At 44.1% G+C, this 288,358-nt stretch overlaps 7 protein-coding genes, 1 long non-coding RNA gene and 1 pseudogene across 16 annotated transcripts in view; 3 read left to right on the forward strand and 6 right to left on the reverse strand.

The window, feature by feature from the left end:
• Nucleotides 1-9,629, reverse strand: part of LOC134441698 (toll-like receptor 4) — a 9,839-nt pseudogene extending 210 nt beyond the window's left edge.
• Nucleotides 9,630-29,643: 20,014 nt separating this feature from the next.
• Nucleotides 29,644-32,978, reverse strand: LOC134440851 (uncharacterized). Its single transcript, XM_063191001.1, has 10 exons — nucleotides 32,901-32,978; nucleotides 32,556-32,697; nucleotides 31,537-32,178; nucleotides 31,279-31,398; nucleotides 30,997-31,097; nucleotides 30,789-30,908; nucleotides 30,508-30,555; nucleotides 30,326-30,409; nucleotides 30,184-30,249; nucleotides 29,644-29,716 (listed from the first exon to the last, which is right to left on the reverse strand). The coding sequence occupies exons 2-10, from the start codon at nucleotides 32,695-32,697 to the stop codon at nucleotides 29,705-29,707; spliced, it is 1,335 nt and encodes a 444-aa protein (XP_063047071.1). The 5' UTR covers nucleotides 32,901-32,978; the 3' UTR covers nucleotides 29,644-29,704.
• Nucleotides 32,979-44,225: 11,247 nt separating this feature from the next.
• Nucleotides 44,226-46,823, reverse strand: LOC134441699 (uncharacterized protein K02A2.6-like). The gene has a single exon (XM_063192092.1). The coding sequence runs from the start codon at nucleotides 46,821-46,823 to the stop codon at nucleotides 44,226-44,228; it is 2,598 nt and encodes an 865-aa protein (XP_063048162.1).
• A 3,265-nt stretch (nucleotides 46,824-50,088) lies between these two features.
• On the forward strand, nucleotides 50,089-62,579 carry znf451 (zinc finger protein 451). Of its 7 annotated transcripts, none has more exons than XR_010033129.1 (17): nucleotides 50,089-50,192; nucleotides 50,509-50,578; nucleotides 50,677-50,766; nucleotides 50,864-50,977; nucleotides 51,090-51,201; nucleotides 51,577-51,730; nucleotides 52,113-52,239; nucleotides 52,780-52,939; nucleotides 54,007-54,154; nucleotides 54,857-55,835; nucleotides 57,004-57,269; nucleotides 58,132-58,688; nucleotides 59,108-59,179; nucleotides 59,646-59,723; nucleotides 61,107-61,142; nucleotides 61,818-61,907; nucleotides 62,424-62,579. XR_010033129.1 is itself a non-coding variant. In XM_063191528.1 (16 exons), the coding sequence occupies exons 2-16, from the start codon at nucleotides 50,519-50,521 to the stop codon at nucleotides 62,462-62,464; spliced, it is 2,994 nt and encodes a 997-aa protein (XP_063047598.1). In that variant the 5' UTR covers nucleotides 50,089-50,192; nucleotides 50,509-50,518; the 3' UTR covers nucleotides 62,465-62,579. The 7 variants fall into 7 exon arrangements, 4 of the variants coding, with proteins under 4 accessions (XP_063047598.1, XP_063047599.1, XP_063047600.1 ...); XR_010033130.1 differs by having other exon boundaries at nucleotides 61,110-61,142; XR_010033131.1 differs by lacking the exon at nucleotides 61,107-61,142.
• Nucleotides 62,580-62,671: 92 nt separating this feature from the next.
• On the forward strand, nucleotides 62,672-64,821 carry bag2 (BCL2 associated athanogene 2). The gene is made up of 3 exons (XM_063191533.1): nucleotides 62,672-63,000; nucleotides 63,413-63,522; nucleotides 63,771-64,821. The coding sequence occupies exons 1-3, from the start codon at nucleotides 62,876-62,878 to the stop codon at nucleotides 64,166-64,168; spliced, it is 633 nt and encodes a 210-aa protein (XP_063047603.1). The 5' UTR covers nucleotides 62,672-62,875; the 3' UTR covers nucleotides 64,169-64,821.
• A 4,167-nt stretch (nucleotides 64,822-68,988) lies between these two features.
• On the reverse strand, nucleotides 68,989-84,667 carry rab23 (RAB23, member RAS oncogene family). 3 transcript variants are annotated; one of them, XM_063190898.1, is made up of 7 exons: nucleotides 84,597-84,667; nucleotides 78,269-78,769; nucleotides 74,123-74,208; nucleotides 72,572-72,728; nucleotides 70,466-70,548; nucleotides 70,203-70,292; nucleotides 68,989-69,998 (listed from the first exon to the last, which is right to left on the reverse strand). In XM_063190898.1, the coding sequence occupies exons 2-7, from the start codon at nucleotides 78,421-78,423 to the stop codon at nucleotides 69,862-69,864; spliced, it is 708 nt and encodes a 235-aa protein (XP_063046968.1). In that variant the 5' UTR covers nucleotides 78,424-78,769; nucleotides 84,597-84,667; the 3' UTR covers nucleotides 68,989-69,861. The 3 variants fall into 3 exon arrangements, with proteins under 3 accessions (XP_063046968.1, XP_063046969.1, XP_063046967.1); XM_063190899.1 differs by lacking the exon at nucleotides 84,597-84,667 and adding an exon at nucleotides 83,804-84,529; XM_063190897.1 differs by lacking the exon at nucleotides 84,597-84,667 and adding an exon at nucleotides 82,262-83,784.
• Nucleotides 84,668-85,150: 483 nt separating this feature from the next.
• prim2 (DNA primase subunit 2) lies at nucleotides 85,151-183,243 on the forward strand. The gene is made up of 14 exons (XM_063191868.1): nucleotides 85,151-85,259; nucleotides 85,737-85,889; nucleotides 87,253-87,365; nucleotides 87,676-87,770; nucleotides 88,620-88,740; nucleotides 91,077-91,172; nucleotides 92,781-92,918; nucleotides 126,200-126,267; nucleotides 128,550-128,622; nucleotides 130,731-130,916; nucleotides 164,514-164,640; nucleotides 166,380-166,462; nucleotides 177,303-177,371; nucleotides 182,306-183,243. The coding sequence occupies exons 2-14, from the start codon at nucleotides 85,745-85,747 to the stop codon at nucleotides 182,555-182,557; spliced, it is 1,566 nt and encodes a 521-aa protein (XP_063047938.1). The 5' UTR covers nucleotides 85,151-85,259; nucleotides 85,737-85,744; the 3' UTR covers nucleotides 182,558-183,243.
• Nucleotides 183,244-248,429: 65,186 nt separating this feature from the next.
• On the reverse strand, nucleotides 248,430-265,165 carry LOC134440976 (uncharacterized). The gene is made up of 3 exons (XR_010033073.1): nucleotides 265,078-265,165; nucleotides 256,572-256,635; nucleotides 248,430-248,579 (listed from the first exon to the last, which is right to left on the reverse strand). It is a non-coding gene; the product is annotated as an uncharacterized LOC134440976 (long non-coding RNA).
• Nucleotides 265,166-273,677: 8,512 nt separating this feature from the next.
• khdrbs2 (KH domain containing, RNA binding, signal transduction associated 2) overlaps nucleotides 273,678-288,358 on the reverse strand; it is a 122,971-nt gene continuing 108,290 nt past the window's right edge. Inside the window, exons 7-9 of the mRNA XM_063192270.1 lie at nucleotides 278,863-278,945; nucleotides 278,553-278,611; nucleotides 273,678-274,485 (exon numbers count right to left, since the gene is read on the reverse strand). Of these exons, the coding sequence (XP_063048340.1) occupies nucleotides 274,382-274,485; nucleotides 278,553-278,611; nucleotides 278,863-278,945 (246 nt within the window). The 3' untranslated portion in view covers nucleotides 273,678-274,381. The remainder of the gene's footprint in view (nucleotides 274,486-278,552; nucleotides 278,612-278,862; nucleotides 278,946-288,358) is intronic.

The following is a 288,358-nucleotide window of genomic DNA, read 5'->3' on the forward strand; positions in this document are numbered from 1 at the left end:
TAATGGCGGGCATGCAGTAGGCCTGCGATATTTTCAATCACGAGTATTAAACTCCTGTTCACACTGCACGAGAGAATCGCATGGTTAAAAAGTTTAAATCTCACAAGTAACGTCATCACACTATACGACGACAGGAATGCTCCCACTGTGCGACACAACAGGCATGTTTCCCAGGACTGCAGGTGCACACCTGAGGTGGAGAAGAGGAGGCGTTCAAGAGCGAATAGCAATGCCCAGTCAATTTGTGCATGTGTATTGTCAAATCGGGTCGCAGCACTGCTTTTACTGTGCGATTTAGTCACGAGGGACGGCCATGATTTCAAACAATTTTCCTGCAACCCTACAATTGCACGATCGTAAGGTGAGATCGCTTGTCGTTATCCCGTGTACACGACACGATGCGAGACTCACGATTGACCTCAGATTGAGCAAGAAAATTGTTCGACTCCCAAAAAGTCATGCGAGTGACAAATTGTGGCAAAATCTGGTCAAAAATCGTACTGTACAGTGTAAGCTTGACTTTAAACAGCTGCCAGGCTCATTGCATTTTCACTTAATTATTGTGCATTTCTCTTAAGCATAGCCTAATACAAGTTAACGGTATACAAGGACGAGTGCTTGTAGAAACGACAAAATATTTTATCTAAAGCGACAACCTAACTGTCGGGACCTGAAGACTCAAAAAAACTGGACAGTGTTACCTGAAGGTGTATGGAACGTGAACATGTTTTGCCTTTGTTTGATGTTTAGATGGAAGCAACCTGTCTCGTCTTCCAAACTCCCCATTCTGGAAGGAGTCTTCAGATTTTTGCGTCTTCGAGCCCAACGTTGAACGTTGTGGGGAGCATACCCCATCATCTTCCAACATGACAAGGTTCATAAGGACATGGATGACAGAGTATGGTATGGATTAACTTGACGGGCCTGCACATAGTCAGAACCTGAACTCAATAGAACACCTTTGAAAAAATGTAAGAACGGAGACTGAAAGCCAGGCCTTCTCCACCAACATCTGTGTGCGACCTCACCAGTGCGCTATTGGAAGAATGGTCTGAAATTCCTTCTAGAAATGCAATGAGAGAGTGCAGACCTCCAGCAAGGAAGCTGTTTGATACAAAATGTGACTGTTCTATCAAACATCAAACGGATGTCCATCAAACGGAATGTCAAAATTCGCCCTGTTCCGCAATTCAATTTGCGGTCACTAGGGGCCTCTAAATTTCTAGGCTAGCAATGGTTAAGAATCTTTTTTTTTTTAATCCTGGGGCCTCATTTATCATCAGTTCGTAGAATGTCTTCTAAATTGTGTCTCACGAGTGAAATTTAGAATGTTCGCATGTACAGAAAAATGGGATTTATCAAACGTGCGTTGGCTGCTCCTACGCACACGTCTGCATGATAAATCCCACACCTTCCAAATCACTGTGCACACGCACATTCGGGGTAATTTGCATCCTGAAACGCCTCGAAGTAATCATATATGGTATTAAAATATATTTAAATGCCATGTTAATTCGAAGGCGCCACGCCACCCTGTTTGGACACACATGAACACACGCGGACACACGCACCAGTCGAAGCGCTGGCGGGAAGTGCAGAGATAGAAACATTTCCTCGGCAGAAGTGGAGGTGCTTTCGACAGGAGGACAGTGTTTCAAAATAAGTAAAAGAAGGAGACACACATGGACGAAAACACTGTAAAATAGCACACTGTCATAATCCATTGTCATTCAAAGCAGACTGTACCTTGCACGGTCAATATTATTTGCAATTTCGTGTTTCTTCCACTCGCACGCATGGTCTGAGGTGTGCGTAGATTTAGGCATATTTCTACGTTCAAGTAGGCCTACATGTTCTTCAATCCCACACTTCGCTCAGGAATGATCGCACGCACGCTTTACACACAGATCTGTGCCAAAGAACACTTGATAAATGAAGCCCCTGGTTCCTGTTTGTGATCCGGATCACCACCAAAATGTTATCAATTGTTCCTTTGATCATTTCCAACAACTGCACAAAGTTTCATCCAAATACGTTTATAACTTTGAGTTATCCAGCTGACAAACAGACAGACAAACCAATGCGACCGAAAACATACCCTTCTTGGCAGAGTTAATAAACACACTCCTCAACCTGCAGACTTGTGGACAGCCTTACCAAATGAGTTGAAGCTTGAATAGCTGCAAAAGGTGGGCTGATGTAAGGCTAGGCCTACTAAAAAAATTGGTTCACACCTTTGGGTACATAGCACAACAAACAGGAAACAATGTAATTAATTCAATCACAGTTTATTATTATTTATTATTGTACGAACATAGCACATGACATAATACATAGCACACTCCTTAATATCGTACATGGTGCATTTCCACTCTCACACTGGGCTCAATAGCCCCCTTTTAACATGAGGTAGTATCTCTCACAACTATACAGTCTTATTGTGATGATTGTTGATGTCAGTGTTATAGCTACCATGAGGACACATGGGTTCTGGCTGTTTGTACACAGTTGAATGCGTACGCAGCCAGGGATTCAAAAATGATCGGCTAGGTGTTTATCATTGGAAGTCCCATTGGAGCCCTGCTCAGTGTATGACAAGAACCTGCTGTCTTTTTCAGCTTGCGGTCTTATCCACTTACTCGCATACTGTACTGTCGGTGACACCGTTTAGAAGAACATACTGTCATGTCACTCTGAATTCTTTATAGTAATGGTGGGGTGGCGTCCACGCCAATGTCTTATCCTGAGCGTATCGCTCGGTGCGTAATTCCAAGAGCAGAATAATGAAAAGGAAGAAAGGAGTCGCACACTGGAGCTGAATGCAGAATCAAAAACTGTATTAAACAAAGCCGAAAAAAGTGGGAACAGTGACGATGGGCTAGACCCAAAACGTTCCCTGTCTGTCGGTTTTATTTACTTTTTTTTGTTTGATACAGTTTTTGATTCTGCATTCAGCATTTACCATGTTCCCTAAAAAACGCTATATTGTGTTAGCCACTGCTGACAAGGCGAGGTTTTGCGAACGGAGGCAACCTCTGATTGTTTGGAAGCTGTCCTCTTGTGTGATTGGAGTGAAACAATATAACTTCATTTACAAAGCATATGAATCAATTCTGAAGTACTCACGTTAAGATATGTTATCCCAGAGTCAGTAGGAGTACAGAAACTACAAAATCCAGCCATCTAGAAAAGAGGTTTTAACCACGCACCACCCTGGGGTCCGTTTCTCGATTCTTGTCGTTGCTAACCGTCTTAAGACCGTCTTAACCCGGGCATACACTGTGCAATATTTTCACTCGTGGCTCTTAAGGTTCTGCTCATACTGCACGATGGAATTTCACTGTTTAAAAGTTCACAGCTCACGACTCACGTCCTCACACTACACGAGCCGACAGTCGGATGCGACCGAAATGCTTCCACCGTACGACGCGACTGGCATGTTTCCCCGGTCTGCAGAGGAGGGAACATGCGCACCTGAGGTGGAGATGAGGTCGTGCTCAACAGCGAATCGCACGGCCCTATTAATTTGTGCATGTGAAGTGTCAAATCGGGTCGTAGCACTGCTTTAACTGTGCGATTTACGCACGAGCCACGACCAGAATTTCAAACCGTTTTGATTTTCTTGCGACCCTGCGATTGCACGATCGTGAGGCGAAATTGCTTGTCGTTACCCCATGTACACTGCACGATGCGAGACTCACGATTGACCTGCGATTGAGCAAGAAATCGGCCCGACTCTCAAAAAGTCGTGCGAGTGCCAAATCGGGGCAAAAGTCGCACAGTGTAAGCCCAGCTTTACCGTTCCCTTGGATTTAGTGGTGAGCGTCGCTGTTGAGAGGGAGTTGAGTCGCTCTTACGAAGGACGTTGCTACCGTCGTTAGCAAAGACGCAACTTCCAATGTTAAACACCTAGCATTTTGGGATCCCTGGCAGCGTGCGCATTCAGGAAAAATCCATGTATAGATCATGTCCTTTTTTTCTGAAATTCAAAATTAATCTAAGATGAGAATTGATCTATGATCGAGGACAAATTCAGTATGCATATGCCATATTCCCATCTATTTCCTTTCAAAATAGTTTTTCTGCGACCAGTGTGTCGGATCACCAGTGGTCCCATCTGCAAAAACCACTACACGACATCTTTCACTTATCTTTCACACATATTTTTCAAGTATTTTCAAGTTAGTAATAGGCATTAGATAAAGGTTATGATCAATTAATGCATTCTTAAAATAATAGAGCACATTCAAAATAATCATTAATTTGCAATGATGGCCTTTCTGAGACGAGTCCAGAACCTCATGTTGCTAAGTGCATTCCCTTTCCATTTGAGATAAGTGTTCTTTTTGAGATACTTATGAAGTCCAAAAACTTGTCTTATGTTTTTATCTTCCACATCCTCAAGAATTATGATGATGATGCGGGCACTTTGCCCCAACACAAACCAGGACTGTGCCATTTCAAACTCAAACCGACACCAGGAGCTGTCTATGAAGTGTTGAGACACGACTACAATTACTTTGCGACTACTCATAATTCCTTCATCCACAATATTTGCAGTGATTGCCTTCCCAGCTTGAAAGTCTCGCTCATGGAGGCAAAGTTGGACTGGGGGAAATCCTGTCTCAAGATTTTCCTTGAGCTCATCCTGTACCCAGGCGTCATCTTTACTGGAGTAGATTACAAAGGCATCATAAGAGTATTCCTGTGTGCTAGCTGCTCTGTAGCCTCTTAGCAGTATGAAACAGTAGCGCAGATGAAACTGGAACTTGTACACCAATACACACAGTAGCAGTGAAATCACAACTGCAAATATGGGCAGTAAGAATATAGCTCTCTTTATGTGAATACAGTGTGTGGGGTCAAAGTCAAGTACCTTAGAGCTCTCGAGTGAACCTTTGCATGACAGTTGATCAGTATTCTTTAGAACTGTTTGGTGATTGATAATCCAGGAAATAAACTCATAACTAGAGCATGAACATTCTATTGGATTGAATGACAGATCAAATTGCAAAAGATTAGAGGAGAGGTTGTGGAAAACAGAGGGTGAGATGGTGGCTATGTTGTTGCCATCTGCATAAATGGACACCAGGTTTGAAAGACTTGGATGGGTAAGAAAGTTCAAAGTGCCCAGCCTGTTCCCACTCACAGCCAGGTGTTTTAAATGATGCAGACCTTCAAATGAATTCCAGGGTATGTCTTCAATGGCACAACTGGAAATATCCAGGACCTCCAACTTTGTAAGGTTTGAAAACAATTGGCTAAAAATTTCTTTTTGGAAGGTATTGCCAGCTAATTTTAATTCTTGAATACTGTTCAAACCAGTAAAGACACTTATTTTAAATTGAATTTGTGAAAAGGAAAGGTCAAGACATTTCAGATGTATCAATTTACTCAAATCGATGTGTCCATTTTCTAAGTTTACTTTTGTATAACTGAGATCAAGTATTTCCAGAGCTGGAAGACTGGATAGTCCTTGCACTCTAAATTTTACGATAGCATTCATACTTAAGTTTAGATATTGTAGATTAGGAGTGCCAATAAATTCATGGTCACAGCATGGCATTATCAAACCATTGTCACTTAGATCAACATATTCCAGACTAGGCAAATCTTCAATCTTTAGAAATGATGGAATAACTTTTGCATTATCATTGATGACCAATTTCCTTAATCTGTTTTGATGAGACAGAAGAGGTCCTAGTAGGCGAAGTATTTTGCTTCGGACAATAATAATCTCTTCCAGATAGTTTAAAGGAAAATGTTCCAATAGATTTACCCCAACTCTCTTCAGGACGATTTTTGAGGAGTTGGACATGCATTCAAGGGTGTGCCTGTGTAGGTCTGTATATGTAGGTTGATAAAAGAAAATCTCCTGGAATTGTATGACACAAAGATTATCCAGAGAATCCGTATGTATTAAACTCTCTGAAGAGCTCAGAAAGCCTCCGATCCTCAGTCTCTTCACACTCAAGCCGCTGAGATTTCCAATTGCATTCCTCATAATTGCTGATGAGGTGAAAGTGTCAATTACATCCAGCTGCTTTAAATAAAGACCCTGAAAAGTCCCTGCCTCTATAAAGGATATTGGATTACTGTACAATATTAAAGAAATATTGGTACCAATCGCTCGCAGAACAGATGTGTGAACCGCTCTAATAACAGAAATGTTGTTTGAGTGCAGATCCAGCACAGCAAAGTCCTTGAAGCTGGCGGCATACATCGGCAGGGCAATGGAAAACATGTTGTTTCTCCCAACTTGTAATTCACGTAGGCTTGTTGCATTCTGTAAATTCAGACTATCCAAAGAAGACAGACCAGAATCTACTAATACAAGTTTCTGCATTCTTGTCAGAATATTGAAACTGCGTTTACCAAGACATCTTATTGGATTTCCAGTCAGAATCAAAACGGACAAGTTTCTGGTGGTGATGAAGGCATCGCTGTAAATGTGTTGGATGTTGCATCTGTTCAGAGGGTAAAAGAAAGCAGAGAGCAGAGTATATACACATGTTAATAGTGTGCATAATTGTCAAGCATTAGCAGATGCAGCCATATCAAAGATGTGGTGCGTGATGCTAAGTACAAAGGGGTATGGTGTCCCGGGCCCAGGGAGATACGGGGTCCAGAATTGGGTTCCCCATTACATTGTATGTATTGGGTAGGGGGCCCTGTCAGATGACTTTGTCCTGGGACCAGTGAAAGATGTCAGCGGCCCTGCTCCTATCTGAGATGACAAAAATGCTAAGCCTTAATGCACTTGTTGCAAAGGTCACATTCCAGGTTACTTTTTCTAGAAACCAATGGGAGCTGATTCCAGACAAGGGTAGATTTTAACAGGCCTGAATTAAATGTGTCGAAAATGTTGAACTATTAGTCAAATCATGTTCAAAATGAATAATGAATTAATGAATTAGACTAGAGACTGAGACTATGAATAACTATCCATGATTAAAATGTGTTAAGATTTTATATATGGTTGATAATACAGTACACAGTTGCACTTCCCCCTCACCCTTTAGAAATAGCATTAGTATAACTAAATAGTCTTTTACGAGCAGTGGTGTAGTCTACTTTTTTATGGTGGGTATACTGTATATTTTAGCATTTTTTGAAGTGGGTATACTGTATATATTTGTGCTATTCAAAATAATGGATCAATCAATTTTAAGTGGGTATACTGAAATCCCTGAAATTTAGAAGTGGGTATACTCCGTATACCCTCGTTCTACGTAGACTACACCACTGTTTACGAGATGAAGAAGCTACCCTTATGAAAGAAAGTTTGATGATTGATCAGGTATCACCCTGATAATGACAAGAACATCCAAAACAGCAAAAGCAGATATGTTTCCTCGTTCATGTTCATGTTAATTTTGAAATTCAAAACATGATCACATACAGCATACAGCAATAGACCCTACTCTTTTTTAAATCATCTGTCCTGTAGAGCCTGTACTGTAAAAAAAACAACTTGTTTACCTTGTGAGATCAAGATGCACTAAGGATGGCAGGCTCGGCAGAACATCTTTTTGTAAAGTTTTTAAGTAATTAAAGCTGAAATCCAAGTGTTCAGTGGTGGAGGGTAAAGAGGCTGGTACGTAGGTCAGATTTCTCCTGAAACACGAGTACTGTAGACCAGGGATGACCTAAATGAGACAGAGACGTTGAAATCTACAATGTTAGCACTGAATTGATCATATCAGAATTAAATTATTACACTGTACCTCCACACATGCCTCCCTAAGCCCAGTTCCTTTCATCGTGGCATCAGCTGAGGGAGTAAAGATAGCCCAAATAGCTGGAAGTGCTATAATGTGTACTGGATAGGCAAACATCTTGACATAATTTGATAGGTATCACAAAAGCTTCACTCAGAGTGTCTGTATAATAATGATAGTTGTGTTGCTCAATGCTGCACAGAGACCTTCTGCTGACGGTCAAAGAGGAACACATTCCAGATTTAAATGGGGAACTTTGCTACTAAGGAAACAAAGGAGCATTGTCCATGACTTTGGGAACTAAAACAGTTGTATTCATCTAGGCATGGCAACAAAGGTGACGTTCTCACCGCTTCTCTTCTCAGAAAGTGATTCAGCAGTGGAAATGGTCAATGGTCCCAATCAGCTTACATCACATTTTCCCTTCATTACTCTCACTAAGTGCTGTAATTCCTCATATTACTTATTACCTCATATTACCTTGCATTATGCATTTCTCTAATGCATAGGCCTAATACAAGTCAACGACTCACCCATTTCCCAACTCCTCTAACCAATGTCACTGAACTATAAGTACAATTCCTTCTTTACACTCAAATTTCAATTCTACAACACTTTTCTCTAAAGACTACACACAATTCTGTTTGATTTGACACAATTTTCATAAAGAAAAGCGATGGTTTTCTAATGCAACACACTATCATTCAAAATACTAAAAATAATTTATTTCATACCCGTTTACATTTTAGCAGTAGAGGTGCAACATCACATAGTGCAAACAGTTCTTGGTGTGGAGATCTAGGTAAGGTGCAGTCACATGGTTGTGTGTGTGTGTGCTGTGTGTGTGCTGTGTGTCCCACAGTGCTGGTGTGTCAACCCATCATTTGACCTCTTCCGCAATGTTTGGATCTTGTACTCCTTGCTTGTCTCTTGGATCCAAATAAATACTGTTCCTTTGGATTTAGTGGTGAGCGTCGCTGTCGAGAGAGAGTCGAGTCGCTCGTATCAAGGACTTTGCTAACGACGATAGCAAAGGCGCTTTCGAGAAACTGACCCCTGGACTGGAGGCTTCTGTACCTCTTTCCGTAGGGCAGGAGACTGATCAAGTTGTGTGGGTCTCACCCCTCACAATTGTGAGAGCTTTGCGGGTGAGGCATGTGGTGTAGATGTCTTGCAGGGAGGGGAGAGGTGCCTTGATGATCCTCCCAGCTGTGCTCAATATACGCTACAGGGCTTTCCTGTTGTAGTCAGTGCAGCTCCCACCCCATACCGTGATGCAGCTGGTGATGATGCTCTCAATGGTTCCTCTGTAGAAAATGATCATGATGGCTGGTGGGGCACTGGTATGCCTCAGTTTGCGTAGGAAGTAGAGGCGCTGCTGGGCTTTCTTGGCCAGTGATGCAGTGTTGGAGGTCCAGGAGAGGTCGTCGCTGATGTGCACTCCGAGGAATTTTGTGCTGCTCACCCTCTCCACAGCAGCACCATCGATGGTCAGTGGCAGGAGTCAGCGGTGACCTTTCTGGAAGTCTTGTCTTGCTGACATTCAGTAGGAGGTTGTTGTCACTGCACCACTTGGCTAGGTGGTCCGCCTCTGTCTTGTAGTGTGTCGTTGGTGATGAGACCCACCAGGGTTGTGTCATCTGCTAACTTCACCAGGTGGTTGGTGCTGTGGGTTGTTGTGCAGTTGTGTGTGAGCAGGGTGAAGAGCAGAGGGCTGAACACACACCCTTGTGGAGCTGTGCTCAACGTGATGGTGTCCAAAAAATAAAACACAACAAAAAGGATTCTACGTGTGCAGACTCCTCACTCTGAAAACCAAGGTGTTGTTGCCGACACGCACTGCTTGTGGTCTCTGGCACAGGTCAATTCGTCCATTCGCGTTTCAGCAGCAGTCATGTCGTCCATCATGCGGTCGTTTTCTCTAACAGAGAAGTAGTTTTATCCACATTCATATTTCCACTTTTTTGTATTATTGTATATTCGTTATTATACAGGCTGGCTTTTAAAAACGGTGTTCTTCTATTCATTAACTCTATACTGCAAGCTCAACAGGAACTTCGAAAAAAAATCGCCCCTCGGTTGCACTGTGTGCACACAATTCTGCCCATTAATAGACTACTTCAGCCGTTAGTGCAGGTTATGCTTTCTTTTTTTAAGGAGTTGCTTGCGTGGAACGGTAGCCTACAAACCCGTATAAATAGCGCATTTGGAAAGGACATCCAACCATCTCCTTTTGCCAACTGTTTGAGGGGGATGTTGGGTTAGATCTGAATGTCGAAGATGTAGGCTATCGTCGCTTACTTTGATCAAATGTTTTATTTGTTTTGTTCGTTTGTGTGTGCATGTGTCACATCTCCCCTGTTCCTCCCATCGAGACGAGAAGTCTGTGTTTACCCAGATCGAACGTGGGCCTGCTGCCTGGGGAGAGTGCTGAAATCTGCAATGACTTGACAGTGGATTTCAGTATCCTACAGCGTTTTCACACCTGGTCTCCTTTAAGTGAACCGAAGAAGGAGAAGAGGGATAAGCTTTAAACACACTCTGAGTTTAGACACAGTAGAAATGTGACTGCTGCATACACTAGACAGGAATTTGTGTGTTCTTTGGGACTGTTTGTTTGTTTGTTTTTTCATCTGAAGTTGTGGTTCATATATGAAGGTTTTTTCCACCTGGAGTTGTGGTTCATGAGTCTTTTCTCCATCTGGAGTTGTGGTTCATTATGTTTTTTTTTTTTTAAGTTTACATCACACACTGATATTATCACTTCTAATCTTATTTACATTGTTGAGCACCAAACATCTTAAACATAAGATAAGATATAACTTAATGCTTTATACAGAAATTTAGATCTGTATTGGTGGTGGTTTTGCTAATGGGAAAGAATTATATTTACGGTTTTCCAAAAAGTCATTTTAAAATATTGAAATATTGAAATATCATTTTTATAATGACTATTTTAGACATTATGTGATGGTGGCGGCTTTGCTTTATTATGGTAAGAGTATGTGTGTTTATTTCAACATTATTTTTTCAGTATCCAATGGGGCACCTAAGTCTCCACCCCTTCTGGGTGGCTCATGGGGCTGGGAAAGACAAAACTTTTGACTGTGTTGTAATGGACTGATCAAAGCTATTTTCCGACCGGCCTCGCATTCCCCCGTCGATCACACATATGCTGTACCTCAGAATTAATGATAACCAATGGTGTGCTTGTTGACTTCACTTGGCAAGCGATTCTTGTGTTGTGTGTGTGTGCAAAAATATACAATTATTTGAACTACACACCAGAAGTCGCATGTCTGACGTGCAGCCACTTCAGCTGCGGTGCAGTGCTAGGGTTGGCTGTGCCTCGGTTCACGTCAAATATGCGAGGCGCACGTTGTAGTCTCTTAACACAGTTTTGCACAAAAGCTAAAATAACGTTTCTTGCGTGTTGAAAATGAGTGGTCCTACAACGCAAATCCAAACCTTTCAAATTCACTGCCATCATATGTGAAATCCGGAGCACGTGCCAAACGGGATGAGGATTTAGCTTAACTCGCTCCATTAACTCCCATTCAAAATTTTGAGAGCTCCAGCCCCACGGATCGGAAGTAGAAGGGCGTGACTTAGGTGTCCCATTAATACAATAACTTTCAATATTTTTGCCCAAAGAATCATTTGTTTTTGTCTCAATTAGGCTTTAGGCTGTTTTGTTTTGTGATGACTTAATGTGAAGTGATGACGTGATTTCTATGACTACATTTGCACAGTGAAATATATGATAGCCTAGCACTTTACTTGTCTGGTGGCAAACGCCAGACTAAATCAGCAGTTCGAAAAGAACGCGCAAGGCAGCATGGGTACTCCCAGGCTAGCACTTTACAATAATGCATGGATAAAAAGCATTATTAAGACTTAGTAAATAATAAACTGATGAATTAGATCAGAGGGTTGCAGGCTTTGAGCAAGGAAGGCACCTATCCCCACACTGCTTCCCATTCCTCACATACAGTATTGCCTCACCTCAGCTGTAGCTTACCTCATCTTGCCAAACCTCATCTTACCTCAGCTCAGGCACATCATCATCACTTTATCATAGAGCAGCTTTATGTAGTGATGGGCAAATGAAGCTTTGTTGAAGCTTTGAACCATTTAGGCACATTGCTTCAAAAATTGGGTTAGTACTTCAAGCTTCAGTAACAGGGCCCTCTCCTGGTGAAAAGCCATGTTTGCAATTAAACGGGCTCAATTCGATAAGATGAGATGTTGTGCCCTCATCATCTGCGACATTACCCCCAATATTGGACTGAGCTCATACTTTTTCACACTAACTTCCAGACATTTTACATTTTAGGCTACTGATGAGGCAGTTGAGGTAGACTACATTACAAAGGCTACAATGCCACATTTATTTATTTATTCATTTATTATTAGGCTATTTTTTGGGCGATCAGAATAAAGCGTTGCTGAACATTAATGTCTTCTCCTTGTTGTGTTCATAACTTATGATGATGTTGTCTACTTGTCTATCAAGTGGGACTTATAGGCCTAATGACAGTCAATAAAATATCTATTCTCTCCACTGACGGCTCTGCAACAGGCCAAACACATTTGCGCGCGCCTGCTGGTTCGTGTGGCAGCGCGAAACACTGCAGCTGCTTTCGGAAAACTGAACCAGTTTACTGTTTCATACGTAATATATCACGTGGTTTTTCCGTACTGAAGCAAACTTCGGAACAGTGGTTTAATGGTTTTCGCAGTTGATGGTTTGAGGTGCTTGTGCCAGACTACCATCACTAGGTTTATGATAAACTTTATGAAACTATGTAATTTTATGAAAACTCTCTCTCTCTCTGTTGCCCTTATGTAGCTGTAGTGAAAAGGACTCAAATAGTGAGAGTGGAGATGGAGATGTCAACACACAGACAGACAGACAGACAGACAGACAGACAGACACACACACACACACACACACACACACACACACACACACACACACACACACACACATTCAAAGTGATATCTGAATGACCATATCTGAATGCCCTTATCTGAATGACCTCTGGTTGTATTCTTCAGATTGCAAAGAGAACGAAGGACAAGGGTTTGACATTAATCGTCCAGCTGTCCTGGAGGAAGCCGCCAGATGGAAAGGTGTTCCACAAGAAGAACGCCAAGAAGAGGGAGAAGAGAGATGAGCTTTAATCACACTCTGAGATTAGACACAGTAGAAATGTGACTGCTGCATTACTGCTGCAAATGTGACTGCTGCACTACAGACAGGAATTCGTGTGTCCGTTGGGGCTGTTTCATTGTTTTGTGTTTGTTTTTTTTTTCATATGAAGTTGGGGTTCATATATTAGGGTTTTTTCCACCTGCAGTTGTGGTTTATCTATGAGGGTTTTCTCCATCTGGAGGTGTGGTTCATCATGAGTTTTTTTTTTTTTTTTTTACACCAAACACTCATCATATATAGATCACTTCTAATCTTATTTACATTTTTGAACACCAAATATTGATCATATTATTAACATTTTATCACAATTGTTACCAATCACAACTACATGTAACTCATGATTGATGTATTCAATATTTCCTTACTTTATGTTGGTAAGATAAGATAATAGTTTGAAGAAGGCCAGACGGCCGAAACGTCACTTCACCATTAAAACATGGAGCAGAGTGTGCGGCATTCTTTTCTTTTTCTTTAAGATAAGATAATATAACATAACATAAGATAAAATAAAACTTTATACTTTATAGAGATATTTAGCTCTGTATTGGTGGTGGTTTCGCTAAAATGGGAAATAATTATATTTACAGCTTTTCAAAAAGTTATTTTAAAACATGTAAATATTATTATTATTATTATTATTACTATTTTAGACATTTAGTGATGGTGGTGGCTTTGCTTTAAGACGAAAAGAGTTGTGTTCATTTTAACATTATTTTTTAAAGTAGGCTATGCAACAAATGTTGTCTGAATTAGGCTTTGGGCTGCTCTCACCGTTGACGAAACGTGTCCGAAGGTATCCTTGCTCAGTCCGAAATGGTTAAAAAGCATGGAGACAGAATATTCCTATCACACCAAAGTAAGTTGTCAGTGCGACACATGGACTGGCCCGTCCATGGTCCACACACGGTCTGTGTGTGTGTGTGTGTGTGTGTCGTGTGTCAGCTTGCCTGCAATGCTTAGGGCTGGGTATCATTTTGTTTTTTTTCTATACGGTGCCAATTTCGATACTTTGGTTTCGATACCGGTGCTTTTCGATACCGTTTTTCGATACCTGTTGTTTTGAAGTTAATCTCATTATGAAGAACCCATAAGATCACCAAATTCTACATTTTCACAAGTAGTATTGTGCATACGGTGAGTGCATTTCAGTCATCTTATTATGTTATTACAGATTACTCAATATATATCTTCAGTTCAAATGAAATATAGAAGATGATTTCTAAGTAGCATTAGACACATACACACTTCCAGGTGCAGGTTGCTCTCTCTCTCTCTCTCTCTCTCTCTCTCTCTCTCTCTCTCTCTCTCTCTCTCTCTCTCTCTCTCTCGGGTATTATTTGCTTTTGAATTCACGTAGCTACACGCTCTCCTTCACCTGACCGCTTGACTCATACATAACCTGCAGATTGGGAAGACCAGACATCCCAATGAAAGTCCAATAAAGTCTCCCTGATATTTGATAGTGGCTCTCCGATGCCCGTGAGTCAGATAAAGCATTCCTGATTTTAGACTATGCAAGTTCGCGTTTTTTCAATTGCCAATGCGGGAAAGGGGAATATAGGCCTAATGAATGACTCGTGCGTCATGCGTGGGGTAGCCTACTTGAAATAGATTACATGCACTTCGTAGGGCGCCCTGCAAAAGTCCTGGGTAAAAAAGCAGGCAGTTATATACAGACTGGACGACAGAGAGGGCATTGACAAACAATGTAAAACTAATTTGCAAATGTGTTTTCCATATTCAAATAAGACAGATTTCCCAATATCATTTCCATGAACTCTTAATTAAAATAGCGCAGATAGCTACTCAACATAGAGACAATTTTCCTTTCTTTGCGCCTACCCCGTGTGGTTAGCCGCCTGGGTAGCCTAGGACGCAATTCCATAGGGTTACACTCACAGAGCTTATTGGTAGTCCGCGTCAGTCTGGTAGACATAGGCTGTGCCGTGTGCGCAGATTATCCAAAATGATTTGGTGACTGACGTCAATAGCCTATCTAACCTGCAGCTGTCTCGTCAAATCGCTGTTCATTTTCTGCATCCAAGTTTTCCGTCGGACTGAAACTGAACGTGACTAACAGATTGTGGTGCGCTGTCCATCAGCTGACTTAAGTCTAATTTAGACGTCCGATAAGCATGTAGTAGCCTATTTCGTGCCAAGGGTAAAACTCTTTGTAACTTCATGAGAACAAGAAAATCTCTTGCCCTAGCCATTAGGTTAGCCTACTCCGTGTTGTTACATTGTTGTGAGGAATGATTGTAAACAAAAAAAAAAAAATAGCCACCGCTTGTCAAAGGCACAGCTCTCTTGCGCAAACATGATAATTAAATGTCTGATGAGAGCATCCAAAACTTAGGCTACAAGTTGTTGTCAAATCAGCCTTCATTCCCCTCACTTAAGTTTCAACTGATGCTGTTGGGTGACCAGAGAGAACCAAAACTTTACTGATGAGAGGGTCAAAACCGAACACAAACAAAAGCAGGTCAACGAGTGTTGTGTTCCCCCCTTGCGCTGTTGGTCCACACCGCGCTGACAGTGGCAGTTGATAGACGTGCAACATTCATCACGAAACGCGGATATAATCTACAAATTTGATATGGACAAAACAACAACCCCTCCATCATGAGTGTTGTGCCATTGCTATGCAGGATAATGGCCGAACCATTTAGTTATATAAAAAACATTATTTTGGCACTTAATACCCACGAAGCAAGCGATTCTGTCAGCCCTGCAATCGCTTCAGCAGTAGGCTATGGTAGTCGGGAAAGTAGGCTATTATGTTTGGAGGCTATAGCCTAGTTTATCACTTTTGCCGTTTGCTCGCGGTGACAATAAAGGTGGATTGTTTAAATAGGAGCCATGCTAACGTGCTCTCTTGGAAGTTTATCCAAGGTTTCTGTTTGTTAGTTAGGCCTATCATTTGATTGCGTTTGCAAACGCAATGTCATTGAGTGAGCATACCTTCTTTCTTGGAGAAAAATTGAGTGACCAGTTGCCTGCTTCTTCTTTCTGCCGTCTTTTCTTGCCAACCTGACTACATTACTCTGTCACCACCAGCTCACCATCATGTGGTTAAGACATAGATTGTAGCCTACTGTAGCCTATATTACTAACATTCTAACATTCTATGGGTTAAGACCTCAAGTCGCTCTGTACTCCTGCTGCCAGCATTTCGGACGCTGTGCGATTCAACGCCTCGCGCGCCGCCAGATTGGACCGCACCATTTCGCAAGAGCTAAGGGGGGGAGGGTCCTAAAGAACTGACGAAAACGTTATGGAAATCGATAGTTGTGTGTTTAATGGGCCTACGTTCATTTCCAATTACCATTTCATTGTAAATAGACATTTTTTTAAAAGGCAAGAATATTAGTTCTAATATTTTATTAGGCTATTAATTGCCATCCGCGGACGGGCCGTTGTGTTGGTCTGGGCCGTTATAATCAGTACCACTTTTCCCCCCCTGTCGGCGCCCCTGCCTCAGCACAACACAGCCTCAACGTCAACTGTACAGGACTCTGCTGATTGAGCCGCGCCCGCGCCAGGCACTGCCTGAAGAGACAAACGGGGCAGCAGCGCATATAAGCCTACTCTTATATAGAGTTCAAGAAACACTTACTAACAAATACAAATTCATTTCAAACAATAATATTTTTAATGTCCATTCGTCCATGGCTTGTAAATTTCAGCGCAGCTTTCGGCTCTTAGCCTTGATTTGGTGCGTTAATGTTTCGCCAAGTCGTGTTGCCGTCTTTCGCAGGGACAGCTTTATCACAAATGGAGCATCTGGCTCTATTTGCGTCCAGTCACACGAGCAAAGTTTAACCACACTTTAGATCTCAGCAAGTCTATCAGGGCTGCAACTAGCTACAACTGCAACTACAACTAACTGCAACTAGCTACAACTAAGTTAGCCTACAACATATCCTCACCGACTCAGCTGTTCGAGTAAACAAACGCTAGTATTTTTTGAATGAATGAAATGTCTCGTGCTCGTCCCGCCCACCCAGGTCCTTTGAAGCCAATCACAAATGACAATTTCACCTGACTACAGGAGCGGAGTGGCCCACCTTTTCCCACCGGGAGAATTTTCCCCTTGGCGGCCCTCTTTTAAAAAAAAAAAAACAAAGCGAACAACATGGTTTCCTAACCAAAAAGACAAAAGCCACGAAATCTGCAGTCGTACTACATGTGGACATTAGTGTTGTCAAAATATCAACCTGAAGTGGAGAATTGTAGCCTACACCTTGATGAAATGCACAGCCAGTGGTGGGGAGACCGGGGTTGGTTGTCACACGGGTAGGTTGTCACAGTCATCATATCTCAGCCGCTATAGGGCGTAGATCAAAAGTTTTGATACAGATCTGTTCAGAATTGGGGTTTAAGGTCACCTACGTTGATAGTGGAGGTGAAAACAGCATCACTTTGAAGTGAGACAACTTAAAGTGTTTTTCACATGCAAAACCAACTTTTGAGAACTCCATTGTTTTTCTTATAAGTCATAACACTATAAGTTGATGTCACAATAAATATTGCCATTTGAAAGTGTAAAGTTAAAGCTACAAATTGGTTAGTTTCTTTCGGAGCTAGAGTAATGCATGTGGACACTAGCCTCCAAAATAGCTCAAAATGTCAGTTGGGGTAGGTTGTCACAATTTTTTCGGGGTTGGTTGTCACATGAATTACATTGCAAAGTTGTTAGTACTGGCATTGTTATGACTTTCATTGGGCTATAGTTTGTCCTGTGCACTGTATGTTTGCATGATTGAGGATTGGTTGGCTTTGTGTTTAACATTTATGAACTTATGGATAACATTTATGGATTAATGATTTTTAATGAATTTCAGTGACATTTTAATGAATTTAATGAAATGAAGTGAAAATGAAATAAACTAATGGCTTTTTAAAATGTAATTGATGATTTTATACACATGAGATTAGTTTAGTGTAGTTTAGTTTCATATTTCATTGAAAATAATGAAAAATATATAATTTAAAATATGTCTCTATTTTTCCATTTCCCCCATTACAATAACACAGGGACAACCAACCCCATGGGGTGTGACAACCTACCCCGCAATGGGGTTGGTTGTCACATCTGTGCAAGGTGCCTTTGACAATCCATATCTTTTTAAGAGAAAGGAGTCTTCTGGATCTAAGACTATCCAAATGGACCTGAGACATCAGTCAATAACTATGGACAGAAATGGTGTCCTTACCATATACCAATGTAGCAGGAATTGGATTTAAGTAAAAAGTGTGACAACCAACCCCGGTCTCCCCTAGTCTACGTAAAACGCAGGTATACGCACCCATTTCAAAATTTCAGGGATTACAGTATACCCACTTAAAATTGATTGATCCATTATTTACAATAGCACAAATATATACAGTAGACTATACACACATCAAAAAATGCTCAAATATACAGTATACCCACTTCAAAAAGTAGACTACACCACTGGAGCCATCATCACAGTCCAAAGCATTCATAGGCCTACTAGGTTAGGCTACATCACTTTACTGTTCCATGCAAATGTGCACTCCACTGTCATTTTGACAGTTTGAAATTGAAATATCGTTTAAGGAAGACAGGATGAGCATGGGCACACAGTTTTGAGTGTGGGGATTTTTAGAAGAGTAGGCTTACAAAATATAGTATAGTAGCCTATAGCTTACAAAAAGTCTGTCTATTGTGCAATAAACTCACCATGCAGCAAATACACTCGCCTCCAAAAGAGTTGTCGCCTATCCATCTGTTTGGAATAACAGCTAATAACCTGACTTTCAATTAATCACTTGGCTTCAGAAGTCACTCATATGAAAGCTACAACCCTCCCGAATGAAAATGTATGTACAAAAATAAATTGCATGCACCAAAGAAAGATTGACCCTTTATTGAACACAGACAGGGCAGATTTTCACAAGACAAAAGTTTTGTCGCCTATCGAACATAATGTGAAAATGAGCAGATAAGTCACTTCAAAACACTTCAAATACGCAGATTGGGTGTCATACTTAATCACTGAATCACTCTCACCTCTCCAGAAAATCGACTTTGGCCTTAGGTGTATGTTTAGGGTCATTGTAATCATGGAAAGCAACACAATGAAAATCAATGGAGTTCAATGAGAGATGTTGACATATTCGCTATTCGTAGAGCAATACATGTTTAACTTCATGATTTAATCAATGATAAAAGCCCTCAAACACCTGCAGCATGCATGCAGCTCCTCATAAGAGCTGTATCTGTACCATGTTTCACTTTATGCACCATTTCTCTTTTTTCAAATTCTTCATCTCCAACACCATATAGTTTTGATGCTATCAGTTCTAAAATGGTTGATCTTGCGATCTTGACTTCAGAGTATGAGTCCCATTAGCCTTCATTTTTGTCAGAATTAGGCCTGACATACTCTTGGCTGGCTTTTTTGAGACAGGACAGTGTGAGAGACTTCTTTGGTGTTAAAGGTGAAGAATTTGGAAAAAAAATACATGGTGCCTAAAGTCAAACATGGGAGGGATACAGCTCTTATGTGGAGCTGCATGCATGCTGCTAGTGTGTGAGGGCTTTTATCATTGATTACATCATGAAGTTAAAAATGTATTGCTCTACGAATAGCAAATATGTCACCATCTCTCATTGAACTCCATTGATTTTCATTGTGTTGCTTTCCATGATTACAATGGCCCTAAACATACACCTAAGGCCAAAGTTGATTTTCTGGAGAGGTGTGAGTGAATCAGTGATTAAGTATGACACCTGATCTGCGTATTTGAAGTGTTTTGAAGTGACTTATCTGCTCATTTTCACATTATGTTCGATAGGCGACAAAACTTTTGTCTTGTCAAAATCTGCCCTGTCTGTGTTCAATAAAGGGTCAATCTTTCTTTGGTGCATGACATTTATTTTTGTACATACATTTTCATTCGAGAGGGTTGTAGCTTTCATATGAGTGACTTCTGAAGCCAAGTGATTAATTGAAAGTCAGGTTATTAGCTGTTATTCCAAACAGATGGGTAGGCGACAACTCTTTTGGAGGCGAGTGTAAGCCAAACTTAGCTACTTCAAACCACAACCATAAGTCAGCAAAATGTATAACCAAACGGTGTAGGACTACCTTAAAACGCTGTCTTCGTCGCAGCAAATGTCTTTGTTTCTTGCAATCACTTTAATCCACAGCTTAGGCTACACACCCAGCACTGGTCACATCAGAATCTTGTGTGGTAATTATTTTGTTCCATTTCTTCAGACATAGGCTACATCCTAAATGTACCACATATAAATATATGTATGATAATAATATTATTTCGACTATAAGGAGATATACTGACGGTCTAACAAATCAAAACAAAACCCATTGCTTCTGTTAGGCGCAGTTCTCTTCCTTACCACTTGGTGGAGTCTGTTCGTAACCCAAGTCAATAACCACAGAGCAAGTGAATCTGGACTGGAAAGACTGTAAACTGTAACAGTCGTGTGGAAATCGGAAAATAAATCATAATTTATGTGGCCTGCGTTATCTCTTTACCGTAATATTTTTTTAAATATTTTTAATATTTTTTAAGATGTTTAGTGACTACGCCACTCTCATTTGTTAGGGTGAGAGAACCCAACCATCAAACACTTGATTTGACTTTCCCCGCAACAGGTTAGTGAATAACAAGAGATACAACTGTCATACAATTCAGAGTTCTTTTTATTTTCTTTCTTTTCGTAATGAGTCTCTGCATCTGGAAATATGCCTCATAGGCTCAGTCAAATATGAAAATGGAATGTGAACCTTTTACAGTATTTGTAGGCACGCCATCTTAATATACACAATTGTGCAAATGTGCTAGTTGCACGAGAGGTAGACCAAATCACAAAAAATTGCACTGCAAACAAAGTTAGTAAATCAAAATAAAAAAAAGAAAACAAACTGCCAAAAGGACAAAATTGGTAATGGCCACCACTCACACACACAAGCCTGTTAGACACACGTCTTTGGTCTCCCCCTACAGCAAGTATAGGTTCCAAAAGGAGTCTGAGATTTAAGATACGTCTCCCAGTAATACTTCAGTGTTCATACCCTAATCATATACACAAGCTCCGTCTTGGCGGTTACTAAGTAGAAACTTACACGAGCCCCTTCGTCTCGGATGTTAGAGTGAAACTTACACAAGCCCCTTCGTCTCGGACGTCAAAGTGAAAAGGTTGCACAGGATGAATCACTCACACAATAGGACAAAACAAAACAAAAGGTTGGGAAAAGAACAGTGATGCCCCCCTTCTCTAATGACACTGCATCAGTGTAGTCGAAGGCACCATCTCCTCCTATGTACATTTAACGAGAAAGTTACCATTAGGCACGGCATTTATAACTCGATTCAACAGGAGTTGTGTATTGTGGAAATGTGGGCGCTCCCACAGGTGCAACCACGACACCACAGCGCGATATCAAAGGCACCACGCTGCCAGTCCCGCCATCACACCTGCGGAGCACCCCCACTCCCACCCCACACAACTCCCTACACAAGTCAAGTGCTAAGCGTCGAAACTCTTACAGAAAATGCCGGCATTACCTCTGGTTCTCTCGAAGCGGCATGCAAGCACACAGGACACAAAGTGGAAGAACATCACCAGCGACACTGTGATAGAGTAACACTACATCAGTCACAACAGAGACTACGTTCGCACACACGAGAGAAGCGTACAGAACGCATCTTTTACCTTGAGTTTGCCCAGCTCAGCACACCATCCCAGAACAGCAGCCGACCCCACGCCAGCCGCCGATGGACAGGGCTACAATTAAGTTAAATGGTGTCAGTAACCAACAACTAAGTACATTACAATGCACCAAAAAGAGCAATAAACCAACCGAGAAGGACGCCTACCTTTCCTGTACGGTGGCTCAACCACAAACGAAGGGACAGAGAGAGCGGTGTGCCCACGCTACACTCGACAGCATCAAAAACACGGCGTCTTTGCTAACTAGCTACCACCGCAATGATTTATGCTACACACCTGAAGGAAAGGGGAGTGTCGTTACCCCGTCAGAATAAAGGTTCAGGATAACCACCGGTTACATATTAATATTCCCATCCTTTGGTAACCAATATACATATCACAGGTTCTTCAAATACTGAAAACGAAACTGTGTTACTAAGATCTTGTAAACTTCCGCGATCTACGGTGTATGAAAATTATCAGTAGAGAAGGGGTGTGGCCAATTTACTGTTTGACACCGTCAGTGAGGTATTGCCGTCTGGTATGCGGTATAAATACTGGCTAGTCCGTTATTATGAACTATAGGGAAGTGGAAAGTGGGAAGTCAGTGTTCATAAGTACAATGTCAAAACTTCAGGGCTGTCTAAGAACGCAGTGCAGCTGCATTATTACATTTCACGGCCGCGGACCACCGGGACAAGTCCCCGATCTCTCGACGGCCACTCCGCGCCTGCCTGACTACATGGCTATTGGTTCACAGATTTACTATTGACACAGCAGGGACTGTTGAAACGCACAAAAGGTATCGAAATAAGGCACCGTTTTTTTGTTTTGTTTTGATATTCGATAGGCCTACTATGTGGCTTTTCGGTCGGTGCCAGGACCGGACCGAAATTCGGTACGCAGCCCTAGCAATGCTTGTGTGCGTGTTCAGTAAGTGTGAGTGTGTCTACTAACCTGGGAGCAGTAGCATTAGGAAAATCCTCATCTCTGAATGCTGAGAAAACAGTGTTGGAGGTCGGATGGACGTCCAAGTACTGCCATACAGGAGATTATTGAAGACATGCACAGAGTCGGATTAATGCACAGGCTAGATATGGCTGAAGCCTAGGGACCCCACCTGACAGGGGGCCCCCAATTCGCTAAAAGTGTAAAATTGCAGAAAATTTGCAGATGTGATATTGAAAAAAAAACATTTGAAAATCTTGTTAATACTTCTCTCCACAGTTATCAGATATGTTATCCTTAATTCCTCATAATTAGGTTGCTAAATTTTCCTTATGGGGGGCCCACAGAAACCTGCCATGTCCGCCATTTCAAATTTCCAGAAATATACATTTTTAGCTGCAAAACTTAGTTTACTTTGGTCATACTAGTAAATAGTAGTTTATCATTTAGTAAAAAAAAAAAAAACACACATGCACACACCCTAAAACATGTTGGACTGGGGGAGAAATAGGACCTGGGCACTTATCGCTTAAAGGGGCCCCTCATAAGAATTTCACAATAAAGTCGACTAGACTTGATATTCATGAAAATATCAAATTTGGCAGCACAGTTCAATTAGCAGTAGGCGGCTAGTTGCAATACCGATGCGTCCGGTCATTTCACAGATTTTGTAAGAAAGACTGGAAAGGGCTGTGGTCACGTCCCCATTGGGGTCCGCTCATTTTTCCGACGCACCATTGGTCCGATGCGTCAATGTTCCGAACATTTCCCATTGATCCTACAGCACTTAGTCTCAGATAACTTTTTACCAATAAAATGAAACCCTTTGTCCCGACAGTCCAATTTTCCGACCAAAAGCTGCTTTAGATCACTGTCATCTCTGAAGCCTACGCAGTGGTCATGCTGCCGTCTGTGACAGGTTAGATTTAGGGAAAGTTTTGGTCAAGGCACAAATTTAAAACTCAGAAACATTGCAATAGCCTACTGACACGTTAGGGTTAGGAATGGTTTTGGGTAGGGCACAATTGTAAAACTTGGCAACATTGCATTAATGACAGGTTATGTTTAGGGGTGGTTTTGGTAAGGGCACAGCAAGACCGACTCAGACGGCATCTATGTGCTCGTCGCAGCGCATGCAGCTGAAGTCTTAAGGGCCCAATTCGAAACGAGAGGCAGTGACTCGATGACTCTCCTCCTACATAAACATGTCACTGATCAGATAGGTGAAGTTAGCTGATGAGGCAGCCGTTACGAACGGCACTAACAAGTGCGCCGCCTTGCGCATTTGATGTTACGGCGATTCTATGGCGGGAGTTACGTTCATCACGTTAGCGCTTAGCTTACGCATGCCATTTGAACGGTGAAGGATCGTCAGACGGCGGAATCGTAAAATAGGCTATAAATAGATCTAGCGACAGCATATTTAGATACTACAATGTTGATTTATCCATTCGATTTTCAATATCTACATACATAAGTGTCAGAATAAAGAGTATGATAAGGTAGTAGCTTGGGTAGTAGCCATTTTTGTTTTTCAGGTTTCCGGTTGAGAGGGAGGTGGCGCACAGCATGTTGGGTACCAAGGCAGCGAAGTCAGCATCTGATGTATCCTCGAAATATCCTCGTTACGCCCACAAATGCAGTCAACTGCCGAGAGAGGAAATAAAGCAATTTTTCGTTTCGATCCACACTTCATGACTCGATGTCCAGTTAGCTCACTGGAAGGACAGCTGCCTTTCCTGTTTCGAATTGGGCCAAAGGCTCTGCATACTTCACGTGCGCACTTTGGCGCGAGAACCATTAATGACGTCATCACTTGCGCCAGACTATTCATACTTCAAAAGCGCCATTAACAGGCTTTCGCTCGCATTTTCGGAAGTGCCCTCTGCTGTTCATGAGAGAAACGGCAGTATCTTTCGCAACTCGCAGCGTGAGTTCTACGGATGTATAAAATAGAAAGCCAAACACGGCTGCTGTAGGGCTACTGAACGTCTGACTTGTGACTTACCACATTGAAACATAGATTTTTGTTAGCCTACATTGCCAGATCATTCCAAGACCATGTGAGAGCATTGTTCTGGCGGCAGAATGTATAACTAGATCGCCGAACACAACGTGCTTCTGAACAAAGTAAACAATTGAACAGTAAACAACTGAACAACATTTAAGGAAGAAGATAAAATAATTCTCTAGGACATTTTATTATCCTCAAAATGATGCAGAATCCATTCTGTAGTAGCCTACAGTAGCTGTAGCCTCTCTTCGCAACTCCTGCTTTGTCTGCCTACCTACATGGTCGCTGGTGGCGCAGGCCAAGTTACAAAAAATGTGGGGTGCACGAACTCGCGCCACGGCAGCTCGCGCCACGGCATGTGACGTCATTTTGGGTCACGTGACGGCGCGAGTGAGGTCGCGAGTTAAGTATGAAGGAGGCTAGCGCCGGTCACGCCAAGTATGAATCCGCCTTTAGTCTACTTGGCACCGGGAAAAGCAGGACATACGACCTGGGATGATGACCAACCCCAAACAGTTAGTGATGGGCCAATGAAGCTTTGTTGAAGCTCTGAACCATTTAGGCACATTGCTTCAAAAATTGGGTTAGTACTTGAAGCTTCAGTAACAGGGCCCTCTCCTGGTGAAAAGCCATGTTTGCAATTAAACGGGCTCAATTTGATAAGATGAGATGTTGTGCCCTCATCATCTGCTACATTACCCCCAATATTGGACTGAGCTCATACTTTTGCACACTAACTTCCAGATATTTGACATTTTGGGCTACTGATGAGGCAGTTGAGGTAGACGACATTACAAAGGCTACGATGCCACATTTATATATTCATTCATTAGGCTATTTTTAGGGCGATCAGAATAAAGCGTTGCTGGCCATTAATGTTTTCTCCTTGTTGTGTTCATAACGTATGATGATGTTGTCTACTTGTCTATCAAGTGGGACTTAAAGGCCTAATGACAGTCAATAAAATATATATTCTCTCCACTGCAACCTGGCAGACGGCTCTGCAACAGGCCAAACACATTTGCGCGCGCCTGCTGGTTCGTGTGGCAGCGCGAAACACTGCAGCTACTTTCGGAAAACTGAACCAGTTTACTGTTTCATACGTCATATATCACGTGGTTTTTCTGTACTGAAGCAAACTTCGGAACAGTGGTTTAATGGTTTTATTATTTCGAGTTAGTGGGCTGTAGGATTAATGGGAAATTTTCGGAATATTGACGAATCGGACCAAAGGGGTGTCGGAAAAATAACATGCTACCGTCTCCCTTACGCTTACTGCACGGCTTTGCCCAAGTACATGTCGCTGCGGCCTGTAGCCAGTTGGACCTAGGTCTAAGGGGGTGGAGCTACCACTGGTCCAAGTTGGCCACTATTGATTGCGTCACACGTACACACGCTTGCTTGCTGCAGCTATTGATTGCGTCACACGTACATACGCTTGCTGCAGCAAAGTTATTTATCTTTGCTAAAGGTTTACAAATTACCTTTACCTTTGTAGCTTTTTATTCAGCACGTCTCTCGTCACTTCATTACGTTCCGCGAGCCAGAAACAGTTATTTAAGCTTGTCAGATATATATAAAAATTACCTCTGCGTTTTCACAAACTACCTTTGTAGCTTTTTATTCAGCACGTCTTTAGTCACTTCATTACGTTCCGCGAGCCGGAAACAAAGTTATTTAAGTTTGTCAGATGTATATAAAATTTACCTTTGCGTTGTGCCGTCTTACTTAGCGGGATGTATAAAATGACCTTTGTGCCTTTTTATTGCGCACGTAAGATTAAAATGTAATAAATTATGTGAAGCAAGCCATTTGCTTTTGTCGACCTGAAAACATTTCACATAGGCCTGTTATATTTTCATTTGTCCACCATTGACATACGACAAAGCAATTGCGAAAGTATGCGATATCTAATGCAGGAAATATTCTACCATCGCTACATTTAAGGCTGCAGGACAGAATGACGAGACATTGACAAGAAATTGACATATTGATTTAATGATCTGTAGCCTATATTGATAACATATCCAGGAGGTAAGATATAAGTTTGAAACATTTCATAAACTTACAAGGTGATTGTAATACAAAGAATCACTCAAACAAATGAAATTGCTTATTGCAAGAATTTTATTGCAGTAGGCATATCAATTGGCACATATTTCAGACAGTGGGTAGCCATAATAACCTAGGGGTCAGGACCACACAAGGAGGTCACCAAGCATCTACAGGGGGGTGCTGATATACAGGGGTTTCTTTTTTTTGTGATCATTTAACACCCCCCCAAAGATACCTAACACCCATGCCGCACAATCCCCTTTGCACCCCCCCCCCCCCCCCCCCCCCCCCCCCCCCCCCTGACTCACTAGCATCTACAGGGGGTCACAACCCCCTCTTGATATACAGGGGTTTCTTGTTTTTTTTTTCCCCCCAAAGATCCCCAACACACATGCCGCACAATCCCCTTTGCGCCCCCTCTGACTTACAATGGCAATTTAGTGTGGGCGGAGTGCATGCATTACAACCGTATAGGGCACAGAGAGCATCCAGTAAAGGCTGAACGTTAAGAAAATGAAAGATGAGGTGATAGCCCATTGGTACAAAACAGGGATGAACCTTAACAAAATTCGCCACCAGTCACTGTGGCGGGAAGATTCTAAAATCTACCAGTCACAGACGATTTTTACCAGTCACTATTTTTAACATGTTCAAATTCAACCACTTTAAACATTGTATTGCCTCGTAAGGTGATTTTCTAGCCCATTATTTTGTTATAAAGCTGGCAAATGATTAACAACTTTGTTACCAACCAGCTGAAGCCATTCGGAATATTATGTCAACAATACATGAGATGCTCCATTTCACAATGACAATGAATACGCCTACAACCTGCTTGGACATTATTAAAAGCTTGAGTCCAAGTGAAAATGTTTACCAGTAAAGGTGGCTGGTAGGTTGACCGTTGGCGGCAGGAAATAATTTTCTAGAAGTGGGAGAGGGGCCACTAGACGAGGAAATCAGAGAGGGGGTCATGATAATGGGAGAATAAAATGCTTTAACTGCCAAGGTTGGGGCACATAAGTTAAGAAAGCCTGTATGGAGCAGAAGGGTACAGAGACGTGTGTGTGTGTGTGTGTGTGTGTGTGTGTGTGTGTGTTTATAAATCTCCCCCATCATTAACAAAACAGTCCCAGCTGCAGTACCCTGGCCAGTCATCAGTGGTATAGAAGGCCATTAGCACTCCTCGCCGACCATTTCCAATGTAGCCCTCTCGGCAGTCTTTGAACAACTGGCCACAAAAAAACGTATCTGCACTGCGAGATGGTATAGGGCCGTCTGTATTTCTCCCTGTGGCAAGGGTCCATCCTGCTCCAGTTCACCACACCTATAATCCAATAAGCAGGAACAGCTCAGATCAGCTCAAGTCAAGGCAAGTGTACGTTGTCAAAAGTCTATGTAACAGGGTTAGCACAGGTGCAATATATAAGGTGCAAGTGGTAAAATGCAATGGCATATTAGTGAATTTAGTGGTCATGGAATGATAATGTTCATCATGTGATGTACAATGATCATGTAGTCTTCATCAGTGAATGTGGGAAGAAGCTGCTTCCCAGTCTGCTAGTGCGGCACTGCACAATGCCACACATGCTTGTACTGTATTTCTCACAGCATATCATTAGGTGATGATGCTGTTCTGCAAATACATTATTATTTAACTTACTGTCAAGCCATTGTAAGTGGGCCTCTTCAAGAAAACTTGGTTGGGAGACTACGTCCCTCATCTTGTGGCACGTCAGCGCTAGCCGCAAGATGGCCCCATCACCGTCCTCCAGGATCACCATCTGAAGAATACGGCGCAATATGTGCCATGGCAACTGTGGAGATAGAGTAAGGCACATCCGAAAAGTAGGGTCCGGACAAAAAAAAAAAAAGTCAGACATATGGAAAGAAAAATCAATGTCGCATACTCTGATTATATATTTCTAAAGGTATGAACAATCTGAATCTCCTCAAAATGTGATAGAATGTAAGGCAATGAAACTTATTCTGACTTGCCTCCAAAAGTCCACCCTCCTCAGTGTCAGGCTTTGGTTTTTTGTCGTATGAATGTTCCTTGACAAATAATGATTAGAGAAGATGTTAATGCCATGTGTATGAAAAGCACCCCTGACTAACACTGTCTTTCTAACCCCACATTTACTGGCCAGTCCAAGAAAAGCCTAAAAGACCCAAACAAAGAAGTATAGGCTATATTAAGCAAGTTAGCAACACTAACATCTTACCTCTGGAGGAAGGTGGCGTTTCCTTGGCATGCGGAATATGGGCGTCAGTTCCGTGAACTCTCCAGCGCCTTCAGTATGCGAAAATCTTTTGCCATATCTACAGTTTCAAGGCACAGACAGACAGACAGAGAGAGAGAGAGAGAGACAGAGGGAGAGAGAGACAGAGACAGAGAGACAGAGAGAGACAGAGAGAGACAGAGAGAGAGAGCGAGAGCTTAATTTGCTTTACTTTGGTTGAAATTGTATTTGTTTTGCAATTGCAGTGAAAGAACCATACCCTTCAATCTCATAGTTCTCAATGAGAAGCTGGCACCACCACCTCCGGAGATGGTGAGGCATGGTGAGGCATATCGAGCTGAAAAACATTACAATTAAGTTAACCACATAGCATCATGATAATGTTATTTACATTAGTTAGCACACAGATGGTACTTACAATGGTGAAATCAAAGGACGCATCCATAGCGATATACCAGGAGTACTGCGAGAACAAAAATTAATTACGGTTGGTCGCGACCATTGGCAAGCCGTGCTTGCAGCAGCAGTTGCTGTAGCATGATAAGCCATAATGTATATTTCCAGTCATATGACACGTTATGAACATTATGTTAATGGGCCATATTAACTCACCATCACCATAAACACTCCACAATCCACACCTTGGACTTGTTGCGGCAGACCCTGTGCCAAAACATTGTCAGATGAACAGCAATAGCCTACATACGTACATGCCATGACGTGCTTGTTATGTCATTAATTATTACCTCAATATCCAAGCCAGTCTCCTCTGTCCACTCAATTCCAGGAATCAGGTTTCTAGCCACAGCCCTAGTAAAAATTATTTTAAACAGTGTACAATTGTCAGGATTGATTGCAAACAAGACACAAACTAGGCAAGTCAAGGGAACGTGACCGCCTATTGTAGTAACTGCTTTAACACTGGCAAGTCAGGGGAACATGACCGCCTATTGTAGTAACTGCTTTAACACTGGCAAGTCAGGGGAACGTGACCGCCTATTGTAGTAACTGCTTTAACACTGGCAAGTCAGGGGAACATGACCGCCCAAAGCAAACATCCTATTGTGTCCTATTGTAACCTGAGGATGTTTTGGTACGTCTTGTGTCCAAAACCTTGTTCTCGTAGAGCATACAATGAATCAAGGAACAAAAGCCTGTTCTGGAGAGGCTTCATCACCTAAGAAATCAGAGCCTTATTATTGAGTTGACACAGTGCAAGTAAACACCCCCCCCGCAACAGCATAGTTGTTTTAGGTTTCAAAGCAATCCTCACTTACACAAACCAAAAAATGGCCTGGTGTCCACAAGGGGACAATAACTGCGTCCATGCTGGTGACGTCCACCTTAAAGAAAAACAGTTTGGTCAGTTTGAATATTTAGGATCAGAGTACACTTTGAGCAATGTGTGTAGGTTCTTACTGGAAAGGCGTGATAAGGGTCTGCATTCAGAGGATGGAGCCACGTTGGGGGGATGTGGAGGTCAACAACAAATACATGTTTTCCCTACAGACAGATAACGTGTACTTTCACGTATCAAAATAGGCAAGTTACTGAAGGTGTCTTAAGCAATAATAAAACGCACAAAAAATGACAGTACATACCTGGTGTTCAGTCATCTCCTTCACAACACGGAGGCAAGCATTTCCCACCTAGAATGGAACACAACAGGATCATTTTCATTCTACAAGTTCACTTCACACAAAGAAACACAGCAACTACTGACTACAACGCAAACCATACAAAAGGAAAAAAACATTGAAATCCCTGTTACACAGGCATACAGCAGAACATCACGTAAAAGTGTTTTACACAATTCCGACACACACACGCACGCACAAATGCACACGTTTGCTTTGGATTGTTAAGCAAATGTGCAACTCACCATTGAGTCCATTGACCTGTTATGACCCAAGGTAAGGAAATTCTCCCTCGTCAAGCATGTTGGCCCATCTTTCACAACAAGTTCCTGGCTGGGACGACTCTCATCCAGAATGTAGCTTAACTGAAAGTAGGAGAAAACGAAGTGAACATAGTGTTTTGAGAGTAACTTCTGTAAATTAAGCCAGCAGTCCGCTAATATTTCCTTGTACCAATTGGTCTTGGAGAGGATGACGGCCTCCAGGTGTCCAAGACTGCCTGCAGGGCCTTACTTTCCTGAGGTCTGTTGAGTCAGCGCAGTGTGGACCACAAGCTGTTGCAAAATACAACACATTACTTATTACAAAATATGGCCACAGGTTTCAGTTGGTGGGGATGACACAAAAACCTACCAAGTCACACAAACACGTCAGTTGGTACAAAAGATGACACTATTCTATAACATCTATTCTGTGCTGATGTGTGACACTGGGGATAGAAAGGTGGAGGCTTACTTGGAGGCGAGGCAGGTTCCTGAGTGGGCGAGGCAGGCTCCTGAGTGGGCGAGGCAGGCTCCTGAGTGGGCGAGGCAGGCTCCTGAGTGGGTCTCTGGTCTCTGGTCCCAGTGGTTTCAGCTGGTAGGTAGGTAGAAGAGGGAAAACTGATATAAGACCAAAATCTACAAGTTTTCAAAACATCACCAATAAAGCAAATTCAGTTGCAAGTAACAATTAGTGTCCAAGTGTCCAGCAGAATGATAATATGATACAAACCAAGCACTGTCTGGCCATTTGTGTTGAACTGGATGTCCACTCCTGGACCCAGCATCGTTCTCATCTTCTGGATGGTTGCCGAATTCTTGATGGTATTAAGGTGGTGCAATATATTTCTCATTAAGAAGATGTGTGAGGAAGGGGACATCATGTTTAAAAAATAGTTATTCTTCCTCATGTCAGAAAATAGTTGCTCAGCCGTCTGGCTATTCACCCAGCCACAAATCTCAGGCACGAGATCCACCCTCCGCAAGACATCCCTGGCATCCTTGGTGTTGCCCTCATGGAAGCGATCATACAATGCGTAATGGTCTGCCGATCCAGAAATGGGGTGGCCATCAACATCAGGGACCTCCTTCCTAAGCGCTAGCCATGGTAGACTCACTTTTGCCTGGCCTGAGCTGGCAAGGGCAATGTTTGATGCCATAGGCTCCAGCAGCCTTCCCTGATGTGGTCTAAAAATTCCCGGCTCTCTGACATTGACATGAGTTGCCAGTCCTCGTGCAAAGTCATACAGGGTCACATTTGGGAAATGCTTCATAGAAAGCAACATGTCTGTAAAATCCCTAGGGCTCTCAGCCCTGAGATTGAACTTTACTCCATATACTACCGAACATGGGCACGTCACTACTGCCCAGCCACCTGACAGAGGAAACAGGGCATACAACAACTTAGAAGAGGCATTATGCAGGGACCAAGCTGGTCCAAATCAAATCATTGCAGTTCAATCAAATCATTTCAGTTATTTCCCGCAGAGTATAGTTGATAAACCCAAGTAAAGGGTAGCATATCAGGCAACACAAAACATCAGTACAAAGCTGCAATTTAGCTTTTGAAATGGAAAAAAAAAAAAAAAAAAAAACTATCTGGGCCATTGTCAAGGACTTAAGTATTTCAACATGAACATGGTGACATCATGTACATTTTCTGAATTAACACTTTTCTTACATTCGGGTCAATCAGGTCCTCCACCTCATCAACAAAACAAATTTCAAAACACTTAACGCAAGTGACCTTACCAGAAGCCCCCCAGATTTGCTGGAACATTTTGTCATAAGATGCTCGGTTCTTCATTTGTCCCTGCAGTCTCAAAATCAGGTCCATGCGAGACCCTTTGCTATCCACGCCACACTGCCTACACAAGGAACGCACATCCTCCATCTAAAATGAACATACGTGATTTGTTGAATATAGCATTATACCAATAGTATCAAAACAGGATAATTGAATCATCCCTGTCATCAGATCCGGGTACCACCTTCATATGAATTTGCAAGCAAAACTCATGGCTTCTAGATACATTTTTTTTTCCAATTTTAACTAAAATGGACACACATAATAACAAAAGAATTTGGTATCAAGACCTTAAGCTTCAGGAGCTCGTCTGTAAGGCGGTCTTCAGTCACAGTCAATTCCACCTCCTCCTGTGCACTGTGCGGTGTATGCCGCTTTTGAAACTCTGTATTGAGCACCTTGTCACCCCTCCTGGTAAAAGGCCCAATCCACGGAGCCCAGAAATGATAACTGGGCTTGACAACAAATGGATTTGCCTTGTTGTCTTCCAGTAAGAAAAAATAAAGGGTCAAGTTTTTGCATTAATGATGTTGATATACCACGGTGCATAATTCCATACCAAACAGTACACCTCAACTTCTCACGAATAAAATAGAATTGGGCGAATTGCCCTCATACTCACTAGTCATCAGCCCCCAAGAAATCATTTCCAAGCACACCATGTCCCAAAACTGTTGAATGTCTACGTCGCCATCAAAATCTTCAGGTGGCTCCTCAATGTTGCCCACTTAGAGAAATAAAAGGTGGTGGTTCAAACAAGGGTAGGAAATTACAAACGTGACAATTATGGATAGGAAGGAAGACTTAAGTCAGAAAGACTTAGGCTTACGAGGCATACTGAAGACACCCTTCTTGTGAAGATCCATCACAACACTGGTGGGGTTATGGCCACATGACACACAGGCATATGTGTATTCATGACCCGTGAGAGCTTCAAATGCAAGGTAGGCTTGCAGGATCTTATTTTTGGATGGGTAAGTCTTTCCAGAGGTTCTCTCTAGAACCTCAATGGCCCTACTAACTGCCTGATGGGTCTGAAAATCAGCATAAGCACATTTAAACCATTGATTCATATAAAAAAAAAAAACCAGTCATTCTGGTTTCAGTGCAAATACATAGACAGGGTTCCCACTCCAAGTCTGATTTAAAATTCCATGACTTTTCAATGACCACAGAATTTCCATGAACACTTCCGTAAAAGGAAATGACAAAGTTAAAAAAGGATGAAAACTAAACATAAATGTTTACCCGCAGAGGTAGTCTGAACTTACACTCAAGTAGGCTTAAATGTCAGAAATGTGCAATGGTGCAACATGTTTTTCCCAGTCACATGGCTTCATAATATACAGTATATCACGAAAGTGAATACACCCCTCACAGTTTTGCAGATTTTTGAGTATATCTTTTCATAGGAAAGCATTACAGAATTGTAACTTTGACACAATGATTAGTGCGTTTTAACAACATATTTAACCCCTTAAATTTCTTGTTCACTCAGAAAAAAACAAAATACAGCCATTAATGTTTGAACATGTACTCACAAAAGTGAGTACACCCCAGATTAAAATCCGGTAGAGAAGGGGCTATGTTGGCTCGAATCGTCTCAAAATGAAACGAAATGAAAAGGGATGACAAGGGAGGTCATCAGTGTGCGTTTCAACCTTTCTTTGCATTGAACTTTTACATTTTGAGTCTGCATCTGGCTTAAATAGATTGGTGTGAGATTTGAATGCAATCCTATGGAGAATATCATGATCTGCTTCAGTAGTCACAGTGCATGTTGACATGCATGTTTCTTTTAGGTGTATTTCAGATTGCCAATGTTGACAGCATTCATGCATCCCCAAACCATGTCAGTCCCACTACCATGCTTGGCTTATGAGAGGATACACCTTTTGTGTAAAACTCACTTGTTTACCACCACACATGCTTGACACCATCTAAAGCAAATTTGTTTATCTTGGTCTCTTCAGATCACACGACATGGTTCCAGTGATCCATATCCTTGGTCTGTTCATCTATCCTGAGACCAAGATAAACAAATTTGCTTTAGATGGTGTCAAGCATGTGTGGTGGTAAACAAGTGAGTTTTACAAAAAAGGTGTATCCTCTCATAAGCCAAGCATGGTAGTGGGACTGACATGGTTTGGGGATGCATGAATGCTGTCAACATTGGCAATCTGAAATACACCTAAAAGAAACATACATGTCAACATGCACTGTGACTACTGAAGCAGATCGTGACATTCTCCATAGGATTGCATTCAAATCTCACACCAATCTATTTAAGCCAGATGCAGACTCAAAATGTAAAAGTTCAATGCAAAGAAAGGTTGAAACGCACACTGATGACCTCCCTTGTCATCCCTTTTCATTTCGTTTCATTTCGAGACGATTCGAGCCAACATAGCCCCTTCTCTACCGGATTTTAATCTGGGGTGTACTCACTTTTGTGAGTACATGTTCAAACATTAATGGCTGTATTTTGTTTTTTTCTGAGTGAACAAGAAATTTAAGCGGTTAAATATGTTGTTAAAAGGTCACTAATCATTGTGTCAAAGTTACAATTCTGTAATGCTTTCCTATGAAAAAATATACTCAAAAATTAGCAAAACTGTGAGGGGTGTATTCACTTTCGTGATATACTGTATTTGAGAAAAATATTTCATTTCACAACTGGTACATTTAGGTCTGTGGTTAATGCATGATGGCTAGCCTTCTAGAATCATTTTAGAACTCAAAAACATTGTAGACTAAACAAAAATATTAAACATAATATACTGTATACATTTTGCTGCAGCACTGTTAGGAAAATTCCATGGTACTCCATGACTGTATGCAAAACGGTGAAATTCCATGACTTTCCATGACTGGAAAAAGCTTTACTGAAATTTCATGACATTCCAGAAATTCCATGGCCCGTGGGAATACCGCTCATCCTACACTCAAGTTAATTGGAAGATAAAAAGAAACTTCACAGCTTACCTGAAGATTATTGCGCAGAAACAGACATAGGTGCAAAGACAGCAGGGTGTGGTCATCAAAATTGAATATGCCTTCTGACCATTCCTGGTACCGGTATACCATTCCACACGTATGGCACCGTTTCCGGTACAGTGAAATGCCTGATGAAGACAAATGAAGGATAATTGGCATTTTAGTCAGTAGATAGATAAAACCAGAAGAAAGAAAATGAATGAAAATAGGACAGGAACAAAAACAGTCCTTGCAGAAGACAGTGTGAAATAAGACGCTTAGATTCAAATTTTACAAACCTTCAATTACATCCGTCACAGTAACAATTTTCCCCTTTATTGTTATTAGTTCCGGTTCTCCAAGAAGAGTTGGTGTCATACATTCCGTACAGTATATTTTTGCTGGTGTAAAGGTTTTTGGAAAATTATCGGTGATGATCACGTCATTGGTGAGAACAGGAGGCATTTTTTTGGAGTGGTAAATGTAGCGCACCATTCTCTCCACAGCCCTTCCCTCTGGTGGATTAACTTCTTCGTCCATTCCTTCCACCTCACAAGGGAACTGGCTTCCTTCCTCTTCCATACTCCGTGTTTTGCGAAAACTGTTCGGTTCGACCTGGAACAGGTGCCACTTGGCGATGTTTTTGTGCAGGCAAGACTGCCTGGGCTTAGCACAGCGACAGTGCCAGGACAGCTGTTTTGAATCATAAGTCACAATGACTCGACCAAGCCGACTGTAATAAGACACAGTAGGCTCAAAGACTGAGATGTACTTTTTGGTTGGAGGAGTACATATAGTTAATTGGCAGGACAGGGGTGTCCCTGCAACTATGGCCTCTCTCTGCCGCTTCAAGCACTGGTCCTGCTTCTCCTTGCCAAACCACTTCTGCCTTACCATCTCCTGCAGCACATTCCCTTCAAGGGATGGGTCATCATCCCTGGCTGGTGGGCAGTACTGCAGGGATTGAATATGGGGACATTCAAAATGCTTGCAATTTGATCTCGCAGCAAATTCAGCATTAACCTTGCATACATCCAGCTCACACCTGGTGCTCCTATTCGTCCCCCATGTCTTTTTTTGAACATGGAGTGCAGTGTTGGGGCCAGAAAAGGATTTGATGACGGCAAATATGCCGTTATTGTGGTCAAGGCACTGTGCCTTTAAGTGCTTAGTAGATGTTATGTCCATTGCTGTTGGTGCATGCTTTCTTTGGATATGCAACTTCACGTTCCTCCGATTTATAACAACACCACAATGTGGACACATAACTTTTTCTTTTCTTTTAAGTGGTACATTGGAGGTCGGCCGATGAAGGGTGGAGGAGGCTGGAGGTGGTGTTGGAGCAGTGGAGGCCAGGTGATGAAGGGTGGAGGAGGCTGGAGGAGGTCTTGGAGCAGTGGAGGCCAGGTGATGGAGGCTGGAGGTGGTGTTGGAGCAGTGGAGGCCAGGTGATGGAGGCTGGAGGTGGTGTTGGAGCAGTGGAGGCCAGGTGATGAAGGGTGGAGGAGGCTGGAGGTGGTGTTGGAGCAGTGGAGGCCAGGTTATGGAGGGTGGAGGAGGCTGGAGGTGGTGTTGGAGCAGTGGAGGCCAGGTGATGGAGGGTGGAGGAGGCTGGAGGTGGTGTTGGAGCAGTGGAGGCCAGGTGATGGAGGGTGGAGGAGGCTGGAGGTGGTGTTGGAGCAGTGGAGGCCAGGTGATGAAGGGTGGAGGAGGCTGGAGGAGCAGTGGAAGCCAGGTGATGGAGGGTGGAGGAGGCTGGAGGTGGTGGAGCAGTGGAGGCCAGGTGATGAAGGGTGGAGGAGGTGTTGGAGTGGTGGAAGCCAGGTGATGGAGGGTGGAGGAGGCTGGAGGAGCAGTGGAGGCCAGTTGATGGAGGGTGGAGGAGGCTGGAGGTGGTGTTGGAGCAGTGGAGGCCAGGTGATGAAGGGTGGAGGAGGCTGGAGGAGGTCTTGGAGCAGTGGAGGCCAGGTGATGGAGGGTGGAGGAGGCTGGAGGTGGTGGAGCAGTGGAGGCCAGGTGATGAAGGGTGGAGGAGGCTGGAGGAGGTGTTGGAGTGGTGGAAGCCAGGTGATGGAGGGTGGAGGAGGCTGGAGGTGGTGTTGGAGCAGTGGAGGCCAGGTGATGGAGGGTGGATGAGGCTGGAGGTGGTGTTGGAGCAGTGGAGGCCAGGTGATGGAGGGTGGAGGAGGCTGGAGGTGGTGTTGGAGTGGTGGAAGCCAGGTGATGGAGGGTGGAGGAGGCTGGAGGAGCAGTGGAGGCTAGTTGAGGGAGGGTGGAGGAGGCTGGAGGTGGTGTTGGAGCAGTGGAGGCTAGTTGATGAAGGGTGGAGGAGGCTGGAGGTGGTGTTGGAGCAGTGGAGGCCAGGTGATGGAGGGTGGAGGAGGCTGGAGGAGCAGTTGAGGCCAGTTGATGGAGGGTGGAGGCAGGAAGTGGCGTTTGGGAGGTGGAGGTCAGGTGCTGTGGCTGGCTGACACATTTATTTAAATGCGTCAAAGCCTGCCCCTTCCTGATAACAGTTTGGCTGCAGTACAGGCAGTGAAAATGTGCTGCTGACCTGCATGGCCTATTACATTTACAGATATAGTATCCTGTGACACAGAAAAAGAACACATCAACAACTCCATTCCAACAATATTCTGATGTAAAAACACCAAAAGCAATGTCCTACCTCCATGATGCACAGCATGTGTGAGGTGGTTGCCCATATGCACCTTGAAACTGTATTCGACCTTTGCTGTATAAGTACAGCACGGGCATTTGAATGTCCCATCTTCAAAATATTCCTGGGCGTCCGGACACCCTTTGAAATGGGTGGGATGCTGAAAGCATACAGCATGTTATGCATTATAGTAGTATGTAGGCGTTATTACACCAAAGTTTAATTCATTTCCCCTCATTTTACGAATGCCTGCCATTTTGTAAAATACAGACACCATTTTGTTTCCTACTGTACCTGATCAGATACATACGTGGCGAAGCCCCGCCCCGTATGTATAAAACCCCTGGTCAAGGTATGCTATACCTCTATGCCCCTCTCTATTCCCCTAGGCCCGACGCCCTAGGAGAGACCGCCCGACTTCCTCCATCAAGATGTGAGACGTGTCGAGACACGTCCCCTTAGAGGGACGGCTATTTTAGAAATTATTGAAACTGTAAATTATCTTGTCCGGTTAACACTACAGTCGATATATTTTTCTTCCTTCAACCGGTTTTCGTTTGTATTGCATTTGACTTTTGCGGACACTGCTAGGAGAGCAGTGAGTCAGGACCCACGAGGAACTCACGCGCTATAGGATAACTTTTGTACGGACAATTGTTAATCTTTTACTAGTACTGAAATCAAAGGAACCTCCCTGGAGTCGAAAAAGATTCGGTTGAGGCTTGATTGTCTGTTCCCCAAGAGAGTGGACAGCCGGTATAGTTATTACGCGTGGAACGGACCTACGTGCACCCGCCCTTCTCACTGGACCTTCGCAGGACGGCACCGCAAAGACAATCGGACTACACAACGAAATACCACTTTCCTTTTCCCCGTTCAACGAAGCAAGACTTTTTTGGACATATCACAGCCTCGCGCCGGAACCGCGTGGTATCGCTCGGACCCCAGACAGTAGCCTACCCGAGCAGCTTGGAGAACAAAGGAACCTCGTGCGCACGAAGACGCACACACCCACCTCGCCGAGAGATCAAAGGATTTCTCTCTCCCTACCAAGGATAACGAGTAAGCACTGAGTTTGGGCAAAGATACGCAGTTAGAACTGTTACATAGCTTTGAGGAGTTGTGTTTAAATATCCACACTTGTAGAGTGTGATATATTTTATTTTGGGTTATTTTGTTCTATCTGTTCTTTCTTTTCTTTCTCTCTTTCTCCCCTCTCATCACCACAGATAGCCACACGCTATTCTTAGTTTACATTAGTTGCAATATTGCCATAGGCCATACTTGCACCCACATGTAAATTACCCACTCACAGAGATACACGTACCAGTGTTTTAAACCATTGAGTCACTGAGTCGAGGACGTAAGCTATTGTCGGAAAAGAGCGCCAAACGCTCCCTTTTCCCTCCCCCCACACATACTGTAAAGCCTTAAGACAAAGGACAGTATTCTCTGACTAGCTTGAATTCTATCTTGAAGATAAGTTCCCGCTTCATCAGCCGAAAGCTTAACGCCCCTCCTCGTATCTCATATTTCGGTCCTGCGCGCAGCGCTGCGCAGAATCATTTGAGCCATAGTTCATAGAACATACATCTCTCTCTCTCTCTCCTCCCACCGCTCCGCACACGCGGTAATAGAGGTGCGCGGCGCTCACAGAAAGCGCTCGCCACGCGCCCCTCCTCTCTCTCTCTCTTTCTCTCTCTCGCATAGCGTTAACACACACACACACACACACACACACACACAGAGCGCATCCTCTCATACCCCGTGTATATATTGTATATTTTACCTAAGTTCTTATGCCCTGCAAGTCACATTGGCTGTATCAGTGTTATGACCAGATGATGCTTTTACAATAAATGTACATTGTGGTGAACTGTGTTTGTCTTATTTGAACAATTTCTACGAAGTCAACCAGAAAAGAATTCACACAAAACCTTCAGATTATTTGTCAATAATGGTCATGATTTTATGAGACGGTCATGAACCGTGTTTTATGCAATCATTAATTAGACAATTGACGATTCCATAAGTACACACCTACACATTATTGATACCCAACGTGAAGAGTTTAACACACTCTTCATGCATCATTTCTTATACTCTTATTCCTCACATATAGTAATAACACATTACATAGGCCTATTTGGAACTGTATAAGAATTGTATACTTATTAATGTAATTATAATTACATTACTGTACTTCCCTTACATTTAACGTCGTACCCATTAATTGTAGTTGACCCTACATATTTTGGTGCCCGTGAGTGAGGAAGAATAGTCCCCGTAGCCATAAATGTTAGTTTACCTACATATTTTGGTGCCCTTGCGTGAGGAAGAATATTCCTCACGTCCAATAAATGTGGGATTACCCCTACAAGTATGTGCACAACAGTTAATTTCGGCATGTTATAGACATAAAATATTGCTACGATGCCATTTCTATTTTATAGAAATCCATTTCCCTGGTGGCCAACAGACAGTGTTGGGCAAGTTGGGTAGTTAAAATGTAATAGGTTACATTACTTAAATTTTGCACATTATTGTAGTCTAATAATATATTGTAGTCTAATTAAGTTACCCAATTTAGCACTGTAATTAGTTACTTTACTAATTACAGGGAAAAGTAATAATATCACAGTGCCAACAGATAGCAGTGTTGAGCCCAGAGGCTGAACCCCATTGAAATCAAATTGAAAATTAACAGTTACATAACATAAAAACGCTTTATGCACGAACGTTCATTTTACCGGCACAATCATGTACAAACGATGTTCAAACGAAGGAAAATTGTTGATTCAAATTTTCAACATATGGGGTGCATCAAACACAGGTTCTTCAGAAGACCACATGGGTGCTAGCCTACCACCTGTTAGTTTAGTGTAACTGAGCAGTTCGCCCTACAGATACTACTGTATGAAGCTTCCCGCCAACTCGGCTAGTTGATATCCCTTACACTAACATATCTGCACCACAAACGATCAACACCTGAGAGTTACTCAATCTCTGCGAACAAACAACATAATGTCTCCTTCCGTTCACCATCGGAATTGGTTTAATATTTCTGTTTACTTGCATTCGGCCAAATACTAACTGCGGTCAATGGTTTGTCAATGCTAGCTAGCAAACGACCGCATGCAAGTGTAGGGATGGCGAAATTTAAAAAAAATCTTTACCGGTTACCGAGCCTCCTTAACCGGTGGTTAACCGGTGATCGAAAATTCTATAACGGCAGTTATGGACCCCCTGTCCTGTCGCGCGTCGTTTTCTACCCGTGAAACAAAGTTATGCCCCCAAATTAGAATGGTTAGGCGCATTACAACGTCGCTTTACAACGTCGACCTTCTATGCAATGCGACACAGAGCTCGGGCTATAGCTCACGTAGCCTACAAAGTCACAAAGAAAAAGCTGCTAGGCATATTAACCAACGTCTTCTTTAAAAGAAAAAAGTAGCCTACCGATTATTAACAGTAACGTGCTGCTCAAATTAGCTATTAAATTGTTACAACTAACATCATGTCATAGTCAACAGGCAGCCACTAAGCAGTGAAGTTTATCACAATATTACCGTCAGGATTTCAATAGGCTATAAGCACTTAACATAGGCCTACCACGTAAAAATGATTGTGAGAATGGGTGAAAATTATATAATGACGATAAGAACCATTTCTTTATATTTTATGTATTTATTTTATTTGCAAGATCTCGGTGAACTTGAACAAATAGCAAACATGAACACAAACACATCGTGTGAAATACTAAGATCTACATTAAGAGCATTGTTTTATTTTCAATAGACTTCGGTGAACTTCAATTTCAAACTGTTTAAACGGTGAACGGGGGGAACACATAACACCGCGTGTGAAGGCCAAGGGCCTTGATTAAGAAAAACAGCGGACGCACACCCAACGCGTGCGCGCGCACACACACACACACACACACACACACAATTATTTATTAATTCTTATTCAGAAAAACGAGCATGTCCACATGCTCCGGAGTGAGACGTGTGCGCAGGCGATTTACCACTAGGCCAGCAGCGGAGAACACTCTCTCTGATGGCACCGATGTCCCGGGGATGCAGAGGTAGCGCTCGGCCAAGCTCGCCAGGCGGGGAAAGCGCGTGTGATTTGCGCCCCACCACTCCAGCGGATTGCTGTCAAGTGATGAGCGGCTCTCTTTCCTGTACATGTCCACCTCAAGTTGAGGATCCGCAGCGGTTACGACAGTGCCGTAGTCGTTTCCAAGTAGCATGTACATCGCGCTCTCCTTGCAGCCCACGCCAGATGGACCTGCCACTGCACCGTCCCCTTCTCCTATGGTACCAGGCACGTCCTCTGGCTCCTCATCCATCTCATGCGTGGCGCGCTCCACATCAGCACAGAGTTGCTGGACTTTGTCGAAAACTGCGTCTCTTTCTGCTGGGGGCAGGAACGGGAGGTGTTTATGCCGAGGGTCGAGGGCTGAGGCCACCAGCGCTGGCATTGAAATCAAGCGTTCGCTATCCACCTGACGAAGAATGTAGATAAAATAAATGTAATTAATTGTTAGAACATGTAAGCATAGTCCGGATACCTCAGAATACATGCTTTAATATTTTTTTTTAATTAAAATAGTCGATTTATTTATAATTTTATATTGTATTTATAACTATAGGATCTACTAAAATATAATGGGCATAGGCCTACTTAAGGGCTATAAATACAGGCATGGTTGTATTAACCATTAAATACCCTAGGCCTATGTAATGATTGACTATATAGGCAATATGACATTAGGATAGTCCTACTTAATTAATATAGGCTACAGACGAAATAACTTGCCTCCATGCGTTCACTGAGTGATCGTAGGACCGTCCTCTTAAACTCCGCCACCCGAGGCCGGTCATCTGCAGCAACGAGCAGGTGTTTTTTTACGATGCTGTAGGTGATGGGGTAGATGTGGGAGATGGACACGGTCTTCTCGGAGGACATGACCGTCGTAGCACATTTCAGGGTTTCCAGGAGGGGTGCAAGATCGCCCATTATCCCCCAGTATTCGTCGGTGAGCTCCAGGACCCTGGCGTCTTGCAGCTTGGTCACGGTGCGGTCGGACAGGACAGCCGTCACTGCCCACCGCTGCTCCAGCAGCCTCGCGAACATGTCCACGACAGAGTTCCACCGAGTCTTGCAGGACTGGATGAGTTTGTGGGTCGGGAGCCTCATCTGCTGTTGTTTTTCCTCCAACGCCTTGCACGCTACGGTGCTGTGACTGAAATGGCGCACCAGTTTACCCGCAGCACACACCACTCGATAGACAAACATTTTGAATGCGTCGTTGATGGCCAGTTGCAGGGTATGCGCAAAGCAAGAAACCGACATCCAGTCCACCCTCTCCACGTTGTTGGCAGCCACTATGTTGCTTGCGTTGTCGTGGACGCAAGCAACTGTACTAATACGTACTTTCTAAGTACTATTATATTAGCTTAGCTATAACCGGACTGAGGACACGAGACACTGGAGACAGTCAACCATTTAATTAATGACCTTGATCACATAGATCATAACGTATATACATACAGAACCACACCCACTTCCTGTGGGGTCCTTAACCTATGGTATCTGATGAGGTACACACAGAACCTATTCAACGCTCACGTTACATCTCCCCCCTTTAGTTACTTATCCTCAAATCATTTACATTGAATATCATTCCAACATTACATCTCCCCCCTTTAGTTAATTATCACACAAATCATTTACATTGAATTTCATTCCATGTTTTCTTTTTCTTTTCTCTTCTCATGAACTTTCATTTCATCTTTTTTTTCCCATGAACTATTCATTTAAATCATTTTCTTTTCCATGAACTTTTCATCTTTTTTTTTCATGAACTGTTCATTTAAATCAGTTTGTTTACCTAGGGGTCGGGGTAGACTGCCCGGTTCCCCAAGCTGTGCAGGGTTTATTATGCCCTGTGTTCCAAACCACAGCTTTTGTTTTACAGGTTCAGTCTGTTTGGTGGTCGGATGGTCCGGCCCACTCTTGTCTCTGGTTGTGGAACGACTCTGATATGAGATCGGGTTCTCCTCAGGGTGCCTGAGGGCAGGTCAATGTTGTATGACCTGGGTGTCTGAGCTGGACCACTCACCGTACCTGTCTCTTTTGAGTTCTTCACCCAGACCTTTTGTCCTGGCCTGAGTGCTGGTCTTGCCTTTGTGTTGTGTCTTTTGTTGTACCAGGAGGCCTGTTGCTCTTTTACCTCCTGGTCTTTCTTTCTGAAGGCCTGCAGGTCAGGCCACGCAGGTTGAAGTTTCCCCTCGCTGACCGGCAAGGGCGTCCTGATGTTGCGGCCCATCAGCAGCTGTGCCGGGGACGAGCCGTGCGCCAACGGAGTGGCCCTGTAGGCCATGAGCGCCTTGTGGGGATCTTCTCCCTTCTTCAGAAGCGATTTCACCGTCCTCACCGCCCTCTCAGCCTCTCCGTTACTTTGAGGGTAGCGGGGACTGCTGGTTGTGTGTACGAAGTCGTAGTCTCTGGCAAAGGCTGCAAACTCCGCTGCAGAAAATTGGGGGCCGTTGTCACTGACAACGGTCTCTGGGACACCGTGACGGCCAAAGATCGCCTTCAGCTTGCCTGTCACGTGAGCTGTGGTGGTGGAGGTTAGATTTGCCACTTCTATGTAGCGTGAGTAGTAGTCTATGCACAGGAGATACATTGCATTTTCCCACTGAAAAAGATCCACTGCCACACGCTGCCATGGCCTCTCTGGCAGCTGAGTTGTCAGCAGTGGCTCTGGTGCATTGTGGGCCTCCTGTGCGCACGTTTCACAGTTTCCCACCCTCTCCTTGATCTGTTTGGACAGACCTGGCCACCACACTGAGTGCTGCGCTCTGGCCACACACTTTGTCATACCTTGGTGACCCTCATGGATCTTGGCCAGCATTTCCTCCTGCAGTGTGGCTGGGATGACGAGTCTTTCGCCTTTCATCAGCAGTCCGTCTGCCACCAGCAGGTCCTGTTGGTACTGCCAGTACAGCTGCAGTTGTGGTGGAAGTGCCTTTTTGTTCCGGGGCCAACCTGTTTGCACCATACATTTGAGTCTTTTACACACATCATCTGCATCTTGTGCCGCTCTGATCTGCACTAACCTCTGCTCTGATGCTGGCAGGTGCTCCATGATGGTGTTGATGGAGACACACACATCCTCCTCCAGCTGCTTGTCCTCTGGCGTAGGCGGCGCTTGGATGGGTGCCCTGGAGAGCGCGTCCGCTGTGACCAGCTTCTTTCCAGGCACGTGCTCGATCGTGTATGTGAAGCGAAGCAGCCGCAGCCTGAATCTCAGGATGCGGGGTGGTAGGTCATCCAATGCCCTACTGCCCAGCAGGGAAATCAGAGGTTTGTGATCAGTCTGTATTAAAAAGTCCTTCCCTATCAGGTAAGACTGAAAACGCTCGCACGCCCAGGTCAGCGCCAGCGCTTCCTTCTCTATCTGGGCGTATCTACGCTCCGTGTCTGTCATGCTGCGAGATATGAAGGCTACTGGCCTCCACTCTCCAGACTGCTGCTTCTGTGATAATACTCCCCCTAGCCCAAAGGATGAAGCATCTGCTGCTACTATAGTCTCTCGGTGCAGACAGTACTGGGCCAGGACTGTTGGCGAGCTGAGTTCTCTGCGCAGCTCGTCGAATGCTCTCTGCTGTGCACTGCCCCACACCCAGTCTGTGTCGGATTTGAGCAGGTCTCTAAGTGGCTGAGTGAGCTGTGCTATACGTGGGGAGAACTTGCCCACGTAGTTGACCATGCCCACAAACCTTTTGACGTCCGCAGCATCCTTGGGGGTGGGCATCTCTGTGATGGCTTTTATCTTTGCTGGATCTGCTTGTATGCCCCTCTCGCCGACGATGTGGCCCAGGAACGTCACCTCGCTGACGGCGAACTGGCACTTTTCACTGTTCAGTGTCAGCCCCTGTTCCTGGAGCCGCCCCAACACCCTGTGCAGCCTCTGGTCATGTTGCTCTCGAGTTGACCCGAAGACCAGGATGTCATCAGCATGGCATACAGTCCCTTCTAGCCCTGTCAGCATCTGTGTCAGCCGTTTTTGGAAGTGCTCAGGTGCTGACGATATGCCGAATGGCAGTCTCTTGTAGCAGTATCGCCCGAATGGCGTGATGAATGTAGTGAGTGGGACTGATTGTGGATGTAGGGGTACCTGCCAGAATCCAGCTGTAGCATCCAGCTTCGAAAACACCGTGGCCCCAGCCAGCTTGGCCAGGGTTTCGTCGACAGCTGGCAGGATGTGTCTCTCTCTGCAGATGTACTCGTTCAGGCGAGTCATGTCGGAGCAGATCCTGATTTTCCCGTTGGGCTTCGGAGCCACGACCATGCCCGCACACCAATCTGTAGGCTCCTCTATGGGCACGATCACACCCATTTTCTCCATTCTCTGGAGCTCCTCCTTGACCTTGTCGTGCAGTGGCAGAGGTACACGACGTGGTAGCGACAGTGCAAAGGGCTTAACATTGTCCTTTAATTTGATTTTGTACTCTCCTGTGAGGCAACCCAGTCCTGTGAAGACCTCGGAGTACTGTTTCTTCATGTCATTCTCAGACTCAACTACACTGTCCACTACATGAATCAATTTCAGGTCTGAAATGGCTGGCAGACCCAGCAGTGGTGTTGCTAGCTTTTGCACCACATAGACAGGCTGTACTGTTGTCCTGTCTTTGTATGTCATTACTGCATTAAACTGACCTCTGACCTGAAGTGGTTCGTTGCTGGGTCCACACAGTGGTATGGATGCTTTGGTGAGTGGGCCATGCAGTCTCTCGGAGTAGGCAGCGCTTGGGATGACGGTTGCGTCCGCACCTGTATCCAGCTTGAAGGTAAGTGACTGTCCATTCACTTTCAGTGTTTTCGTCCATGCAGGTTTCCTCCCTGTGGACACTGCACCCAGGAAAAGTGTCCCCTCTTCCTCTGCCTCCAGCACTGCACCTACTCTGCCCGACTTGCAAACGGCTGCAAAATGCCCCCTCTTCCTACATTTCCTGCACTCAGCATCTCGTGCAGCACAGTTGTTCAGGGAGTGTGGCGGCCCTTTTCCACACCGCCCACAGCTTTTCTGTCCTTTTTGAAAGTCCTTTTGTCCCTTTCCATAGGACATTTTCCCTGTCTGATTGTCTCTGAATGTCTTTTTCTTAAATTTCAGCAAGTCCACATTCGCCTCTCTTTGTTCGCTAGCCATAGCCTCCCGCACCACTGGCTGCTGCTTTTTAATTTCTTCGTGTTGGCGAATTGCTGTGATTGCCTTTTCCAACGTTAATTCATTGTCCCGTTGTAACTTTTCGGAAAGTCCGTTGTGTTTTATGCCAACGACTAATCTGTCTCTGATCATTTCGTCTTGCAGAGGGCCATATTGGCAGTGCTCAGACAGTTTATAAACTGCCGCGATGAAGGCTTCAGCGGTTTCGCCTGCCTCCTGGCTACGCCTGTTAAAGCGCGCCCTTTCATAAATGACGTTGTACTTGCAAATGAAATATTTGTCAAAAGCTGCCCTCACTGACTGATACTTGTTAACGCTCTCGTTCTGCTCTGCATCAAAGACGAGGGTTGACAGAATATCGTCTGCCTTATCTCCCATGGCATAAACTAAGGCATTCACCTGGTACTGTTCATCTTTCTTGTCAAGTCCCGCCGCCACGCGGAATCTTTCGAAACGACGAATCCAGTTCGGCCATGTGGAAAAGTCCGAGAAATCAAAGTTGTCCGGTGGGGTTACCGGGAAAAGCGATTCCATCCTTATTTCGCTGTGTTCCGACACGCACTTCTGACACCATGTACTAATACGTACTTTCTAAGTACTATTATATTAGCTTAGCTATAACCGGACTGAGGACACGAGACACTGGAGACAGTCAACCATTTAATTAATGACCTTGATCACATAGATCATAACGTATATACATACAGAACCACACCCACTTCCTGTGGGGTCCTTAACCTATGGTATCTGATGAGGAACACACAGAACCTATTCAACGCTCACGTTACAGCAACCACCTTCCCTGTCAAGCCCCAGTGGTCAACAGTCTCCTTCAACAATGCAGACAGGTTGTCCGCTGTGTGCCTGCCTGGCATACTCTTGGTCATTAGGACAGCTGATTTCATGTGCCAGTCCTGGTCTATCCAGTGGCATGTCACTGTCACGTAGGACTCCGTGGTGAGCGCTGTCCAGGAGTCTGTAGTGATTGCAACGCTCTTGACAGCAGAGAGGTTAGCGAGGAGCTCACCATTCTTGCCGGCAAAGCGATGCCCGATCCTGGAGGTGATCGTCTGGCGTGACGGGATTGAGAAGTTGGGTTCCATGAGTTTCATGAGCTCTTTAAAGCCCTGTCCGCTCACCATATCAATCGGTAGCAAATCCTTTTCGATCATCTGGCATATTTTTTTGGTAATCATTTCCGACCGCTGCTTGTCACATGCCCTCCCCCCAAGCATAGCTAGGACCGTTGTTTGGCTTCGTTGCTCATCGAGGTGAGGGTGGCGCACTTTCATATGATAAATCATAGTTGTTGTGCTGCCGCTGTATCTAAAGCTGGTGTCACATAGCGAACACTTGACATCACTCTCGCCGACTTTTGAGAAATATTTCCACACAGCACTTTTCGGCATGACGGCTGTCTTGTTTCAGGTCCTCTGCTTTGTAATTTTTTGCAACATTCTAAGTTGGCGCCAACTATCCCCATAAAGGTATTTTCAGATCCATTTGTATGTAGCGTATTTGTAACAATTTGTGTCGTTTCATTTTTGTTTACAACATTAAAAGTTTTTTCGCCTATATGTTCTAACTGTTTATATAATGGGTACCATGCTTCACATAAGCCTTATTTATTTATTTTTTCACGTAAGCCTTTATTTTTTTTAACTGCGCAGACAGGACCTGTCATGTCCAGTGGCGTCACTATAGCAACCGGTAAACTGTTCGTTTTCCGAATGACTGTGAGCTCTCCCACAGCAGAGCCATGGTCTGTGCTGTGGTTGTTGTGCTTAATAAATTCCACCACGGGACGGCTCATGCTGACAGTTATATTTTTTAGAAAGGCTATTGAGTGATCATATCGGCCCATATAATAGCGTACAACACCAATAACGTGTGTGTGTGTAGGGGGGGGGGGGCGGTTAACCGGTAAAAAAATGTTTAACCGGTTACCGTACATCCAGTCGACTACCGGTTAACCGGTTACCGGTTAACATCCCTAATGCAAGTACACCCAACTATTACGAGCAAGACAAAATTCCATAATTCACAAAATCCATAATTGCCTACAAATAGCATGTTAGCAAAGTGAAGAGAAATGAAATTCATTTCGCACTTACTGCCATTGTATCGCACAAACACAAAGTCTTCGTCCGTCTTTCTCTGGGCTCTTTGAAACGCACACCAACGATTTCAGAATGGATCTGATGATGATCATCTGACGTTCACGCCGAGATACAATATGACCTTATCAAAATGGCCGACCTGGACCTGGGGGAAGCAAGTGACCTTATCAATATGGACGTAGGCCTACACTTGGACGGTCCAACTGGCTACAAGCCGCAGCGACATGCTTCTCGCTTTGCCTGAGCATGAACGTGCCCACTGTGGCTTGTTCAGAAATCGTAAACAGCCTTTTCAAATGGTGTCATGTTTATTAAGGTAGCCTTATGTTTTACAAATTCATCTGTAGCTATCTTCTATCTTTTAAACGGAATGTAGGCTATGTTCTGCTTTTCAATAAAAATCTTCTGAAACGAAGGAAAATGACTTACTGTAAGGGACTTTTATTTGGAAAAGACTGTCCAGTGGCGCCATTTGTAAAAATGTGACTGTGTCGTCAACTTCACGCAGAAAGCAGGAAGACATTTGACAAAAACAAATCAGAACTTAAAAGTGTAACCTGTCTGTTTGCTCGCTTGTCTTCCCCCGGTATGTGTTTGTCGAACCTTTGTTTAATGACATACATTGGATAACACATTTTAAAGGAGCATGTGTAGTTGGCGAGTTGAACTAACGACATGCATGGGGTGCAAGCGTTAGCTAGGAGCTAAAGGATTATCTGTCCAAACAGTATTGTTTTTAGGCTAATGGTATGTCTTTTTCTTCAACTAGCCCCCAATAACTTACGTGTAAAAACAGAAAAGTAAACTAGCCAGGACATTGGCTTCCAGCAGAATTCTGCGTTGCTGCCCTCGACTGTTGTCATTGTGGGTTTCGCCACTTCACAGATAAATTGCTTTGGCAGGTTGAGACAAATGTCTTCGGATGCGGTCGATGTGGATGATGTGGAGGATGATGATGTGGAGTTCGTATCCGTGAGTAGTTTTTTTTCTGTCGTTATATAGTGCTCTATATTAGTAGTGCAGCAACATCAAGTGATAATGTTGTGCTTATGTTTTGATTTCCAATCTAGGAAGGTCCTCTCAGGCCCGTGCTGGAGTTCATTGACCTCTCCAGTGATGATGACAAAGAGTCTTCAGAAATCGCACGCGCCGATGTAAAGGTTCCATAACTACCGTATTTCTATTTACTGTATCTTAAATCATTTCCTACTGTGGTCCTGGTAGCTAATGTTAAAGGATCTCATTTTGCACCCTAAGGCCGAGGATGAGGTTGACCAGCACAAAGCCCAGGTCACCTCGACGTTGGACAGACTTGCACGGAAAGTGGCTGCTGAAAAACAAGAGAGAGCTGACAAGTGCAAGGCCTTCAAGGTTATCCTTTCTCAGTGTGTGCTGAGTAAACCAGCTAACTAGTGATAACCAATATCATACCATAACATTCCAGGTTATTGCCTACTGATTTGTGTTTGATTTTCATTTATAGAGGAAGGTGATTTCACAACAGGCTCATGGCAGACAAGAGCTGGCATTCAGTGACGGCAATGGAGAGGGCCATGACGCCAAGCGCTGCGTTGACATGTGGCTAAAGATGCCGGGTAAATGCCAAATAACCAGCTTTATATGGATAGGCATTACAGACACCTTGCTCCTTGAACACATTGATGATTGATTACACTGTTGTAGATGTAAACAGAAATCTTTTTGTAAGGAATTAAAAAAGAGGGGGCTTATCTGAACTCTATAGTAGGTGTTGAAGAGCAGACAGTCAGACAGACAGACAGACAGACAGACAGACAGACACACAGACACACAGACACACAGACACACACACACACACACACACACACACACACACACACACACACACACACTCTAGCAGAGACGTTTGCAGAATGCACTAGAAACTAGATTGCATTTTTGCAGAAAATGAGTCCATGTATGATATCGTAAGCCTTACTGTTGTGGTGCAGGGGTGAAGCCGGGCGTCATCAACAATGGAGGAGGGTGGAGGAGACGGTCGGCAGCCTCGGCTGCCATGTTCAAGGCCAGCCCTCAGACCTGCCCCGTCATCAACTGCGGACGCGTCTACGAGAACAAGGCACTCCTGGAGGGACACCTCATCAGGTTAGAGGTCACTAGCATGGATGAGACTTGGATACAGATTAGATTAGTTTCAAATTCGTCATTAGTTAGTCAGTATAAATACAAGATGTTAAAATGCACTTTTGGCATCTAATCAGAAGTACAATTAGCAGACGGGCAATATAGGACAGATTTAATGCAGTTTTTACAAAGTAAAGCAGTATTTACATGTTGACAATAATATGTACAGGTTGGCTTGGCTTTAAAGATGTGAAGAGTTAAATGCCTTTATGTATGAAAATATTCTTTGATCCAAAGAAAGGAAGTCCCAACAAGAAGTTTGGGAGCAAAGGGTATATGTATATTTTTACACAACATTATGATCGTTCAAGTCATGATATTTTTCTTGTTCGTCGTTTTTCAGGTTTGACCACTCTCCCTGTGACCCCAGCATCCTCTTGAAGGGGAATCCTTCTGTTCAATTTGCATGTGTCGCCTGTGGCTCCTACTTTGACACCAAAGACTCCTGGAGGACGCATCAACAGGCCAAGGTAAACAAGCAACTATCCACGCCCACCCCACATTAGGTGATTAGATTAGTATAGATTAGATTAGATTAGATTACTATACTCTTTCCAAAGATAAATACATTTCGTTGTTTCTGCCGCTTTAAAAAAACACTTACAGCAAGCCCTGATACACAAGTGTTTACACCAACATGACATAGTACATACATGGTAAACTTGACTCAACCCACAGGGCATAGCCAAAGGAAATGGTCAGTAGACATAATGACCATCCGCAATGTCACCAAAAGATAAAAGAGAGAACACAAAGTTATGGCTATACTGGATATGCCTAGATAAAACCAACTTTCATCAGTATTAGAAAATACGTATGTACATTGCATTAGACAACAATGTGTAATGCAGCCGGTTCCAATTTTGTGGTCTATTGATGGTCCGCACTGAAGCAATGATTTATTATTTAAGAAGCATTGAATCATTTATGTTGTTTGTTTATGGGTATGTGTGTGCGTGCGTGCATGCGTCTGTGCATCTGTCTGTATTTTGGCTCTGAACTTTTGGTAGATATCCTCATCCAACCCTGGGAATCATAGGAGCTCCCAGACGTGTCAGCAGATGGTAGCCTTTGCATGTCCATCCTGTTGCCTCCTCTTCAACATCAAGGAAGAGTGCCATCAGCATATGACGGAGAAAGACCACTTCACAGAGTGCATTAGAGGCTTTGGTGAGCACACACACACACACACACACACACACACACACACACACACACACACACACACACACACACACACACACACACACACGTCCGTTACATTACAACTGATGATCTTCTTTTTTGCAAAGCGACTTAATTATGGATACACAGTGTTGCATACACACCCTAGGCCTAGAACAACGCGAGGATAAGTGCCTTGATCAACAACACTTCAGACATAGTAGGTGAGAGCACTGGAGAAGATCTACATTTTGTCAGCTGCAGGGCTTGACACTGGCACCTGCCAACTGGCCAAATGCTGGTAAAACCTGGCTGTGGCTAGTAATACTTTCAATATCACTAGCAAATTTGGATGGCAGCTTATTCCTTATACACAAGTATCATCGTAACCTACATTCTGTTGTTTGCCCCTTGTGTATCAATTGTTTGTATTTAAGTTCAAGAAAAAACTCAGTAACTCAGAAATTTCCATGTAGAAAGCTATACACTCATCTTGCGTTAGCACCTCATCTTCTGAGGTTAGATGTACGCTATCATGATGAAGAAAAAAAAAACACCATCAAATATGTGGCTAGTGGAATACCTGAATGGCTAGTGGCTCAGGAAAACCACTAGCCACAGTGGACGATGGGTGAAGAAGTTAATGTAAAGCCCTGGTTAGCTGGTATGGGATTGGATCCTGGAACCCTCTGATCTGGAGACCAACTGCCTAACTATTAGGCCACAGCTGCCCCAGCAACAGTTTACACTACCAGCTTCCTTGCAGCACTTTTGGAAGCGTCCATATACATCACTGCCGTTTCAGACAGAAAAAGTTGATAAGTGCTTAGACTCAGTCAGAACTCTCTGGAAAAGTCTGGGGAGGATGCCCTTTGCCCGTCAAGTTGATTAAACAGTACCGCAAGTCTCAGTTGCTATGTGCTGTTAAATTCAACAACTACGTAATTCAACATCTACAGTACATTGACTTGTGACCATGCATGTAAATCGAAATGATGTGTTTGGACAAATGGCTGTCTAGTAGCAGTGAGTGACCTTGGCATCTGTTGTGCTCCCTCTTCCCTGGACTGCAGCTTCCAAAGATGTGGCCACGCCTGTACCTGTCCCCCGCTACGCCAAGAACCGCCTCATCGCGCTCTGCAAGGACGTGACCTCCAGCGTCCGATGCTCGGGGTGCAAAAAACGCCTGGCGTCGCACATGGAGGCACGGGCACATTTCAAGTACGTCATCCTACCCAACAATTTAGTCATAACACACACGCACGCACGAAAGCATGCACACTCACTCACTCACTCACTCACGGACACACACTCTTTGGGTCTTTCTCAAAAGCAAGGCCAGTGTCCTTCCAAGTGTATCAGCCTAATTAGTCACGCCCAGTGATTGGATACCCTTTATCAGTCACACCCAGTGATTGGATATTCTGTAGAGTTCACCAAAAAGTATCCAATCACTGGGCGTGACTAATTAGGCTGATACACTTGGAAGGACACTGGCCTAGCATTTGAGAAAGACCCTTTGTCTACCTCTTTGATTTTGTGCATGTGATGTCAGTATGTGATGTCATGTAATTTATGTTAAATGAAGCAGTGAACAGTTTTTTGCAGATGTATTTAAAATAGCTGTTGTTATTATAAAAAAGGATTTCTACTATTGCTGATCACTTGTGTCAACTCTGCCATTGAAGTTATGGTTTTGCCCATGTTCGTCTGATTTTGATGTTGTTGTGCTTTTGGTGTGGTTGTGCGCACCACAACAACTCTTCCTGTTCACCTCTTCTAGAATGAAAAACGCTGTTTGTCTGTTTTTATGCATTCAGTATCATTTCAGTAATACTAAATGAAGCAGTCAAAAGGTTGTGCGGAGTTGTCTCAAACCAAGTGTTGTCAACACTAGAATGTCCCCCGTGCTCTCCCCCGCAGTGTGCACTGCCGGAACGCCACAGCCATGGCGGTAGCGGAGCAGACGGTCGCCGAGGTGATGCGGCAGCGCATGGGCGTCCTGGGCCGCTGCACGGCCTGTCCCAAGCTCTTCCACAAGCCCTTCCAGATGGACGAGCACAAGCAACAGACGGCGCATCACGTGGAGCTGACGGGCTGCATGGAGAAAGCCCTGCTGCACTACAGCGATGTGCAGGAGACCCTGCAGCTGGCCGGCAGGGCTCCAGGAGCCCCGGCAGCAGGATCGTCCACCCCAGGCGCAGGGCCGTCCAAGCGGGCCAGGGGGCAAACGGAGTCCCCTCAGGGGAGCAGCCAGGACACCCCTGCCAAGCGGAAGAAGCGAACAGCCTCGGCTGACGGAGGCTTGCCTGGGTCAGGTGGTGGTGTTGAGCTGACCACGGTGTGGAGTTGCGAGTGTGGCCAGCGCTTCCCCGAGGAGGCGCAGGCCACCGCGCACCTGCTGGCGGTCAACCAGGTGTTCCACAAGTGCGCCGTCTGCGGCAAGCTGATGGGCGAGGCGTCCATCACCCGGCTGCACATGAGCCGCTTCCACGGCGGCGCGCACCTCTCCAACTTCCTGCTGCACTGCCGGCCGTGCCGCCTGGACCTGCCGCGCATGCAGGACATCATGGCGCACGTGGCCGCCGAGCACCAGGGACACACCTTCTACCTGGAGAAACAGGAAGAGGCCATAGCAGCGGCGGGGGTAGGGGCGGGCGGTAAAGCCCAGATACACCCTCTCCTGGATGAAGCCGCCTCCACCAGCTCTGGGGGTGGGGGTGGTGCAGGGGCGGCGTCGGCGGCGTCTGCCTCTCCACTGCCCGACCAGCAGACGTGGCTGTGCCGCATGTGTGAGGAGCTGTTCGAGACGGAGGCGGCGGTACAGGCCCACTGCGGTGACATGGCGGCCCACAGCTTCCAGCGGCTGGCGTGCGCCCTCTGCCCCCAGAAGTTCTTCAAGGTAGAGTATGAAATATTTTCGTCTTAGTTTACTTTCAGAATTCATTGCTGCCCATTCACAAATGTCATCTTTTTCATGAGTATTTTCTGCCACCATCAATTTCTAAGTATTCATTATGACAATACATTTTGTCATTTGGTCAGACCAATATACTATTACGGTAGTTTATAGCTTAGCGAATATTAATGAAAAGATCAAATTTTGGGTGGAAGAATTGCTGGCAAGGTGATAAAAGCGTGGAACTTGGCAGCACAAGTGTTCATTAGGATATTTCAGGGGTGGAGCCACTCAGAATTCAAAGTTCAAAGCGCAACGTTTCGATCATAGATCTTCTTCTGACTGTTTTTTTAACTTGTGTAAGATGCCTTAAGAAGATCTATGATCGAAACGTTGCTCCAAATAAATGAAGTCTTTTGCAAGCAGTGTGGAGATCCTTTCCTGCTCCTACGTATGCCATCTGTGGCTATACGATTTGGCGATTTGTTTGGCCCTCAGCCTCATTTGCGCTACATAATTTGGCCCTTGGGGGAAAATAATTGGAGACCACACTACTTACACTGACCTACACGAATACCAGAGAATCGTATATGAGAGGGAGATAAATCACCCGGGTTCTTTTCCGGTATCCTCTTTACGTCGGGTGAACGCCCCTTTAGGAGACCTTTGATTAGGAGACCTTCGGAGTCTTGAGGTTGAGAATAAATGGAGTCCCCTTAGTGCTGTAGATGGCGATAGCGCACGTCTTGTGCAAACACCACGAAAAGAGAAGAAGAAGGAGGGACAACGCCCCCTTAGGAGACAGAATTTTGAGCACACTGGATGGGTGGGTTTTAAATAGAGATGTACCGGATCCTGATTTTTAGGATCCTGCCGGATACCGGATCCACTGCTTAAGATCCTGCCGGATCCGGAACTGGATATCAGATCCTATGAAAGGGTTGAAACACATAGCCCACTCACACATGTGGGCCCTTTTTATCACGTTGGCTCAAACTATTTTGACTGAAAAGCCTCGGCTACCGGATCCTGGATCCTGGAACCGGATCCGGATCCTGTGAAAAACCCTATTATCCTGCCGGACCCGGAACCGGATCTTGGATCCGGTGCATCTCTAGTTTTAACACATCTTTCTCTCTTAGACAATGTTTGCTAATACTCTTCCTTGCAGGAAGCCACGTTGCGGAGGCACGTCTTCACGGAGCACCAGAGCCTGGAGCCGGCAGCCGCCACACGTTACTTCTGCGGCCTGTGTGACAGCATGCTGTTCGACACAGAGGACGAGTTCCAGCAGCACTACAGCAGCATACACGCCAAGGATTACTACTGTCTGGAACCCGCACCGCAGCCCAGCACATCCACAGCCACATCCACATCTACAGGCACCACAGCCGCATCTCCAGCCACAGCCAGGACGACAGCAAAGCGGCATACAGAGTGAGCCTGTGCTATTTATTAACCCATTGATGCCTAAGGCACCTGCAAAAAAGGGTGCTGAATGCCTGAGGCCTTTTTAAGAAAAGCTACACTCAGCCTTTAAAACACACAGCCTTTAAAAACCTAAATATCTCAGCTTCGGACGCACATGAAAATACGCACTAAGTTGCATTTAAACGCCAAGACCCTCATCTTTCATTAGATTGTGTCCATTCATCTCAAACAAACAGAGATCTTTAATAAAGTTGTCTCAAATCTCATGAGCCTGAATGTTGCGTAATGCAGCTCCAGGCGCCAGGGCAGCGCAACGCAACATCAAGCATCAATGGGTTAAATGTTAACTTAATTGATCACAGAGGAAATTTCTGTGATTTTGATGGCAAATGTGATTTTCATGTCAAGCAATCTCAGTCTTCATGTTATGGATCTGAGAGTGAGGTGATTATTTGCTGTTATTTGTAAGATTTGAAAGAGAAACACATGTGCAATACTTTCCTTTCCTCGATTATACAGTACTTGTGCTGCTAAAAAGCGAAAGAGGTGTGATGATTGCTTGCATTTATAAATAAATCTGACTGAGCTTGACAGAGATTTATAAATAAATCCTTAAGAAATGTATATATTTTTTAAATCATTTGAATAGTCCTGATTTCAATATTGACTGCAATAATCTTCTTCTTTACCTTTATTTAACCAGGGAACAAAATCACACAGAGATACAAATCTCTTTTTCAAGTGAGCCCTGGCAACGGCAGCAGTATGCATTACACTATCAAAGACAGGAGACAGACGAAACAGAAAGGATAATGGTGATCTTGACTTTTTATTTTATTTTTTATTTTTTTTGCTCGTAATGGTGCAGGCCTCATCCGGAGCATCAGAAGCGTCAGCGTCAGCAGCAGCAGCAGCAGCAGAGGGCCCCAGCAGCAGCAGCAGCAGCCGTGGTGGTGGAGGATGACGACGACGCAGACCCGGACTCCACCACCAGCGACCCGGACGGCCTGTGTGGCTGCATGGCCGTGGAGCTGCCCAAGGAGGGGGCGAAGGCCGTCTACACGCGCTGCATGAAGCAGCTAGCTAGCGAGCTCAAGTGCTTCTACTCCTGCGGGTTCTGCGTCCAGCAGGCCCCGTCTTACGCACAGATCAAGACGCACGTGCACACCAAGCACAGCACCGCGGTGGCCAAGCACGCCGCCAACGCCACCCCCAACAAAGGCTTCTCGGTGGTCTGCGGGACGTGCTCGGAGAAACACGATGACGTGCCAGCCTTCCACAGCCACTATCATGCACAGCACTGCCCCCTGGAGCCATGTGCCAGCGCGCGCAGCCAGATCCCAGATGAGGAGGTAGTGGAGACAGTGGAGGCCTCAACTAGTGCCAAGATACTGCACGCTCAGGAGATACTGCCGGAGAAGAATGGTAAGTGCACCATACACATACACATAGCACTTAATGTTCTCTGTCAAAGGTATTAATCAAATCTAGGTTCAGATTCCTTTCAACATGCCAATCGGCCTGTTTGGTTGTTCAACCTGTTCAGTGTTTCATTATAGTCAGCAGATGCAGAACGGCTCTATAAAATTGAGTTTTTTTGAGCCGGGAATTAACACATTGGCATCTGGTAATAGTTTTGTGATGTTCACAAATACCATGTATGGGTTGAAGAATACAGATGGGAAGAGATGGGCTGCTTTTTAGCTAGGTGTGCAGTACCTGGGTATTCCCTCTGCAATTAAACTAATGATTTAAATATCAATGAGACTTCTCATTTTGCACATTAATTCACAGTATATAGTACATGTTAATGTTAACTTATTTGTAATTCACCATTTTTGCAGCAGAAGAATTTCAAGACGTGAAACGGGCCATGTCAATTGTCTCTCCTTTGAAAGAAGACAAGAAATCTGACGGTGTGTACTTTTGTGGCCCTATTGACCATTATGTATTTCTGTACTCTCCTCATTGTGTCTTACTGAAGAGCAGGGCTGAAAATTAGCTTTTTTCGTGACCAGCCAAATGGCTAGTAGATGTTCATCTTACTAGCCAAAAACACACTCCTTAATGGTGCTCAACCCTTTTTGAACAAGTGCCCCCTTGACCTTATCACAAGCCGTCAGATGCCCCCTTGACCTCATCACAAGCCCCTCTTTTTAGAAGATTGACTAATAGACAAACGGAACTAAGCCCCATCCCCACTCAGCTATATCTGTATACTTCTCAACGTATTTCAAGTACCGGTATTTTATAAGCTGCTCTCCTTTCTAGGCCAGTTTGATAAAGAATTGAAATGCAGTATTTTATTTAAAACTCCTCATTTATAGACGAGTTTCCTGAACATTTGAAATGCAATATTTGAATATGTCCTCTCATTTCCAGACGAGTCTGATGAGGAGCTGAAGCGTGCTCTGGCCCTGAGTGAAGAAGAAGCAAAGAAGCCTACCCCCTTTGATAATGGTTAGTATCATACGTTAGATACAGTATCTAGTCTGCCCACCCCCTTTGATAACAGTTGGTATCGTAAAATAGCTATCTGTTCTACCTATGCCTTTGATAATGGTTAGTATCATACATTAGATACAGTATCTAGTCTACCCGCCCCCCTTTGATAATGGTTGGTATCATACAATAGCTATCTAGTCTGCCCACCCCCTTTGATAATGGTTAGTATCTTACTATGGCTATCTATTCTGCCTATGCCTTTGATAATGGTTGGGATCATACATTAGCCATCTTTTCTGCCTATGCCTTTGATAATGGTTGGTATCGTACAATAGCTATGTATTCTGCCTATGCCTTTGATTGGTGTCCAGCTATCCAATTTGCCCATGCCTCTGATTATGGTTGGTGCTGTTGTACGTACAGTAGCTATCTATGCTGCCCATGCCTTTGACGGGGATTGGTGTCTAGCTACCTGCTTATGCCTTTGATTATGGTTAGTGTCTACAGTAACTAGCCATTCTGCATATGCCTGTGTGTGTATGCTGCCATATAGAGTATCTGTGGGCGGAACTCAAACTACTTCCTCTCGTCCTTTCCTGTTGGTTTTGGCTCTCTTGGTGCACGGCTTGAAGTCATTGATGATCAGACAGGGCTTTAGTCAACCTCTTGCAAAAGCACAATACAAAGGCCATTATCTTCAGGGACCATGTTGGAAATAAGTGTTTACACTTTTACATGTTATCCCTTGGATATCTTTTGTCTTCCTATACCCATAAATAAACCAAACCAAAAAACAATCTTGTTTGCAAGCAGGATGTTGACTGCTGAAAATCCCCCCCATTGACAGCGAGGAAACATTGGGTAAGTTTTATTTCTCAAAACCTAGTGCAGTGTGTGACTAATTAGGCTGATACACTTGGAAGTGCACTGCACTAGGCTTTGAGAAAGGCCCAACGTTTTCTCCGTGGAGACGGGACAACACCGAGGCCAGAGGCCAAAAGCAACAGGAAAGGACAGGAGGAACTAGTTTGATGTCCACCCTTTGTACATATGTAGGTTGAATTCCAATATGCAGACTCCTGCCCTCCACTTGTGCTTGTGGCCTCGTACCAGGAAGTAATACATCACAGACAACAGAATTGTATTTCAATATCTCGCAAAAGCGCAATTCTAATGTCATTTTCTCATTTGCAAACGGCATGGTGAATGAAGAATAGTCCCCAAAAAATTGTTGTGGCTGGGCTGACAGCGGGAGAAACTTAATTGTTTTCTCCATGGAGGCGGGGCGTCAGTGAAATGCGAGGTCACAAGCACAAACTGAGGAGGGAGTCCGTATATTGGAATGTACTCGTAGAGTGTGGAGAGTGTGCAGTGTCTGATGACATCATATTTTTTCAGCAGACACATGCATGCAAGAGCATGACCCCAAAATAGGTATGTGTAGTGCAGTTCACTGCAGGCAGGGGGCACTGTCTTCACTTGGTTGGTGTGGTGTTCTGATAATTAGGCACATTTGAAATTTCACGGGCGGTGTTCATGTATCAACCTGGGTAATCAATCTCCTGGTAAGAGTTAGATCTCTTTTACACCTGATTAATTCTCTAAATTTACACCTGATTATTCCCATCTTTGAACATACAATCCTGTGTCTTGTGAAAATGTACATTTTTTTCCTCGTTTCTCATCTTTAAAGCCATCTAGAGAGTGATGAATATGGGCTGTCGTTATTAAGTAGTTAAAAAAACAGATGTAGCTTTAACACTGTGCCTACATACCTACATTATGTCATCTTAATTCATGACAAAGGGAAACTAAGTAGCAATTTGGATGAGGTGGCTTTTCTTTTGCTGACCAATGCTGGGTCCCTCTTTAGCATGGGATCAGCCTACAATTAAGCATCTTCACTCTGTGAATCAGGGGTGAAAGAAGCTTTCGTGTCGTAACAGTGCACACTTTACTTTTTTCAAAGGTGGAATTTTTGGCCAGCATTTACCCTATTCTCTTACCAGTACTGCACACCGGCTGTACATTTTATGCCGGTGCTATGCACTGGTGCGCACTGGTCTACTTTCACCACTGGCCAATAATCTGCATGTAATGTGAATGCAGATGTGAAGATGTAGCAGGTGACAGAAAGGATTCGGTCTGTCCAGGCTTTGGCCAGGCCCAGCCAAGGGAACTGGATGAATAGAAGGCCAGGCAAGTACAGTTGAGTAGAATAGAGTAGGGTACTTTTATTAATCCCAAGGGAAATTAAGGTGTCTGACAGCTTACATACATACATAGATGCATAGATACAAGACATACACAGAGATCTAATACACATACGTAATTGCACATAGCAGTAAACTTATAGCAAAATGCCTTAATCAGTTGACATACACACACCCATGCTCTCTCTTCCTCACACTCACAGTACAGGATGAGTACAAGGCAAATGGTATTTGTGAACATTTCCAGTCATAGGCCAGGCAGGGATCTGTTCTGAACTTGTTGCGCTACTAAAACATAATAATCAGCCTTATCTGATGCCTAGAATATAAATATTATAGAATATAGACAGCCTTTACAGCTGTTAGACACAGTGTTGTAACTAGGTGCTGATGTTCACAAGTTTGTGTTAATAGGAATTCTGATGGACAATTTGATGTGTCCTAACAGTAATATCACAAGATTCTGACCCCAGCTTTTGTCTTGTCTTATTTTATTTTTCAGAATTGGAAGAAGCTCTAAGAAGAAGTTTGGAAGAGTTCTAATATTGCAAAAGAACATGTATTTGTTTTTGTTGTCTGAGACATACATGTGCGGTTCATGATTTTTATGTTTGTATTGTATGTACATAATTACTTCAAATAAAACAGGAATGCTTGACTTCTTTCCTCTGGGGAAACTGTGGTCTCTTGTTTGTGAATTGCTCATGTTATGAGATCACTCAGTACAGTAGGCCGTCCCGTTCCTGAAATCACACCCATCCCCCAGTCATCTCCCCTTCCCACTCGAGGAGTCTACAGGGCAACCAAGGAAACCTCACCCCATGTTTGGAAATGTTTACTGTCGTGCGTTGCCTGTCTAGAAACCGCTAGAACGTGCTCCAGAGAATACCCTCTCCATCGACGGTGTTAAACAGTTGTAACTCCTTTCAACAGTCACTTTCATTGTTCACCGGGATGGCTCAAGCTAAGATCCAGGCAAAAATGAACGACGCCGCTAAGGGAGGTTTGTTCAGCAGATCCATGTCAATGGCTGACCGTTCTGGTCGACTACTGGAAAGCCTGGACCAGCTCGAGCTGAGGTATTTTTTGAACTGACAAGCGTGACAGTTTTCAGATGGCGACAAGCCTTGAACATCTATTGAATTTGATTATGGCGAGGGAATAGTAGGCTAGGCGACGCAACCGTATAAAAAAATCGAGTCAGCAGGAAGTTGGTGTGTGGGCAAGGAGCAGGCAGATTTTAGAAGTAGCGGCTACTCTAGTCATATTTCGGAGGTTTTATTTCATGATGAAGCAACAAGTGTTAGGCTACCATATTTAGGTTTGCAGGCGCGCTGTTTTATTCCATTAAGTAGCATATCCATCTTAACTCTGTTATTTATCGAATATTAATCAAGCGAGGGAGAACATATGTTACAGTTTTTGCGCGTCCTTCCACTTGCGCCATGTTTAATACATTGGTAACCTATTTGTCCAATTTAAATGTCTAAGGGTGGAAGAACTGAGAGAGGCAGCCTCGGCAATGGAGCTGGAGAAGACGTGCTTATTGGAGATGATCACCTCCATTCAGAACAGTCAGGAAATGCAAAGCATCTGTGACGGTAAGTTTTGGTGGTAGGCCTGGAAAAGTTTTTCTTTGTTCTAAGGGCGTTGTCTTAATTCATAACAGGTGCCCATATTCTTGCAGTATGTTATTGTCAGTTGTCAGTTTGTGTAGTAGTGAGTAGCATGCATCTTTTGCGCATTGCACGCGCTGTGCCGAATGGGGAGCACATGGCTATGCGACAGCTGTCAATGAACTTTGCGTTGCGCAATGGCTATCCAAGTGACCTTACATTTCCCCATTCAGGCGAAAGAGAGGAGCTGACATTGACGGCCAATCGCCTCATGGGGAGGACCCTGACAGTCCACGTTTCCGTGGACACCGTGCGCAACCCGCAGCAACAGGACGCGATGCAAAAAGTGATGGCGCTTATTGATGAAATCGCCGCCAAATTGCTGAACGACATGGAGAGCGCACGGAAGAGACTGATGGCTCTGCACGCCGCCTGCGTGTCGGACGCCACTGTGGCCGCCGACCAGAAGTTCCAGGCGATGGTGATCAGCTGCGCTCTGGAGGATCAGAAGAAGATTAAGAAGCGCCTGGAGAGCCTCATTCGGAACATTGACAATTCCGAAAAAACGATAAAGATTATGGATAACCAGAAGGTGGAGGACGCGGACAACGCACAAGCCAATGGAAAATAGTTACAGAGACCACTTAATTATGTTAAAAACCCATCATTTAGTGTTTTCAAATCAAATGCACCCTTTCACTCTGCACAAACATCTAGTCCCTATAGTTTTTTTTTCCAATATGCGACGTCACACCATCCGTCAACATAGAACTACGAGAACATTCCAGTGTAACGATTAGACTTTTAATAGCCACAAATCGGAGCGTCATGGCCTGTTGGGCATCGTCAATTAGTAGCCTGGGAACTCCCATACTGCCTTTAGTTCTACACAATCGTTTCGATCTGAAAGACAAATCTCAGTTGTGATTAGGTCTGGTGTTAACCAGGCAAGTCAATTAGAGGGTGGGTGAGGGAATAACGTTCTGTATGATGCTGTTCTCAGGAGGGCACAAAGTAGAGATCTGTCGATGATTGAAATTATGGCCCAAATAAGCCGCCGTGGGGACGGCTACAAATTGTCCTAACCGCCTGTGCCTATTCAATTTCTGCTTGCCAAGAGAAGCTGAAAATAATCTATGGTATTTTACACTGTTGGGAGAAACCCCATTAGCTTTTAACACACTACTGTTGTTTCTTTCTCCCCTTCCTGGGGTGTTGCATCCTGTGAATGAAAAAAGACATGAAAATGGCACTGATACAATAAACAAATTATTGACAAATTTGTCATGTAGGCTCTATAGTCCATAATTCCAAAACAACGACGTAGCATCAACAAAGTTTGTTTTCTATGAAGTGGAATGATTGCTGCCCCTTCTATCTTTGCTGTGCTGACCAAGGCATTAGCTAGCCATCAGACAGGGAGGTGCTGACAGGTGCTGTGACCTGACCTCCCTGTCCCTTGACACACCAGGGAAGACGCAAGAGAGCTACAGATCATGAGGGGAGTATAGTTTCACATGATCACACCCTTTTTTTACTTTAGAGGAAACCAATGACTCAGAGTCAGTTTCAATAAAATGTTTTTCAAATTTCATGGGCGTGAATGCAAAGGGAAAGAAGTGAGTGGGGAAGTACTTATTCCCTTCCCTGAGCATTGGGGTACACAAAGAGCCATGATCTTCTGTTCCTCTCACGGTGATGTCATACAAGCAGAAACAAGCGGATGGCCTTCCAGACAGAACAGATAGGTCTATCCACTTCTCTGTCTCAGTACCCTTAGGATGGTCTATTTATGACACTATTTTAGATAAGATTTCACTCGCATGTGAATGCATAGTAGAGATATCCCCAACCTGAAGTGTTAGTGATCGCAAAGTATGCACGACCATAGATAGCACAAATATTTGTTTTCATTTTGTTCTGACCTTATGGGGGGGCACATCTGGCCCCAGGGCCTCCCATTTGAAGAACCCTGTCTTCCAGCATCTCATACCTCAAGCAACACATGGTGTCAAATTCGTAATTTAGATGTTTCAGTGTAGGGCATTTGAAGGCTTAGCATTCAACATAGTCAGGGAACTGAACTACTTCCTGGGGTTTATGCTGTGTAATAAATACTGCAAGTAAATAGAGAGATGCATGTGTTTTCCATTTCATCTTTTATTCAATTAAAGTTGACATGATATTAAGTACCACACAGTGTAAGTCATAACAACGAAATGTCATGGGGCTTTAAAAAAAAAAAAAAAAAAAAAAAACTTTAAAATGAAACAAAAAAGGTGCTTTAAAACTTGAGTTTAAGCAGCTGTAAACATAGATAACATTAGAAATGTGTCGTAGTAGGTATAATGATGAAAGGCAGGCATGCAATGGTTTAAGACAGATGGGTCATTCATGTTAAAATAAGGGTCATCCGTGATGACATAAGACTTACATTGATACATACATGAAATAACACAAGTAGACACACAACTGCAGTTTATGAAGTGTTGAATAACAGGCACATAATGAAAATGCATTCCTTCTGTATGTGTTTCATATAAAAACATCTCATTTTCTCCATAATCTTTAGCCCGTAGCTCAGCAATAGTACCCTGCATGACTTTTATACATGTACTTGTGTGCTTGTTCAGAACTGCACGTGAGAAGGTACCGCACTCCAGTCCATTCCGTGCATTCAATACAATCCATGACAATGAGACATGAAGATGTGTGATCTTCAAGCAATGCACTATGGTTCACAAATAGTGTTAGATGAATTGTAACAGTGTACAACAAATACAAACTCATTCTAACTTGAGCTGTAGCACTGAAAGGCATGATCGACAAAATATTCGCTGACCTTAAAGGAACAGGCCACCATTTTTTGCAGTATTTCCCAGCATTATTCATGAATGTGCCTATCATTTTCTTCAGTGTTTTCAGTACTTATTGGATCAAAATTATTAGAATAGCTTAGCATTTCACTGGAAGTAACTGGTAACTTAAGCATCAAGCCACAAGTGGTCACTGGGCGGAATGAAATTGCCGTTAAACATTCTGATGAATTTTACATTCATTTTAAAGTGGTTCATAAGTACATTTGATGATGTTTTATTTTGTACCATAGAATTGCATTGCTATGCTTAATTTGGCTATACTGTTAAACAAGGCAATGCAAACACAGACGGAAATTATGTGCACATTCATGAATAATGCTTGGAAATACTGCAAATATGTTAAAATAAAAAGGTGGTCTGTTCCTTTAAAGACTCAAACAAAAATAGTATGGTAGGATTTCATTTCTAATACATCTTCAGTTACAAACATTATACAGCCTTTACTCGTTAAAAAGGTGTCAGTAATTGTGACTTTTTTTCTTTCTTCCTTTGAACAATCAACTTGTCAAAATATTTCTCAAATGTAGGATGTATGTAAACCGTTTGTGTAACAGCAATCCACCAATATCTCCAAGGCTTGAAAAGTGATTGTAACGTACGTTCGAATTTAGTGTCGCAGCAAACGTGGGATGGCAACGGGGGTCTTTCTAAGTGTTCTTTTGTTGGGAGGAGGACCTTGTACAAGTAAACACTATAGGACCACCACCCATATTCTGTCAGTTCAATTCAGTCTCACCCGGGGTCAGTACAGCGGTCACCCTGTAGACCAGGGGTGGGCAATTATTTTTGCTCAAGGGCCGCATTGGGTTTAGAAAGTTGCCCAAAGGGCCGGATGTTGTAGGCAACTTGCCCGTGCCAATAATAAGAAATGGTGTACGCCAACATAATTACACCATTGTCAGTTATGCCATTCCTGCTAATTGTATCTAGATGTAGACTTTTGTAATCTTATGTTTCCAAGACCCTTGTTTTAGGTAGCGCATTGAAGAATGAGTGACCATGTGAATCTGCATTTTGTTCTTGGAAAGGCTCTGAGGGCCGCATGAAATGGCCGAGCGGGCCGCATGTGGCCCCCGGGCCTGAATTTGCCCACGTCTGGTTTAGGCTAACCCTTTAGTGCACCTCACCTGCCTCTCCTCTCAGCTGAAGTGACATTGTGCAACAACGCCTCCCACAATCACCTGATACTCCCTTCATTTAACCATTCTCATACTGTACAAAGTATTATGCCTATTTTGTTGATTATGGACTCATCTACCAGCTATGTTCTCACTTTATTTGCAAAATATATACAATTTATTTGAAGAGTTTTAGAATTATTTTCAAAACTATTTGGCACTAGACGTCCGACTGAAGTTTCAGGCATTTCCACAATGTGAAAGGACATTCATATAAAAATACTTCTTTTTTTTGAGAAAAAAGTAACCTGACGACCCCTTGTGAGGTGGTTATCGTCTGTGATATGTACCATATATGACTTATCAAACATTTACACCTTCAGTAAAAGCAAAGAAAACGTGATGGATGGAACTGATGGCTGGTCGCTAGAATGGTGTTGAAGTGATAACCCTCATTTAATGAACCCAGAACGACTTTAAAATGTATGATGGGGTTAAAATGCAGAGGTTGAATTTTTCTTAGTGTGCTATTGAGTGCTGTTCGATCGCAATAAGAAAAAGGATTTAGTCCCCAGCCGTGACCCAAACGGTTGGTGTACAGTAGTGACTCTAATGCCACAAGGATCCTGGTTCGATTCCAGCCCGAGGTCATTTCCCAATGCCACTCGCTTACGGTCCCCATCTCCCACTCTCCTATCAAATAAAGGCATAAAAGCCCCTAACAATATTTAGGTAAAACAAGGGAATGGGAATCGCTGGGCTTGAAACTGAAGGGCTGTCAGTTTGATCCCATGCCAGAGGGTTGGTGCCATGCAACATCACAGAGCTACCCGTGCACCACTGCAGGCGGCCAGCCAGCCCTCTGCTTCAGGTTTAATATGTGCTTTAGTTCACAATGTGCTGTTTACCGTCTACACAGAATTCCCAGATTGGGATATATGAAGAGAGACACTTCTGGCAAGGGGAATCAAGTTCAGTTAAATCCATTAGTACAAGAGCTCAGCTAACAACAGTGGTGGGCCAATGGGCTCTTTGTCCATCAGATTTACAACTACCTCTGGGTTCAGTAAATAGGGTGGTCACTCACGGGCTAACAGCGATACACTTCAAGTAGGAATTTAGCAGGAGACTGCAATGTGTCTGTAAGTACTTCTTCACAAAAAATAAGTTTCTTCCTTTCCAGAAAAGATTTGTTTCTCAGGGGTAATTTTATGTGTAACTTCAGTTTGGGTAGAACGGATTTAATCGAGACGACCCTATTGGTCATTGGTCCCAGAGCTGGTGCTGTTCACACGACTTGTGATTACGCAGCTAAGTAGTAAATGCTGGACTTTGCAATACCTTTGGATGTCTAGTGTTGGAATAAGGCACAGTCGTATGCTAACGTCCCGCTGAAAGTCTATGGCCGTTAGCCTTGGGAAACTACAGTTAAAACATATTGCACAGATGAGCAGTCAAATGCACGCAGGTAATATTCACCCCAATGAACGGAAAATTAAAACAAAAACAGCACTTTTTATACAAAGATGGTTATGTTAAGTTATGTTCCACTGATGTGTAAGAATGATACCCTGGTCCACACCAATACAAAAGCACAATTTGGATCAATTACAAGATTTTCAGAGCAGAGCTGTGTACTTCACTGTGTGTCATAATGTAAGCGCCCTGCATGTATTTTTTCCCTTGAAGTACCATTTTCAGACAGCAGGTGGAGACAAGATCTCAACCTGTGAACAAGTCAAAAGTCCAAAGACTAGGCTCTCACTGTCCATCCACCAACATCGAAAGAGGAGGAACATAGACATACTTGGAATAGGTTAGCAGCAGTGCTGGGAAGCAGACTACAGTCGATACGAGCTGAACAAGATCCTTTAAAAAAAAAGAAAAAAAAAAGAAGTTCAAATGAAGAGCATTTCCCTCTTTTCATTCCTACCATTTAGAAAGCAAGTGTCTTGATGGTACGTGAAAGCGAGGAGGCCTTCTCCACCATTTTCCTTGTGTTTTGTACAGCTGGTCAGGATTGACACAGTGGTCGTCCGCAAGGAAAGCCACCCCACCGCTGTTAGGAGTTCCACCCCCGAACCCCTCCCTCCTTGACCAGGCAGCAATGACGGGATCTCCCCAAACAGACAGGCCATGCTTGCATTTCTCGAAACTATAGTTGCTAACTACGTTAGCGACTTCGTTGGTTGCAATCCAATTTTCCATTGGCAACTACCCACGTTGCTAACAACTGGCTAACAACTACTCTTTCGAGAAACACATCGCAGGACAGGAGGGAATGGCGTCAGATCAGGCGGTGGCCTTTTTCCTGCTCTTCCTGGTCGTCAGATCAGCCGGCAGCCTCCAAATGGGGTTTTGCTCTTCTTGGTCCGCTGCTTGTTTGGTCGCAGGGTGATGACCTCACGGCCGTTCAGGCTGCCGGAGTTCTGGCTCAGGTGGCCGCTCGTCGTGTTGAATACACCTGTTATACAACACAGACACGCACGCACGCAAAGGAACTTAGGCATACTGGTGCAATTATGACAACCTCTATTACAATGCCATGTACATGGAGACACCGTGACATTTCTAGGATGAACTTGTACATTACAGTATTAAAATATTAAAATACATTAAAAACGACAACATTTATTAGTTTAAATGTGCCATTTAAGAAGGGCCTTACCTATTTTATTGCTTGTGGAGTGCACCTCAGGCTCCTCTGCTGTCTGCTGTTTGAGTTTCTGAAGGTATTTATCCGCCAGGTACTTGAAAACTGCAAAACAACCATCAGCCTGTCAATTAAGGCTTCTCATCTTGCATGTACACTTGCATTACGCATGCATATTTGCATCACCGTGTACGCACGCACTCAGCCTTTACAAGCAGATCTGATTCCTTTTTAAGCATAGTCTCGTCAGACATCTTGTTTCTTTTCCAGTCATTTACCTTCGTTTACATTGAGGTCCTCCTTCACAGAGGCTCTGTAAAACCTCAGCTTCAGCCGTTTGGCAAGGCCCTCTGCCTCTTCACTGAAACACACAGAGTTCCACAGAGATGAACGAGATACTTTGTGAAACAGCATGCTTAGATTGTAATCATGTTAATCATGTTACATTAGATTGCAATCATGCATGCACAGACATTTCCACCAATGAGCGTATTTTTTATGTACATGGATAAACTGTTTATAATCAGGTTTTTGGAGTAACCTCTGTATTCAAGTGCTCATATAAACGTAATAAACAGTTTATAATAATCGGATTATTGCAGTTATAGGTTTATGAGAAATCCGATTCACACAGCTAGGTTTTTGGCTAATAAACTGATTACTCAAGACATCATGTATACACCTTAAACAGGTTATTATCGGGTTATTGACATTATACAATTATAAGTACCCAATCACAAGCCTTGAATCCCAGTTTCGTGTCACACACTTGAGTTTGATGGTGTAAATGCTGTGTTGAGACTTTTTGCATTGGTCAAACCCTGGGCACTGCCCTCTTGGGCCAGTAGATATTTTCCATAGATGTTAACGTCACCTACAGGATAATGCATTGCCCGTATCGCATCGTCACTGATCGATGGCAGCCATATTGCGGATACAAATGGCGGTGATCTGTCTTGAGGCATTCGTTCTATTACAGAAGGGGTGGACAAGTCTATCTAGTATTAACCCATTGATGCCTGATGTTGCGTTGCGCAACATTGGCCCTGGTGCCTGGAGCTGCATTACGCAACATTCAGGCTCATGAGATTTGACACAACTTAATTAAACACATTCTAATGAAAGATGAGGGTCTAGATGAGGGTAGCGTTTAAATGCAACTTAGTGCATATTTTTATGTACTTCAGAAGATGATATATTTAGGTTTTTATAGGTTGAGGGCAGCTTTTCTTAAACAGGGCTCAGGAATTCAGCACCCTTTTTTTGCAGGTGCCTTAGGCGTCTATGGGTTAATATCCATCATCTCTCCTCTCCAGCCTGACATGCTGCATCTCCATCAGCTGGTGGAGTTGAGAAAATCTTTTGTGTAGAATTCTTGAAAACCTCCTTTGGTCAGGTGCGTTAGAGAGAACCCCCTGGGTCACCAACGTTACAGACAAGAAAGCTCCCGCACAGTGTCCACTCCAGTGTAGGGGTCGACCGATACAGGTTTTTTAATGGCCGATGCGATACCGATTTTTTTTTCCCCCATCACCCTTGGCCGACAGCCAATTTCCGATACCCGATATTTGGGGCCGATATGAGTTAAAAAGAAGGTTAAAAATGACAAATATTCCAGGTCTCAAGTTAAAAATAAACATTCCTTTAACATTATCAAATTGAGGTAGAACTTGTAACATTTAAACACCCACTCTAACAATCAAGTAATGTCTAACAATCAAGTAATAAAAAATAAAGTGTCTTGGTGCTTTTAATAAAACCCGAATGACATAAAATAATAAATATTGCGTATCGGCCAAAACCACCAAATATTGCGTATCGGCCGATACGATACACTTAAAAAATGCAAATATCGGCCCGATATTGGATCTATCCTTACTCCAGTGTCCACATTTGCATAGTTTAATAGCGTTGCTTCGGTCTACTGACCTTCAACCGTAGCAGCGCTATTCAACGCTGCGAATGTGGACAGTGGACGGGAGTTTTCTTGTCTCTGGAATTGAGCAGAGAGTAGAGTAGAGTACTTTTATTAACCCCGGAGGAAATTAAGGTGTCTGTCAGCTTACATAAATACACAAATACAAAACATACACAAAATACCTAATACACATTATTACATAGTAAAGAGAGATATCCTCCGCGTTCCTGCACTTCACAATCTGGTGCGTCACGGGAAAGAACTGGTAGACGCAGGGAAAGAAAGGAGTCACCGGAGCATCTTCAGATGTGGAAGTTTGCTTGCTTTATTGGGCAAGTGCCAAGACTAACGTCTGAAGATGCTTCGGTGACTCCTTTCTTTCCACAAATTATTACATAACACTGCTGTAAACATATTGCACACACTTGACTCAGTACAGCAATTGAGAAAATAAAAGGCCATTTACTTCTTGATGACTGTGTCGTCCAGGAGGTCTATTTTGTTCTGCACCAGGACCGTGGGGATGTCCCCCACCTCCACCTCCACCTTCTCCCTCCAGCTGCTGATGGCCTCAAACGAGTCCCTGTCGGTGGTGGAGAATACCAGCACACACGCCTGGGCCCCTACAGCGAACACATGACATTACATTACAATACAATACACTTAGCTGACACTTTCATTTTATTCAAAGCGACTTACAGTTATTACTTGTCAGGGTATTGGTTACAGTCCCTGGAGCAATGTGGGCTTAGGTGCCTTGCTCAAGGGCACTTCAGCCATGGATGGAGATGTAGGGAGTGGTCAGGGGGGATTCAAACCTGCATCCCCCAGATTGAAAGACCAACGCTCTAACCACTAGGCCACGGCTGCCAACCCACACACGCACGCACGCACGCACGCACGCACTGTATTACACTATGCTTTCCTATTGATGTTGTAAAGACAGCTTATGATACAGCAGGAGTTTGTACAGCAGGCTGAGCTCTGTGGTAGATTTTAGTGAGGGCTTATGATGTTTATAATAATGCCTCCTCACCCCTGTAGTAGGCCTTAGTGATGGCTTATTATGTCTATATACATAAAGATAAGATAACATAAACTTTATTGTCTGCTTGCACAGAAATTTGTCTTGCATGACACTTCTCCACAATCCACATATAAACGTACATTAAAAAACACATATGATGTCTTTAACGACTGGTCCAGGCCACGGTCCTATCCCGCGTTGACTACTGCAACTCACGCATGACAGGTCTACTTGCTTGTGCGCTAAAACCTCTGCAGATGATCCAAAATGCGGCGGCACGGTTGATATTCAATCAACCCAAAAGGACCCATGTTACTCCTCTATTTATTGAGTTGCACTGGCTACCGATCGCCGCCCGGATCAAGCACAAGGCATTGACCCTTGCCTACAAAACCATCACAGGAACGGCCCCAGCGTGTCTGAAGGACCTACTAACGCCTTATGTTACTGGAAGAGAACTGCGCTCATCCAGCACAGGCCGTCTGGTTCTGCCATCCAGTCGCTCTAGGTACTCCCAGTCAAGATTGTTCTCCGTTGTTGCACCCAAGTGGTGGAACGGTCTCCCAGAGGCAGCAAGAGTAAGCACATCTCTTGCAGCCTTCAAGAAACAAGTAAAGACCTTCCTCTTTCGAGAGTATCTACTAGACTAATGCTTGAGCTGGCCTAGCCCCAGGGCAGCCTATTGACATGATGTCTAGTTTAGTTTGTGTGTGTGTGTGTTACTCTTTATTTACTCCTTTAAAAAAAAACAATTCCTGTGCACCTTGTATTTGCTCGTGATGTTGGCTTGATTATGTCCTCTTTTGAAAGTCGCTTTGGTTATAAAGCGTCTGCCAAATGCAATGTAATGTAATGTCATAACAATATTAATAATAGGAATTAGTACTTAAGCAGGGGTTCCTACCTCTGAGTACGCCTTAGTGAGGGCTTATGATGTGTACGGTATGATTGCAGGAGTTAGTAGTTATGATATATAGCACGTCTCCTCACCTCTGTAGTAGGCCTTAGTGATGGCATCAAACTCCTCCTGGCCCGCCGTGTCCCACAGCATCAGTCGCACATCTTCATCATTGACTCTGCCGAAAACAAAGAGTGACAGCAACAAAGTTCAAACAAAGCTGGATCTCTAAAGAAGCCCTCTGTTATTCTTATTTGACCAAAACTTCATCATGTGCGTTTCTGTTTGTTTGGTCTGGTGACCCACACTTCACTCTTCAATATACCTGTAGATTTCCATGCCACGTTTAGGTGCTTTGGTGGTATCGACATTCTAACTCACCAGACATAAAACCCCATTGAAAATTAATGGGATGTTATTTGAGTTAGATGTTGTGCGAGTTAGAATGTCGATACCACCAAAGCACCTAAACGTGGCATGGAAATCTACGGGTATATTGAAGAGTGAAGTGTGGGTCACCAGACTAGGGATGGCGAAAATTGAAAAAACTCTTAACCAGCTACTGAGACTCATTAACCGGTGGTTAACCGGTTAACTGGTAATCTTAAATTATACAACGTTCGCGTGCCTAATATGCACAGCACTGATTTAAAAAATAAAAAATAAAAAAATAAAATCACATAAGCCTTTTTTGCTGCACAGACAGGACCTGCCATGTCCAGCCACTGCTGCCAGATGGAAAATGCTGAATTATCGTACTAAAACCTCAAAATTATCATTTTTGGGGGCTTTTTGGGAGGAAATTATTTTATAATTATTATTATTATTACAACCGGTGGCAGAAAATTTTAACCGGTTAAAGTTGATCTGGTCGACTATCGGTTAACCGGTTACCGGTTAACATCCCAACACCAGACCAAACCAACAGAAACAGCTGAGAGCAAAGCATCAAGGATATCTGGGCTTCCATAACTCCCATGCAATGCCCTGCCATTGACTTCAATGTTAAATGCAGCATTCCAGTTACAGCTTATAACCAAGTTTTGAACATTGAAATGTAATTTAGAAGGTACCAAATGCCAACTGTTTGGAAATGGGAAAAAAAGAAAGAAATTTGGATAACAACGTTACAAAACTGTTTTGCGTAAACATTTGGAACAGAGCACTTTTGGGCATTTTAAGTTTTTCATTATTTTAAAAAATACCGTTATCAATGGAAGCTTCGTTCAAAAACGTTTTAATTGTGCTATAATGGCTGATGACTTGAAAATTATGACGACTGTCATTTCTATTTATTATTTGGGGAAACAGTGAAAAATGTAATTTGCGTAATAATGTGAAATGCGGTGTATAATGCTTCCTTTTACCCTTTCATATACTGAGTTCAATAAGTGAGAACTACATTTGTAATTAGACTGATGCAGAAATGAATACGCTCTTACACTTTGATTCCCAAAGGGGGGCTGGGTATAGTGGGGGCCCTAAGCCATGTGGGCTGAGCCATGCTTCACTTTAGAATAGGGACCCTTATTCCACATCTGTTTTCACACTGTCCAGGGTTTGTTCACACAGTGTACCAGGAGCTAATTACACATTGTATTCTGGCCCTTACTGCTTACTCATAAATAGAAATCTAGGTCTACTAGGTCCTTACTAAGGTTATATTGGTAATTAATCCCTTATTGTGCATGAACAAGACATTTGCGAATAAATGTCTAATAAATGTCTAATAAATGTCTAACTGTCTGATTTTGCTTAGTACATGCCTTACAAGTTACTTACACAAGCATTAATATTATATGTATTAGTACTAATAGATGTATCCCTAAAATAAAGTGTTACCCAGTTTGTAACACACTTGAAGTGTGAATGGATACCTGTTAAAATACACTATGATTGCAATCAAAATCTGAGAACCAAGTTGAGTATTATTCACTGCCTAAAAGGTCAGAAGAACCATATGAAATGCGTCACATTTCAGTCATTCAGTCAGTACTATCAAGCTCAGGTCTTGTTATAAAGTAATACGACTGCACTGCAAAGACCTCACTGAGGAAAGAGTCTCAAAAAGTGACTTCAAGGTTTAGTGTGCTCCCCTGAGCAGGAATCCAAACGCTGCATCTATCCCGTAGCCTTTATGCTCTTTATCCTCCACCACCAGTTTCCTCTGGACCAAAACACACAAGCAAATCTCCAGAGAATAGAATGCTTTCCCTCTCCACAGTGTAATCTGTGCCTCTGAACTGCGTTCCCCTTCCACATCTGTTTGGCAAACAAGTAGTGCTGGAGATGGAACTCTCTGTGATGACCTCAATCTCTGCACAAGCCACAAAAGTTAGATTCCATTGTTTTCAATAGAACCCCGCACACTGGAGCCAATGTCCGCGGACATTCGCGGATGTCGGATAGCGATTAGAGACAAGTTCTATTTTGTCGGCACCGCCCATAGACTATCAATGCTGTGTTCGTGTGAAACTGGGTTTGGGGGTCGGAATTGTGTCGGAAGCGAAAGGGCTGCGCAGTGCTCTCGGAGCCGGTGTGCGGAAATCTCCAGAGAATGCTTTCCCTCTCCACAGTGTAGTCTGCTGCGCCTCTGAACTGCGTTCCCTCTTCACATCTGTTTGGCAAACAAGTAGTGCTGGAGATGGAACTCTCTCTGGCGACCTCAACCTCTGCACAAGCCGCAGGAAGGAACGGGGACTGCATTTCTGGCATTGTTCTGCTGTGGGCTGGGATGTGCACTGATGAATGAAGGAAGCGAAGGACGGCACTCTTCAGATTTTTCTCTGTTTATTCGCCCATGCACGTTTCGGGCAGAGCCCTTCCTCAGCACCATTACACGCTGAAGACGGGCTCTGCCCGAAACATTTGTAGGCGAAGACACAGAGAAAAATCTGAAGAGTGCTGTCCTTCGCTTCCCTCATTCATAAATATATTATGTGGGATTCAGCACCCAGTTATATTCTGTATTAAATAGTATAGGCGATAGTGTGAGCGTGTCTCCTTTACTTCATATGTGCAATACACTACCAGTATGCAAGCCATGTAGTAATGCAATGCACACTCCCCTTGTTATTCAAAAATCAGAGAGCCGATTTAAACATTCGTAGGCGATAACACACAGGTGGGATTAAAACAGATCCAAATGAACAGATTTTGAAATGATGGTAGAAGAAAACGTTCATAGAGAAAAATATTAGTGTGACAGCATTACTAATCAATAATTTATTTAATAACATAATTTAATAGCTAGTCCATGGCTTTGCTGTCCTGATCCCAATGGAACTTTCGCCAAACATGAGTGTGTTGTGAAAAGTTTTTCCACCTGTTGCTTCCACCTGACCTTGAGCATGATTTGTAGGACGACGCTATATATTTTTTAAATACTAGTATGTTCTTGTCCTAATTTACTAATTAGGTTAGTTCCACTTGGAATTTCAGCATCAACCCCACCTTTGATTGTTTTTTTAATCCATTTGCAACATATCACACTGAAGTCAGCTCGTAAGGGTCGTTTTGGAGAGACATTTTCCATAGTAAAGTAGCCCCATTGTAAATGTGCAATACAATGGTGAATTTCCTTGTTATTGCAAGCTAATACACATTATTAAAATGTGTTTTATATTTAAACGCTAAATATAATCCAATGACAACCTTTAAATACCCACAGTTGAAGAAAACGCCATTGTGCTGAGCAATGCAGGTGATAATTATTAAGTACATAACAACTTTGTGCAGGATAAATTCACATTCAAGAAACCCACCAAACCAACAACTCGAAAAAAGAACAATGAACAAACTACTAGATAGATAAGCTTAGAAGGTGAAATAACGATAGGAAGAGGAACAACCAACAACAACACATCATCAGAAAACTAGAAATGCACTCACAGAGTGCAGACCTCCGCTAAGAAAAGCTGGTTGATAGAACATTTGACTACCCTATTTCTGCCTTGTTTTTGTGGTTAGAAACTGGAATGTCAAAATTCGCCCTATCCCGCAATAGTGAACAATCTTTAAAAAAAAATCCTGGACCGGGATCATGATCTGGATCACCACCAATTATTAGTGTTGGTTTATTGTTTTTTATTTTATTTTACTTTTTTTGTGTATTTTATGAATGTGTATATATGTCTCAGTTTGTGCCTTGGGATTGGAGTTGTTTTGTGTTTGTTAAAATAACAACACTTTAATAAAGAAATGTTTTAAAAAATAATAATAATAAATATTTGTCTTACATGATCTGCCTCTCCAGGAAGTCCACCCCGATGGTCTTCTTGTAGTCGCGGGTGAAGATGCCTTTGCAGTAGCGCTGGATCATGCTGGACTTGCCCACGGCGCCGTTGCCCACCACCACCACCTTGATGGCCACCTCCATGTCCTCTTCCAACATGGCTGCTAGCTGCTGGTGCCTCCTGCTGCCTCCCCTTATATGAGCCGCTCCTCCTCCACGGCTGGTGCTGGTGCTGGTGCCTCCTGCTCCTCCTGCCCGCTTCCGCTCCTGCCTCCTCTTCTATGGCACTTTGCTCCCTTCTCCACGGCTGGGAACACACGCTCCTGCTCCTCCTGCCACTCCGCTGCTCCTCCTCCACGGCTGGTGCCCGCTGATGGTGCCTCCTGTTCCTGCCCGCTGACGCACCCTGCACCTCCCCTTAAACTGCACCCTGACCTGCGCCGCCTCCTTCTCCACGTCTCACTCACGCCTCAGTGAGGGCGCCGCCAGATTACACTGATGAGGCCTTGGCGAAAGAGGAGCAGGGGAAAAAAAATCACACATCCATATAGAAAAAGAAAGAAAACAGACCTGCGCGCGCGCACGCACGCACGCGTCATTCGATTCACTCCTCACGCTACAGTCCTCTCTTTATCCCTTTTTAATGGGCAACCCTTAAAAAACAAAGAGACTCTGGATTCCCTTTTTTTCATCTTAGTGAAGCGGACTAATGCTTTTACTACCACAGCGTTTGCCTTCTTGCTGGCTGCCTGTGTACTTTGAACCGGGCCAGGTTTTTCCATTTGGTCCATAAATTCTCTCATCGCTAGGTGCCTGGATGAGGCAGGGGCCTGGCCTGAAGGGTCTGAAGTATATCACAGCCTCCATAGCGATACGATTCTGTATCAATTTCTTAAGACTTTTATTTTCGAATGCCCCACGATAAGATACGATTCGTTTTGATTTTTCCAAATACTTTTCCACTTTTACTATGTTATGGAGCTAGGGCATTGGACAGGGGCCAGCAATTAGATTATTTTCGATACTTAAGAATGCCTCACGATACGATACGATGCGATTCGATTAGATCGCCGGCCGAAGGATCGATGCATCGATACATTATTATTTACACCCCTAATCTGAAGCATCCACACAGCAACAATCACTTCAAAGGGGACAAATGCAACTTCTCTTTAAGAAAGTGCTACAAGACTTTTAGCAACATGATAGCTTTAGAGGTTATAATAAGTGAGTTGCTTTGATGGCTTCAAAGACATGTTCAGATGATGTGTATATTTAGTTATCATATAATTAATTAGTAGAAAAGGATATATTTATTGTACTAACTATACAGTGGTGCTCATATGTTTACATACCCCAGCAGAATATACGCTTTCTTGGTGATTTCTCACAAAATATGAAGGATTACACAAAACCTTTTTTTTCACTCATGGCTAGTGACTGGCTTAAGATATTTATTAGCAATATTCTGTGTTTACTCTTTCAAAAGCATGATCACAACCCAAACTACCCAAATGACCCTGTTCAAAAGTTTACATACCCTAGTTTCTGATGCTGAATATGGCCCTGTTTAACATCAGGGACCGCTCTAAATTGTTTGTGGTAGTTGTGGATAAGGCTCTTAATGTTCTCAGTTGACAAAACAGCACATTCTTCCTGGCAGAATGGTCGTTTCCTATAATATCTTTGGGTGTCTTGCTGGAACGTCACATTTGAGGTTTCCCCTGAGTGGCTGAATGATGTTGAGATCAGGAGAGTGAGACGGTCACTCAAAAACTTCATTTTATTCTCTCTGAAGCTAATGACGGGTTGATTTGGCTTTCTGTGCTGAAATATTGTCATGTTGGCATGTCCAAACAATGGACCATGTGCAGTTTCAAGGCTGATGAGTGTCAAGTTTCCTCCAGTATTTTTCACAGGGCAATGTATTCATCATTCTATGAGTATGGACCAAAAGTGTAGTGCATTTGTAACTCAAATGTCCCCATGACATCAGTGGTCCATAACCATGTTTCACAGAAGGGATGGTGTAACTTTCATCATAGGCTCCGTTGACTGTTCTCAAAATGGTACTGTTAATAGTGGCTGAAAAAAGTTCCATATTGATCTCATTTTTCCAAATGACTTTGTCACAGGCATTTTTATGCTTCTCACTGTGCTATTTGGTGTATCATATGCAAAATAACATGTTTGCATTTTTGTAGTAAATAAATGGCTTTCTCCTGGCAACCCCCAACAGCCCATCTTTCCTCAAGTGCCTCTTTCCTGTACAGTTTAAAACATTTTTTCATGTTGTCCTATATTTCACCTGAAGTTATTTTTGGTTGTCCTATGCCTCCTGAACAATTTCCCTTGCAATGATCATTGCAATGTAATGATTCCCTTGCCCATTGGCTTGATTCCAACCAAACTCCTCATATTGCATTTCTGAATTGAAATTCCAACGGTGCCAACATGACAATATTTCGACACAGAAAGCCAAATCAACCCGTCATTAGCTTCAGAAAGAATAACATGAAGGTTTTTGAGCGACCGTCTCACTCTCCTGATCTCAACATCATTGAGCCACTCAGGGGAAACCTCAAATGTGAGGTTCCAGCAAGACACCCAAAGATATTATAGGAAACAACCATTCTGCCAGGAAGAATGTGCTGTTTTGTCATCTGAGAACATTAAGAGCCTATCCACAACTACCACAAACAATTTAGAGCGGTCCCTGATGTCATATTCAGCATCAGAAACTAGGGTATGTAAACTTTTGAACAGGGTCATTTGGGTAGTTTGGGTTGTGATCATGCTTTTGAAAGAGTAAACACAGAATATTGCTAATAAATATCTTAAGCCAGTCACTAGCCATGAGTGAAAAAAAAGGTTTTGTGTAATCCTTCATATTTTGTGAGAAATCACAGAGAAAGCGTATATTCTGCTGGGGTATGTAAACATATGAGCACCACTGTAATTAGTATAATTAGTTAGTATCAAAGGCTAAGCAGGAAAGGCTTAAGAGAAATACCAAAAGTTAAGACAAACGTTTTGAGATTGGAAGCCTGTCGTACTACTGAGTGTCGGAAGCATATTTACTGAGTGAGGGCTGAACTGAGTCACCAAGAGAGTGAGCCGAGTAGTTTGCCATTGCCTCCACGATTGCTACATCATGCTCTAGGTATACTTTTAAACTGATGCCGTCCTTTGACTCAGATTAGTTTGTGCCAACATCTACTGTAGGGCTGGCCTATGCATCCTATGTAAGAACACATTACTGATGGTGCAGTAAAACATCATGGAGAATTTGGGGTGAATTAGGGTTGTTTGAAATGTCTGGATCATCTGCTTTCATTATAAGGGAGGCTGCTGGTCATTCGTGCGGTAGTGGGTGTGGTTCTCCCGACCCAAGTTTCAGACAGAGGAACAGATTCCAAGACTGAGGTCATAGCATTCCAAGGGGGTTATGGATGAGGACTACAGCAGTTTGCTACAGTATGCTAGACCAAAATTCTGCATCTAAACCACAGGAGTCGAGAGATGTAGCAGATTTTATCACCATACTAGAGAGCGTGGTCTTCTGCTCCAGGGCAAAAACACTGAGCTAAACATCACTGATTCTAGAACACTGAGCTGAACATCACTGATTCTAGAACACTGAGCTGTAAATTACCAGTACTGATTCTAGAACACTGACCTGAACATCACTGATTCTAGAACAGTGGTTCCCAACCTATGGGTCGGGACCCATCTCATGGGTCGCCAAAGATCCACAGGGGGTCGCGGAGCCCTTTTGATTTTAAGGGGTTTAATTTTAAATATATATAGCCCATGTTGAATAAATGGCAAAGCATTTACTAATATATGCAGAGAAGCAAGTACTGTAAGTGCTACATTACATTAAACATTTACTCTGTATTTGACCAAAGACGAATTGAGGAATAAAATAACTGAAAAGAGTTTTCTTGAGACTCTCTCGTGCGGGTGCTCGCGCGGTTGGGTCGCCAAAACTTACCATAGTAAAACATGGGTCCCTGAAGAAAAAGGTTGGGAACCACTGTTCTAGAACACCGAGCTGAACATCACTGTTTCTAGTAGACTGAGCTGAACGTCACTGATTCTAGAGCTGTGCACAGCCGTCTGCCTCTGCTCTCTCAGCCATTGACGAGGGGTGGCAGCTGACCTGACAGCAGGGGCGAAAGAATGCAGGCCAGGCTAGGACCAGCCAGGCCAGGGGCAGTTGAAGAATGCAGAATCATTTATATAGAGACTAGGGGTAGAGAGTTACACAAGGTTTAAAAAAAAAAAAAAAAAAACTTGCTTGTTTCAAAATAAGCTATTTACACGCCATACTAAAAAAAATAGTTGCCAAATATTTGTCATGGGCACTAAAAAGACACCTTTGACCTAAGGGTTCCTTTCTAAAATGCAGCACCGGTCTAGGCTACACCTGATCTGAACCACCAACAACACAAATTGCCCCATGAAGTAAGCGCAAGCCTGTTGAACGCATATTGCATTACAGCACTGGGAGGCTCTCTGGCCTGTGGAGTCTCTATGGGGAGGTAACTGAATACAGTGACACAACACATCTTCCTCACACAGGCCCCGGCAGCAGGTGACAAGTGACATCCAGCCTAATAGCCTCTGTTCACTAGCAATAACACTGTCATATGTAAAGTCAGGTACTCCAGGAATTTACATTCACACTACGGTCTGCCCGTAGCTGTTGGGATCCGTAAGTAACCTTTCAGCTCCCACATGAAGTCACGGAAGCAGCGGGTGGATGGTGATGATTTTAAACGCCTCCTCTCTCTACACAAAAATCATACAGTGCACTTGCTCTGGGAAGCGCTTCAATAAACTGCACTTTGTGATACTGTAATTGTACACTTGTTTGATTTCATTACTGTGCAGTCTGTCTGCTCAAACTGATCGATAGGGTCATGGAGACTTGAAAGGGCCACAGCCTGTAGGTGTCAAAAACAGCAGTGTCAAAAAAGGCAGCATAGTGTATGTAACAGGTTGCACAATCAGTTTACTTCCAATTCTTTTGTTTTGGTTTCTATTTGATGCCAAGCTTCCTAACTGTAAACAAAGAGATGCAGGGCATTGTGTGAACTGTCTGTTATGTACTCCTGTTTGGCATGTCACAAAGATGTAAAAGTAAGCTAATTTCAAAGATCAAACCAATATAATACATTTAAAACAGCATCATTCAACGACTTTAACCAGTTTAACTTTTACCAAGACAGCCAGTTCCTAGTAGCCTACATCACAGGGAGGGGCAGTCTATTCTAGACTTGCTGGGCAGATGGATGGACAGACATGCTACTAAATGAAAGAGAGAAGTCTGACACGTCGCTGTCATTTACAGAAAGAAACCCAATACAGAGCAAGGTAGTTTTTTTCCTTGGGTGAAGTAAAATAGTTTGCCATTTCACAGCGACACACACAACAAATAGCCCACCTAATCGCAGTTTCTACAACTGCCCTGTGGGTTTGGTTACCTCCACATGCCATTTATTCATATAATAAAGAGAAAAAGATAACAAACCAGTATTTGGCATCCAACCGACAGCATTATTCACCCTTTTGTGGAAAACATAAATGTAGTTTTGTGACAACCGAAAACGTCTCGTCACGGACCCTGATGCTATTCCAAGTCATTCATTCCACATCTGGGTATGTCATTGACAGAATTTCGCTACCCAATCCAGCTAACATTAGCTGGCTACCACTTGTTGTGAGCAAACCATGGAAAGCGGTGCTAGCTACAGCCGCTAGATAACGGAGCAGAGGCGTACCAAACAACTCTGTCAAAACTTCCACATACATATACACTAAGCATACACCCATTAACGGCAATATACACAAACTATTTTAGGGTCTGATCGGTAATGTCAGCGCAATGATCGTTCCGCTACCAAATAATGTTTATCCTACCTGCACTGCTGGCGAGGTCTGCATCGCACAGAAATGGGTCCGCCGTCGATCAGAAAGTGGGCTCATGCTCATTGAGCTGCTCAAATATGATCACATGAATTGAGTATGCATATTGTACACTATACAGCAAGTATGAATATTCGGTCCTGTTCGCTTTCTGTCTGTCTAGCCCAGATCAATGCATTTTCTCACTAAAGATGGCACGGCCTCAACATTCTGGCCCTTGCGCCTACGTTCCAAACGTTAGCCCCACCAAGCTGGCTAGCTCATTTTTGGAATCCTGCGATGAATCCCTGTGCTTTCAGGAGAGCGATATATCAAACTGTTCATCTGACAAGATCCAAGTCCACTAAAACTACTTAAAATCAGCACAACACGACGCATTATAACATAATTCAACTTACACATTTAGATAGGGTCCAAAGCGTTCCTTAAATACTTGTCGCGCATCCTACTTCTCCATGTAGGTGTGACGTAAGGGCACAAACGTTGCTTGGTGAAAAAAACAGGAATTTAGGTATTAGCGTTTCAAAACTAAAGTCTAGAACTAGCATCTTTCATCACCCGTATATCTAAGCGGTAGGATTTGGACTTTAAAAATAAAAGTATTATTGATAGTAAAATCATTTCAGGTTAAAAAAAAACATTGTCATATAACTGAATTCCTCTGCTTGGTGGGAAGAAATAAAACAGTGAGCTGAGTTCACCCACAAGAAATCTGAGCATGTCAGTCAGGCGGCCTCACGCCATGAGTAGATCTGAGCTGCTAGTATTCTTCTATCGATTATTAATGTGTGTACATATTTTCTTCAGAACATAATTATGAATACATGGTGTGGCACAAGTTCACAACAGCGCTAACTTTTGTGCAGTAGTTTCACTATCAGGGAAGAATCTGCGCCTGCAGTACGAGTACGACCACTGCGAACATTCCCAACAAACATGATTGGTCACTCCAGTTTTGCGTCATTCTCCCGCGGTTTGCTTCGATTGACAATTTGGCGCGGGATATTCACAAGGAAGGACGCACTGTCGGTTGATCAACTTTGCAGGCAACTATATTATCGGTAAATACCACACACTTTACTTGTCCGGACGTACATTTCTCGCCTTTGCGTTACATACTTTGCAATGTGGTACAGTGGCTATGAAGAAGTTTGGTTGTATACTTGCTGTCTACCTAAGTCAGGCTAAAAACAACTAGCTACCGAAATGTTAGCTTGTTGACATTTTGCTAAAACGAACTCCGTACTAGTAAGACAGTCCTTGCCATGTAGAAAGCCGCGGAAACTATCTGTCAATTTGCCTCAAAATAACTATTTTAGATGACTTTCTCACCAATACACTAATTGCGGGGCACAGTGTGGTAGTACATGAAAGGACAGCCATGTATTGACTGAACATGTCATTGGTGGGACACTAGGACAGCCATGTCCATTGACTGAAGCTGCAGTGTTACTAAACTGCTGAACTTGTGTGTGTGTGTGTGTGTGTGTGTGTGTGTGTGTGTGTGTGTGTGTGTGTGTGTGTGTGTGTCTCTTCAGGTGTGACCATGCAATTTTCCTCTAGAAGAAGAAAGATCATCAGCAACACGCAAAATGAACTGTACGGGCATTGCCTGCAGTTCTACAGTCAGCCACCGACTGAAAACATCTCGCTTGCAGAGTTTGAAATCTTCGCAGTTGAGAGATTAAAACGTTTGTACTTCGCTGTAACTAAGTGATATATGTATATTGGTGCCATACTGAATGTCCCAATGCTATGATAATCCAAATTATATGCACAACAATGGTATTGCACTAGTGTGACTTGGAATGCCAGCTGAAATGAGGTAGCATATTGGATTGATGAATATAATACCTGTGTATAGCATTAAGTCTGCTTACAGCATATTTAAGACATTTTGCATACCAGCTAATAGGACCAGACTTGCAGTGATCAGTCTTGAATCATGTGTCTCAAAGCTGAGTCCATGCCTAAATTGTCACAGAGTTGACTTTGGGATGGATTAGGTTTAGTGGTGAAAGTAAGCAGGTGCGCAGCACCGATGTAACATTCACAGCAGGTGCTCAGTACCGGTGAGAGAATACAGTTAATGCTGACCAAAAACCCACTTTTGAAAATTCTGTTAAAGTAGAACACATACAACCACACCATGCCATTGAGACCAGTGCCCTATGAAGAGAATAGCTCTAAGTTACCCGAAATAGTCATGCAGTCATATAGATCTGCAGCACACATGTTTATTTTGTTTGCGTTCATTTTGATGTGGGCATTCGAAGGGCGGTTGTTAGGAACACTTACACAAAATAGTACCAGTAAGACATGAAAACTGCTTTCACCTCTGATTAGGTTCGAATCCTTCACCAGTCAGAAGAAAGTGTATGGGTCATTTCATGTGAAATCAGACACTTTGGGACCCGACCGACCCGGATTTCAATCATACTTGGTGTGCCTTTTTAGGTAGCACCCCAGAACTGCATTGGTTTGAATCTGACATGAATAGTAAGGGAGAAACAGACTAGCAAAGGTTTACAAATGAGGGTAGGACACTTTACATTCAGCCTTGATTATATCAGTCAGTGTTAGTCAAAAAAAGATGTCTGTGGTGTTGTTTGAAAGCTCTTTTCTGGCTCTACACATTACACAATCAGCTTGGAATACAACAACCCTCAGAATATGAATTATGATAAATTGAACAATTAAAAATTGAATATCTAAAAAAACCTCATTTTAAAATGGCCGATTTATTTAACCGTAGTAACTGTTTCATTCCTCACCCGTGCAAGGGGGCAGTCCCCAGTGGCATCTGAAAGGGAGCAATGCGGTGGGATGGTACCATGCTCAGGGTACTTAAGTCATGAAGGAGGATGGGGGGGATCACTGGTTAATTACTCCCCCCACCAACATAGCGGGTCAGGAGTCGAACCTGTAACCTTTAGGCTACAAGTCTGACGCCCTAACCCCCTGCCCACTTAATAATTTTAGCTACACTTTTTGCTTGTTGTAAACAATATATACTTTTAAGGCTAATGGAACTGATTTGTTTGTGTTTTGCAGTGCTGAAGACCGTTGAAAACCTTGGTGTTAGCTATGTGAAGACATCCGAACAATATGAGAAGAAATTGTTTGGTGAACTCACCAATTTGAATTTCCCTTATAAAACAGAGGCTGTGAGTATGACAACCTGTTGATACTGCATTTAGATGTCATCCTTTACTAAATCAGCAATCATTCTGTTTGATAATTTGTTTACAGAGGTGAGATGAAGGTACTTTAAAATGCTATTTTTAACCAGTTACTGAAGAGGGCTTTATTGTGTTTTTGTATTGTTTGCTGCAATTCAACATCTCTCACATTCCTGTTTCTTAAATGCAGTTTAAAACTGTCGACATGAACATTTGCCCAGAAATAGTTTTGATGTGACATGAATTGGCATTTGTGACAGGTGACGATACTCTTGTGTTTTCTCTTATATGACAGGATGACCGTAAAGATCAGAATGGCCAGTCAGAGGTGGAGAAGAGGAGAAAGGATCACATCTCCCATTTCATTCTTCGACTTGCTTATTGTCAAACGTAAGTAAATCACCAAGTTGCCTTCTTTTTAATGGTTAAGCCGCTTCAACAGTGATGTAAATGTTGTTCACTATCTGTTATAATAATACTACAGTAATATTGCATTTTAATTCTAAAAGTAATTTGGACATCCCCGGGTGAACTTTTTGAAAGTGGACAAGCAGAAAATAATTGGAAATTGGATGTATGAGTTTAAAAAGAGAATTTTTACTATGAGAGGATTATTAGTAAAAACAAGCATAGCGTGTAATGTGAATTCTTTAATGGTGTACATGCCAACTAGTAGAGTTTGAGGTTAGAACATCAGTAAACCTCCCCTCCGAAGCCTCATGCAGTATCGGTAGCGCTGATGTACTGTTCTGGACCTTTAAGCTAAGCGGGGTCATGGTGTGTCCTCAATGCCCGAACTGGAGCGTTGACTGGTAGGTCGTGGGTTCAAGCCTCCTGGTGAACTAGCGCAGTGGTTCTTAACCTGGGGTGCGGGCACCACCTTGGGGTGCGCCAGAGATTCCAGGGGGTGCGCGAGATTTTGTTTGTATGGAGGCTGGGACCAAAATTCTGCTTGCAAACATTATAATTAGGCCAAATCAAAACATGTTTTGGTGACCATTAAAAGTCATCAAGGTATTGATTAATGTCTTAAGGAGGAATCATTGTAATTAATCACTTGAATCATTTTTTAGTGCGTATACCCGTGCAAAGTTAAGGTTGGAGGTGCGCGGCTTGTCCTCAACATAGATAAGGGGGTGCTTTAAGAAAAAAAAGGTTAAGAACTCCTGAACTAGCGGATATGACTTCAGTTGCATATGTATGTATGTTTGTAAATATGTACTTATGTCATGTCTGCAGAGAGGACCTGCGTCGCTGGTTTATTCAGCAGGAGATGGACTTGTTCCGCTTTCGCTTCAGCGACCTGCCTGCCCGTTACAAGACAGAGTTCCTGCACCGCAACAATCTACAGTATGACACGGTGAGGAGCCTTTCCTGCTATGTGGAATAATACACTATACTATGTATGTACTGTATGTACACTGTTTATGTATACTGTATACATAAACAGTGACAATCTTGGATATTAGCATAATTGACAAGTCCTTGTGTGTATGCAAAAAATATCCTGCATCTCTAGGGAATAAAAGATGTTCTTTGATGGGAAGACCAAATGCCAAGACTCAGAGCAGTCCACAACCCTAATGATGGTCATTCCATCCCATTAGTAACTGGATTGGGAACCTATGGCCTGTGAGGCCGACTTATCCGGCACCGGATATCATTTTAATGTTGTGCAGTTTTGCACGAAATATGGAAAGCAATCTTAGAAATTACATTTGCAATACAATTAATTTGTACTGTATTTTCAGGGGACCTAGTGAAGCTGGGGTCTGTTGCAAAGGGGCCCGCCTTCAATATAAGCCTAAAGTGCAGGGGAAAATCCTGGTTTGTGTTCATAGTACGGCCCTTGGAGGACTTTATAAAATTTGAAGTGGCCTCCCGATTGAAAAAAAAGTTCCCCAACCTTGCACTAGTAACTGGCAAGGTGCATCTCCGCACTCTGTCCAGCAGGTGGCAGTCTAAGAACAGCTGAGCCACTGTGGTGCTTCTTTCTTGTATTAACAGTGATGGTTTTGGTCTGCGAGTTTGTTTAATATTGTTTTTCAAATGCAGATGCTACAGTAACCCAGGAAGTGTGTTGGAAATGGAGTATGTTATATATTATATCAAGGCAGTAATGTAACTAGAGTGCAATACAGTGAGTGTGTATTTGACTGGATTGGCAGAGTTTTCCTTTTTGCCAGTGCCATAATGCATTTGCCTGATTATCATACACTTGCAATCGAGATTCGATCTGATCTAGAAGCAACGCCGCCGAAGGTGTTGCGTCACTAGGAGGGCGCAGCCTGGCTAATAATGCATATGTTCATGTAGAGCTTTTGTTCCCTAATTCTGTTGAAAATATATGTTCATATTTTAAGCAGGCTTTAGGCAAAGGTAATAGAGGCATTTTAGTTTTAAGTGTTCTACCATGGCATGTTTTTTTTTCTTCCAGTAGCTCTTGCAGCTGTCTTGTATGCAGAAGTAAATGTTTTTCCCAGTCTAGCCTGGCAAACAACAGTTAGTGCAAATGAGCTGTTTTCTTGGCTTACAGTCGGAGGGCGAAACTGTAAGGGTGCACTGGGCCTCATCGTTATTCTAGCTGTGCTGTGCGGCGCACAGGCCTTCCTGGGAGGGAAGTGGCATGATCCATGGCTTGATATTGTTCATCGTTCCCCCCTGAGGCAAAACGAACGAACGAAAGAAAGAAGAAGAAGAGGAAAAAACGAATGGAGAAGGCTGCCCTTGGATGGAGTGTACATAAATATTTGAGCACGGTGCCTGTGATGTGTCTAGTATTTTTCCTCAGGTGAAACATGGCAGGCACAATGGAGGGGGTGCGGGGGGCGCGGGCGACCCTTAACTCACAGACATGCACTGAGCCACTCGCTCTTCTGTCACAATGCCATCTGCTGGCTTAGTTTAGTCGCACAGCCAGACGTGTAAACTGATAACGACTTAGTACTGCCTGAAGATGAGCAGTTGATGGATACACAAAGGCCCGTTTGTACATAATCCATTCTCTTCTTGCTTCTCTAAAGTGCCTGTAAATGTTGACAAGCTAATAAGTAGTCATGTGAAATGCTATGTTGACCATGACGTTGATGGTTGATATCACAGATTTACTGTTGTGATTCTTAACGGTGGGGATCTCATCAATGATGCATTGTCATTTCTGTATAACAGACTTGTCCCCAAAAATGCCCCCAAGAGCCCAAAGAGATGGAAGTGGGTATTATTTACACAACGGGGTGCATTAACCCTCTGCATTGTATAACAGATTTCTCTTATTTGTGGAAAGTCTCTCCTCATTCACTTGATAAGCGTCAGCATTAGGCGTTGGGTAGTCTGACTCCTGTCCTTGCTCTAGGCAGGCAGCCTGGCGGCAGTGTGACATATTTTTGCATGCCTACTTGTTGGTGTGTGAGAGTGGTCCACATATGGGTAACGAGCCCTCTAAAGAAAACGTATACTTCATTTCATTTAACAAACAGCAAAGTTTCGATCCACCTGTGAGGATCTTCCTCAGACATTGCCTGAACATGCATTACTCATTGTCAATTAAGTCACAAAATTGTATTTATTAGGCTACAATTGATGATAACAATGGTAAGATGGTAAAAAAAATGATAAACAGTTCCGTATAATGCCGTTTGTGACCCTTTTTGAAGTTCTCAGTCATTTTTCTTATTGTTTTTGTGTTTGTGTTTGTAGTTGAGTGTGGAGGAGAAGAGGAATTTGGCAGACAAGCTGATCAGTTCCAGCTATGGAGTCAGTGGTGCCACACTGGTGGAGCAGGATTACTACAAGGTGAGTTGCTAACGTACAACGAAACACTAGAACCAAACTGCACATCAGGGATTTAGAACAATACTGCACAGCAGGGCATTAGAACTGACCTAGTATATCAGGGCATTAGAACTGCACATCAGGACACTAGAACTCTACTGCATATTATTACTGCCGCAGCAGGACTACCAAAAGGTGAGATGCACCACAGCAGGGCAATTGAACTCCATAGCATACAGCATAATATTATTGGAGGAAAAGGTTTATAAGTTGAGGCACATTAGGGTACTATTATTACCTCTTTTGCAAAGTTACGTTTACAGTTTCACAAAGTCAAGGAAGTAAGCTTGGAATTGTGCCTATATCGTCGCATATCATCAAGTACTGTTCCAAAGTCGAGCATCCTTCAGCATTCTACCAAGTCCAACACCCTTTATTCGCAGCATTTTCCGGGTTGCACTTTCTGCATCCCTCATTATTAAATACTCAGAATTCTTCGCATTTCTACACTCACACTCAGCTTTTCATCACAGTGGTTGTATATGTTATTGTTTTCAAGATGTTACATGACTTAATATAACTCAAAATAACCCGATCATTGTTTGTGGTCATAATGTGTGTTACTATTTGATGTTTTCATGGCATTTGACTGGACATTGTATTGTCATGTTTGATATCAATGTGTTTCCAGTTTTGTTCTCGTTTTCAACTTGCACCTTAATAGAATACTACCATCATGTTTAAATGTTTGCTATCAGTTGAAAATAAGTATGTAGCGACCAAGGCGGAACTGCTATAACATTCACTTCCACGCTTTCAAGCTTGTTCCATTTGCCCATCATTTGAAATTATTTGAAATTAGTAGAGATGAGATCAGGTTTGCACACTGTAAAAGGCACTGAGGTGAAGCATGACAAGGTTTTCTCAGTTTTTTTTCTGAGAGCGGAGTAGAGCAGACGTTTTAGGTTTCTGCCTTCATCAGTGCTCACTGTGCTTGACCTTAGTGCCTTTTTCAGTGTGCAAAGTTGCGAACCTGCTCTCACATTTGATCTGTTACATTTTGGTATACACTCCTGTTTATTTTTCTACACATCACAAGGACAACAATATCCTTGCTTCCAGTCTACAGAATGTCACACAGTTCTATATTGAGGTATGAAGACAAGATCTCCCATCAGATGGTTGGAAACTTGTGTGGAGCTATTCAGGGTACACAAGCTACACAATGTGCTGAAATATTTTCGCCTTTATTTTACCCGCGAGGTCCCATTGAGATTTTAAAAATCTCTTCTCCTGGAGAGTACTGGTCACGATGGTAGAAAAGTAAATAGAGCAGTCATGGGCGCACTTAACTTTTAGCATTGAAAAACAACTTTGGGTGCTCGTGAAAAGAACTGTCAACTGTCAACTTTTGACTAATGAAATGTGTTTGGTGTGGACATGGTTGATTAAATAATATCGAGAATGAGCTTGCGAGTGGGGATTTCTCAATTTTAAGAAATCAAAACAGACCCACATTGACAAACTAAATCAACACAAAATCCGTTTTTTGTTTTATTGTGAAAATGTAGAAAATGTAAAAATAAGCCTACATGACGCGTCTTTGTCCCTTTGCCATGGTTACTGCAGGTGCCTTTCCAGGATGCGCTGGATCTGGTGCGGAGCAGGAAGGTGTTTCTGAAGGGGGGCTATGCCTACATCCCCCACCAAGACATCATCTCCATAGTGCTCAATGACTTCCGCACACGGCTCTCCAAAGCGCTCGCGGTAAGCCACTCTCTAATCCTGTTAACCTGGGAATCAGGGAGGCGCCACAGCCACAGCCACAGCTCCTCCTGACTGAGGAATGCTGCATGAATACAGAATGCAGCTGTCACACATACAACACACATATACTCACAAATACACAAATGCACACACACAATAGTCACATTTTCAGACACATGCACCGCACATGCACACGCTCACACACACACACGCTCACACACACACGCTCACACACACACACACACACACACACACAATCACACACACACAATCACACACACACACACGCTCACACACACACGCTCACTGAGTCACATACTTGCACGGTCTACACACGCACACACACGCTCACTCACACACCAGCCAAACCACATGTTTGAGCAGAATGCTTCTCTTGGGGTTGGTGAATGAGCCGTTGTTTACAAGTATGGCTCAGAGGTATTAGTGTGCCATGCAATTTGTAAAATCAACATCCTCTGTTGGATAGATGTGGCGGCCTCGCTTCAATCATTTATTCATTAGAATTTGCATGCAGCGCACCGTCATTTTTATTCTCTGTGTATTCAAAGCCATCCATCGTGGCTTAAGAATGCAGGAGGGGTGGTGGGCTTCAGCGTTTTCCTTCTGTGTCTGAGATCGGTTGGGTTGTCTACGATTAATGCACTAATCAATGGCAATCATCATACAGCAAATAAAACATTCCCATTGCCGCTTGCCAATACGCTAATTGCTAAGATTGTTGTCCACTAAGTATGTATGTCTGGGAATCGGGAATTCCATTAAAGCCTAATGCACGGCCAACTCTGCTGCGTTAACTATCTTGTGTTTTCTCCCTTGTCACCGGTGAATTCTCATTTTTGAGAATTGCCTGGCATCAGTATCGACGTTATCATTGACGGTTTAATTTCCTCTTCAGTCGTTGAGCCCGTGCGAGACTACTGGTGGACATATTCATGGGGCTTGTCAAGAGCTAGAGAGGCAATTGAAACGTCCTCAGCACATCACGGCTTGGCCCGAGTGCTAAATAATAGTTTGCTTAGATGTCTGGCATCTCAGCAAGCCTGCTTTTCTCACCCTTGGGGTTGAAGAACTCGGCACAAGAGACGCAGTAATGGAGAAAAAAAATGCAGCAGCTCTCTTCTCTTTCTTGTGAAAGGAGGTTGGGTGGTGATACAGTTGGCGACGACAGAGAGAGAGGGAGAGAGATTTTGCGGTTTTGCCAGACTCGGTTTTGAGATTGGATGGCCTGTTGACAGACAAGACAACCCGCCTCTTCCTCCTACCCCCTCTCTCGTGCTATCTCTCTTTTGTGCCTTTTTGATGGCCGTAGGTGGGAGAAGTGGCAATGATAGGAGGGCGGGCGGCTTTTGGAAAAGCTGCCTTGTCAAGTGCACTTGGAAGCCATTGGGCACTGCATCTCGGCCGGAGACTAGAGCCCTTAACACTCCCCAATCACATGTAGCGTGTGGCTAAAGTAAGGCTGCACAATTCATCGAAAATAATCGAAAATCGGGATAATCGAAAATCGGGATTTCAATCGGGATTTAATCGTGGCATTAGTGATCTGCTTTTGAGTGTGCCTGAAGCCAGAACATACTGACAGGCTGGTGTCTCTGGCCAGAGATCTGTCCACCTAAGTTTCATGCTATTGCCAATTCATTTTCATTTTGCTCATCCCGTGTATAATTCATTATTGGTTATATTTCATTTTGTTATAATTTAAAAGAAAATTCTACGAAAGATCAATCATTGTGATTAATTATCGTGATTCCGATTTTTGACCTAAGCAATCGTGATTTTTTTTCCATAATCGTGCAGCCCTAGGCTAAAGCTGCCCCAGGCATTCAGTAGTGCATTGCCTGAGACTGGCTGTCATTATTTTTACATTACATTACACTAAGTAAGCTGAGTCTTTTTTTTATTATTATTCTAAAGCGACTCACAGATATTACAGCATATTACACGGTATTGGTTACAGTCCCTGGAGCAGTGTAGGGTTAGGCGCCTTGCTCAAGGGCATTTAAGCCATGGAGGGAGGAAGGGATTGGTAAGATTGGGCATTGAACCTGCAACCCTGTGATCTACAGTCCAATTCTCTAACCACTACAGCTCCACCATGGCTTCCGCTGCTGTCATAGCCTTCGGAACAAGCGGGAACACTAGATTGTCAAACTAATATTTGATTACTCCGTCGCACAATCCCTTGATTTTGTCATGCATCAAGATCACCTTCCCCAACAGCTGGGGGTGTTTTGTTTTCCAACTCTACACCCCCTACAAGGTTATTTTCATTAAGCAAAGTAACAAGGCATGTCGGTAAACATTGCACAAGGGGGGGTGTACCTCAACTGAATATGAATTCATACACATCATCAAAGTGCATGTGTTTAAACAGCTTGGTTGTACTGTACGTTTGTGGTAAATGCATTGCAAATATGTGTCCTATATTAATGAATGAAGCTATAATGATGGCTTGAATTATTCCCTGTGGTGAGAATAAACGACAAAAAAGGTGTATGCGGAAAATTAACTGCTACGTGAAGGATGTGTGGAAATACACTTGGCTTGTGAGTGACTGATGTACTTGGCAGGGATGTCATCAAGCTTTTTTCCTCATTTGTGATTTCCAATTTTCTTTTTAATTAAATAGGTTTGTGTTTTCGTCATTTTGACTCAGAGTTGCTCAGTAGAGATTCGTTTTTTTTTCCTTGTGTTGTCTTCATCCAATATCCTGAAAGTAGCGTGGTAATTGCCCTCATTTGGTGAGTAACTTCCTTTGGTGGGTGCCTAGTGCGAGGGGGTAGGCAGGCACTGAAGTTGAGAGTTGGCACTGAAATGATCAGGAATGATCTACTCTCATGGGGTTATGACTCATTGCAATTGGCTGATGCCAAATAAAGTCATCTGTTGCTAGGTGAAAGTACCGGTATATATTTTTATTCTTTTTCAAATGGGAAAGCAAACAATGGGGAAGGTCGCTTTTTCAACATTTGTATTTGTTGTTGCCACACACGGTTGCACAGATGCAGCCTGAATGAGAAGTAACAAACCCTTGCTCCCAATACAAGGCTGCCACTGAAGTAGAGTTGGCAGAGGGTATATTGCAGTGGTTTTCAAAGTGGGGGCCGAGGACCCCTTTGGGGAGGGGAGGCTGCAAGGGGGTGCCAAGGGTGCCATGGCAGATTGGCAGGAATAGTATTGCAAAAGAAAATGGGTAACTGAATAAATTGATTAGCTAAAGTAACACAAAAATAAGCTAAACAATCCCAGTGGGGCACTGCCTCACACACCTACTGTATACTACTGTGTGCCTATGGGAGCCTAACGCCCACGCGCTGCCTTCAGCTCAGGCATCATATGAAGAGGGTGGACTGATGGAGGATATGCTATGACTGTGTTGCAGTATTTTTCCTTACTATGTTTATATACCGGTATTGTGTTTTCTGTAGTACTTAAAAGGGTTTAGGAATGCACCAACTCTGTTGAGTTGTGAAAGTGGTTGCGCAGGAATAACAGTGTGGCACAGTCCCTGCCGGGGGTGGGGGGGGGGGGGGGGGGGGCTTGGCTGAAAGCTAGGGGTATATGGGGAGCTTTGTCATGGTTAAGTTTGGGAACCCCTGGTATCGCGCATTCTGTCAGAACGCTTTCAAGACCGCTTCGAAATTAGCTTAAAAAACAAAGAAATTATTGTAAGTAAATTAATAAATAGTCGTTAAAGATTGTTGTCCCTTAAAGCTCAGTATGCCCATTTTCTGTAATGGTATCATCATGCCTTATTTAGTGCCTGACGCAAGTATACATACAGGAATAATGAATGTCCTGAGGAAACAAACTCGTTTAAATTATGCCTTCTTTTGCCATGCTTTAAAAAAAGGGGAAATAAAGAACAACAAAAGCAGTCTACTTTTGAGCTGCAGCGCTTTTAATGTAGAGTTTTCGGCGCATCAATCTACATGGCTGTTTATTTTTTTTACAATAAGGGCATCAGCCGTCGTGTTTGAGGTATGAGTACCTACTTAATTCCCTCTCTACCATTGTGGCCCCCTCTCTCTCTTCCCTGTCCGTGGCCCACCACCACCACCACCACACCGGACCCCCTTTGTGATTGGACTCCCTCATTGTGAGCACTCCTGGGATTATTAGAACCCAATGGGGCGTTTAGTGGCAAAGTGACCATGAAAAGCATATTGTAAGGAGTGTCGCTGTCTGCTGTGATGTAGTGGAGATTACTCATGCGTGCAGCGGGCTTCTGGTTCCCTATATCATCTCTGTGGCCCTTTGTTGTCGATGACGATGTAGAGTTCTGGCCTGCCTTTGTTCATAGGAAGAAAAAACACACAAAACAAAAGGCCTGCATGCACTTACTGTAGTTAGTTAGTTAGCTGGCAGAGGTGAGCTTCTGGCCAGAGTCTGTGTCCTTCTTTCTGGCAAAGCTCATCTCCTTGTACTCTGCACTGCAGAGTCCGCAGGAACAAGAGGTAAAGGGACCAAATAAGCAATCTTGTATCCTTGAAAGATGAGCCAGGCAGTTGGATAGAATAGAATGGAAGGATTCGTTCTTGCTTTGGCGTAGATAACATGCACATATAGAGACACGTGAAGAAGAGAAGGAAAAAAAAACACATTTCATTGCAAAATGCTTCTAATGATGAAAAATCCAATTCCCTTGCCGGTTTGTAATATCTTTCACGTGATGCCTTGCACTGGATAAACTTCAACAGGCGTCAGCTTTTCTTTTCCTCATGGCAACTAATCGAATTTAAAGTCGTAAGGTAAGGAATTGCACACTTCTCTGAATAGGTTGACTGAAACACATTAAGCTTGTTCAGTGGAAGGGAACATGAGTAATCTTTATGGTAATGCCGTGCTTCCGTCAGCTTGAGCGCTCCGACCTCTAAAATTCAAATTTGAGGCCCAGTCATGGTAAACAATGTGGAAGTGGATTTAATTGCGGTCATAACTAGAGGTATTAAAAACGCAGGGCCGTGGACATGCTGGCTAATAATAAATCTGACAGCGCCGGGAACCGAAACCACTTTAGAACTACCCAAAGCTTGATTGAGCATTTTAATTTAAAAAAAAAATATGCAGGAAATGAAAAAAAAGTGGCCTCTCAAGATAGTCGGTTTTATATAAAAATGCTGCTTCTCTAAGGACGAAATGGGTGCACTGTATTTTATTCTAATACAATGCCTGAAGGTTCTTTTCCCCTAGTGAGTGCCTTATTTTGTCCAATCCAGACTGAACTTATTGATTTCAATTAGGGCTGGGCAATGTTAACGCGTTAACGGTGCGTTAACTATTGAGGTCAATATCGCCCGACAATTTTGTTAACGCTATAACGCAGCAGGGTTTTTTCCCGTGTTTTTTAATTTTCATTTTATTTGCCTTTTATGACCGTCATTCGTGCCTTTTATTTTGAAAGCGTCAGCGCGCTTGTTGCTGCTTCCAGTGACTGCTGACAGAAGAAGAATGTCTAGAAAAGTAGTATTAGTCAAAACAAAACAGGCATAGCCTACAGAAGGACGTCAACTTCTTAATGGACATGTTCGGTACACAGTTCTGGTCCTCCTTGCGCAACTCTCGAGCAGCATGTGGCTCGCCTTTGCAGCTCGCAAGGTTAGTCTATTGTACGGTCAGCATGAAAAGGCTACTGTTGTGCTGGCTGTCTATCAGCTGTCAATAACGCCACGCGGACTTACTAAAGCCTTGATCAAAAAGCGGACCGCGAGATATTACATTCCTCACGCAACGTTTTGGTATCTACATGGCGCTGCTCGTGCATAGTAGGCTGCATCAACATGGTAGGCTATGATTTCGCGGCATCGGCAACTTCGTCAGCATTTAAGATAGTGTTAGTCATGTCAACGTTATTATTTTGAAAGATGTAATTGCTGTCAATGCCAACAGACAGTCAATTAGTTTCTAGTCGCTGAAACATCTTAAAAATAGCGACAGATAAGAGAGAAGGTGGGAGTCTTCGACAGTGAGAGAAGGCGGGACATATCTCACAGACGCACGCCTATGGCAAGCCGTTTTAACATATAGTTTTTTTAAGTGACAAGTTTTTTTTTCTTTTTTTCTTGTAGGCCCATGTAGACCATCCTAATTTGAGTTTATAATTTCTAATATATCAGTTTCAGTAGCCTACAATCTTAAATAGCCCTAGTGTAATATTGTATGCAATAATTTGTTTCATTAGTAGGCCTACATTGGATAGGCATATGGCCTACTAAATTTAGACTGATAGGTTGGCAAATAGCCTACATTTCCATTGTGGAATATTATATTAGACCTACATAGGTTATCTACACAGTACATATGCAAATTATTATTAATTATTTTATTTTATTAATTTAAAAAATATTTTTATTTTATTTATGATTTATTTTATTTATGATTTATTATTATTATTATTTTTGGGTTTTGCGCGCTATGCAATTAATCGCGATTAATCACAGAAAGTCATTGAGTTAATGCGATTAAAGATTTTCTTGTTTGCCCAGCCCTAATTTCAATGCAATTGTCCTCAGCCGACCTCCTATGTTGCTAACGGGGTCCTGAACACTGAAACCAAGCAAAAAAGTTTGATCACTTGTCTGATGGAAAAAAAGTAATTGTATTTGCAGTAGGGATGCTCTGTTCAAGACTACAACTATGATATATTTTTCAGATAATGGTTTAATTTAATCACAGGCTCTAGTCAGTGGTGTGGTGTTAACTTTTATACAGTGCGTGCTGAAGCTAAAGCAATTGGAACAGGCTTGTGTGAGGGAGCTGTCCAGTTCTGAATGTAAATTGGAGAGTTGAGTCTGTTTCACTGACTGGAGACATGAGTTGTTCTCAGGTGCGTGCCAAGGGACCCATCCCTCCTACACGGCCCCACCAGGGGCTCAAACTCTGATGCCAGCTTCGGGTTAAATACTGCCTCCGCTTCCAAATGTCACGACTCTGCTGGCAGCCAGCGCCCCCTCAACTCAGAAGCTTTGGCCCGAATGCATCTCTTGAGGAGTTCTGAGCTGTTCATCTTGACTCTGTCTCTCTCTCTCTCTCTCTCTCTCTCTCTCTCTCTCTCTCTCTCTCTCTCTCTCTCTCTCTCTCCCTCCCCTTTTCTCTTCCTCCCCTCTGCCTCTCAATTGTTCAGTTTGGCCAAAAAGTTGACAATCCAGACAGGCTCCGGAAATATGTAAAATTGATAAAGGCAATGCCTATTTTGGCAGAAGGCTATCATTTTTCCACACACTCCTTTTTTTTATTTTTTTTTATTGTTATTTTATTTTTTTCCCTTCTCTGCCCGGGCCCATTTGTAAGCAGTCGTTCGGGGATCCAGGGCATGTTGAAGTCCCTGCCAAATGAGATGAGCTAGCCAGTGGATGGTTTTTTGTTGTTGATGTGGGCTGAATATTTAATTTTCCCTTTCCGGTCTGTGTCTCTTCTCTCTCTCGCTCGCTCGCTCTCTCTCTCTCGCTCTCGCACTCTCTCTGTAAGCCCAAATTTGAATTATTTTGTAAACCGGTGTTCGTCAGAGATGAAACAGACAATGGCAGTAGAGAAGTGGCATGAGATAGAGGGAGAGAGAGCGATGGAAAGAGAGAGGGCCTAGCCTGCGAGTGTTCCTGACATTAATCCATCTCTCCAAATGAAAACATATGCTGCCCACACAATTCCCCCAGTGATGGGGTCCAGGCAGGCAAGGGCGGAAATGAAATGTGTCAATCTTCATGTGCCGGCTTGCCTGCTGCCTGCAGCCTGCAGCCTGCCGCTGTCCCTCTGTCTGCCTGTGCTCTGGATATGAGTTTCCCTCTGCGCAGTCTTTTGCGAGCCCCAAAAATGGTTTCCTGAGAGTGATGCTAAAATCAATTGCAAGTGTGGAGATCTCACCAGCACTTGAGATGAGTTTTTTTTTTTATATTATTTTATTTTATTTTTTTTAGTCCATGGAAATGATATTGGAGGTGCGTAGCCAGTGACTGGATTTATGTGTGGTGCACCATTAAGTGCAGTCGTAACGGGCAGAATTGTTAATAATAAATATTTAAAGCACACTTTGGGTTGCTAACATCTCAAAGTTTATTTTTTAAAGTGTTGATGTATTGCTACAACGAGGTATAATGAAACTATAGCAGCAATGTAATATAAAGTAAGAATGCATGCCAGATAATTTCCTTGTAATTGTTAGGACCGTCTGCTGCAAATTACATCTTGACATGCTCAAGCAGCTGCAGTAGCTACCCTTACTAAATACACATGCCATCTGAACAGGCACAGGAGACCACAGATTTTATCAGCTTTTTTTGTGATTCCCTGAGAATCTGAGTGTCAACACTAATCAACACATTTTCCATCTTATTTTTAAAGCCTTTGTCTTATCCTGATTAGGCCAGTCTCCATAATGAACATTTCACCATAATCATCCTGTCAGCTGTACAGAAAAAAACACTTAATTGGAGCCTATAACCTCATTACTGAATGAATGGATCCCTCCACCCCCCAAAATTGGCAGTGTTAATTGCCCATGGTGTCTGTCAAACACACTCGCACTAACTATCGCGAAACACTCCAGACCCACCCGACAGAGAAGCAAGCATGAGCAAGTAAAATGAGTGTTGAGATTGGCCCCTCTTGTTTCCATAGACGTGAGGGGAATAAGCACGCAGGCAGCGTAGCCTGCGCAGAAGGAGCTTCAGGAGGGCCTAGCTGCTAGTGTTTAGAGCTCAGACATATGTTTGGAGTTACACAGTCCTCCCGAGGCATGACTCACTTTCTGCTCGTTTCTCTCTGTCTCTCTCTCTCACTCACTCACTCACTCACTCACTCACTCACTCACTCACTCACTCACTCACTCACTCACTCACTCACTCACTCACTCACACACACACACAGGGTATATGCCATTATCCTACCCATTATCCAACCCTCCATCCTCAATTTGTGCTTCGTTGACACTCCGCCTATGTGGAGAAAGCGATGAAGTTTCCCCATTCGCTGTGCCTAGGCAGAACAACGTTTGGGGGACATTTCCCCATTCAACATCCTGATTGAAATGAGAAATAACCGTTGAATTGGACTTGTGTGAGATATTGAATTAAACTTCTATCGTCAATGACGTCTTGCGACGTCATCACAAGGCCACAGTACAAGGGAGGATGAGTGGTGAGATAATGAAATGTAGCTTTATGAGAAGTCTTTGAAAAAGGATTTTGATATGGCGTCCCTACAGTATGTGTTTATAGAAAGGTTGAAGTTACAAGATCTGGGTGCATTCCTTACGATATGCCATTTCTGTTTCTTTTCACGGACATAGATGTAGAGCTTTTACCCTTTCGTGTTACCTTGGATTTATAGCATCACACTGAGCACTGCGTTTGTGACCATGATTTGTGTTTAGTAGTGATGATGGAATCAGGATGAGTATATTTTTCAAAGTACATTGGTCATGTTTGCCACATTTGTCATCGCCATTTCTCATCTCCTACCTCGTTTCCATAGTGACAATAGTGATTTCTCTAAAACGAGTAGGGACACAAACTTCATTGACTCCAGGCCTGATGAATGCCAGCCATGGAAATGAGAGGTTTTAAATAAAGAGATAATTAAATGTTCTCCCTATCTTGTGTGAATGTATTCCATTCGAGCTGTTTTTCTATCATTATTATTATTATTATTATTATTTGAAGATGTGTAGTTAATCTATTCTTCTTTGCTGAGATTAGCTTGTTTCTTCCCCACCAATGTGCTGTCAACAGGCCTTTTTTTAATGGGAAGCAGTCTGGTGTACATTTTCCTGAAGTCTGCATTTACACACACACACACACACACACACACACACACACACACACACACACACACACACACACACACACACACACACACACACACACACACACACACACACAGGGGCTCTTACAGAGCATACATGATCGAGGATTTCCCCCCCTAGCATGAACTGGGTTCTCTTCCCTTTCTGCAGTTAGGCTTCTCTAGTCCATGAAAGGCTTTGAGAATTTTGGGAGCTAATCATTTGCTTATTTCTTCTGTCTCAGATGTTTGTGAAAAGGCACTTTTCATCACCTAGTTTATCACAGAGTGTTTGGACGTGTAATGAAACGAGTTGATCTGCAAAATTGGACAAAATAGCAGGACATTTAGAGTTGCACTAGTGTAGGTGGATTCTGCTGGCCTTTTGTTAAGGTATTGTTTAAAACAACCTTGTTGTGTTCTGACTGAGGTCTTAACAGAGCTTCATGGAACACCGACGGAATACACACACACACACACACACACACACACACACACACACACACACACACACACACACACACACACACACACACACACACACACACACACACACACACACAGAGAGAGAAAAGGATCCAAGCACTTTCGCTTAAACTGACAGCAATCCAATTGAGTCTGTCAGTCTTGGGGTGTTTTTCGAAGGCAAGGTGCTTGGGAGAGATGCGTTCCTCCACGGCTGGCCACAGCGGCCGGCTACAGCTGTCTTTGGATGGATGGCTGGCTGTTGAGGAAGATGGCAGGAGTGAGTGCTCCATCACTGTTGGACTCGCCCCTTAACTGAAAGGCCATCTTGAAAAGTTGAAGGTTTATTTTGCACCCTGTCTGCCCGGGTGATTAATGAGCATCCGCAACGCCACGACGCAACGACATGAGCCTCAGCCTCAGCCCTACCGGTGGATTGGGTTTGGGGGGTTCAGGTGCGCTGCTTTTAAGTGTGCGTGTGTGCGACTGTGCGTGCGTGCGCGCGCTGCGTGTGCTTGTCTATGAGTTTCGTGTGGTGTTATGTGATGTGGTTCGGGTGGTGGGTTCTGGCAGGGTCCTTAATCAGACGGAAACACCAGTGTTTGGCTGGATAGGCTGAATCAACAGTGTCTTTGGATAAGGGGGATGGAGGTGTGTGAGGTGGGGCGGGGGTGTTGCAGTGAGGTTGCCAGATGAGGATGGACAATAGAAGCGGTTGGGGTGGGCGGTGGGGGGTTGTTAGTTTGACAGCATGGCTACTGCTTCAACATGATTGTCTGCTGGAGTCTTGAATAATAGCAAGCAGGAAATAGATACAGCACACTATTCTGGTGAGCAGGAAATAGATCTACTACACTATTCTGGACAAGTCTGTTTAATGTGACGGATGGTAGACAGGACAGGAACATTGCTTGGTTACCTGGACAAGTACGACGCTGAGACAATTTGTCACTCGTCACAAGTTCATTGATTTTTTTTAACAATGTGTCTATGCATTATATAAACATTTGGCAGTTTGAAATGGATTGCATTGGATTTGAATTTTTAAAAAAACCTGAAATAAAGTAGCTTTTGCGTGTGCATATGCCCGAGATATTAAACTGAAAAATATATAACCTACTCATCAGAAAAAAGCAATTTCATTTTGTAGGCTAGTGTTCAACCACAGTTGTGAATCTCCCTCGTGAAACTCTGTGTTTGACATTAAATAGCTAATAAAGTTTTGACTAGTGATTTCATCACTGCATCCTATGATCAATAGCATTTCCTCCACATTTGCCACCCTCCATTAATACTTGTCACTATTAAGCATTAATTGTGCAACTGAAAACAAAAGCCCAGCACATAAACTTTTGTTTTACAGCAAATGCGTCCAAATTACGTGGACATAATGTTCTGTATAGAACCAAGCCATACTTCAACGACGTGCTACTCTTGCACCTTCCAGTTTTGCATTGAGTTATTGAGCTAAATGACCCCCGCGCCTTCCAAAGCTAACAGAAGATGATTTATCTGCTGCTTCACTCAACCAAATCTCGCCAGGGATGGTAGCAGTAGGACACGTCCAAACATTTATCAAAGACCCGGGCCTGGAGCTCTCCTGCCGAGTCGACACCACCACTGCTGTCTTCTCCTCCTCACTCCTTCATTGGAATGCACAACAACACAGCGTTTGTTTTGGAATAATTTGCTTCTGTTGCAAGGAAAGAAAAGGCCTTGGGGACGGTGGCAGGGGTGGAATGGCCTTCTCAATAGGTCCCAGGATTGCCGTTCTATGGTTGTGGAGTCATCGTATTTTTGTTGTTGTGTGTTTTTTTTTTTTTGCCCCAGAAGCTATAATGTCGCTACCAACCAGGTGCTTTCTCTTGCTAATGTGTGAGCCTCTTGCCATTAAATGTAAGCTGCGTTTTTTGTAGACATGAACACTGTTGATGGACAGTGATGCTACAGCCTTTGGGAAATATGTATTCCTGCCTTTCTAGAAGATAACCTTTACGTCTTGATGAAAATGTTTTGTTTTTTGTTGTAAAAAAAAAAAAATGCTGCTATGTTGAAATTATGGTTGTTAATATGGTTTAGGGAAAAAAAGTGATTTTGGGAAATGAAACTAGCATTGCTGTTTTTCTTGTGGTGTTTGATGAACACATTCTACCTCTTTATCTTTGTGCCCAGTGTTACAAAAGTGGTGTTTACTTTCCAGATATTGTTTACAGAGGGGAGAGGGGAGGAATAATATTGTCTTAATACTAGCTTAGCTCGTGGGACAAGGCTTTGTCTGTGTTCTGTTCATTTGTTGTTTGAGGTGTTCCGTCCCCCCCACACACACACACACACACACACACACACACACACACACACACACACACACTGGTATAGACTTACAGACTTTTGCAGTATTGTGTATTTTTTCCATTCTTGGGAAATATTCCACACAAGACACATCATTGCAGAGGCTTCAACAGTGAAATTAGTCTCTGAAATGAGTGCTGTATTGTCAAGTCTGCCGAGGTAATGAAGTGAGAAGTAGAAGATTGCTTTGTCTGTCATTAGAGAGCGCTAGTTCACTTTCTCTGAGAAGGGAAAGACATCTCTTTCATTAAAAAAAAATCTGTAGGAGTTGAGGATAAAGACCTATACAGCCAAAATATCCAAAGAGACCAGCTTGGAGGTCACTAAAAGCATCTTCAAAGTGCCAATCCATTTTCTCTCCCACTCAATAGATGTCTGTCTATGCTTGTATAGATGTATGTCTGTCTATGCTTGTAATAGATGTATGTCTGTCTATGCTTGTGTATAAATACGTAGGATGCAGTTTGCCGTGCCTGTGGTTTGTGTCATGCATATATACATCGTACAGATGTCCTGCCCTCACCAGTCCCCCCCCCCCCCCCCTCATTGATTTGCCCATGGTTCACTACAAGAGTATGTTCATGTATTAACATGAGCGAGTTGTTTGTGGGCCATGGCGTCCTTCTCCTCATTTGAGGCGGCTGACCTTTTGCAACGCTGCCGATCCAAGAAAGAAATTGCTTCTGTGATCTCCCGTGATCTTTCGTGTGAAGACAGACTGGCTTGTTGTGCTCCCGGACCAGCGTGAAGGCTTCATCTCTCTCTAAGTTGAGGATGAAATTGAGTGATATACCTCTGAACTCTGGGTCCACCACTCGCTCTGACATCCATCTGTTTTCATAAGCTCTCAAGCTCTGGAGACATCAGGTGTGTTAGTCCACCAGTAGCCCTGGAAAAGGCCACCAGATTTCAGAGAAGTGATTGAAAGGGTTTTTCTTTTCTTTTTTTCTTACCCGATTTCTCTGTCTCTTTACGCTCTGTACTTTTATCTGAACTTTTCAATGGAGTTGCTGACGACTCTTGCAAAAGTATGGCAGGCATTTGTTGCGAAAAAGCAGAGGAAGAAGCATTTAAACCAGAAGAGGTAAAGCTAGTATCTTTTTTTTATTTAGGGTTTTTTTTTTTTGCAAAGCCCTTTCTCCTGGGCCCAGCATCTTGCATGAATTGAGCACAGTCATCCACCTACTCGCTCTGATAAGTAGTAGTGCCAACGCTGTACTTCTGACTTAGTCCCGGGGCACTGGTGAATTTGCATCAAATGACATTTTGCTTCCGCGCTAACGCGACAGCCAGTGTATTCAATCAGTCAGCTCTTGAAAGGCTCTCCCCTCGGATGTCAGCAAAGAGCTTCAGCTGCAGACTATAAAAAAGATTGTTGTGCTTATGTTGCAAACCTTTACAAATACATTTTCCTGTCATATTGGCTCATACTTTTAGTCTTTGTTTGCAATACAGCTGTTGTTTAAATTCAGATAAAAAAAAACATTTATACAGATAAATACATATCATTTTGGTTTCTTTATATTTGTGTACCATCATTTAATTCTTGTAAAAAGTGTTACTATATCTACCGTTACTATCTAACTTTAATAAAACATTTAACATATATGGCTCCTTTAGTTGTTCAGTACCTACTTCGCTTACAATGTCTATATCCATGTTGAGTTCAAATCTGAGTTTTGAGTGATCAGACCTAGACCTTCATAATTAATTAATGTGAGCTGTACTGTAGAGCGGTGGAGTGTGTCTAGCAGATGGGGAATCACACATGGGCTCTTAAATAATCAATCACACTTCTTTGTGAAAGATCAAAAGCGTGAGACTGCTCTTTCCCTCTCCGTCAGTCACACTCGTTGGGCCGCTTGCCTCGCGGAGTCTTGGCGAACGAACACTCCAACTCATTAATTTGTCTGTGTTGAGTTGCGTCGGACAGGATGGAGTGTTTCTTAGCAACCGGTGTCTAGTGCACCTGTCACTCTGGGCAGGGAGAGAGAGATGCCTCTGCTAACTAGAGGGATTTATCACCCCTTCTTCCACACTGGGCCTTGTATATCCCTGAGAAGGGTGTTTCTTACTATGTTAAGGCTACAAAGGTTAACACAAGGTAATCTTAAAGTACAGATAAGAACATCCTTTAGCTTTGCAACGCATCGTGGCCTTTTGGTTATTGTTATAGTTGTTGTTGTGTTTTGCCGAACACTGAGGGGGTTTGGAGAGTTTATTGCAGCAGTAGACTCATTCTCACTCCAACTCTAGTGGAGTCGTCAGGAGACTTTGTGAATGGTTTTCCTGAGGGGTGAATTTAATCTACCCTCCCACTTCCACCCCTCGCAGCAAAAAAAAAAAATTGAATTACTCTTCTGAAAATAATGGAATTGTGAAGTCATGAATATCAAAGGTGTAATGTCATTTGATTCTGGCTACCGATAGTCAAAGTAATTTTTGAAATGTGCTCACAAAAGCAAACAGGCAATTTGGCAGAGCTACACTAAGAAGCTTGCTCTCCCCCGTGTTTTTAATCGGCGCGCACGGCACACAAACAGAATTAATGTGCTCGTCTCTAATCTCCCGCACTGGCCCACAATGCATCTCACCTCGTCCTGACGTCTTGGCCTCCTCCTCATATCTCCGCTGGCCAGATACCCCTCAGTGCTTTCAGATAGTTAATCTTGTCGAGTCAATTTTGGCATTTCCGATTGCTTATCGGAGATACCTGGAGTCTGTCAACAGGGAGAGAGGAGAGGATGACTTTTTGGCTTGTTCACAAACCGTGGAAAGTGGATGGTCAATGCTCAGTGCCTTAGTGGGCTCTCCGGTTGCTGGCGGAAATATATTGTGTATGAGATAAGTGTATGATGCTGTACTCAGCCAGCCACTTCTTCTCTGGTAAGAAATGTTTTATTCTGTGAGACTAATGTCTTGCATGCTTATTGATAAAAGTGGATTTTTCTTTTGTGTTTGCTTGCACAATATCGGTCAACCAAACATCATCTCAGAACTTGCCTTGCTTCACCTGATAAAAGAAATGGCATTATTTAACACTTTCACTACTCAAGACAAGACATTCCAAAAATGCACTTTTGCCTGCAGGAGGATATACACTGTATCTGTTCTGTGGCATTATCCCTTTCATTATAGAGTTCACGTATAATGTGAAAATAAGAAATTGGACAAGGAGGTGGACATCTTGCATGTTACCCTTCCTGGTTCGACCTGCATATTAAGACAGGAGATGACCTTGTTAAATGGTCACAGATCTGTTATCTTGTGTAGATGCAGTGCGGGGGTACGGGTGCAGTACGGGGTCATCACGACAGTGCATCACTATACTTACTTTCACGATGTTCTGAATCGATTCATGACAATCAATTATTTAATAATAATAAATTGAATTTACCACTGGTTCGTTTTGTTCAATAGAGAGTACGTAATATTTCTGTTGTAATGGAAGCTCTCTCCCAGATGCTAAAATGCTTAAATACAAAGAACAAATAAGCTGTATTTTTACAGATTTACTGGAGTAAAAATCGCAATGCCTCTCAATACTACATGGATCACAATGCATCGCGATAGAATCACATCATGACATGTGTATCGTGACGCTGTAACGCCGCATTATGTAATAACGGTGCAATATGTAATAATGTAACAAATTATTACATAATGTGGTGACAATCGCCGCATTGTGTAATAATTTACGCATTTCGTAATACATTTCTTGAACGCATTTCGTAATAACTTTTTTCTCATCTTGTAATAAATTATTACAAAATGCGAAATTTATTACGGAATGCGGCCGCAACTTTTTTTTTGATGGAAATGTAATAACATGGTGCATTATGTAATAATCTATATGGATATGTTTTTTTCTGCACTTGGATTCAGTAGGCGCAGCACACATACATAGTCTCAGTGACATGGTATAGTCACTGCCTCTCTCTCTCTCATTCTTCTCAGTTCTCAAAACTGCTCGAGAGTCGCGAATGATGCGGTTAAAAAACCGTTTTAAGAAATAATTTCACAACTTGTTGCGTGCAACGAGTCCAACGAATGTCTCGCACTTTCTGCTACATTACACCAATTTACAGTACAGCGACATTAAATAGGCCAGGTCTAAACACTTCACGAGGAGGTGAAAACTTGTCTTGCACTTGCGTGGGTCTGTGGCGAGAGAGAGAGAGAGAGAGAGAGAGAGAGAGAGAGAGAGTTGAGAGAGAGAGAGAGAGAGAGAGAGAGAGAGAGAGAGAGAGAGAGAGAGAGAGAGAGAGAGAGAGAGAGAGAGAGAGAGAGAGAGAGAGAGAGAGAGAGTGAGAGAGAGAGGAGAGAGAGAGAGAGAGAGAGAGAGAGAGAGGAGAGAGAGAGAGAGAGAGAGAGAGAGGAGAGAGAGAGAGAGAGAGAGAGAGAGAGAGAGAGAGAGGAGAGAGAGAGAGAGAGAGAGAGAGAGTGTGTGTACGCACGGAGACAAACCTGGCCCATATTGATCTTAAGCCCCATCTTGGCTCTTTGGAAATATTCTTAACATTACAAAGGCTATTTTAATATTTTCCCCCAAACAACATGAATCAAATCCCAGGAAAAGACCAACCATTATAAGTGACTCGTGGGGAGCTGTCCATGCTGGTGGTGCTTAATTTTCCCCGATATTTGCCCGTGGAGTAGTGAGTCTTTCATGTCTGCCTACATGCGCGCCAGGGTCTGACCATGGTACTTTTTGCCCGTGGAGTGAGGAGACTGCCTTCTTGCAAAGCAATAAGTCATAGCACCCGAGAAAAATGCCACTCTTTGTCCTATTTTCAATTTCAGTCCACTGTTCAGTAGGCCTATTAGGCTGCAATCAAATTCAATAGCCTATGCTCATCCACATGCACGCGAAAAAGTTAAAACAATAACCCAAGCGGCGGGACTAATTCGATTAAATTCCTTCCAAAAATGTCCGAACGTCACAAAAATCAGTTATTTGCATTGTCCGTAATTATACCAAACAAAAAGGTATCAATAAAAGAAATCAAGTCTTCAGTTTCGATAATCCACGTTACAAATCCTCAACAACAGCAAGCCATTCCTTCTCTGCTATGAAGCAGGCAACGGAACAAGTGCAGACAGTAGGCTATATGACACGTTGATGCTGCACGGCTTGAAAGGATTCTGTCTAAATTAAATATCTTGAATAGCCTATATAGACCTAGGCCTAACTAGATTTGTTGCAATACAGATTCATTTTCTATAGCCAGAAGTGTTCCGTTGGACTGACGAAACCGAACACGATCAGTTTGCAACTTCTTTCCCTCATGCGCTGTCCGTCAGCACCACCTGTCATCAGACGTCCGATTAGTTTCATTTCGTGCTGAGGGAAAAACTCTCGCCATTAGGCCCATGTGCTGTTGCACTGATGTGAAGGATATCACCAAATAATTTAGATAAAAGTCAGAACATTATTTTGGCAATCTGTTCAGTCTGTTCATTTAAGTTTTTGGGTGCTCTTGGATATCGGGGATCAGTTCATGTAGAGAGAAGAGTTCATCCAGGCACTCCAAAATAAGGTGTCCAAACGGGAAGTTACATTAAAAAGCCTTTAATGGTACTGGGCTGGGGTTACATTAAAAAGCCGACATGTTTCGACCTCACCAGGTCTTCATCAGGGCTACGTTCACCATTGAAAAGAAAGGCCTCCCTTAAATAGTGACATCACCACATGTGACCCATTACGCACTAAACACATTTGCGCACACCAGAGAAAACAAAGATTAAAAAATAGCCTGGGGTAATAAGTGATGCCACAGAAAAAAATGACCAGAAGTACAAATAAGCATCACAAAAAACAAGTAAAATCAATATCCTCATTTAGACCAGGATAGCGCATGGCATCCAGTTGGTGTATCCAAAAAGTCTCCCTCTGATTAAGTCTTTTTTTAGCCTGTCCCCACCCCTCGGAAGAGGTTTGATATGTTCGACGCCCTGTATGCGCAGCAGAGAATCATTTTTACCATGGTATATTCATTGAAATGTTTCGCCATGGATAGTCAAACTTGCCCACTCTGATAGCATACAGGTATTTATGTTCTGCTAGCCTATCTCGCATGCGCCTTTTTGTGCGTCCGATATAAAACAAACCTTCAGCGCAAGGACAAGTTAGGCGGTGGTATATGACAAATGTAGAATTGCAATTAATGAAATCTCTCTGTCCGTATTCTCTCGTGGTTTTAGTATCCACAAAAGATTTGGCTTGTGTAACATTTGGGCAGTGAGGGCAGTTCATACATCTATAGGTGCCAATGGGTTTACGCAGCCAGGTTTCTCTCTTTTTCACCTGTAGGTGAGAGCGCATTAATTTATCTCCTAGGCTGGGTGTACTCTTTAAAAACACCATGGGTGGTTCTGGGAACACCTCACGTAGTTGCGCATCACTTTCAATAATGGACCAATTGTTCTTAATAATTTGCCTGATCCGCGTCGCTTGTGTACTATATGTCGTAACAAAAAAAGGACGAGACTGCTGGTGGCGATGATGTTTCTTTTTGGTCAATAACGTGTTGCGTTGAAGGGAGCGCGCTTCACTGTATGCGTTTTGGGTGGCTTCAGGGTGATAGGCTCTATCACTGAATCTTTTCTCCATCAGCTCGGCCTGCTCGTGAAAATCATTTTCGAAATCACAGATACGCCTAATCTCTGAATTGGCCGTGTGGAATATTTCTAATGAGATGCGGGAAATGGAATGAATCCGCTCTCAGAATGGTGTTCCGAGAGGTCGCCTTTCTGAATAAGGTGGTGTGCAGCTGTCCCTCCGCGTCTTTATATATCGTCAAATCCAGAAAGTGAATATTAGTTAATGAATTATTCCAAGGGAAGCCACCCAAAACGCATACAGTGAAGCGCGCGCTCCCTACAACGCAACACGTTATTGACCAAAAACAAACATCATCGCCAGCAGCAGTCCCGTCCTTTTTTTGTTACGACAGTTCATAGATGTATGAACTGCCCCACTGTCCAAATGTTACACAAGCCAAATCTTTTGTGGATACTAAAACCACGAATGAATATGGACAGAGAGATTTCATTAATTGCAATTCTACATTTGTCATATTACCGCCTAACTTGTTTCCTCGCGCTGAAGGGTTCTTTTATATCGGGCGCACAAAAAGGCGCATGCGAGATAGGCTAGCAGAACATAAATATGGTATCAGAGTGGGCAATTTTGACTATCCCATGGCGAAACATATGAATACCATGGTAAAATGATTCTCTGCTGCGCATACAGGGCGTCGAGCATATCAAACCTCTTCCGAGGGGTGGGGACAGGCTAAAAAGACTTAGGCCTAATCAGAGGCAGACTTTTTGGATACACCATGCGCTATACTGGTCTAAATGAGGATATTGATTTTACTTGTTTTTGTGATTTTTATTTGTAACTTCTGGTCATTTTTTCTGTGGCATCACTTATTACCCCAGGCTATTTTTTAATCTTTGTTTTCCTATGGTGTGCGCAAATGTGTGTAGTGCGTAATGGGTCACATGTGGTGATGGTCACTATTTAAGGGAGGCCTTTCTTTTCAATGATGAAGACCTGGTGTGAGGTCGAAACATGTCGGCTTTTTAATGTAACCCCAGCCCCAGTACCATTAAAGGCTTTTTAATGTAACTTATCGTTTGGGCACCTTATTTTGGAGTGCCTGGATGAACTCTTCTCTCTACATGAACTGATCCCCGATATCCAAGAGCACCCAAAAGCTTAAATGAACAGACTGAAGACTGCTTGAGCTTCCAGCCACCTGTGTGCCTTTCATTGCCAAAATAATGTTCTGACTTTTATCTAAATTATTTGGTGATATCCCTCACAACAGTGCAACAGCACATAGGCCTAATGGCGGGAGGTTTTTTCCTCACCACGTAATGAAAAGCTAATCGGACGTCTAATGACAGGTGGTGCTGACGGACAGCGCACGAGGGAAAGAAGTTGCAAACTTGATCGTGTTCGGTTTCGTCAGTCCAGCGGAACACTTCTGGCTCTACAAAAAAAGAATCTGTATTGCAACAAATCTAGTTAGGCCTTAGGCCTATATAGGCTATCCAAGATATTTTAATTTAGATATTTAATTTAGTTTTCACCACCTCGTGAAGTGTTTAGACCTGGCCTATTTAATGTCGCTGTAAATTGGTGTAATGTAGCAGAAAGTGCGAGACATTCGTTGGACTCGTTGCACGCAACAAGTTGTGAAATTATTTCTTAACGGTTTTAACCGCATCATTCGCGACTCTCGAGCAGTTTGAGAACTGAGAAGAATGAGAGAGAGAGAGGGCAGTGACTATACCATGTCACTGAGACTATGTGTGTGTGCTGCGCCTACTGAATCCAAGTGCAGAAAAAACATATCCATATAGATTATTACATAATGCACCATGTTATTACATTTCCATCAAAAAAAAGTTGCAGGCCTCATTCCGTAATAAATTTCGCATTTTGTAATAATTTATTACAAGATGAGAAAAAAGTTATTACGAAATGCGTTCAAGAAATGTATTACGAAATGCGTAAATTATTACACAATGCGGCGATTGTCACCACATTATGTAATAATTTGTTACATTATTACATATTGCACCGTTATTACATAATGCGGCGTTACAGACGCACATTGAATTGTGAACCAATTTTGCCAATGCCCACCTCTAAGATGCAGTGCAGGTCTCTTCATCCAGCCAGGTTGTATGACTGCACCAGATTTTTGTAACATCTTTGCCTAAATGGAAATCGACTTGTGATGTAGCTGCCACCACACAACTGCCAGGGTGAGAAAAGACGAGGCAGTGTTTTTATTGTGGGGGAGAGACTGGGTAGTTTGCTGTCCCCGATCCTGTTAAAATTTACTGAGATGCTGTAATAGAGGTTAGCATCTGACAAGACTCAATTCAGTCCTCCAAATTCTTTGTTTAAAAAAGCAACAAAAAAAAAAACCCAACTCTGTACACAAGTATAATTTAAGTAAGTGGGTTATTTGTTGTGGCCTTGGCATTGCTGTTACTGCGTGGGGCTGTTTTTGATGTTCCGAAGACGACGTGCCCATGGTGTCAAGGCCTACGAGGCAAATCCCATTCCGCCTCCGGTGTCCAGCAATTACACTCCGTGAAAGAAGTCTCTCGATTGTCTGTCCTTGAAAGAGCTTTTGGATGTGTTTGTATGTGTCTATGGGAAATATTTTATTTTTCTTCACAGGCCATTTCAGCAAAGCTATGTACATATTGAGAAACATGCTGGTGTGCAAGTTTCACTTTGAATGATGGATTTGGCTGTTTGGATATCACATTTACCCGCATTACACATCTTTTACAATGAGTAAGATTTCTCTGAGCTTGGAAACTTGTTTGAAAAGGTTCCTCTTGAAAAAAATGTCTACGAATGATGTGAAAGCGCCGTCTAAAAATGATTAGGCGTTAACAAGATGTTGTGTGGTACCTCGACACAGTGGACTGAAAGGATTAATTGTGTGCGTGTGCGTGAGCGTGAGCGTGCGCGTGTGTACGTCTCCCTTGATGTAGGCCTGTGCTAGAAAATGGAGGTTATTCAATTTCCAACACATGAAAGGCTGGGCCAAAAAGTGAATTCCTTGGCTTGTCAGTATGTTTGGGGAAAAGAGTGGTATTGTGAGGAGCATCTCTATAGATTTCTGTTCCAAAGAGACATCAAATAAGAGTTTATAGAGCTATAGGCCCCACCACACTTGGTGATGCACTTCGAGTTCCACACTAGCAGACTCGCTGTGTTATACATACATTTTTGGGCTCTTTGCCTTTATTTTTTTGAGGCAGTGAAGACATGACAGAAAGCGAGTGGGGAGAGCGAGACGGGCAACGGTCGGCAAAGGACCTTGGCCGGAATCGAATCCGGGTCAGCCACGTAGCAGATGAGTGCCCTGCAGGTAGCGGCACAGTAGGGCCGCAGACTCGCAGTGTTTGTGTGGTTAAGACTTTATGCAATTATCATTTTGTTTTTACCAGCTTCTGACCAACCTTTATATGTCCATCAACCATTATGGTTACTAGTGTTTGTTATTTCCCTGGCATTGATTACATCTGTTGCTATTTCCTTGCATTGATTATATCTGTTAGTACTAGATCTGTTTCTCTGCCATCTTTACAGCCCTGGCTTGCCTTTGAAACACATGTGGGAGATCTGATCTCGCAAGTGGAGAGGGGATAACAACCACAGCATTGAGTCAGCCCTGACTTCTCTCTCTCTCTGAGTAATCGTGTTTTGGCCTGGAGGGGTATTTCCGTAAGCAACGATGTGCGCACCCTAATCACATTCAGGTATTCGCATTCATCAGGCGTCATGGGGGAGCCAATTAATTAACATAACTGTAGCCCCCAAGGCACAATCTGCAGCTCTCAAGTCGTACATCTCCTCTTGACTTTTGGCCCATAACAATCATTGCTTTAAAATTTGATGCGATAATATTTTCCATTATTAGCATGATGCACCAGGCTCAGAGTTGTTAGAGAGCCGGGTGCGCAGGTGCATGTGTGTAGTGTGCTTCTGCACATCTGTGTGTGTATGTGTGCGTCCGTGTGTGTGTGTGCGCGCGTGCGTGTGTCTTTGCGCCTCTATGTGCATGTGTGTGTGTGTGTGTGTGCGCGCGCGTGCATACTTGCTTATTCATCTGGCTTGTTTTAACCAGATGGTGGAGCTGTCTTGTCACTGAGAGCTGCTCTACCTCTGCCTCTGTCTCTGCCTCTGCGCCAGCCAACCAGAGTATTGTCTCACATTCCACCTCATTTGACTTATTTAAGCCCAGTTAAGGAAAGCAATTAAAAGTAAATATGCACTCTTAAGTGCAGGCACTTTTGATGAATGTATAGTTTAAGGGCAGCAATCGACTATAAGCTGCTAATATTGGGTGTTTGGGCTCGTATGAATACCGGAAAGCAGGCATTGATCCTCAGACAAAAGTGGTTTCTCCGCTGTTGCCGGGGTGCCGGTTTCTTTTGTGTCAAATGTAAGATGATGAAAACGGTGTAATTAACGGCGGTGTGAAAAGCGCCAGAGGAAGTATCGATCGGTTTCCCCCTCCTCCTGTAAATTGAACCTTTTGTGTTTCCTCAGTGGCCATCACACAAATGGATCCCCCCGCCCCCTAAACCCACCGGCCCGGCCAGAACGATGGCAATCTATTAGTCAATAGGTCTTTGAATAGGACAGTGGTTTCTGTCTGCCCTGGTCATTTCTCTGGGCCCTTTTTGAGGTGATGTGTGCATGGCTCCACATATATACTTAATTACGGGGACAGCATGGCTGACCACCAGCCCCCTATGGGATGATGGGAGTTCTCCAGACTAGAATCTAATTTCCTAGGAAACGGGAGACAAAAGGTTGAAGATCTGAGTTTTGTAGTAGTTACCTCCCTTTAATACAGTGGTCCTCAACCTTTTTTTTGCACAAACGCCCCCTGGATCTCATCCTAAACCTCCCAACGCCCACCTTATCATAAGCCTGCCAATGCTCCCCTTACTAATAATAATGTAAATGGACTAATGCCCCCAATGGGAACTAGGCACCGCCCACTCTCAACTGTATCCTTCTCAACGCCCCCCTAGCGCTCCCCAACGCCCCCCCTGTGGGGCTGTACCGCCCCCTTTGAGAAACACTACTTTAAATTACATCGCCAGAACTGGTTAACACCCCCCCTCAAAACACACACACACACACACTTTGAAAGTCCTGCAAGAGTTGTTGACCATACTGGAAATGGGCAATAAAATTGTCTGTTTGGCTTCCTCTGAATCAGCAACATCTTTGGGTTTTCAATTACGTGACTTAAAAATCTTCTTCCTCTTGTGAACTCAAAAGAACTTCAGGTGGTGAGTCATATCCTGATCCTCGCTCCAGGAGGAGAGGCGTTCATGCTCCAGGAACTGCACCTGTGTGTACAACTCGTCGGAGCCAAATCTAATTGGACCTCAAATGTTAGTCTTCCTGCAGTGCACTGTCTGTGAGGGGGAAAATGATTTAACATTTGCATTGACGCACATGGGTATGTAATTTGGTTGCTGTTGAAAAGTGAGAATTCACAAAGAGGTTTTTCACTAATGTTTCACATTTGCATAATGAAAAGATCTTTGCTCTATTCAGGCCATACATGGTGGAAGCTAGCTATGGAGAATTACTCACACTCACGTGTCATGATGTGAATATTCAACAGTTAAATGGAGGGAATTTGTGGTCGTCATGTGTATACTTAGTATTGAATGTTCCACAACACCCCAATTTGCAGATTCTGGATCTATTTTTAATTGGGCTATGCCCATCAAAATATTAATAGGACTGGCCCTACCATGGCGCAAATGGTAGGTCACTCATTTGCTATGCGGCTGACCTGGGTTCGATTCACAGTCAGGGTCTTTTGCCGACCCTTCTCTCTCCCCACACACTTTGTGTCATTACTTTCACTATCCTGTCAAATAAAGGTAAAATATATATATATATTTTTTAATTATTATTATTTATTTATTTAATTTTTTTAAACAGTAGTGATAGATTGTAAAGATCTTTTACAGCCCTGCTCCTATAACTGTGTGCACAAATTTGTGTTATTGAGGGTTTTTTTTCAGTCAAATGAACAAGCTGTTAGGTGATTAATATATGCAAAGCTGAACAGCATTGTAGCCGATTTAATGCATCTTTTAATCAGTGCCAAGTCTAATGCGAAGAATGGGGGGAAATTACAGCACACCGTTGGAGAACATCATAACATTTCGGATTCCTTTGGCACAAACCTGCATGACTCCTTAGCATCTCATTTTATCAGCTCATCCAACATAACAGACATGTGGACTCGAGTCCAGTGACTTGGACTCGAGTCTGACTCGAGTCAGCGGTGTGAAGACTTGCGACTTGAAATGTCAAGATCAGAAAAGACTTGCGACTCGACTCGACTTGCACGCCTTTGACTCGGGACTCGACTTGGACTTGACAGTTGTAACTTTCAATGACTTGGCGTGACTCGCCATGTTGGGTCTAAAAAAAAAGTCGAAGTCCAACCCTTGTTTTCAGAATGCAACAGCCCGCCCACATTCTTTGTTTGAATCACGTCATTGTCCTAAGCGGTGCCATTGGCGGCAAGATGCGGCCGGACGCGGCTGGTCTGGACGCGGTGACCAGCGGCAACAGCGGCAACCATTTGCGAGTCTCCAGAACAAACATCGCCTACATTTTAAACCATCGCGGAAGTTAATTTATCTCCCTCTCAGCCCAACTCATTTTGCATTCTTAATAGGGTAGGCTATGGAAGTTTGCACTGTGATCAACAAATATTTTCTATCAATGTTGTAGGAAGTGTGTGTGGTGGGGCGCTCTGATGTGCAACACGCGTCTGTAGGCTACACACGTGAAGCGCTCGCTCTCGCCCCTCGCTTACGACAGAAATTCAGTGAGGAACCAAGCCAGAGAGGATTTATAGGCTATGACCAAGCTGTCTAAATGGTTAGCTAAATGGTGATGGACATTGATTTGTTGAACTAGGCTATTTAAGCAGTTGAAATAGCCCTAAAACAAAAACACACTGCTGACATAACCGAACCACAGGACTTAATCTATTGTTGTTTTATTAAAGAGTACACCTATCCATTTTGCTTTCCCTTTCCTTTATGAATGCGCTTGCCTTCAGCCCCCGAAGGCTGTTACAGTAGGCTATGTTCCGCTCCCACACATTATACTTGCGAGTCAGTCACTTCAAAGTGCAGCCTTGTGAATCATTTCCACCATCGCGGACAAAAGCACGTTATGATGGATATGTGGTGAGGTAAACGTTACGAATATGGCTTGCTTTTTAAGTTTCCCCCAACCCAGGATGTGATGTGTCCGTAGCCTACGCTATGGCTTGATATCCCAGGGCTATTTCACGACCACAACTCCACGCGCTGAAAATGCATGTTAAGCTCGCGCTTCTCAGTCTAGAAAGAGTAACCTCTCGGTAACATTCTTTGCATTGACCAGCCACCATCGGTTGAGTATTAGAATCAATACAAAAAGACACGTTTATACATGTCTTAGTCTTCCAGCATGCAATCGAAAATAGGCGAGCAGAGGACACTTGGTCTTGCATCCATCAAAAGAGCTCCACCGGTTGCCTACTTTAGATGCTGGGTGAATGGTTCCAAAGATAAATAATTTAGCCTATAGCCTATCCATGACAGTCTTGCAAAGAGACAAACGACCAAAATTGTCAAATAATTGGTCAAGGCGCGAGATGAGGAATACTTCATGGCTATTGGAAAAACTTTGAAGAAACTAAGCGTAAGCAACACTGCTTCCTGCGAAGCTTGCGCTTGAGGGCTATAAACAAGCTATGCGCCCCGAAACTCACTGCTTGTTGTCCGATGACTTGAATCGAAACATTTCTAAGGACATCAGGGCTATTTTTGATTCCTGGAATACCGCCTCAGCCAGCTGAAAGCAGAGTAGCAGTGTCCCATGTGTCAAATGGTAAGATAATGCCATACCTGTTCCTTGAAAGTTTTAAAACTCAGCCTTGACACACTATCATGTCAGCCACATCAGTTCAAACGCAATCTTTAATGCAGCCTCTCGTGAAGTTTATGTAATGCGAGGTAGAGGTTGCAAGCTACTGCTGAGCAGCGCAAGACATGGGTATGGGTCGGCTCCCGTGGATAAAAAGCATGTTCCCTCTCGCGCGCGAACCTTGTATCTCGTGGTGTCGACACCGCTTTATCTTATGTTTCTCACAGTTCGAACTAGCCTACATGCTTTGTTTGGTATTTTGGGGGAGTTTGGAGTCGCAATTACCGCTGCTTGGAAATTACACGTTAGAGCTACACGACGCCAGCACTGGAGAACTGGGATGTAACCCTGTTATCCAAATTAACACAATTTAGGAAACATAGAAACAGAACTTTGTTTGGCCACAATCTATGACCTGGACGGTGAACGTAATCTTTTTGAAGAGGCATGAACAGCATATTGATCCCCAGGGGGAAATTCAGGAAATTCATCATTACTTTACCAAGAATTTAATCCAACTAACTAGGTCTACTTTGTCCTCATTTCTTTGCCCATATGGACAAGTGTCTACTAGGCTAAATACTGTTGGCACGTAGCCTACAGCAGACTAATAGCCTAGTGCTGCACCATGCATGTGTTCATTGGTGGGTTCACAGTTATGACACTGTCAATGCTCAGATTTTGGTTCACAGATAATGGGATGAAGTGAATATCATGGACCAGCTGAGACAGGGCTGCCTGCTGAGCTGTGCTGTTAACTCATCATCCTGTCTCACATGTGTAGCCCCACCCCCCATACGCACACACACACACACACACACACACACACACACACACACACACACACACACACACACACACACACACACACACACACACACACCTGGGCTCAATTTTAAAAAAAGAAATTGATTACCCTGCTGTATGTCATAATCTGTTGATGAGAATGGTGAGCTTAATATGGTACCTTAGGGAAAATGGCGTCTTTTTAAAGCCAAACTAAATGTTTACATTAGTCGAGTGTTTTCACTACAGTAAAGAGAGGGGGGAGGGAGGTGGGTAGCACCTGTAAGACATGAATAGGCTACTACTTTCACCCTTGGCCTTTGTGGGTAAATTCAAACATAGTATGCTGAAAGTGTGAATCCGCGTTTTCAGGTCGGAAGTGTAATATGCCCCCCTAATGTCTTGACAAAACCTTCCAGCCAAAGCTGTCAGCGGCCCTGCCTGTGCTCCTAGTGAAAAAGTTAACCATAGTCCTGTCCTTAGCGTTATTATGCTAGAGTCTGTATAACTTACAACCTTGACTAGATATGACCGGCCCACCACCAAGACCAGGGTGGAGTAGTGGAATAGGTTTATGCCATCAGATGATGGAACGGACACACACACACATACGCACACATTCTTGCAAACAGGACTATTTGCCCACTGGACAGTAAATATTTGGCATATGGTTGCTCCTTTGTTTAAGTACAAATTCACATGAAATGTATTTTTATGTGAAAAAAAATATGAAATTAAATGTCATTTTACATACACAGCACAAGCAGTAGTTTGGTTTAGACTGATTTCTCAGCAACTGTTTTAGTAATTGTCATCTTTTTCTCAGGTCTCATTATTATACTAATGAATTTATAATGGAAATTGTGATTGCAAATAGAAAATCCCTTTGTGACTTGTTAAGGACTTGAAAAAAAATGAGACTTGGACTTGGACTTGACTTGGCTGGGGTACGACTTGGACTTTGACTTGACTTGGTCAGATGTGTCTTGACTTGTGACTTGACTCGGACTTGAGTGGAAAGACTCGAGACTTACTTGTGACTTGCACATTAGTGACTTGGTCACACCTCTGCAACATAACATTACATTACTTTACACTCAGCTGACGTTTTTTTCCAAATTCGATTTACAATTATTTTTTTAAGTACAGGGCTTCCCAAACTTAACCATGATGAGGCCCCCATATACCAGATTCCAGCCAAGGCCCCCCAGATATGAGCCGTGCCACACTATTTTTTGTGTGCACCCAGTTTCACAACTCGACAAAGTTGGTGCATTCCGAAACCCATTCAAGTACTACAGAAATCATAATAGCCTACGTATATAATAAACGTTGTAAAGAAGAAAATGATTCCACTGGGATTGTTTAGCTTATTTTTGTTTTATTTTGGCTAAATAAGTTATTTAATTTATTAAGTGATTGAGTTTATTTCGCAATATTTTCCCTGCCAACCTGCTGCTGCCGCCCCAATAGCATCCCCTCGCGGCCACCCAGGGGTCCCCGGCCCCCACTTTGAAAACCACTGCCCTAGAGCAGTGTGGGGTTAGGTGCCATGGAGTGAGATAGGGAGTGGAAGGGTGGGATTCAAACCTGCAACCCTCTGATATGAAGGCCATTTCCTTAACCATCCACAGCTGCATCTGTACAACGTTTTGCCCATGTTGGAAATGGGTTGCCCAAAAAACAACTCTGGCAAATATTGAGAGACCAGTTTTTCCTGGTCTTACTACTTATTGGCATGTGTATCAGTAAAATAAACATTGTTGTTTCATTCTATAAACTACTGACAACATTTCCTCCGAATCTCGAATGAAAATATTGTCATTTAGAGCATTTATTTGCAGAAAGTTACAAATGGTCAAAATAACGCAAAAGTTGCATTGTTTTCAGAGCCCAAATAAATCCAAAGAAAACATGATGATTTTCACTTTAAACAACATCATAGTAATGTGTTAACTTAGGAAGAGTTCAGAAATCAATATTTGATAGAAAAACCCTGGATTTTAGTCACAGCTGCCATGCATCTTGGCTTGCTCTCCACCATTCTTTCACATCGTTCTTGAATGATTTAATTCCACCCCCAGTGCAAAGATTCAAGATGTTGAGCTTGGATGTTATGTGATCACCTCTCTTCCTTTTGATCACATTTCAGGGAGTTTCCATGTGACTCAGACCTGGAGATTGGGCTGGCCATGACATCCCCCCCATCTGTATCCTCAATCCATTCCCACTGTTAAGACCACCCATTACCCCACCAAGCCCCCCACTGCTGCTCCAACTACAAGCCACCCTGCACTCCACTCCACTCTACTCCACAGCAGCCCCACTACCCCCTCTAAACCCCATGCTACAATCCACCTTCCCCTCCCACTGTTCCCCACCCCATGCTACAACCCACCCTCCCCTCCCACTGCTCCCCACTACCCCTGCCTGAGTGCCTTAAGAGAGGGGTCGGCGTATGACAACCACCCGTGCCTGACGTCCATTTCCTGGCAATTATCCGGATCGCAGGAGTGGCTGAAGTGAAGCATGGCCGGCCCCTTCTCCTCTCCTCTCCTCTCCTCTCCTCCCCTCTCCTCTCCTCTCCTCTCCTCTCCTCTCCTCCCCTCTCCTCTCCTCTCCTCTCCTCTCCTCCCCTCTCCTCTCCCCTCTCCTCTCTCCTCTCCTCCTCTCCTCTCCCCTCCCCTCCCCTCCCCTCTCCTCTCCCCTCTCCTCTCCCCTCCCCTCTCCTCTCCTCTTCTCTCCTCTCCTCTCCCCTCCTCTCCTCCCCTCTCCTCCCCTCTCCTCTCCTCTCCTCTCCTCTCCTCTCCTCTCCTCTCTCCTCCCCTCTCCTCTCCTCTCCTCTCCTCTCCTCTCCTCTCCTCCTCTCCTCTCCTCTCCTCTCCTCTCCTCTCCTCTCCTCTCCTCTCCTCTCCTCTCCTCTCCTCTCCTCTCCTCTCCTCCCCTCTCCTCCCTTCTCCTCTCCTCTCCTCTCTTCCTCTCCCCCCTCTCCTCTCCCCCCTCTCCTCTCCGCTCCTCTCCTCTCCGTTCCTCTCCGCTTCTTTCTCCAGCTCCGTTAGCGAGTCCCACATCACGCCGAAGCTAAAGCTCGGGCCCATTATGGTCGCGAGAGGACAGAGAGGACGTCAATGTTTCATTAAATGAGCATGAAATTGAAAGCTGCTTGGCATCTGGCTGCATTTCTTTTTTTGTGTTCGCTTTGGATCTTTATACACACTAACGTACATGCTTGCGTGCGTGCGTGTGTGTTTGTGCCCGTATACTTTTAGTGTGTTGTTGTGTTCGTCTTCGCTCAGCAGGCAGATGCTGGACTTTTAGTAGGCGTCAGCCAGTATACAGTCTTTTTTTTAGTAATGTGACATTAAACACTTTTTTCTTACTTACTTTGAATGTTAGTCATTAACAGCACATTAAATAACAGTTAAGTGTGTCACAATGACTGTTCTGGGCGATGATGCAGCTAGATATTACGATGGCTGAATGGCTGTTTTGTTCCGTGATAATGCCATCAGAATGTCAGGAAGTAAGCATTGTTATTATTTGTGTCGTGTCAGCCATGTCGCTGCCTATGTGCTTCAGCCAGCAGGCTGTACGGTAAATGGCAATTCCCTTTCCAGCCTGATCAGCTTTTTAGTTAACGTACCTTTTGAAACACTTATCTGTCTTAATTTGAGCAATCGCAGCAGTCCTCTTGCTCTCTCCATCTACCTTTAAAGGCTGCTGTCAAGTGTAGGAAGCATCTACTGTGTCGTTTCGTTGTGCTGCAGTGGTATTTGGCCACCCCTCGCCACATCCGTTCATCACTGTCTCGTGTTTTGCCTCCCTTAACAGATATCGCCTGAGTTCAAGCCACACAACTGATGGATGGCTTTTAGGTGAAAATGCGCATCGACTTAATTTTTTTACCCCTACCCGCCTTCAGAAAGGCTTGACTGTGCTTTAATTTTCCTTCGACGGTCATTGCTGCTGAATAAGTGATGGGATGGAAATGTGAACGTGGCCCTGTTCATCTTCATTTGCACCTTCAGCTTTTAAAGATTTTTTTTTTTTTTGCCATCCATTTCTTCCTCCATTCTTTTCTTGTTTTCCTTTCTCTCTTGCATTCTTTTATTTTTTTGTTCTTTTTTCTTTTGTGTGTTGTACTGATTTTTTTTTTTTTTTAAAGTCAGGCTTGTGGAGTGATGATGATGATGATGAGGATGTTTCCTGATATGGCCACCTCTTGGTGCTTTCTGGTCAGGGCTGGACTAGCCATCTGGCATAGCGGGCTATTTTCAAAAATTATAATATTTAAAAAAAAGATTTAAAAGAAAACGTACATTTCTGAAAATAGGAGCCCACAAGGGTGCAGGGGTCCCCCGTTGAGTCAATTCTGCGCCGCTAATTATGAGGGGCCCCTTTAAGCCAAAAGTGTTCGGGCCCTATTTCGCCCCACAGTCCAGCCCTGTTGCTGGCCAAAAGGGGAGGGTAATGAGATGGAGATATGGTAGCAGAGACAACAAAGCATGAATTATGACTCCCCCGGATCGATCATCTTTCAGAGAAGGAGGAGGTGGCGGCGGCTCAATAGTGAAAATGTGCTCAGTAGGTATTTCCAGCAAACGATTTCACCCTCCCTCTTTTTGACCGTGTTGTCAATCACAGATGCAAGGCTCTACAGCCCCCCTGAGAGGATGACTTGGTGACTGCGTGAGCTGGTCTTACCTACTTTTCTACACCACTTCACTTTCAATCAGGCGATCTTCATAGCGGAAATGAAAAATTGAAAATGAAAATCCCCCGTCATCTAGGAGTATCAAATAAAATTTAAAGTGTAAATCAGTTATACACCTGAGATTGTCATGCATTATCATTTTTTGCAAACTTGTTTTCCGTCACAAAAAATCCACACCGCAATCCGAGTGCACATTTTTCCCAAAGCAGGAAACATGAGAATAAAGGCCAAAATTGTAATGTTGTTTGTAGAAAAGTTTGACGGATGGTTTCTGTGAATGCAAAACGATTTCTGCTTCTGGCATTGTACTGCAGGCTATTGTATCTCACCATGCTATTTACATGCACAAGAGGCACCGCCATCTCAAAACATGGAGGGCCTTTTGAAAGGAGTTTTTAACGGAGCTCTCCCAAACACATCAGTTCTCTCTCTGTCATGCGGAAGTGTTCTGATATCCTAAGATAAGCCACAGGTGTGGTATTTTGAAGGATTTTCATTGTTCGAGCATTGACAATAGTGTTTAATAGACCACACAACACAGCACTCACACTATTTTTTACAGCAAAACAACACTGTCATTGTTCTTATTGTTGTCAGTTGTGTTCTAATGGGTTTTTCCCCTCTTTCTTGTCTGTGTTGTGTTTTGGCGTCTGTTGACAGTTGACGGCGAGATCCTTGCCAGCGGTGCAGTCTGATGAGAGGCTACAGCCCCTCCTCAACCACCTGAGGTGAGTGATTTTGGAGATGGCGCTACGTTACTGCCGCATTACCCCACTCTGGTCTCTGCCGCACCGCTGCCTGTGTCTGTGTAGGTGTCTGTGCCTGCGCCGCTCTGCTCTGACAGCACTATCAAAGCTGATGGTGTGGAATGCAGAATAGAAGGCAAGCTGATTGTCTTCTGTACTGTAGAAGCTTTCTGGGTGGGTTTTCAGAGACACTTTCTCGCCTTTGTTACAGTGAGGGTTCCGAATGCACTCGTTGCACCCACAAATAATTGGCTGTTTTCCCCTTTCATTTTCTTCTGTTCTTTCTTTCTATTCTTCTTTATATCCCTTTGTTTCTGACTCAGATTTGCCCTTGCCCTTTTTTACTTATCCTTATTCTTTCTAACTTTCTTACCTTTACATTTTCTCTGTTCTTTCTGTCTTTTTTGTCTTTCTTTCTTTCTTTCTCATCCTCCCTCTCTTTCTATCTTTTTCTCTCCATTTTCACCTTTTCCTCTCTTCCTCTTGCTCTCATTAGCTTTCATTGCGCTGTTCCATCTCTGTGCCAGTGGCGGGTGTTCCTCAGGGAGGGTTCCTCCACTCCACTCCACTCCACTCCACTCCGCTAGTGATACACTGCAGGCCCTACAGGTGTAAGCACAGCTCTGCTATTCAGGAACCAACTGCACACTCGGGACCCTCTGCTGAGATTAAACCAGCCCACACACTCTTGCACGCACATGCACAGCACACACACACACACACACACACACACACACACACACACACACACACACACACACACACACACACACACACACACACACACACACACACACACACACACACCTTGACACACGTGTGCGCGCACCTACACACACACACAAACACACACACAAACACACACACGCACACACACACACAACCCCGACCCCAAAAGGGTCTCATGCATATTCTGTGCTATGTGGAGGGCAGGATGGCAGAGGAGGAGGATTCATGACCTCTGTTTCCACAGCTGTTGCAGTAAAGAGTGCCTAACTAATGGGCAGATTTTAAACCAGTGAGTGGTGAGGAAGGAGATGGCACTCCCAATAACAAAACCACCCACTATCTGTACACACACTGACACACAAGCCACCCACCCTCTATACACACACACTGACACACAAGCCAAAAAAAGAAAGTAGAAAAGCCTCCAGTGTGTTCTTGTAAGCTCGCTGTAATACAGCCCCCACACTCTGCCCGGGGAGGAAGATATTGGAGTTTGACAGATCAGCTCTCTACCTTACTATCTTCTGCTGGGAAACCGCTCATAGGAACGTTGCGTTATTGTGATGGGAAAGCTTTGATTCCCAACATGTACTCCAGATACAGTAACAAGGTACCAGATCAGCTGTTTAATTATGTGCTGTTTACCTCTGTTTTTAATTTGCGTGCAGATTTAAGATATATTTTTAAGTTTGGTGTTAGGGAAATACTTCTGAATTTTGGTGGTTTCCGTTATAAAGTACTGAAATTTGGCATTGTGTCTGAATATAAGAGTATATAATCAGAATAAATTGCATGGTACACTACACATCCCACACATCTCTATCTGAAAGGGAAAGCCGAAGGCCATCTATCTATCCATCTATCTATCTCTCTATCTGTCTCTCTGTCTCTCTATCTGTTATTCATGTATTTATTTATCTATTTATTTAACTAACAATTGGGCTGAGTAGTGATTGACATGTTGGAAATGGTCGGTGTGCGCACCACATGTGTTTCAGACGGCTGTCAGTTTTACCCCTCATCCATCTCCCCATCTCGCCCCTCCGACTGTTAGCCAGAGCCGCGTTAAATCCCAGAAAATTGTCTCGGTGCACATCGCCTCGGCACAAAAGAGATCTCTTGAGTGACACCTCTGCTGACCCCATGAGCCTGAAAGCCCAGATTTTGTTTGTCATTCCCTCTCTTTCTCTCTCTCTCTCTTGCTCGCTCTCTCTCTCTGGCTCTCTCGCTTGCTTTCTTTGTTTTCTGTGTTTCGTTTTTTTTCCCCCTTTTGTGAAGTGGTGGGTGTGCATAATGATTTGTAGGTGAGCTGTGGCCTTCAGGTCCTCAGTAAAATGCAGTCTGAGTGCTGCTGGGATGTCTCACCCATCCATCATCTCCCTCCAAGAAATAAAAAACCCTCTTTCAAGCTTTGGGTTGTTATCTTCAAGACGGCATATGTTGCTTTCTCTTTGTTTTCTCTGTATTGTTGTGGTGATCAAGGAACTGTGCTGGCAATGCATACGTTTTTGTTTTACCTTTTTCATACTTTGCAGTCATGCCTACGTGGGACAGGATTACAGCATTCAGAAGAACATAGGGAAGATTTCTCTGGAGCAGATTGATCCGGTAAGGAGTCACGAGTCACTTTCTGTGTGTAGACACACACACACACACACACACCACACCACACCACACCACACCACACCACACCACACCACACCACACCACACCACACTGAAATATTCAGTGTGAGAAAGAGTCCCCAAAAGATATGCAGTGAGAATCACACGCCTGAGTAACTTGGGTTCAAACTCCTGCAAACGTCTGACACTCGCATGGACATGCTTCATCGCCCTGAACAGTTGCAGATTTTAATGCATCATCTAACTGCTTTTAAATGCATCATCTAACTTGTGTAATGTTGAATAGGAAAATGATCTGAATAAAAATTGTTGTGAAATGAAAATAGGAATAGAGTGTAAGCCCTCTGGCACATTTCCAGTCCCATTCTAAGGTCTACCCTGGGGGTCACTGCAGCACAGCGTGCTAAGCCCCCTCATATATGGGCCTGCATTGCCCTCGACGAACCAGGTTCAAGTTGGGCCTCGGTCATGTCCTACCCTACGTCAATTATGGCAGGTAGCAGGCTTCACTCAGGTTTTCTTGATTCATTTTTAGGGTGCTGGCCCAAATAAAACACTTAAAATCAAACAGAAAGGGGCACACCTTACATCAACTCTTTTTTTGGTTGTTTTTTTTTGTTGTGCACAGATGCGTTTCGACATGTGACGCACAAAATAAAATAATAAACAGTTTGATGCAAGGTGTTCCCCTTCCTACCCTACCCCATCTCTCTCTCTCTCCCACTCTCCTCGTGTCATACTCTCTACTGTCCTCTCAGCAATAAAGACTCAAATCTCGAATACATAATTATTTTATGTATTTATTTATTTTTAAAGTCCAGTACTGTTTTCTGCAGAGTGTATTGCTGACCAGTTATCAGCTTGTGGGATGCTGTACACCTGGTCTGTCCCTGAAAATGGCTGAATCGGCTGTATTACACTGCTGCTAATGTTAATGCATAAATGCATATATTTACTGTGTAAACTTCATTCCAAAGTTATTCAAACTTGGCAAAAAAGTTGTTTGCTAGCATAAAGCTAGAATGAGACAAACCATGACTGGCTTCACTGTCCAAAGTCCTGGCGTGTGATACAGACTTAAATGCTCTCATTTTACTGTGTCAGCATTGGCAGCCAGGTTTGAATCACACGTTATTATGTGGCCTGCCAATTTGTAATGTAAGATTTCATAAACTGATATTCAAAGATTTTATACTTAAAAAGATCCATCAAAAATCTGTTCAAAATCAGCAAATATTCCCTTGACTGCACACCATATAATCCTGTTTCATTTCTGCTTGCACAAGCGATCACGCAATCTTTGCTCTCTGTTAACACAGTGCATTTTACATATTCCTGGCACGGCACGACTTCAAAGGGTCAAAAGCGTCAAATGTTCCTCTTCCTCTCATCTACCGACTCCTCACCAAGGCCTCCTGTTGAGATCATTCTTGCCCAAACAGTTGCGGAGATAATCACACTAGATTAACCAGTGCATGTCCATGAGGTGACCTCATGTGCATGTCATCATCACATTCATGACGTTATCGCGCCCTGATAAAGGCCACACGGCTGAAACCACACCACGTTTTTATCTCTGTTCACCCATGTAACCAATTAAGAGTTTTTAAAGAACTTAATACCTTGACTCTGTGCTGTGGATATTTTTTGGGCTTAAATGCATGTGTTCCTACCTATTCTCCTCCTCCCCTCTCCCTTGTTCCCCTTCTCGCCCCTCCTCCCCTCCCTTGTTCTCCTCCTCCCCTCTTTCCTGTTCCCCTTCTATCCTCTCCTCTCTCTCCTCTGCTCCCCTCCTCTCTCCTCTCCCCTCCTCCTCTCATCTCCATTCCCTCCTCCCCTCTTCCACTCCTCTGTTCCCCAACTCCCCTCCTCCCCTGTTCTCCTCCTACCCTCTCCTTCACCTGCTCCCCTTCTCCCGCTCCCCTTCTCCCCCTTGCTCCCCCCCTTCCCTTCCCCTCTCCCCCTTGCTCCCCTCTCCCCCCTTTTCCTCTCCTCTCCCCCTTCTCCTCTCTTCCCCCTTCCCCTCTCCCCTCCCCTTGCTCCCCTCCTCTCCCCCCATCCTCTCCTCTTCCACCTTGCCTCCCTCCTCAGCTGTCGGCCAAGTCCTTCCCCCTGTGCATGAGGCAGCTCCACCGGGCGCTGCGGGAGAGCCACCACCTGCGTCACGGCGGCCGCATGCAGTACGGCCTCTTCCTCAAGGGCATCGGCCTCACCCTCGAGCAGGCCCTGCAGTTCTGGAGGTCAGAGTTCGTCAAGGGCAAAGTGGACGCAGACAAGGTATGCATTGTATGTAGGGATGCACCCATACCAATACCAATACTGGTATAGGTATCGGCCCCAATACTCGCTCATTATACTACAGGGGTGATAGCAGTCCGGCGCCGCGCCGGAAATCCGGCGTAGCGTGGCTGTAGAAAAAAATAAAATAATAATTTCCCCAAAATTAATAAAATAATAAACTATCGCGTAGGCCTTCATTAATGTATGGTGAAAATAAATGAGCGCGCAACAGCCTGTTGTAAGAGACGCGAAAGGAACCCAAATGAGCAGCAGCCCATAATTGTATCATCCCGACATCTTACTGAAAAATGTATCAATTTGTTACGTCTTGCTCTTGAGTCACTCACCACATCTCACTGGCGGCAGTCTTCTAGTTCTAGTGAAAGGAGAAGTAGATTGGCTGTCAGTATGCACAGTAAAGAGAGTTCTAGGCCCCTACTGGTTACCCTTCTCAGATATTTTCACTGTCGACGGAGGCAAATCCAAAAATGGCATCTCGTTATACTGAAGAAACGGAAGAAAGTACTATAGGCCAAGTCTAGACCATTTGGATTTCCGATAAAAATTTAGCAACTATTGTTAGCACAAATCCACATGGCTTGCTAGTTGTGATGGGTGTGTTGAACCGTGTGGATGTCAGTGGAATACTAGTGAAATTCTGTGATCAAGAAAACGTTTGAAGGTAAGGCCATTTAGTTATTAATTTGCCCACTGTGGCATGTTGGCTTGGGCCCGAATGATTTTGCCTTGCGCAGGTTACTCCAAAAACCTGACCATAAACGGCTTATTGATGCGCATAAACGGGCTCAGTGAGAGTATATGTTTGAAATAGGTTCGTCTATTTTCCTCATTTATGTGCGCTAAATGACTGCGCAATGTTGACAAACTTTGATGGAGATGGACGTTCTTTCAAAAAAAAGTCTGTATGCTCAAAACGGTAGGCTATGCTATGCCCGTCATGATACTTTTTTTCTAGGTGTAGTGCGTAAATGTGGTCTGCATTGGAATAGCGGCTACCATTGCGACATGTCCAAATGACAATGGAATGCTTGGATCGCTAATGTTTGGCAAGCCTAGTTAGCCTACACCCCTTGTAGGCTAGTGTGAGCTGAGTTCGTGGATTTTGGTCTACTGTTGATTGAGGGATGGTGTTTTGCGTCATTCCTGACAAACCACGTGTCAAACTGATTTCAGGGAGATGTTTATATTAGTTATGCTAACTAAACCAATGCGCTCTGTGAAAACCCCCAAACAGCCTCGCACAGGTTCACACAGCCTTTCTCTCTCGCGCGCTCCCTGTCGTAGCCCTTCTGCGTAATCGAATCCAGTTATTCCACGCACGATGCACAGGTTGTATTGTCTGCACGCTCTGGGCTACTTAATCCCTACTCTCGGGCAGGGGGCAAATATCAATATCAGACTCTCATGAACTTCAAATACTTGGCTTGCGTCACCTAGACATGCAGTGAATGTTCATCTTATCTTCACGCCCTGTGCTATTTTCATGTAGCTTAATGCGGTCCTGTCTTTGTTTTTGTTGCTTTCTGTTATCTTTTCAACTCGTACATTGTAATGGGCGTGTGTACACGCGAGTGATTTTCATGTATTTTAATTGACTACAACCCAATGCGAAAGTCGCGCAGTAGTCACACAGGCTATATATACTGTCCTGTCCGTAATAACCACTGGTTCTGTCATCCCTGGAGTCGAAATATGCGATGTGAACGTGGGCCTGCATGTAGCCAATCATGCGCTTGTGCCCTAAATATCATGTACCGGTAATTAAAGGGCGTTTCCCTACAACGGAAAGGCAGGGGTTATAGCACAGCCCTTAAACAATCTGTGGTTATAGGTAGACCATGGGGCCACGAGTAGGCTATCTAAACGTATGTCCAGTAGCCTATACAAGTTATATGAGCAATGTCCCAATGAAAATGAAACTTATCAGCTTGCAGCAAATGTCATGTCATTTAAAAGTATTGCTCAATTAATTGGTAATCACCTCCTCTATTTTGGACAGAGTGTAGTTACTGTACTTTGGAGTAGTATTGCCTCCTACTGACCTGTCTTGGTATGGCTGCTACATATGTAGCTTTCAGTTAATTCAATGTGGTAAAATATGCACCATGTTTTCAGAAATGCATTCTGGTGTTGAAATGTTGCATTGGTTCAATACCCACCTCAATAACTTTAGTGCAACATCACAAGCCTAGAATGCATTTCTAACTGCATACGTTGGTATTCGTTTTTACAGCTAGAATTGAACGTGGTGGTCAGTTTCTTTCAGCCAAGTGCTGAAGTGCCCCTCCCCGACCAGGAAAAAAGTTCAGGCTCAGGATTTTTTTTCACTATCACCCCTGCTTATACTCATACTCTTGCTCGTCAAACACTTGCCGATACCAGGCACCAATACTGCTATTACAAGAAGCAACACAACATCTCATCACGCTCCATTGACTGGAAAGTAGAGTAGAGTAGTAGAGTAGAGTAACTTCATTAATCCCCAGGGGGAAATTCAGGTATCCAGTAGCTTACATAAATACACAAATAAACAAATGCCCACATGGACATTTGAAGACACAAATAACACAGGAATAGTCAGGGAGGGGAAGATAAAAAAAAATAAAAAAATAATAGTAAAGATACAGAATGTGAAAATGTAATAGATGGTAAAGATAAAGAATGTGAAAATGTAATAGCAGCATGGAGGAAAAGGTGCCACCTCACAGGTGAAAAAGCTAGGCTGTGTATTTTCATTGTATGGTGTAGGTAAACGGTATTAGAACTTGGTATCGGCAAATACAGACGTTAATGCACTCGTACTCGTGGTGTCATGCATCCCTAACTTTATGCTTCAGAAGTGTTAGTGGCACCCGTCTCAACCATCCAGCAGCTTGTGCTGATGAAATCTGTATTTATTTTATGACATTGTTCTGGGAGTATGTATTCGGAGTATGTATTCTGAAGCAAGTTTAAAAGTTTAAATTGGATTATCTCCTGTACTGTATGTCTTCTGAATTGTTACCTCCCTGGACCATGTCGCGGCTTGTGCTGTCACCTGATTGTTCGATGGTCTGATCTGTAGAAAGTTTACTTGTGCTCCTCAAGTGCCTGTCTGCCCCTGTTCCCTGACGAAGGGATAGGCAGCTGAAAGGGTCATTTTACATTTTTGGCCCAGTATTAGATTATACTTAAATTCATTAGAATGGCGCCTTGGCGGCTTCAATGGCGCCTTCATCTTGGAACGCTTTCAGCAGCGCACTATGTTAAAAAAAATACACACACATGCACAGAACGATAAAGATTTGAATCCTAAACGCGGCACAAAATCATATCGACTTCAATCCAGCCATCGACTTCTAGAGTTGAGGCCACAGTGTCTCCAGCGTGTGAATAATATGGAGCTGGCAGTCGTAACCATTGTCATTTGCATTTGGTTAAAGACGTGCATATCTGCTGCCTCATCTGGGTTTACAGCCTGCCGTCGTGTCTGGCGGTGTCATTTAGAGGTTGACTGGTTTGATAATGATGTTCTCACAGCAGAGATCTCTGTTTTATGGTACCCCCCTGAGCAACTATCCTATTAATTTTGCCTTTCTTAAACAGACCGTGCTTTACTTTCTCTCGCTCTCCATCTATCTATCCATCTCTCTATCCATCCTTCTTTCTCTATCTGTCTTTCTTTCTCTCTCGTCCTGCCTCTTTCTTTCTATCAGGACTACAGAAGTCTCTCTCTCTCTCTCTCTCGCTCTCTCGCTCTCTCTCTCTCTCTCTCTCTCTCTCTCTCTCTCGCTCTCTCGCTCTCTCTCTCTCTCTGTTTCCCACTCTCCCCTCTTGTGTTCCTCCCCCCTGAGACATCCCATGTTTATTATTATGAATTTGGGATGATATGATTTTCTCTCTTCACCCTCCAGTAAGTCTTAAGTATTAAGAAACAACTAAGAGCATAGATATGAGCCACTCAGAGGAGAGGGAGAGGGAGACGGAGAGAAGAGAAGAGAAGAGGAGGAGTATGAGCGGCAGAGGAGAGGAGAGGAGGGGAGATGACCGTAGAGGAGAGGAGGAGTATGGGAGGAGAGGAAGAAAGGAGGTGTGTGGGAGGAGCGGAGCGGAGAGACTGAGAGACAGAGAGGAGCGAGAGGAGAGAAGAGGAGGTGTATGGGAGGAGAGGCAGCGAAAAGGAGGGGACTGAAGAGGAGCGGAGCGGAGAGACAGAGAGGAGCGAGAGGAGAGGAGGTGGAGGAGAGGAGAGGAGAGGCAGACTAGAGGCAGGGCTGCCTCAGCTCGGCCCCCTCAGCTCGGCCCCCTCAGCTATTCATCTCTGCTATTTGTATTGATGTGGGAGATAATTGGGTGCCTTTCCTCCGTGTCCTTAATTACACATTTCTGGAGTAGCGATCAGCAGACTGTTTTATTCAGTCTTATTCTTATTTATTTGTTCTTTTTTTTAACGTCTATGGTACATTTAACAGGAAAATTAGACTTCCCCGGCTGAGATTTTGGATGCCCCGGTTACATGTTTTTTGTGGCTTTTCTCTGCCCCTTTCTATCAGACAATTGCTGATTTTTTTGTTGTTGATTTGTAGTTTGGGGACATTAGATAGGAATGTTTTCCGTTGTGGTGGTGAGACAAAAATGAAATGGACATCGCCTTTTGTGTCTTAGATATTCTCATTTCAAGCTTCAGTGATCTCTTCTACAGATTTTCGAATGATAGCGCATTATTTTACTCTCCAGAGCTCACACACAGATATGCACACACTGTCTTCGTGTGTGTGTGTGTGTGTGTGTGTGTGTGTGTGTGTGTGTGTGTGTGTGTGTGTGTGTGTGTGTGTGTGTGTGTGTGTGTGTGTGTGTGTGTGTGTGTGTGTGTGTGTGTGTGTGTGTGTGTGTGTGTGTGTGCGTGTGTGCGTGCGTGCGTGCGTGCGCGCGCGCGCGCGCGCGCGCGCGCGCGTGTGTGTGTGTGTGTGTTGTACTCTGTCTTTTACTTTTGTGTGTGTGTTGTTGTGGTGTTGTTGAGAACATCTAAAGTAACATGGTGGTGGGTTTTCCATCAAGCACTGACTGCAGTGCAGAAGAATGTTATTCTCTCCCCAACTTTTATTGCACTTTTCTCTTCCCCCGTCAAGGAATGTTTGTGGGGTGTGTTGTGCAAGTCTTTTGGGAGATGCCTAAATTAGTGTGCGTTCTTGATGTGAGCCTGTCCTCCGCTGACAATGTTTTGACAGTGGGGAGTATGGTAGTAGAAAGACTTTTTTTCCTCCCCTTTCCATCCGCATCAGTCTGTTTTTGTGTGGCTTCGCTTTTTTCAAGCCCCATTTGATGAGCTGTGACAAAACATTGCATTTTTTTTTTTACAGTCATTGCACATCTGCAGTACAGATGCCATGTTGTATGGCCACAATGTCCTTTGGCGTCTGTTTAGCATTAGAATGCTGTTTTAGTACAGTAGATGTATTCATGCCATAGAAAATTCCACACTGGTGAACAGGCCCAGATGAAGATAACTTGGGGCCCCGACACTACAGGTTCCTGTGGGGGCCTCCGTAGGGCAAATTTCGCGCGAAATGTACATAGACAGTGTCATAATTACGAGCTAAGGAATTAAGGATAATATGTATACCAACTGTACTCAACATGACAAATTGTGTTTTTCATTATCACATCTTGTCACAATTCTGCATTTTTTTCACTTTTGGCCAATCAGGGGGCCCATATTTAGCCTGTGGGGGCCCCATGGCAGGTGGGGGCCCTAAGGCTGCAGCCACATCTAGCCTGTGGGGGTCCCATGGTAGGTGGGGGCCCTAGGCTGCAGCCATATCTAACCTGTGGGGGCCCCATGGCAGGTGGGGGCCCTAAGACTGCAGCCATATCTAGCCTGTGCGTTACTCCGGCCCTGCTGGTGAGGATGCACATTTTCTTTCTTGCCTTCCAGACTGCACTGTTGTTTTGTGAGGGACGGTTTGACACATCCCTGCTGTGATGGCTCTCACTAATAGCTCTTGTGTTTTAGCAGGCTGTCAGAAGGTGCCCCTTAAAACTGCACTCAAACTTCACGGCAGAATATTTCACGAGCAAGTCTTCTTGCCAGCATCAAATCACAGTTACATCCAATGACCCCAGAGTGTCCTGTGAGGAGTGTGGTCATGCTGCATGTGTCCAATAAGGCAGCTTTGGGATTTGGAGATTATCGTGTTCTATGAGTGTTTGTGTCTGATGGAGGTTGCAGAAGTTCTGCCTGTTAGTGGAAAAATAATGAAGAATTTGTTATTTTCTTAACCTTAGGTTAGGTTGTCAGGCTTGTAGCTCAAAGGTGCCCTGCAAGGAGTGTCTGAATGAAGCGAAGGACAGCACTCTTCAGATTTTTCTTTGGTTATTCGCTATTGCAAAAACAACAGCGAACTAGTTATGTTCTTAACCTTAAAGCCATGTATTTTGTTTCAGTGATGTATCAACAATGCTGCCATGGGCAAGCGGGAGTCATGGTGTCAGGCTTGCAACGCAAAGGTTGCTGGCTCAATTACCAATACCACCAGCATGCTTATGGGAGTTATAGACCGGCTCTCTCCCCTATCCTTCTCTATGTCTGAGGTACCCTGATTATGGTACTGTCCCCCTGCACTGCTTTGGGAATGCTCACGCCTTGGGATGCCCCTTTCGACGGTTGAGGCAAAATGTATTTCAGTTGTATGCACTGATGTGCCGTGCCACAGTGACACTGAGATTGGGTCGTTTAATTTACTTTGGAGGAACAAGCTGCCTTTCTTTGGCGTGAGTGTGTCCTTCTTCCTCCAGCCTGTAGGGCACCTAAAGAGGAAAAATACATAGTGTTGCCTTATTATTGCAGATTATTGATTGTTCAGTATTAGAGGTGCTCCGATCACCATTTTTTGGCCCGATCACCGATACCGATCACCAAAAATCTTTATCTGCCGATCACCGATCATTGCCGATCACAGAAATTATTTCCTATTTTTTTAATAGCCTATTAATTAACCTTATTGAATACCATTTCTGCCCATAAACCAATCAATCTTAATTTGCACATGTTGCTTTCACAATGTAGGCCTATTATTACGCTATTATTATTATTATTATTATTATTATTATTAGGCTATTATTATTATTATTATTATTATTATTATTATTATTATTATCTTTCAGCTCTTTCAGACTAGTGTTGGTAATATAGCCTACAAGTAAGTCTACAGTATTAATCAATTTATAAGTTATTGCATATAATTACTAAACTATTTAAGATTGAATTGAAACTGAAACATTACATCAATTTATAAGTCATTGCATATAATTACTAAACTATTTAAGATTGAATTGAAGCTCAGACACCTGGATCTCAGTCTCTCGTCTTCTGCATACGAGAAAAAACCCTGTCGCTTTAAATGAGCAGCCTCGTGAGGAGAGCCCCTCCCCTCTCTGTCACTCACTGTCCACAGCTGCAGTGCTCCGCGACCGTTCTGAGTCTGAGCTCTCTCCCTCTCCCCTCACCTGTCGCCGTTTGGCGTTTCGGAGACTATCAAAACTAATCGACTGACTGTCAATTACAACGTTGAAAACAATAACGTTGCCATGCTTGTGCGGACAACGTGAACTTGTCGCGTGCTGGCCGAGGCAACTACACAGGTTATAACGCAAAATGGCTAACTGGCGAGAAGTAGTCTATCGCAAATTACATTGTGACTGAAAAACTTGAGATTCTACATAGGCCTACACAAAACAAGAAAAAAACTTCCCTTGAAAGAACAGGCAACACGCACAACACAGCGTGTCTGCGAGGAAAGCTCTTTCTCTGTAACACTGTCATAGATTGTAGAATTCCCTGCACAGACTCATTGAGTTTCACACCGTCCACTCTCCCTCTGTTCGGTGTTGCAGCGACTACAAACGAATGACCTGACTGTCCATTAGGCTACAACTTTAAAAACAATACCGTTGATGATTGTTTTGGAAACGTTTAGTTGTTGCGTGCTGACAGGCTGTAACTCAAAATAGCGAACATGGCGAGACTGACACGTCATTCTCAAATTACAAGTCATGTAAACGGCGCATGGATCGGAAAATCAGATCATTGTTGATGCAGATTATATGATTATAAATGGTGAAAATGAAGGAAGGAATCCCAAAAAGTTAAAGACAGGTAAAGATGCCTTATTTTGGTGCAGCAGCTGTGCAGAGCCAGCACCTAGGCTACATGCAGGCAGCGCCAGGTGTAAAGGCAAAATGGTTGCGTGAGGAATTTAATATCTCTGGATCGGTTTTTTGATCGACATGTTTTTCCGATCACCGATCAGGCTATTTTTGGCCATTATCGGCCGGTCATGATCGGCTGCCGAGCAATCGGAGCACCTCTATTCAGTATTAGTCTTTCAGAAATTGCCGTTCTGGTCTTTGGTCTTGCATAACTCGAATCCTACAACGGCTCCGAAAAAAATCAATCCACAAGGGGGAAATGCAGCTCCAGTTTTACTATAGCCATAAAGTTCAACTCACGCTGCACTTAAACCAGAACAATGGGCCTTACTTTGAATTATTCAAAAGGGTTGAATGTTATGGGAAGCTTTACTGATGTAAATTTTTACCAGTTGATTGCATGGCTTTGCATAAAGGCTGAATGGCCATTCATGTAGCATGTTCATAAAGCATCATGCATGTACATGCATGGTATATTGATGTAGGTTGACATCCCTAGTGGCATAGTAAGTGTATATGAACTGGATGGATATAGAATGCCTCCAGCAACCCCAAAGGAATAACCTCATAACTTTTTTAAATGATTGTAGGGAACTTAACATTCATCTGCGTTTTTCTTACTGTCACACAAGCTGTTTTCTTTACATTGATTGAAAATACATTTTGAAATATAAATTCTAGGAGTCTAATTTGTTTTCTCTATCGTCTATTGTCATTTCTGAATAATTTATAAATCAAAAAGAGGCATTTGGTTTACACCTTTACAGTGGCGGAACGGAAGCCTCTTGTTTATTCCACTAAGCTGTTTTATCTTGTGGCGATGGTGGTTAGTATCCTCTGAAATGCATAATGCATGCTTGCACACATACACATCCTCTGCAGGGTGCACTGGGGAGGGAGGCAGGAGTAGGTTGCTTAGAGCATGGGGGGTGTGGTGTGCCATGGGGGAGTGACTATCTGAATCACAAGTAATCTGAAAGCAAAACAACAAACCAGCAAGACCTGTGTTGGCATACGTGGGTGTATGTGGGCACATGTTTATGTGAGTTTGTGTAGTGTACGTGTGTGTGTGGGGGGGGGGGGGGGGGGGGGCACACGAATGCGAGTGGATTTCTGCATGCATGCTTGTGGATGTGTGTGTCAGTGCTTCTCTGTGCATAGACAACTCTCTTCCATTTGCGCCGTAGCCTGTGGCGTGTGTTTTCTTTGTTTGCCATCAAATTTGATTGACAATTCAAGTCCTCTTAGTTTCCTTATTATTTCTAGACTGCACAATTTGCTTAATATGTGATTTTGCCCCCTGAAAATGTTAAATTAAAATCCCCAAGAATGGAGGCTTGAAAGATGTCAGTTTTATTACACAGCTGCACAAAGCTGATTGAACACTGGGAAGGGGAAGTTGGGGATTGAAATGCCTGCTGCTCATTGTGGATTGACGAGGCTTGAGCCTTGCACAGGCTTTCCTTGACGGATGGCATTGAATTAGAACTTGAGAAAAACTAGATGTAGGCCTGTCACGATTACAAATTTTGCCAGACGATAAATTGGCCAAGAAATGATTGCGATAATCGATAATATTGTCTCTCTCGCCATTTTCAAACAATATAATGTGCAATAAAAAACACTGCTATGCAAGGTGCGGCCTCCTTCTTGAAACATTGAATTTAACATTTGGGCCACCACCCTTAGAGGTTTAAATTATTAAGATTGACGCCTGCTCCAAGAAGAAATGTGACAAACAATATAATGACGATAGGATAAAAATGCAATAAAAATGTGACTACACCCCTTCATATTTTTAAAAGCATCACGGCGGGGGATATATATATGTTTTTAATTACATCCTCATGGAGCACAATAGGCTATAAAAATACTTTTTTGTATTTATTATTAGGGTAAGTTATATAGTCTTTCTTTAATATTTTATATTATTTATAATAATTATTTTATAATTATTTATATTTCTCAAGCACACTGAATGGCTTGTAGGCCTATCCATGGTGTGATGTAAAATAACCTACTATTGATGGGGTATTGTTATTTCACAAATTATTACTTAGACAGCTTATTTCAACAAAATGCACGTTGTTACTAGCTAATTGTCAATCAAAACTCAAATCAGCCCTGTTAAAGACATTTCAACATCAGCAAAAAGCAAAAGAGCATGAACAGACGCTAGGGATGCAAACGATTAATCGACTTTAGTCGTATCGTAATGTAAAAAACATTAATCGCAATTAATCGACAATTCAAGTGACAAGAGACCCAGGTGAAATGAGCATGTGAAGAGTGTGTGAAAAGGGGTGTGAATAGTGGAAATATTTAAATCACTTTTGGATTAAAGAATTGAAATAGAATTCATTTAAATGTGGTATTTTATCTCAATTTTTAATTAAAATGTTTAGATTTAGTAGTTTTTTTTTTCGACAAACATTGAGATTTCGTGGGGAAAACGCAGCTTATCAATTAATCGTAAGTCGATCGATAAGGCTATCAACTAATGACTAATGAATTAATCGATAATTTGCATCTCTAACAGACGCACAAGTTCCAGGTGCAGGCAGCGCTCTCTCGCTCTCTCTCTCTCTCTCTCTCTCTCGCTCTCTCTCTCTCTCTCTCTCTCTCTCTCTCTCTCCCCCTCCCTCCCCAACCTTCGACTGGAACAAGTTGCAATTCTGTGCACTTTAAACTCCTTTATGAACGCCCATACATTGATTCTTATGAGTAAACTTGTAGCCATGCCTCTGTTTAGATACTGAAGCATTTTCCCCTGCATGCTCAGCCGTTCAAATTCTCCTGGTGTTCTCCGATTGCGGACTGCCTACTCATATTGTTAGGTCTAAATAAACAACAAATATAGCGAAAATCACAAAAAGACCAAACAACGACTGAGGACTTGGAGGCGCATTGAAATAATAGGAGAAACTCGGCGAGGTTTAAAATAAAAGCCTCAGAGCAAGTTTGGCGCGAGTGTACCACTATTTCATGTTTGCCCAAGCACGTCTTCGTCGTGGATATTGGGTTGCTGCGCATGTTTCAAAATGAACACTTGCCTCCGTGTCAGAGCTGTTCATTCCCCTCTCTGAGGAACGTTGCAGATGCTGATTGAGACTGGAAGAATATTGCGCTCCTAGAGTCTCTAGCGCTGATTCTTTGTCGAGGCTTGTAAGCGACGCACGGTAACACTAACGTTCTATTTCAAAGACGCAAGTAGTCAGATCAATGCACCTTTTTTCAACCAGAACTGCACTGAAACTTTAAATTACACCAACATTTAAGCGTCATTGCGCTGCGTTGGCATATAACGCACCATCAGTATCTAGTCTTAGGGCTACGGTAGAGAAAGAGAGAGAGGGAAAGATTAACATCACGCAAATAACTTATCGTAACTTATCGGGGCAAGAAAAGTGATCGTTCTTGTAAAAAGTTAGCGTACTGTTTATTGACTTATTGAATATCGTGACAGGCTTAACTAGATGCATCCGCCCATCCCATCTGCTCTGTTGCAATCTGTTGCAGTTTCCTACCCTTTCCTAAAAGGGTGAGGAAATCTTCCAAGGGCCATACTAATCAGTTGCATTTTCCTAACCGTCCATTCAGGGATGAGGAAGTCCTCCAAGGGCCCTATAGTCTAGTCGTGATCCCCATAGGCCCCTATACTGAACCCAGAAATGTTGAGTACCCTAAAGTTTTATTGCAGAAATGTCATCTATAGGTCAAATGAAGGGGATTTAGCTTGGTTGCCCAAAGTTGCACTTTGGGCAATTTGCGTAATTAGCATAAATATATCGTTAAGGTTAAGACTACTGTAGGTGAATAGGCAAAAAAACTTAAATCATAGATATCACCTTGAAACTTTCTCAGTTGATTACTGGTGATAAGAGAAGAAAAAAATGTATTGGAAGTTTTCTGTATTTTGATGTTTAGATATGCAAATGAGGGCATGAATCATCAATTATGCCCTGATTTGCTTACAGAGGAAATCAGCTTTTCATGGTAAAACCAGACTCAAAATTATTTTTCTGTGGGTAAAATATGTATATTTGAGGGTTGAGTTAGTGAAAACCTTTTGAGGACCCTGGTCAAGAAGTAGTTTGACATGTACCGTAAATTGATGAATTAGGTGTTTCATGCTTAACCGCTGTACTCTATGCATGTACATACGTACAGTGAACAAATGCAAAAGAGCTACGTATACAAATATCATACAATTGTATCAGTTAAATGTTAATCAATTAATCATGATGGCATTATTCAATAATTTGCATCCCTCACCATACCATTTAAAAAGTTTTGGGGGGACCTTATCTTACTAAACAACAAAAATAAACCACACTCAGTTCATAAGGATGAATACCAAGAAGATAATGAAACTGAAGAGAGTGTCAAAACAAAATATGGAGATGGTGAAGGCTATGTGGTTGTTCTAAATGTGTTTACATGTGTGCGAGTGCTTACACAATGGTATGCAATAATTAATGGAGTAATTCATACCAAACTTGTTCTATTAGGCTCAGGTAAGGACTCTGCTCTGTGCCAGTCAAGTTTATCCACACCATACTCTGTCATCCATGTCTATTTGCAGTGCACCAATGCACAAACAAGGCCTGTTCCAAACTGTTCCTAAGGTTGGGAGAATGGAATTGTCCCAAACTGTTTTGATATCCTGAAGCATTCAAAGTCCATCTCATTGGAACAATGGGGCCAAGGCCAGCTTCAGAAAACAACCCCACATCATCATTTCACATGCACCAAGTTTCACTTGGCAGTCCAAAATGTACCCTTCTCCTGGAATCCTCCAAAACTCAGACTTGTCCATCAGATTTCCAGATGCCTGATGCATCACTCCAAAGGCCTCCTGAAGTCTAAAATAATCTCCAGTGGCAGTGTGCTTTACACTATAAAATCTGGGGCTTCGCTTAGCACTTGGTGATACATGACTTGGGAGTAGCTTTTTGGTCATGGAAACCCATTCCATGAAGCACTCTGCACACTGTATTTGGGCAAATCTGAAGATCACATGAAATTTGGGGCTCTGTAGCAATTGACTGTAGAATGTCTGTGACATCTTTGCATTATGTCCTCGGTCAGTTTATGTGGCCTGCCACTTCAGAATGGATGAGTTGCTGGTGTTCCCAGTGTCCATTTTCTTATAATAAAGCTGATAGTTGACTATGGAATATTTAGAAATGAGAAAAGTTCACAACTGAATTTGTAGCACAGGTGGCATTCTATGAGAATAGAATTCACGCATGAATTCACTGAGCTCCGGAGAATGGCCCATTCTTTCACAAATGTCTGCATGCCTTAATGCTTGATTTCATACACTTGCAGCCAGGCTAAGTGAATAGGGCACCAGACTCTGATTATTTGGATGGGTGAGCGTATACTTTTGGTAATAAAATGTAGTTATTCTATATCTTAGTAGTAGTAGGTAGTAGGTAGTGAAAGTGTGCTACAATCAGATTTAGCTCCAAAACGCTCTGCTACCATATGTGATATTTTAGACATTAAATCCCTTCCAGTAAAAAAGAATTACTAATAATAATTAAGAGTAATTAATAATTAATTACTCTTGTATAGTTATTTTGTGTTTGTATACACAAGCATGCTGTAAATAGTTATTCTAAACTGCATGCCTGCATGCTGTGTACATATTATGCAGTAGGCCTATGTAATAAATATACTGTATACTGTATATATTTATTGTATGGGGCAATTCCTTAACCTATCCAGGTCAAAACATATTCTTGACCAGGTTCCTCAGAGGGTTTTCACTAACTCAACCCTGAAATGTACATATTTTACCCACAAAAAAATAATTTTGAGTCTGGTTTTACCATGCAAAGCTGATTTTGTGTGTATGCAAATTAGGGCATAATTGATTATTCATGCCCTCATTTGCATATCTAAACATCAAAATACAGAAAACTTCCAATACATTTTTTTCTTCTCTTATCACCAGTAATCAACTGAGAAAGTTTCAAGGTGATATCTATGATTTAAGTTTTTTTGCCTATTCACCTACAGTAGTCTTAACCTTAACGATATATTTATGCTAATTATGCAAATTGCCCAAAGTGCAACTTTGGGCAACCAAGCTAAATCCCCTTCATTTGACCTATAGATGACATTTCTGCAATAAAACTTTAGGGTACTCAACATTTCTGGGTTCATGAAATCACGACTAGACTACTACTATGAAAACGAGCTAGGATTTCCCCCTGCACTTTAGGCGTATGTTGAAGGAGGTCAGTTTTACAACAGACCGCACCTTAACTAGGTCCCCTGGAAATATGTCTTAATTGTGTTGCAAATGTAATTTCTAGGATTGCTTTACAAAATATGTCGTATTTCATGTGAAACCGCATAACATAAAAAAAATGTATCGGAGGCCAGATAATACGGCCTGAAGTGCCGTAAACCGCGGGCCATACAGTAGGTTCCCCACCCATGTTTCACTCTGACAAAATCAAGAAGCCCTGGCATTCAGATACAGAGCTCATGGACGAGGGACACGCTGCTCTGCTCTGCTCTGCTCTGCTCTGCTCTGCTCTGCTCTGCTCTGCTCTGCTCTGCTCTGCTCTGCTCTGCACGGTGCATGGTTTGACATGACCACTATTGACAGATTGATAAGATCTTGATCTGGGTACGTTAATATGACCGCTGTCTGGTGGTAGTGTTAGATGATGATGGGTGGGGATGTGACAAGGCTTCCCCTAACTCCTGGGCTTGTTTCCTTGCTCCTGCTCTCCAATCTCCCCGGGATGGGCAGCGGGGCAGGGGAAGGCACGCATGGCTACACAAGCAAGATACAGACACGCGAGCACATCACACACATGCACACACACGCGCACGCACAAACACACACAGAGACACACTACAACACAGACACAGACACAGACACACACACACACACACACACACACACACACACACACACACACACACACACACACACACACACACACACACACACACACACACACACACACACACACACACACACACTACAACACGTACACACACACACACTACAGCACACAGGGGTGTCTGCACATGTACTGCAAGACTTTTTTTAAACTAGCAGCCAAAGAGACGATGGAAGTCCAAAGGCAAGCAAGTGTGAAGTTGTGTAAAAAAGGCTCCCAGCGCTTCATTAGATTCGCCTCGGCAGTTACAAGTGGTTGAAAGGTAGCAGAAGGTTTAGGGAGGTTTGTAGAGGCATTGGACAGGCACACTTGCTGTGATAACCACAGGTTTCTGTGCTTTCGAAATGTTTGGACCCCTTTTCACAAGGGGCTCACAAGGTTCTGGTGTTGTGGCTTTGTTAGCAAGTGATACGCGTGAAGGAGATCGTGATTTTCTAAAACTGTGTGAGATGGACATCAGCGTGATCATCTGCCAGGCGCAATATGATGAGAGTGATTTCCAAACAGAAAGCAAGCTTACAATCAACAATTTAAATCAACAGATAAAGACACACTGAAAAGGTGTCTGATATATAATTTGATGAGATCTAATGCATGTTCTGCATCCTGTGTCTCCAGCATCCTGCCATTTTCAGTTGTTGCTGTTACTCTGAAATGTAGATCGCTGCTCCTTTATACTAAACATACCTGCTGCCTATGTAATGCTTTGTGAAGTCTCATAAACCTGAAATTCAATATAATTTCAACTGATACACAAGTCAACTCTTGAGCGGTTTGTGTGTTTGTTTGTTGCCTGCCAAATGTTAGCAAATTTTGTGAGCCCTGTATGGCATATTTTTCAAAGAGGTGCCCTTTACGTTAGCTAGGATGTAGTGTGATGTCTGGCGAAGGATGAAACCCTCTGATTTAGCAGTTTTGTGAACTGATACTCTCTAAATCTCTGAGCTTGTCGACTAATCCTCATCGAGTTTGAAGTTTTCAGTGCTTTGATATTGGACCGTGTGGAACATTTTTAAAGAGCTTTTTGAATGTGTGGGAGAATATATGTGCATTTTTCGCGTTACCATTTTGTCTGCTGCTGCATTTTGAATACTGTCTCACTTGAAACGCTTTTTAGATTATTTTGAAGTGCACATTGTTTGTTGTTCATTCAAGGGCCCTCGGAGACCTCTTTAGTTCCTCTTAAGCCCCAGACATTTGCCATGGCACACTGACTCACAAGCGGCAAGACAGTTCAAAGAGACCCTTCTCCTTTGACTTCCCCTGAGCCACTTTCACAGACATGAAAATGAGTGGGAGCACCAGGGCTCCGTTCTCTCCCCCCCTCATCATTGTCCTCCTCTGCCTTCTCCTCATCCTCCTCTTCCTCTACCTCCTCTCTCTCCTCCTACTCCTCTCCTGTCATCACGCTCTTCATCCTCCGCCGTCTCCCCTCCCCCTCATCATTGTCCTCCTCTGCCTCCTCCTCCTCCTCCTCCTCCTCGTTCGTCTCTTCCTCTACCTCCTCTTTCTCCTCCTCCTCCTCTCCTCCTCATCCTCCACCTCCTCCTCCTCTCCTCCTCATCATTCTCTTCATCCTCCGACGTCTCTCTCCGCAAAAGAAACCCTTCGCATTTAGGATGCTCTCCCCAGCGCGACAAGCACGTTCATTTGGGATGCTCTCCCTGCGCGACAAGCAACGGTCACCAGGTGGTTTCACACCGCCGCACGCCAAAGTGCCCCATTTCCGAGGCAACTGAACCCCTCTTTGTCTGGCTGCTCAGTTGTAACGCCAGCCCGGGCAGGACGCTCCAGGCGCAGCCGGTGGTCCGTGACGCAGCCGGCAGAAGGGAGTGCACAGCATGGAGCATGGAGCTGCACTACACAGCATTATGCTGGCTGGCTGGCTGGCTGGCTGGTGATGTTTGTGTGGCGTCAGGGCTGCTGACAGCTTTGGCTGGGCCCCGGGACAAAGGCATCTGATAGGGCTCCAAACCCAATACATACAATGTAATGATGAGGATCCAATTCTGGGCCCCTTCTCTCTCCCTGGCCCCTTTGTCGTCCTCGCCTTGTCGTCTTCCCTGTGTGGCGTCACAGATGGCGGTGCACTGGGCCACTGCACTGGCCTTCCCATTAGTAGCAAGCAAAGCAATGAGAGAGAGAGACAGAGAGAGACAGAGACCGTATTAAGTCAATGTGGTGCCCCCTGGGCAGTATACCTCGCAGGTGCCCCCTTTACGATAAATATTAGTAAAGCCTGTGTCAGCCCTTAAAGTGGTTAAAAATAGCTGGTGCCCCTGGGCCCTGGGCCTCTGGCCCTTATGTATAATACGGCCCTGGAGAGAGAGAGGAGATGAAGACATGATCTAAATGAGGTTGTAGCCCTCTAATGCTGCTATACCTTTGTTTTCACATGCTGGAGAGAATAAAATATAAAGAAGAATGAAGAGGAAAGAAGGGAGTTGGTAAAACTAGAGATAGGGGGTAGTAGGTGAGGATAACAAAACCGAGATCTGTGTGTAGATGTTATGGAAAAGACATGATTGCGAGAACATGGCCGCAGGAACGATGAATTGAAAACTTGAGATGAAGGGTGATAATGAAATGCCAAATAGCACAGGGGGCAGCATGATGAGACTCACCAGCACAGCTGGTGTTGAGCTCTGTTCTGTTTTTGATAGAAAAACAAACTCTTTCTTAGACAGGGATTTCTTTGTTGATTTCGCTGTTCACTAGTTTGGCTAAGCCATTCTTAATCCCTTCACCTAATTTTTTTGTCCAGTGGTAGCCCTGGAGATGAGGTTTGCTAGGCTAGGTTCCCAGGCTCCTCTTTTGAAGTGTGCCAGTCAGCAAACTAGCCTGGTAAGAGGCTCATCTCTCACTGCTGATTGGTTTGAAAGTTGATCAATTAACTTTCAAAACCCTAATCTGTCTTAACACCTCTTTCACAGCACCATGAATGTTAAATAGATAACAACTAAGCTTTACCCCAATAAAATCCCCAGGGTGAAATTATTGCAGGTGTCCGCCTATCCAGCCCCCATGAGAATACTTAAGGGGTCCCCACTTGCACGGGATTTAACCGACCACATTTAACATGTTTTATTGGCCGCTTAAGTATTCATTTTGGTAGCATCTTACAAGGGCCATAATGCAATCTCGTTCCCTCATAAAGCCACTATAAAACCCACTGCACTAATGGAGAAGCAAACACAATGAAATACGAAGATGAACGCACAACCAAATAGTCTTGACAAAGTGATTCAGCTTCCTTCTTACATCATTTGAATCTAGTGATATCAATTTTATTTGGAATAAGTGATGGGGCACCTTTTTGGCCTTTCACCGTGCTTCAAAGACAGTACTGCCTTTGAAAGCTCATCAATATTGCACAGGCCAGCTCTTGCTTTGGAGACCTACTGGCCTGGTACACTGTGTTCACCTGCAGTTCAGCTTCCTGTAAAGCTTGGGCTTGGGCAGCAAGGCCAGGCAGAGGCGGTTTTACCAATTGGCAGCAGGGCTTGACATTAACTTTTTCGCTTGCAGGCCACTGTGGCTAGTAGTTTTCCCGAGTCACTAGCCATCCAGCTATTCTACTAGCCACAATTGTTACATTATCATGACACTGTACATCTAGAAGATGAGTGCATGTGTTTCTACATGGAAATAAAACAAACAAATAGAATTTGAGTAACTGAGCTTTTTCTTGAAATTGATACGCTTGTTGCAAAGTGCAGAATATACTGTATGCTATTCTGATATGTCATACCATAGAATAAGCTACCTGCCAAATTGGCTAGTGACACTGAAATTGTTACCAGCCACAGCCAAGTTTTACCAGCATTTGGCCGGTTGGCAGGTGCCAGTGTCAAGCCCTGATTGGCAGACTAGGCAATTGCCTAGAGCCCCACCAAAAATGCGTACTGTAGGGGCCCCCCAGTCATCCCTGTCATGGAAAATGCCAGCAAAAATAAGTCAAGAGGGCCCCATGTATATATTTCGACTAGGGCCCCCAAACGGATAGAACCGCCACTGAGGACAGGTCAGCAGCATCTCTCATCACTTCAGCCCTTCTCACTACTCAGCAGCTGTACTCAGAGCTGAGCTGAGAGGACGTTAACACTGTGGTATTTTCTCCAGTTTTTCTTTTTTCACGCACACACACGCACGCACACATGCACACACACACTCACACACACACTCACACACACACTACACACTCACACACACACACACACACTTTTTTTGTAAGGAAGGTCTGCTATGCTATGGTAAGGTGCTGTGGGGGTGAAGCTCATTAGACTTGCTGTGCTATGCCTCGCTGCCTGCCAAGAAGACGTCCACACATTCACACAAGCACACACACACACTTCACACACACACACACTCTCTCTCTCTCTCTCTCTCTCTCTATCTCTCTATCTCTCTTTCTCTCTTTCTCTCTTTCTCTCTCCACACTCATTACCAGCTCAGCCTGCGCACACACACACACACACACACACACACACACACACACACACACACACACACACACACACACACACCCGGAGAGGGTGGCAAGAGACTGGTGCAGATGTATTACTGCGGTACTACAATCCTACCAGGACCAGAGATGGGTTGTGGCTTCCTTCTTGTACAGACTGAGATGTGTGGAGGATGGATGTCCTCAAAATAGGCTCAGAGGGACAACATACTTGTGGAGACATAAACATAAACACAAACAAAATAGCATCGCAGCAACAGAAGCAAAATATTCATGCACATTTGATTAATGTTTGTGCCAACTGTTGTAGTAATACATACAGTACACTCATGGTAGACTCAAATTGAATATTCACACAAATGGAGCTGTAGTCTGGCAAATGGCCAAATGGCAAACCTTGGTTCTCAAGGAGTTGCAGAGTGCAATTACCTAGTATACTCTGACATCTACAAGCTTCAGCATTCCGCTGGAGAACGTTCCGGAAGGCTGGCCTGAAGGAGGACCGTTCTGAGGGCAACCCACATTAAGTCAAAGTGCTGCGACCTCTCCCGAAAGGTGATTTTGACCCGAAGAATAAGGTTTCAACTCTTTGCCACAGAGCACAAAAACAATATATTGAATGTCAACCCGAAGTCTCACCCCTCCCACCTCTCCTGACCGGCAGTGGTCATGCTATTTGGGTTGTTTTCGTTAAGTCTTTTAAACCATGAAGACCTTACGTGCCCTCTTCATAATGCTTTCCACAACCTAAGGAATTGTTGGAGAAAACAATTTTCTGGAGTCTTAAGACTCCAGAAAACCTCAACGGTACATGAAATAATGTCTCCTTATTTTTGTCAAGAATGTTTTATTAGTGCACAATCGTTTGAGAGCTTAAATGTAGGGTTTTAATGGTTTAATGGGTGAATTAATCGTGATTGATCTAACATGCATTAGAATTCTGCAACAACAGCAAGAAGAACGCATTACATTGTAAAAGAAAACTGGCACTGTAGGAATAGACTAGACACCGCTGTAAAACCAAGTAACACTATAATGAAAGGTGTTCTGTTCTTCTGTAAACAACCATCTCAACAGACACACTGCTTGCTGCGCGCAGCTTCAGTACACATGGTGTCTTAAGCCATTGGCAGCAGTGCACACAAGCATCAGTACACAGTGTCTTAAGCCATTGGTGGCATTGCACACAAGCATCGGTGCCACTCTTTGACAGTGTGCACAGCACTCATGCCCCACTGAGCACGCTCTTCTGAGTGTTCCTCTTTCTCTCATGTTCCTGTTCGCATGTGCCTCCTCTCAGATACAGTTGGTTGAGGAAGAGCACTCTTTGTTGTCATGAGGGTGCCTGTGTCATGTCCTCCAGCAGCTCTTTGGTGCCAATCTCACACTTGGCTGGGAATTTGAGGGTGTCATTTCTACCCTCTCCTACACCCCTCTAGTGCCCCATGCAGCATTACATGGATTGTATCTGACAGCCGGTTAAAATATAGCGCAGCATCCACCATCATTTTTTGTTGGGGATGTTCATAGCGATGATATCCTACCACCCATCTCTTTTGCAAAGTTGAACCCTCCATGCTTGTCTGGTTGTCAGAGCGGTATACTTGCTCTACAGACCTAGTTTGATTACTGTAGTGTACGTTCTTGTTTCCTTGTCTCCACTGACCCCTTTCCTAGTGGGGATCATGGTGATTAGACAGGAGCATGACAGCCTTGGTGTGTGGCCAAACGAACAGAGCCAAGCCAAGCCAAGGTCGTCCTTTTCAGCCGCTTTGAATTATGTTTGCCCAAACGACACTCGCTTGCTCATCATTTTTCGGGTTTTCTGTTGTACCGTACGTCCCTCTCTCTCCGCTAGCCGCAGGCAGCTACAGTAGTCCCATGGCTCTTCACGTCCCGGAACAGCTCCAGCCCTAAGCGCACGTCGTCCATGAAAATGGAGAGATGAGTCCCTGATATGACAGTGACTGGGGTCTAGCTGGATCTGTGATGCCACAGTCAGCAAGAACGCTTTGGGTCCAAGTTTCCATTTGTGTATGTAGTAGATTATGAGGGTTATGACGTGGCTAATGAAGCTTATCGCGACCGTATGACTTTGAATGTTTTATTTTATTTTATTGAGGGCAGTCTTAACTTCAATATCACAATAAGCTCAGTATGTTCACAACATCATAGTTGTGTTGAAATAATTACTTGAAGTGATTGAAGTTGAAGTGATTACTGATTACATTGGGAATTAACCTGTTTTTTTTTTTCATTGTAGTCTGTCAAACAGGCCTAGACAATTGCTGGTATTGCAAACCAGAGAGGCAATGCCTGATCATCAGCCTTCAGGACATAACCTACAACTAACCCTGTAAGAAACACTGTAGCTTGCTTGCATGCTTGTTTGTTTGTTTGTTTGTTTTTGAGCCAATGAGCCCCCTCATTTCCCATGCCATCCAGTGTTCTCCATGCACTGCAGAACGGCGGTGCTGTTTGCAGCTGATCTGGTACTTGCAGCCAGGCATGCCAACATGGGGGGGACAAAGGGGTATGTTGACCCGTGCCCAGGGAGATAGGGGCCCAGAATTGGTTCATCATTACATTGTATGTTTTGGTTAAGGGGCCCTTTCAGATGATTTTTGCCCTGGGCCCAGCAAAAGCTGTCAGCGACTGTGCTTGCAGCTATGTGTAAGCCGTAAGATTTCAGAAAGGCTGTTTTTTCCTTGTCCTCAAAACAGCTCGTAATCTTACAAGGAACAAACATTTCTCACAATGTACTTACCATCTGACTTTCAACAAGCGAAGATGGAATTCATGTGCCAAGGGATTGGAAGAAAGAGCTGCACTCCCTCTTCAAGTGGGCAACATGGCAGACGATGAATAGTTTTAAACTGCATCCAGCAGCTCTTCCTGTGTGTGGGTCTGTAGATTTAGCATTACCTTGCAAATAAAAAGGCTTTAAAGAGGTGTAAAACCCCAGCCCTTGACCTGGCATCACAAGTATTTTCCACCTCTTCCAGTAATGACTGTTGTTGGCAGACGTCGTGGGTCGATGCCTGAACACTAGGGCTGTAACGATACACCCAACTCACGATTCAGTTCGTATTACAATTTTTGAACTACGCTTTGATACACCACGATTTTTAAAGGGGTAATCCGGTGTGAAATGGCTTACGTTGTGTTAAAACGCGATGATGAGCCCTAACTTTTGTCTCATACCTCGCCTCCAAAGGTCCCTTGTATTCCGAAGTCCGAGCGTTAGTTAGAATTCCAGAGCTAGGTGAAATTTAGCTTCTGCTGTGATGGACCGGCACCTGTTTAGCCATCGTTATAAATCTCTACTTTCCTCCCATTTACGAGGCTCAAAGTTGCTCAATGCGCAGAGTCGCGGGGTTGTTGACATGTAAAACGAGGCATAGGGAACTTTGCTAGTGCACAGTTAGTTTACGAACAGGGCCGTTTGTAAAGGCCGCGTCACAGCACGACTACAGCTTACACCACAGAAGGTCTACAGTTACAGTTTCAATGAGCAGCATAGTTGCAATGCCTTCTCTGGCCACAATCTTACACAGTGTACCTTTTTAAGTAGCCCTTTTCTCCTGGCATGCTCTCTTGTGTCATCAACATAACATATGGCATCTCCACAGAGAGCACTGCTCTGCTGCTGATGGTCCAGTCTGCACGTTTCTTCAGTCTGATTTCTATTCCGCCTCCCACTGGGATCCATGCTTTTGCCACTACTGGGGTGCATTTCTCAAAACCAAAGTTGCTTACTACATTAGCTACTTTGTTGCTTTCAATGCATTTTCCCATTGGCAACTACCGAAGTTGCTAACAGGCTAACAACTTCCCTTTTGAGAAATGCACCCCTGTATTGGGGAGCCAGACTTACAGCTGCATTCTCCCAAGCCTCCAGTAGGCAAACCTAAGCTTATTGTTGCAACTGCAACACACACACACACACACACACACACACACACACACACACACACACACACACACACACACACACACACACTCAGACACACACACACACTCAGACACACATACACAACTGTCACTCTCGCAGACTCCTCTAGTCTACAGCACAGTACAGCCGTACATTTAATCACAAAGACAAGGCACGCATCCCCATCCAGAGACAACATACGCACTCATCCACCCACACCTCTCTCTGTTTTCTCTCTCTCTCTCTCTCTCTCTCTCTCTCTCTCTCTCTCTCTCTCTCTCTCTCTCTCTCTCTCTCTCTCTCTCTCTCTCTCTCTCTCTGTCTCTCTCTCTCTCTCTCTCTCTCTCTCTCTCTCTCTCTCGCTCTGTCTGTCTTCTTTTAGCTGCAATAATGCACAAACACTTTATCACCCACACACCTCTGCTTTGTAGGTCTGCGTCCGTCTGCTCTCGCCAGCTGGCTTTTTAATTAGATCCGCCTCAGATGCTTCAGACTCCGCGTTCCTGCACAGACCCAACTGAAGCCCCTTCCATTGCATCATGCTGCCTACGCTGCTGCTAAATACTCACACACACACACTCTCTCTTTCTCTCTCTCTCTCTCTCTATCTCTCTCTCTCTCTCTCTCTCTCTCTCTCTCTCTCTCTCTACACACTCATTACCAGCTCAGCCTACACACACACACACACACACACACACACACACACACACACACACACACACACACACACACACACACACACACACACACACACACACACACACACACACACACACACACACACACACACACACACACACACAGACTTCACACACTCTCTCTCTCTCTCTCTATATATATATATATATATATCTCTTTCTCTCACACACAGTTGCTCGCAAACCTACACGCACGCCTGAACTTCCTGACTCCGCTCCATGGCCCTACAGTATAAAAGTACTGTATGTGTCTGTACTGTGCAGACACAAACATGCACCCATGTAGGCCTTGGCTCAATGAACATAGAAGCTCACTGCTACTGGTACATGCACCTTGTAGCTTGTATAGGGCCGCACGCACGTACGCACTCACGCACCTGCTTTCATATTGTTCCAACCTGAATTCACACTCAAACGCACTAAACCTATAGCCACCATGCAGTACACACACCTCAATCCTCTCTCATCGCACACACACACACACACACACACACACACACACACACACACACACACACACACACACACACACACACACACACACACACACACACACACCTGCTTTCATATTGTTCCTACCTGAATTCACACTCCAATGCATTAAACCTATAGCCACCATGCAGTACGCACACCTCAATCCTCTCTCATCGCACGCACACACACACACACACACACACACACACACACACACACACACACACACACACACACACACACACACACAGTAATGATTTAGGCGGCCCTGTCCAGGCTGCCAGGCCCCCAGCTATTCTCCCTCCCAGTGCTGCAGCTAATTGACAGGCCAGGGAGGTAGAGTGCAATGCAGTCTCATCTTTTAAGTGTGGGTAGACCGCTTTGATGTGAGCCAGTGACGTAGTTTTGGCAGGACACAGAGACTGTCCTTGAGTTCCTTAGACTGCCTGCCCGCCCGTGTCAGTCTTTTGAAATATAGGCTTTTGCGCTTTTTTTTGTTTGGCGTCAGCATTTTACTGTATGGTCGGTGTGTCATACGATGAATGATTTTTTTTGTGGGGGTGGGGGTGGAGGTGGAGGATATGGGGCTGCTGACCCTGGATCGATGGATTTCTTTTTTTTCAAGATTTCACTGATTAAGGACAACATTTTTTTTTGCCGTTTTAAACATTCAGCATGTTTAAATTAACAGGGTGAATTGAGTTCACGTGTTAGCTGTCATGCAGCATCTATGTTTGTGAGATTTGTTGCTGTGAGATCACACTATGTTTAGTTTCATCCTCCCAAGTAATAAACAGTCCTGCAAAAAAAAAAAAAAAAACCTGGTGCCTCACTAAGTGGTCTGCACTCTGCAGCTCTGTGTGACATCCTAATCAGCCATTGCTCTGCTAATGGTCTGCGTTTGCTAAATAAGAAAGAGCTTTGTTTTCATACTGTAATGTTATTCTGCATTGGGGCAAAAACGCTAATTATAAGAGGCATAACTACTCTGTAATCTCCATGTCATTTCCATGTTGTGCTCTCTGACTTCATAGAGAGCGCCACCCACCCCCTCATTTGTTTTTAATTATGAACAAGGTAATTAAATGATTGACCCGAGTTGACCCAAACAAATGTAAATATGGGGAAGGGTAGGTGGGATGGTCATGAGGGCATACATAAACGATTAGATTTCAATGTTTGCCTCCATGCCTTGTCATGGGAATGAAAAAATAGCCATCATTTTGACATACTCATGTATAATGCCCTGCCTTGCACAGTTTGTGAGCGGAGTGATACGTACATGTGCATGTCTTAACCCTTTGAGGAGTACCATCACAAATATGTGATTAGAATTTTGCCCAAATTTTGAGTTCTCATTATGATGTCATAATGTCTTTGCGAGATTTTTAACACAGACGTCTATAGGAGCTGTAGAGTGTTCCAGTAAAATTCTAGAAGAACCTCTAGAAATTCCTTACTCCTCAAATTAATCATCTTTGAAAACGAGTAAATCTACCTCAGCGTATCGGAAGAATGCTGTGTCTGAGAAAAAGAGGGCCTAGTTTGCCCGTCTTTATCTGAACTTGCCAAAGACTGAAAGCTTTTCCTCTGCGGAATCAACTTGTGTCAAGGCAAGGGGAATAAATAGAAATCGGAAATCGAGTACATATAAATGCTTTGTTCCAATCGACTTCTCTTCCCCTGCACAACTTCTCTTAATGAATTAAGTTTGTGTTGTGGTTTGCATTGAGTCAATGGAATTCCTCAGTCCTGGTTGGCGCAGCTTGATTGCATTTTAGGGGGAATAAATCGTCAAAAGTATTAGCGAGTGAATTTACTGTTTTATTGTTGGTCTTAACAGCCTCCATTCAGAGATGTTCTTTTGTGAAGGAGCCTTGCAACTGTGATTTAAAACGGAAAGCATTTTAATGGCATTACACGTCAGATGGATTGGAGCCAGCGTCAGCCACATCACTCACAATGGACTGGCAGACAGGGGGCCTTGCCAAACTGCATCCTACGCACGCACCCCCGCACGCACACGCACGCACACGCACACACACCTAGAGAAATACACAAACACAAGCAAACACACAGCAATACATACACACACAGCAAGAGCAACAGCCAAGATACACACCCACCCACACACACACCTAGAGAAATGCACAAGCACACACAAAGCAATACACACACACACACACACACACACACACACACACACACACACACACACACACACACACACACACACACACACACACACACACACACACACCAGGGGTGGAACTTAAACATTTTCCCCACCAGTCACTCACAATTTTCACCAGTCACCATTTTTACAAGTTTATATTCAACTGTTCCAAACATTGTAAGATCATTTTCTGATCAGTAATTCTTGTTTCAGAGGTCATAAATTCAGTTATTGTAATGCAAATAATTCTTTTCAATTACCAATTTGCCTTTATGTTGGATGCTGTATATAACTCAGCATAGTAGAAACATTTCACCTGTCAAGGTGACTGGTGAGTTGACATATTTCACCTGCCAAAGGCCAAATTCACCCGTCATTGGCAGGTGGACGGGTGCTTATGTTATTTCCATCCCTGACACACACGCACACAGCAAGACCAACAACCAAGATACACACACATTCTCCATCTCTCCCCCTCCTTCTCTATCTCTCCATTTCATCTCTTCATCTCTCTCACAGGCGTGCTGCCATATTCACCGAGGCCCTGACACTGTAGAGGCCCCGTTGAGATACACTAGTTTAGGCCCTGGCTCAAGGCAGCTAATTATTTTTTTTCCGGGGCTTTCTAGCTGCATTCAGAGGTCTCCCTCCCATCTCATACCTGTTCGTTTATCAGGGGGCTGAATGTGATGACCAAGCAAGGTGGTGGAGGTGAATAGATACACTTAATGTGCAATCAATGCATAGACCTTTCATGGAGAACTGGTCACAGGAGGCAAGGCAGTAAGTGACCTTTTAAGATGACTAATGCTGTATGGTGTTAATAATCGGCTTATGTTTTTATTTTTCCAAATTTTGTAGTATGTGAGTACTATATGCACTGCAGTGGGTGAAGCCCAAAATTTCCCCCTGGGGACATTAAAGTATACTCTGTACTCCACTCCCTACTACGACCCTCAGGATGGCTGGCCGGCTGCGTGGACAATCATGACTGGCCAGACCTCTCCTTTTATTGCTGAATCCTCCACATTGAAACCCTTTAATGCGACACTTCAAACACTATAACCAAAGAAATGATCACTGCACTGCACTTACAGCTGGCTGTGTATTTCTGTCTTATGTTGTGTCTGGATGGGTTTTTCCACTTGTATGTGAAAGCACAAGGCAATTACACACTCTCACTGGTAGTGTCTTTGTAACTGCAATAAATATATGCGATAATATATAAGATAATGTACCCTTCACTGTCTAGAAATGCCGCCGTCGCTTCCCTTGCCTTGTCATTGCTAATTGCCAAAGCTGTTGACATTAATGTGTTAATTAGTGGTCTGGAGTGCTAATAAGACCAGATTGTCCTGAAAGTGGAACTGGCACTACATCCCAAAGCCCTCAACGAATATCAGGGGAATTGAGGATTTACCCTAACAATATCTTCATCATCACCTCCAACAAGGATGTTATTACCTCCGCCAAGGATGTTATTTTTAAAGATTAGATCGGCAGAAGAGATGTTACCGGGAAACAAGACCAGTACTAGTCATCAGCAACCTAGATCAGGAGGTATGTATAGTATGTAAGCACTGAATTCAAATGACACCATTAGATCTATAGTTTAACCTGTACATCAGTCTGCATGGGGTTGTCCATACACCTGTGGCTTCTCAGAATGAAAAAGACAAATGATGGACAGAGAGTTTGATTCTTTTACTGAAGCATAACATTAAGTCATTCAGCTTTATCATTAGCTAAAGCTAAAGCTAAATCATTACGCTTTTAGCATGATTACAAGAGAGCAAGAGTTTTCCTCGCACAAGTCACAAAGAGAAAATTTAGTGCCTGCTGAAAAAGCATCATGTCAGCTGCAGCGCTCAGTGTGGTTTATATTGTGGGTGACATCACGTACTGCACCTCCTCTTTCTCCTCCTCTTCCTCCCCATCCTCCTCATCTGCGTCGGTGTGTACTGACTGCAAAGTACGGCAGGCAGCCACTGGTTTCTTCATCCTAACCCCACATTTCATTTCGGGGGGGGGGTCAACAGGTTAAACTTCCCCCGTGATCAGGATTCCAGCTGAGCCAGCTAGATAACTGGGTTTCCGGCAGCCCAGCGAACAGACAGAGCGCGTGTACAGAGCTCCAGCAAGCTAATGAAAACGGCCCATGCGAGCGCAAGTCAGCGCTTTTCATTTAGCAGACAGATGTGTACGGCTTGGCTCCTCTCCATTTGCGCCTCCCCAGTGGCTCTCCTGGATCTGTTTGATACCAGCTGTATCGCATCGCAACGTTTCCCACTTTCAACTTTTCTCCTCACATCTACATTTTGCGAATGCTTTTCTCCGTAATACGAGGCCAGGCCACGCTTGGCTCATGGGCTTAGCTCCAAGAGTTTTAGACGAGCGCATGCACACTGCTCTGTAATGACCGCTTTTAACAAATGGAAGAATGGCTGCGTTTAGTGCTTAGCTGTTGTTTGTTTTTTTCTCTGTCTCGATCTCTCTCTTTCATAAAGCTCCCAATTTTCTCCTTTTTTAATCCTTTTTAAGAGAAGCTGGATATTTATCAACATGTGACAGAAGTAACAAACACAACACAAATAAGAACATAATTTTGCAAACAATATTAATCCAGCACTTACAGATGGTACAGTAGCATAAATATGTTTAATTGCATGCAGAGATTGCTGAGTCGGTTAGAGCGTAGTACCACCAGGAGGGATTTAGGAATTAGTGGGCAACTAACAAGCGGCAAAATAAAATAAAATAAAATGTTTGTGCCTTATTTGTGTACAACGCCTCAGTCGGCCTTGACCACCCTTAGTGCAGTGCGAAGGCTCTTTTAACCGTAGTGAATTTTACCTACAATAGTGTGAGGGCAATTCTCAAAAGCCCATATTTTTGTTCATTAGTTTTTGTAAAGCGCTAGGTCGGTCGGTTAACAACTATTTTGGTTTGCCTGTTTGTTTGTGGTGACAGACCTTGAAGCTATTGGCTGTGTCGCATGCTCTCTATCTATTATTAGCGCATGCCCCAGAGGTCATTAGCATGCATGGCAAACACAGCCAGAATTAATAGCACAAAAAACCCCACACGTGCGCCGCGCACTCGCGGTACAAAATAAATAATCTCTGCCGCAAAAAAAAAAAAAAAATGTGATGCAATCTCCCACCATCCTCTCAGCTTTTTAATGCAGTAGGTTGTGATCTTTAACCCTATCCAGACCGGGCTTTTTTGGCATTCCTGGGACCGGGGGGGGGCTCTTTTGACCCCCCCCTCATAACTTAGGAACCGAATGGCATATGACCACCAAACTTGGAGGGGATGATCTTCAGCCAAAGATCTATGAATGACATCAGTTTGGTGTCATTATTGGATATTATGACATCATTATGACGTCATTTCCTGATTTTATTGCCCAAAATGTCACCTTAATGTATTTTCCATCTAACTTGGGTAATGCACATCAATTTTGGTTATTATGTGCTTCAGACCACTTCAAATGTTCACAAGGGTGTCTGATGCTAATGAAAATGTAAAAAAATATGAAAAGTGATGATGATGAGACTTAGATCAGTGATTTTTGGTCAGGCGTACCTGTCAGAAAACCGTTGCCATGGCAACAACAAAAATGATAAACCTAATCTTTTGGTATCACACTGTAGCCAACTTCATGTTAGGAAAAGTCACAAAGTTTCGTAGTCCTAGCTTTAGTCATTCAGGAGTTATACGACATCAAAGTTGGTGCGGGCACTTTTAGCCCCCCCCCCGGTCTGGATAGGGTTAATCTGGAAATGGCTTCCTAAATCCTTACAACTACCACATAATTAATATATGATTACGAAGTCCGTTTTTTTATCTCTTCATTATATATCTTTATGGCGACTCTGCGGATCGTCACCTTGTCAAGTTCAGAGGCTTTTATGAGGTCTTTAATAGGTGGAGAGAGTGGGGAGGGGATATTGGATGGCCTGATGAATGGGACACCTACACACACACACACGCACACAACACACACACACACACACGCACACAACACGCACACACACACAAGAAGCATGCGGATGTATACTATGCACACTCATCTTGATTTAAGCATCTGTGCTAAGCTGCATTTCTCTCCTCCCTGTATGATTGGTATATATTGGCTTTGGCGTGGGGCAGATTGAATGCACTGACCCCCAACGAATGCAAACACTGTCGTTTCCCCTCTCCCACTCCTTCCTCGTTCCGAAGTGGGAGTCGTATTGCTGTGGTAGCACCGGCTCTGTGCTGTGTAAAGCAGCCAGTCTCGGTCTTCCTTCACGTCTGCTTTGTGCTTTGTGTGGGCACACAAGCTCTTTGTGTGTGTGTGTGCCTGTGTGTGCTTGTGTGTGCCTGTGACTGTGTGTTTGTGCACACATGTGCGTGAGTGTGTGTGTTTGTGCACACATGTGCTTGTGTGTGTGTCTGTTTGTGCGCGTGTGTGTGTGTGTGTGTGTTTGTGCGCGCGTGTGTGTACACGCGCACGCATATGTGCCTGTGTCTGTGTGTGTGTGTGTTTGCGCCCGTGTGTGTGTGGGTACGCCTATGTTTGCGCATACATATGTGCCCTGGTGTGTGCGTGGGGAGGGGAGGGTCTTAAATCTATTGATTCCTCTTGTTGGTATTGTTACTTTGTTTTGATAAAGGCGCCATGCTGCGCCGCTCCCTCCATTTGTACCTTCCCAGCGTGGCGGCATGATCAGCACTTTGCCTGCCGCTAATCCAGTGTAAAGTGAGCATTTATTACCGTGAGCCCTGGAAGGAAATAAAACGCGCTGGCTCATCATTTAATCTTATCATCATAAAGCGTTTTGGCGTGATTTGCAGCACGCTGAAGCGTCGTGATCAGAGAGGAGATGTTAAGGCCAGGGAAGGAGGGGGCTGGGGGAGGGGTAAGGAAGGCACTGGGGGTGAGGTGGGTGAAGATGTGGGGCGTGGTTGGTGGGGATGGGAGGAAAGTTGGATTGTGGTTGTCGTTGTAGAGTGGTAGAGATGTGGGTGTGCTTGTGTTGGGGTTGGGGTTGGGGTTGGTGGGTACTGAGATGTGTGCGGGGTGTGGGGCTATCGGTGGGTGTTTGAGGGGGTAGAGAGTAGAGATCCACCAGATCTGGTTCCGGATCCGGAAAAGGCAGGATAATAGGGTTTTTCACAGGATCTTAAGCAGTGGATACGGTATCCGGCAATTACCTAAAAATCAGGATCTGGGGCATCTCTAGTTTTTACCTAGCCTAGGCTTTTCAGTCAGTCTTTCACAACCCCAATCACTGCATGGAGTGAAAGCCCTTTGGAAGCGGCCGTTGCAGGCAGTTTGTCAGTAAGCCAATGAGTGTAAAAAAAAGTTTGAGCCAACGTAATAAAAAGGGCCCACGTGTGCGAGTAGACTACCGTATGTGTTTCAACCCTTACGTAGGATCCGGTATCCGGTTCCGGATCCGGCAGGATCTTAAGCAGTGGATCCGGTATCCGGCAGGATCCTAAAAATCAGGATCCGGTGCATCTCTAGTAGAGAGACATAGGTGGGTGGGGTGGGGGGCAGAGAGACGTAGGTGTGTGTCTATATGTGTGGGGTGGGTGGGGGCAGAGAGACTTAGGTTTGTGTGTGTGTGTGTGTGTGTGTTGGGGCACGGGGGGTTGGGGTGCTGGTGGGGGTGCAGCAGCCACATTATCCATAATCCAGTCACAGCTGTCTGGAGTTGGGCGACACCTCTACAGCAGGCTCGTGCTAATAGCTCTATATTTCATGGCGGAAAACACCCTGCCACATACAGCATGATGTACGACAACATCTCTCTTTCCATACCCCCTCCTCTCCTCTCCTCTCCTCCTTCTCTCCTCTCCTCCTCCACATCCTGCAACATGTCCACCTACTCTACTCCTCTCCTCTCCTTCCCTCCTCCTCTCTTCTCTTCTCCTCTCCTCCTCCTCTCCTCTCTTCTTCTCTTCCTCCACATCCTGCAACCTGCCCCTCTCCTCCTCCTCCTCATCTCCTTTCCTTTTCTCTTCCTCTCTTCCTCTTCTCTTCCTCCCTTCCTCTTCTCCTCCTCCACTCCTCTCATTTCCTTCCCTCCTGTCCTCTCCTCCTACACACCCTGCAACATGCCCTCCTCCTGTCCTCTCCTCCTCTCCTCTCCTCCCCTCCCCTCTCCTCCTCCTCCCCTCTCCTCTCCTCTCCTCCTCCTCTCCTCTCCTCCCCTCCCCTCTCCTCCTCCTCCCCTCTCCTCTCCTCTCCTCCTCTCCTCCTCCACACCCTGCAACATGCCCTGGGCCAAGCCCATGCCTGCCAGCATCCCTTCCCCAAACTCGCTCTTTCTCCCAGTCTCTGCTTTCCTCTCTTCGTTAATGTTTTCTCCCTTCTCTCTTCTCCTCCTCTCTCTTTTCCTCTGTGTCTCTCTCTGTCCCTTCCTTTCTCTCTGCTAATCTGCAATGCTCCGTCTCTCCAGTCAAATAATTACCAAGTTTCCCTATTTCCCTCTGTCTCGTCACTGCTTGTCTTTCTGTCTCAAATCTTTCTCGACTTTGCTGTCCAACTCCTACTAGTTACTTTCTCTCTCTCTCTCTCTCTCTCTCTCTCTCTCTCTCTCTCTCTCTCTCTCTCTCTCTCTCAAATTCCTCAGACTCGTTCGTTCCTCAAGCATTGTTGTTTCCTCATCTCACCTCTCTCTATGCGTCTCCCTTTTCTCTTCTCTCCTCAGTTTGACAAGCAGTACTCCTACAACGTGCGCCACATGTTTGGTAAGGAAGGCAAGCGCACCGACTACACCCCCTACAGTTGCATGAAGGTGATTCTGTCCAACGCGCCCAGCCAAGGCGACTTCCACGGTGAGTTATCCCTCCTGCTGATGGATATTGCCTCAGACAGACACAGTAAGCCTCGCACTCCTTTATGTGCTTGGAGTAGAATTTGTCGTTAGAGCCTGCAGAGGTATTTCTTGCGTCATTATTATTATTATTATTATTATTATTATTCCTATTCCCATTTCCTTTTTGGGGAGGTTATACTTTATATTAATTGTGTATTTGGGGCGGTGTACTCAAACCTCATACCTTGTAACCAGTGTTGTACCTGAACTAGTTTAATGAACTATAGTTCAAGAACTAGTTCATAATTTGGGCGAACTTGAACTATTACCTATCGAACTCACTATGATCAATTATCAACTATGAACAAACTAGTTCATTTTGGAATATGTTGACTGAACTTTGAACTAGTTCCTGTAGAAAATGAACTTTGCCAACATTGTTTATAACATACCAAGAAGACAGCCAGGCCCCATATTATTCCCCAATCATTACTACTATGCTCTGGGGGGAGAATGGGAGTGAATGCGGAGAATAGGAGTGAATTGAGAGGATGGGAGTGATTGGGGAGAATGGGTGTGAATTGAGAGAATGGGTGTGAATTGAGAGAATAGGAGTGAATTGAGAGGATGGGAGTGATTGGGGAGAATGGGTGTGAATTGAGAGAACGGGAGTGAATGGGGAGAATGGGAGTGAATTGAGAGAATGGGAGTGATTGGGGAGAATGGGAGTGATTCTGTTTTATGCTCTGCATCAGCTTCCTCAACCTGCCGGTGTGTAATGCTGGATTAATGGGAGCAGGCCTTGATCTCAAGTGTTTATTAGGCCTCATTCTGCTGAAAGCTCCATTAAGCCTCTCATGTTGTAACCATCCCCATGCCTCTCTCTTTCTCGCTCTCTTTCTCGCTCTCTTTCTCGCTCTCTTTCTCTCTCTCTCTCTCTCTCTCTCTCTCTCTCTCTCTCTATCTCTATCTCTCTCTCTATCTCTCTCTCTCGCTCTCTCTGTCTGTCTGTCTCCCGCTCTCCCTTTCTCCCTCTCTCTCTCTCCCTCTCCTTATATCTTCTCCACCTTCTATATTCTAATTCTCCTCTCTCTATCTTGTTGTTGTGATGTTGACTTATTTTCTCTCTTTCTTGCTTGTTTTTCTTGTTGCTCTTGCTGTTGCTTTTGTATCATTTTGCTTTTTCTACCTTTTCCCCCATCCCTTGTTTTTAAACTGTCTTCTTTTGCTCTCCCTGTCCTCTTCCCTAATGCTCCCCCTCTCTTGGTTCACCTCTGTCCATTGCACCGAATATTCTCTCTCTCTCTCTCTCTCTCTCTCTCTCTCTCTCTCTCTCTCTCTCTCTCTCTCTCTCTGCCTGTCTATCTCTATCTCTGCATCCACCCCCCTCTCTCTTTCCCTCTTCTCTTCTTTCACTTGCTCCCCCTCTCTTCTTTGCGCTCTCTCTCTCTCTCTCTCTCTCTCTCTCTCTCTCTCTCTCTCTCTCTCTCTCTATCTATCTATCTATCTATCTCCATCCATCCATCCATCTCTCCCTCCATCCCTCCCTCTGTCTATCCCTCCATCTCTCCCTCCCTCTGTCTATCCCTGTCTATCTCTCTATCCATCCATCTCTCCCTCTGTCTATCCCTCCCTCTGTCTATCCCTTCATCTCCCTTCCCCTCTCCCCCTGTCTTCTTTGCTCTCTCTCTATCCCTCCCTCTCTCTCTATCCCTCCATCTCTCCCTCCCTCTGTCTCTCATTACTCCCTCTCTACAGGGTGTCCATTCCGCCACAGTGACCCGGAGCTCCTGAAGCAGAAGCTGCAGTCCTATAAGCTGTCCCCCAGCGGCATCTCTCAGGTGGGTCCAGATCCGGCCCGGGTGCGGCACAGATGCGGCCTGCGGGAACCACAGGGGCAGCTCACATCGTCACATTGCCCTCAATGCACAACGTAGCACAACATCCCATAATAATATTACACATGATGCAGGCCTGGCACCTCCACGGTGTGTTCATTTACTCCCCAGGTCCGGGTGCAGCCCGCAGGAACCACAGGGCCAGCTCTGTCCTGTTGCCCTATGCACAATGTAGCACAACATCCCATAATAGTAATAGACATGATGCAGGCCTTCCACCTCCACGGTGTGTTCATTTACTCCTCAGCGGGATGGAGGCTATTTAACAGGCAGCTTTACTTGTCAAAGCCCACAGCAAGACAACAGAGGCCTGCTTGCCTGCCGTCACACTGGTTTCTGTCAGAATTTATCCAAAGCCGGAAAGGGGAAGGGCGGAGGGGATGGGGAAGTGTATTATGCCTCTTTTCCACTGCCAGTTTTCTGCTAGGCCTATGGCTTGACAAAGCGTGACTGCTGCCACTTTTTGCATTTCGAATAGGCACGACACAGCTCAATCGTAATGCAAAAAAGTGGCGGCCGAGTCACGATGGAGAGTGGAAAAGAGGCATTAGTGTGACTTTTGTTTTGACGCACATGGTGATTCTTTAAAAGACTCCCGTGTGTTTAACATGGAATTAAGGGGAGGTTTATCTTAAGCTTCAAGCAAAGGGCCGAATAATTAATTCCTCAAAAAAATGCTTAGTGCAACCAGCAGGACCTGTGTACTGAGATTTAACTACACAGCCAGACCAAGGTCTTTGGCACCCAGTTTTGGAATATGAAAAAGAGTTGAGTATATCATTAGAGACCACGTAAAGACCTGACATTTCCAAACACATCATTTCCCATTTACCTCCAATCACCTCATAAACTCCCCTTTCCAGCACTTTTGGAGTGCTTTTCTCAACACATTTACAGGCAATTCAACGACGCAGGTAATGAAATTAAGCCAGTTAAGGACTCCAAAATTAATGTTCTAATTCAGTTGTGAACCCTTTAGACTCAAATATAATGTAATTAATGGCATGGTTTTAATTAGGCCATAAAGGTTGAGTGTGGGGAGACTGTTAAGGACAGCCCATACTGGGGCACCTAATAGGCACAGCATAATCAGAAGTATAACACTCTGCCGAGGGTGGCCATTTAAAGTGTCTGTTAAACAACTAGTCATAATGAAGGCATGATTGCAACTGATGGGAAGGTCAAAACCGAAAGGCTTTTTTTCCCTCTCTTGCAGACTCAGCATTAGGACTTGTCAGAATTTGAAATTAAAATGCTTGCCGTAGCATGCTGCGCCTTGCTCGATTCTTCCTCCCAGTCAGTTGTCACGGTCAGGTTATTTATGAATATCCGCTAAATGTCAGTTTTGTCAATAGGTAGACGAGGAACTGTTGTGTTGAGTCAAACGTGTGCTGTTGAATGACTTAACCCAAAGCTGCGGACGGGGGTTCATCCATCACAGATGTCGGTCAAATGATCCACATAGAAATCTAATTTTCCTGCCTCCTGTGTTATATTATATTGGGTCCTCATGTATGCAATGTGTCTGTTGCCACACGTAATACGATATGTTTGAGATGTCAATATACAGCAGAACTTAAAACATTGTGAAGATGGTTGTTCAGTTACACCCCTAAGCTTTAAAACTGATGGTAATATTTCACTCTGTTTTATCCCTGGAAATTCTTTAGTTAGCATTCGCATCTTATTTATTTGAAAAAAAAAAAAAAAACCTGCACACTGACCACTGACCTGGTTTTACACAGATTAAAAATGTTTTAAAAGAAAATTGGGAAATCGTTGAATAAAAGTTTTTAATCTGTGTATAATCTATACTCAACACAAACCATAACAAACATTTCTGCAATTCAAAACATTCAAAAACGTAATTAGTAATCTAAAAAAAAAAAAGATGAATAAAATTGGAATGTGTTTTTAGTAGCGCCAAAGTTTTTTCTTACAAGGCATGAGACCTCGCAAGAATAGTGTTCAGTTCAGTAATTGGTGAGCAGTTATGACAATTGGAGTATCTAGGATGAATAAAGATCATCAGATCTCAGGTGTGGGTGTAAAACTATCTACCACTTAAAGGAGAATTCCGGCCAGTTTGGATTAATATCCCATCTTGGGTGGACCGAGGGAAAGGGATGAAAGGCAAAACCGCGAGAAATTTTCATGCCTGCTGCGCAAAGTTGTTCAATTGCGCTGTTTTCGGTTAAAACCTGGCCCTTCGGGCACGTATTTGACCTGTTTTAAAGCTCCTAGCGTGCATTAAAACCCTTTTGAACGCTTTGGCCGTGGTGTGTGGGTCCATACAAGTCGATCTAGTGGTTCACATTTCCATTAGGTAGCATAGGTACGATACAACAGGAGTTTTCGAAAGTGGCGCACCTACCTCTTTCAGCTTCCGCCTTCCAACTACGTCCGCAAAATGGTTCGCCAAAGTGATACTTCATAGTAATCCATTTTATTTTTGTCCACCAAAGACGAGCCACAAGAAACATATTCACATGTGTTCATGTCCTGAGTTGTTATTGTCGCGCAGATTCACTTCTCTGTCACTGAACGCAGTGTAGTGACGTCACGGTGTCACATGACTCCTGGAAGGAATAATTCTTTATCTTAATCTTAATATCTTAATATTCTGGTTCGAAAAAGATAACCATGGCCACCAAACTCTTCAATTGAACTACCCCAACGGAGGATCCATCTCAAAATATCAAACAGTATATTACGACAGCGCCTCTCTTTCTCGCTTATGTATAATAACTGGAAGAGCGAATGGCGTTCCTTCCAGGAGTCATGTGACACCATGACGTCACTACACTGCGTTCAGTGACAGAGAAGTGAATCTGCGCGACAATAACAACTCAGGACATGAACACATGTGAATATGTTTCTTGTGGCTCGTCTTTGGTGGACAAAAATAAAATGGATTACTATGAAGTATCACTTTGGCGAACCATTTTGCGGACGTAGTTGGAAGGCGGAAGCTGAAAGAGGTAGGTGCGCCACTTTCGAAAACTCCTGTTGTATCATACCTATACTACCTAATGGAAATGTGAACCACTAGATCGACTTGTATGGACCCACACACCACGGCCAAAGCGTTCAAAAGGGTTTTAATGCACGCTAGGAGCTTTAAAACAGGTCAAATACGTGCCCGAAGGGCCAGGTTTTAACCGAAAACAGCGCAATTGAACAACTTTGCGCAGCAGGCATGAAAATTTCTCGCGGTTTTGCCTTTCATCCCTTTCCCTCGGTCCACCCAAGATGGGATATTAATCCAAACTGGCCGGAATTCTCCTTTAAAGACAGTGCCTGCCACTTATGACAATTAGAGTATCTAAGATGTATGAAGATCATCCAATCTCAGATGTGACTTGACTTGACTTTACTTGAAAGCAATTTGTCTTACTATTCTGCACAGCAGAATGACATAAAAACATATAGGCCTACAGTAAATAATAAACTTTATTCACAGACTCAAGGTCCAGATACAATACACAGGGTTCCCACGGGTCATGGAATTTCTGGAATATCATGGAATTTCATAAAAGTTTTTCCAGTCATGGAAAGTCATGGAATTTTGCCATTTTGCATGCACAGTCATGGATTATCATGGACTTTTCTTAACAGTTATGTAGAAGCAAAAACTTTTTTTGTTTCGTGTATAACATTGTTTCTTAGTGGTTATACTACAACGCTTAGCCAGCGAAGGTTTGGTTTCACGCTGTAATGTGCAACATTCTAGGACGCAATGAGCACTCTTTAGTCTGCCGGTAGCTCGCCATCGGCTCTAAGGGTGAAGATAATCTTCAGTTTTCACACTTTTTAAAGCTTAGCGCTATTTCTTTTTTTGGCTTGGAAAGTCATGGAAAATCATGGAATTTTATATCTGAATTAGAGTGGGAACCCTGAATACAATACATTATAAAAGACATACGAAACATAAAAAAAAAGAAAAGAAAGAAAAACACATACATTACAAGCACAATAATGTGAGTGTCAAACACTTATAAAACTATCTACCACTTAAAGACAGTACCTGCCAAACGGGAAACGTTTCTCCACTTGAGTGCCAGACACGCTCTAAAAAGCCTCTGTATGTCTGTGTCCTAAATACATATCCTTTGCAAAGGTGGCTTTGCTCTCTTGCTGGAGGTCAGAACCAGTGAGACTGTGTGCACAGTTTGGGCACTCCGCCATGGGCATCTCAGCCCCATTTTCTAGTGGGGGGGGATTACTGTACCCCTTCCGAGCCCTGAGTTTGCTCAACACACACACACACACACACACACACACACACACACACACACACACACACACACAAACAGACAGACACACACATACACACACACAGGCACTCTCTCGCAGGGGGAGGGGGAGCCAACGCGTCCCTTCACGACCCGTGTCGCTGTCCAGCGTGCTGAAGCCAGATGGAACTAATACAGTGTGACGGCCAGCCTAAAGGACGAGCTGCATCGCTCTCGCCAAATCAACTGTTTTTTTATTTTTGTCTCCTCTTTTTCTAATTCATTTTCACGGTTTCTATATTTTGCGTCAGCTCTGCTAGCGGTCGCAGTGCTGCTGCTGTAGGCTGAAAGCAGGAGTAAGTTAGTCCCTGTTTCCAGGAACGTAGTCCCCGTCTGCTGGCTTTTAGACGTGTTAGACACCCTGCAACGGCTAGGCCACTGCTAGGCAGAGAGAGGGCGGTTCAGGTTCCCTGGAGCGACGGCTGTGTAGCTTACCCCCCACCGAGTGGCGAGTCTGCGGCATTCAATTAAAGCAGCACTCCGAACGGTCGGGGTGAAGGACATAATTACCATGCTCCGCACACGGCAGACACACACACAGCACACACACACACACACACACACACACACACACACACACACACACACACATACACACACCAAACCTCCAAATACCTCCACCACCACCTCACTGCCCCCAGCCCCGTCCTGGCACCCTGCTTGTTACGGAGAGGTAGGCAGTTACAGTTAAAGGTGACATCACAGGGCCAGAGAAGGCTAAGATGTCAGGGATGAGAAAGGAGAGCAGAGGGGAGAGAGGGAAGGAGCCCTTTGCCCTGCTGTTGCCACCGACAACAGGCCCCTTTATTCAGATAGTATGGTGACGAGTGGGAGAGGAAACGAGTGGGAGAGAGAGACGTGGAAATATGACCTCAGGTCGGGAATCGAACCCGGGTCCCCGTCGTAACAGTGCAGTTTCTTACCGTTTGATTAACGTCTGTCCGTTAAATGTGCTCAGTATTATTCCCTGCAGAAAGTTGTACAGAAAATCAAGTGGACGTAGCCTTAACAGTGGGGTTACCTGAAGACCTGTAAGAAATGAAGGTGTTAATCAAAAATAAAGATGTTGCTTGTCGTTCAGCTGGCAGAGGAGAATGACAAACTGACATTGATGTCAAACATGCAGGGATGTATTTCCTGTAGAAACAACACGGGTGCCATTTACTGTGTCAGCCTGGCTTGTGCAGCAACCCTGTATTGGAGTTATTACAGAGGTTAATGAGATATTAATGCATAATGTACAGATGTCATTTCACTAATGCATTAACCTGCTTGGCCCTGTGATACACACACTCTCCATCACTCTTCTCCTCTCCATCTCTCGTCTCCCTCACTCTGCTCCTCTCATATCCCGCACTCTCCATCTCTCTCCTCCTCTCCTCTCCATCACTCTGCTCCTCTCCTCTCCATCTCTCTCCTCCTCTCGTATCCCTCACTCTCCTCCTCTCCATCTCTCGTCTCCCTCACTCTGCTCCTCTCCTCTCCTCTCCATCTCTCTCCTCCTGTCATCTCCATCTCTCCCTCACTCTCCTCCTCTCGTCTACATCTCTCTCCTCCTCTCATCTACATCTCTCCATCCCTCTCCTCCTCTCGTCTCCATCACTCTCCTCCTCTCCACTCAATCTCTCTCCTCTCATCTCCATCTCTCCATCACTCTCCTTCTCTCATCTCTCCATCCCTCTCCTCCTCTCGTCCCATCACTCTCCTCCTCTCATCTCCATCTCTCCTTCACTCTCCTCCTCTCATCCCCATCTCTCCTTCACTCTCCTCCTCTCATCTCCGTCTCTCCTTCCCTCTCCTCCTCTTGTCTCCATCTCTCCTTCCCTCTCCTCCTCTCCTCTCCTCTCCATCTCCATCTCTCCTTCCCTCTCCTCCTCTCATCTCCATCTCTCCTTCCCTCTCCTCCTCTCCTCTCCATCACTCTCCTCTCCATCTCCGTCTCTCCTTCCCTCTCCTCCTCTCATCTCCATCTCTCCTTCCCTCTCCTCCTCTCCTTCCCTCTCCACTCCTCTCATCTCCATCTCTCCTTCCCTCTCCTCCTCTCCTCTCCTTCCCTCTCCTCCTCTCATCTCCATCTCTCCTTCCCTCTCCTCCTCTCCTCTCCATCACTCTCGTCTCCATCTCCAGGAGCTGCCGTCTTTATCCTTCCATCTCTGTCCCCATTTCTTAATTGCTATTACTCGTCTGCTCAGATTTACACATTCACACATGCACAAACACACACATATGCTCACGCACGCATACGCACAGACACACACGCACACACAGACAGACAGATAGGCATACACACCTATGCACTTACGCTCTCACATAAGTGCTTGAATAGACACATACATGCTCGAATACACACACACACACACACACACACACATACGTTCACACATAGGTCCAAACACACATTACTCCACTGTTCAGGTCCTTTTGTGGCCAAGGTGCTGCCCTATGTGTTCCATCTATTATGCATATCTGTGACATGCCAATGTGATGGGGCTAACAGCGCAGAGGTGTGATAGTGAGGCCTGAATGAAATATGCCTTCAATGGATACATGTTTTCTACTGTACGTCTATGCATGTCTTCTCTCTTTCTATTTCCTGTCTGTCTCTGTCCCTCCTTTTCTCGCTCCCTTTCCCTCTCTTGCTCTTTCTCACTCTCAATCCATCACTTGCTCAGTCTTTTTTATCTCTTGCATATTTTCTTGTAGTTACTTACACAAACGCACTTCGCACTACCATAAGCTCATCTTGTCAACAGAAGGCTCAAAGAAGATTAAGAAAAAAAATGCATTCAGAAGCCAATGCGTAAATTACTGCAGGCTGCTCGCTTTGCTTGCCTCTTCCCTCCATTATGTCCCCACCCGAATATCGCTATAGATAGCCTGCCGTATACCACTCCAGTAGTACCATAGATGGTTTCCCGTATACCACTCCAGTAGTACTATAGATGGTTTCCCGTATACCACCCCAGTAGTAATATAGATGGTTTCCCGTATACCACCCCAGTAGTAATATAGATGGTTTCCCGTATACCACCCCAGTAGTAATATAGATGGTTTCCCGTATACCACCCCAGTAGTACTAAAGATAGCCTCCTTTATACCACCCCAGTAGTACTATAGATAGCCTGCCGTATACCACCCCAGTAGTACTATAGATAGCCTGCCGTATACCACCCCAGTAGTAATATAGATGGCCTCCCGTATACCACCCCAATAGTACTAAAGAGCCTCCTTTATACCGCGCGCTAAACTGCTGCAGGAGCCCACCAGCTCATCCTGACTACTGTATAGTACAGACATACAAATGTTACATTAACCTGCATTACATTACATTACATTCGGCAGACGCTCTTATCCACAGTGACTTACAATTCAGGACATATTCATACTAGCATACAACACTTAAAGATACAAAGTGCACAAGAAATATACAGAACAATGGGTGCAAATGCCAAGAGGGGCTAGGTTTTTTTGTTTCTGTTTTTTTAAGGACATGCATTCGGCATTGTTTGCAACAGACGGTTTTAATTGACCGTTTTAATTGTGTCAGAACGTGTACGGTTTGCAGGTATCTTCCAAATTATTAGTCATTGTTATTGGTTTACCTTGAAAGTGTTTTGCAGTGTTACTAAAGCTGTCCACTGTAGAGTGTGCCTACATGTCTCTTGAGATTTCTTTACCAGCGGGATGGTAACCAAGGAGAATAGAGTTGTTTTTATCCCATTTTCATTCATCTGCAAGGACCACACTGAGTCTGCATTCTGAATAGGACGGCGGGTTTTTTTTCTACCTGCCAGCATGACCACTTGGTACAGGGTGTTTTTTTGCCTTAGGAGAGAGGAAAACACTGCAGTTCTAAGAAAGCACTCCAGACTGTTTTTTCGTTTACATCTCAATTCATGTCTCTGGTTGGTGTTGGTGTACACATCAGTTAACCAAACTCGGTGACACATAAGAATAACATTCTCTTAAAGAAATAAATGTGTATAAACAGTGCATAAATTCTTTGTAAGTAAGGAACTAATTATCAACAAAAGCTTTACAACTGATTGTAAATGAGTAAGAAATATTGTGTTAACACAGCAGACACAGCACAGTTGCAGCAGTCCTCCAAAGAGCATAAGAGATGAAACCATGAGATATTGAAGTCCACCACGTCTCTCCTGAGTGCATGCTTTATCCGGAGGCTCCTGGCCTGCTTGAGGATGCGAAGACTAGCCAGCTCTGCATTTATATACTCAGAAGTTTACTTTGGTGTGTGTGTGTAGCCCTGAGATGGGTGAGGAAGGGGGGACAAGTAGCACACTGCCCCCATTTTTTTTTTTAAAATTGAATTCAGAAAAGTGAAAGCGAGGACTCCTGCCCATGAGAGTGAGACTTGGCTCTCTCTCTCTTTGTCTTCTCGAAGGCTTGCCTGCTGTAGATTGCAGAACTTCTTCTTTGCGGTGACTGACTGTGTCAGACTTTGAAAGTGCACCGCAGCACACACAGAGCGCCTGTGATGTCACAGCTCTCTCCGTGTCTCTGTGCCTCCATGCATAAAATCTGACTAATCAAACAGGAAATGGAGGAAACCACCGCCTTTAATTAAATAAGCTCTGAATAATTTCTGTGTAGTTTGGGGATGTGAGGTGCTGTGAATAACATTGGCCATATTCTCATGGTGGTACAGCCAGCCTGAATAATCATGCATAAAGTGTAAGATTCATACTTGGCGATGTGATCTGGTTTAGCGCACATCAACTGTTAGTTTGAATGCAGAACTGTCTGTAGATTTATACCCCAGAGCACTTTGACACTGTAGGTTATCGTACAACTGATATCAGCTGGTTAATGGAAAGAAGTCCTCCATTTTCTTTTGGGGTCAAAGTAAAGTATCACTACTCTGCATTACAACTTTGGACTGGTGGTGACCCTCCTGTGTTAAGTTTTAAGTGTATTATTGGAGGTTGGAGTGAGCCTGTTACCAGTTGCTGTGTGTGCGCACGTGTGTGTGTGTGCGCGCGCACACGCACGTGTGTGTACGTGCGTGCGTGTGTTTGCGTGCGCATATCTGTGCTTGCGTCTGTGTGTGTGTGTGTGTGTGTGTGTGTGTGTGTGTGTGTGTGTGTGTGTGTGTGTGTGTGTGTGTGTGTGTGTGTGTGTGTGTGTGTGTGTGTGTGTGTGTGTGTGTGTGTGTGTGTGTGTTCGCATGCATGTGTGTGTTCGCATGCATGTGTGTGTGTGCAATGGTATTGTGGGCAACCCAGATGCAGTAGTTCTGCTGACCTACTTGGCTAATTAGTCTGGAACTGTCAGACTGGTTACCTCGGGGCGCTCCAATCTGCACTATTGTGCTGCGCTCCAGCGATCAGGAGAGCACACTGATTTTATATTTATATATTGCCAAATACTCCAGAGGTATCAGGATGTGTTTCTTTTTTCCTTCCTTATTATTTGCATATTTTGGCTGTCATTCTTGTTCATAGTGAACACTGACTTCTTATGTGAAGCAGTGGTGTACTTAGCTCAGTAATATGGTTTGCTGGTCATTGTTGATGTATGATTTCCTTTGCGTGAACAAAGTTGTGGTTTTAATTCTGACTTTTTTTAGTATACACATTGCTGCATGTGCCACAGAAAATTGTCAAAAAGTTGGAGTAATGCTATCAAACACCCCCAATCTAGTCCTCGCGTCACTAACACCTGTCTAATCGCTACTAAAAACTACTTTATTCCACCTACTTATCAATAAGATTCACACATTGTAATTATTCTTTATTATTCATGTTTTGTACTTTATAATACATTTGGTGCGTTCATACCTGCTGCTCTGTGCTACAGCGATGCATCAAGTGCATTACTGTGGAAACAGACACTAGGCGGTGAAAGCTACAAAAGCGTTTCTAGCGGCCAGGGCGTCAAAAGAGAAGTTGAACTTCAGCGAAAAATGCTGTATGTAACGGTTCAGCTGATCAAACATTGAAGGTTGAATCTTTCCCCACGGTCGTCGCCCCTCATCTGTGCTTTCCAGCCAGGACTCTGCAGCATTTTAGCTCTTTCAACGTCTGCTGTCTGTTCCTACCGTACAGTTAGACTTTTCTGGCCGTTCTCTGTGTCCTAGCCTAGTGGTTTTCGGAATTGGGGCCGGGAACCCCTGGGGGACCGCGAAGGGGTGCTGGGAGGGACACGGCCAGTTGGAAGAAAAATTATAGCAAAACAAAATAAATAATTTGATAATTAATGCACACCAAAATAAACAAAATACAACTATTATTGCTTTTTTATATATCACAATTGAAGTAAATATATACAGTATGTATCTCAGTGATATATACAGTATGTATCTCAGTATATCCAAATGGGGCCATGACACACAGACATTGGCTATGATTATGTGAGGGGGGGCTTGCCTGTAATCTACTGGTATATAGAGGGCCTTGTCATGCTAAAGTTTGGGAGCCCCTTCCCTGTCCTAAGTCCTAACCCACCCTATTCTTTATCCTCTGCAGATCTTGGACTTAGTCAAGGGAATGCACTATCAGCTCGCCTGCCAGAAGTACTTTGAGTTGACACATGGGGTAAGTTTGCAGTCGGATATCAGCGAAACTGCCTCTCCTCCTCTTCTCTCTCTCTCCTCCCTTCTCCTCTCTCCTCCACCCCGCTCCCCTTCTTTCCACTCCTCCCTTCTCCTCATCTCTTGTCAGCTTAGCTTGGAGATGGTCGCCGCAACTCAAGCGCAAAGACTGTGCGCTCGCATCAACTGGGGCCTGGACTCCCATCGCATCCATCATTAGCTGTCATTGGCTGTTTTAAGTTTTATAGGTTTATTATAGCACTTTGGATTCATTTACCCTCCCTCACCCACTCCCCAAATCTCATGAATATTTAATTTATTTGATCTACCGCTTTTTAGCGGAGACCTTTTTCCCGATCAGCGCCTCCCAAGTTCTCACTCCTCCTCACATGTTTTTAATATTGCGTCCTCTATTTAGATGGGAGGAAGAGGAAGAGAAGGAGGAGGATGAGTAGGAGTAGGGGGAAAAGAAAGAGGCAAGTGCGGCATGAGCCATTGTAAACTTCTCACAGAGTACGATAAATCTGTGTGCTCCGTTGAGGGTTCATTATGTGGCTGTGTACAGTGCCTGCCTCTCCTCTCCTCTTTTCTCCTCTCTTCTCTCCTTTCTTCTCTCCTCTCCTCTCTTCTCTGCTCAGCCAGCCGGCGCGGCACGGTGCTTTGTAGGGGCCTGGGTAAAGGCTGCCGTCTCTCGAGGCAGGCCATGAAAGCAAGGAGGGTGTTTTGGCACAGTCTGCTTGCCGCAAAGGATGCCCAAATTAGGGAGGCTTTGCATATGTCACCAGTCTTTGTGCGATTGCGATACTGGCGATACTATTTATTTATTTTTCTGTCTTCTGTTTCTGCAGTGCAGTTTTCCTTAGTATTTCTGTTAGACGCTGCAGCTGTACGTTTGTGCGTTTGTGTATTTATTTGAGTTAGTGTGTGTGTGTGCGCGCGCATTCGTGCACGCGTGCACCCATGTTGCTGTGGGTGCGAACCTCCGCACACACGCAATTGGTTTGTGTATTTTGTCTCCCATTTAGTCTGTGGAGGAACGTCATAATCCAGAGTGATGTCAGTCAGGATTAGCTCCTTGACATGTGCCAACGCGGCCGCTCTCCCCCCTCTCTCTCTCTCTCTCTCTCTCTCTCTCTCTCTCTCTCTCTCTCTCTCTCTCTCTCTCTCGCTCACTTTCAAAGCAGCTGAGCTGACACCTTCAGGATGGAAATGGCTCTCTGCCGTCGTATAGCGAATCGCAAACGGCCCCTATCTGCCAAGTGACAGGTCAATTTGAAATGTGGAGGTGGAAAAAAGAAAATCCAGTGGGTGCAATAAAGAAGAGAGGCAAGAGGCAAGCCCAGAGCCCAAAATGTGAGCCTCAACGTCTGTGCCGGGAAAGGAAGGGAGGGTTCAGAACAGTTTGGCAAATAGTTTTTCTCCCCCAAGATACTTTAGGGGTTGTCAGAGGTGGAATTGGACAGAAAGACTTTCAAGAAGTTGGCGCAATCTGGTAACCACAAAGTCAAAAATGATTCTCTCTCTTTAAAAAAAAAAATGAAATACAGTCTGTGCACTTGCTTCGCTCGAAAGTGAGGTGGCGGTAAGAAGAAAAAATAAATATATATATATATATATATATATATATATATATGTATATATATTTCCTTTTGCTGACTCGAGCGAAAGGTTTTCAGGCGTCCCTATCTTCAGTGCCTCTTTATCCTCTGCAATTATCAGTCGTGTTTGGTTGCGCTCCGTGCCCACATAAATGTAATTGGATCAGATAACACATTACGGCATTGTTTGCCTTGCCTCCGTAATAGCCTGACAATGGAGACGTTTCACAAGGCCCAGTACGGCAAGTGTGAAGGGGCCCATAAAAATATCCTCAGCCCCCATGCGCGCAAAATGTGCCACCAGCAGCCAGCGCTGCGCCGTTTAATTGGCATTTTGTTCCTTATGTGCCTCTCTCACTTACTTGTTCTCTCTTTCCTTCTCTCTCTCTTTCTCTCTCTCTCTCTCTCTCTCTCTCTCTCTCTCTCTCTCTCTCTCTCTCTCTTGCTCTCTCTGTCTTTCTCTCTCTCTCTCCTGCTCTCTTTCTCTCTCTCTCTCTCTCCCTCTCCCTCTCTCTCTCTCTCTCTCTCTCTCTCTCTCTCCTCTCTCTCTCTCCCTCCATCCCCTGTAATGTTGCTGTTCTGAGAGTGGCATTGATGGGCTGGCCATAACGGCATTTTAGTGTTCCTCTTTTTGAAATTGCTGTGTCTTTATATTCCAAGGACAGGACGGGCGAGTTAGTGCTTATAGTACGGTACACAGTGCTATAGTGCACACATTGCCATAGTGCAGGGGCTACAGCAGCAGGGAGGACACGGCTGGGACAAAAAAATCAGGCCGGGCATTTTCAGCCAAGACCGGTCCGCCAAGCATGAGAGACAATGAAGCCTGTTTGACAACATTTCTAGTCATCTATTTCGGGCTATTTTGACCACAACAGCAAAAGTGAATATTTAAATCTGACACAGAGAGGTCAACTGTAGCAGCATGGGAATTGATGCCACTACATTGAGGAGGAGAGGACCAGGCCGAAATCAACAACAGCCCACCAGGCAAATCCCTTGCATGCCATATGGCCTATGCAGCCATGGCAGTGGCTGCAGCAGGGAAGACATGGCTGGGGCTGGGGCTGGGGCTGGGGCTGGGGCTGGGGCTGGGGCTGGGGCTGGGGCTGGCCCAAAAGAACATTTAAGAGCATGACGAATGGGCCCTGTCGTGGCCAACCAGTAAGGCACTCGCCTGCCATGCGGCTTACCCGGGTTCGATTCCCGGCCCGGGTCCTTTGCCGACCCCTATCCGTCTCTCTCCCAATTCGCTTCCTGTCCACCTCTCACGCTGTCCTATCAAATTAAGTAGAAAAAGACCAAAAAAAAGAGCATGACGAATGGCCTGAAGGGCTTACAGTCAATCCCATCCAGAGCACACACACACACACACACAGGAAATGAATTGGAAAAATGCATGCTAGGGTAGCCACAATGATCCAGGAAACCAGCAAAGGATAATCTTCCTTCCCATCCCTGTTTGGAATTATGTCCCGAAAAGACATCAGTGGTGCAACATAAGGAGGGAAGAAAAGATTTTTTAAAAGGCTGACTAGCTGTATGTTGGCGCAGGCATTTTCTCTTTCCTCTCTCTCTCTCTCTCTCTCTCTCTCTCTCTCCCCCCCCCTGACTGCTGGCTACCAACCTCACCATCCACAAACCAACCCCACCCGCCTGCCTGCCCCGCACCTCCCCAATCTCTACCCCACACCTCCCCAATCTCTGGTCCGCACCTCCCCAAGCTCTGCCCCACAGCCCACCACAGATGCCGGGGTCCCTGTCTGGCACATTGGACTGGTGGTGGTCGTGCTGTTGCTGGTGGTGGTGGAGCCGCCTCCGGTCGCTCGCTCACTACTGGTCTGGCCATGCCTGAGAGACTTTAATCACCAGCATATGTCCCCTCCAGGTTCCAGCTCTGTGGGTTAGAACAAATAGATCACTGCGGATCCTCACGACCACCCCACCAACCCTTCCCCACCCGCCTATCCACATCTCCCCCATCCTCCTCCTCCTCTCCCTCTCCATCTCCCTCTTCTCCCCTACTGCATTTATTAAAGGTCAAAATGTAATACTTCACTGATGAAATATTTACACAAGGGCAATAAATCAAACAATAGGGAAGAGTAATGAAAAGGCAACACGCCCCCCGGCATCACCCGGACGCCATGTGCCTTGAGGATTGGGCTTTTGTGGAGCAGAGGGGTTGTGTTGTGGAGGGGGAATTAGTGGGCAGCTAACGGAATGATTTTTTATTTATTTATGCCTTATTTTATTTATTTGTTTATTTTCAGGCACCTTGCCTCGGTTTCATGTTTATGCATTTTTCATTTGTCTCCCGCGAGAGAGAGAGAGAGAGAGAAAGAGAGAGACGGCGAGACGGGGGAGACGGGAGGTGACCAAAGAGTCACCGCCTCGCCTCTCCTCTCCTTCCCTACTGGAATGCGATAAGTGCTGAGAGATTTGCGAATAATGGATCGCAACGATCTGTGTTGTGTGCCTTTTTTTTTCTTTCTTTCTTTTTTTTTTTTCGCTGAACCACCAGGAGGGATTTGGATTGCTTTTTTTTTTTTGCTTTTTTTTTTTTTTCTTTCCCTCTGCCCTCCCTCCATCCTAAGCATCCGTTGGGCCAGCAACCTTTGATTTATTTACAGCAAGGTGATCAGAGTGCTGAACCCGTTGCTTGTGGTTGTGATGGTGGTGGTGTTGGTGCTGCTGCTGATGCTTCTGCTCAACCCGACCCGGCCCAAGCCAGCTTAACAGTCAGCCATCGTTTGCTGTGGGGGGGAAAGGAGGCGAAAAGACGATGATCTGCCAAGCGGTGATGGATCACTGTGCCTCCAAAACAAAAAATGGGCCCAGTGCTGGGGAAAGACGCTGGGCAAGAAAAGTACTGTATCCTGGGGATAAGGGAGTAGCAAGAGACTGCAGCGATATGATAAATGGTGCTCTAATGTGTAAACTGTGGGGAGAATGGGAGCACTTTTGCATAATTTTTCGTTTGCACAGAGGAGCTTTTGTTCTGTGCTCGAATTGCTATTGAAAACTTTAATAGTGATGTTAATGTGTAACAAGCTTATTTATGACTTAAATAGACATTTCAATGTGTAACAAGCTTATTTATGTTGCCTCAGTAGTGCATGATAAAATAACAAAACAAAGGCTTTGGCCGTGGTGGCTCAATGAGCTATGTTCGATTCTGACACGAGATTCTTTCCCAATCCTTCCCCTCTCTCTCCCACTCATTTCCTGTCACACTCACTCTGACAAAGCCATAAAAACCCAAAACATAATTTAAAATCAATTAATTAAAAAGCCCTACTGATCTTCACTTTTCTCTTCTATTTCCCACCCCCATTAGCTCGAGGACGCTGGCTTCTCGTTGAATCACCCCAACCAGTACTTCATCGAGAGCCAGAAGCTGCTAGGAGGAGGAGGAGGAGGGGGTGCAGGAGGGAAGGAGGTGAAGAGGGAGCCCCAGACGCCCCAGCGAGCCCCCAATCCCGCTGCCAAGACCCCCGGCAATCCCCTGCCTGCACCCGCCACGCCGGCCCTGTCCAAGGAGGTCGCTGCTGAGATGGAGGACCTGGACTCTCTCTTCCAGGACGAGTAGTGGCACGGCAGGGCGCTACATTTTTTTCCCAGTATGGCGACGCCACAGATGGTCAAACTCGGCTTCTGATTGGTCAACCTTCCACGGCAGCTCCACAACTCCCTGTGACGGTTTAGGTTTAGGCATGGTTTTGGTCTGGGCACAGTTTTGCATCACCGTTCTTAACCAAAGTAAAGAAGCAGAAATATCGCTTTACTGACAGGTTAGATTAAGGGATGTTTTTGGTCAGTTTTGTTTTGGACTCTCCCATCTGCTGTGTTTCAGTTTTGCTGCTCTAGAAGTTTGACCAATCAGAGGCCATCTGGCATCGCCATACTAGGGGGGAAAAAATGTCGCCGGTAGGGCAGCTCCCCATGACAATGAATGGCCTCCTTGGCAGAGAGTGAGAGAGGGAGGTGTGATTTCCAACTACAACCACATTCCGAACTTTTGGAGTTGTCTCTGAGCTGTTCCTGCAGATCACTGCAGGAATAGGACAAGCTTTGTTTATCACGTGTAATGTACTGTGTCTTCCGTACTCGGGTGTTCTCTTATGTATTTTTAAAAATTGCCTTTTTTGTATTCTCAGATTTCTGTGGCTCATATTTTTTTCATTGATGGCTTTTGTCCCGATGGCTGAATTTGAAATTAAATTGACCCCACAATGGCTTCTGGCAAAAAATAAATTAAACGAATGAGAAAAGCAATTTTGTGAGTAGCTTATCTCTTTCTTTCTTTTTTTGAAGCTGTGCTGTATAAAAGAAAAGACAATCACTCTGTTATCTTATCTCATCACAAACCCACCTGTCTTGGAAGCTCCTGCAGGTTGCTCGGGGTTATGTGTGCCGTTGGCCGTGGTTTGAACAGTGTGGTGGCTTATCGCCAGGGTCCAAAAGCGGGCGGAGGATTTGCCGGCCTACTGGGCTGTGACCGGGGTGTTTCTCCCGTGCCCTTCTGTGCGGCCTTTTTCCACTGACGATCTGATGCTGCCTCAGTCATTTCACAGTTAGTTGGGGTAATCACTGTTTCTTCGGTTGGATCCATCCACCGCCCAGAACAGTCCTCAGCAGCGTTTAGCTAAAGCCAGCTCCATCTGGGTGTATACGATCTGTTTTCTGTTTCTGTGTTTGTCCTCGGGAGCTGTATTAAAACCTGATCCAGAGCTAGTTAGATTTAAGCACCCTCCTGCTACACGCTACACAAATACTGTACATGCATGCGTCCGCACACACACACGCACGCACGCACGCATATATCACATCACATTCACACACATTCTACACACGAACTGTATAGACAGACAAAGACACACACCTATATGGAAAGGCTGATTTTAAAAATAATAATTTGAAACCTGATTTGGAATTATGGGTGAGTGCTTGAAGGAAATGAGTGGAGTGATTAACTTGCTTTAGCATTCTGGTATGGGCTACGTTGACGCACCCTGAATAATGTAGTACTACCCCAGGGGTTCCCAACCTTTTCCAACTTTGGGCCTACTTACAAAGCTCCCTAATGTTCTGGGCCCACGTCTGACGAAACAATACAACTCAAATAAATAGCCAACAGCAACATACACACACACACACAAATATTTACATTTTTACAAAATGATTTCTAGGCCCACTTGGAATATCTTTAGGGCCCACAAGTGTGCCCTGCCGCCCCACTGTTAGGGAATCGCCATACTACACAATCAGGCTCTCTTCCAGCCTGGACGCCCGCCTACTGGTCTAATAATGCCCAGTGCACAAAGGCCCTTCAAGAATGGAGCGCTCAGCTGCACAGAAGTACAGAGGGAACCGACCAAAGGCCACTAGCTGTGCTTTTCATCTGCGATTGTAGTCGGCTATAGTTCTCTGAAATCCTGCCTAGCCACAAAGTCCTCCGAAGCGTGTCTCCACTTTGCCCCCCAAGGAAGGAAAGGATTTTCTTTTAAAGTCTCGTTGACATTTCAGACCTTTTCAGCATTGCGTTAAGCCATAATGAATAAATTGGCACTAATGAGGTGTACGTCCCGTCCCCCCCCCCCCCCCCTTTAAACACTTAACATCTCAACTCTTCACACAGATATGCATGCTGGCTTTATTTGGAGGCGGTAAAACTTGCCCATGCATGAAAAGAGTTTTTTCTTTAATGATCCAATGTGAATTCTTGCACAAGCAGTTTTCCCCCCCAACTAAATCCCAAAAATTCTAACGTAAAGAAATTGTACCACCCACCCATTTGAATATGCCCTTAACTTGCAGTCTCCTTTCTACCCTCCTAAGTCCTCTGCACACATTTCCTGTTTAATGGCTCCGTGGCGTGCTCCCGTCTTTCCTTGGCCTCTCCTTACATCCACTACCAGGGCTGGACTGGGACAAAAAATCAGGCTGGGCATTTTCGGCCAAGACCGGTCGGCCAAACATGGAGAGAGACAATGAAGCCTGCAAGAATATTTTCAGTCATCCAATATGCGCTATTTGGAGGACCACTACAGGCAAAATGGACATTTAAATCTGACTTGGACAGGTCAGCTGTAGCAGCATGAGGAGTGTTGCCATACATTGAGGGGTGTAGCAGGTAACAGTCCACCGGGCAAATGCCCTGTATGCCTTATGTCCACGGCAGACCTGGGCTTCTAAATTTAGAGGTAATTAGGAGCGCGGAGGAGCTGGGACCGGGCTGCATTGTGAATGCAAATGGCTCCCCTGGTGCGGCAGGCCAAGGCAAGTAATGGTGCCATTATGGGACAAACTGAACAGGCGTTGTTCTCAAACCTCCCAACGCTGTGGAGCTGGAGCTGGAACGTGCTGCAGTTCTTTTTCTTCTTTTTTTTTTTCTCGCCTGCAGTTTTCTTTTCTTTTTTTTTCTCGCCGCCGTGTCTGGTATTTCAAACCACCTTATTACTGATTAAACGTCTGATCTGCAATGGACGGGTCACAGAGGAACGCTCCCTCTTGTTCTAATAACACACTTTTCTTGGTAATTAAGGTGAGATGCCTCGACCAACTCGAGAAGACCAAGTGAGAAAAGAACACTGCTGAAATTCATGTAGTGCCGTTAAAGACGTGCAACTAGACATAGCCTACAGTAAAATACACAATCGTTTACTTTCAGCCTGATCAGATATTACAAAACCAGCACCACAATCCCTTCTAAATAATAATGCGCAGAGCGATCAAAGACGTTCATTGATTTAAACCGGTTCTAAGACGATGCTGTTTGTTTCGCATATGAACCAAGAATCCCAAGCCAGTCTTCTCTTGACCCCAAACCCTTGTGTTCCTACAGTGCGTAGTAACATTGCATCACTGGGATTACCGTAAATGCCTCCCCTTGCCATCTTGATTTATTAAGTCTGTGTGAAACAAGTGTGGAGCTTTACCTAATGTTTACACTGTATACAGTAGCTGTACCCAGGGACTCCGACAGGGGGGCGGACAAAGGGGTCTCTTGTCCCGGGCCCAGGGAGAGAGGGGTCCCAGTATTGGATCCTAATTACATTGTGTGTATTGGATTTGGGCCTAGTCGTTGTCCCGGGCCCAGCCAAAGCTGTCAGTCGCCTTACTACCCAGTACCCAGCTCACACTCATAGACATAGAGATAGGGGAGTGTTTAGTTACGGTTCAGACATGCGTATCTCAGGAGCTTTGCTTTGCTCTGAGCACCGAGCTGAGATGCGAGCAGTCTTCCTCTTCCCAGTCTGCTCGGCTCACCATCTGAATGAGATAATGAAGACAAGTGAGGCGTCGTGTTCGGCCCGGTGAAGTTCTCTCTCTCTCTCTCTCTCTCTCTCTCTCTCTCTCTCTCTCTCTCTCTCTCTCTCTCTGTCTCTGTCTCTGTCTCTGGCGCTCTCTCTCTCTCTCTCGCACACTCTCTTGCTCACACACTCTCTCTCTCTCTCACTCACTCACACACTCTCACTCTCTCTCTCTCACACACACACACACGCAGACTATCGCAATTTCTCTCACACACACATAATACACTCACTCTCACACTCTCTCTCTCTCTCCACTCACTGTGTGTGTGTGTGTGTGTGTGTGTGTGTGTGTGTGTGTGTGTGTGTGTGTGTGTGTGTGTGTGTGTGTGTGTGTGTGTGTGTGTGTGTGTGTGTGTGTGTGTGTGTGTGTGTGTGTGATTGCAACCACCCCAACCCATACATCCCCCTCTCCACTACCCTGCCTCTGCTCTTTGGGTTTTCATCATATTAACTTTCCTGCCTCTGAAATCCAGGCTGAGTTCAACTCTAAACAAACCACCTCAATGAGGTGAGGCCCTGTCTACACACACAGGCACACACACACACACCTTTCTATTATGAATGTCCTTAAAACCCCCGCTGCTCGTCTGGTCAACAGATGCTACCTAACCTAATTAAAGTTTTCCCTGTCCCACAGGCGTTGTCATCGAGTCCCTTTGTTGGCCTTTTAAAGTGACACCATGCAGCGGTAGTGTAGTGGGCCTTGGCGACCGTGTGGTGTGGGCCTTGGTTGGCGTACAGCAATCGCATGCTTTTCCCTTTGCCCTTAGCTGCAGTGAAATTACTTTTTAAAATTGAGCCTTGGGAGCCCCACTCCACTCCAGTCGATGGGGAATTCACTCTAGGTAATAACATTGGGTGACTGGCTGCATAGGCATGCATGCACATGAGCCATGAGAGACCTTGATCTGTGCTCTAGCAGAGGATGTTTCATCAGGATAATCATTGATTTATTTATTTTTTGCTATTAGGTTGTATATTTCTACCAGTGTTGTCAGGTGATTAGAATAATAACATTGATAATAATAATTACAGAAATGGTTATGAATCTAAGTAATCACATTGTAATTTCATATACATCACGTAATATTCAAATTCTAGGACACTGTGATCTGCAAATTTTTGGCAAAAGGTTTGGGTGAAGTTCTGAAACTAGGCATGTTTCAAAACATGGGCTAGTAGCCTACTCTACCAATTTTCACTAAGAGCTACCTCTCCTGGTGAAACAGCAGGTGCAGCTAAATGGTCCAAACCCCCAGCTAGACAGTAGTGTGGCAGTGAGCACGCCAATTCCCCAAAATTATTAACACAAATTAGATCACTATTGATATATCAAATTTGTCTTAATGGATTAATTAACAATTGCAAACTGTATAAATGGGTTCAGTGCCTCAATTTCCTACGTAGTGTGTGTATTTATCTTTAACTATCTGGTTATATGTTTGAAAGCCTATTCTTTAATTAACTAGCTAGCTGTATGTTTGAAAGCTTCTTCTGATTGCTAAGGTCCAGGGTTGCCAGATCAAACTAATGATTTCCAGCCCGAAAAATGCTCACGCAATTAATGGAAATGGAAATGGAAGCAATTAATACCACCTAATTTCAACTAAATTCTATGCCCATAAATCTGCAGAAAAACCCGCCCAAATGCCCTTTTTAGCCCTTTTTACCCACAGACGGTCATCCTAAGCAGCCCAATGGGGTGGGAAACAGCTCAAATCAGCTCTGGCAACACTGCTGAGGTTGTGGGCCTGATGGCATCACCAGTCTTCTGGAGAGAACTAATAAATATAACAAGGTCTGAGGAGCGACATGATGCTTGAGGAGAGAGGGATATACTAGGCATGCAAAAAAAAACCTCCTTGCATGTCATCGCTGCATGTTCCCATTTATCTTGAAGGTGTTGGCTCCACTGTATGCCTGTGAATCATTTAGGTGTGTTTATTGTGCACCGCGGTGTGCGAAATGAAACTTTCGCTAACGTGCCTGCACCCCTCTCGTCACTCACTCTGGGCTACTATCATATTCATTGCCAAACCCTACCATGCGCTCTCGAGATTTTACACTCGGGGGGAGCCGCCATTTGTCAAGTGTTTCCTGTACGTGTACATTAGCGTGCATAGTAAATGCTCTCTGAGGAGGCTATGTGCATCGACTTGTCACCACTTTCAGGTTTCATGCCACACAACTCCATTGGAGTGTGTGTGTGTGTGTGTGTGTGTGTGTGTGTGTGTGTGTGTGTGTGTGTGTGTGTGTGTGTGTGTGTGTGTGTGTGTGTGTGTGTGTGTGTGTGTGTGTGTGTGTGTGTGTGTGTGTGTGTTTAAGGGGGAGGGGGTGACCTTGGAAAAACACTTCCTGCCAAACACATTCACCCCAGTGACACACACACACACACACACACACACATACAAACACACTTTCGCAGGTCTCAAACCTCTACTTGGTAATTAGGTCCATTTGTCAGCCTTCCTTGAGGTTAATATGACCGCCTGGACGTGCATGCCGGGGATGCCAGTGAGAGGAACACTAGCTAATGTGCTCCTTTAGCGGCCATTACATGCCCTTGACAACACATTAGACGCGCAGGCCCCGCACGCATAATATGCCATGGAAATGCTTTTCCATCCACTTCACTGGGCTGGCGTAGTATAAGAGGATGGGAAACAAGGTTTGTCATGCTTCTGTTATGTTCGTGAAAGCAAGACAGCCAGCGCCTAGTCTGTTTGTGATGCAGCAGGGAAAGTTGTGCTTGTTCTTTCTGGCTTGTTTGTGGTCCGTGGCTGTTTTTGCTGAACTTATTTCATACATTTCCACATGATCTTCTACCCCCTACCCACCGTTGGGAGGTGGAGAGAAAACACCCTGCCCAACAATGTGAAGCTGGGGCCACTGAGGGCTACCGTTATCTTGATGTAGTGCTCTCCTGCGTACAGCCTTTATTCACCGGCAGTATAATTTTCTCCAAATCTTGCAGAAACTATGGAGGAAATGTCATAAATAAGCACTTTTGGGCTGCTGTGCTGTGCTGTGCTGTGCTGTGTGGCTCTTCTGGGGATAAAGCATGCTCTCAGGGCCTCTCTATACGCGGGTAAAAGGAGCTCGCATTGTAAAGCCAGGTCTCATCTCAAAGGACGTGTTTTCATGAGGTGTAATCTAAGGCATGGAGGAACAACACAACACTGGCTCTGCTTCCCCCCTGTACTGTAAGATCTGTGTGTTGGCAAAGAGAGATGTAAGATGTGTGAGGAATGTAGGCCTACGCAGTACCTGCCCTTGTAAATGTTTACTTGCTAAACTTTTCTTGCCAACCAATTTGAATAAACATATGTGGCATTGTTTTGTATTAATTTCATTTCTGGAATACTGGAGAGGCCTGATATAAACTTGGGTACACATTTTAAGAAGAGAAGATCTAAGTTGCTAGTATGTGTGTATTTTGCGATTTTATTTTAAACTTGTGTTGTAAACAATTAGCCATTCATAATCAAAACTGACAGGTTGTTTTTTTTCTTATTATTTTTTAGGACTAAGAAATTAAAATTCAAATTAAAATGTGTATTTGGTTGTCAAGACAAAAACAACATGAAAAAAATACTGGTAAATAACCTTTTAAGACATAGGCTTTAAAACTGGGGAGAAATTCATACACACAATGTTACACTCACAAATTCAAACACACTAATAATAATAATAATAATAATAATAATAATAATAATAATAATAACTTGGTTTTATATAGCGCCTTTCAAGGAACCCAAGGTCGCTTTACATTGGGGAAGTTAAAGTCTATATGCCTCTGTGAATAGATGGGATTTAAGGTGCTTCTTGAACATAGCCAGTGTGGGGGCCTGGCGTATGTTGGGAGGTAGACTGTTCCAGAGCGTGGGGACAGCACTAGACTAAACAGAGTACTGTTAATAAATCTAAAAACACTTGTGTAATTGTTAGAGTCCTGTTTCACTTGAGTTCAGAACCAGGATTTTGACAAACACTGTATGACTGCAGTTGTTAATATTTCCCCTTGTGTTGTTATAAGCCATCCTATGGGCAATGTTTTCTCTTTTTGTGTTATCAGCCATCCTGTGGACGATATTTCCCTTGATTGTGTTGTCATTTCCCATCCTTGGGTAGTATTTACCATTGTTTTCTTATTGTCCAAGCTAGAGGAATATTTATCATTGTTTCTTACTACCCATTGTAAGGTAATATTTAACCTTGTTTGCTAATTACTCATCCTTGCATAATATATTTACCAGTGCGCAGTTGGCGTTGTTATTAGCCATCTTAGCATATTATTTATCCTTCTGTAATTAGTGTTATTAGCCCTCCTAGCATTATATTTATCCTTGTGTAGTTAATGTTGATATTTCGCATCCTAGGGTAATATTTACCCTTGTTTTGTTGACTTTGCCTTGTGTGTGTGTGTGTGTGTGTACTAAATGCCCAAGGTGCTTGTTTCCATGACTAGCAACATACAAAATTAAGCTTCAGGACATATTCAGACTCGGGACCCATACCCTTGTCATTCTAGACTGTAAATAATGACTGTGAACCGTGTGTGTGTGCATGCGCGCACATGTGTGCCTGTGTTCAGTTGCCTTTCATAGTCTGCAAATTTGCCTTGCCTCCTCCTCTCCTCAGGCTCCTTCTGCCAGTGTCTGCTACTGAATTGTGTGTGTGTGTGTGTGTGTGTGTGTGTGTGTGTGTGTGTGTGTGTGTGTGTGTGTGTGTGTGTGTGTGTGTGTGTGTGTGTGTGTGTGTGTGTGTGTGTGTGTGTGTGTGTGTGTGTCCTTCCAGGAGAGAGTGGGTGGCTGGCAGGGCTGGTTCGCCGCCGATGCCGCTGCTGCTGCTGCTGCTACTGCTGTGATGGTGGTGGAGGTAGTGATGGTGGTGTTGATGGTGGTGATGGTGGCGGTGGAAGAGAGAGTGCTCGCTTGCTTGCTGTGGTGGTGGCAATGGTGACCGTGGCAGCGACACTCATTATGCCCCCGCACTCTCTCCGACGGTCGGCCTCACCCCGATGCCATCTGCGGGTCGGGTCGGCTGCGGTCGCCTGGGCAGCAGGGGGTCCGGAGGGCAGGCGAGGGCGAGGGGGGAGCCGTGACGCCGTGTCACAACACATTTGATCACTCCATGCCGACAGTCAGCCTACTGCCATGGCGGCTAGCCGGGCACGGGCACGGGCACGGGCACGGGGTGCAGTGTGGTGCGCTACGATCTCACAGCCCTGTGGGAGAGAGAGAAAGCGGAGTGGCAGGAGGGAAGGATAGAGGGAGGAAGAGAGAAAAAGAGAGAGAGAGAGAGAGAGTGGGGGTCTCGCTAATTTCAGTTGGCAAGGGTGAGGTCTTCATCGAGGCTCAGCGCGGTATCGGCATGCATGCGCCTCAGAGGGCGGGGGGGAAGGGGGAGGTGGTCGACTGGTACTCTACACACACACACACACACACACACACTCATGCACACACACTTGTGCACACACACACACACCCTAGTGCGGTGCAGCAGTGTGTGTGTGTGTGTGTGTGTGTGTCTTATGTTCCTCTCTGTAGGGAGAGCGTAGTCTGAGGTCCTGTGGAGAGATGTCAGCTTGCAGCCATGCCTCACACGCTTCTCCATGCATATCTTAATGACCTCCATTAGCATACACATACACACTACGGTGCCTACCGAATAAGGAGCATGTTGTCCCGGGCCCAGGGAGATGGGGTGCCCTGCAGAATTTAATCCCTGTTACATTGTATGTATTTGAAGGGGGGCCCTTTTAGATGGCTTTGTCCTGGGCCCAGCCAAAGCTGGAAGCGGCCCTGCATACAGACTACGGTACCTACCGACAGCCCCGGCCTGCTCCCAGGCCCGCTCACAGCCTTTACTGGGCCCGAGACAAAATCATCTGTTAGGGGCCCCCCTCTCAATAGACACAATGTAATGAGGACCAAATTCTGGGCCCCTTCTCTTCCTGGGCCCGGGACAAGCATACCCATTTGTCCCCACCTACTGTTGACGGGCCTGCTTGCTCCTTTTCATCTCTGTCAACTCTTTCATGTTCATCTGCATAGCATACTACGTGGTCCTGTTATACTGTACACAACTCATCTCAGCCTTATAGCTTTGTGTGAGGCTTGTATTTGGTTTGCTTCCTGTCACTGTTGTTCTTCGTATGTTGTTATTGGTATGAAAAATGATACTGACATAGTTTTGTTGGACGGACATGCCTAGACCAGAGTCCTCTCATCTCTTGTCTGATTTGCTTCCTGGATCTCAATCAAAGCTCTGACACCTTCTTCATACCCATTATTATTGTTGTTGTTGTTTCTCACAAGTGTGGAGCTCCCTCTCTCTCTCTCTCTCTCTCTTTTGCTCGCTCGCTACTCTCTGTGTGAGAGGCAGAGAGGCTCTTGAAAAGCCGTCGCTTCATGCAGGAGTATGGCCGCTGACACCTTTTGCTGGGGCCGGGACAAAGTCATCTGAAAGGGCCCCCTACCAAATACATACAATGTAATGGGGACCCAATTCTGCCCCCCCCCCCCTGTCTCCCTGGGCCCGGGACAACATACCCATTTGTCCCCCCTTGTAGGTGGGCCTGTGCAGGAGTCAGTGTGTGGTACTAGCGGAGAGGATGGAGGCGCTGATAACAAGCTTCCTGATTCCCATTTGTCACCAATCTGTTCCTGTCATCCCTGGCTGCTAGCCTCCTCTCTCCTGCTCTGTCTTCTCTCTCTTTCTGTCCGTTCTCTGTCGCACTGTCTCATTCTGTCTTTCTTTCTCTTTTTCACTCAGTTTCTCTCTCTCTCTGCCTCTCTCTCTCTCAGCCTCAGTCATTGTTCACTCACTCAGCCCCCCCCCCCCCCCCCCCCCCCCCCCCCCCCCCCACACACACACACACACACACAGTACATACACACACACACACACACACACACACACACACACACACACACACACACACACACACACACACACACACGCAAGCAATTCAAAGCCCAAGCACATGTAATATGAGAAAACCAAAATGTGTGTGGTCAGGACATTCATTATTGTGATAAAGCACGGCAGTGAGTAGATGCATCAGAGTGGGTTTTTTTGTCTGTGGGTAATGGGAGTGTGCTGCTGCTTGATACCATCGTGTTTTTATTTCTTTAAAAGAACCACTTACACAGGATACAAACATCCTCTCACAAGTCCACCACTATGGCAGTGGTGTGTGTGTGTGTGTGTGGCAGGGATTAACCAGGCTGATGTGATAATGGTTTGGATCAGGTTACCGGTCTCAGGTTTCTAGTCTGGTCTAGCCGAGCAGAAGCCTACCTGATATTGGCAATCATGTGATGTGGGCCAGATAAGACGTGAGCGAGCGGCATCAAATCACATCTGCCCCTCTCTTCTTCTCCGCTTGGATCATAAAAACCCACAGCTGCTCTAGGCCCTACCGTGGACTAACGGTAGGCCACTAGTTTGCTATGCGGTCAACCCGGGTTCGATTCCCGGCCCTTCCCTGTCTCTCTCTCTCCCCACGCGCTTCCTGTCACCATCTTGACTGTACTGTCATTAATAAAGTAAAAAAGACCAACAAAAAAATCAATCTAAAAGAGAAAAAAAAATCACAGCTGCGGCTCAGCTCCCAGTTTTTTTTTCGTTTCACTCTTTCAAAAAATACATAGGCTTATAGTATATTGTGGGCTTTTTGCCTTTCAATTTGTGATAGGAGAGTGAAAATATCGACAGGAGGCAAGTGGGGAGAGAGAGACGGAATCGAACATACTGTACATGCACGCCGTGGTGTAGCAGTACAGTGCCCTACTGCTTGTGACACAGCAGGGCCTCCTGTTCATCCTTTAGTCTAGCTGTTGACAGTTTTTAAAAATATATATACAGTATATTGAGCTTGCCTTTATGTTTGTGATAGGACAGTGAAAATATCGACAGGAAGAGAGTGGGGAGACAGACGGAATCAGACGTACTGTACGTACACGTCGGCCGTGTAGCAGCACAGTGCCCTACTGCTTGAGCCACAGCAGGGGCCTCCTGTTCATCCTTTCGTCTAGCTGCTCACAGTTTTTAAAAAATATATATCTTTTCTGACCTTGCCTTTATGTTTGTGAAAATATCGACAGGAAGTGAGTGGGGAGACAGAGACGGAATCGAATGTACGTACACACCGTGTAGCAGCATAGTACCCTACACTGCTTGAGGCACAGCAGTGGCCTCTGTTCATCCGTTCGTCTAGCTTGCTTGTGGTTCAGCTTACGTGGTTCAGATACGTCTCATATCTCTCTATCAGACACACACGCTTAACAGAATTCTTGTCGATTGTGTGAGGCTACCAGCCTCAGACTGGAGCAAAGATCATGGAAATTGACTCATTGGAAAAGCAGTATAGTATGTAATACCCCCATCCTCTATAAACACACAGAGATCCCTCTCTGCCTTTACAGGGTGAGCGCACTAGATAACTCTATATACACTATACTGCCTTGTATATACAGTACATGAGGGATATAGTATGTGGATGAGTTGAGGCATTTTACAGTTTTACAGTTCTTTTTTTGTAACTTGCTTTTGCGGAACTCTTCACACAAATCCACAAACCTATAACCAAATTAGCTTAAAAAAGGCCCTGCCGTAGCCATCCGGTGGGGCACTCGCCTGCCATGTGGCTGACCCAGGTTCGATTCTCGGCCCTTTGTCGACCCCTCCCCATTTCTCTCCCCATTCGTTTCCTGTCCACCTCTTGTACTGCCCTGTCAATAATAAAGTCTAAAAGACCAAATATATATATATGTATATACAAATTAGCTAAAAAAACAACCTATAACCAAAATAGCACAAAAAATGCTTTGCGTTCAGTTTGCCGTTTATAACACACTTTGCAAATTGTAACAAAAATAATTCACTGCACAACACTTTTTCATAACTGAACACACAACTCACTGCTTTTACACACAATTTCCAAATGATGAAGGCACCCCTAGACTCCTATAACCTCCTCAAAATGGCATACTCTGTGAATAGAAAAGCCAAGAGGCAAAGTGTGTTTTCAATTTTTACTGTCTGTGTCTAGTTTCTCCAAGTGAAAACTTTGTTTGTGTTAAGGATTTGGTACAAAAAAAATATTTTCAGAACTTTGCATGGAGTTTAGTTTGGTTTTGCAATGTACTACCCACACAGTCTTGCTTGATTTGCTGTAAAGTCATTGTATTTGTGTAAAGACTTCTCCACAAAATCTTTTCATCAGGTCAGAAAAAAACTGTAATGGAAGCATATTATTCCACTCCTCCTACAGGGAAACGCACAGAGCGTTGCAGACAGGTCAAACGTAATGTGGAACCCACGTGGAGGTGGAGCCTCCCGGATTTGCCTCGTGGAAACCTGGGGAGAGCAGAAGGAAACTTTCTCAACAAAGGCCATTTAAAGGAAAGTCAAATAGTTCTTGTTTTAGGAGAGACTAAATAGACTGCAGTTATATAGTGCCTTTCTACCCACGAGGGCTTTACGGTTAATGACTCTCAAATTTGCCTATTCTTACACACACACACACACACACACACACACACACACACACACACACACACACACACACACACACACACACACACACACACACACACACACACACACACACACACACACACACACACACACACACACACACACACACACACACACACACACACACACACACACACCAGTGGTAACATTGTAAGCAGTCGGAGTTCAGTTTCTCTCAAGGACACTACAACAGGGTCAACACAAGCTGAAATCCAATCCCCAACCTTCCAATTGCTGGATTTTTCTAGTGCTTGAACCCATGTCACCCTCAAGGATTCAGTAAGTGTACTTTTTCACTTTATTCACCTATTTTTCCCTCCTCCTTAAAGTGCTGGCTGAAGTAGCAGCTTTTTTGTCTTTTTTGTTTTTCAGCACATCAGTGCTATAGTGTTGAACTCTCTCTGGTTAAGTGGGTATGCCCAGACAGACAGTGCTGTTCAATTCAAGCGCACCACATCGAAATCTCCAGAGGCCTCTCTCTCTCTCTCTCTCTCTCTCTCTCTCTCTCTCTCTCTCTCTCTCTCTCTCTCTCTCTCTCTCTCTCTCTCTCTGTCGTGCGTCAAAAAGCCTACTCACCTCGCCGAGCCCTCCTTCAGACAATGTTGGCTTTGCTTGTCTTAATTACTAACTGCTCTGGGACATGCTGCTCTTAAAATGTGGTTCAAAATGTCCGCACGGAGTGATCAGGTCCCCTTAAAAAACAAAAGTGGTGCCGTAGCGAGCCATCCCGGCCCCCATAAATCACCAGTCCCACATCACTGTGGCTCAGGCCCCCTGTTACTTATAGGGACGGACCCATGGGGGCGCTCTGTGGGGAAGGCTCAAATGCACTGCCACCCGCCCCAATTAATTATTTTTAGAAAGGGCTTCAACCAATTTTTCCCCACTCTCTCACTCACTCCACTCCACTACAACCCTTAAATCCTAGCAGGGAGGCAAACGGACGAAATGCAGCCAATTCTGTCATCAGGGCCGGCACTAGGCATAGGCAGACCAGGCGGTCGCCTAGGGCGCCAAATGTCTTGGGGGTGCCATGTCCCACAGAATTAGAACATTAAGTGAAATAAAGCATTAAGCTTTGTATTGACAATTATTATTAATGGGCACTCAATACATACTGTATGTAGGTAGTAGATCAGCTGTGCTCTATCAAATGTATGCCTCTATAAACGCATGCCAATTCCTAATTCCACCAAAAACAAAGAGGGGTGCTCGCCTAGGGCACCAAATGGACTAGAGCCGGCCCTGTCTGTCATCAAGGAATTAGACACTTATTTAGGGTCGGCCTGACCAGAGACGGGAAGTTAGTTTCTGACCTTGTCAGACATTATTAGCGCGTTCCAGCTCTCTCACGCTTAGAGCGGGACTGATAGATTATATGCTGTGGCTTGCCAAGAACAGTGTTTCACTTTAATATATTTTGGAAGGACGAATGTGTTGCCAATAAACTCCAGTTCTCCTCTGACTTTTATGGTGTTTGGACGATATCGCACAAAAGTAACAGAGGGAATTTAGGAATTGGCCACTGAAACGGGGCCGCATTCTTTCGCATGGATGTGTTGAGGTTTGTGCGTGTCGTGTTGGCATTGTGCGTTTTTTGTCGTGAATGTTGCCTCTTCTCTTGAAGCTCCTCCTAAGAGATTACATTCTGGTCATGGTGATAATTTGTTTTGGGGTTGAGGCAAAAGGCTTGTGGTATTATTTTATATATATATATAATTTCTTTTAAAGAGCTTTCCAAAAATATACGGATTTACTTGATCCTGGAAATGTCATTCTATGGTGCTACAGTACGCAGAACACAAGACAGCACATCATGCCTTCACTGGGGAGAGGCCCTATCGCCTCTGCCAGGGCCGCTGACAGCTTTGGCTGGACCCGGGACAAAAATCTCTGAATGGGCCCCCGTTCCTCCTAACCCTCATAGCAAATATAGTGCATTCTCCCTCCCTCAAATCAACGTATTTTGAAATAAAACAGAACCATTAACCGCAACTTCATGAGGATCCAGTTCTGGGGCCCCCCTCATTCCTGGGACCGGGACAAGAGACCCATTTGTCCCTCCCAGTCGGCGGGCCTGACCTCTTCTATCGCCTCTGCTGCTGCTGCTGCTGCTGCTGCTGCTGCTGCTGCTGCTGTACACACTGCAGAGAACAGACAATGCATATTAAACGGCTTTCTTTAATTAAATAGCCCGCTTCCTCCAAAAAAAGAGGACTACAGAGCCAAAACAGCTTTGCATTGGCAGGGACAAGCAAGCTCTTCACCCCCACCCACCACTCCCCACCATTTATGTCCCCCACCCACCCCTATTAAAAAAAAACCCTCAATATATTACATTTAATAATTCCAACAAATAATTATGCACATGAACAGGAAAAGTGAGCTCAATAAATGATTGTCTGAGCAGCAGGCTACTTTTCATACCTGAAAAAAACACGGTGGTGGGAATAGGTAGGGCCGACGACAGGGGGGGTATGTTGTCCCTGGCCCAGAGAGATAGGAGGCCCAGAATTGGGTCCCCATTACGTTGTATGTATTGGGTAGGGGGCCCTGTCAGATGACTTTGTCCCGGTCCCAGCAAAAGCTGTCAGCGGCCTTGGGAATAGGGATGGTGTTTCTGCACGTCTGCTCAGGAGAGAGTGATCAGGCCTGACTCTTGACCACACACCTGTTCGGCGGTGTTGACTCCATGCCAGACTGGCTTGGCATAAACAGGGGAGGAGAGGGGAGGGGAGGGGAGGGGAGGAAGTAGACCATGATGGTGACCAGCAGCATATTTTCCTTGACAATAGAAGTGGCCGGTGGGTGTTAAGGGGTTCCTTCCGGACACCTCTCACCATTCGTGCCAGTCTCCCAGCCCACCTCCTCTACTGCACACCACCTCCTCCTGCATCCCCCCTCCTCCTCACTCCCCCACAACCCCCCTCCTCATCACTCACCAACCTACCCTCATCAATAAAGGAGACAGTGTTCCCGGGCCCAGGGAGAGAGGGGGGCCAGAATTGGGTCCTCATTACATTGTAGGCCTTTGTATTGGGCTGGGGGGCCCTTTCAGATCACTTTGTCCTGGGCCCGGCCAAAGCTGTCAGCAGCCCTGCTCATGCGTATCTTGCCAAGGAAATGAGGGTGGCTTCAGGCTGTGCTGTGTAAGCAGAGGATGCCTGCAGGCCCCACTTGTGTAAATGACTTCTACACAGGTGTGCTGGCGAGCCCACACTCTGTACACATAAAATCAGCAAAAAATAAGCAGCAAAATAAACACACTGACTGCACACTCACAAAACAAATGGCTGGTAGCCGCGGCACACTCTCTGGGAAATGCTGCATGCATGGATCATCCTGCATCTGTGTCCACACGCAGTTCTCAGTAATGTGTCTAAAAAGAAGTATTCCATTTTTTATTATCATAATGTCTTTGTTGTGTTTGACTAGCTCTATTCAGTTGCATAGTTAGTTCACCTCTACTTTAAAGGTGCACTGTGTAATATTTTCAATTGTTTATTTCCAGAATTAATGCTCAACATTCAAAAATGTTACCTTTTTCATGAATACTTACCACCACCATCAAATTCTAAGTATTCAATACGACTGAAAAAAAATGCCGTTTTTATACACAAAAAGGGGATCTGCTCCATTGTCCGCCATTTCCAGATATAGACATTTTTAGCTGCAAAACTGTCATACTAGTTAATATTAGTTAATTATGTGTAAGAATTAATGAGAAGATGAGAATTTGGCAGTAGAAAGCTGTTTCAATGAGCGGCATAGCTGCAATACCTATTCTGGCCACAATCCTACACAGTGCGCCTTTAACTTTGTGTTTAAGCTGGATTCCCAGTTCTAGTTGTTCGACAAAAGATAGCAGATGCCTAATTATTTCTACAGTTGTTAATGTGTGTGTGCGGCACACCCAGTACCAGGTGCACAGAGCCTCATTGGCCGACCTCTATTTGCCATTGATGGTCCTATCCAGTTATGCCAAAAATTATTTGGTGAATCACCTGGACGTGTGTGTGTGTGTGTGTGTGTGTGTGTGTGTGTGTGTGTGTGTGTGTGTGTGTGTGTGTGTGTGTGTGTGTGTGTCTGTGTGTGGTGTGTGTGTGTGTGTGTGTGTGTGTGTGTGTGCGTGCGTGCGCGTGTGTGTGCGTGCGTGCGTGCGTGCGTGTGTGTGCGTGCGTGTGTGTGTGTGATGGAATGTGTGTGTGTGTGTGTGATGGGCTGTGTGTGTGTGTGTGAGCATGTGAGCACACATGCACGTGTGTGTGCGTGTGTGCGCCTGCGTGTGTGTGTGTGATGTACGTGCCTGTGTATGTGTGTGTGCGTGTGAGTTGTATATGTGTCCAAGCTCAAGCTGGCTGAGAGGAATCAGATTAAACAGCTTGCTGTCACCTAATGCAAATAAACAGATGACAGCTAATTACATTCCCTATAAATAGATTGATCAAATCAGTGTTGCACACAGGCACAGGAACAGATGGCTATGGCTGGAGTGTCCATCAAGAAAACATATTAGACGCCGGTAAAGCTGTAACCTACTATAGAGTTCACTGGCAAACAAAGGTAATACTTTATCTCACTTCAAATAGAAAACGGTGCCTCACAGTCACGGTCACAGTTACACTCGTCCTGATCTTTCATTTCTCCCACCTCTTTCATTTGCAGTACAACTTTCAACTTTGCTGTACTGTATAGTCATAAAGTCAGTGGGTCACAGCCAGCCTTAAAAATAATCATTAAAAAAACACATGATAGAGGAGGAGATGATCAGGAGTTGGTTCAGGTTTATTTTTCCGTTTGTTTCTCGACCTTGCACTGAAGCATTGCCAGGCCGTCATTTGCTGATGAATCATTTCTTTTGAGCGAGCGAGCACAATTAAATGTATTTAAAATGCCTACACCATCACTCACTCCACTCCCCACAAACGTATTACCGTCGGCGACAACCGCTCTCTCTCACACAACACAGAATGTCCTCTCCAAATAATGAATGGACAGTGGCTTTGTGCCTGCATAAGCATTCACGCACAGGCACAGTACTGCGTTGCTACTTTGTCTTCATTTTGTAAACGTCTGAGACAGTGGAGATAATGACAGAGTTCTCTTAAAAGGTGCCATACATTACATCTGTCCAATAGCTATCAAAGGCGGCACAGGCCAGTTCCTGTTCCAACTTCCGCATTCCGCATTCCGCTTTCTGCATTCCGAGGGTCATGATGCAGACTCATCATGCCACATGCTTCTATTTCCTCACCCTGGCAGATACATAAATCATGTGGCGCATGCCGTCAGAAAGCATTCTCCATTTCTTTCTTTCTCAGTTCTCTCTGTCTGTTACGGTCTCTTATTTTCCCTCTCTCTCTCTCTCGCTCTCTCTAGCTCTCCTTCTCTCTCTCTCTTTCTCTCTCTCTCTCTCTCTCTCTCTCTCTCTCTCTCTCTCTCTCTCTCTCAGTTTTCTGTTTCTGTCTCTCATTCTAGATCTATCTATCTATCTATCTATCTATCTATCTATCTATCTATCTATCTATCTATCTATCTATCTGCTGTACATTGCTCCAGGGACGGTAACCAATACCCTGTGAAATACGTAAGCTGTAACAGCTGTAAACTGTAAGTTGCTTTGGATAAAAATGTCCGCTAAGAATAATGTAATTATTTTCTGCAGCTTCTTTTTTAGTCTTTACACACTATATTGTTTGAAAGTTCCCCAGCCTTACAAACTCGACTGGCCCGAATGCAGAGCGAGCCGCGAGAACCTGAGAATGTGGCGTGCATGGCTGACATCATTATCCTTGTTGTTCGTGGCACAAATAACTCTAATAAGTCGGCGGTGTTGTGTGCCGGTGTCAGGGGGTGAGCCCGCATCGGGGGGACGGACGGCAGTGGGCCGAGGGGGGGGTTGAGTCCCCCGCGGCGGTGACTGCCATGCCGGGCCACGGAGCCGGGAAACAAATGAGCCACACCGTGCCTCCTCATTCATCAGGACCTGAGCTGAGCTGCTACTCCTCCCAGGCGGCTTGACTCTCCTCTCCTCTCCTCTCCTCTCACCTTCTCTCCTCTCCTCTCCTCTCCTCTCCTCTCCTCTCACCTTCTCTCCTCTCCTCTCCTCTCCTCTCCTCTCCTCACACCTTCTCTCCTCTCCTCCTCTCTTCTCCTCTCATCTCCTCTCCTCTCACCTTCTCTCCTCTCCTCTCCTCTCCTCTCCTCTCCTCTCCTCTCCTCTCCTCTCCTCTCTTCACATCTCCTCTGCTCACCTCTCCTCTCCTCTCCTCTCCTCCTCTCTCCTCTCCTCTCCCCTCTCCTCACACCTTCTCTCCTCTCCTCCTCTCTCCTTTCCTCTCCTCTCCTCATACCTTCTCTCCTCTCCTCACACCTTCTCTCCTCTCCTTTCCTCTCCTCTCATCACACCTTCTCTCCTCTCCTCTCCTCTCTTCTCTTCACATCTTCTCTTCTCTTCTCTCCTCTCTTCACACCTTCTCTGCTCTCCGTTCCTCTCCTCTTCCCTCCTCTTCCCTCCTCTTTTCACATCTTGTCTGCTCTCCTCTCCTCCCTTCACAACTTTCCCAACCTCCCTCTCTCCTCTTCTCTCCCATTCCCCCCCTCTCCCTCTCATTCCCACCTATCATCTCCTCTCCCATACCTCTCCTTTCCTCTCTTATCCTCTCCCTCTCCTCCCCTCTCATCCCTCCCCTATCCTCTTCTCTCCCATACCTCCCCCTACATCCCTCTCTTGTTCTCCTTCTCTCTCTCCCTCTCTCTCTCTCCCTGTCTTTCTTCCTTCTCTCCCATCTCCTTTCCCCCTTTTTCTAACTTACTTTTTCCACTTCTTCCCTTTCCCGCCATCCCTCCATTGCTCCATCACTCCATCTGTTTCCTCCCTCTATTTTCTTACCTCCCTTCATCTCTTTCATCGCTTCACTTTTCCCACTTTCTCATTCCCTCCATTGCTGTCGCCATCACTCGTTTCCTTTTTACTTTCCCTCTCTTTTCTATCTCTCATTCAACTCTTTTCTCTCATTTCCACTTCCACCCCACTCTCTATCACTCTCTCACTCTTTTCTCTTCTTTCCTGTCTTCCACTCTGCCACTCATTTTTCTCCTCTACCACTCACTCACTCTTTGCTACTTTTATCATTCATCATCCCACCATCCTTCCCTGTTTCTCTTTCTCATACTCTCTCACTCCATCCTCTCTCTCTTTCACACCTCCCTTTTCCTGGTGAGCACACATACGGTGCCTGCAATGACAAAGAGGACAAATAACCTTTCCGATCAGATGTGGACCAAAAAAGAGGGCATTTCTTCAGGTCTTTGTGATAAAACCTTTTTAAAACTACGAGCCTCTTCCCATCTTAGATCCCACTATGCTAATGCTGCGGGGTGGGGGGGACGACAAAACAAATCAAGAAAAATGTCTCCATTAAAGTTATTTTGAATTGGCCATTTAAAAGTCATTTGCTCTTAAGTGCGTTGTATAGTCGGTGTGTAATGGAAACAGCAGTGTGATTTCCACAGCGTGTTTAGAATAATTTCCTGCGGAGCTGCTCCTTAGTGGCTAAGGCAGGCTAGTGTCTACAGTATCTACTTGCAGCTATGTATGTCTGATATGTGTTTGGCTTATGTGTATCCTTGCATGTGGTTTCCTTGTTTGTCTGTATGTAAGTCTTATGCATGTGCCTCCAGTGTTTGTTTGTCTTTTATGCTGTCTTGGTCAGGACTCCCTGGAAGAAGAGGTTTTATACCTCAATGGGACCTTCCTGGTTAAATAAAGGTCAAATAACCCATTGATGCCTAGATCACCTGCAAAAAATGCTGCTGAATGCCTAAGCCCTTTTTAAGAAAAATTGCCCTCAGCCTATAAAGACTTAAATATCTCAGCCTCTGAAGCACATACAAAAGCATGCAGTAAGTTGTATTCAAACGCTAAGACCCTCATCTTGCATTAGAATGTGTTCATTCATTTCTAACATACCAAGATTTTTAATAAATTTGTCTCAAATCTCATGAGCCTGAATGTTGTGTCATGCAACTCCAGGCACCAGGGCCAATGTTGCGCAACGCAACATCCAGCATCAATGGGATAAATTAAAAATAGTGCACTGGTGGTGTGTGCATGTTTGCCTGAGGCAGGCTAGCGTAGGCCTACAGCGGTATCTGCATCTGTATCTGCAGGTATGGCCTCATGGTAGTAACGGCATATGAGCGAAGAGTTTGATTAAGAAATTTGAAATCAAAACTGCAGGAGAAATCCTCAGTAGCCAGATTGTAATCAGATCGTTTTGGTGGATGGTTGCTGATGCCTCAGAAAAGAAGGTTAATCATCTGTGACTTGAAGAAGGTTAATCATCTGTTAGAGGTTTAAAAAATACTACATCCCTTTGCTAATTGATTCAGACATGATTTTATTCTTCAATAACAATCTCTGTGTAACTTCTATTAGTTGGGAAACGGAAGGCTGAGTGATTTTGTGATAGGAGCGTATGCCACATTGGTAAAAAATAAATGAATTACAGTATTTCTCAATTGGTTTTGTACATTTCTCACAACAGAATAATCATTCTCAAAAAGTCTTGTTCAATTGTGACTTCCTGCTGTTATCTGTGCACATGGTAAAATACGTTTCTCATAGTTTTAAGCATTTAGCAAATGCTTTCATCATCATGCATATGGTTGTGTACAATTCTCAGCTTTTTTGTACATTAGCTATTGCTTTTGTCATATCACTCAAAAAGCATTGTCACTGAATACACAAAACTATCTCAAACCCCAAAACATTTAGGCCCTATGTCATAGTATAAGTCTTGACATGCAAAATGATTTACCAAGCTGCCATAATGTGTTAAGCACTGTATAATTTCCATTGGATTTGTGTCTATAAATGTGATCTGAATTGGTGAATTGCTCGCAGGTAAATATTGACTCTCTCTAATCAAAAGCAGTAGAAGGGAAAGAGGAAACAAGCATGCAATACAACAATAAGCACTGTACTGCATTACATTACTCTATGCCTTATGTGCCCTTTATAATTACGCTCCACGCAAAATTGCAATATTTCCCCAGAATTTCACAAGACAGTAAGTGCACTTTATACAGTATCAGTGTATTGTTTCAAATTTATTTTGCTTTACAGTTCTATATTTTTTTCCACATGGGCCTGCAAGACAAGTAAAAAGGGGTGGTAGAGGGCGCACTTTGACACATCAATCAGAGTTGACTATTTTTTTGATTTTGCAATAAGAAAACCTTTTAATGAATATGTCATACTCTAAATGTATATCTAGTACAATCTTACCTGATCTATGTAATATAAAGTCGAATTTACAACATTTTCCATCCATTCTAAACAACATTTCGCTTCAGAAAACATCCTCAAGAGTGTTGTCAATTGACAACATGACAAATCGATTTGACTAGCTTGTCCATACACTATGACACAATGACTAACCATTCTGCTGGCACTGACGCGTTCATTGACACAAAAACTTGGTTTTGAAAGACAAACTAAGGATTTTGAGGAAGAGACTTGGTTTTGCAGGTCATCCATGGTGTTTTGCCATTTGTTAAAGCTGTTTTGAATATGAATACTGTGTTTTGAAAATTGCGAGAGAGATTCGAGAAATGTACAAAACCAATTGAGAAATACTGTAATAAAATTCTCCTAGGAACCCTTCAAGAAGAAAGTTACAGTTTTTCTCGATTGGTTTGGCTAATTTCTTGAAACCGAGATGACATTTCTATAAATGTTGGATCATTTGGCTAAACATTCTTACACTTCTGCACAACAGTTCAGATAACTGGCAAAATGTCATATACCTCCCAAAACAGCTCATTATTGCATCAGCACTAAACCGTCTCCCACATAAATAGTCAGTACCATAAAAATGGCATATATCCTTCTCAATTGGTTTGGCTCATTTGCATTCATTTAGTCATTCTGTCAAAATAAACTGGATGGTTCAGCATAACGCCATGGATCCTCATCACTTGCTCATATCACTCCAAAAACAGTTTACCCGTGTGTCGAAACTAAATTCCTTCCACAGAATGTCGTTTGAAAAAATGTCAAGAAATTAGCCAAATAACAGTGGAAACTGTAGTATACACAGTTGTAAAATTATTTTCTACAAACTAGTAAAGTTACAATACCATCTGGCCTGTTGAACACTGTCATGAATTTACTGTTTACAGTAAAGAAATTCTTAAAATATTATGTCCTTGACTGTTTTGACAATTGTGTAGACTACTTTGCATATGATGACTCACACAATGAAATCATGCTGACATGTTTTGGAGAGGGCAACCATTAGACTGAGAATTGTCTAATTCATTTAGATAAGACAGGTCAATTTATTTGGAAAATGTGCTAAATGTATGCTCAATGTGTCAACTGTAGGGTACTTGTATATAGCCATCTGCCGAGATGTACTAAACATTTGTACAAAGCATTTGAAATTTGATGAAAGCAATGAAAAATGCCATTCTGTTGTGGGAAATTGTAAGTTGGTTTGGAGATTTGTCCGTGTTGTTTTGAGAATGTCATCTCAGTTTTGAGAAATTAGCCAAACCAATCGAGAAAAACTGTAATTGAACTGAACACACTGTAGCTCTGAAAGATCCCACTAACAAGCTGGAAAATACAAAAAAAAATACAAACCGTCATCATAGTTAAATTGATCATGAAAGTCTGTCAGAATACGTACAAATTCATAGAAAAAAAACAAGTCTATGAATGTTTTCTCATCTTTTCTCATCTGTGGCAGTGGAGGTGTATATGGGCAACAAGATCCCTGTGATCAGTGTTGCCAGATGTACGATGATTATATTTTTACATAATTTTGTCCTCTGTACGATCAAAAACACATGATGTAACAATTGCAGAGTTTTCATTGAATTGCTTTAAATAACCATTCGGTTCGTGTACAATAATTTCCTCCCAAACTGATAATTTTGAAGTTCTGATACGATAGTTTAACATTTTACATCTGGCAACACTACCTTTGAAACTTTGGTCCAACTTTTGCGCCCAATATCACTGCAATAAGTGATGTATTGGCTGCTAAAACCTGGCACGGGGTACTTGAGGACTACTGTGTATTGTCTTTGGGAAATGGGGACATCAGGTTACCTTATAAGCTATGTCCTTCAATGATAAAGGCATTTTATTTTATCTCTCTTCAGTTATCACAGCAGGCGGTATGTGCCCAATTACCATACTGTGAGCCAGTGTGTGCACTTCCTTCTTTATTGAAAACATACAGTCTATATGATCTTTTAAAGTCTAAAAACTCTATTGAATCTGATGCCAGGGAGTAGCAAAAGATTACTCTGCTGAGAACATTTTATCTGCAATAACCCGGCACAGAACACCTAAAACTGGGCGCTGTCCCCGGAACATGGTATCAGGACGGCTATAAGCAGAGACGGTGAAAAGGCAGGGAAACTTGGGAAATCTTTGCTATGAGCTCAATCCTTTGGTGAGAATGAAATTTTATAGGACCTCTTTATAATCATCATAGCAGGACTTACAGCAGAGCTGTCTGATAAAGACGGTCAGGATTTAGTTGGCAGCCACAATCTCAGTCAGGCTCAGGAGGGTGGATATTTTTTATATTGGCTATACGTTTCTAGCAAGGAACTGAAAAAAACATTTTACAAATGTTTTATTTGGTAAAGCTAAAAATAGTCTTTCAGTGACTATTTGATGTTTGACTTGATCACAAAATGATGTTATTAATGTCGACAGAATACCTAGAGTGTGGATTTTCTAAGACGTTTGCATGTGATCAATATTATTGAACACACAGACACCCAACGAAAACTTACTGGACTTAGTGGAGAAGACACTGCAGTGCAGTGCACCCGCAGGATGTTTCAGTGCTGGATATTGGGAGTATTTCACTCTCCGACGTGATCGGCAAATAATATTCACATTTCACACTGTGTACAAGGTGTCATTTTTTTTTTTTTAAGAAAAAACTTTGTAGGTGGTCCATCAGCATCCAGAGAGAGAAAGACCAAACAAAAAGTCAAAATCTTTTCAGACTTAGCAGAACAAACAGTGCCCACAGTAAAGATAGTGCAGCTCAAAATACATGTATGGCTCGTCACAGCGGGTGGGAGGGGAGGCCTCAGCGCTTTATCAGGCTTCAGAACTGACCCCAATATTTCATCCAGGGTGATGCGTCTCAATGGTGCGGAATAAGTAGTGGGTGAACCGCGTCTATAAAAAACAGGTTTGGGGAACACCCACAGAGAGAGAGAGAGAGAGAGAGAGAGAGAGAGAGAGAGAGAGAGAGAGAGAGAGAGAGAGAGAGAGAGAGAGAGAGAGAGAGAGAGAGAGAGAGCACGCTCCATCACAAGAGGGATTTACAATGTCCTCCTCATCTCCTATTCCCGTCCACACAGCACGGAGAGGAGAGGCGGTCGGCCCAGCCCGGCCGGGGAAGGGAAGGGAAGGGAAGGACACTGCCACTGATGGCCTGTGATTTAGGATGGCGGCTCTGCAGGCCTGATTAAAGCTCATAATTCAACGGTATTTACGGTGAAATAAGAGGAAAGATGAAGCCTTGACTGGTCATCCCTTCTGGTCGTGGACCGCAGTGATCGGTTTGTTGGCCTGGACAATTTTGCAATCTATATATTTTTTTAATATACACTGTATATAATAGGCTATATATATATATATATATATATATATATATATATATATATATATATATATATATTTTTTTTTTTTTTTACAGGGTAACTCAACAATTGTGCTCAAGGTATCCAAAACATTGTTAACAGCAACAAATGATATTGCAATATTGTAAGCAACGGCTGTGTCGTGTGCTATTCAAAAACATTTATATATATATATATTTAGTATAATGCATTACAGACATGTATGACCTTCAGCATTGAATTGGCTAATCACTCAAGCAGACTGTAGCCTACCACTTGACAAGAAAGTCTGAGCACTCTTGATCTCCATAAAACAGCCAATATACCCATAATGTTGTCCTTCTTCTGGGCTTGTGAGTAGTTGGCAACTAATTTCTCATGATATAACCATAGGGTCCCCATGTTTGTTCCTGTCTTTGCTGTAAAAGTTGAAAATTCACTGAAAATCTTAAATAGTTGGTTGTGGTAGTAGGACAACTTAAACTTCTCTGAGGAACCCAGACTTTCTTAGAGCAACATTTTACATAATGTGACAAAATGGCTCATGGAAGAACCCCAAGGTTCTCTTGAAGGTTCCTCAGACATGCCAAGATCCCTAAGGTTCCTTGCAGAACCTTCGGTTGCCACTGTGTTTCTAATGCCTCTTTTCCACTGCCGGTTTTCAGGTACAGCTTAACACAGCGCGACTTGGCAGCCGCCTTTTGCTTTACGATTGAGCTGTGTCGTGCCTATTCGAAAAGCAAACAGTGGCGGCCGAGTCACGCTTTGCTGAGCTGTAGGCCTACCAGAAAACTGCCAGTGAAACACAGGCATGAGATAACTTTTTTGGTTCCCCCACACTGTAAAACGGTGAAGGTCCCTATAGAACCTTCCGTTGGAATGTAGAACTTTTAGGTTCCTTGGATAATTTTAGGGGTTCCTCCACACTGGAAATGCGGTAATAGGGTAACAATTAACTTTAAGGCCTACATTGCAAGGTGCAACTGAGATTCCTTTGAGGAACCTTCTGATTGTTACAGCTTTGCATCCTTCAAGTATGAGCACATGGTTCATATCAGGCCCTTGGACTCCAACACAGAAAAGGCAGACATGTGAAAGCTGAAAGCCCATTGGGAAACTCCAACTCCCATTGTCATTGTGACACAACACTCTACAGCACACAAGTGTTCACTGCACACTGCACACAACGAAATTGCATTTAAGCCTCAACCGTGCAAGCGGGCAGCCCCCAACGGCGCCCCTAGGTAGCAGTGCGGCGGGACGGTACCATGCTCAGTCCTCAGTCATAGGAGGAAGGGTAGAGCACTGGTTAATTACTCCCCCCACCAACCTGGCGATTCGGGAGTCAAACCGGCAACCTTTGGGATACAAGTCTGACGCCCTAACCGCTTACCCATGACATGTCCCATTTCTGAACATTTCCTCTTTTCTTGCTTTTATCAAATTAAACAATTCAAATATTGGAATGAATAGAGGCATTACTGTCATTTCCCCTAGCATACAAGTTTACCATTTAAGACCAGAAGAAACTTGTTTATATTCAGATTAATACATTAAGCCTTTAATACACAGCTTAGACACCCCCAGATATCTGTCTATCCTCTAACTTTAATCACTTCTCTTACAGCTTAGTTTTTGTTCTCACCTCGCCGGCAGTTATGTTGATTGCATTTCCCGCCGCTCCGAATGGCACCTGCCGTGTTGTTGTGTGGAGTTGACACCGTAATTGTCACACCTTACAGGTGGCCATACTTTACCTGCTGTCACCCGCAGACGATATTGCCATCATATCTATAGGGAATACTCGGGAGGAGGGAAGCTTCCCTGGCTTACATCAAAGCGAACAAAATGGCATTTAGCATCAAAGTCTCCGCTGGCTGGTGAAATTAGCACGGGCTGCGCAACATGCTAAAAAACCCCGCTGCTTGTAAAATTGGAAACGCGCTTCCCGGGGCCGCGTGTAAAGCTCTCATTATTCTGTTGGTGTTTAGTTCGTTAACCTCGACGCCACGTGACTCCCATCCACACGCTTGATTAATGGAACGTCCTTATCGTTCTCCACTCCCTCTCTTTCATTCTTTTCTACTCTTTCTCTTGTCCTCTCACTCACCTGGCCTCCCGCCCTTCCTCTTCTTCCAACCCCCCCCCCCTTTCTCTCGCACTCTCTCTCCCCTGTTTCTTCAGCCTTTTTTCCCCTTGTTAGTCCTGTTAGCTCTTTGTCTTTTTTATCCCCCCATCTCTGTCTCCCCTTCTGGCTGTCTTTTCTGTAAGCCACGAACGTAGTAGCACTAACACCTCAAGTGATGAAAAGTTAACTTTAAAAGCAACCTCGGGCTCTGGGAGAGATTTTGATTTTTCGCACAGCAGCTGGTGTTAGACAGATCATGTCACAGAAAAAGTACAGCAAAATTGTGCAGCCGTTGGTCTGAATTGCCTGATTTTCTATGGGTTTTACTTGCTGCAACAACTACCGTATAGGCGTGGGTAAATACATGCTGATTTGGAAATGAACATTTCACATATCTCCCTGAATAGCAAATGTTTGACAAATAAGTCACTATTTTGTAACTGAAAAGAGGGGGCAATAGTGCTTTTGAAGTAGGCCTAGGCCTACCGCACCAATTCATTATGCACTTGAATCTCTGATTTAGTTGAAATTGCCAGATGATCTTTGGAGGATGACATTACTTCTGAGTATTCACTTGTGTGTGCAAGGCAAGCCTTGGCATATTTGTTAATTGGATTTCGAGTTCTAAAGGCGGAGACAGCACTGAGAGTGTCTGCAGCGTGGCTTTCTCGGCTGCTACGCCCGAAACCCCTGGTTTCACTGCACCACATTCATAAGCCTGCTGCCTTTCTATCACACACCAGTGACCAAGCCCACCAACCCCCCTTACGCACGCACGCACGCACGAACGCACGCGCACGCACGCGCAAGCACGCGCAAGCATGCACGCGCAAGCACACACACACACACACACACACACACACACACAGTACATACACGCAAGTGCAAGCACACACACGCATACACACACAGACGCACACACGCACGCATGCACACACGCGCGCAAGCACACACACGCACACACACACACACACACACACACACACACACACACACACACACACACACACACACACACACACACACACACACACATACACACACACACAGTACCTACACGCAAGCACGCACACACACACACACACACATGAAAAAAAATCTGGTCTCATTTCTCATTACTCCCTTAGCTTCGCTGATATTTATGTCGGCGTGTTTGGAGGAAGTGTGGCCTAGGCTTCCTGGAGAGAGAGAGAGCGAGAGAGAGAGTGGTCAGCAGGGTTCTCAAAGCTCCCAGAATAAATAAGCCTCTTCACACCCTTCACGCCCTTAAGTGGATCCTGTCACACGTATTAAATAACAAGTCCCTATCAGACTGTGACACATCAAAGGCGAAATGGAAAGCTACGGACTTCCCCTTGTTAATAGAGCATATTGCGAAGTAGCTGCAGTCTTTAAGAGAATGCGGCCACAGCATAATGACACTAAATACACTGGCTGAGAGCCTTTCATTGTGCACGTCCTACTGTTTCTTCACTTATTTATTTTTTTGAAAATTACATTTAATGTTTTTTTCCCTTTATTGTGGTGAGGCTGATGAAGATCATGACAGCAAGAGAATCGGAGAGAGATATGGGGTAGGGTTGTCAAATAACCCAGGCCGGACTCGAACCTGGGTCCCCATGGACATGCAAGCCCTTTTATGGTACATTGGTGTGATGCACCACTTCACTTGGGGTGTCAACAATGATCGATTCGGCGATCCGAATCGATGCGGGGCATGGACGATCCAGAATCGATCCGGCAAGTTCCAGAATCGATCCGGCAATTTTTTTAAGTTTCAATTAATTACTTCCATGGATATTTCGGGAGCAAATGAATGTTAAATTAAATAAAAGCACTTCAAAACATTGCAAGACTGATACAGACTGAGACAGATTGATACAGAAAACAGCCAATAAATTGTTGCTCAGTATCTGACTACTTGTATTGCCTCATCATGACTGATTAAACATTTGCTTTGCTTTCAGTAGAAATGTAATGCATTGCAATGCATTGTAGAATTGAGTCGGATCGGATCGGAACGGATCGCATAGAATCGAATCGAATCGATTCCCTACCTCCCGAATCGTGAACGAATCGGATCGAGAGGGCAGTGCCGATCCACACCACTACACTTCACCCCCGTGTTATTTTTACCCGTTCTTTGGGTTTCGCCAGAGTAGTAAGGAAAGGCACCATACATGGGATTGAGGCTGTTGTGTGTGGTTCTTTTCAAGGTTGTTGTGGATGGTTCTTTTCGAGGTTGTTGTGGATGGTTCTTTTTGAGGTTGTTGTGTGAAGTTCTTTTTTAGGTTGTTGTTGTGTATGGTTCTTTTCAAGGTTTTTGTGTGTTGTTCTTTTTTTAGATTTTTGTTGTGTAGTTCTCTTTTAGGCTGTTGTTGTGTAATGATTCTTTTCAGGCTGAAGTGGAGAAGAGTTGAAATAGTGAATGCACGCCGATAAGCAGCGGATAAGATGGCGTTGAGGGGGAAAAGGAGTTGATGTGAAGTGATCCTTTGGAGAGCCTGTTGACATAGACAGATTAAAAAATACGGGCGGAAGGAAATTGAAAGGAAAAAAAAACACAAAAAAAAAAATCTAACACCACTCTACACACTCTACTGCTTGACAGCTCTCCCTCTCCCTCTCTCTCAAATGAACACATCCAGATAAACCTCTGATGGCCTGAAGTCTCAGGGCGAAAAAAAAGGAAGAGAAAAAAAGGAAGAGAAGAGAGAAATCAATCTGGCTGTGAGAAGACACTAGTCACAAAGGTCTGCAAGGTGAGAGCGAAACACACAGTTAGTGACAGCGCTTTGTCTGTGTGCAGCTTAGTAAACAGTGCAACCAGGTGATTTCTTTTCCCCTTGGCTTTCCCACTTCCTCCCTGTTATGTGTGTCATCCAAAAGCACTCAGAAGCTAACCACAGTGTTTGACCAGCAGGCTGCCCATGGATTACAGCAGTTATGAAACAGATAGATCCTAAAGATAAACACTGTGTGTATGTTGGGAATGATTCCATTTCACATCCAGTTACATGTCTGCCGGGTCATCTTAAAAGCACATAGTTTTGGCCCTGCCGTGGCCAACCGGTAGGGCACTCGTCTATCATGCGGCTGACCCAGGTTCCCGGCCCGGGTCCTTTGCCAACCCCTCCTCATCTCTCTCCCCATTCGCTTCCTGTCCACCTCTCACACTGTCCTGTTAAATAGTCGAAAAAGACCAAAAAAAGCATGTTGTTTTACCTCCTTGATACTGATTCTGTGGCGTTTTGTCCATGATTTTTCATCGACTTCAGAGGCCATTTCCCCCCCTCTTAATTATGGTAATCAAAGTCAATGACAAAACCCCCGTGAAATGATTGCTGCGCGTCAAGTGCATGCTGAATGTTCCAGCCCAAATATTCCCTTTTGTGTGCAACATCACAAAACGGGATGGATATGTGACCATTGTTGAATTCATAATCGATTCGCCATTCATTCAAATTATCCTTCACAAAACAAAAAAAACCCTACCAGCGCACCCGCACTCTCTGCCTTTCTCTCCCCAAAGCCGAATGAGACTTCATATGAAAACTCGTACCCAGCTAGGAGTTCAATGTCATCTTGCAGCAAAGCTCCCAAGTCTTTTGTACATAATGGGGAAGAAGGGCCTCTCCTGATTTGCATGGCAGACTTTGCTTGCAAGCGGGCGAAAACGAACGTGCTAAAAATACCACTCGGATTCATATGCAAGCAACACTGCTGCTGGGAGGTAGGTGGAGAGGCGAAGAGCCCGCAGCCCAGATACAGTGGCAGCGATCGGGCTGCTAGCCAGGGGAAGACAGGAGAGAAAAAAAAGGGCCATGGCACAGATTCAGAGCCAGCACCTTCTCTGACATTCATGTCTGCAATATATCATTAGTGTCAGCCTCTAGCTCTCAATGATGTACTGGAGTGACCTTCAAGTGTGTGAGTGGATGAATCTGTGTATGTCTAAATGTTGTTCAGGCATAATGGCGTATAACTGTTAAGGTTGTGCTACTAATAGCGTGGTGGTGTTATGAGCTGTGGGTCGGGCTGGTGAGCCTAATCTGTAAGAGCTTGGCAGATGCGAGATGAGGAGGCCTGCAAAGGCTGACACTTTGCTTCAGCACCACGGACAGCGAACACAAGGAGGGGGTGTTGTTTTCAGCACCATGGACAGTTCCTGACATCCAAGAATAAAGTACAGCTTTTATTTTTATTTCTCTCCCTCCCTGCAGAGAAGGCAAATGGTGAACGGTGCTTTCCTCTGGTTTTTTTATACTTTCACTCAGGGCTGGAAGTAAACTGATATGAAATTTGATTGAAATATACTCTGCTAACACCAAAGGACTTGGATATTCTAGCCTCGTCTAGGCTAAATAATAATGTACTACATTACTATGTTGGAAGACACTAAAAATAGCATTTTGTCAAATGTAAATTACAATAATAGCCATTTTGATGCTTGAAAAATGATTGAATATTCCATAATACAACATGATAATCTATGACTACAATCATGATTATTGTGATTATTATTATTTGCAGAAACCTTCTGTTTTTATTTGTAGTAACCTACTGCTATCTGCATGTTAACCATATGTTACACTTTTATGAGCACTCCATTCTTTGTAATAAAAGCTGTCTTGCATAATTAAACATTCATACACTCACATGGTGCTTTGTAAAGAGTGCATGTGGCACTGTAAGGATTCTGATGAGATACATATATGCAATACCATAACAATTAAATCTAAAATCCAAAAAGATGGGTCTACCCATTTAACACCCTGTATTAGTTCATTTTTATTATTTGGCAAAAGGCTCTTATGCAGTAATGAATGCCTGGCAGCTCTTTCTTTTCGGCCAAGCTTTTAACATGAAAATTAAAGGAAAAACATTTGCAGAGAGCAGTGAGTGAGAGGGTCATCCTTCTGCCAAGCTACCCAGCAGCTATTTAAGGTTCTTCCTCACACCCATCCACCCACCATCCCTAACACCCCACCCCCCCGACATGAACAGTTCATTCATCTTGCTTATGTTAAGAGTCCTCCTCTTAAACCAATTAAAAGCCCTCTTTTTAGTTGGTGCACTTGAGTGCAAAATGCTTAAATTAGCTGAACAAATTATAGCTTTCCCACAGAGCACTTCTCTCTATGTTTCTGCGCTGGTCTCCAAAAACCCACAAGAGCAGGCTAGCTTGTGGTGTCAGAGCTGTGCGAGTAGCACCAGGATCATGAAACTCTTTTCATCTCTGTTTCTTTTAACAGTAGAATGGCTATCAGATCATCTACTACATTGTTCCTTTAAATTTTGGCTTGCGGTGACTTACCAGGAAAGATACCAAGACAGAGGGTGGGCTACAGTGTGTGCTGTGTTTTTTTCCCTTTTATAATAGCGAATTACTGCAACCTTAAGCTGTGGCCTGAAAGATCAGATATTGATCGTAGAAAGTGTAACCCCTTCGCTGGTGCTCTCCATCAATAATCCTCTGAGGATTTCTATAGCGTGTGTGCGTGTACACACACTGCATAGTAGGTGTGGGTGTCTGCTCTCTGTGTAAATTTCTTTCTCTCTCTCTCTCTCTCTCTCTCTCTCTCTCTCTCTCTGCCTTCCTTATCCTGGCTCACACATGCCAAGTTGTCATGGGAACCTTTGTTGATCTGGTGTTGATTTGATGTCATGGTTTCATGCCAATAACGGTAGGTGGGCTTTAGATTAGAATGCATTATGGGAAATAACCAAATACATGGTGTCATAGGAAAAATGACAGCCAATGAAAAAACACCAATACTAAAAGTGAATTAAAACACGAGTCTTGATAGTTCACTTACTACATCTCCATTCCTCGGCTCGTAGCATATAAGGACCACATTTATTTTCACACATAGTGAACAGATTTAAAAAAATATATACTTTCAGTATACATAGCCCTTGCATTGCTTTATACTTCAAATCAGACACATAGGACATAATATTATTCTTGTGTCTGTGTTGTGGTATGCATGTTGCGGCTGGAGTCCAGGGTCTGACTAGAATTTCTCCCTATACTTCACAGGAGATGTAAATGCCACATGTCATCATGATAAGGCGTGTCTGGACCTCAGACCTGACAAACAAATCCCATTCATCCTCACATTTAGAGCAAGTTCAGTTGTTGTGTTAGATGTGATGTCTTAGCTTTGCTGGCTTCCAGTTCAGCTGTTGTGTTAGATGTGATATCTTAGCTTCGCTGTCTTCCAGTACGTGTATGGATTTTTTTTTGTTCCACACCCTACCGTGCAATACGACTGAGCTGGTGGAATACAAATAGCGGTCTCTGTCTCTCTCTGTCTCTCTGTCTCAATCCCTGTCTCTCTCTGTCTCTCTGTCTGTCTGTCTCTCTCTCTCTCTCTCTCTCTCTCTCTCTCTGTCTCTCTCTCTTCATCTGGCTCCTGTGGACCTATGCACTACTGCTTTATCTCAACAGCCAGACTCCAGATCAGGTCAGCTGCCTGGCGGCCTTTGGCATGATATTTAATTAACATAGTGCTGTGCTCCGGCCTTGTTTGGCTTGCTCCCCCAGTATATCACATCTGCAGCACAAGAGGGAGAGAAAAAAAGCCGAAATTCGAATTGGTAGCCTGCTGCCTTCAGATGCTGCGGCCAGTCAGAGTGGATTTAATGGCAAAGATGACATTATTAATTTCAAGGTAACTTCAACTCTGATTCCACCACACAGTGTTAGAGAAGTCATAAAATGACTGTATAGAACGGAAAACTACTGACTGTAAAGGATAGTCTTGAAGAGCTGTAATTTGCAGTTCACGGTTTCAGTTCACCCTGAAAGAGTTTCTCAAGTTTCTAATAGCTGGGCTGAGGTCAGTCACCCGCTCTCCCATTTTGAGATTCGCTGGCTGGGCAGAGAGGCAGACAATTAGTCTAACCTTTCACACAAGCCCCAGTTTGTCTCGTCACGGTAATTGTCTCCTTGACATTGCTCAATGAGAACAGAAATTTGTCAGCGAGCTCACTCACAAACGCCGCATGCGAATAAGCGTGCGTGGCAGGCAGGCAGCAATCAATTGAAATTCAAACTCCCTCCTGTATAAAAATTAAATTTGTTTTAATTTTCCCCCATGGTGCACATTCCAGGCGTTCGTAGCCGTGGGAATCCTCGCCATGGCTCCACAAGTCCTCCCAAAGGGACTAATTGTCTATCTTACTTGGTGTCCTTGCTTCCCTTTCAAGGAGAGGAGGAGAAAAAAAATACACACATATCATAAATTCAATTTCTTTGACAATAACGGCGGAATGGAGATTTGTCACAGAGGAAGGATAGGAGATTCTGTGATAGAAGAGAAGAGACACGTCTTGCTAGACAGGTCTATTACTGGCACAAAAGGCTGCTGCCTGAAAGATATAGAGAAGTGTGTGGAAAAAGGACTCGGGAGTTGTGCCTTTGTGCTACGTGTGATAAACTGGCTAGTAATTGAGGTCCTGTGAAATAGTACTGTATATCTGTGGTTTATACACTGCATGGCACAGAGATATAGGCCTACACACACACACACACGCACACACACACACGCACGCACGCGCACGCGCGCACGCACACACACACACACACACACACACACACACACACACACACACACACACACACACACACACACACACACACACACACACACACACACACACACGAAGACGGTAACACTTTATTTTAGGGATACATCTATTAGCACTAATACATACAATATTAATGCCTGTGTAAGTAACGTGTAAGGCATGTACTAAGCAAAATAAGACAGTTGTTAAGCATGTATTCACAAATGTCTTGTTCATGCCCAATTAGGGGTTTATTACTAATATGACCTTAGTAAGGGTCAGTAAGCCTATATTTCTAGTTGTTAGTAAGTAGTAAGTTGCAGAATACAATGTGTATAAGCTCCCGACATACTGTGTGAACAAACCCTGAACAGTGTGAAAACAGAGGTGGAATAAGGGTCCCTATTCTAAAGTGATGCATCGCTCAGACCAGATGGTTTAGGGCCCCCGCACGAGCAAGGTCCCCCTCATTACCTAGGGCCCCAACACCACCCAGGCCTGCACTACCTAGCCCCGCCCTCCTGATCAGCAAAGTGTACGGATATATTAAATAGCTCCATACTGATCAGCAGAGACATCTAGTATTTGTAAAAACCCCAAAATACATGCAGAACATTAGAATAATAGTTTTGAAGCGAAACTAAACTATTATTTTGTGATAACTAAGTTAATGTTTGAGAACATTAGCTCCAAGAAGTGCAATGCATGATGGGTACACAATCTAGGCCTACAGACAACCTACCCGGCTCTGCGTCTACCTACGTCCTTAGCTCCTCCCCTCACTCGTGCAATTTAGTTGTTATCCAAACAATTTGCCATGTACATAACAACAGAAATATTATCATTGCTGCATTGGCCATGCATTGCATTTCTGACAAAGGGCGTACCCATCATGCACTGCACTTCTTGGAGCTAAGTTTCTCAAACATTAACTTATTTATTATCACAAAGGAATAGCTTCGTTTCGCTTCCAAACTATTACTTATCGTTATATTCTGCATCTATTGTAGGGTTTTTACAATTAAAACTAATTGGTGTATGAAAAAATGACATCTCACCACCCCACCGTCATTGAGAGGTTTACGTCCAATCCTTGCTATATAATGCTTCCTGTTCTCCCTTTCCAAACTGAGCAGAATATGTGAGAACTTCAATTCCATATAGACTTGTGCAGAACTGATGCTCTTACACTTTACTTCCCAAGGGGGGCTGGGTAGAGTGGGGGCCCTAGGTAGTGTGGGGGCCCAAAGCCATCTGAGCTGAGCAATCCTTCACTTTAGAATAGGGACCCTTATTCCACATCTGTTTTCACACTGTTCAGGGTTTGTTCACACAGTGTACCAGGAGCTTATACACATTGTATTCTGGCCCTTACTGCTTACTCATAAATAGAAATCTAGGTCTACTAGGTCCTTACTAAGGTTATATTCGTAATAAATCCCTTATTGTGCATGAACAAGACATTTGCGAATAAATGTCTAACAACTGTCTGATTTTGCTTAGTACATGCCTTACAAGTTACTTACACGGGCATTAATATTGTATGTATTAGTGCTAATAGATGTGTCCCTAAAATAAAGTGTTACCACACACACACACACACACACACACACACACACACACACACACACACACACACACACACACACACACACACATTTACATTTTAGGCTACAGGGCTAACCAACCCACCTGGGTAGCTTCACTTCTGTCATTCTGCTATTCTTGTTCCCTCTCTCCCTCTCCGATTCTCTTTTTCTCTCTCCCCCTGTCTTATACCCTTGTTTTCTCCTTCCCTCCGCCTTTATCTTTGTCTCTATGTATTTCCTGTACACATACACAGCCAATGTAGGTGGTAAGAAAACAGAAGATACGCCTCCACCTAGAGTAAGAAAAATACCAATACCGTTTAGAGAACAGATTTATGCCTTCAGGACTACAGAGCGCCTCGTAGCATGCTGCAGTACATTGTAGATGTGTAAAGGTGAGAGTAGACTAATCCACATCCTGCGATGCAGCGCTGTGAAGAGAACACTAGCTGACACGCAGAGGTCAGTCAGTCAGAACATAAATGATGATGAGAAAAAGAGAGGGGGGGGGGAGGAGCACCATTCAGTGTTGTCAGTGCCGAACAGCCCAGGTGGTTCAATGCAAAAGGAAGGTAACGGAAAAGGCAAGTGCTGGAAGACTGCCTTCCCATGAACGCAGAGCAATTCTCTAAAGACTGCATTCCTATAATCATAATACTGTAGCCCCATAATTATACAAACAATTTCCACTTAGCCCTCTCTCATTTCAAACCGCCACGGAGAGCTATTTAGAAATGTTCATCTACCTGCTTGTCAGTTATTTGGGCATTTTGGCATTTGCATCAAAGCGTGTATGAGAGAGAGAGAGAGAGAGAGAGAGAGAGAGAGAGAGAGAGAGAGAGAGAGAGAGAGAGAGAGAGAGAGAGAGAGAGAGAGAGAGAGAGAGAGAGAGAGAGAGAGAGAGAGAGAGAGGGGAGGCTAAGGGTTTTTTGGCCAATCATCTGAAGGTAGGTGGCAGCCTGGGAACTGCATTTATGCTTTGGCTCCTCTAGATACTACTGGTATATTCTAGCTACAAGGGTGGGACTGGTCATCTGGCATACCGGGCCTTTCCCGGTGGGCCCTGCACCCTCGTGGGCACCTATTTTCAGAAATGTTAAAGTTAAAAAAATAAAAAATAAAACATTTCTGAAAATAGGGGCCCACGAGGGTGCGGGGCCCACCGGTGCGTCAGTTCTGTGCCGCTAATTATGAGGGGGCCCTTTAAGCCAAAAGTGCCCGTGCCCTGTTTCTCCCCCAGTCCAGCCCTGCTAGCTACCACAGCATATTTGGCTATTCTACTGTACATACTATACTGTATATTCCATGACAACAAGTAGTATTTCCTATAAGAAGACAAATGCTTATCACTTTTTAAACTCATCAAAGCAATATACAGCTTTCGTATTATTTTGCCACAGCCTTCTCTTACGAAAATCGACCATGATTTTAGTGACCATGGTTTTACTGTAGTATCCATGGTTTCTCTAAGTATTCTGAACCAACCATAGTATTACTATGGTTTATCCATGTTTTTTTGGGTAACCATGAAAACCGTGGTTCCTGACCATCCATGGATCATTATTCATGCTTCATGTTTTTTTCAGCGTGATTTGTGTCTACACTGTAAAAAATAGCTGTTAATTTAGGGCAATTCTGCAACAGCATTCTACTGTTTTTCGAAAAAACAGACAACTACTGTGAAAATACTACTTTGAGTCACATATTGAGCATAAACAGTAAGTACTGCACAATAGCAGCATTCGCCGTTGTGGAAACAACCAAGTTATTTTAGGCAGCACCATTGAAACCCATTCATCCTCCACTTGTCCGTGATCACCATCAAGCTTCAATACCACCTGAAGAACTTAAGTCATTCTCACTGGTTAAAGATTCTCTGATACTATCAAGCATGATGAAACAATTTCTAAGGAAACTACAATACTTAAAAAGTGCTTGATGCAGCAAAGTATGAGTAGCACATGCATTTTGATAGTGATGAACGTATGAATGGCTGAAACATTTTAAGAACTTGCAACACTCTTGCAACAAGCAGTCCCATCTAAACCAATCTGCTAATCAGTGCCTGGCCTCACCTGAGTACTAAGGGCTGTTATGCCATTATTCAATTACGACCTTCACCTGCCAAATCCCTGATGACTCTGGTCACATGGTACCCTTGCACCTGTATATAAATCTGGACTATCAACACTTCAGTTACTTGCCTGCCTGCTGGCTGGCCTGCATGGCACAGCATAGCACTTGCTTGCCTACAAGCTTGCTTAATTTGTCACATCGTTGCATATAATGTGCCTGCTGCAAATTAGGCATTGCTTTGAGAGCTAGCTTGTAGTGCTGCTTTTTTGCTGTGCTACTTGATGCAAATTACGTTTTTACAGACTGACCAATGCTATTTTCATCATTGGCTCATCAAGAGCTGATACATTAAAAAGCCCCCCTCACACACTCCCACTGTCATTGTAACATAGCACTGCCTAGGCCTGCACTGAAATTGGATTCATGCCCCACACATTCAAAGGACCACCGCAAACCAGCATCTCAATATAGCATAGTGGCGGAATGGTATCATGCTCAAGTCACTTCAGTCATGGTGACCGATGGGACGGTGGGGCGGTAACATGGCCAGGGTATGGAGAATGATGGGTGGGAGGGAAGTTGCCATGGCTATATTCATGAATGCAACTATGATCCAGTAATTGCCTGCTATCTCACAGTACATCTTCAACTTTTTAACTGTAGTGTACCGTTATTTTACTTATACTACTGTATAAATATTGTAGAGCACTTTCAGTTTAACAATACTAATACTGTGAACGTTCTGTAGAGTACTGTTATTTTAACAGTTCAATTGCTGCTGAAAAATAGTTATATACTGTGGTACATTAAACAGTACTGAGCTGTATTTATGTTTGTTGTGAAATAACAGTAGAATTACAGGTAAATATAATTGCCAGTAACTGCCATTATTTTGCAGGGAAAATCTCTTACAGTGTATGGTTTAACCATAATCACAAATCACGCTAAGAAAACATGGTTAATTGTGGGTTTCATGGTCACCCAAAAAAACATGAAAACTTGTTCCCAGCTGTGGTGTAATGGTCAGGGAGTTGGACTGAAGATCACAGAGTTGCAGGTTCGAATTCCACCCTTACCTCTCCCTACACCTCCATCCATGACTGAAGTGCCCTTGAGCAAGGCACCTAACCCCACATTGCTCCAAGGACTGTCACCAATATGTGTCTTTGATAAAAAAAAGCGGCAGCTGAGTGAAAAACCATGGTTAGTTTCAGGGTAAAACCCCATGGTTAATGTTATAGTCAAACCATAGTCAAACCAGAGACGGTCTATTATGAATTACAGAATTAAAAGAATCTTTGGTCAAACCAAAAACTGTGCCGAACCATGCTTTAAAAAGGTATGAAATCATGGTTTACCATGGTCGATTTTCGTGAGGGTTACCTTTTCATTATCCTTCCCATCCCTTTTATTATTATTCTCAAATGATGCCTTGGTTGGGTGGTGTAACCCGCAAGTGTATCCTTGACCATGGAACTGAACTACAGGGATTAAGTTCCAGCATGTGTTATGTAAGGTCAGGAAGCTTTTCAGAGGTGCGTGTGTGTGTGTGTGTGCGTGTGTGCATGTGTGCATGTGCGTGCATGTGTGTGCGTGTGTGCTTGTCTTTGTGAGGGGGAAGACAGAGGGCATATCTTTCTGTAGCACTACTGGTTGTGCAAAGCACCGACAAAAGGCAAGGTCTGGCATTCTGATACAGTTGTCGGATTCTGTGGAAAAAATAACATTTCCATTCATTTCATATTTATTAACTGTGAATGGTTATGTAACAGTGAAATACTGTTGTTGAATGTTGATCATTCTCAGATTAACCTGATGAACGTCTAAAAAAAGAAATGTTCTTACCAAATGTAGAAGTTACTGTGAAATGGACTGAGCATGTGAATTTTATAGGTTCCTAAACTGACTACAAAGAAATTTAAATTACCTAAAACCCCTTGTTTTCCCCCTAAATGTGATCTGCACTGCGAAAACACTATCAAGTAGAATGCAATTACCAAAACCAAACAGTATTTAACACAGAGTTTGAAAATGTCACAAAGCCGCTGTGTTGTCACTACCTCTGTTGTTGTTGTTGTTGCTGTTGTTGTTGTTTTTTCTGCTAAGGATGCTAAAGAGGTGCAGAGTCTTTAGTGAGCACAAACTGTGCCGACGCAGCTCCAGGGCCTGTCACCATGATAAGGAGAGGTCACCACAGTCTCATAATCTAGTCCAGCAGTTTACAGCTTCTGCCTCAAGGGAAGCTTCATATAGTTGCACAGTCAGGGGCCGCTGACAGCTTTGGCTGGGCCCAGGACGTAGTCATCTGAAAGGGCCCCCCAACTCCACCCAATGCTATTGAGGACCAAATTAAGCCCCCCCCCAGTCTCCCTGGGCCCGGGATAGCTGACCCATTTGTCCCCCCTTGTCGGCTTCCCTGCAGCTGCACAAGCATGGTGCGCCTGTGTGGGCAAACTATGGGCCTCCCATGTGGCAAAAGAAGAATAGAAGACAGAAGACAAAAAAGACAAAAAGATAAATTAAATAAAGAGAGGAGTGAGTACAGTATTGGCTGTGTGAATCCTGGTTGTTGTTTTTTTGGAGCACAATACAGTGCGTGTAACAGAGGCCAACCAGCAGAGTTCGGCGTGGAACGTTAGTAAACCTCCCTCCTGGAGCCTCAATACAGTGCGGTAGCGTTGGGCTATGGGACCGGCTCTTTAGCTCAGTGCGCTCGTACTGTGACTCCCACTGCCAACCGATGTAGTTGACAAGGTGGCAAGTTCGCGCCCCAAGGGGGACAAACTGTGCAGGAACACCTCCATCACACATCCATATCACACACACACATGAATTTGTTCACACATGCACGTACACACACGCCCACTCTGACAGAAAGAGTGGAGTCACAGAAAAGATGTGTCATTTTACAGTGCTAATTTTTGCTAAACAACCAGATAGCAACACACACACACACACACACACACACACACACACACACACACACACACACACACACACACACACACACACACACACACACACACACACACACACACACACACACACACACACACACACACACACACACACACAAAGCCATTTAACCATTCGAGTCTTGTACAAGAAGTAATCAAGAGTGACATCTTTAAACAGTGGAATTGATGTAGTGGGTTACTTGTTGCAGAAGTATTTTGGCATGTGTGGGTGCTTTGTGAGAACATTGTTTTAGAAAGGATATTGTTTACTCGACAGTCAGAATAAGGTTTCAGTTTTAGTGTTTGATGCATTGTTTAGGATGTTCATGCATTTTCTACAGTCCTGGAATTGAAGTTGAACTGTGATGCCAGGAATACGTAGCCTATACCTTCCTCCTGTTCAACTTATAGCTGAGTTTGTATTGGCCAATAAATGTTGCATACAGACACACTAGGTATCAGGAACACTGCCATTCATTTTTAATGTTTCAGGGTGAATCAATAGACGGAGACAATCCAGGCTGACGATCACCCTGGGACACCAAATACTTCACGCAGACGCAGACATCATCAATTTTTTATGATCCTATAAAAGCAGCAATTCACATTCCTGTGATTTGCAAGATAAGCATACCAGACGCCTGTTAAAGAAGAAGCAAGTTTTATTTCTCCATGAATGTAAATATTCCACACATCAAGTTCCTGATTAACAAGCTGCTACAGTATAGATTAGAAGAAGAAGACGAAGAAGAAGAACTAGAAGAAGAACTAGAAGAAGAACTAGAAGAAGAACTAGAAGAAAAAGAAGAGGGAGGAGGAGGAAGAGAAGCAGATGAAAGATGGCGCCAAGCTACATGTATTTTCTAATTGTATTTCCCAATGCTAATAAACAGTGATGATAACCACACATTTACATAGCGGTCCAATGTACAAGATACCTATTTCAGAGTTAAATTATTACAATATGAATATCAGCGACACAATGTGAAACAAAATATATATGCCTAGCAGGAACCAGCAAGACATGCAGACAATAAAGACTTCCCAGATAGCGCCCTGAAAAAACAGAGCCTGTGACAATGTCAGTACAAATCATCAGTAAACAAAAGAAAAACAAAGCGCCGCACGGCACCGCGCCGCGTCGCGCCAGGCTATCTTTGTAAAGGCATATCGCCTTCAGACGGTCTGACAGCCCACAGATGAGACTGCGACTGAGGACAGATTAGCAGCGTAGAATGGAAGCACTTCATCTTTGAAGTCGTGCAGTGCAGGTGCATTCGAGTTCAAGAGGCACTCTTTGACAATGACTTGAAGTTGTGACTGCGTGCAGGGAAGCCGACAGAGAGGCACAAAGGGGTCAATTGTCCTGGGCCCAGGGAGAGAGGGTGCCCAGAAATGGGTCCCCATTACATTATATGTATTAGGTGGGGGGGGCCCTTTCAAAACACTTTGTCCCGGGCCCAGGAAAACTCCAGCGACCCTGACTGCATGTGCTTGCCTCATACTGCAGCCTGTGCTGTGCTCCTGTGCTGTGTTGTATGTACTTGCAATACAAGGCAGTGTGTGTGCTTCACGTGTGTTAGTGTGTATGTAAGTGGTTGACATGTTATCAATGCTTCTAAGGTTAACATTCAATCCTTGAAGGAAAATTGTGGTAAAATACAGAAGCAGCAGTAAATGGCAGGTGAAAAGCGGCAGACAAAGTTCAATCTGGTCCCAGACTTGAAGAGAAAAATAACTAAGAATGTCAAAACAAAAATAACTATAATGTCAAAATAAGAAGTAAATCTCTAGCTAGCCGATTACAATATTTGCTGCAGTTGTCTGAGATTTCAGGTTTTTAATACGTGAGAACAAATGTCTTTTTTTTGGGCGCCATTTACAGTCAGTGTTCCATACCCTCTGTCATCCACCTTGAAATGATTGACAAGCAATTCCATTGTAATATGAAGCAGAAATTTGCAATCGCCCAGCCCACTTGAAATCAAATAGGCTGTATGTGGCCCCTGATATGAACAGAAATGACTTTTACATTCCTGTACTAAGCCATTGCAACGTCCTACTGTAGTGCTCCAAGTGGTAAGGGTTAACTGTTTGGGTTAACTTACCAGCCAATTGCTAGCTCATCCTGACAAAGCAGTCCACCTCCACAGAACATCCCCACAGTGACTCTGGAATTGTGTTTTAATTGAGGGAAGCCCCTGTGATCGGTTGGTGCATATGTTCTCAGAATATGGTGCTACACCCCTGAGTCTGAGCATGCCTTTAGGAGCCCATCAGCGCCAGACAGGAGCAGATGTTGGGAGAAGCCCTTTCTGCAGACTTGTGGTCGGGGCCGCTGACAGCTTTTGCCGGGCCCGGGACAAAGTAATCTAAGGGCCCCCCCCCACCCAATACAATGTAATGTATTGAGGACCCAATTATGGGCCCCCTTTACCCCCTTGTCCCCCTCTGTTGGCTTCCCTGTGTATTTGTGGTAGAAGTGAGGTATGGTATGGGCCCCCTCTCTCCCAGGGCCCGGGACAACTTACCCGTTTGTCCCCCTCTGTTGGCTTGCCTGTGTATTTGTGGTAGCAGTGAGGTATAGTACTGAATGAACTATGCCTCATTATGTCAATATTATTCACACGTGGCATTTGAAAGCTGTTTGGTGGTTAAAAATGATTCAGAACAAGTCATGCTTTTTTGATCGGCAATATCACGCCGCTGTGATTTACTACGTTTTGCCCTAAGCTTGACACTGGGAATAGAGCAGTACATCATGAAGACTTGTGGGCCGTTGTTGTCCCCCGTTGTACATCTAACATGCGTGTACCTGAGAATGAAGCCTTGCCTTTCCTAGCCTAGCCTAGCGACTGCAGGGCTACAACACATGACCTTGATTATGGAGACATGTTGCAATCAATATTTAGCTGTGTCAGGGCCATGAGCCATGGGGGCTAACCGCTAGCCATCTCTCTCTCTCTCTCTCCTTTTTCTCTCTCTCTCTCTCTCTCTCTCTCTCTCTCTCTCTCTCTCTCTCTCTCTCTCTCTCTCTCTCTCTCTCTCTCTCTCTCTCTCCCCCTTCTCTTTCTTTATTTTTCTCTCCCCTTCTCTTTTTTTCTCTCTCTCTCTCTCTCTCTCTCTCTCTCTCTCTCTCTCAGCTGTTCTTGTGTCTGACGACGGGATCAAAGCACACACCGCTTCATCTATCCATCTTACCTCAACCTGTGTCAGTGTCGAGGTGAAACCACTCTGTCACAGGTGTTTCTGTCAAAGCGCCGTTTTGTCGTTTTTGTCTCTGCAAAGCCCCGGCCCATCTGCTCAAAGCACCACTCATCCATCCATGACACACACAGAGAGGCACAGCTCAACACACACACACACACACACACACACACACACACACACACACACACACACACACACACACACACACACACACACACACACACACACACACACACACACACACAAACACGCACACCTCCATTCTCTATGTTTAACCAAAATGATGGCGGTTTGAATAGACCATTTGAATCAATCCACCTCTTTACAACCCCTGCTGTTCAATTTTTTTGTAGGATAAGTAAAGATTGTGAATTAATAATAAAAAAGAACTCCATAATAATTTAGGAATATGTAATATGATGTTAAAGGGACACTGTGTGAGATTTTTAGTTGTTTATTTCCAGAATTCATGCTGCCCATTCACTAATGTTACCTTTTTCATGAATACTTACCACCACCATCAAATTCTAAGTATTCAGTATGACTGGAAAAATTTCACTTTTCATACATGAAAAGGGGGATCTTCTCCATGGTCCGCCATTTTGAATTTCCAAAAATGGCCATTTTTAGCTACAAAAATGACTCTACTTTGACCATACTAGAAAATGTGTCTATTACTTAGTAAACTTTCATGAAAAGATCAAATTTGGCAATAGGCAGCCCAGTTTCAATGAGCAGCATAGTTGCAGTACCTTTTTTGGCCATTTCCTGCACAGTGTACCTTTAAGGAACAACACAGCGGCTCTGGAGAGCGTGTTGGTATCGGAAGTGAGTGAGTGTGTGTGTGAGTGTGTGTTTGTGTGTGTGTGTGTGTGTGTGTGTGTGTGTGTGTGTGTGTGTGTGTGTGTGTGTGTGTGTGTGTGTGTGTGTGTGTGTGTGTGTGTGAGAGTGACTCCGTAATGACGAGGCGAGTGGAGCAGCTGGCGGGGGAGAGGCCCGGAGATTCCATTAGAGTGCCACGGCTCGACTCCCTACGCTTCTGACAGGCCACGCCGCACCGCGCCGCACAAACGGGAGACGCAAGCGAGCAACAGCTCTCTCCATTTCCTCTCTCATCCCTCACATGAGGCAGGCAGGCCTTGGAGCTACGCTGGCAACGTGATTAATAGAAGCTAACAGCTGCTCTTGCTTGCTGCTTTAAGATACACTCTATTGGCAATACTTCTTCTTAAGTTTCTTGTGAATAGAAAAGGGAATGATCGAAGCCTTCATTGTACGCGCGTGTGTGAGGCGAGGTCGGGGGGCATGCAACCCATCACACACACACACACACACACACACACACACACACACACACACACACACACACACACACACACACACACACACACACACACACACACACACACACACTCTCACACACACACACACACACACACACACACACACACACACACACACACACACACACACACACACACACACACCCCAATCTCAGAAGATTATCCATCGTCCCTCTCCATCCCCATGCAAATAAAGCCAGCTATTTTGTTAATTTCTTTTGCCAAATGTAGATTGGCCACAACATAAGACAGTGAAAATAAAGATGAATATCCGCACACTGCTTCCATGTTGCTTTTTAAAAAAGAAAATCCCAAGTGAGTGCTTTCGAGCTAGTCGCTCTTCATCAAACTTCTTGACTGTCCTGTCTAAAAAAAGAAAATAGTGGAACCGCTGCTGCCACTGGCCCACACGTCTGATGAGTCTGATGATGAGCGACCTCAAAAGCCCTCACTTGGGAATTTAAAAAAAAAAAGCAACATGGGAGCAGTGCGTGGACATTTTCACAGTATTCTGACCTTTTGTCATGCACCTGTCTTGGATGTGCGCACTAGTAGTCGACTGACTGGCCACAACATAAGACAGCAATGATCTACTTTTCATGCCATACGTACTTGTCACTTTATCTGTCCTAAAATTTAATTGGCCTCTGACCCTTCAGAAATCTGGGATTTTTCGGATGCTAGGATGCCATGCAAACTGAATATAAGCAGAGATGTTTCAGATGCCGGGATCTTTATTTGGTGGGCCTATAGGGCTCCTGCTGAATTCGTAAAGCAATCTTTTTCAAAAAGTGCTTGGAAATAGTCGCATGCAGGGCCGCTGACAGGCTGATTTGGCCAGGCCCGGGACAAAGTCATCTGAAAGCCCCCCCCCCCTGTCCAATAGATGCAATGTAATGAGGAACCAACTCTGGGCCCCATCTCTACCTGGGCCTGGGACAACTGTCCGCTTTGTCCCCCATGTCGGCACCCCTGGCCGCGTGCATCTGTGGAGTGTCTGGGCTTTGACCTTGCCGATGAAAAGCGGGGAACCAAGCAAAGTGAAGTGAAGTGTCTGCATTTTAATTACCTCCAAGAAATACCAAAGCTTTTGCTGTAAGCAGGCCTGCAGACAGCATTTGCTGGGCCTGGGACAAAATCCACTAAAAAAGGTCCCAGACCCAATGCAACTAATGTAATAAGGACCCCATTCTGGGCCCCCTTTTTCCCTGGGCCCGGACCAACTGAACCCTTTGTTCCCCCCTGTCAGCTTCGCTGGCTGCAAGAATGAAAGGCACCCAGTAAAGGACTTTTGATGCACCAATAGATCAGTTGACTCATTTGGAGCTATAAATAGCTGCATAGATATCTCTGAGATCTGCTATCCCACTGGGACTGGGGGAATGAAGACGATGCGATGCCAAACCTGAGTACATTTCAGCATAGCAATGCAATGACCCTCCCCCTCCCTCGTCTCTCTCCTCCTGAGCTAGTTATTGTTGTTCTGTGAGTCCAAAAAGTGCAGTGATTTTCAAAAACTTACTCTGCACACACACAAACACGCGCACACATTCACGCACACACACGCACACACACGCACACACGGCTTTCTTTTCTTCCCCTCTGTGTATGCTCCTTTCCTGCTCTAATTCTGAAACTCGCTGAAATATTTATCAAATGTAAATGTATGTCAGCACCTCCCGGGTCTGTCAACAAGACATTCTAGACTCCACCATATCTGCGGCAGCTGCAGCACATTGTCTTCGTTCGGGGGAGCTGCCAGGTTGCATAAAAGTCTCTATTGTTCACTGACATTTCTGCAATGTTAGTTTAAAGTTCATGTCTGTTCCTGGTGGCTGGGTCGCTCCATCCAACGCCCCCGTGGCGAACGATGCGACCCTGTATATTTACAATGCAATCACAGAGGTCGTAGAAGGAGGACCCTTGAGGCACAGCACAGCACAGGTGGGGCCGGGGACAGTGGAAATCTATCACGGATATTCATCAGACACACAGACGTGGAGATGGATTGGATGATCTCACTTCAGGTGATAAACTATTTTCATGACCAATGTGTCTGCGTAAGCCGTACCTGAAGTATTTATGGGGCTGTTTGCGTTACAGACACATGTGAAAGAGAGGAGGGGGGTGGGGGGTGGGGGATGCGGAGGCTCCCAATGCAGACGATTCCCTGCGCTAGAGAGTAGAACAGGGTTGGGGAACCTATGTCTTCAGGGCGTTTTATGGCCCTTGTGGCCATCTTATCCAGCCCCCAACATCATTGCAAAGTACTATTCGAAATTACATTCACCATACAATTAAGTTATATATTCAGGAAACCTAGTGAAGGTGGAGTCTGTTGTAAAGGTGTCCAACTTCAATATAGGCCTAAAGTGCGGGGGGAAATCCTGGTTTGTGTTCATAAGTAAGTTGCCCCTCAAAGGAAAAAGGGTCTCCCAAACCTGGAGTAGAGACACTGTCTCTGAGAGATGCTCACTTATTCACTATATAATGCAATGGGCATCAATAACATTTGCTAGACACCCAATTCACTTACTCACTATATAGCTTAATGCACTATGCTAGGTACCCCGTCTCCCTGTGCAAGAGAGTAGAGACCTCATCCCTGGGAAATGCTCACCAGGCCTAAATTATGTGCTGTGCATCAGTAATATTTGCATTCACTTACTCACTGTATGCCCTGTGCTAGAGATTACTGTTGTATCTCAAATGGTGCACTTGTGCACTTCTGGCACTATGTTTCAGTGCTTGTGGGGCGCACTGACTATGCACTGAAACATAGTGCCCAAATTGAGACACACAGCAAATCTCTACGAAATGTTCACTTATTGCCAGTGAACTACTAATGCACTGTGCATCAGGAACACTGATCTGATTCAGCAGTTGAGTCTTTTTGAGCATAGCGCCCACTGGCTAAAGACAGTTTTACCAATAAAAAGATAACTGAATCCAAAGCACTCTCCTTCGAGTCAAGGTTGTAGTTATAATAAAAACCCTTTATTTTATATCGGGGTAAACAAACTTAAAAACGCAGACCGGTTTCAGCCGTCTGGCCTTCGTCAGAGCGTGGTTAAAAATCAGGTACCTGGGTAACACAGGTAAGTAAACTCTTGGGGGTCACATGGCTATGGTGGCCTACACAGTTCACACATTCAATATACTGTAAAGAGATAAAGAGATGAGATAAGTTAGTAGTAGATATGACTGATGGTCTTGCATAGTACATCATATGCACAGTCAAAAGGTGTTAAAAAAAGGCCTAAAATCTATTTCCTCATTCAAATCTGGGTAGTTGAGGGCATCCAAATTATGAATCCAGTACGTCTCTCTCTGTAGTAGTTTGTTAAGCCAGATACTGTCAATGGCCAGTCCCCACCTCTTACTGTTTTTTCTACATGTTCTACAGTTTTACCAATAAGCAGACAAGGTACTTGCCTAGGGCCCCATCACATCTGCCCCAACAGTCAGTCCTGCAATGGTAAATAATACCAATGGAAGCAATAGGGGCCCATGTCTACATTTTGCCTATTATGGGCCCGGAAATAGTAGAAAATAGTAGAACCATCCCAGCTGTGGCTAAGTCAGCTGGCCACTGGACTGCTACGCAGGCGACCTGGGTTCGATTCCCGACCCGGGTCATTTCCCGATACTCCCCCCGTCTCTCTCACTCATTTCCTGTCCCATTCTTCACTGTCCTGTCTAAATAAAATGTTTTTTTTTTTTTAAAGAAAATAGTGGAACCGCTGCTGCCACTGGCCCCACACATCTTATAGCTACAACTCACACATTTATTTATATATATATATATATACCCTGTGTATATATTCAGTATATCTTGGAAGGTAATCCTGGTTATATTACAGCATGTGTAAAATGAGGTTTTTTGGGGGGATTTAAAGAATTAGCTTTAACATTCACTCACTCTCTCCCTGGTGTGAAGCTGAGGTCATATCTTCAGGGGGGTTCCTGAATGACACTGCAAAACCCTACATTGGCAATATCTGAAAACCCTCAAAACCCTATTGGCAAAAACCCTAGATTGGCAAATGTCTCAAAACTTTATATTGTCAAATGTTTAGTTTTTCACATGTCTCCAAACTCTAGGTTTCCAGTCAGGTAAGCACTACACCATATCCTGCACAGCTAAACCCCTGGAGCGACCCAGCCAGCCCTGACAGAAATTTCCAAAGTACTCTCGGTCGTAAAATATTTCAGAAATGGTCATAAATTGGGGTTCAGCTCAATTTTGTAAGACAGCTAACACAGAGGCTCTTGGATACTTAACCATTTCACTGCTCAATATCTCTTGTGACCTCAATAGGCCCTGCACCATTTATATATTACCAGTGGTGTAGTCTACGCTCACCACTGAATCCAAGGGAATGGTAAGACGGTCTTAAGACGGTTAGCAACGACAAGAATCGAGAAACGGACCCCTGCATGGCACAGCATAGCACTTGCTTGCCTACATGCTTGCATACATGCTTGCATACTTTCCTCTTTGTGAAAGCTTGCTCTGTGGCCCTTGCTGTATGTGGCATAATTTGTGGCATTGTTGCATATAATGTGCCTGCTGCAAATTAGGCATTGCTTTGAGAACTAGCTTGTAGTGCTGCTTGTTTGCTGTGCTACCTGGGGCATATTACGTTTTTGCAGACTGACCAATGCTATTCATCATTGGCTCATCAAGACATACAGTAAACAGCCCACCTCGCACACTCCCATTGTCATTGTAACATAGCACTGCGTACTCTGAAATTGTATTCATGCCCCACACTTTCAAAGGACCACCGCAAACCATCATCATAACAAAGCATAGTAGCGGCATAGTATCATGCTCAAGGCACTTCAGTCATGGTGAACGATGGGAGGGTGGGGTGGTAACATGTTCTGTAGAGGACTGTTATTTCACAGTTCAATTGCTGCTGAAAAAATGTTATATACTGTGATACATTAAACAGAACTGAGCTGTATTTGATGTTTGGTGTGAAATAACAGTAGAATTACAGGTGAATAATATAATTGCCAGTAAGTGCCGTTATTTTGCAGGGGAGATGTCTTATAGTGGGGTGGTAGGCATGTGCAATTTTTCTCAGTCATTTCAAATTGGTGTTAAAGTTTGGTTTTCACTTCCAAGTTGAAGTTTAGGGTCTATAGAACAATTTGAGTTCGAGTGTCAAACACACAGATAACAAAATGGCCTGCGGGGGGCGCTCTAAAATATATAAACTGCTATAACTTTTGATTAGTTTAACCAAATTTAACATATGAGGTATGTATGGATTCAGCATTAAGAGGAGAAACTGGTGAGCTAAGTATTTGGTCACCAGATTGAAAACACACTATGTAATAAACACACTTTTAGCCCATGGACAGCAAAATTCAGTTTTTTTAAAGATAAAGGGTGGAGATGCCCTCAAAGTTGCAATGAAACATAGTTTGTTGTTACAAGCTAATGTAAATAAAGCCTGGGATATCATTCAACTTGATTTGTTCAGAATATCCCTGAAGCACAAACATACCTAGGATACCCATACGAAAATATGGCTGCATAAAGCCCATGTGATATTCACGACCCAGCTTACAACTTTGAGTTTATGAATTTAGGATCATGAGTACCATCTTTTTTCAATCGAGCCATATTCTATTAACATATAACATCACAAAAAAATATATCTAGAAGAAAATAAATCATTATTATTATTATTGTTATTATTACATTACATTACATTACATTGCATTTGGCAGACGCTTTATAACCAAAGCGACTTTCAAAAGAGGACATAATCAAGCCAACATCACAAGCAAATACAAAGTTATTAAGCAAGCAAATACAAAGTTATTAAGACTGCATTTCCGGAGAGACAATGCTATGTATGCTCTAGTATGCTTGCGGCTCCTGCACACACACACACACATACAGGGTTGTCATATACACGCACAGAAACACGAGGGAAAGAGATAGAGCTCTGTGTGTGTGTGTGCGTGTGTGCGTGTGTGCGTGCGTGCGTGCGTGCGTGCGTGCGTGCGTGCGTGCGTGTGCTGGCGCGTGCATGTATGGAGATGCTTCAAGGTGCCTTTCAGCAATGGGTGGGTAGGGAGAGGTAAGGGTTGGATTCAAACCTGCAACCCTCTGACAGACCAACACCCGATATCCAGTAGGCCGCTTAATGTATAGAGTGGCCACAGAAGCATATAGGCCACGGTTGTCCAGGTTCTACAAGGCTGCATGTGTGCGTGTATGAATGAAGATTCTAAAGGTGACAGTTTGGCAGTCAATAGCTGAGTAATATGTGCAGCCTTATCTCCAAAAGTTTTGCAAGTTGTCAAATGATATTGACACACAAATGGCATAACCCTGTTCTTTATGTCAAAGCTGAGATCACTTTTCTAGGCCAAATGGTTCAGTGAAAAATATTCAGGCCTATGCGCTAAGTTGTTCACACATTTTTCTAAGTGAATGGGGTCACATCATAGGGATTTTAAAACTGCTCTCTCTCAAACATTTTTAAGAGTTGGCTAATGATCTTAACACAGTTTGTATTCAGAGCCAAGACCTCTCTGACAATGCCTTTACCTAGTCGAAAGGTGAAGCGGTTCATTTTATTCTATTAAAAACCCCAGGACAGGTTACCTCTCACTCTAACTGCCATAGTTTGTGACATCATCATCTTGACCATTCAATGAGGGGGAAAACAGAGAGAAAACTGAGGAAAACAAGTCTGGTGAACAAATGAAAGGGGGTAGGCCAGCGAAAAATACACCACCTTTAGCCCTTTTCGAGCTGTTCGTTTTGGAACTGAAACCGTGTCTATCTCTAACGCTGCAACGATTCAAAGTCACCATACTAATGAATAGAGGTGAATGGAAAAATGTATAATAATAATAATAAACTGTCGAACAAATAGTATGTCATACATTGAAGACACAATCATCTGCTGTTATGAAGACATCTCTGTCATCTGGGAACTGTCCATTTGTTACCAGCACAGTTGACAGGAATAAAAAACGCTCTGTCTTATTATCTGCATTTGCCAGAAATGCCTGCCAATCTGGTAACAAATGGACAGTTCCCAGATTTGGACTACACTACCAAAGATGCCGTTGCCAAAGATGTATTCCAACTAGAGGTGAAGTGCAGCTGTACTAGTACTTGTACAAATAGACCTGTCAGATCTTGGTGCAAGTGCATGAAGGCAGAGTTAAAGTGCACAATGTCTGTGCAAGTGCACATACAATTTCTAAGACTGACCACTGACTGTTATTGTATCTGTTCTCTGTCATAGTTATTGTAGAGTGGAGTATTGGGATAAATATTAGCCCTATGGTCTTCTGTTTGTTCCTCATAGTATATATCATCATCACCATTATCCTTATCATTATTATTATTAGGCTATTATTATTATTATTATTATTATTATTATTATTATTATTATTATTATTATTATTATTATTATTGATTTACTTTCTTTTAGATATTAAGCTTTGTGAATAAAATGATGGCTCGATTAAAAAAAAAGCTGGTACTCATGATCCTAAATTCATAAACTCAGAGTTGCAAGTTGGGTGCTAAGTATGACATAGGCTTTATGCAGCAATATTTTTGTATAGGTATCCTAAGTATCTGTGTGCTTCAGGGATATTCTGAACACATCAAATTAAGTGATAACCCAGGCTTTATTTACAATAGCTTGTAACAATAAATTATGTTTCATTGTAACTTTGAGGGCATTTCCACCCATTATCTTAAAAAAGACTGGATTTTGCTGTCCATTGGCTAAAAGTGTGTTTATTACATAGTGTGTCTTTAATTTGGTAACCGAATACTTACCTCACCGGTTTCTCCTCTTCATGCTGAATCCATACATACCTCATTTGTTAAATTTGGTTTAAATAATCAAAAGATATAGCAGTTTATATATTTTGGAGCGCCCCCCGCAGGCCATTTTGTTATCTGTGTGTTTGACACTCGAACTCAAATTGTTCTATAGACTCTAAACTTCAACTTGGAAGTGAAAACCAAACTTTAACACCAACTTGAAATGACTGCGCCTAATACTACCCCACTATACTGTATATTACACTGTACACTGTATATTACTGCTCTCTGTCTGCTCTACATTACGTGTACAGTACACTGCTGTACTCTGTACTCTACTGACCCCAAACTCTGCACTTGCTTGTTCCTGTATGTTCTCTTTGTAAGTCGCTTTGGATAAAAGTGTCGGCTATATGTAATGCCATGCCATGCCATGTAATGTTATGTTAATGTAATTACGTACCATGCCATAAGTCAGTAATTTCATATGTCAATCTGCTATGCACTACTCTGCCAAGACAAAGTGCAACAAGAATATATTTGTAAAAAATGAGTTAAGATTGAAAATGGTTTTCAATACACCTCATTCAATTTGCAACAAAGTCTTATGGACCAATTGTGTCCCGTTTAAAGACATATTGCTACCGTGTGTCAAATTTGAAGTCACTATTATATCCAACCTAATACCAAGGATTTGAAGGCATTTTTTCTCAATTTCAATGTTTGATTAGTTACTGCACTTTGCCTTTGTAGGGCAGTACTGATATTTTTATTACGATGGCCACAGTGTGGTTGTATAAGCAGTGACAATAAGGCAGCAAAAATCACCCGCACACAGCACCCCAAGAGTTAAAAAATAAGAATTCCTCCGCTGCAGTGCCAGTGCCGTCCGAGGCACATCAGCTAGTGTGTGACAGCTTTGCAATGGAGAGCAATGGAGCTGGTACTGTAGGCTATGAGAGGGAAGGGGGAGGGAGGGAGGCGTGTGTGTGTGTGTGTGTGTGTGTGTGTGTGTGTGTGTGTGTGTGTGTGTGTGTGTGTGTGTGTGTGTGTGTGTGTGTGTGTGTGTGTGTGTGTGTGTGTGTGTGTGTGTGTGTGTGTGTGTGTGTGTGTGTGTGTGTGTGTTTGTGTGCGTGCGGATGAACATGCGTGAGTGCGTGCACGAGCGTATATGTGCATGTGTGTGTGTGATGTATTGTGAGTGGTGGATGGGTAGGTAGCCTGGACATGAAGAGCAGTGCTGATTGGCACTGAGATGTGATACTGAGAGGAGAGAGGGGAGTGTTGAGAATCCAGTGCAGCGCGGCTGACTGACTGACTTGACTTGACTTCCTGGAGTTGTCACCACATCACCATCACACATTGTCACCTGCTCTTGGATCCTGTCCAGCAGCACGCTTGAAGATGGAGTGAAAGGCAAAGATGGGAATATGGGGAAGAAGAAGAAGAAGAAGAAGAAGAAGAAGAAGAAGAAGAAGAAGAAGAAGAAGAAGAAGAAGAAGAAGAAGAAGAAGAAGAAGAAGGAGGAGAAAAGAAGCAGAAGAAGTAGTAGAAGAAGAAGAAACATAAGAAGAAGCAGAATAAGGAGAAGAAGTAGAAGAAGAAGAAGGAGAAGGAGAAGGAGAAGGAGAAGGAGAGGGGGAAAGAAAGAATCTAACTTCCTGTCAAGGGCTGGAAGTGCTACTGCATTACATTATGAATCCTGTGTTGGGAGGATGAGTGAGAAGGTACAGCTGCATTTCAGTGGAAATAACATTCCCCCACCTCCCCTTACCCTCACCTCCACCTCCCCTCACCTCCACCTCCCCTGACCCCCACCTCATCTATCCTCCACTTCCCCTCACACCCAACTCCCTTACCTTCAACTCCCCTCACCCCCACCTCTCCTCAACCTCACCCCCCTCCCCTTACCTTCAACTCCCCTCCCCTCCACCTCTCCTCCACCTCTTCCTCTTCCCCTTACCTTCAACTCCCCTCACCCCCACCTCTCCTCAACCTCAACCTCACCCCCTCCCCTTACCTTCAACTCCCCTCACCCCCACCTCCCCTCAACCTCATCCCCACCTACCCTTACCCTCACCTCCACCTCCCATCACCTCCACCTCCTCTCACCTCCACCTCCCACCTCCCCTCACCCCCAACTCTCCTTACCCCCACCTCATCTTACCTCCACCGTCTGCCTCATCACACTGAGCTAACTGTTCAAACAGAAGACAGTGACTTTGCTCCAATAGTTGTCTCAGGTGCAAACTGGGGAGGAGGAGGAGGAGCAGGAGGGGGGGTGTGATTGTGTTTGAGCTGTCACCCTCTGTCTGTTTTGCATCGGCGAGCAGCCACCCAGTAACCGTAGAACGCAGACAGAGAGAGAGAGAGAGAGAGAGAGATAGGGGACCTGCCGTCTGTCTAATCCTGCCTTTCCTCCCTTGTGTTTCATCCTGGCTTGGTCAGGGTGGGTGGCTTTCCAATTATTTGCCTATTTTCATGAGGGGGATTATAAAATGCGATAGCAAAAAAGGGGCTCGTATAGGGAGGAGAGGAGAGGAGAGGATAGGGCAAACAAACAACAGACGCGCCTCCAATACCCACAGCCTGCATGTCTACACTATCTGTTTCTCTCTCTCTCCCTCTCCCTCCCTCCCTCAGTCTCTTTCTCTCTCTCTCTCCCTGTCCGTCTGTCAGTGTGTCTGTCTGTGTGCATTTCCACTGGCTGGTTCTGACACACGGATGGTGGTCGTGTTTACAGAGCAGGCTGATGTACAGACTGGGCCCAGAATAGCTTACTCTGATAAGTACAGTACGCTCTATGTAATTTCTATGACATTTTGACATGATATTTACTGCGTTTTTGGTCATATATATTTTATACGGCATTTGCGAATGCTTTCACTGTCAGTTTGAATATATAAAACAGCCCTGATGAAATTATGAAGGTGTTGACAGAAAGAGAGAGAGAGAGAGAGAGCATGCATCACGCTAGCGAGCTCTCAGGCAGAGCACTCTGCACAGACATTAGATATGGGATTTATTAGCCTGTCCGCGCCCTCCTAGTGACGCAACACCTTCAGAGTTGCTTCTAGTCCGGCCAGGAGCAATACAAATATTGTTTCTGAGCTCCAGAAAAATCGGGAACTCCTCCCACTTTGTCGGGAAGCAAACAACCAGTTGCAAACCAAGGGAGGCCGGTCAACCATGCCGTTTGGAAAATGGTAATTGTTATGATCTTGATCTGACCAAGTCTCGAGGAGATTTGAAAGTCGATGACAATCAGGCTAGGGATTTATGGCTCTTTGACGACATCTGGATCTTAGTGGCTCATTCCTTTCAAAGAGATGTTGAAAAAAAGACTTTGTTGAGCTGTTTTTAATTATTCATTCAGTATTTACTGAAAATACTCAACTATTATAACAGCATTGCTATGACATTACAGAGAGCCTTAAGTAATACATTAAGACATAGCCATTACAATTTTGGTGACAGTAAGGTTATAACATAGGGTCTGCCCTAAGGGGTTAAAACAAATTTTACAAATTAACAAAAACCCGGTGAAGTGGCTCCCCCAGCTGTGATTCGGTTCCCATCGTTCACTTATAGGAGCCGTTCAAAAGAATCGATTCGCTCAAGAACGAAACAACGCTAACACACATCCCCTTCCCTTCTGTTCTCGCTGGCTAGCCTCCGCCTCCGCCTGCCTCTCCTATCCCGTTCATCCATCACAACACAGCCCAATCCCCCAAAGACTCCCGGTGCCGGCTCACCTTTCCCGGTAACCCTTGTGGCTACCCAGCGTGTTAATTAATGCTTACCAGATGCGCAGCTTCAGACATCCTCCCTCACTGTCACCCAGCGCTGGCACGATCTGCAGTGCACCCCTCTACACTCGCACGCACACACATGTGGGCGGATGCACACACACACACAAACACCAACACCTACACACACACAGACACACACACAGACGCACACACACACACCTACACACAGACACATGCGGACACACGCATGCACGCACGCTCGCACAAACACACTCACACACAACCTCTCCACATGCACCTCAATCTGCACACCCCTGCCACATGACACGCACACACGCGCGCACGCACACACACGCGCACGCACACACACACACACACACACACACACACACACACACACACACACACACACACACACACACACACACACACACACACACACACACACACACACACACACACACACACACATGAACCAGACACATCATCAACTCCAACCTCTTCAGCGGCAGCAGATTGAGTTACAGCTCTGTGTCTGTGTGGCAGCCATTCCTCTAGTGTCCGATGACGGAGAGGAGAGAGGAGAGGAGAGGAGAGGAGAGGAGAGGAGAGGAGAGGAGAGGAGAGGAGAGGAGAGAGGAGAGGAGAGGAGAGGAGAGGAGTGTAGAGGAGGTGAGATGAGATGAGATGAGATGAGATGAGAGGAGAGGAGAGGAGAGGAGAGGAGAGGAGTCGAGTCGGGAGGAAAGGAGAGGAGAGGAGAGGAGTCGGGAGGAAAGGAGAGGAGAGGAGAGGAAAGGAGAGGAGAGGAGAGGAGAGGAGTGGAGAGGAGAGGAGAGGAGAGGAGTGGAGAGGAGAGGAGAGAGGAGAGGAGAGGAGAGGAGAGGAGAGGAGAGGAAAGGAGAGGAGTGTAGAGGAGGTGAGATGAGATGAGAGGAGAGGAGAGGAGAGGAGAGGAGAGGAGAGGAGCGGAGAGGAGAGGAGAGGAGAGGAGAGGAGAGGAGCGGAGCGGAGAGGAGAGGAAAGGAGAGGAAAGGAGAGGAGAGGGGAGGAGAGGAGAGGAAAGGAAAGGAGAGGAAAGGAGAGGAGTGTAGAGGAGGTGAGATGAGATGAGAGGAGAGGAAAGGAGAGGAGAGGAGAGGGGCAGAGAGGAAAGGAGAGGAGCGTAGATGAGATGAGAGGAGAGGAGAGGAAAGGAGAGGAGCGTAGATGAGATGAGAGGAGAGGAGAGGAGCGCGGCTATAAAGGGACCGTGACATCTGGCCCGGCCTGCCAGCGGTGGACCCAGACTGCCTAATGAACTAACACGCCTCGCATCGCCACATTGGCACCGCTCGACGCACACACACACACACACACACACACACACACACACACACACACACACACACACACACACACACACACACACACACACACACACACACACACACACACACACACACACACACACACACACACACAGCCAGTCAATTTAATGTGTCTCTGACGCACACACACGTGCAGACACACACACCGCCAGTCATTAGTGTATCTTTGACGTACAGACACATGCAGACACACACACACACGCACACACACACACACACACACGGCCCCAGTCATTAATGTGTCTCTGACACACAGACACACACACACACACACACACACACACACACACACACACACACACACACACACACACACACACACACACACAGACACACACACAGACACACACACACACACACACACACACACACGCAACATGTAGACACACACACACACAAATGCACAGATGCATGGACACATTTACTCACACATACTAGATGTGCACACTCACTGACACATACACCCACACACACCCTCACACATGCCCCTCATCTGTCATCAACTGACTCACTCCTGATAATGCAATCTGTCACTTTGGTCTGCGGTCCAGAGGCTGTAGGAGATGGCTAAGTGTCAATGGGTGCATTCTAATATGTGACCTTGCGTCCTCCACTTGGGCTTGTGGCCTCACGTTTTGCTGATGCCCCGCCTCCGTGGAGAAAACAATTAAATTTCCCCTGCTGTCAGCTTAGCCAAAACACTTTTTGGGGGACTATTCTTCATTTACCATCCTGTTCGAAAATGAGAAAATGACTTTACAATTGAGCTTTTGTGAGATATTGGAATATAATGCTGTTGTCAGTGATGTCATCACGACGTATTACTTCCTGGTACGAGGCCACAAGCACAAGTGGAGGAAGCAAGGTCGCATATTGGAACGCACCCAATGACTCTATCGCCTTTAACTCTCCTCCCATTGGGTGGCCCTGCCCCCAAATGACATCGCGAAAATCACTGTAAACATGCATAAAATTATAAACTTATTAAAATCATCCAAAAGTGTTATGTATACAATATTAACACATTGTTGTAATAATAACAATACTATTAGTGGAAAAAGTTTATGGCACACATGTTTGACTTTATGCTCTTTTATTCAGAGCGAACAACGCGTTTCACCTCTGTGCGTCTTCAGGTTCGCTCAGTGCGGCAAACTTTTTCCTGTTGAAGCATTGCATATTCCTGCGTTTACCAGCACCTAGAAGCTGTGCATGGATCTTTGAACTTTTGCATGACTATTAGTGGGTTTTGTAAGCGTTATCTGGCGATTTTTTTAGCATGGGGTTGGGGCCGTTGCCCGGGGCTCAACTCATTGTAGGACTGACACTGCTCTCTTCCTATTCTCGTGTAGTTCTTTACTTGTAAACACAGCAAAGTACACTGTAGATATGGTACACTGCGCCTAGATGTCTTGTTTATTATCCAATATGCCGTGTTAGCTTCTAATTATTTAAAGTTGCTTATTTTACCTTGTATTGGACAATGCTGTCAGTGTTGCAACTGCACACTGTACCTTGATGTCTTTGTTTACTTTCTGCCACTTTTAATGCATCTTATTCTTTGCTACGTCTTCTTCTCTACTCTGTGTAGGACAATGCTATCAGTGTTGCAACTGTACACTGTGTCTTACCCGGTTCTGCTTACATTTCTCCTTGTAAGTTGCTTTGGCCAAAGGCGTCTGCTAAATGCTTTGTAATGTGGGACAACCGTGGCCAAATGGTTAAGGAGATAGGCGTTAGATCACAGGGTTACAGTTTCGAATACCACCTCTCTACCACATTCCATGGCTGAGCAAAAGCACCTTACCCCACATTGCTCCAGGGACTGTAACCAATACCTTGTAAATAACTGTAAGTCGCTTTGGATAAAAGCGTCAGCTAAGTGTAATGTAATGTAATGTAATGTAGAGATATGAGTTTTGAATATGACACTGAGTCGTATTGTAGCTTTTTAACTCTTTGCTTGAAAACACAAGGTCAGTGAAAGAGGTCAACAACGTAGACTCCTCCGATAGAAACACTGAAGACACCTGAGTGGTCACTGTGTTTTAATTATGTGCAGGGTGGGAAATGGCAAGACACGATACACATTTGAGTGACAGGTAACACTTTACTTGACGCTGGTGTCATAAGCATGTCATTGCAGTGTCATAATAGTATCCTGACACAGTCATAGATAAGTCATAAACATCATGTCCATGTCATAAACATTTTATGACTGATGGCCTTAAGTGACATTTGGTTATGGCAAAGACAAAAGGTTGTCTTTGCCATAACCGAATGTCACTTATGGCCAACAGCCATAAAATGTTTATGACTTGGACATAATGTTTATGACACATGCATAACTGTGCCATGACACTATTATGACACTGTAATGACATGCATGGCCGTAGCCACATATAAGGTAAGGGAGGTCCGGACCTCCCTATTTTTTGGAGAAAATAATGTGTTTTTTTATCTCAGTTTTTGCATACATGTCAATTGACGTTTTTATTTACATGGCTTTTGTATATGGGTGAGTGTGTGGTACCATTGGAAAGGTCTCTTTTTGCCCTTTCCAACAGTATATGTATGACATGTGTGTGTCCCTGACTCGGCAGTAACATCAACAAAGAGTTGTTGCAAAATTAACTGGTCATCAGTTGACAATCGATATCTTTGGCCATCCTGCAGCATACAGGGCATGTCATATACTGACAGAATATTCATGCCAATTAAATGGAAAATTGCACTTTTCATACATGAAAAAGGGGATCTTCTCCATTGTCCGCCATTTTGAATTTCCAGAAACAGATATTCTCAGCTGCAAAACATACTCTATTTTGGTCATACTAGTAAATATTAGTTTATTATTTAGCAAATATTTATCAAAAGACCAAAATTGGCAGAAGACAGCACAGTTTCAATGAGCTGCATACAGTAGTTGCAATAGATCCTCCGGGCACCATCCTACACAGTGCACTGTGAACCTCGCTTATTTCAAACTCCTGGCTACGGCCATGATGACATGCCTATGACACCGGCGTCAAGTAAAGTGTTACCGAGTGGCAATACTGCAAAACAGATTCTGTAAGTCTTCTTATTACCTCTTGCTCTCTGACAAGGGTACACTAATGTGACTTGCAAACAAAATTAATGACACATGAAAGATGAGAATACAGAAAATTGTCACTCACAAAAAAAGTATAATAAATATTTTTTTATTGCATCATTGCACATTCAACAATACTTTTCAAATACTGCCTCAGCAGATTATTGTGATTTCAAACACATGCACCAAAACCAAAAGGCTTTAAAAATATATATTTAATGCCTGGCCTTGTCTGTCTGTGTCATTCATCAAATGACGTTTAGTTGACCTTTTGGCGTACAAGTCTCTCTGTCTGATTTTTCCACCGGCGAGTCTTGGACGGCTGCGGATGGATATATATGTCGCATATTTTTCCTGTGCCAATTGAAAAATCCTTGAGCAACCGTCACTCATCATCACTGACAGCCTGCAATACAGAGATGAAAAACAATCCATAACGCCCCATTCAGTCAATAACACAATCTCTGGAAAAAGCAAGAGTGCTTGGATGGCTGGCATTTTCCATTACGGCGGTGACGTGGCAACGTGAAAATTCATTGTGAAGCGATGGGCTTTTCAAAAGAAAGATTAAAAAACAGATGCACAGACACAAGAGGAACTGACATATTAGTGTACAGTGGAGATAAAGTGATGATGTCAGACTGTATTGAATCAAGGGTAACGCTAACAGCCCCCTCTCCCCCCCACCCCCAGACCTCAGCCCCAGTGGTGTGTGTTTGGCTATCCATCACTTAACCCATTAAGACGCAGCGTTATAAAGTTACTGTTACCAGACTGGAAATGACCAAGTCGCAGTGCATTACTAAAGGCCCTGTGTTAGGTCAAAGTAGTGCAGTACTTTGGTTTCATTCACCGCAGCGTTCCACTGGTGGAGCGGCATGCGATGTGGGGCTACGGTCTTATTGCCATTTTTGGCGATTTCAAGACCAAACCCTATTCCTTGTGATCAGTCTTGGCTACATTCTCCACAGATTGGCATCATGTCTGTCTCTCTTCACCAATCTGCTCCCATATCTCTTGGGTGCATTTCTGAATTTGTTGTGTAGTTGTTAGCCAGTTAACTTGGGTAGTTGTCAAAGGGAATTTGCATTGCGAACAACAAAGACGCTAACATAGTTAGCAACTATGGTTTCGAGAAATGCACCCCTAGTATCAGTGTTGTGCACTAGGCTCTAACTCTGGGGTTAATCAACAGCATCGTCAGTATTACTGCTGCTGAATGGCTAGCTGTCTGCTGATGGAGAGGTGGCTTATCTGGCTAGGTATTAGCCGGCTGCTAGCTGGCTTATCTGGCTAGCTGCTGGCTGGCTGCTGCATGTGTGGCTGGCTGTGTGGCTTCTGAAGTTCCTGGGCATCAGTGGGAGGTTTTTTTGGCGCTGTATCGAATGTCTTTGCACTTCGCTACCATTTGATCCCCTCCTCCTCCTCCTCCTCCTCCTCCTCCTCGACCCCCATCTCTGTCCCTCCCTGGCTGGCTTTTGATCAGTCTGGCTATGACACAGTGGAGGCTGTGAAGTGATCCAGCCTCGCCTCGCTGGGGCTCAGAGCCTCTCCAGTGATCAGCCAGCTCCAGCTCCCATAATGAACTGGTGCTCAGCGGGGAGACCAGCCAAACAGCTCCCTTTTGATTGACGCCTTCAGATTTTTATGTTAATTCCTCTGCATAGAGACGTTCCTTCTTTTCTTTTTTGGAAGGGTAGAAGGGGAAAGGAAAATTGGCATGCTGGCTCCCACACACCGCAAGTGAATGGGTGCTTTATCAAATTCTATCTCTTTTTGGCCCCAAGAGAGACAGGTTGTAAAATATTGGGTCTTTATCACAATTGATTGCTCGGTATAGAAAGGGTACCTTTTAAAATTGCCTTGCTAAAAAGAAGGGCAAACGTTTGATATACGCTGTACGTATATTTGACTGAAGACACCTAACAATTTCAAGGCCTGACCGAAATAAGACACGCAGTCTACTTCAGAAGCCAACCCACAACCACAACCACACACAGACCCAATATCAAACAAAGAGGAAAATCATTCTACTTAGCATGAAATTACACAGCGTTAATAGTAATGGAGCACATCCGTCATTGTGAGACACTGTGCATTCATACTGATGGAGAACAGGCTGATGCAACAGTCAATTTAAGATGCAAGTGAAGAATAAGAGCGGTGTGCAGACAGTACAACAGAACATTTTATGGAGCAATGGCAGAATAAAGCTTGCAGTGTTGCCAGATTGGGCTGTTTCCCGCCCAATTGGGCTGCTTAGGATGGCTGTGTGCGGGTAAAAATGGCATTTAGCAGAAAAACCCGCCCAATGTTTACCGTAGAAATCAATAGAATTGGGCGGGATTTTGTGCTTCTAGGGGGGTTTTCAGCATTTTTTGGGCTGGAAATCATCAGCCTCATCTGGCAACCCTGAAAGCTTGTGCTCAAAGCAGACAACAGCAGCAGTAAAAGATAATAATAGTGCGTCATGTAAATGTAATTCCATTTTCCTTCACAACAAAACAAACTCATCATCACCCTCTGATATGTGTTACTGGTTGACCAATGGGGATTCAGAGAAAGAGTGGTTTCTCAGGCGACATGCCGGTGTAATATTTGCGAGGGAGCGGAATATTAATTGCCCTCCGCAGTGTCCTCACAGTAATCTGATTAATGTTTTCTCGGCACTCTGAATGTTGATTGTATCACACTGACATTTTCATTTTGTGGATATTAATAATGGATTACCTCTAACAAAATAAGAGTCTTTTTAATTCTACTCATTAATTATTAAACTCCACATACACACACACACGCACACACAATAGCAGAGAATGTCGGATTGTTTCCAACCCATAGATCACAAAAAGACCTTTGTACACGGCACGAAAACATAATGTAAATAAAGATTTTATTTCTTCATGATTCAATTCTTCATTTGTATTTATGGAGTACTCACACAGTTTGTATAATGTAATGCAAAACAATGCAGTTAAATCTCACAGACATAAACAGAAATCAAGTGGCGAGATGCAGATACATACTCTGGTAAGCAATCGTATCCATTTGTTCAACAGGAACAGTTGGTAGCGTGACAGGACTGGCCCTGGACTGAAGGCATATCTGTCTGCAATGGAGTCACTCCTCGCCTGTCACGTTCAGTGCCATGCTGCCAAACCCATCTGCAACTAGAGTGAAGAGGAAACAGCAAACAAGAAGACATAATCAATACTTGGGCCATGTTGGAAAGCAAACTGCTCCACTTCAGAAATACTAGGCCAGGGACAACTGGAGCACTCAGATACTTTTTAGTTATTTTATTGCAGTGCAAGCATAATGACTGACGTTTCGACGCAGTTCGCCTTCTTCAAACCACAGTCAAACCATACTGGCATCACTGAACAGAAAATAAAGACATTACCCCTTCCCCTCTTACATCACCATTAGTTGTTAGTGGTTAGAGAAGAAAGTGCCTTCCCTTTTCTAACTTGGGCCATATTTGCACCATCAGCTCAACGAAGCAAAAACATTTAGCCAAACTGTAAATTAATCAAACCTCTCAAATGTTAAGTGAATATAGTAGTACAAGTTTGTGCAAAATTAACAGCCTTTCTCCACGTAACGTGCTCCTCGAAACTGCTCAAGCACCAGATTAAAATCTGAGAGCTTTTCAAAAAGCTGGCACAGACAAGGGCTGTGGTGGAATGCGTCCCATCAGATGTGACGAGAGCACACTAAGCCCCGTTATTACAATTGTGTTCAGAACAAATCCCCTCCTTTGACTTTGCCAAGAGCATTGTGTGCTTCGCCTTTGTTATAGGGGAAGAGGCTACTGGCAAGCACACGCTCACAGGCAGATGGTGTAATTGTCAAATGTTATGATGTCGAGTCAGCTTTCATTAATTAGGCGCTCCATCACTGAGCTCCTCGTCTCGATTTGTCTAATGGGATGACTTGGCCATTAAAGACAGCCTGACAGCCAGCCATTTTCTTTCTTGTGGTGTTCAAATAATTAAAAAAAAAATCATTTTCAGCTACGGGAGACTTACAATTTACAAAGTATGAAGGATCCTTTTGTGGTGTACATATATGTACGGTACATTTGGAACATTCCCAAACACCTGTGACTCAAATTGTATCACAGTGTACACACAGTATCGTATCGACACCCACAGACATAACCATGTGATTTTCTTGAAGGTACAAGACATCACTAACAGGCCATCTAGTGTGCTGGAGGTATTTTGAGGACTCTGGGGTGGCTTAAAACACTGGGAGTCCTTAAAGTGATACTGTCCCATTTTTGGAAATAAGCTCATATTAAACCTCCCCTTGAGTTAGATAGTTGAGTTTTACCTTTCTCCTGTACTTTCAACCGTTCTCTGAGTATGGCCGCACAAACTTAACCTCCATGCTAGCAGTTAACATTGAGTCCTATGAGACCAGCTGGCGGCTAACTGGTCTCATACGACTCAATGTTAATGGCTAGCTTGTAGGTAAAATTTGCACTGCCATACCCAGAGAACGACTGAAAGTACAGAAGAACGGTAAAACCCTATTATTTAAATAAAGGGGAGGTGTAAAATAAGCTTATTTCCAAAAATGGGACAGTATCGCTTTAAGTCTAGGTCATATAATGACCATGTTTAAAGGATAACTTCAGTCAATTTCAACATGCAGTTGTAATGCCCACAATACCCTGGACTTGTCAGTACCTGAGTTTTTTTTTTCTTCTTCAACCTTTTCCGAGATCCTGGTCATTGTAATGGGGGCAGGTGTTTGTTTACATTTCAATTTTTTTTTTTTCTCCCAAAAACATCCAAGAGGTTATGCAACATCAGCAGACAACTAGCAAACAATGACACCTTTTGGGAAAATATTTGGAGTAGGCCTATGTTCATTAAAAAAAAAAAGTAAACAAAAGCTGCCCCCAATAGAACAGCTCATATCTCAGAAAGGGCTGAGCCAAAAAAATGCAGCATCACTGGGTGTCGGGTCACAAGTCAAGGGTAGCGTGAGCAATACAACAGCATATTGAAATTGGCAGGAGTGCTCCTTTAACCTGTTACTTAAGATGCTCTGTTTATGTAGAATTCTTGCACACCTCCTTTTGCCAGGAGCATTGGAGTGGAACCCCTGGGTCACCAACAGACTGTTGAATTGCTTGAAGAAGGTCAGTAGACCGAGACGTTGCAGTAAACCATGCAAATGTGAACAGTGTGCGGGAGCTTCCTTTTCTTTAACCCATTGATGCCTAAGGCACCTACAAAAAAGGGTGCTGAAGGCCTGAGCCCTTTTTTAAGAAAAGCTGCCCTCAGCCTATAAAAAACTAAATATCTCAGCCTCTAATCTTTCATTAGAATGTGTTCATTCATCTCAAACAAACAGAGATTTTTAATAAAGTTGTCTCAAATCTCATGAGCCTGAATGTTGCGTAATGCAGCTCCAGGCGCCAGGGCCAATGTTGTGCAACGCAACATTTGGCATCAATGGGTTAACTTAAGATGCTCTGCAATTATCATAAAAAATATTATGATGCAGTGGCACACCAGCCAGGCCAAATTCACAGAGACGCGACACTCATCTTGCAGGGCTCGACTCCAGACAAAAACTTAAAGATAACAAGAGTGAAAGCCCCATACAAAGGCAGTGAGTCACTGGTAATCACTGATGAGAGCGTGGGTATAACAATAGTGGACACAGACTAAAGAAAACACAGTACACGCCAAGCTCTCTGTGGCCAACATGGCATCATAGAATCAAAGAAAAGGGGGCGCACCCATAGATGTGTAGTATATACACATCTATGGGCGCACCTTGCATCGAATTGTTTTCTTCATTTTTGTGCACAGACGCGTGAGGAAGGCTAACGCCGAAACGCGTCTGTGCACAAAAATAAAGAAAACAATTTGATGCAAGGTGCGCTCCCTTTTCTTTGATTCTAAGTATTTTGTTTGGGCCAGCACCCTAAAAATTAATCAATAGATCTGAGTGAAGCCTGCTACCTGCCATACTTGATTCAACATGGCATCATACAAATAAGTAAGATAATGTGCCGATTTGAACTGTTTATGGTATTTGTGCACTACACTGTTGCGTGTTGGCTTGTGCTCCACAACGCCCTGTGACAGGTTAGGTTTACATTACATTACATTACATTGCACTAAGCTGACGCTTTCATTTATTCAAAGCGACTTACAGTTACTTTTTTTCCAGGGTATTGGTTACAGTCCCTGGAGCAAAGTGGGGTTAGGTGCTCAAGGGCACTTCAACCATGGATGGAGAGATGGATGGAGAGGTCAGGGGGATTCGAACCTGCAACCCCTAGATTGAAAGACCAACTCTCTAACCACTAGGCCACGGCTGCCCCCAGTATAGAAATGGTTTTGGTCAGGGCACAATTTTGCCATTTCCCTTGCTGTTCTGGGCCTTGTTTCCCGATAACGATGGTTCTTAGCCTTACGTGTGTCGTTAACCAGTGATCCTACGAATGTTCTTAGATTTCCTACGACTGTTTCCCAAAGACACTCGTACATGAACGCGCGTGCACAGCCTCTAAGATCATTCGTAGCGTCGCTCTTAATGATCGCTGTCCACATATGTGGTGCTGAAGTGTACTCGGAGTGAACTGCGCCGTCATCTGCTGCTAAACCATTTACAAAATGTAAGGCGTGTGTCAGTATCAAAAGTTGTTTACAAGGGTGGGACTACATTTGTAGCAGTTTGCAACTATCGACAGGAGTTATTGTTGGCAAATGAAATAAAATGCACACACACAATGAAATCATGCAAAACTCCCAACTGACGGTAATAATGAGCTACGCCGTTAAGACCCAGATAAATCGCGTGCACTTGGCTACTGCAGCTTAATATTTAAGAAGACAAGTAGGCCTAGGCCTAGTTGGAGTTCCAAATTGGGATGCGCAAAGTTACAACCTCAAGGCGTTCAAGGCTTGACAACTGTCGGGAGCACGTCAGCATGCTGTTATGAAAAACAATGTCCATCAAAACTGACACATCCCCTCGCTGCCTTTTTGTTATTGCTTAGCCTACTAGAGTCGGAATAGGGAGAGGAGCTTGGCACATGTGGTGAGCGGTGCGCAAAGTACCGCGCGCTCAAGACTTTCACAACCGTGAGGACATTTTTGCACGGCAGTCTGCTGTTATTAAAACAAAAAATCTACACGAATCCCCATCGCTGCCTTTTTAATTTTTGTCATAGCTTACCCTTCGCCTACAACTATCATGTATTTTCTGCGTCGCCTTCCCTCTCTTAGGCTACTTGAAAATGAAAGAGGGTGCAACAACTCGCTGACCATTTTTCTTCAAAAAATATAAAATAAATAAAGTTTCGGAAGTGGCCTTCCGACATCAACACTCTTGTCTCTCGTTGCCGAAGCCCCTTATTCATTTTGCCTTGTTCATGTTCATGAAGCACCCACACAAATTATGATTGATCACAGTTTAATTATGCCCAGGTTTATCAAACACAGTCGAACTATTTTACTACCTGTAAAATATTTCCAAACACATGACTTTTATTTTATAGGCCTACACATCCACAATTAATGTTGCCTTCTTATTTTCGTTGCAGTGTCAACTGTGCTGCCATGATATTTAGGCTACACTCCCGTCTTAAAACATCAACTTGAAGCGCAAGTTTCCTCTTTTCCTATGGGTGTCTCCACTGTGCCATGCCTCTCGCGTCTTAAAACAGCAATCTTATGCGCAGGTTTCTTCTTTTCCCTTCATATCCTGTGGGTGTCTCCACTGTGCCATGCCGCTACGATCAATCTTAGCGCGTTAAGACTACTCTAGACCACTCGTGGATTGCTCTTAGAGTTACGTGTCAACCTGCGATGGTTCTTTGCTAAGTTGGCTTTGGGAAACGCTCCGTGAGCTCTACGATGGTGTTACGTGTGAACTTAAGTAGCACGTAGCGTTAAGTAGTACTTAGGGCCCTTTCGGAAACGAGGCCCTGGTCAGGGGGAAATGGCATCAGCAGCAGAAATTCGCTGACACCTCGACTTAACTTGCAAAGGCGTCGGACCTCAGTGCGGAATGGACTGGCTTGAAATAGATACGCCTTCACATGATGCCAGTCTGCTGTGGCTCTGACCTCTGCCAGGCATGGCTGCACACACTCTTTGAAAAGCGGATTTGCCAATGGTGGAATGGCTGGCAGAGAGCGCAAAGGGTGAATAAGATGTTGAATTACTCTGGCACCGACTTAGACAACACAAACTCAAACTAGATGCACTCTGTGCACAGACCTCCGCCAAGCAAGCTGTTTGATAGAACATTTGAATATGTTACACCCTATTTTTATTTCAAGTCTTTCTGCCTTCTTTTTGTGGAGTTAGAAACTGGAATGTCAAAATTCGCCCTGTCCACAATTCAATTTGTGGTCACTAGGGGCATCTAGATTTCCAGCAACGGTGAAGAATCTTAAAAAAGGTACTGGTTCCGGTTTGTGATCTGGATCACCACCAGAATTTCATAACTTGTTCCTTGGGTCGTTTCCAACAACCCCCCAAAGTTTCATCCAAATCCGTTCATAAGTTTTCGAGTTATCCTGCTGACAAACAAACAGACTGACAAACAAACAAACAGACGGAAAACACAACCTCTTTGGCGGAGGTAATAAGCAGACAGATAGACAGACAGACAGTGGGAAAACACACAGTTGGATTACAGATGAGGTGATGGAAGTGTGTGTGTGTGTATGTGTGTGTGTGTTGACACACCACCTGTTTGGGGACCAGGTGGGTCACAAAGCGCGGTGACACTGTTCACATGTCACGATATGCCACAGAAGTTAACTGCTTCTATCTCTCATATCGGAACTGGAAATATGAGCGGGGAACAGTGCTGATTGCCCACCTGTCATCTTCGCATCTAAACCTAATTGTGTGTGTGTGTGTGTATTTCTCTCTGTCTGTGTGTGTGTGCATGCGCGCACATATGTGTGTGTGTGTGTGTGTGTGTGTGTGTGTGTGTGTGTGTGTGTGTGTGTGTGTGTGTGTGTGTGTGTGTGTGTGCGTGTGTGTGTGTGCGTGTGTGTGTGTGTGCGTGTGTGTGCGTGTGTGTGCGCGCATGCGTGCACTTGTGTGTGTGTGTGTGTGTGTGTGTGTGTGTGTGTGTGTGTGTGTGTGTGTGTGTTGTGTGTTCTCCTAGCCAATAAATAATGAAGAAGGAAGTCTAATTTTAGATTCATGTCATTGTTTTATCAAGGTGCGACCATATGCAGACTGTCAGGCTGATACCGTACGTATGCTGTCAGGCTTGACAGACACCGATCCTTATCAGTCAGCACATACTTTTCCTCTTTATGGAATCGCAGCCAAATCCAATTATGACCAAGTGTCTCAGCTGCCATTCTACACGGAAAACTCTGAGTCTCTTGCAGAATAAAAGGCCAACAGTTTCCACTTCTAAGGTTCCCCTTGTTAAACGTATGATGTGAGAAAGCTCTTGTCAGTGAAACTGGTAATACAGAAGTAGCCTGATTATCATCGACTTTCAAATCTCTTCGAGTCTTGGTCTGACCTAGAGCACAACAATAAACATTTCCCAAACAGCATTTCCCAAATGGCCTCCCTTGGTTTGCTAATGATTGTTTGCTTCCCAACAAAGTGGGAGGAGTTCCCGTATTTGCGGGAACTCAGAAAGTACTTGCATTGACTCTTGGCCTGACTGGTAGCAACGCTGAAGCTGTTGCGTCACTAGGAGGGCACGGCCTGGCTAATAGAGAAGAGTACTTCCGTGCCTTATTTTGAGTCTAGGCTTGGGGACTGGACTCAAACCACATGATTTTGGCCCTATTCTCCGCTGAAACCTCCCCTTACAGCAATCAGTCATCCCTTTCACGAGAGCATCACAGGCCATTGTTGGTCTTCCTTTTGTCGTAATAGAATTTAACCAGTTCAAAGACAGGAGATATTCTGAGTTTTTTGCCAAAGAGCCATAAATCCCATCTCTAATCCGGAGGCATGTACGGTAGTACACTGTAGTCTTTCTTGTTAGCATTATTTAACGCCATGCCGGTTCCCAGAGAATCGGGCAGCTGAATGGTGACCAGTCTCCAATAAGGTGTGAGTGAAAACACGTGATTAGCGAACGCATCCTATGGAGGTTGTTAAAAATAGACTGAAGGGATCATTTGGTCATTACGATGTTGATATCAACATGCTAAAGCGGGAAAACAGGCAGACTACAGGAAGGAAATTTCACTCAGGATACATTAATTTCACTGGCCGTGTCCATGGTAACCTATGGTAACCGACCCACATGCACAAGACTTGGAAATCTGGTTCCATATTATAATATAAGCCCTGGTACATGTTGTTTTTCACTCCTGACAACACTTTTTTGATAAAAAAAAAAATGCCATTACTGCATTAAATCCAATCGCCTTGGTTTAGTAATATAAATTTCAAAACTTACCATCGAACTGAAGTTTGCTTATGTGAGTTTTGTGAAGTTTGCAGGAAGCTCACGAGAGATGTGAGCACAGATTTTTTAAAGAAAGTAAAAGGGCTGTGATATGAGATGTAGTTCTAAAAAAATCTCTGTTTAGCTCAGGGAGATAGCAACATTGCTTTATCATCATTTGGTTCGTTTGGTAAATATATCCGTGTGGTTGTGCTGTACCTGTCGCTAATAAGGGAAGGATGCGGGGACACGCAAATGTCGATTGTTGACGAGTCATATTTTTGTCAAACCTGAATCCCTATTGCCCGTAACATGGTGGGAATTCCGCTTAGAATCCCATTTCGTTAAATGCTAATCCACCGCATACAAGTTGATGTCACCCACTTGTGAGCTCTATTGACCTAGGCGTCTGGAGTGACATAGACGCTGCATTCAGGCTCTTGAAATTTGAGTGTTTTAATAAAAATGTGGCATGTAAGAGCTGAATGAACACATGCTAATGCAAGATGAGGGTCCTTGCTTGTAAATGCAACTTATTTCATGTTTTTGTGTGTTTGGAGGCTGAGATATTTAGGCTTTTATAGGCCGAGGGCACCTTCCCCCAAAAAGGGCTTTGGCATTCAGTAGTCATTTTTTTGCAGGTGCTTTTAGGGTTAAGAGGGTTTAGGTTATGAGTTTAAAAAATCCAAAACAACACATTGAATGAAGCTTTTGTAGTGACTTGTGTTACAAGTAAGAGTGCTTACCTCCGTGTTGATGTGATGCGGGCATACAGTGCTTCTGTTCGCTTTCAACCGTGTTTCACTGGTCCTGTGAAATAAAGAGCAAAAGAGAGAGAGAGAGAGAGAGAGAGAGAGAGAGAGAGAGAGAGAGAGAGAGAGAGAAATCCAATTATAAATTTCTGTGTAGCGTTCATCTGTCGCTGTGGCCTTTCACATGATCCTCTGTTGGGCCAGTTTCCTGACATCCATCATCCATCAACTGGCGGGTAATTAAATAAGATGACTTTTCTCTCCCCTGCTTTGCAAGGATGACTCTGACGCGCTAGATGGATGCAAAGGTGGCTTTCTCAGCATTCACGATGCCACTGTTTCACATTATAACATTCTGCCCCCCCCCCCCCCCCAGCACATTGTGTCAAGACTCTGAGGAAGGCGCCAAAACGTCAGTCACTTTGTGCACCGAAATAATAAAAAACCTCTAAAGAAAAGTTGCGGAGTGCTCCAGTCATCCCTGGGTCTAGTCATTGTGAAGTAGCCCAGTTTGTCTTGAGACTGTCTACTCTGTCCATTTCAGCCCTGACACCAGCCCATCAGGTTGACTACTCATGACGCCTCAGCCTTTACAGTACTTTGTTTAAAGGTGCACTGTGCAGGAAATGGTCAAAAAAGGTACTGCAGCTATGCTGCTCATTGAAACTATTGCAAAATTTGATATTTTCATGAAAGTTTACTAGTAAGTAATAAACTAATATTTTCTAGTATGGCCCAAGTACAGTCATTTTTGCAGCTAAAAATGTGTATTTCTAGAAATTCAATTCAATTTCATGAAAAGTGCAATTATCCCAGTCATAATGAATATTTAGAATTTGATGGTGGTGGTAAGTATTCATGAAAAAGGTAACATTAGTGAATGGATCGCATGAATTCTGGAAATAAACAACTAAAAATCTTAGACAGTGCACCTAAAGGAGGAAACTTTGAGTGCTCTGACACTTTGTCATTACAGTTAGATTGGGGCTGCTCGTTAGTTTGGACATTTGAAAGACGTTACACTGTAATTGTGTGATTGTCACCCAGCAGCGCTCCATCTGAATTCAATGACGTGAGCAGCAGCAAGTGTCAGCGATGGACGCATGGTGTTAGCCTACAAGACTACAGTGCTGTTGATGTCTGCAGGGAAGCTGACAAGGGGGGACAAAGGGGTCAGTTGTCCCGGGCCCACAGAGATGAGGGGCCCATAATTGGGTTCTCATTACATTGAATGTATTGGGTGGGGGGTCCTTTCAGATGACTTTGTCCTGGGCCCAACCAAAGCTGTCAGCGGCCCTGGAGGTCTGTTCTCAAGACATTGCCTTCACTGCCTGCCTTTCTCCCTTCTCCCCATGTCAGTAGCTTATAATTGTCATTACAAGACGCTGTGCGACAAAGTAGTCGGCGGGAGACTGCCTGCTCCCAACATGTGGTCTAAGGCCAATTACTTTCATAATACGTGACAATGGCAGCTTAAGTGCGGCTCCTTGGACTGCTGGTACAACACTTGGGGCTGTTGGGTTTCTGTCTCTCGCTGACCCTGAGACCCTGTGTGCGCATGTGTGTGCTGTGCGTGTATCCGTGCTTGTTTGTGTGCACGTGCATGCGTGTGTGTGTGTGTGTGTGTGTGTGTGTGTGTGTGTGTGTGTGTGTGTGTGTGTGTGTGTGTGTGTGTGTGTGTGTGTGTGTGTGTGTATAGCCTATATCTTGGGTTTTCACCACTTGCTGCCCCTAACCTTCCTAACCGTGCGATCACAAAGAGCTACAACGTTGCTGACTCCTGCCTGGAAAGCACAAGTCAGGGGCGTTGAACAGGTCAGGGGCGTTGAACATGGCAAACGATTCAACCTGAAGCGTTCGACCAGGGATCTCGACCAACTGACGCTCATGTTTAGAAAAACGTGAACATTCCATTGGCTGACACCTGCTGGCGCCGAGCTCATTACATATTTTTAGATGAAGTTCAACTTTTTGACGCCCTCGGCTTTTGATGCTTTGCACGCCCTCGGCTCTACGCTTTTGCGGCTTTTACCGCTCCTGCCGCCTGCTCTCCCATACAAAGTCAATTACTTCTGTTGCTTTCCACGCATTCAACTCCGGCGGTGTGATCGCACAGTTATGGTGAGACTGTTACCATGTTGTGGAGGAGCCTCCTCCACACACACTGCGTAAAACGAATCTGGTAAAAAAAATGTCTTATTGTATGTGTGTGCTTTGGTGTGCTTTTATGCACATACAGTAGGTGTGTGTTTCAGTGACTGCGTGGGTAGACAGTGCATCTTTGCATGTGGGCATGGAAGTGTGTGTGGTGGGGTATACGGTGTGTGTGTGTGTGTGTGTGTGTGTGTGTGTGTGTGTGTGTGTGTGTGTGTGTGTGTGTGTGTGTGTGTGTGTGTGTGTGTGGTGTGTGTGTGTATGTGTGTGTGTGTGTGTGTGTGTGTGTGTGTGTGTGTGTGTGTGTGTGTGTGTGTGTGTGCGTGCGTGCGTGCGTATGTGCATCTGTCTCTCTTTCTTTGTGTGTGTGTGTGTGTGTGTGCGTGCGTGCGTGCGTGCGTGCTTGCGTGCGTATGTGCATCTGTCTCTCTTTCTTTGTGTCTGTGTCTGTGTCTGTGTTTGTGTTTGTGTATCTGTGCGAGTGTGCACACACGTGTGTTCCTGTATCTGCCTCTATGTTTACCCGTCATGCATTTGTGAAATTGGTAAACTGCAAATTTAAATTACAAATTAGATATCGGGCATATAGGGACTACAACTCGTTTTTTTTTTTTTTTTAGTCAACATAACCCTGTGCAAATTCTCATTTGAAGGTGAAGCTGCTTTTGTCATCTGCCATGCGTGTTTGCCTTGGGAGAGAGGGGGCATAATGTAATATCCATGCATGGGTGGCTTTGTGTCACGCTACTGTGAAACCACTTTACCGCTGTGAATGTTCTCTACTCAAATTGGCTTCAAGTGAAAACACACACACACACACACATTGTATTGTACAGTCTAAGAGACCCATATGTGAAGCAACGTGTATTGAAATTCACTGAGAATGCACACTGTGTCTTGTGATTACAATGATTAGTTGAATTGTCTTTCTCTAGCTTTGTTTTAACTGAAAACCTTATTTATCAGGCTATAGAGTTTTGCTACTGTAATAAGAAATAGGGATTTAGTTTTGGCACAAACAAACAATGGCGCTTTTGCCTCGCAGACAGCCCATTTCTAGCATATTCCGGCCTTGTATGTCATGTCAAAATATGGTTGTGTATTTCATTACATTATGAAACTCTGTGGTATGACAGTCAAAACATCCACCTATATTGTGCTGAAGGCTATTTTTCGAAACCTCTCTAAGGTAATACAATTGTGTGTTTAATTTTCACAGATGCCATGTGCGGGAGAGGTATGATGAGTGAGTCATTTGATTGCGACCTGTCTAGAAATCTCTCTTTTCAAATGCTCTGAGACCCTGTGTGTGCGTGCGTGTGTGTGCGCGTGTGTGTGCATGCGTGTGTGCGCATGTGTGTGTGTGTGCGTGCATGCTTGTGTGCGTGTGTGCGCATATGTGTGTGTGTGCGTGTTTGTGTGCGCGTGCATGCGTGTGTGCGTGTGTGTGTGTGTGTGTGTGTCTAGAAATCTCTCTTTTCAAATGCACTGCTATGTAATTAAACTGACGCACATTTCAAATCAAAAGCTCCGAGCTGAATATTCAGCCGCAGCTGGATAGATGTAGATGGCTATGTCCGTGGCGCAGTTTGAAATGACAATGTATCTTCGTAAAAAGAAATAATATATATGTACTTCACAAGGCTGTCAAGACTGAAAGCATTTGCGTAAAAGGAGGCAATATACAATCTGAGAAGCCCTTGGGTAATGCATTTTGCAGGAAAAAATAACATAAAAAAACATGGTTGTCATTGGATTTGTGGGCAGAAAACACATAGATAAAACTCAGCGAATTCATTTCTTCTGATGTTAAATGCACAGAGTGACTGATTCTCTCTCCTATTTCTTTTGAATGAAGCACTTTATCAAACCCAAATCTTGATAGATACCTTTATTTTGCATGCTGTCACATTATGAAATGTGCTCTCCCGTAATAACTATATTTCGAAATGGATGGCTCAAATATGTGTTTACAGAAATAGCCTGGCTGGTTGCTGCATTTGCAATGTAATAAATATTAGGTTATTGGGCAGGAAGCGTGGTTTTGCAGCCTCGGAGTAAATTTCTGGCGGAGCCGTCATAAAGGCTTATTTCCAGTAATTATCTTGCAGTCGACAGTTAAACAAACACGCACATACTCACAATTGCGTGTGCGCTGGTGCACACATACACATGAGCACGCGCTCGGACACACACACGAATGCGCGCACACAGGAGCGCACGCGTGCACACACACACACACACACACACACACACACACACACACACACACACACACACACACACACACACACACACACACACACACACACACACACACACACACACACACACACACAGTTTGGAGGCCCTTTAGAAAAACCTGCAGTAGTAGTACCAGCGGCAGTATCAGCAGGTGAGCTGGCCAGGGTAGCCATGGCGCTGCTATCTACTATGTCTGTCCTGCGACCCCTTTATGTCATCTTGATGCCAGCCAAGTGCTCCATCTTCCAACCTCGAGGACAATGTTAGCGTTTTGTGCAACAAAGCTGCCTCCAACACCCAACACTAGACACCAGACCAGGGCTGGACTGGGGGAGAAACAGGACCCAGGCACTTTGGCTTAAAGGGGCCCCTCATAATGAAAATAGGGGCCCACAAGGGCGCGTGGCCCACTGGGAAAAGCCCGCTACGCCAGATGGCCAGTGCAGCCCTGGGAGCCTCCCCTCATGCTTCGAAGCACAGGACGTTTTTTTTCCCTCCTTTTTTTGCGAGAGACAAATGAGATGCTAAGTATACTGGCTTCAAAGTTTGCCAGTGACACGGCTCAACCCCCAGCGCAACTGGGAGATGACAAAAGTTAGCACCTGTGTGGAGCTGATTAGAAGAATGCGCCCGCTTTAATTAGAGGGGGCCCGCAGCTATTCAGATGTCAGAGCTGTCTGGCCATAGAAAGAAAGGAAGACAGACTGAGGGAGAGGGAGAGGGAGAGAGAGAGAGAGAGAGAGAGAGAGAGAGAGAGAGAGAGAGAGAGAGAGAGAGAGAGAGAGAGAGAGAGAGAGAGAGAGAGAGAAGGGGGGGCTCCAGCACCACCACCTGCTTGGCTATCTCCATTAATAAGCTTCTGACCTGTGTGTGTGTGTGTGTGTGTATGTGTATGTGTATGTGTGTGTGTGTGTGTGTGTGTGTGTGTGTGTGTGTGTGTGTGTGTGTGTGTGTGTGTGTGTGTGTGTGTGTGTGTGTGTGTGTGTGTGTGTGTGTGTGTGCGTGAGCGCATTCGTGTGTGTGTGTGCCAGCCTGCGTGTGTGTGTGTGTGTGTGTTGCATGAGTCTAAAAGTCATGATCTGCACTCGCTGTGGGAGTCTGTAAAAGAGAGTGGGAGAGGACGGTAGGTAGGACGGTAGGTTTGACGATATGGGCTCCCTGTCGAGATTAGCTCCTTTTCACTACTGGGTACGTGTGCGCATGCGCACCACCACGTAACGGTTTTCCTGGTTCATTGGCCAGCTAGTCTTCAGTTTACAAGCTCAAGGTACCAGTAAGCAGTGGCACCATTTATTTTCGGTACGACGTTAAGTGTTAATCTGCGAATCACCCGCATTCATACCTGGCTCTGAACCTGAACCTGCTGCCGCCATGTTGTCATCACTGTTCACAGAGATAAAACAAGTATTTTTTTGGTTCGCATCGCGCCTGAACGTGCCTTTAGCGGTGGGTGAAGACAGTACGGTAGGACAGCCAATTCATTGTGTGCGAGTACAGCTTTTCATACGCACGCAGACACATTACCCCCGGCATCGTGTGTACCCCGCAGTGAGCGAGAGTGCTAATTAATTCGATCCCGTGATGGCTTTAATTGCCAGTGTGATTGGAATTCCAGGCCTACAGGTGTGCTGGGAATGGTAATGCTCTCTCTGCAAATGTTAAATTTGACAACTACTCATCACAAGAAAGCCGATTTGTTGGGAAATACTCTACGGTGGCCTAGGAGATCTGGTGTCAGTATTTCAGTGTTTTTTGGCCTTTCCCTGCCATTTGAATTGTGTCCTTTATACGACAAACTGTGCAACATTAGTCTGGCTGTCTGGCAAACTACCACAGACAGGACATTTTCACAATCAGGCTTATCCAGGTGCTTCTTTTCAAATGCCTCTCTATATTTCTGCCCAGAGATGATCAACCAATCAGAGCACTCATTGCGATGGCATATGGGCAGTGTACATGTTTCATTGGTGCCTGATTAGGAGTAGCCAAATACAGTATAGGCTGACTTCCAGGTGAAATTCAACATACTGTAGTCAGAAATGATATGTTACCATCTCAGATAGTATGGGTGGGCCTAGGTTACTGAAAAATACTACCAATCAGAAATGTTAGCCTCCGCCCAGCCGTGGCTTAGTCGGCTGGGCACTGAACCGCTACGCAGACTACTTTGATTCCCGGCCCGGGTCATATCCTGATTCTCTCCTACTCATTTCCTGCCCCATTCTTCACTGTCCTGTCTAAATAAAGTTGATAAAAACCCAAAAATATTTTTTTGCAAATATTTTTTTTTTTACATCATATTCCTCTGAATAAACACTCAAATGCTGCACGGGTATGACCATTCCTTTCTGAAATAGCAGATTTTACCTATGATCATGTAGCGTATGCATAGAATGGGAACAATGACCTTGACTCATCGCTGTAGAATGGTAACAACGACCTTGACTCATATAGCAGCTGACTAGACAAATGACTTCAGGGGTGCGAAAAACAGTGTGTATTAGACCCCTACTGAGATAATGTGATAAACTGATGGACTTATTGGGCAAGAAGGAGGAGCAGTGGTCCAAAACTCATAGACATGCACGGGAGGCTGCCCTGCCCTCCTCTCCTGTGGTGTACACATCACATTGATTGATTGAGAGTGTATCAATATCCTCCACTCAGGGTTTACTGACCTCTGGATGTAGTTCGGGGAGAGTTGTTGTGGAAGAGGAATGCATTGACTTTTAGGCTATCGTGATTGGCTGCTAAAATGGTCCAGAAGCTCAGTGTTTGTTCCAAACTTTTTCTCCCCTTTTGGACATATAGGAATATTTTAACGATCCCCCTTCCACATCATACTCCAAACGCAAAACATTTTTTTATCGACTAATGTATGCGTAATTGTATGGGTTTTAGGCAAGTGTTCTCCAACCCCCCTGCAGGACATCTGATTTTAAGTAAAAGCACAACTTTGGCAAAAACTTAAAACCCCTAAGTTTGGAATCAGGGATCTTTAAGGCACTTGGTTTTAGATAGACAGAGTTTTAGTTCTGCAAGCTGAAAATGTTCACATACAATATACCGTATATATAGTTTACGGTTGTCAGTCAGGGCAGGGCGCACATATAAAACCCAAAAAAGAAAGGAGAAGAAGAAAAAAAGGAGAAAAAAGTAAAGGAGAAGAAGAAAAAAAGAAGAGAAAAGGCAGGCGGCAGCAAGTGCATTGTCAGGCGGTAAACATCAGGATGGAGCGAGTGCAGTGTGCAGTTTCCATTTTTATTGAAAGAGCTTCGCCCTTATTTTCATTCATTTCACAGTGACAAAGAGTGGTGAGTGGCGCAGGTGTGTGTGTGTGTGTGTGTGTGTGTGTGTGTGTGTGTGTGTGTGTGTGTGTGTGTGTGTGTGTGTGTGTGTGTGTGTGTGTGTGTGTGTGTGTGTGTGTGTGTGTGTGTGTGTGTGTGTGTGTGTGTGTGTGTGTTTTACCAGCATCTGTGTGTGTGGTTAAGTGGTGAGTGGCATATGTGTGTGTGTGTGTGTGTGTGTGTGTGTGTGTGTGTGTGTGTGTGTGTGTGTGTGTGTGTGTGTGTGCGTGCGTGCGTAGCATGCTACCAGGCTTTACTGGCAGATTCAAAAGCAAACAAGAGAGCTGCCAGGCCAGCTGTCTCAAATACACACACACACACACACACACACACACACACACACGCACGCACGCACGCACGCACGCACGCACGCACGCACGCACGCACGCACGCACGCACGCGCACGCACGCACACACACACACACACACACACACACACACACACACACACACACACACACACACACACGCACACACGCACACACGCACACCCGCACACACACACACACACACACACACACACACACACACACACACACACACCTATGCCACACACCACTTACCACACACACATGCTGGCGCACACACACACACACACACACACACACACACACACACACACACACACACACACACACACACACACACACACACACACACACACACACACACACACACACACACACACACACACACACACACACAGGTTGACTGTGTGGATTTAATTAGGACTGAATGTCAGGTGTGATAATTACCCGTTTCCCAGATAAACACTCGTCCTCCATTTTGTCTTCAGGTTTCACCCAGCAGCACAGCTCCAGTCCGCACTGCACTGCAAAGTACCATCCGTGGTAGGCTACACAGATCGCCATACTTTTAACATTTTCTTTTATAATCAGCTCTCAACTCTGCATGCCACTGTCATGGAATACAAACAAAACACAACAAACAAACAAACAAACACATACGTGAAATAGGATTAGTCACATTCAAGACTGCTTTAAAAAAAAGAAAAAAAGAAAATGGCATCCATTATAGCTGTATTATAATTTGCCTTTGTCACGTGGCTATGGTTGTTTTATTGCCGTCTCCTGCTGTTTTAATTAATTACCGGAATGTTAATTACCAGAAATGTTCAAAGCATTGTTTTACAGAGTATGGCTCCAGTCGGGCAGAGACAGAGCAGACCAAAGCAGACACCCCCCAACCCCAACCCCCCCAACCCCCCCATCCCCCTACCCACGTCTCCAGACCATCAGTCATGTGTGTAATGAATCTGTACGTGTTATCGGACTGCTCTGCATTATTTCATGCAGGAGAATAGGGCTATGCCAACACAGAACGACCGCCACAGCTCATCTGCTATGCTACTGCAGATTGTTTTATGTTCGGGTGAATAATTTCATATCGGTCGAGGAAATAACTGAAACATCAGCTACTCATTATCGTCCATGATGAACCGGTCCATATTATGACGTCCTCAGAGTCTAACTGGCTTTTGGTTGAAGTGCAGTCTGTGTATCCTGCTAGCACAACATGGCAGTATAGTGTTTTCAGTCAAATAAATTCAGTTTCAGAGAGGAAGATACCGCACACTCTTGTCCATCGTGCTGAATTTTATTTAACAGAAATAGAAAGGCGACACTGGCCGAAACTTTGTTTCTGTAAATAAAATTCAGCACGATGGACAAGAGTGTGTGGTATCTTCCTCTCTGAAAGTGATCTTGCACCTGCTCTCTGGTGTGCGTTGGTTTCCTCTTCCAAATTCAGTAGAATAAATAACATTGTTGCTTTTTTCCTTGCCATTTTGTGGAACAGTTGGCAGTTGACAAGGTTGCATTTTAAAATGCTTTGCAGAATTCCAGATTTCTATTTTTTTCTCCTTTTAACATACTTGTGGTCCTGCATTCCAGCACCCTTGAGGGCTTCCTGAGGGCTTCCTACAGAAGTAGTTTACTGTATTGCGTGCCAGTCAGATTTTGGTTAAAGGTTCATGACGGTGCTTTTAAATTGAATATCTAGTGGCAGAAACATGTCCTTGTGATGGAGAGAGAATGTCTTTCAGCATAGCTTAGTCTCTGATACAGGAAACATATCATCAGTAGTAAACACAGTAGGCACACAAACACACTCTGAGGTATCAGTGTACAATCTAGAAAACACACACCGCACACACGCACACGCATGCACGCTCGCACGCACACAGGCACACACACACACACAGCTTTGTCTATCTCTCATACATTCTTTGTACTGAGTTGTTCCACCTCACAGCAAGCTGGACATCGTACATGTCTCTGCACTATGCATTAAACATAAGATAAGAGAACAGCTCTTTTTTTTATTCTTATCCTTCGACAAAAGAAAGAAGGACTGGTCCACTTTCAGGAAACAAGGAGTGTTTTACCCAAATGAATAGAGTATTGCTGACAGCACCACAAATTGAAGATGTAAATATTCATGACGTGTCTTTTGTTGGGGGAGTACAACTCCCTCATCTCGTGTCACTGTGGAATTAATCCTTTTTCCCAACTTACAGAGCCAACCCGCACCACAGAGGCCTATTCCATCAGTTGATTTCTTATGGGTCCATTTCGGAGCCTTTTCAACCCAGGAATAAATAAATGAAACAAAAACCATCGCCTGACTGATCAATAAATCATGTAGAGCAGAGAAACTGAATGTAACCATAGACTGGATTGAAGGTTTATAAATGCCTCCTAATGTGTCTTTAATCTTTATCGATCATGGACGGTTGGGTTTCCCAGTTAGGGTGTCTCTTAGCATTTCATTTATAAGAGCTTGATGCTGTATGCTCCTTACTAAAGCTGTCTTTCCTAACCATAACAGATCCCCAAAGAGAAACCCTATGAAAACCTTGAGAAGCTGAATACATGTTTAAATAAACTAATCATTACCTAATTTCAGTATGAATCAGATTGGGTTGTGCCTCACAGATCACGTGAGAAGAGGGGATTGGTGAATTAATCTATGATTAAAGTAAAGTTAAAAAAAACATAAAGTGTCCAAGTCATGCTGATCTTACACCTTGGTCTGCACATAGTGTATCCATACACTAGCATAGGTTCTCCTCACTCAGACAAAACTGTACACCAGCATAGAGAAACCTCACTAAGACACTGTACACTAACATAATGCTGTTACACTATACTTGACGCCGGCCTCATACATATGACGTAACGCTGTCATAATAGTGTCACAACAGTGTCATATATGAGTCATAAACATGAAGTCAAAGTCATAAAGGTTTTATGGTTATGGAAAGTTGACATTGTTAGGGCTGTCTTTACCATAAATGAATGCCACTTCATGACACAGTCATAAAATGTTTATGACATTGACATAATGTTTATGACACATGCATTACTGCGTTATGACATTGTTATTACACTGTTATATCATATGTATGACGCTGGCGCAAGTAAAGTGTTACCATCTACTGTATGCACATGGGGCTGGAAGAGAAAGAGACTTCTTTTATTATATTCTGATTTTATTCTTTATGATATTTATAATATTCTGACATTGGAGGAATTTAATGTCGGGAGCAGAGCATGAGGGAAGCTATGTTTCATATGGTATGTGAGATAATGTATGTATAGCTGGGAAAAGAAAAGGGGTTGATGGCAGTGTTGCCAGATTGGGCGGTTACCCGCCCAATTGTGCTACTTGGGATGGCCGTCTGCGGGTAAAATCGGGAAAAATTGGCCATTTGGCGTTTGTTTTCTGTAGTTTTGGGCCCATAGATATCAATGCAATTTGTTGAAATTGGGCGGAATTTAGAGCATTTTGAGAACCTTTTGGGTGGGATTTGATCAGACACATCTGGCAACACTGGTTGATGGAAGTATGGGCTGTATGTAGAGGCAAGGGGTACAAGTGTTCATGTGTACGATATGTAGTATGTGGATGTAAGTATATGTAAATGATGTCTATGCATATTTGTAATTGTATATGAGATTTGAGTTACAAAACATCTGGCTAATGCTGAACCTGATTGAACTGATATGTCAGACACACTGTACACTTTACACATGCTCAGCTGAACACTTTAACTCCTCATGGCCGCTGACAGCTTTGGCTGGGCCCAGGACAAAGTCATCTTAAAGGGCCCCCCCACCCAATACATTCAATGTAATGAGGATCCAATTATGGCCCCCCTATCTCCCAGGGCCCGGGAGAACTGACCCTTTTGCCCCCACCCCCTTGTCGGCGTCCCTGCAACTCCTATTGGTTAGTATCTCCATCTGGTTAGTAATCCACATGAGGGTTTGTACAGTAGAGGCCAGATTCTCAACCTTTTTTGAAGAAACACCACTTAGTCCTCATCATATGCCCCCCAACGCCCCTTTGACATCATCATAATAATAAGACTGACAAACAACGTCCCCCTCGGTATTCAAAAATTAAATGGACTAAAGCCCCCCAATGGCAACTTAGCACCGCACCCTCTCAGCTGTATCCTTCTCAAAGCTCCCCCTAGAGCTCAACCCCCTGGAGGGCTGTACTGCTAATCAACTTTGAGCATTTCCAACCGTCCTGGGTAGAGGCGTGTTCAAGGCAGTGACGTTGTTCAAGCAGAGACGTTCTATTGGGACTAAGGAATGTTTGTTTTAAACTTTGGCTCAGCCTGTTCTGCCCTCCACCAGTAGCAAACCAAGGGAGGTGAGTCTTTTATACAGATGTGTCAACCATGCCTTTTACGTAAGAATGGTCGTTGTTATGCTATTGGTCAGACCAAGTCTCGAAGAGATTTGAAAGTCGATGATAATCAGGCTAGATGATTATAGTCTATGGCCAAAGTGCAGTAATAACCCTCCAGGACTGCGTACGGTGGTGTGAAGTCAACCTGCCTTCCTGGTGCATGATGAATAAAGCTTCCTCTTCCACCTCAGCTGACCTAGAGTGTATTTTGGGGGACTTCAAAGGCACAGACTACTACAGTAAAGAGGAGTGCAGATAAACCTAATGAGAGGTGCACCTTGACTAATGGCATTTGAAATAAGCACTTCTCAAATGCTGAAGTACGCTTTGTGGTTACTAATGACATCAAATTATGGCTCTGTAAGTATTCACTTTAAAAAAAAGTTGAAACTTTAAACCCATCCTTTCCAATGCTGAGTGGAGGGAGGGAATGGAGCTGAGTGTTACTGTGTATTTGTTCATGTGAGAGACAGAGAGAGAGAGAGAGAGAGAGAGAGAGAGAGAGAGAGAGAGAGAGAGAGAGAGAGAGAGAGAGAGAGAGAGAGAGAGAGGGAGAGGGAGAGGGAGTGTGTGTGTGTGTGTGTGTGTGTGTGTGTGTGTGTGTGTGTGTGTGTGTGTGTGTGTGTGTGTGTGTGTGTGTGTGTGTGTGGGGTGGGGAACGTGGGATAGATATTTGGGAGGGATATATGTGAGTATAGGTGAGTATCTCTGTGGGACTATACGGACTAATCTAATCTCATCTTTCATAACATATCAAACAGGAAACAGGCCTGTTCTTAGTTAGGTCTGAGATTCGTATTCTCATAGGCTGAATACATGCACGCACATACGCACAAACACACACACACACACGCACACGCAGACGCACACGCACACACACTGGTGTTAAATCCGAATGAACCAAAGAGCAAGTGACTCACAAATGTTCCCGTTATCAGTGTCTCCCTGCGAGTGCACAGCCTGACCTTTTCGCTGTTTGCAAACAAATAGGATATGATTATTTCCACCTGACTAAGGGAGTTGTGTGTGTGTGTGTGTGTGTCCCCTTTTTAGCGCTGATGCCGCTGGGTCAGTTATTTACACAACCGTGAGTATCACAAATTAACACCCAGCACAGTCATGTACTAACATATCTCTTCTAGCCTGATTATCACCGACTTTCAAATCTCTTCGAGACTTAGTCTGACCAACACCATATAACAACTAGAAGCACTCAGAGAGCGCAGACCTCCGCCAAGGAAGCTGCTTGATAGAACATTTGACTATGTTACACCCTCTCTTTCTGCCTTCCTTTTGTGGAGTTCGCAAGTGGAATATTTTGCCCTGGCCCGCAATTCCATTTGCGGTCACTAGGGGCGTCTAGTTTTATAGGCCAGCAATGGTGAAGAATCTTAAAAAAGGTCCTGGTTCTGGTTTGTGATCCGGATCACCACCAGAATTTAATCACTTGTTCCTTGGGTCAACATCAACAACTCCACAAAGTTTCGTCCAAAACCGTTGATTAGTTTTTGAGTTATCCTGCTGACAAACAAACAAACAAACAAACAAACAAACAAACAAACAGACAGACAAACAGACAGACAAATCAACGCGACCGAAAACATTACCTCCTTGGCGGAGGTAATTAACGTTTCCCAAATGGCATGGTTGACCTGCCTCCTATGGTTTGCTACTGGTTGTTTGATTCCTGATTTTTCTGGAGCTCAGAAACGGTATTTAAATTGCTCCTTGCCTGACTAGAAGCAAAGCTGAAGGTGTTGCGTCACTAGGAGGGCGTAGCCTGGCTATATTTCTTCCTATTTGACAGAAGCTGGGATGCAAGAGGTAAGTTGTATATTTTAATGTATTTAAATGTTATATTTTAATAACATATTAATTTGCCCATGCAGTGGTACTGAAAATTCAAAATAAAAGCCACCCCTGTAGTTTTAAGTACACTGAGTCAACTTTAATTGGAATAATTAATCTAAAAAAATGTGGCCAAGGATCCCTTCAGCCATTTTCAGTAAGGCACTGTGTATTATGCAAACTTCGGGGAAATGTGCGCGTAACTTGTTACTGTTTGCACACAGGCCTAGTGTGCAGCAGTCGCCATTGTGAATGTATCATGCGCCATCTGCCTGCCCTGCCCGCTCCACTAACCATCTGTATCTGAATCTGAATGCAGTGGAATTGCCTTTGGGGTGCCATACACATACGGTGTACCTGGGCTGGGCTGGGGGAGAAATAGGGCCAGGCACTTTTGGCTTAAAGGGGCCCATCATAATTATGGGCGCAGAACTGACTAACCGGTGAGCCCCGCACCCTCGAGGGACCCTATTTTCAGAGATGTTTAAAAAAAGGAAAAAAAATGTTCTTTACATTTCTGAAAATAGGGCCCCACGAGGGTGCGGGGCCCACCGGGGAATGCCCGCTATGCCAGATGGCCAGTCCAGCCCTGTTGTGTACACGGCACTGTTTTCCAAAGTGTGAGCGACCGCTATACACAGTAACCATACGTACGTAGAACACGATTAATGGTCAGCTGTAAAATGCTGGAAAATTGCTATTGGTTTTTTAAGGTGACAGTTGGACTGGTATGGATTCATCTTGCAGACAGCACAAGGCCACCTGCAGTGACGGGGCCTGTACCGTCTGGGCCTCAGAATAAAGTTATCTAAAAGGGCACCCCCACACAATATACAGTACAATGTAATGAGTAATGAGGACCCAATTTTGGGGCGCTGCTCTCCCTGGGCCCGGGACAACTGACCCCTTTGTCTGCCAGCTTCCCTAATACGGGTAGGCAACACAGCTAACCTAGACCAGCCCTGGCGTACTGCTGGAGGCGTGATCCAGATTAAGAGAAATGTGAGCGGAGCGCTTCGACATGGCTACAGTGTGTCATAACAGCCCGTGACATAATGCCTGTGGGTACACCCGTGGCTAGGGCAATAGCCCCACTATAAATAAAAGCAGAAAAAGAAAACAGAAAAGCACTTTCCTTAAAACTGGGACTATCCAAGAAGAGAGACATTCTTGTGTACAAGCACAGGCCCTTTTGCTCTCTGCCTCCAAGAGTCACTAAAAATCCCAGGTTGGCATGGCAACACCTTGGCTTTCCCACCTTATTGACTAAGCAACCCACACCTTCTGCATTTCTGTTCAGGTCAGGAGAGCAGAGCTCACCTCTAAAGAACACACTGAAAAGTAGCAGAACTGAGAAATATAGAGGGAGGAATGTGATAATAAAGGGCTGAATCTTACCTGCTGCCCAAGAGTCGTTCATACGTTTTTGTTTTTTTACAGTTCACCTGTTAAGAAAAGCACAAGTCAGATGTCAGAAAAAGTGATGCCCCTTAATAGTCCTGACCAAAAAGTGAAATCTGAACAAACAATGTGACATAACACAGTATGTGAATGCAGAAATCTAACACACGACCATGCAATGAGATCCCACAACATTGTCACTATCAAAAAAGTAAACCAACTTTGGGGAGGGACAAAAGCTGTCGTACATTTTTTAAGCAACCATTTAATCTTTTTGATTTCAGGTTAAATGTTCTTGTTTAGCATATCAGCCATTAACATGTGTTTTTATCTCCTATTATTCATCGCATTGTGTCGACTCTTTGTATCTTATATAAACTGCATGTTACTCAGTTCAGTTTTGGAAGGTTACTAGTTAACATTAATTAGCGATTTTAGAGGGCCAAGGAAGCTTATACTCGAGGTTAGTCCGGGCAGGTTTACTTTTTTAAGTGTCAGTAACTTTATAAATGTTTATGATTGGCATACGCAACATTGGAGTTATTATTAGGGGGGAGGTTTACCTGCTTAGGGGTTAAGCGGTTCCTTTCAGTCTCTTAATTAGAGGGTCAGCCTTCGCGTCTAATAAGTCACAAAAGAGAGTTCAGGTGTCTACCGGCCCCGCAAGTGCAGCAGCAGGATTATAATATTTAAAAGCACTTTCTTATGTCTTATACAGCACAAAGACTGAGCTGGACTCACAGTGATGGACAAGAAGACAAGAAGATAGGATAGCAGAGACAAGAGATGGATACGTATCTTAGTGGCACCCCACTCCCAGCTCTAGAAACAAGACTGGGAGTAGCAACAGTATTCACATAATGTGGGCATACTGAAGGCAGAATGCATCTAAACAGGCTTATTGAAGAAGGTAGATGGCATCTAGACAGGCTTGTTGTAGTATGGGGGGTTCCTTACCTTCTTACATCTCCATAACATTCTCAGAGACATGCTAGTACGTAGCGTAGTGCAGACCGGTCAATCAGAATTGGCGTTTAAAGAGGTGAAGCTTAAAGAATATGTTAAAAATGAATTTATTGGTCTAAAACAATCGATTTCCATTAACATGTTATACATTTAATGAGCTAATCAGTAGTCAATGAACAATTTAGTGTTAGTGTTCAAATGGAGCCTGTGGAGTGGATTAATGTGGCTGATCTAGACTTACACAAAATGACTTCAATTTTTTTTGTAAATTTATTTACGTATTTATAAAAAAGAAAACAACATTTTAGCCATTTCCTATACCCAAGCAGGCATTTATTACTATAAACAAATACTTGGAATGTATCTAATTTTACAAAAAGAGAAAGATTTCAACATTATTAACAAATTATGGCAAACAAATTTGACAATTAATATGGCCACCTATTTAGAGAAGCTTACACATTGTGCTTTATGTTCTTTTATTACATGTTTTATTTACAGATACATCTTAACACAGAACAGAGCGCTTGTCTGAAGCTACATACATAGCCGTTTGCTGTCTACCCCAATACCGAAATTGAAATTAAATTTACAACGCAATAGTTAACATAATTAAATGAACAAGTATTAAAAAAGAAGTTATATACAAGATAGTTATCTTCACTTAATGGTAATAAATCAGTCTGGCCTGGATGACAACAGGATCACGAAAAGGATCAATAAGTGTAAGTTATGTGGCAACCCCATGCTTTTGTTTACGAAGAAACACACAGTTATGTACAATCAAAATGACATTGAGCAGTTCAAGTGCAGGGTTTGACGTATCAACCCCAATTTTCACATTTTTTTTCCATCTCAATGTTTGTCTTCCCTCTCATTGCTTCTACAAATGAGTTCACGTTATTTAAAAAAAGCCATCAGTGGGGGAGGGGGTGGGGGTTGGGTCAAGGCCTACAATAGGTTTAAATGGAGACTTCCTATATGAGGCGTGGCGTGGGGGGAGATGTGGTCAAGGGAGCAGAGAGAGAGAGCAAAAAAAATAAAAAAGCAAAGTTTTTTGAAGAGAGTCAAAAGTGATTCATGTGGTCATGTTGGAGGGCGCAATGTTTCGAAGCACCTTCAATATCTACCGTAGGGGTGTTGTCTGAAGCCCCGTCGGGAAGGCCTGGGGGCTGCCGGGGCTTTGAGGGCAGGAGGGCGCGTGGAGCTCCAGTCTTCTTCTGCTACAAGCACAGCACACAGCACAGACGGGGTTGCCAAATTAATTACACAAGCGCAAAACACAGATACTGTACGGTACACTACAAGTTATCATACATATCACGTACACTGTACTACAGCACAGAAGCTAATAACAACAACAAGTTGAACAAGGGCAGGGACACGTTATTACATTAGATATAATATGACAGTGCACTTAGTCAACAGCAACAAAATAACAACAATGCTGTAGCATGGACCAAGAAGACAATTAATGAGTCTCTCCTTTTTTCCCCCCAAATGAGCTTATGAATTATACTAGCCAGGCTGTGCCCTCCTAGTGACGCAACACTTTTGAACGTCGATGATAATCAGGCTAGAATTATAACCCCATAGGAACGCGCTGGACAGCCAACAGAAGTGTGTGTAATGAGGTCCACATCAGCTGGTTGCTTGTGCTGTGAAGCGTCTTGATTTCCATCGATTTTATCGAATGACTCACAGCGCTGCACCTGAGATGTGCGTGCCACGTACTGAAGCCAACACCGATACTCTAACCTTTCAGCTCGGCTGCTGGAATGACCACTGTAACAGAACGCGCAGCTGCTGTGCTGTCTGTTACGTATGCCAAAAGAAAAGCATGCGATCTGTGTCTGAGGCTGACAGGCTTACGGTACTCTTACATGCTGCAAATGAAGACCAGAGCAACATGATGTAATGTGTGCACTGTGCTGTAACATGTAATCTCACTAAGTGCACATAGAACACCACCTCAATTACACGCCAAGCACTGGTCATCCTTGTTCTGGGCGGTGAGCATCACACACTTCTCATTTCAGCTAATATGAACATACAGTATATAAGACTCAACAGCACACTTCAGTGTACTGCAAGATATGGCTTGTCAGAAGGACAAGCACTCTGCAATGCTGTGTCTATTCAATCACTCGTTCTGTGTTCATTTACTAGAATATACTTCCAAAACATACTCATACTGGAGGGCTGCTTGCATTGAGGAAGGTCCAGTGACCGAAACCTTTTGCACTTCTGGGCGGCACTTTTATCGCTTGTATATATGTAAAGCAGTGAAGAAATTATTGCATCGGCTATCGGTGTGCGAGTTCCACTCCTTCCTGCTGTGGATTATCATTTGGGAACCTACGTACACATATTAGGACTGGAGTTACTGGCGCAACGCCCTCTCAGACTTGTCTCCATACTGGAAAGTAAACATAACTGCCCTGGTTAAGAATTGAAGCTAGGGTACAGCAGATATGACTGTCAGAAAGACAAGTGTGAATGAGGTGTTCCTGCACAGTTCGTCCCCCTCGGAGCGCGAACCGGCCACCGCGTCATCTATCGATTGGGCAATGGGCGTCACAGTACGAGCGCGTTGAGATAAAGGGTCGATCTGATAGCCTAACGCTACAGCACTGTATTGAGGCTTCGGGAGGGAGGTTTACTAACGTTCCATGCCACACTCTGCTAGTTGGCCTCCCTTACACAAGCACTGGCCAAAGCTGCTTGCAATGACACAATGCAGGAAAAATGTGCACTACTAAGTTTTCAGAACATGCCTGAGCGACCGTCAACATCACAACTAATAGCTGACCGGCAGGCCAAAACAGGCCTTAACCCAGAGACGTTCTAAATGCATCTTTGCTTAACCTTCAGAGTGTGTGTCCTGGCAGGGAGGCCAAAAATCACATCAGTTCCTTTTTTGGTGTGTGTGTGTGTGTGTGTGTGTGTGTGTGTGTGTGTGTGTGTGTGTGTGTGTGTGTGTGTGTGTGTGTGTGTGTGTGTGTGTGTGTGTGTGTGTGTGTGTTGTGTGTGTGTGCTGTGCATGTGTGTGTGTGTGTGGGTGCGTGCGTGTGCGCTTGTTGTGTGTGCGTGCGTGCGTCCGTGCATGCGTGTGTGTGTGGCTGTGTGCGTGCGTGTGTGTGTGTGTTTGTGTGTGTGTGTGTGTGTGCGTGCGTGCGTGCGTGCGTGCGTCCGTGCTGCTATTGCCCCGGCTGGGCATGGGATCCTGCGAGTGAGTGGTCAGGGGACTGGTTGTCACGGTGATAGAATTGGAGGTGTTGTCAGTCAGGGATTGGTCGTCAGGGTGATGGATTTGGAGGTGTTGTTTTGCAACTGACTGCGGCTGGCGACCAGACCAGAGCAGAGCAGGTGACGGGGGACTGACTGTGTGCCATGCCTTTGGATTGGATTACTGAGCTCTTAATAAGCCCTGCTGTCTTGAGGCGGCCCATGACACCAATATGGATGGAGGAAAGAAAAAAGGAGCGAGTGAGACAGAAGAAAGAGAGACAGAGAAGCAAATGGCAAGAGGAAGGAGAACGTGACAGAAAGGAGAGAGAGAGAGAGAGAGAGAGAGAGAGAGAGAGAGAGAGAGAGAGAGAGAGAGAGAGAGAGAGAGGGGAGGCAAATGTGTGTGTGTGTGTGTGTGCATGCTTGTGTGTGTGCATGTGTGCATGCGTGTGTGTGTGCGTGCGTCACATTCTCCCGTTCCTCTGCTCATTGCAGTCAATGGTTCATCAGAAAGAGACTAATTAAAGTTGGCCAGGCTGTCAGACCAGCGTAATCTAAGTCTTCTGTTTGGAAATGAATTGGACATTCCCAGTGTAATAGGAGTCGGTCCCATGGAAAGCTGGCAGCGCACGGCCTCTTGTTAGAACCTCACAATGACATGAAACAGCCTCTCTCCTCTCTCTGCTCTCCAAAGCAGCGGTTGGGATTTCCATGCTACAAAGTCTTTATGGACCATGAAATCAACATCATTGCTCTCTCGTGGTTTTTTTTGCGCTGCCTTTCACCCAGTCACACTTTCCTGCGTGCCAGTTGTCCTTTTTAAAAAAAAAAACCATGCAGGGAAAATGAATGACCAGGAGTGCTCGACAGAAACAAACACAGAGCATCGCTTCCAGAGCATAGAGGACAAAAGCCACATCACAACACAGCACAACACAACACAACAGCAAGCCAGTTGCTTGCCAAGCGCGGCTGGATGGCGAGTATCGTATCGGCCATAATCCTATGAGGGCTGCACTTTCAAAAGGAAAACGTGCCGCAGTGTACCCACGACCAGGGCCGCTGACCGCTTTTTCTGGGCCCTGGACAAAGTCATCTGAAAGGGCCCCCTATCCAATACATACAATCTAACTGGGCCCCCTATCTCTCACTGGGTCCGGGACAACAAACCCCTTTGTCCCCCCGTGTCAGCGGGCCTGACCGCGGCAGCCAGCAGCCTGCATGAAAAGCCTCCCCCTCCTCCCCCTCACACAATAGGCATCAGCCCAAAAAGCCTCAAGGTCTCTTGCTGGCCCTGGGCCCTTGGTACGGTACGGTACGGTAGAAGCTGCAACCCCAAGCCAGGAGAGCCTCCACCTGTGCCAAGCCCAGGGAAGGGAAGGGAGAGGAAGGCCATTGCTCACGGCAGCTACCCTCCCCAAAGGATGCCTGCATGGGCTTCTGGCGGTGGTCTGGCACAGGGTGACACAATGAGGGCTTTTCACTTTTATCTCTCAGCTGTGAAACATGACCGGCTCTCTGGGCGGCGTAGGGCAGCGCGCCAGCATTGTCTGGTCAATGCCACGACTGAGTCAGAGAATGAGGCGCTGTCATCTTTTGTGTTGGACACCGCACTTGACTGGGGGATTGACACAGTTCGGATAGGCAACGTTCAACTGCAATTTGTGGGAAAATAACCTTCTGTTTATTGTTTTGTCTGATGAATAAAAAAAGAAACAAACTAAGTACTAAGTTTGTCACTGATTAAATGTGGTTAACATCCACACATCTGGGGAGGAAGAACCAGATAGGGTTATTTCCTTACGAATAAATGTTTTCTTTTTGTAATCTTGTCCAAAACAATGCCTAAAACAAACATGGTTTGGTATTAGTGGAACGACTTGATGTAATGATGGAGCTGGGCTACTGTGTACCTGAGCTGATCACTACCATTTGGATTGACGGACATACTAACTTATTGTTGGACAACAAATGATATGGGGGTTTGAGAAAGTCAGGTATACATGATATATTATAATACAGTCAATCATAATTAATAAATCCTAAGTCAGGGCCTTACCATAGTTGTTGTAGGATTCTTCAGTTGTTCCGTGGCCGTATTCATAGTATTCAGAAATGCTGCATTGGGAGATGAGGAGTATGAGTATGGATGTTGCATGGTCTCAAATGATTTACGCACATGATCATCAAAATGTATTCAAGTATTCACACACATTCATGTATTTACACACATGATCATCATAATGTATTCAAGTATTCACACACATTCATGTATTTACACACATGATCATCATAATGTATTCAAGAAGCTATCCTCTGTGTCTCCATTGGGTTTCTGTTACGGTTCGGTGAATTGGAAACGTACTTACCTTTTAGACTGATTGCTGTAAGTATCATCATAAGCATCATAACTCTCGTCGTCATATTCGCCATCATATCCGTCGTCATAACTCTGAAACACACGAGACAGAGAGGAGAGAAAAAAAAGCTTTGTTCAAACCCTTTGTTTAGTACCGTGTCCACTTGTTCTCTCATTACGCTAAGGCAGTCACCAGGCTTAATTATTTAGCGGACCAGAGCACCTCAGACCAATTTAAAGTTTGGTCGAATTCCCTTCTCGCTGGCGCTCACTTACGGTTTGACTCTCTGACTTCGGTGGGAATTAGGGGCCCAAAGACATCCAGCGCGAGCCCAACTCAATTTGATCTTCACATAGCAGAGCCACTAATCACTTCAGCTTCCAAAAATCAATGATTAATTACATCGCGGAGGGATTTCCCCTCATATATATACTCCCTGGGTGAGCACTGTGTCATGAAAGCTGAATCCTGTCCAACACGGCTCGTATTGATTGCTGTTCCACTGACAGAAGTGTGCTTTCATTGGTCGTGTCCCAAAATAAAGTGGTTAACCTTTGGGAATGCTTCAGCACTTTTTTTCTTCTATCTTTTCGTTTTCTTTTAATCAAATCGAAAGGTACTTTCATGGGCCTGAATACTAACAAACCAACCAAATCATTCCCCAGTTTTGCTCTCGGATATAATGAGATATAGAACCTTCTAATACATCAAACAAGTTTTTTTTTGTTTTTTTTTAAAGAGAGGAAAAGAAAATGTCTTATGTTCAAAGACTATCCACTGTATGTATTCTAGGACAATCATGCCTTAGTTTTTGAAATCTTAAAGCAATCAATTATGCGAGACAGGCGGCAGCGAAACCTGACTGCAATCCAAAAGGTTGTGTGTGAAGCTTGAGCTTCCAAGTCACGCTGCTCCGGCTGCTTTGCATACGCTGTTAATCCTCCGTCTGTCACCGACCCACCACCGCTGTTTATCCTGCTGCACTTATCGCCTCTATCGCAACACTCGCAAGGTGAAGACACTTTCTTATCGCCGGATAAATCGCGTTTATATCTTTTTCGGTGGCCTTCAAAGGGTGTGTGTGTGTGTGTGTGTGTGTGTGTGTGTGTGTGTGTGTGTGTGTGTGTGTGTGTGTGTGTGTGTGTGTGTGTGTGTGTGTCAGACAAGCGTCGACATCTACACCTAATCTCTTGGGAATGAGGCGTCTGCTTTTTTTTAAAATCCCATATGCCATTTTCAAGCCAGACAAACTTTCTCAAACTTAAAAGGGGGGATATTTCAAAGCTGGGTAATAGCTTATTACTAAAAGAAGCCCATATCTTATCATTTCAATCTAATTGGGAAAATATATAGTTCTAGGAATACGGGGATCTGTGGGCAGGTCTATTCAAAATGTGCATTACACTGAGTGGTAAAGTTTGAAGTCAAAATAATTGGAAAATCAAAGTCACGAAAAGTTGCCACAAGCCCAGAAGTCTTCATCAATAAAGAAAGTCCAACTCCTACTCCTAAAATATGAACCAAATTGGAGAATTTGTACTTGTAAAATAGTGGAAATGATGGCTAGTTGTTTAATCCTCCAGCACTTCAAACTAAAGGCAATCCTGCTAAATCTGTCTTCACACAAAATACTCTTCTCCTCCCACACAGTAACTGCAAGGCTGCCTTTCTGGCAAGTGGAACGCGTCCAAGTCCTGATAGCAAATACCACTTTCCTCACAATAGTTAATAGCTTCATGGTGCTTAGTCTGAATTAAATACATGGCGCAAGTCTTTTTTTGCTGTCAGAGTCTTATCAGAAAGGGGCCCACTCATTGTCATATTAAAGCACTCTGTCCTCTCACCACATTCCCATGCCACACTCCGCTCTGGCTCTGCAGCAGTTCTGTAAGTACTGTATGAACATGGATTACACTAAATGAATGTTAAGGGATTATGTCATGGATTAAGATGTTTCCGGAATCTAACACCTCTAGCTTCGACTATTAGGCTCTCTTCAAATTGAAAGGGTCGAGACACCTTCCTCATTTTTTCCCCATAGAAATTTGTTAACGTTAACACGCAGGCAAAAACCCTGAAAATATATATGGCCTACTTAACCTAAGGAATAAAATCTCCATGTGGAAATTCTGCCAACCAATCAAATGTGTAAAAAGTTGGCTTGCCTAACATGGCACAGTCTACCCCTGCTAGTTTATTTCCACTGACCTAACCTGCAGAGGTTATTATCACTTTTCCACCAGGCAGTCTCTTATCTATTCAACAGAGGCCAAGGTGAAAAAATATTATCACACGTTATTCTAAAAGAAACCTGCTGTACAGTACTCCATTTTAACATGCTAAAGAAAAGAAAAAAAAACTTGGGACAATTTATAACCATTAACCATTTTTTTCAGATGGCATCCCTCAGGGAGAAGTCTCAGGGGTTCAAATTCTCAACTTTCTCTGAAAGAACTCGGACGATTCTTTGGCCACCACTTTAAAAAGCAATTTTAGAACTTTCAAGCAGTGTAAAAATAAAAAAAGATACACTTTTCCCTCATGAAACATTTTTTTCTTGTTGGAAAGCTTTTATGTGGTTCCTTTTCTGGAATGAACTTTATGGTCTTCGTCCTTTGAGGCCTCAACATTATTACTACCCATAGTGCTTCACTGGTGAGCAGCGCCACAGCACCAGGCCATAGAGGGCTGCCTGGAGAAGACAGACTGTGCTGTGCTGTGCTGTGCTGTGCTGTGCTGTGCTGTGCTGTGCTGTGCTGTGCTGTGCTGTGCTGTGCTGTGCTGTGCTGTGCTGTGCTGTTCTGTGCTGTGCTGCCTAGAGAAGGCTGTGCTGTGCTGTGCTGTACTGTGCTGTGCTGTGCTGTGCTGTACTGTGCTGTACTGTGCTGTACTGTGCTGCCTAGAGAAGGCTGTGCTGTGCTGTGCTGTGCTGTGCTGTGCTGTGCTGTGCTGTGCTGTGCTGTGCTGTGCTGTGCTGTGCTGTGCTGTGCTGTGCTGTGCTGTGCTGTGCTGTGCTGTGCTGCCTAGTGAAGGCTGGTAGGGTCTGGTCTGGTCTGGTCTGGTCTGGTCTGGTCTGGTCTGGTCTGTGCTGTGCTGTGCTGTGCTGTGCTGCGCAGGACTGGGCTGTGCTGGGTTGGGCTGTTTTGCGTAGATAAGGCTGTGCTGTGCTGTGCTGTGCTGTGCTGTGCTGTGCTGTGCTGTGCAGTGCTGCGCTGCGCTGCGCTGCGCTGTGCTGTACTGTGCTGCCTAGAGAAGGCTGTGCTGCGCTGCGCTGCGCTGCGCTGCGCTGCGCTGCGCTGTGCTGTTCTGTGCTGTACTATGCTGTGCTGCCTAGAGAAAGCTGGTCTGGGCTGTGCTGTGCTGTGCTGTGCTGTGCTGTGCTGTGCTGTGCTGTGCTGTGCTGTGCTGTGCTGTGCTGTGCTGTGCTGTGCTGTGCTGTGCTGAGCAGAGCTCCTCAAGGAGAGATGGGCTGCCACGTTTGCCGTTTCCATGCCAAACCGTCTCTGCTTTTCAAGTGTTCTTCAGCATTGATCTAAGCACTGTTCAATCTTAAAGCCACTACATACTGTACATTTTATTCTGTCCCACCCTATCGCTTCTCATCTCATCTCATCTTATCACATCTCATCTCATCTCATCTCATCGAAGGAAAGGCTGATTCTCTGGAGAACCATGGAGACGGTGTGCAAAAAGCTTTCTCTCTCTTTCTCTCTCTTTGCCTGATGCCCACATACTTCAGAGCTCCACCAGTAGCATGGGCTGCCATTTTGTTCTGTGGGGACCTGCCTTTTGGGCGACATGAATTGGGCTATTTTGTAGCTGCCATGGTTTGCCTGTTTTTGCTGTGAATGTCACAGCAACCTGACAGCTCTGACAACGTGTATGGAAGCGGTCGGCGTGTGGTCAGCCCTCTCCCCCTACTTTATCCCAATCTCTCATGCTGGTCTGCCTTGCATGGATATTTATGTCCTGTTGCTTTGCCGGTGTGTGAATGGAGAATGAGGAATGAGAGAGAGAGAGAGAGAGAGAGAGAGAGAGAGAGAGAGAGAGAGAGAGAGAGAGAGAGAGAGAGAGAGAGAGAGAGAGAGAGAGAGAGAGAGAGAGAGAGAGAGAGAGAATAAAAGAGAAAAAAACAACAACAAGAGACCAAGAGAGAGAAAGACAGCACATTCGTTCCACATAAAAAACGCATGGCCCACCTCATGCAGAGGAATTGGTTATTTGTATCCCCCATGGAGGCAACTTCTCTTTCTTTAGTCAGAGACTGGACCATCTAGCCCAGAAAATCTATTCCAAAATCCTGTTTGTCCAGGCATCCGTTCCTGTTTTAGGAAGTCCGTAATGCATGACTATCCACCAAGACTTTCCCCTTTGCCCCCTCCTCTGTTCACCCAAACACGGGCTTCAAGGAGCTACCGTGCATACATAACAAGCACGAGGCATTCCGTTAATGATGGCTGATCCTTACATTTCAGAAGTCATTTGGAAAACCAATTAACTCCAGTCCTATTGAGCGGGGCAAAAGAGGAAATAAATCAGGTGTTAATGCACGAGCGGAGAGCCGTGGCCGCGGTGTAATTAGGCCGGCAAGCGTCCGAAAGCCCCCTCAATACCGACGCTTCATTATCAATTGGCAACTGTGGCAACTCCCATGACAGGGACCGCACTTCCTTCCTGTGCCGTTGGTCACGGAGAGGAGACAAGAGAGGGAGTCGGAGGACAAGAAGAAAAATGGCCGCTCCATCCAGAGCCTTTTGTCTGCGGCTGCATTTTGTGGCAGGCAAAGTGTGAAGACAGCTTCTCAGTTTTGGGCATTATCTGAATAGTCCCTGATGTAGCACTGAAGAATGAGCCTGTCTGACCAAACGCTAGGGCCGAGTGTGAAAGCTTTTGTTGCGTTGAACTGAGAAATCTCAAAGGCTGGTAGTTTGTTCAACTGCAACATTTTCAAAGTTTTAGAACTGCAGGCCAGTAAATAAAATGAAGCCATTTGCAGAGTCAGATGTGTTTCAAGAAGGAGGCCGCACCTTGCACAGTAGTGTTTTTTATTGCACAGACGCTTTTCGCCGTGTGCCTTCTTCAGAGTCAGATGTGTACATCCACACCTAAGGTTGTAAGAGTTGCAGGACAAAACAAACGATTAGGAGATGTCTGGTCAGTGCAACATGTGCAACATACTGTAACACTCGTTTTTGCAGTATAATACTCCTGTCGTCTGGGTCCAGTGTTATGATATGCCAAGCTGCTCAGGGCCGCCGCTAGACATAAGCAGAGTATGCAGAGTGCTTAGGGCACCAACCAGTCTTTGGGGCACCAACCACTTTGCCCCCAAAATTGGGCCCTCTTAAATTGAGATTGACTTAAAAAACGTCAAGAAAAAAATATTGAATTACATTATGAAACATAGATTTGTTAGTAGATTATTATTATTATTATTATTATTATTGTTGTTATTATTATTATTATTATTATTATTATTATTATTATTATTATTATTATTATTATTATTTAACCATGGGGGGCTCCTGACCAGCTACTGTATAGGGCCTCCAAAACCTTAGCAGTGGCCCTGAAGCTGCTCACCACATCAGGCTAAAGCACAGGAATATCCCAGCAAAAACAGATGCTCCACTCAGGTATATGTCAAACGTTTTTGAAATGTATGAAATGCCGCTTCCTCCTCCTGGCCTCCTGTTGGTGCAGTGACCTTACGGAGCAAACAAGGTGACGTGCTTTTAACTGTGGTGTCGCAGCCAGGTGTCTGAAGGCTGGGAGTGACAGGTGCTGACAGCTCTTCTCACTTGTACAGTTAATATGCAGAGGGTGACGCTTCACCAAGGTGAACCAGGCCAGAGAGAGAGAGAGAGAGAGGGGGGGGGGGGGGGGGGGGGGGGGGGGGGGGGGGGAGTGAGAGAGAGAGAGAGGGGGGAGAGAGAGAGTAAGAGAGAGAGAGCGAGAGAGAGAGAGAGAGAGAGAGAGAGAGAGAGAGAGAGAGAGAGAGAGAGAGAGAGAGAGAGAGAGAGAGAGAGAGAGAGAGAGAGAGGGAGAGGGGGTAGAGAAACAGAGGATTCCAGGGAGGAATAAGGGAGTTATAACTTTATAACTTTTCGGCAGAGAGAGAGAGAGAGAGAGAGAGAGAGAGAGAGAGAGAGAGAGAGAGAGAGAGAGAGAGAGAGAGACTCCACACTTCAGGAAACCCTGCACTTCCATACATTTACTAGCGTGTCCGCTGTAATTACAGTCAAGCGGCTCACAGCGTGGATAATTAAAAAGCCTGCTTCGGTGTTCGACATGTACCGTTCAATGCGTAAAGGGGTCAATGTGTGCAGTACACTATGAGAGAACCGCACCGACTGAAGGCTTGGAGGTGATAAATCTATAGTGCGGTTCATGTAAAGTGCCTGCGGCCGGTCGCGGTAGGGATGGAGAGGGAATTAATATGCTGTCTGTACTGACTGACTGACATTCTCATATGAAGCAGATGTGTCTAAAGAAGCGTTGGTAACACTTTACTTAAAGCCCATTTCAAAGTGCATTATGAGCATATTTATAACTAATTATAATACATATCATAATTAGTCACAATGCATTATGGCTACACTCATAATGCTTCATGATGTATTATATCAACAGTTATAACGATACATCTAGCTTATAAGTAAGGGTTAACGTTCGGCGAGAAGATCGCTACCGTGGCATAGCAGAACGACAGAGAGAATCTTTAGACCCCGACGCGGAGCGGAGGGGTCTTGTTCTCTCTTAAGTGCTGCTATTCCACAAAGCGACCGACTCGCCGAAAGTTAACCCGCTTATTATATGGATATACTTAAATGATTCACACATGGCGGGGACATTTCTTTAGGCCTATTTAATGTTAAGATTGTTGCTGCGCAAAACAAAACAGTGCCGTTGTGAAACGCTAGGCAACAGCTAGGTAGCCAGGACAACAGGTGTTGTCTATCACAGCAGCTGATTAGAGTCTTATTGAAAAGTCGCTTTAGCAGTGAAAAGTCTTGTTGCCATTGACAGCGGTCTGTTATAGACCAACCCGTCCATTATCGAAAAATAACAGACGTGCGAACGTTGGGGAGCCCCGTTGAAATGAATGGAGCATTCGACCGATGACGTCACAACCATATAATAAGTAAGGGTTAACGTTCGGCGAGAAGGTCGCTACCGTGAAATAGCAGCACGACAGAGAGAATCTTTAGACCCCGACGCGGAGCGGAGGGGTCTTGTTCTCTCTGAAGTGCTGCTATTCCACAAAGCGACCGACTCGCCGAAAGTTAACCCGCTTATTATATGGATATACTTAAATGATTCACACATGACGGGGACATTTCTTTAGGCCTATTTAATGTTAAGTCTATTATAGTTTTTAATGTCAAAAGATTGTTGCTGCGCAAAACAAAACAGTGCCGTTGTGGCAACAGCTAGGTAGCCAGGACAACAGGTGTTGTCTATCACAGCAGCTGATTAGAGTCTTGTTGAAAAGTTGCTTTAGCAGTGAAAAGTCTTGTTGCCATTGACAGCGGTCTGTTATAGACCAACCCGTCCGTTATCGAAAAATAACAGACGTGCGAACGTTGGGGAGCCCCGTTGAAATGAATGGAGCATTCGACCGATGACGTCACACCATATAATAAGTAAGGGTTAACGTTCGGCGGTGGAATAGCAGCACGACAGAGAGAATCTTTAGACCCCGACGCGGAGTTGTTCTCTCTGAAGTGCTGCTATTCCACAAAGCGACCGACTCGCCGAACGTTAACCCGCTTATTATATGGATATACTTAAATGATTCACACATGGCGGGGACATTTCTTTAGGCCTATTTAATGTTAAGTTTATTATAGTTTTTCATGTCAAAAGATTGTTGCTGCGCAAAACAAAACAGTGCCGTTGTGGAACACCACTAGGCAACAGCTATGTAGCCAGGACAACAGGTGTTGTGACTACCTCTGTTGTCTATCACAGCAGCTGATTAGAGTCTTGTTGAAAAGTCGCTTTAGCAGTGAAAAGTCTTGTTGCCATTGACAGCGGTCTGATAAAGACCAAGCCGTCCGTTATCGAAAAATAACAGACGTGCGAACGTTGGGGAGCCCCATTGAAATGAATGGAGCATTCGACCGATGACGTCACACCATATAATAATGCGATATAAATACAAGGGTGTTATTATTTATTTATTTATATTTATTATAAGGCATTATAAGGTAGATGCATAGTTATAACTGTTGATATAATACATTATGAAGCATTATGAGTGTAGCCATAATGCATTGTGTCTAATTATGATGTGCATTATAATTCATTATAAATGTGCTCATAATGCACTATAGAACGGGCTTTAAGTAAAGTGTTACCGAAGTGTTTTGTTGAAATAAGAAGAAAAAAGAGCAATGAGAGCAATGAAGGTTTTCCTTCATTCAGCTACAACGAACTTTTTTTCCCCTCTTTTCCAAACCATATCATCACGGCAATTAAACTCAGAGGTACCAATACAATTCCCCTTGGTGCCAAGGTAAGAAGAAGAAAACCATTACATTTTATTGCATATTTGTGACAAACTAAATTCAAATAAATAAATAAGTAAACAAATAAATAAACATAATGAATAGAATGAAATGTTGGTGCTTGCCTTTTCATAATATTCAGCATACTGTCACACTGGTATAATGGAGGAGAGGAAATTGCCTCCGTTTTTCATTCTCTCCTCTCAGGGAGAAAGAGAGAAAGAAAGAAAGAAAGAAGGGGGAGGAAAAAAAAAGACTACAGTTCACAAATCCTTGAAAGCCAGACATGAAGCTTTTGGCCTTTGGGGTATTCAATCGCTCTACGTGTGTGTATGAAATTATTAAACAATCTACTTGAGGTGTGTGTCATACAGCTGTTTTATTAAAGAGTGCAGTTATGCATGGGGAATTCCATTTCCATAATTAGCTCACCGCAGAAATGTCAACTCAGCGTTGCAACCGAGCCTTTTGTTAAAAAGCAATTACCGTACCGCGCTCAACTTGTGCACACGGCTCAGGTGAGCCAAGTAGTAGTGCCCCATAAAATAAAAACCGTGCTGTGGCCAGTGTTGCCAGATTTGGTGGTTACCCGCCCAATTGGGCTACTTGGGATGGCTGTCTGCGGGTAAAAACGGGAAATTTTGGCCATTTGGCGTTTTTTTCTGCCGCTTTATGCCCATAGCAATCAATGTAATTTGTTGAAATTGGGTGGAATTTAGCGTATTTTGTCGGTTTTTGAGAACCTTTTGGGCGGGATTTGATCAGACACATCTGGCAACACTGACTGTGACCGCCTTCACTGCGATCGTGTTTCACAAGGAGACCCAGCGTCGACCTGACGGTGTGGCTCACAGTGTCATATCGATGGGGCTCGGATCGACGCGGGGACCGGAGGGTCTTCCACTGTAGTGTATATTTCTCTTTTGTTCCCCATCCAACACGAGTTGAAAGATGTTTTTTCTTTCTTTTCAGCAGCCAGCGGGCCGCTCAGC

This window comes from Engraulis encrasicolus, chromosome 24, assembly GCF_034702125.1.
Source record: "Engraulis encrasicolus isolate BLACKSEA-1 chromosome 24, IST_EnEncr_1.0, whole genome shotgun sequence".
Classification (NCBI taxonomy): domain Eukaryota; kingdom Metazoa; phylum Chordata; class Actinopteri; order Clupeiformes; family Engraulidae; genus Engraulis; species Engraulis encrasicolus.

Bases quoted from the DNA above. Each gene is read 5' to 3' on its own strand.
- LOC134440851 (XM_063191001.1), bottom strand. From the start codon at position 32,697: ATGGAGGATGTGCGTTCCTTGTGTAGGCAGTGTGGCGTGGATAGCAAA. The intron at 31,399-31,536 runs GTTTGTATCATA...CCTACCTACCAG, and splicing joins AAATGGCCAGACAGTGCTTG to CTGAAACCACTGGGACCAGA. The intron at 30,410-30,507 runs GTATGTACTGTC...ATCTGTCTGTAG, and splicing joins AGGAGATGACTGAACACCAG to GGAAAACATGTATTTGTTGT.
- znf451 (XM_063191528.1), top strand. From the start codon at position 50,519: ATGTCTTCGGATGCGGTCGATGTGGATGATGTGGAGGATGATGATGTG. The intron at 50,978-51,089 runs GTTATCCTTTCT...TTTCATTTATAG, and splicing joins ACAAGTGCAAGGCCTTCAAG to AGGAAGGTGATTTCACAACA. The intron at 51,731-52,112 runs GTTAGAGGTCAC...GTCGTTTTTCAG, and splicing joins CTGGAGGGACACCTCATCAG to GTTTGACCACTCTCCCTGTG.
- prim2 (XM_063191868.1), top strand. From the start codon at position 85,745: ATGCAATTTTCCTCTAGAAGAAGAAAGATCATCAGCAACACGCAAAAT. The intron at 88,741-91,076 runs GTGAGGAGCCTT...TTGTGTTTGTAG, and splicing joins ACAATCTACAGTATGACACG to TTGAGTGTGGAGGAGAAGAG. The intron at 164,641-166,379 runs GTGAGTTATCCC...CCCTCTCTACAG, and splicing joins CAGCCAAGGCGACTTCCACG to GGTGTCCATTCCGCCACAGT.
- bag2 (XM_063191533.1), top strand. From the start codon at position 62,876: ATGGCTCAAGCTAAGATCCAGGCAAAAATGAACGACGCCGCTAAGGGA. The intron at 63,001-63,412 runs GTATTTTTTGAA...TAAATGTCTAAG, and splicing joins CTGGACCAGCTCGAGCTGAG to GGTGGAAGAACTGAGAGAGG. The intron at 63,523-63,770 runs GTAAGTTTTGGT...TTCCCCATTCAG, and splicing joins AATGCAAAGCATCTGTGACG to GCGAAAGAGAGGAGCTGACA.
- rab23 (XM_063190898.1), bottom strand. From the start codon at position 78,423: ATGTTGGAAGAGGACATGGAGGTGGCCATCAAGGTGGTGGTGGTGGGC. The intron at 74,209-78,268 runs GTAAGACAAATA...TGTTTTCGGCAG, and splicing joins TTCCTGGAGAGGCAGATCAT to AGTCAATGATGAAGATGTGC. The intron at 70,293-70,465 runs GTAAATGACTGG...GTTGTTTTGCAG, and splicing joins GGACCTCAATGTAAACGAAG to TTTTCAAGTACCTGGCGGAT.
- LOC134441699 (XM_063192092.1), bottom strand. From the start codon at position 46,823: ATGAAGAAACAGTACTCCGAGGTCTTCACAGGACTGGGTTGCCTCACA.